At 39.9% G+C, this 288,358-nt stretch overlaps 1 protein-coding gene across 1 annotated transcript; it reads left to right on the plus strand.

The window, feature by feature from the left end:
• Positions 1-18,344: 18,344 nt before the first annotated feature.
• On the plus strand, positions 18,345-161,587 carry LOC136884477 (vanin-like protein 2). Its single transcript, XM_067156676.2, has 7 exons — positions 18,345-18,566; positions 24,446-24,516; positions 26,953-27,096; positions 82,452-82,601; positions 93,436-93,602; positions 110,355-110,569; positions 159,939-161,587. Exons 2-7 carry the CDS (start codon positions 24,454-24,456, stop codon positions 160,868-160,870), a joined length of 1,671 nt encoding a protein of 556 aa, XP_067012777.2. The 5' UTR covers positions 18,345-18,566; positions 24,446-24,453; the 3' UTR covers positions 160,871-161,587.
• The last annotated feature ends 126,771 nt before the right edge of the window (positions 161,588-288,358 follow it).

Below are 288,358 nucleotides of genomic sequence, written 5' to 3' on the forward strand. Positions count from 1 at the left end.
CGTAAATTGTCCTCATATGGCTGCATGAACCCTGTTGCAGAACCCCGAGGCAGTTTTAAACTCGTAGTTGAACTCAACGGTCAACGAAATACGACCGCTTGCTCTAACACAACAATGCATCAATTTTCTATCTTACTTTTACATTCCGTGCAACGTACTATAAAATTACCATTTTTGCATTAATTCCAAGGAACTACCACTAAATTATGTCAGAAAATGATGTAACATCTTATAAAAGATACTTCTGAAATACAAAGTATACCAAATTTTCCACTGAATCCTTCAATTACCTCCACAAATTGTCAATACTATATACTGCCGTCCTATGCCAAAAGGGCGTAGGCCTACCTGAAGAACTTTGAATGTCTAGCAAATGAACAATTTCCTAAATTAAAAATGTCATCTCTTTTCAAATAAAAGCTTACGGATTTTGTTTTATTCATGGCTACTAATTGCATTTCGTTAACTTATCTCAGAGTTAAGGCTAAAATGCTAACGAAAACATGACACGGTAAATTCCTCTAGGACGTAAATAAACGTTTGAGATACAGCATAATTCATTAGTGAATCGCATACGGCTACACTGCTGAAGAAATGGGATATAGCAGACATTACTACGGTAAAAATAAATACGAAACTGAGATATTACCTTCATGATTAGGATGGCAGTGTAGTCCATGTTGTGAAGGAACTGACTTTGCCGGAAGTTGTTACATCGCGTACAGCAAAAGCGAACTTAAATCTAGGAAGAGCTTCCTTAGAATAAACGTCAACCTTGAAGGAAAGGAAGATACCGCCAGGATCAAAATGTGGAAGGGAAAAAATGAAAATCCACAGCCTATTTCCAGTCACTAGAGATTCGGCTTACTCTGCCATCTCGTAGGCCTAGAGTAAAACGGAACATCGAAATTGACGAGCAAGCAGCCAGATGATCTCAAATTAAAATGCTTGCACACGGTAGCTGAGGCCATATTATCATTATTTATTTATTAGAAGTCGCCAAGTAATAATTCCATTCAGTTATGGTACGAGAATTAATATTATTATGAATATACGTTCTTAGTGTTTAAAGTGATGCTTAATGATGAGCGAATACATTTTTTTATGTTAATTAATAATTGATACCCAAACGTGAGGCAAGTACTAAAGTAGATTACAATTGTCCCCCAACAGTAGGGCAATGGTTATTGTTTTATCACAACTCACACATTCGACCATGAATGACCACACTCCACTAATTGCGGTCTATTTACAATGTTGCTGTCCTCCTCACAGCAGCCAATCCGGCCCTCCGGTATTACCTGGAAGGCGGTACTCCTGATTTATAACCCACCTTTCACTTTCGCTCGTAAAGCCAGTCACCCCGCACAGCAGCTGCAGGCGGACAGATGTGAACACAGAGTTACAGGCCAGCACAATACACGACTTTTGCTTGACCACTCTCATGTTCAAAACAGTGAACTAATTAACACTGACAACTAAACAATTGTCACACAACAGCAACATCTAACCAGCACTGCAATATGCCTCACAACAACGACAATTAACACTGCTTCAATTCTATTCACGCCAGCTATTCCACACGCAGATCCGAAGTCGCTACACGAGCAGTCCTCGGTTGTACACACACAGTACTCCAAGGCAGTACACATAAATATACTCCGCTCAGTAATAAATTACATTTGATATTCATTATTGGACAATGGCTTTGCCATGTTGAAACAACGTAACCCGTGGGATCTACAAAGCAACATAGGGCGTGGTCACAACTTGGATGGGTACTCCACTTGGTTTTGGCTAGAGAAGAAATAGGAAGAAACTCAGGATGCCTGATCAGTGACCTCGGTCTAGGTGGGGGCAACGACTAGGAAACCAATATCCATGTTTGGTAGAAGCACTTGGTTATTATTAAACACTCTTAAATAAAGTACAGTATTTGTTTAACGCCCCAACTAGCTGGCTCTTTCTCATTCTGCCCCTTTTTCCACAGCTTTGTGGGGTCGTCGGTGAGTTATATGTCGCACATGTAAATTTGATCCTGTTTTAATATCCGATGCCCTTCCTGACGCCTATCATAAGATGAGGAATGTATTCGCAACTGGGTGTTTCTGTGGTAGTTGGTAGTATCGGGTGCTGCGTGAATATGAAGAGGAGTAAATTGGGACAAACACAAAACCCAGTCCCCGGGACAGAGTAATCAACCGGGTGCGGCTTAAATCCCCGACCCAGCCGAGAATCGAACCCGAAAACCTCGGAACCGTAAACCTCGACGCTGACCATTCACACAAAAAGCTGGACCGAGCTTTAGCTGTCGAACCCTCTTAATAGACGCCAAGGACGTCGAAGTATTTTCCGAATGGAGTTGTTAACGTGTCGGAAGCTAATGACGCCGAGCTGCCGGATTCAAACACCGTCTGACGCCACCAATTTCAGCTTGGATCGAACGTGCTATATTGGCAACGAGAGCCAAAGATTAACCTATTATGCTACTAAAGCCGGCTTCTTCACTTGATTTTCATCCTTTTTCAGTGCTCACCAAATGGAGTACCAGCAGGGTGCTCGCGTGTCTAATAGCAGTTCTGTTAGTGGAAGCGCCTAGCATAAAATTGTCGCAAGAATATGACACAAGTCTTATCGGTCTCCATGGTGTTCTAATGGCATGCATGCATCACACTTCTAATAGCTATGGAGTAGTGATGCCCCACAAAACACAGCCTGCGGCAACTATTCGGGAGATAACACGAACACGCTCTACGTCGCTAAAGCCCCCGAGGCCACGGCAAATGTAATATTCCATGCGTTGCACGTTTCACTATAAATATTCCACTCTTATCGTTGATAACTTGATGTTGTTGAGAGTAAGTAATACACGATATCCCTGGTCGTAATGGATCTTATGTAAATAGTTTATCATAACTAGAACATTACTCAAATTGACCCTACCACTATATTTCTGTAACCTGATAAGAATAAGCTATACTTTGTCAATTATGGCAACCCGTAATTGCGAGTAGACGTTGATTCGTCCGATGAATATATATACAGTCGAATAGGTGTAAACTCCACTATAACTCCATCACAAAAAACAAACACAGAATTAGCAAATGCAAGGCGTAATGAGTGAGATAATATTCTTCTGTTTCCGCAAGACGCTGGTATAGGGCTGGGACGGATACAACGCAACCATTTCCGGAACACAACCGTTGTCGAATGAAACCGTTGCAAGAAAATAACAGTTGCAGTTGCAGTGGTGCTCTCCTGTTGCGTTCTTCGCCAGCACCGATCAAGTAGCATTTCAAGTTTCACAACCGGTACGTATACAAAACTGCCTTCCGCAATCATTGCATTTCTTGACACTGGCGTTTTCCAGTGTAACTCACAGGTCAGATAGACCGTTCTGGAGAGCTGCCCTTCTATTGAATAAAGCGTCTGACGTGACGGAAAGCCATAATAGACAGTGCTACCCCAAATTCAATGGCTTGAGTGTTGAAAGGTGCAGTTAGTCGAGTATTTTTAGAGTTAATCTTGTTAGTTATTCTAATTAGCCTCCATTCAGTCATGAAATACAGAACTAGTGGATCTTTGGATGCCGTGAAATTTAACATTTAAAACTAATACAAATCCGAATCTGTAATGACAGGCACACTCACAAAAACGATCATGAGTTGAGAATCAACCTTTCATGAACATCTAAAAATGTATGTATTAATCAAGGCTTAATACTGCCCCAGTCTAAAGAAGGAAGAAAACTACGAGAATTATTCCACTTCTAGGTCGCAGAAAGTAGAGTAGTTTAAGATTATTTTGTTTTGGATTTGTAAATTATGTTGATATTCAGATACATTTATTTGTAATTTCTATGTACGGTAGTAGATTTTAAAGCACACGATAATTTTAAATTCCTCTAACACACATTTCCAGTAGTCTGAATAGGTAACAATGTATAGTAGTAGGTTAGAAAAGTGTTAGAAACAAGAAAGTTATGTTACTATTGTCGACCAAACTATTATGCTCATTCGAGTTTGGAGGTTGTTTATGATATAACCAGTAAGCCCATAAAAATCCAGTTACACCATCATTACTAATTGAAGGTACTACTATAGAGGTTTTGCACAGAAATTTCGACATCTTCTGATTATTAGTTTCGTCGTGGTGTTTGTACCTTTAACCTTGAAAATAGCTACCTTGAAGCCATGTCCTCAGCAAACGAGCGGACGTTATTTTCTTCAAACGGCATATAATATGTCACAAAGACCTATATTAGAGATTAATGATAAAAATAATACTAAAAATAAAATTTCATTTGTGACTGCACAGCCTTAACGGACACTTTTATTCAGCTATTTTCTATGGAACCGATTTTGTTTTACATAAAACACGTTTAAATAAGCTTCTTTTAAGATCCGTATTCACCATCGCGGGTAAAAGCTTGTATCTTTTTTAAAGCTAAGAAAACCGACATGAGAGTTAAATCTGTATTCACCAACAACATTACCTTGGATAATGGGCATTATCTCGGTTTAAAATTTTACCGGAGAAGGTTTGGCTGGTAAAGTAGGGAATCTAAGATAATAAATAGTGTTTCAAGATGGCAGGTCGTAGAGTCCTAGAATATTTCACTGAAAGAGATAATCACAGCGACGAAGAATATGACCTAGATTATGCAAAAAAACATCCTAGATGAATAAAAAATCGTGCTACATGCACTACATTGAGGACTACGGTGACGCTGATTTTGAAACACACTTTAAGTTATTTAAGGCTTAGGCACTGTAGTCTTATCCATGATCGAACATAACCAGAAATCCCCCAAAAATAAACAGGTTGGCCTAAAATAAATTCTCGGTTATGGCTTATATCTTGTATGGTACGCGATTGTGTAAGATTCATTTAAATGAGGAACTAAGGAATACTACCTTATTTCTTGAGTGAAATATACTTTATGCTCGACGATGCCGAAGTATAAATATTATATGCCAGAGAACTGAATCTTAATGAGGCTCCTTATAGTTCAAGTTCCATTATGATAGGCCTACAGATTCTCCACCAATCACAGTTCAGATTTTCATTATGATACAACTGTTTGTCCAATTAGGTAAGAATAGCATCGCACCTGCGCTGCGCTAGCTTCGCACTTGTTTCCAAAATCAAACATGTCGGACACACATATAAACATCAATGCACCGTCTACTTCCAGTATTTCACAACCACATGGCACATTCCCGTAAATTCCCTTCACCAGCTGTACAATAAACAATTTGTATTTGAAATAAGCTAAATTATGATAACCTTCTATCAAAGCTTTGAAAACATATGACATTGTCAAGGTCTCATGGAAAATCAGTACCCAGCGCATGCGTTCTGAGCTCTGTTCAGTAAACTCAACTGTCAAGCGACATCTCGACAGAAATTTATGAATGTTTAAAAAATAGAGTTATAATTATTGTCGTCGAGCATAAACAGTCGTATGCAACTCGCCTATAATGGTAATTATCACTTTGCTCATTTTATAAACATACTCGTGTCTTAATTATTGCCATCATAGGCTTGTTGCATAATGTACTATTACAATTTGCAGGCTATAACCTTTCTTATTCTCTATTATGTTAACGCTTTCTGCCATCAAATTCAATAACAATCCCTTCTCTTGGAACATCATATTAGGCTTTTTCTGTTCGTTTCTGGTCAGTAGCGGCTATCATTTATGATAAATTATTTGCAAACACCGAACGTAATTAAAAACTTGTTTACTTTTCGATAATGTTTTCTGCGCGTCAGTATAATAAATGTAAGGTTCGAATTAAGATTCAAACGAAAACTTGGGTTTGGTAAACCGAGATAATAAACGCTGTGGTGAATACAGAAGTGAGCGTTATCCGAAATAATGACGTTATCAGAGTTCTGGAAATTTAAGATAACGGCAAATGAAACTGGATGCCGGAAAAGTGCGAACACGGAAATTTGCGAATACATCATTAAAGCGGAAATTCGCGCACACTAGGGATTATTGCTACCTGACTAGGATTTCCCACGTCTTGGTAAATATTTCGTTGCCGGAAATATGCGAACACCACCTGAAAATCCCATCTACCCTGGATTAGCTTTCCGATTATAACATCGACATTGTATTTGCAACCTTCCATACACGTCACAAACATCTACCAGGTAAATTTGTAACTAATGCAAACAATAGTGGGGATTTCCGCTGCGGCTGGTTCCATCGCCAGTTCGGAGCGCATACCCGTACTTTTGTTCACTTTACTTTTAACCTTCCTAGCGTTAGCAATATTAAGAATGGAAATGTAGGCTCTTCGCTCATTATAATGGTTAGACGTACCGTAAGTATAGGGAAACAAAAGCAAGTGTTGTGACGTATGTATAAATGACGAAGCCTATAAAAGCCGATTTTAAACGACAAATGTATTTTAAAAAATGAAGATGCCTATGAAGGCTGATTTTAAACACGCCAAAATCGTAAGATGATAATTATCATTTTGACAGTCCAAAGCCTGTGTAAAGTGTGATGGAAATCAGTTTCTATAAGTTGTATGGATTAAACATTATTTTATTTATAGGGGTCGCTTACATTACATGTCTTGTGTCTTATTTTCGAAGATAGTGTTCGCAAATTTCCGGCAACGAAATTTTTACCAAGACCTGGGGAACCCTACTCAGGTAGTAATAATCCCCAGTGTGCACGAATTTCCGCTTTAATGATGTGTTCGCAAATTTCTGTGTTCGCACTTTTCCGCACACCAAGAAACTGACGATGGTGAATAGGAGCCTAAGCGGACACCTCGATTTCCGTTAGTCTCGTCTACTTGTCTTAAGCAGACATTTTACACGTTTTATGTATGTATGTATGTTTTATGTATGTTCAGTCTTCAGCCTTAAGGCTGGTTGGATCCTCAACAGCTCTGCCATCAGCTCTCATAGATGGCCTAGGCATCACTGAAGAGGCGTACTAGGGAAATGAGGAATGAGGTAGTTTCCCGTTGCTTTCCTCACCGAGCCAGAAGTTGCTATTACATATCAGTCTGGCAAGCCCACTGAAATGTATGCACCAACCGATCCTATGAGCAACATTTTCACACCATTCATAGCAGGGACTGGCTGCAGAAGGAATGGCATTACTAGCATCGCTCATACCTCAGTCACTTTCATATAGTCAAAGCCAAGGAAAAGACAGAGACAGATCAATGAAAGTAACAAAATTGCTCTAGCCCATACCAGAAGACATAGTGCACTGTAAACACTAGGCCCTGACAGCAAAGGCATCACCATTTGTTATTTATTTATATATTCATTTATTTTATTTTATTCTTTTTACAGTTTTGTTTACGTTGTACCGACACAGGTCTTATGGAGACGATGGGATGGGAAAGGATAACAAGGAAGTGACCATGGCCTTAATTAAGGTACAGTCCTAGAATCTGCGTGGTGTGAAAATGGAAAATTGAAACCACAGAAGCCATCTTTAGGGCTGTTGACAGTGGGTTAGAACCCACTATCCGCCGAATGCAAGCTGCTAGCTACGTGATGCAAGCGGGGCTGCCAGTTGCACGGTGACACTATTTTTACACAGGGCTACGTCATCATTTCTTTTAAAACCATTCCACAGATGTACTGGGAATCCTTTTGAATGTTTGTAATATTTCTAGTCCGCGGAAAAGAGAAAAAAATAAGCGAAGGAATGCCATAGTAGCCGTGAAGTTAATTATTCTGTACAGGGCTCTTTCTAAACCTTTCGTTATGATCGTCTAACGTTACATTCTGAGAATTCTAGTTGCTGCCAGTGACTGATTACTCACAAGTTATCAAGGGATTTTCCAACCTAGCTTGCATCATTCTGTTCATAACTCGAATTGTCGCTGATAACGTCGAGGTCAAGAAGTTTAGATAAGCTTGACAAGAAAGAAAGAAGTCCTCCTCTGTGGTGTAGTGGTTAGTGTGATAACCTGCCCAGAGGCCCGAATTCGATCCCCGGCTCTGCCACGAAATTTGAAAAGTGGTACGAGGGTTGGAACGGGTCAACTCAGCCTCGGGAGGTCAACTGAGTAGAGGGGGGTTTGATTCCCTCCTCAGCTATCCTGGAAGTGGTTTTCCGTGGTTTCACACTTCTCCTCCAGGCAAATGCCGGCATGATACCTAACTTAAGGCCACGGCTGCTTCCTTCCCTCTTCCCATCCCCCTACAAGGCCCCTGTTCAGCATAGCAGGTGAGGTACTGGTCATCCCCCAGTTGTATCCCCCAACCCAGAGTCTGAAGCTCCAGGACACTGCCGTTGAGGCGGTAGAGGTGGGAGCTCTCCCTGAGTCCGAGGGAAAAACCGACCCTGGAGGGTAAACGGATGAAGAAAGAAAGAAACAAAGAAAGTGCGAAGTGACTTTCTGTGAGGAAGCTCCCTAAAGAATTCAAATAAACACAATTGTGAAGATTAAAAATGACATTTTAAGTGAGTGGGAGGAAAATAGGTATCGAGGAATGAAAATGAAAGCGGGAATTATTTTTTGCAGAAGTCAACGTACCGAGCTCGATAGCTGCAGTCGCTTAAGTGCGGCCAGTATCCAGTATTCGGGAGATAGTAGGTTCCAACCCCACTGTCGGCAGCCCTGAAAATGTTTTTCCGTGGTTTCCCATTTTCACACCAAGCAAATGCTGGGGCTGTACCTTAATTAAGGCCACGGCCGCTTCCTCCCCACTCCTAGCCCTTTCCTGTCCCATCGTCGCCATAAGACCTACCTGTGTCGGTGCGACGTAAAGCAACTAGCAAAACAAAAAAAGAAGTCAACGTTGCGGTATTTGTATGGTTCAAGTGTGTTCGAGCAAGAAAACTGTGAGTGAGTGGGCAAATGTTACAAGAAAAAGCGCGAGAAATCGCAAATAATCTGGAAAATGAGATTCATCAAAAGATGGATTTGTGTGTAGCAGTGGCGTACACTGAACCCCAGCTAACCCAGCGTTGCTGGGGCAAAATATAAAGTTCAAACATCTAAGTTAAGCTGTCTCGATAACCCGTTTGCTGTACCGCAGTTTCTTTGCCGGCGCGGAAGAATTCAAGTCGCTTGGTTGACGTATGCGATTTGAGCTTCCTTTCCTTGGGGAGGAGGAATGATAGCTGTCGGCCTCGCTGGGGATTCACAGCATCTTACGGAGGAGGAGCAGCTAGCTTGGGTACATGCTAGTTGGAATAGCTAACACCCGAAGTGTTTAGCGCCACACACCCGAGGCTACAAGAACAAATAATATAGCCAGTTGCACATAGTCTTGCTAATAAAATTAATCACTTTATGAAGTCAATTGTAATAAAAGTTTTTATTTTATTTTTGGATTTCGGCATTTACGAAGTTTTTGGGAGTGTTTCATTGATGCCACGTGTAGATAATGTTTTCTGATACACGTGGAAAAATAATTATGTTGCCCAGCATGAGCACAGAGCCAAGCGCGAAGCACAAGAAATGTATTTGGTTGCTCTGCACGAGTGGGTTTGAAACTGTAATGGTGGTACATTGTGAATTTTTGTAGCGTTCCTCTTGGAATACATGTGACGTTTTCGCGAGTTCTGTGTCATTCTTCGTGAATATAACAGTGGCATAGGTCGTGAGGAACATTTCCTCTCGTTTATCTTTGCTGTGCCTACACTCAGTAAGCGTCAGCGAGTAAAACTGTAAAACTTCGGCGACGGTAAAATACCTGCTAAATTTTGCTCATTCAGTTTAGGTTATACTTTTTAAGTTAAAAAAAATTCGTCCTAATATACACTGACTGACAGAGCAAATGCAACACCAAGGAGGAGTGGTTCGAAGGGAATGAAAGTTGGGGAAGAAACAGAGACGGCACGGACGAATAATTGATGTTTATTTCAAACCGATATGCAAGTTACACAATGCGCACGGCATCGACTCAGTAGGATGTAGGACCACCGCGAGCGGCGATGCACGCAGAAACACGTCGAGGTACAGAGTCAATAAGAGTGCGGATGGTGTCCTGAGGGATGGTTCTCCATTCTCTGTGAACCATTTGCCACAGTTGGTCGTCCGTACGAGGCTGGGGCAGAGTTTGCAAACGGCGTCCAATGAGATCCCACACGTGTTCGATTGGTGAGAGATCCGGAGAGTACGCTGGCCACGGAAGCATCTGTACACATCGTAGAGCCTGTTGGGAGATGCGAGCAGTGTGTGGGCGGGCATTATCCTGCTGAAACAGAGCATTGGGCAGCCCCTGAAGGTACGGGAGTGCCACCGGCCGCAGCACATGCTGCACGTAGCGGTGGGCATTTAACGTGCCTTGAATACGCACTAGAGGTGACGTGGAATCATACGCAATAGCGCCCCAAACCATGATGCCGCGTTGTCTAGCGGTAGGGCGCTCCACAGTTACTGCCGAATTTGACCTTTCTCCACGCCGACGCCACACTCGTCTGCGGTGACTATCACTGACAGAACAGAAGCGTGACTCATCGGAGAACACGACGTTCCGCCATTCCCTCATCCAAGTCGCTCTAGCCCGGCACCATGCCAGGCGTGCACGTCTATGCTGTGGAGTCAATGGTAGTCTTCTGAGCGGACGCCGGGAGTGCAGGCCTCCTTCAACCAATCGACGGGACGGGAAATTGTTCTGGTCGATATTGGAACAGCCAGGGTGTCTTGCACATGCTGAAGAATGGCGGTTGACGTGGCGTGCGGGGCTGCCACCGCTTGGCGGCGGATGCGCCGATCCTCGCGTGCTGACGTCACTCGGGCTGCGCCTGGACCCCTCGCACGTGCCACATGTCCCTGCGCCAACCATCTTCGCCACAGGCGCTGCACCGTGGACACATCCCTATGGGTATCGGCTGCGATTTGACGAAGCGACCAACCTGCCCTTCTCAGCCCGATCACCATACCCCTCGTAAAGTCGTCTGTCTGCTGGAAATGCCTCCGTTGACGGCGGCCTGGCATTCTTAGCTATACACGTGTCCTGTGGCACACGACAACACGTTCTACAATGACTATCGGCTGAGAAATCACGGTAAGAAGTGGGCCATTCGCCAACGCCGTGTCCCATTTATCGTTCACTACGTGCGCAGCACAGCGGCGCATTTCACATCATGAGCATACCTCAGTGACGTCAGTCTACCCTGCAATTGGCATAAAGTTCTGACCACTCCTTCTTGGTGTTGCATTTGCTCTGTCAGTCAGTGTATTTCTGTGAAAACCATGACTGAACTATTACGAAGCGTCGCGTGTGAAACTGTAAGCAAAATGTTTAAACTAAGCTGTAGCTTAAGTTATGATTAGAGGCGTGATTATTCTCGCATTAATTTAAGTTCGATTTCGCGAAATAGGACTCGCCTAATCGCTTTAATTTCGCTTTCACCCTTTCCTAAACTTATTCATATAAAAATTAAAACGTGAGATTTGTGAATTATTTACATGAAAGATTAGATAAATAAAGAAAAGCAATATTGATAATTATTTCTTATGTAGTCTTGATTAGAAGTATAATAGAGCGTTAATAAAAATTACATAACAAATTATCCTTTCACCCTACATGGCCATAGCTTTCACTTTATGTAGCCATACCATTAAGGGATTTTATAGAATATTAATACGAAGAGATACTCCTGTCAAAATGAGGAATCCTTATGCTGTCTCCTGTTTCCCTTCACACGCTTGATAATAGAATGCAATTCCAAGATCACTGCTTTCCATGAATTCCGCTGTATTTTTTGCACTTATCACAAAATATGTAAATTTCGCTTTAAACTGACCTTGTCGCCTTAATTCGCTGTAATTCGTGAAAAGCAATTAGTAATTTCTTAACCAGGATCATATGATTCGTTAAGACATCTCAAAATCACTTCAAAATATTTTTTTCGCGCTTTTCGTTAATGCGAAAAAATCATGCCTCTAGTATGATGCCATGATTACCAATTTGAAAATATGTGCCAATGTGTTGTTAAAAATATTATTACTCAAGTAAGTTATAATTTCATAAGTTCTTTAATACCTAAATTGTCTTATTCATTGTTTGATCTGTTTGCTTATTATATGTCCACTTAGTTATCGGGTGAGTTTATTCGTAGTAATATTGGCTTTAGAGAGAGTGTTGGGGCTGAGATTGCTGCTTTTTTTCCAGCTGGGGTGACGAATGTGTTCACCGCACGTCACTGGTGTGTAGCTGGATCGCGAATACGTTGATTATAGACTTTATTCCCTTTTCGAAAATATCGCAGTAAAGAAAAACCGTGTTAAATTTATACACATAGATGAATGATTATTTCCAGAAGCTGCACTGTTTGTAAAGGCTTCCAAATTACATCTAATATCCAGGGAAAAGACCTGCCCATCCCCGGGCGCAGTGCTGTCAAGGCCCTTTCGATATACAAATAACTGCTCATAGTTAGTGACATCTCCTTATTCAAACCTTCCTGTACCAGGGCCTTAGTGTCTTACCTGGTCTCCCTCAAATAATAACCCAGGTTTCCCAAGACTCTAGCGCTTCTTAATAGCTGTGAAAGACCGGGCGAGTTGACCGTGCGTTTAGGGACGCGCAACTGCGAGCTCGCATTCGGGAGATAGTCGGTTCGATCCCAACTGTCGGCAGGACTGAAGATGGTTTTCTGTAGTTTCCCATTTTCACACCAGGCAAATGCTGGGGCTGTACCTTAATTAAGGCCACGGCCGCTTCTTCCCATTCCTAGGCATTTCCTGTCCCATCGTCGCCGTAAGGCCTATCTGTGTCGGTGCGACGTAAAGCAAATAGCAAATAATAATAATAATAATAATAATAATAATAATAATAATAATAATTTGCTCTGAAAGGCCAGAGTGTGGCAAACTTTGACCCTCCAAATCCAACACTGCATCCTCTGACAATATTAAACATCTGTTGTGTCTTAAAGTGAACTGGCATCTAGCTTCCTCTTCATCTGACCTCTTATTCCCTCCGTGAGACTGTCTCTGTACTTCCGTCAAAGATTCTAAGGTTCAGAGAGTTGGCAAAGAACAATCATCACGATTGAAGAGCTCACGAAACTTCACGGATGAATCACACACGGCTGCTTCTTTAAAGTTATCTCTCAGTGTTCGCCATCGTACAGCAAACCAGGTAACCTTGCATGCAGACTGCAATGTTGAGTGAGGACGCAATTCACAGTCTTGAGATCTGAGAATGACGTGGGGCCTCGGACTTCATGTAGCAGTAGGCGAAGATAGCAAAACCTGGTCTTCTTTGGATGGATAGTGTACACTCTACCCAGCGCGTGATCACTCTTGTTCACTCCTGACAGTCCTTCCATATCTCTCTCCCGCATCCTCGTCGTGAACGTGTCATTGTTAAACACAAAGTACGCGGGAGCCTCATGGAACAGAGATAACTTTGCAAACTTCCTAACATTGTACAGTTCAAAGAATGTCAAAAAAGTTATCTGAGGGGGACCGGTATGCTTCTCAGACGTATTCTTAGAATTAAAGTGTACATGCTGACCATTCTTGAGGTTAACATCAAGCTGGTAAACAATGAGGTACCAATCATTGATGGGGAATCTTAAGATCCTCCAAACCAACTTGGAGCTCCCTGGTGATGCTCCGGCCACTGTCGTACAATTCAACGTCGTCCCTCTGTTCCTAAAGGGCAAGCGTCGCTTGGTTACTGCCTTTGTTCAAGTACTTTCAAATGCATGTTACAGTCTTAACAAAAGTTGCAGGACCCTACATTAATGTGAGCACACAATATCCGCAACAAGGCAGCATTGTACGGTTCCATCCAGCAATTATCTAGTTCTATACCGTTAAAATCGACTGTCAATCCATCGTCAATTGGAGATCTCCTCCGATACTAAACAGCGAAAGTACACAAGGTGATTGACCTCCCCTGCTCTGATCATTATACGGTAACAACAGAAGCTCGCTGCAGGAACTATCTCCGTGCAAGGCAACTGTGTCCATGGATCGTGCTGAGACAGCGATAGAGTATCCATCCTCGCCACGACCGTGTAAATAGAATGGGGAGAGTAGTAAGAGAAAAGAGCAAAAGTTTCAACAATAGACCAAGCATCTTTATTTTACACACACCACGCCACCACTTCACCTGGTGGCCATGATCATTCAGACGTGAAGTCCATCTGGTCTGACACCGTGATTATCCGGTTCGAAAGCCGTTGGTGAAAAATATTTCACCATCGGAATGTTAACCGGCAGGGTAAGAGAGGTGGTGGTATTCAACGTTTGATCACTAGATTGGGTGTCAAAAGCCTGGATTCAGTTCCAAACTTCTCCGCAATGTTGATATGGAGTGAGGGCGTATAACGCTGTTGATGGTGATTCATCCCTCGGATGAAGACGTTAAGCCTTAAGTGGACCCCTTGATGTTATTCAGCGGCAGTAGGTTATGTGTCCACACAGGGTTTCACCCTCTCCCTACCTCTTTATTATCATCATCCCTCATTCAGACTCGCACATCGCCCACGTAAATAGAAGGAGCTGTACTTGCGAGCCGCACATGTCCTCGGATACTCCCGGTTCTAAAAGCCATACGATAAATAGAGTTAATTAATAAATAATCACGCCACAGAGCGAACGCAATGGGACATGGGTGTGCGTGCAGGTGAGAGAGTAGAGTTGCAGATGCTGACTAAAGAGGTTGGGTGACCGAGCTTTCGGGAGGCTGTGGGGCTGGTCCAACGTCGGTTGTTCTGAGAGTGATTGTCCGTGGTTTTCCATTCCCCTCACTAAAGGGAATGCCGGGACAGTTCACAGCAGCTCCCCTCTTAACCTGTTCCGCACCTCAGATCACCACTAAACATCTCAATGGCCAGAGAGAGTGCGTCATCCCCTAAGAGGCCGGGTTTGGGGTTTTAGTATTGTTATTCCTCTAGCTCGGGGATGGCATGTTTCTGTTCATCTCAATGCACATCTTCATGTACATCTTCATGTACATCTTCATGTAAAACGCAATGCAAAAAATAGCATGGTTGAACAGCTGTAGTTATAAATGTCCTTAAAACATTAATCACCACCGCCCCTCAGTTGCTGGCTGTCAACCTACCCAGATAGCCGAGTTTCGAACACTGGCGACTTTGGGGTTGAAATTTCCTTCTAAAAGGTCATGTCAGGAAAGAGATCCAGCCTTTAAACCACGACCAAAACCCAAAATGTCCCAGAATGTCTCAAGCAAACCCAGGAATACTTGTTATAAGCTGAAGAAAGTCAGTTAATAATAATAATAATAATAATAATAATAATAATAATAATAATAATAATAATAATAATAATGCCGCATCTGTGGTGTAGTGGTTAGTGTGATTAGCTGCCAATCCCCCTCCCCGGAGGCCCGGGTTCGATTCCCGGCTCTGCCACGAAATTTGAAAAGTCGTACAAGGACTGGAACGGGGTCCACTTAACCTCAGGAGGTCAAATGAGTAGAGGTGGGTTCGATTCCCACCTCTGCCATCCTGGAAGTGGTTTTCCGTGCTTTTCCACTTCTCCTCCAGGCAAATGCAGGAATGGTACCTAAATTAAGGACACCGGACGAGTTGGCCGTGTGGTTAGGAGCGCGCAGCTGTGAGCTCGCATCCGGGAGATAGTGGGTTCGAATCCCACTGTCGGCAGCCCTGAAGATGGTTTTACGTGGTTTCCCATCTTCACACCAGGAAATGCTGGGGCTGTACCCTAATTAAGGCCACGGCCGCTTCCTTCCCATTCCCAGGCCTTTCCTGTCCCATCATCGCCATAAGACCTATCTGTGTCGGTGCGACGGAAAAGCAAAATAGCAAAAAAAGTTAAGACCACGGCCGCTTCCTTCTCTCTTCCTTGTCTATCCCTTCCAATCTTCCCATCCTCCCCACAAGACCCCTGTTCAGCATAGCAAGTAAGGCCGCCTGGGCGAGATACTGGACATCCTCTTCAGTTGTATCCCCCGACCCAATGTCCCATGCTCCAGGACACTACCCTTGAGGCGGCAGAGGTGGGATCCTCGCTGAGTCCTAGGGAAAAACCAACCCTGGATGGTAAACAGATTAAGAAATAATAATAATAATAATAATAATAATAATAATAATAATAATAATAATAATAATAATAATAATAATAATGGAGATCAGTTGGAAAGAAACAATTGTTCGATTCCTTGGCTGAATCTTCCGGGTGCTGGTCCTCAGTTCAGATAGAGCCCCTGGTTCGATTCCCGGCCAGGTCGGGGATTTTAACACCTTATTTTTATTCCCCTTGCTTGGGAGCTGCGTGTTTGTGTTCATCTTAACACTCATCTACATGCTTCACATACAGACGGGCTGAGTGACTCAGAGGGTTGAGGTGCTGGTCTTCTGAACCCAGGTTGGCAGGTTGGATCCTGGCTCAGACCGGTGGTATTTGAAGGTGCTCAGGTACGTCAGCCTCGTGTCGGTAGATTTACTGGAACGTAAAAGATCTCCTGGGGGACTAAAACCTGGCACCTCGGCGTCTCCGAAAACCGTAAAAGTAGTTAGTAGGACTTTAAAAAGAGTAGCATTATTATTATTATTATTATTATTATTATTATTATTATTATTATTATTATTATTATTATTATTATTAACACCAGATAAATATTCTTCAGTACAACTAGTTTCTTTAAAGCAGGTTTGACTGGCTCAGATGGCGTAGCTTTTACCCTCTCACCCAGGTTGGCTAGTATGATTTCGCTCATTGCGATAGCATTCGAATATGTTCAAATACTTCTGCCTCGAATCGGTAGATTTACCGATTCTTAAAAGAACTTATACAACTTTTATGGGACAACATTCTTCCACTTGGGGGTTTCAGAAAACCATAAAGGCAGTTATTTAGACGTAAAGTCGTCCGACTCGTTGGCTGAATGGTCAGCGTACTGGTCTTCGGTTCAGAGGGTCCCGGGTTCGATTCCCGGCCGGGTCGGAGATTTTAACCTTAATTGGTTATTTCCAATGGCCCGGGGGCTGGGTGTTTGTGCTGTCCCCAACATTCCTGCAACTAACACACCACACATAACACTATCCTCCACCACAATAACACGCAGTTACCTACACATGGCAGATGCCGCCCACCCTCATCGGAGGGTCTGCCTCACAAGGGCTGCACTCGGCTAGAAATAGCCACACGAAATTGTTATTATTATTAGACGTAAAGTCAATATTATTTTTATTATTATTGCCCAATTTATTGGGACCGCCATTTGGTGCGGATTTGGCCCTGTTTTACGGCCGGATGACCTTCCTTATGTCATACTATAGGGTTGTATTCTACGGTATGGTGTACGAATTCACTTGTTAAAACCCGTATGACAAATTTCAAATGAATTTTTAGTTCGCGAATAAATCAACTTGTTTCTGTGGTGGTTAATAGAGTAGTGTGTTGTGTAGGACAGATTAAGATAAAGTTATTAAGGCGAACACTGTAGGACAGATTAAGATAAATTTATTAAGGCGAACACTACTTCTTCTTCTTCATCTGTTTACCCTCCCGGGTCGGTTTTTTTTCTCGGACTTAGCTAGGGATCCCACCTCTACCGCCTCAAGGGCAGTGTCCTGGAGCTTCAGACTCTGGGTCGGGGGCTACAACTGGGGAGAATGACCAGTACCTCGCCCAGGAGGCCTCACATGCTATGGTGAACAGGGGTCTTGTGGAGGGATGGAAAGATTGGAAGGGACAGGCAAGGAAGAGGGAAGGAAGCGGCCGTGGCTTCAAGTTACGTACCATCCCGTCATTTGCCTGGAGGAGATGTGGGAAACCACGGAAAACCACTTCCAGGATGGCTGAGGTGGGAATCGAACCCACCTCTACTCAGTTGACCTCCCGAGGCTGAATGGACCCCGTTCTAGCCCTCGTACCACTTTTCAAATTTCGTGGCAGAGCCGGGAATCGAACCCGGGCCTCCGGGGATGGCAGCTAATCACGCTAAACACTACACCACAAAGGCGGACTATTAAGGCGAACACAAACCTCGAATCCCTGGAATTAACCAAACGCAGTAATATTCCCTCACCCGGCCGGAAATCGAACCCGGGTCTCTCTACACACAAGATCACTACGCTGACCATTCAGCCAACGAGCACGATGACACAAAAGCAAGATAAACAGTACATAGCTATTCTACAGTATGGTGTACGAATTCACTTGTTAAAAACCGTATGACAAATTCCAAACGAATCGTTAGTTCGTGAATGAATCTACTTGGAAGTACACCAATAGGTAGGCATTGTCTGAAGACGCGAACATCTGACGCATCTAAGCCGTTTATAGTACCGTACGTAACACTGCGCATGATAATTGCATCGCTTGTGACGTATGCGGCTTGACCTTGTCAGCAGTTTACTGACCTTGCGCGTGAGACAACAGGAATCATTTAAATCACTCATGACCCGATTTCTCTTCGCAGTTCGCATTCGTTCCATAAAGTGCAAGTCGTTTCTCCATAGCCGGGGAACCACCTTGCAGGAGTTCCACAGACCAGTTTCCTGGAAGACAGTCGGCCTGATAATGTAGCTGCTATAAAGATGTAAACAGTTCTTAGACTTGTTCAGTTGGCTTATAGCAGCTGTTGGAGTAGTAGCAACTTCCCGGAGGCAGGTGAGTCACACGTTGGAACTGTCACTTTTCCTGTACCATATGACGTTTCAGTGAAGTAATGTACGCAATTTATTGATGCATAGGAAGTTGTTATATTTTACGTATTGTGGGGAGAAGGAGATCGTTATCAGAACACTAGTAATAAATGCAATTCTCCGTTGCTATTTAAGTTCACGAGAAAATTTACTCGGGTTATAATATTTCTGCCGTGCTACACCTGATATTTAAGTATATTTTTGTATTTTGTTTTCTGCCTTCTTTTGAACTATTGTACCTGTCCACTGATACCTTAAAATTCTGTATTTATAACTGGGATACACTATGCACTCAATGACTTTGTTAGTTACCATTCTCGCTAACGAACTCATTTCTGACTGACAGCGTCCGTGTAGCAAGATCTGAAAAGCCAAGCGTTGAAGGCTTCCAAGGATCGATTACCAGAAGTATTGTGCGCCTCACCGTTGGTAGGTTTTGGTGTTTTTCATTACTTTCTGCGAGCTGTGAGGGGAGAAAGGGGTTATGGCAAATTCCATTGACCCGGTCACAGTATTTCTACGACGTGACACTTCAGCGCTAGTTCGTATTTTGAACTTACTTCTCCTACAGCCTAGTAGATAGCACCCAGCTACACTTTCTTGTCGGCATATGTATTATTAACGCGTGCAAAGGTAGTGTTTGTAGCAAACCTGTGCTTACCTTGTACGTCTGTTAGATTAATCGTATCCATCGGTGTCGATGTTCTTTGTAAGTCTGAAAAGTGTGTGAAGATTAGTGTGATGTATCTGAGTGTATTCCTCTGCGAGCATAAGTGTTTATAAAATGAATCAAGTGAGCTACTTACAAACAAAATCTCTTAATTACAAAAACAGATTATTAGCTAAAGAAATGGGCCGACCAAGACCGGAGCTTAATATAAATCGTTCAAAGATAAAAACAGAACCTACAATCGCAGTTTCATATACAAGAAATAAGAAGGTAGATGATAGATAGATATTTAAATAATTAATTCCAACGAGCCAAAGGCTCATACAGAGGAATTGTACAATCGATAATATATTCAATGGCGGATTAATTTAATTGATTTAATTGATTCCTAGTGTTCCTAGTATGTTGAATGTGCCCCACACATTTCTATCATCACGAGCCGCCACTGCAATTGAACTGGATTGGTTAAGTCTGGCTAGTAACAAGACCATTGGGTTGGGACAACAAAGTAACCCGCAGGTTAGAGCCGCGTTCCCGCGGAAGATCAGCGCATTCTATTTTCGAAAGTGGATAAAATTTGAATTAATGAACATTGACATAGGGCCTACATTAACTGTTAGGTAGAGAATTGAAAATCGGCGAATTTCACTCGTTACGTATTTAATATGTTTACGTCCGGGATACAGCACTCGCATCCGGCATACGCCATGACACTTTCAAATTTCTCGGTTTTATTATTTCCATAGAATGTGGTAGCCCTGTGTACAGACATTATGCGAACTCTATCGGAGACAAGAGCAAACTGCACTTCATCACATGCAGCCGTCCGGCTCCTTTGCGTAATGGTCATCATAGTCACCTTCGGTTCAGAGGGCTCCGGGTTCGATTCCCTGCCGGCCAGAAGATTTTAACCTTAAATGGTTAATTCTCCCAGCTTGGGACTGGGTGTCAGTACTGGCCCCAACAACCCTGGAACTCACACAATATTACGCAGGTTCCAATACGTGGGCGATGCCACCCACATTCGTCGGAGGGTCTGTCTTACAATGGCTGCACAAGACTAGTAATAGCAGAGCAAATTTAAAAAAAAGTCACATTCAACCAATAGGATCGCAGAAAATCCCTACATTCGGCTAATTTACAGTTTCCGTTTTAATTTTCCTATATAAGTATATAGACCTATTATATAAGAATGCTTCTAGGAGCTCTATACGTTCGACAGTGGCTAAAACTTAAATTAAAATATTCACTACTACTTAACTAATTAAAAATTGAACCCCACTGTCGGCAGCCCTGAAGATGGTTTTCCGTGGTTTCCCATTTTCACACCAGGCAAATGCTGGGGCTGTACCTTAATTAAGGCTATGGCCGCTTCCTTCCCACTCCTAGCCCTTCCCTGTCCCATCGTTGCCATAAGACCTATCAGTGTCGGTGCGACGTAAAGCAAGTAGCAAAAAAAAAATTAAAAATCGGTGAATAACACACTCTTTTTTTTACAATTTTTTTACGTCTCATCGACACAGATAGGGCTTGTGGTGACGATGTGATAGGAAAGGCCTAGGAGTCGGAAGGAAACGGCCGTGGACTTAATTAAGATACATCCCCAGCATTTGCCTGGTGTGAAAATGGGAAACCACCGAAAATAATCTTCAAGGCTGCCGGCGCGGGGTTCAAACCCACCATCTCACAGATGCAAGCTCATAGATGCACGCCCCTGACCGCACGGCCAACTCGCCCGGAAATTTCACTCCTTCCGTATGAAATATGTAGCCTATACGTCGGGGATACTTCAGGTATCGTTTACATCACTTTCTGCATAATATTCCCATTCTAAACATGCGTCCCCGCTGGTAAAGTGTAATTCTTCATCTACTACTTCTCACCTTTTTGGGTGGGGCTTTAGAATAGCATCCACGGTATACCCTGCCTGTCCTAAGAGGCGACTAAAAGGGGCCCCAGTGACCCTTAATCTGACAGCGTGAGTTGGCGTCCCGGGGGGCACTTAGCTGAGTCCTGCCATTGCTTCCGCTGACTGGTGCCAGGCTTCTATGCGACCTGCCTTGGTCAACTCTAGTTCGTTTGCGAGGCCTACGGATTCTTTTATTTTCACGCTCTTCATGGCCTTTCCCTTTCTTTGGCCTATACCTCCATTCTTCGAAGTGTCGGAATTCTTCCTTCTGAATAGTGCCCAGTTGCACTTCCTCTTAATCACCGGTCGAGTTGGCCGTGCTGTTAGGGCCGCGCAGCTGTGAGCTTGCATCCGGGAGATGGTGGGTTCGAACCCCACTGTCGGCAGCCCTGGAGATTGTTTTCTGTGGATTCCCATTTTCACATCAGACAAGTGCTGGGGCTTTATCTTAATTAAGGCCACGGCCGCTTCCTTCACACTCCTATCCTTCCCTGTCCCATCGTCGCCATACGACCTATCTGTGTCGGTGCGACGTAAAGCAAATTGTATTTTTTTTTAAATCACCACCAACTCTTCTTCTTCTTCTACTTCTTCCTGGACTTTTCCCATTTTACCTGGGGTCATTAATTTCCATGGATTGAACCTAGTTTTACGGACGGATGCCTTGCCTGACCCCAACCCTATATGGAGGGATGCAATTAGTAGGCTACTACATATTTCTGTACTGGTGTATAGTGTGTGTAATTGAAGATGAATATTAAGACGAATAGAAACACACAGCCAACGGGCTAGAGAAGTTAACTATATAAAGCTGAAATCCCCGACCTGGTCGGGAAACGACCCTGGCGTCCTCTAAAAGAAAGACCTCTAGACCTACGCCGACCATTCGGCCGAGAAGCCGGAGTAAAGTGTATCCCATTACTTCATAAAAATCGACCTTGGTGAACGTGGTGTGCTTTCAATGCGTTGCCTTTAGTTTCATATACGAGTAACAATAATCGCCACCAAGTCTTCTACTCCTTCTTCTTAGCCTGTTTCCCATTTTACCTGGGTCGGCACATTGCATGGATTTAGCCCATTTTTACAACCGGATACCTTTGCTAACCTTTACCACGAATTGTAATAATCATAATAAGGAATGCTCACGAAATAGCTGGTAAATATCGGCATAGTAAAGAATAAGATGGACTGAATGGCCCTCCAAGTTGGAGGGCTCAAACTCAGATCAGTCCGGTGGTATTTGAAGCTACACAAATAACTCCTTCTGATACTAAATAGACTTATCAGCAAGTAAAATTATTTTTTAGTGACAACATTCTACTTAAAAACATGCATTGTATGAATACGACGCTATTAACAGTAAGATCTAGAAGTGCATCATTACTTCACTTAGTTTTTTGGGCGCAATCAATAGAATTCTCTTTAATGTACTTGCTGTTGTTGTTGTCTTGGTCATCGGAAGACGACGTGTGTACCTGGGCACAGATGTGGTTCCGTCGACAACCCGCCAGATGTGTCAACAGTTCTGGTGATTCCTTCGAGGTTTGTCACCCAAACCGCTGTGACCCATATCAAAAAGGTTAAATTCATGTTCTCAAACTTTCTTTTCTTTTTACCTAGTGAGTTGGCCGCACAGAAAGAGTCGCGCAGCTGTGAGCTTGCATTCGGGGTTCGAACCTCGCTGTCGGCAGCTCTGAAGATAGTTTTCCGTGGTTTCCCATTTTCACACCAGGCTACAACCATTTCCTTCTCATTCCTAAACCATTCCTATCTCATCGTCGCCATAAGACCTATCTATGTCGGTGCGACGTAAAGCAAATTGTAAAAAAAAGTTTTTTTATTTAGTCAGTTTACCATCCATGTTTGGTTTTCTCCCTCGACTCAGCGAGGGATCTCACCTCTTCCACCTCAAGGGCAGTGTCCCGGAACGTGAGACATTTGGTCAGGGATAAAACTGGTGAGGAGGACCACCTCTCCCATACGGCCCTATCTGCCATGCTGAACAGGGGCCTTGTGGTGGATGGGAAGATTGGAAGGGATAGACAAGGAAGAGGGAAGGAAGCGGCCATGAAACTAAGTTAGATACTATCCCTGCATTTGCCAGGGGAAGAAGTGGGAAATTAGGGAAAACCATTTCGAGGATGGTTGAGGTGGGAATACTCAGCTGACCTCTCGAGGCTGAGTGGTTCTCGTACCACTTTTCAAGTCTCGTGGCAGAGCCAGGAATCGAACCCGGGTCTCCAGGGATGGCAGTTAATCATACTAACCAATACAGTATAGAGGCGGACGACTTTAACTTTGTTGTGGGACTTTCGTGTTTAATTAATACATCTGCAACTGCACAAGTATTAGCATATGATACAATGCAGAAATTCCTTACATTATTTTTCAATACTTTTATAAAAACAATACCACATTTCACTCCATATTTGCGTGGTTCTACGCCTAAATGGTTAGCGTGCTGGCGTTTGGTCCAGAGTTTTCCGGGTTCAACTCCCGCCAGGGTTGGGGATTTTAACCTGCTTTGGTTAATTCCGACAGCTCGGGAGCTGGGTGTGTGTGTGTGTGTGTGTGTGTGTGTGTGTGTGTGTTTGTGTCGTCTTCATCATAGGTAGGGCTCAATCCTCACAGACGCTCAGGTCGTCTATACGGCGTCAACTGGAAAGACATGCACCAGACCTCTTCGGAGGCCACCCGACATTATTACTCCATATTTGGACATTTTTAGCCCTGGCACTGACAATAATAATGACACGTATTTGATATATACTTAACTGCTATATGAATGAGTGCATATAGTTCCTTTCTGTCATGTCTCGTAAACTTATTAATTCTATCCTCTCTGTCGAGAGAAACATTAGTCTAATGAGTCATTTTATATTCGATAGGTATTATACAGTATACTAGAATACCTCATTTTATGATGTTAATGACATTCCCCAACATCTTGACTCCTATTATTCGTGTATGTGATATTTGGTCTTATTAATATACAGACCATTATTGTAAAAGAGTCTATTAACAACGTTATTCGGAACAAAAAGCCGAATATTTGGTCCTGCTTTCTATTCTCCCTTCGACTAACACCACGGCAGAGTTTGCTCTTGTAGTTAGAATGTAAGAGGAGCTAGTTATCTAGTCGTACTTATCCTTCAATAAGAGTCAACACTACGACTAAGTAACTCCACCAGTTAACCAGGGAATTACTTTTTACTGATTCTGTAGGTATTCATTTAAGTTAGTCTGTGTACCTTCTTTGTTTCAGTTGTAACCATGGCCACGTGTTTGTTGCTCTCCTGCGTCTTGCTGAGCGCCCTGATACCAGCTACTCTACAGGTAATATATTTCATGTTTTCAGTTGTTTACTTTGAGGAAGTTGGTTTTTAATTTATATCTTTTAGACTCTTCAGTCTGTAGAAATTAACTTTGAGTAAATAAATTTATGAACTAACTAGAAGAGAAAACATATGGTAACATTATTACACCTGCAAAAGAAACAGCTTAATTAAAATGTTTCGCTCTTGAAAGAACATCATCAGATTCTATCAAATCACACTCAAACATTTATGTTTTTTTTTTCTGTTTAGTACCGGTACTTAAGAACTTGAAATCTGGATCTTATCTTAATGATGTCCTCCTTTGTCTCTACTGCAACATTTACTGCAGTATTAAACAGAAATAAAGATAGATATTAATTTTTGTCATTTGTAATTGTCATGATGCCTTCAGTTCAGAGGGTCCCCGGTTCGATTCCTGGCCGGGTCAGGGATTTTAATCGCTTCTGATTAATTCTTCTAGCTCGGGGACTGGGTATTTGTGTCCGTCCCAACACTCTCCTCTTCATATTCAGACAACATACCACACTACCAACCACCACAGAAACACGCAATTGTGATTACATCCCTCCGTATAGGGTTGGTGTCAGGAAGGGCATCCGCCCGTAAAACAGGGCCAAATCCAAATGTGCGACACAGTTCACACCCGCGACCCCACAGGTGAGGGAAAAAGCGGTAGGAAAAGAAGAAGAAGAATAAAGATAGATATTTATTTTTAAATATTTGAGTGTGATCTGATAGCGTCAACCTTCGCAAAGCGGTAGTGGAAGTGCGCCTTTGGTTAGCCGTCAGGTAGGTTCTTCCCTCCTCCCCTCCACCGAATTACGTTTGTCGAGTGATGTTAATCTTAAGTGACTTATTTCAAATCTATGTAAACTTGCAGGTGACAAATATGAAGCGAACCTGGAACGCTTGAAAGGGCGCGAGTAATACACGCTTAAATGTTATGTAGGAAGGATTTGCTAGCATGATCCTATAGTGTCTCAGTCGATACTTGATATTTATATTTGGTATTTATGAAGTTTTAATTTAATCCTTTATTTCCGAGTAGTTTCATACTACACATTTTCTTCACCCTTCAGGACGAATATTGTCTTGGAATTTTTTTCTGTTGGGTTTCCCATTTTGTGCTGCTTATCGGGACGGGGCACTACCTCTTATTCTCAACAGTACAGAAGCTAGTAGTGGGAGACAGTCCTTCACTTCACTGACCTTGGGCTAACAGCTGACTTGACTATGGGCGCAGTTCAATCGGCGTAATTAAAGGATCTGGAAACACCACTGAACATGGGCGCAGTTCCATATCCCCCTTTAATTTTAAAGTCACACCTCTTGCAATGCCGATTCTGGTTTTCATACCCCCATCCGCATCTCATTCTTCCGGAAGCCAGCATCCTAGATGCTTGAAATGGGATACCTTTTCTATTATTTTTCCGTCTAGGGTGATACTAGTGTTGTTTATTTTGTACGAGCTTATAACCAAGAACTTCCTTTCCTTAAGCTCAAACTGAGCAACTTATTCGAATTCTTTTATAGTGTCCGCATTCAGGGATGGAATCAATTTCTCGAAATTTAAGAACCGTTAAGATGCTGGTTCTGACAGCTGTCAGCGTATGACCAGTTCTGCACTTTATACCGCTTTTCCCCATACCAGGAGGTAACCTAGATTGACAAGTCTTACACTAAAAATAGATTAAGGTATGAAATAATATTTTACAAAGATAATAATAGAATAGTTACGATTAAAATGCAAGAAGAAGGGTATTATTTAGAAAAAAGGGGGGATAACGAAATTATATTAAATTTAATTTGCAGACCTTATGAACTCTATATAACCAATTTAAATCTTCCTAAGGAAATTTAGAGAACCTTTCACAGTGCATAGATACACTTTATTAACCAAAATGTATTCTGTCAATATTTTGAAAGTCCATTTTACATCAGAAGGAACAGAGTGGTGTTTCTCCTTTTTGATGGAAATGTGAACTAGCATATTTGTTTATATTTCTTTCTTTCTTTCTTTCTTTCTTTCTTTCTTTCTTTCTTTCTTTCTTTCTTTCTTTCTTTTTTATGTTACATTTGTTTACTTCTGCAATGTCTTTCATCTCAAGTTAATTAAAAAGTAAATGTACGTATGTAGCATGTAGTAGAATTGATGAAATCTTAATAGCTCTAAGCTTGTTAGTATAAATAATTTAAGTAGCATATCAAAGTGGGCTACATCGCATTGTTCGCAGAAGTGATAAAACAACTGGAAATGCTTAATGGCTTCTGAAATTATAATTAATGAAATACACTCTTCACTTGTCTCTTAGGAGAAACACTAGAGGCTTGTTTATAAGATTATTATTATCATTATCATTTAGTAACAAAATGCATATTTACTCCGAATTTCAGTTCACACAGTTCTTGATTTCATTGAATTGTGTGTTTTCAGCTGTCTACACCCGATGACGACAGCTATATTGCAGCAGTAGTAGAGTACGCAGCAGTCGGTGATAAGGCTACTGAGAAACCTCTGGATATAGTTCGCCAGAATTGGCACAAATACAAAAAGATCATCAAGCAGGCTGCCCGACAGGTAAGCATTTCACCACTTCTTTTTCGCCAGAGTAGATTCAGTCTAATAAGGTAAATTTCCCAGGCGGGGTTTCGTGTTTGTCTAAGGAGATAACAGCATTACAAATTAAATTTTCACTTTCTGATGTTTTAAACTCCATTGCAATTGTTACCTGACTGTATTTCGGATCTGAATGGTCGACCTCATTGGAAGACACAAGATTTATTTCTTTAATAAATCTCTCTCTCTCTCTCTCTGTGTCAAGTGTTTCTGGAGTGTAACTCATTCAATTTCAGTGTCCTATTTTGAAGGTAGAGCCTTTTTCTTGCTATTGGCTTTACGTCGCACTGACACAGATAGGTCTCATGGAGACGATGGGATAGGAATTGGAAGGAAGCGGCCGTAGCCTTAATTAGGGTACAGCCCCAGCATTTGCCTGGTGTGAAAATGGGAAACCATGGAAAACCATCTTCAGGGCTGCCGACAGTGGGATTCGAACTCACTATCTCCCAGATATAAGCTCACAGCTGCGCGCCCTTAACCGCACGGCCCACTTGCCCGGTAGATAGAGTCTTAACCCTATTATAGAAGTAATATCAATGTTGATTTAGTCATTGGTCACTCTTTCGGTTAGAAACGCGCCTCTCTGTTATAAGTAATACTGTAGGTACATTCGTCAACTCATCAATAGGTTGGCACATTTAGAATATCCTGTCACACCTTCCGTATATTTACGAACACGGTAAGTTATTATATGCATATGCATAGTCTTGAACACATAATAATTTGTACCTCCTATCATGAATATTCATGACCTCGAAAGAGACAATCTGTTACTGAAAGAAATTGATAACATTTCTGTATTTATTAAAATTTATATTCACAGCTATAGAGCCAGCTTTAGAGTTGTTAGCGCCCGCGTGCGCGCGCGCGTGTGTGTGCAATTTTTCGTCCAGAACGTGCCATTTTGTGTCATCAGTTTCTCTGGCGCGCCTTTCCTAGACGTTGCTTGGTAGTGGGAGACTGACAGCACGATCACATCCTATTAGCAAATAGGGATTTTTTCCCTACTTGTTCAACGTCGCACTATCACATCGAAGATTTTCGGTGACTGAAGGATGGAAAAGGGCTAGGATTGGAAAGGTAGCGGCTACGGCCTTAATTGAGGTACACCCCCAGCATTTGCCTGGTGTGAAAATTGGAAACCACGGAAAACCATCTTCAGGGCGAACCCACTATCTCCCGAAAGCAAGCTCACAACTGCGCAACCTTAACGGCACGGCCAACTCGCTCGGTCAAATGTGGAATGCTAATGCGCTAAAGCAGAAACGAATTCTTTGTTAACAAATTTGTTCTCCCTGTAGAGGTACATTTCCAATTGAATGGTAAATTGTATATTGTTCATCTTAAAGTTTAGCGTCCTCAATCACCACTGCTCTGAATTAAGAACTGTCGCCCAGGAGGCAGATTCTCTATCAATTGTTGTCTAGATTGTTTCGGAAATGATTTCAGTAAAGTTGGAAATTTATCGAACATCGCCCGTGGAAAAATCATTATAGCCTGTCTCTTCCTATAAATGAATATTTACCTTAATTTGTCCTCTCGAATTCCACTGTTGTCTTTATAATATCATGATATTTTGTTTTTTAAGAAAACTCCATTCAAACCTATTACCTACTCAGTTTATTCGACACTACATCTTTGCTGACAGCTCGGAACATCCCGCTTAGTAGAGCTGTCTCCTTACTTCCAAGTCTTTCTAACCCAGAGTTTAAAACATTTTCGTACCACTATTCTTTTGTCGAAAATCACTCAGAACCAACCGTGCTGCTTTCTTTTGGATCTTTCCCAGTTCTCGAATTAAGCAGTCGTAGTACGGGTCCCTTAATATAGAACTCTACTGTAACATTGGTATTACCAGTGACTTATACGGCGTCTCGTTTACATCCTTACTACAAATCCTAAATACCTCAGAGCCATATGAAGAGATCTGTAATTTTTATTTGCAATCTCGTTAATTTTATTACCCCAATCAAGATTTCCCTCGTATTAACACCTAGGTACTTACAGAAATCCCCATGAGGTTCTATGAGCGATCGCTTGGTAGGCTGCTCAGCCCGAAGTCCTGCAGGTGACGTATGGTCATGACGAATCGTCTCGGCCGTTATTCTTGGCTTCTTAGACCAGAGCCACTATCTCACCGTCAGATGGCTCCTCGATTGTAATCACGTAGGCTGAATGGACCTAGAACCTGCCCTTAGATTTAGGTAAAATTGCCCGATATGACCGGGATCGTACCTGGGCCTTCGAGTAAGAGGCACGCATGCTACCTCTACACCGCGGGGCCGGCTAACACTAAGTTAATTACTTCACGAAATTGTTAATATTTTTGTGCTTTGTAAAAATGCGTTTTCTCTCAAATCTAATTATAGGCCTATAGGAAATTAAATTTGACGTGCATTGCTTAATTTTACCAGTAACAATTAGACTATAAACGAAGCACACTAGCTCATAAAAGAGTAATTTGATCACAGAGATTGTCATGAGACCTTCGGCTCAGAGGGTCCCGGGTTCGATTCCCAGTTGGATCGGGGATTTTAATCGCGTGTGATTAATTCTTCTTGCTGGGGGCTGGTTGTTTGTGTTTGTCCCAACACTGACTTCTTCATATTCAGGCAACACACTACACTAACAACCACCACAGAAACACACCATAGTGATTACATCCCTTTATATAGGGTTGCTTCAGAAAGGGCATTCGGCCGTAAAACAGGGCCACACCCACCCACACACACACACACACACACACACACACACACACACACACACACACACGTGAGACAGGTCGCACCAGATCGTCATGAGAATGAACGTGTGATGTGATGTGTGGCACAGGAGAGGTCTGGTGGACGTCTTTCTAGTTGATGCCCGTAAGTTACACGTTCTACGCGTCTCGGTGTGTGATGATGACAAGGAATTTGAAAGATGGTGAAACCCCGTATCGGCACACAGCCTACTCCTGTCGAATAACAAAAAGGAGTCTGCTAAAGGCTTAACGTCTCGATCCGACGGACGAATCACCAACAATAGCGTCATAGGACTACATGTGAACACTCTGGAGAGGTTTGAAATTGAACCCAAGCTTCTGGAACGCAATATAATGATAAATAATAATATTTCGTGTGGCTGTTTCTAGCCAAGTGCAGCCCTTGTAAGGCAGACCCTCCGATGAGGGTGGGCGGCATCTGCCATGTGTCGGTAACTGCGTGTTATTGTGGTGGGGGATAGTGTTATGTGTGGTTTGTGAGTTGCAACGATGTTGGGGACAGCACAAACACCCATCCCCCGAACCATGGAATTAACCAATGAAGGTTAAAATCCCCGACCCGGCCGGGAACCGAACCCGGGACCCTCTGAACCGAAGGCCAGTACGCTGACCATTCAGCCAACGAGTCGAACAAGATAATGATTAGAAAGTGTCTACTATCAATTCTCCCAACTTTCCGGCCAACATTCTGATGGTGAAAATTTTACCAACAGAACTCGAAACAGCTAGCCGCTGCCTCAGGCCGTAATGACTCGACGCATTAACGGTCACGATCGCCGGGCGGGCAGAATGAACATGTGAATTTATTTACTTATTTATTTATTTATTTATTTATTTATTTATTTATTTATTTATTTATTGCCCCTAAGGGCAAAGTATACAAAAAACAAGATTAATAATAAGAGTAATTGTAAGATTAATAATAAGAGTAATTGTGAGTTGATTGCATAATGGTTGATAAGCACATTTTGACACATGTTGTTGCATTAAAAAGTTTGGGAGACATGGTTCTTCAGGATTTGGGTAGAATATTTCAAAGCAGTCACTGCAACTTCTCTTATTAATGCCTGATCGAGGTTAAATGATTTGCAGAATACAGCCCGCTCTCAGGATTTGAATGCTGTAGTGCATACGATATTATGTGCCAGTAAGTTTAGCCATTAAATATAGTTTTAGTTTCATTTTTATAATTACCAAAGGGATATTAATATTTTTATTTTGTCAGTACTACCAATTGGAAATAGTAAATAATTAGCTCATATCACCAGCACCCTATCCTGTTTCTGACAGCTCCAGTTCCATCCAAACTGATTTTATGTATAACAGTTGCATTTTTAATAGTACGACACTTTGAATGAATGGTCAGCGTTGAGGCCTTCGGTTCAGATGGTCCTGAGTTCGACTCCCGGCCGCGTCGGGGATTTTAATCGCATCTGATTATTTCTGCTTCCTCTGGGACTCCCCTCATCTTATTCAGACAACATACCACACGACCAACCACCACAGAAACACATAGTAGTGATTACATCCCTCCACATAGACTTGGAGTCAGGAAGGGCATCCTACCGTAAAACAGGGCCAGATCTTCATGTGCACCGCAGTTCACACCCGCAAACCCGCAGGTATGGGAAAAGCGATAGAAGAAGAATTGCACTTGTTAATAATCCTGTATTCTTACATTTTGACAGCATTGTTGAAATCATCTCTATGATGTGTTCTTTATAGAGTGAAGCAATTTCCTCTTAAGGTAGCCTGGTTTCGATACATTTAATTTCAGTTTTGCAAACCGCTCGTGCTACTGACACGGTTAGTACTGTATGGCAGATGCAGGTAACATTTTCACAGAAAAGAAGTGATTTCCTTTCTTTGGCTTTAAAAAATACTACATAGTTTCATGATTATAATAACAAAGTGCCATTGCTGTATTCCAATTCTAAATGCGTAAATTAAATACTTAGAAGTATTATGGTGACACGACCCATATTTCGTCGTCATTGAACAGGAATCCGAGTTTATTTTGCCTTTTTGACGGTCATTTGGATTAAATGTTTGATCTCGAGTGTTAGAAAGCTGTGGGCAACATGGCAGATTGCACTTTCCAGTGTCTTTTCTTCGTGATTTGTAATGTACATATGAGAAGAATTATTGGTACAGTGTTTAAACGAGTGAAGATAAATCGAATTCAACGTGTAAATACAGTGAATGGAATTGTCTCACTAATTTTTAATAAGAGTTCAAGCACACACAAAAAATCAGTGACCGAGCTCGATAGCTGCAGTCGCTTAAGTGCGGCCAGTATCCAGTATTCGGGAGATAGTAGGTTCGAACCCCACTGTCTGCAGCCCTGAAAATGGTTTCCCATTTTCACACCAGGCAAATGCTGGGGCTGTACCTTAATTAAGGCCACGGCCGCTTCCTTCCCACTCCTAGCCCTTCCCTGACCCATCGTCGCCATAAGACCTATCTGTGTCGGTGCGACGTAAAGCAACTAGCAAAAAAAAAAAAAAAAAAAAAAAAAAAAATCAGTGAAGGTATTTTACCAGACATTAACAACAAGAAAACTTGTTAACATAGATGCGTTCACGGCTCGTACTTGTAGACATGAGATGGGCTTTTGGGCTTGTGCCACGTCAAGAAAATAAGGTGAAACTCTTTACGTTCCGCAGAGAACTTTCTCCGCGTCTTCAGAAGAAAATATCGACTCTTCTGAGGAAGTAGAAGGTTTGGCATTGCCTGTACTCTACATAATGGGCTTGAAGTTAGTTGCTCGAGGAACCATTCCTCAATTCTTTGACAACATTTGCATTACCTTTGGGCTGAATAGTGATTTCATCTATAACATCACCATTACTACTCTCAATAAGTCCATCATGACCTTCAAGAACCATGCTTGTAGACCACAGATAAATATTTAACGTGCCTCACTCCTTTGCGTACTATCTCGTGTACTGTATCTGTCTCTATCTATTATTGCTGTTCAGGTATTCTTTGTCCTTGAGCAACATGCAGCTCTTGCAGGAAGATTGTATAAGAATAATTTAAACCACGTTTCTCGTAACTTACATTTTTCAGAGTAAGGTTTACTTTCTCGAAACCTAGAGGAAGTAGAGAAATGAAAATTGTCAGTTCCATTGATAATGGTAACTTGCACAATTATGCCCAACAGATTTGCAATTAATGATTTAATATAGAAATTATGATATGGATATTTTGAAATAATTTTCAAAAAATAAAATGTATTTTAAATTTAGATGCTGTAACATAAAAGCTATCAAAATTCTGTTCCACGGGATTTTAAATTAAGACTATCTAATCATGTGACGAAAATTTCAGAAAAAAATACCCAGTCGTACTGAAGAAAATGCACCATATAATTTTAAATACGTGAAAAATTTGATTTTAAATGTATTTTAAATGCTTAAAATTTATGCCATAAAATTCACCTGAATATCAGGCAAATTTTTGAAAATGTGCACGCAAAATTTCAACTAAATACATTTAAAAGTGTAGAAGGTATCCTCATTTGTCTTCGGTGATGATTTCCTCTTTTTTTTACCTACGTCTTCCGTTAGCGAACATGGTCAGCAGGCGGGCAGAACGTTTGAACATAAGGAACACAGCCCTCTCTCACGATTCGAATGCTTTAGTATCTAGGGGATTGTGTGCCAGCAAGTAAGTGTAGCCAATTAAATGTATGTTTATTTTCAAAGTCATTATTTTCTATTGGTATATTTCTAAGGGATAGTAATATTTGATAATTTTCTATTTTGTCAGTATTACCAATTGTAATTAATAAATTATCAGGTCTTATCACCATCATCCTATCCATTTCAGACAGCTCTGATATATTTATTATTTAAAAATTACACTTTTAACAATCCTGTTATATACATGTTGACAGCATTGTTGAAATATTCGTCTTCATGATGCGTACTTTAGACAGAGAGAGAAGCAATTTCCTCTAAGGGCAGCTTGGTTTCCGTCTATTATTGAATTTAATTTTCGCTGGTGCTACTGGCATGGTCAGTAAATGAACATTGTGAACGGTTAATGGGCATATTGTGACGAGAGGTCGATACTTGCTCCATTGCTGATAGACGCAGACACGCGGACAGCCACGGCGCCGAGACAAGTTAATTAAGCGTGGCAAGGCCGCCCTGCCTCACGTCACGAACCAATAAGATGCAAGATAAATTAGATTGGATCCTCATTCTTGAAGACAGGCCGTTGATATTGTTTGTTTCACCACTCCTGTCTCCCGAGAGGACTGGAACTCGTTCAACATGCTGGTGAAGTGTTGTTCCTTCACAAGGTGGCGTGAGTAGCACCGCTTTCTCTCTTGTCACTCATTAACACCAGAACCAGCGGCTTGAAAATCGACAGACAGACGTGAGAATGAGTAGAGGACAGCACAAAAGAGTATAGTGATCTGAAACAAATATACAGTATATCTAGTTTATCCTTCCTGACACAGAAGATGGAACAATAATAAAAACACTGATAAAGCTACGCAATGCGTTCTTAATAAAGCGACGGAAACCTAGAGCAAAGACTTAGCAAATTTGGTCGTATAATATTGGCATATGTCACGCCGAAAGATTTCGTCCTTGTTAGGCACCAGCATACATACCAGCTAAACGTGCACCAAATAATGAGCTCCCCCTTCGAAAATCGAATAAGAGCTCTGCCCTGCTGTGCGTACGATTAAACTGCTGCAAACAAGCAGGCTTACTAATTTGATTCACGTGCAAAAAGGTATAAACGTTTCTATTGATAATAAATGACCGTTACAGCACAAAGTTATTTGCTGACACCATTTGGCGGTCAAAAAAAGTGGATCGTTTTAAAAACAAAAAATTAAGCTTACTTTGTCTTCATTCCTAAAACATGTTAATATAAAATTAAGTTAAGCAGTGTCCTGCATACTTCATACTAATCATCAAAATTCTTTTTCACACCAGGCAAATGCTGGGGCTGTGCCTTAATTAAGGCCACGGCCGCTTCCTTCCAACTCCTAGGCCTTTCCCATCCCATCGTCGCCGTAAGACCTATCTGTGTCGGTGCGACGTAAAGCCCCTAGCAAAAAAAAAATCTTTTTTTTTTTTTAGTTTATCCAAAAAAGTCTTAGATGCTGTCATTATTAATAAAATGTCATTAACTTAAATTAACATTGCATTACACTGAGCAAACTTACGAACATACCACTAAAAGTTTTCTTGGTGACACTCTACACTTGTCTTGCCTTAGTATTGAGTGTTACCACCCCTGGTGATTGTTACCGTTTCCATCCTTCGAGCCATGCTAGCTAGGAGGTCCTGGATTGTCTCCTAGGGGATGAGCGCCCTCTCTTCCGGTAGTATTGCTCACATTTCGTTGAGGGTGTCAAAGTTGCGACGCCAGACGATTCGGCCAAGCATATCCCATGTATTTTATGGGATTGAGGTCTGGATTGCGAGCTGGTCAGTCGACGATTCGTAACCTGACGTCGTGTAGATATCCCATCACGTAGTGAGCGGCATGGAGGGGTGCATTATCATGCATCGGGATGAAATGTTCACCAACTAAGGTAGCATGCTCTGCTAACAACTCTACGATCTAACGGTGTGCACTCAAAGCACCTCCATCGATGAGAAGAAGTTCCGTCCGGGCATCAAAACTGACACTGGCCAATACCATGATCGAGCCAATCCCAAATGGTTACTTCCCGAAGATGCTGCAGGGTAAGTATTTCTCCTCACGCCTTCTTCGCTCACTCTCTCTCTCTCTCTCTCTCTCTCCATACCATCAGGTGACCGGGGGCAAAATCGTGATTCACTGTGAACAGTACCATTGACCACTGCCCCACAGTCCAATTTCGATCTTGAAGCGCAAAACGTAATCAACCTGCTCTGCGCTGGGGGGTAAGCTGTGGACCAGTTGCAGGTCTTCTTGAGGTAAAATTGGCTTCTCGGAGTCTTCGTCTGACAGTCCTCGCAGTCACCGTGACATTTATTACCGCCTCAAGTCAATTTCAGTCTTGGACGACGGTAGGTTAGCGTTCTCTCAAGATTTGGATCACAAAAAACCTATCGTCCCTAGCAGATGTAGACCTCCGACGACCTGATCGAAGTCATCTGTGGTAGATGCCGAGTTCATGAAATCGTCTGAGAGCATGCCGGACGCTTCCTTATGATGCACCGATGGTATTAGCCGCCTAACGAATGCTGCGTCCATCATCCACCAACGCCACTGCTCTTGTCTTCCTGGCTAGGAGACATCTTAACTTGTCAAATGTGAACGAGAAACTGAAGGAAAATGTTCCTTTGTGACACATAATTTGTCACACACTGATAATTCATCGATACCTTCCATCCCAGTATCGTAAAACTGAAAAGATATTGTTGTTAACTGACGCAATAAAATTGACTGCCTAGTGCTTGGGGATGGAAAGCGGATCCTTAAGTTTATTTATGATCTCTAAACATCATATTATTCTCTAAAACTGCAGAATACACATTAGAAACCGCGTTAACGTAACAAAAATGTAATTAATGGAACAATTCCCTCCAACAATTGAGGACCTGAATTCCATATCATGGTAACTTCTTCTTCTTCTTAATCTTTTTACCCACCAGGGTCGGTTTTTCCCTCGGACTCAGCGAGAGATCCCACCTCTACCGCCTCAAGGGCAGTGTCCTGGAGCGTGAGACATTGGGTCGGAGGATACAACTGGGGAGAATGACGAGTACCTCACCCAGGCGGTCTCACCTGAACAGGGGCCTTGTGAAGGGATGGGAAGATTGGAAGGGACAGGCAAGGAAGAGGGAAGGAAGCGGCCGTGGCCTAAAGTTAGGTACCATCCCGGCATTTGCCTGGAGGAGAAGTGGGAAATCACGGAAAAACACTTCTAAGATGGCCGAGGTGCCAATAGAAGCCACCTCTACTCAGTTGACCTCCCGAGGCTGAGTGGACCCTGTTCCAGCCCTCGTACCACTTTTCAAATTTCGTGGCAGAGCCGGGAATCGAACCCGGACCTCTGGGGATGGCAGCTAATCACACTAACCACTACACCACAGAGGCGGCCATGCTAACTCCAAAATTTAAAATATTCAAGAAAGCGGGGAAACGTAATATTTGTGTTGTGTTTATTTACTTTATTGCGTTTTATTTCACGTAAGTTACTAACCAAAATGGCTGCCCCGTGGGGTAGGGGTAGCGTGCCTGCCTCTTACCCGGAGGCCCCGGGATCGATTCCCGGCCAGGTCAGGGATTTTTACTTGGATCTGAGGGCTGGTTCGAGGTCCACAATTGAGGTGCTATCTGACTAGAGATAGCGGACCGGTCTAGAAAGCCAAGAATAACGGCCGAGAGGTTTCGTCGTGCTGACCACACGACACCTCGTAATATGCAGGCCTTCGGGCTGAGCAACGGTCGCTTGGTAGGCCAAGGCCCTTCAGGGGCTGTAGTGCCATGCGGTTAGGTTAGGTTACTAACCGAAATACATTCATTTAAGTTAAAAAATACTTTTTCCATCAATTATTTCATGTCTAAAAAAGATTAAGAATGGAGTTAGCATGGTTTGGTAGCAGACGCTTACAAATACAAGTGGGTTATGTTAAAGATATTATCATAAAACCTGTTGAAAAAGAGGGAATGAGATACTAGTTGTGTATTTGTGTTTATACTAATTTATGATATACGTATTTATTACCTATTTATTACATATTAGCAAATGTACCCGTGCTTCGCTATGGTATTCTGCATTGTATACGAATATTGAAGTAAATACTGTACATGCAGTAAATAAGATTGTTTTAAAATAGCATGTCTCTTAGCGTTATCCGAGAAACAGTATGGAGAGGTCCCCATACGTTGTTTCCAATGTAAAGTGCATGTTATGGATTTGTGATGATAACGACAGGCGCACTTGCCTACTGCCATTCACAATCGACTTGGAAAGTTAACATTATAATTGCAGGCCCCATTGCCTGCTGCGCGGTCACAATCGATTTGGGGAGTTTCCGTTACAATGACAGCCCCCTTTCCTACTTCCAGACATATTACAAATTGAGGAGTTTTTATTATAATGGCAGGAAACTTCCCTACAACCAGTCAAAATTGAGTTGTGCAGTTATCATTATAATGACAGGTCCCTTATCCAACTGCCAGCCAGCTTACTGCCAGTCACACCAAGTTGATGAGTTTCCATCAAAATAGCAGGCCAGTATGCCTAATGCCAGTCACATTTTAGATGGGTACATCTGTTTATAACTGCGGGAACGCTTGCCTACAGCCAAACACAATCGGGTAAGGGGAGTTTTGAACAAAACTGCATGCTCCCTTGCCTTCTGCAAGTTAAATCGAGAAGTGAATTATTCATTACAATGATAGGCCTGCCTTATTAATGCCAGTTACACAGGAATTGGAGAATGACCCCATTCCTACTGCCAGTCAAAGTCGGTGTGGGGAATACTGATTACAATAGCAGACACACCCTTTCTCGATCACTACAAAATCGACATCAGTGAATATTTATAGTTCGACATACGAAAGTATGTGCTTTTTTACAATATTGCAGACCTTCATTTACAGATTAACTGCTGCAAAACGGTACGTCATATCGAGAAAGGATTGTACCATAAGAAGCCGGGTTTAGCGGCCCTTACCCCGCATCCACACGACTTCTCATCAGACGACCATAGTGCGACAAGTATGATGTGGCTCTCACAGTTTCGTTGATAATGACACTAGGTATCCAACTATTGTACGACTTGGCTCCCTTACCTATAATTTCTAGTGTGGTCCTCTTGTATCTAAGATAAATACGTAGTGCCATGTTGTCCCCTCCAGCTTTACATCAGACCATAATCGGACCAAATAAAATTCATATCCTTAAGGTTCGAATTTCTCGTAAAACATGAGGTTCCGCAGCTATGACCATAATATCGACAATTACGTAAAATACTTCAGCTTTGCTAAGAGCCTTCATGGCTCACGCGGCAGCGCGCGGGCCTCTCACCGCTGAGTTCCTTCTTTCAATTCCCGGTAACTCCCTGTGAGATTTGTGCTGGACAAAGCGGAGGCGGGACAGGTTTTTTCCCAGGTACTCCTGTTTTCCCTGTCATCTATCATTCCAGGAACACTTTCCAATATCGTCCGGCTCCATGGCTAACTGGTTAGAGTGCTGGCCTTTGGTCACACGGGTCCCGGGTTCGTTTCCCGGCAGGGTCGGGAATTTTAAACATCATTGGTTAATTTCGTTGGCACGGGGCTGGGTGTGTGTGTGTGGTCTTCATCATCATTTCATTATCATCACGACACGCAGGTCGCCTACGGGAGTCAAATAAAAAGACCTGAACCTGGCGAGCCGAGCATATCCTCGGACACTCCCGTACTAAAAGCCATACGCCATTTCATTTTTTTTCCAATATCATTTCATCTGTCGGTCATTAATCATTACTTCAAAGGAGTGCGAAAGGCCTCGGCAGCCGGCATAACTCCTATTCCTTGTCATTAAATGGGGGCTTCATTCAGTCCATCCCGGGCCCGGTCGAATGACTGGGAACAGGCTGAGGATTTTCACTTCAGCTTTGCTCTATTCATGCCTAGACAAACGCTGCTTTCGACACTGAACACTACCGATCAATATCACCATAACTCATACCTCAGCGTTGAGAGCAGTGACGCGTGCCCTTCAGTGAGCACAGGAGTATAATAATGTACCCACAGGAACTCATGATCGAAGACATACATCTAGCAAACGATTTATGACGTTTCAGATATAAATTCCTGGCGCGATCATGACTTGAATGTGAATTTTTCGGTGCGATTCACAGTTGTGAAGTCCGACTCCTTGATTGAATGGTTAGCGTAGTACACTTCGTTTCAGAGGGCCCCGAATTCGATTCCAGGCCGAGTCGGAGATTTCAACATTAAATGATTAATTCCCTTGACTCGGGGACTGGCTGCTGTACTGTCCCCCAACATCCCTGCAACTCCACACACAACACGATCCTCCACTACAAAAACATGCAGTTTCCTACGCAAGGCAGATGCCGCCCACACTCGTCGGAGGGTCTGCTTTACAAAGGCTGCACCAGGCTAGAAATAGCCGCACGAAATTATTATTATTAAGGTTCCAATGTAGAAGAAAAGCCATATTTCTTTCCTGAGCTTATTATACTAGAAACCCGAAAAATAAAGCGATTTGATATTGCTTATAAATGCATATTTAGCTTTTATTGTGTTGGTCAAATTTTGCTCTTTTTAGTGTTATAAGATTGTATTTGGTTATATTTTGGCCAATTTTTGCGTAAACTGGGGCGACGTTTCCAACAAGGTATGTACATGTTATGTGTGGTCGAGTTTTAAATGCGGGATTTCCAAATACGGTATTAGATACGTTTATTTATTTATTTATTTATTTATGTATTTATTTATTTATTTATTTATTTATTTATTTATTTATTTATTTATTTATTTATTTATTTATTTATTTATTTATTTATTTATTTATTTATTTATTTATTTATTTATTTATTTATTTATTTAATTTATTTTTCTGGAACAGACAGGTAGTAGGTTTTATAAGAATATGGCACTACGGCCCTGAAGGGCCTTGGCCTACCTAGCGACCGCTGCTCAGCTCGAAGGCCTGCCGATTATGAGGTGTCGTTGTGGTCAGCACAGGTAGTAGGTTTAGAAGACCTAATTCCGAGAAAGTATTGGTGTATGGACGTCTCAATGAGTAGGACGTCAGTTCGGTAGATAAATGTATATCAGAAGCAATTAGCAAACAAGGAAATTCCACGTTATCTCGCTCTGTTCCTCCTTGTCAGATCCAGTTACAGCCGCCTTCACCCTTCACAAACAACGAATTTCAACATTTCATCATGCTTAACGCGAAGTGCAGTGAAGGTACAAAATTAAGAAATGGTGTGAAAGATTTCGGCGAAGTGATTGTCAGTACTGTAGAGTATGAAATTAAGGCAGCGACAGTAAAGTGATTTTATTATTATTAAATGGAAAAGCACACAATGTGTAAGAATACAAACTTATTCGCTTTGTCAGAGAACAAGGCCTCTTCACGCACTCCAGGGTGTGGTAACGACCACAACATTTTTCACACCGTCGGCACCTACAATCCTGGTTTGGTTCATGAAAACTAAGTACAACACATTTCTTATGATGAAAACCATGGATCGCTGCACGAGTCACTGTATGCCTGAGACCGAAGCGGCGGGTTTTGGAACAGAACAGAAACCCCAAGCTCAAAAATCTGTCTACGCAGCAGGTATTAATGGTAATTAATGTGTCATCGCTGCACATCAGGCGACAGGTAGCTGACCTGAGTTTCCTCCACGGGATCTTAAATGGGCATTACCGCTCGGAACATCTTGTCTCACTCTTTTCTCTCCGTGTTCCTTCCCGCTCCACCAGAACCAAAGACCTTCTCCACATTCCCCACACTCAGCACTCAATACTTCAACGATCTTTCCTAATCCGCCTCCCAACACTCTTTAACAATATTAACAGGAGACAAGAACTTGATATAGCATCAAATAAAAGTGTATTCGAGAGGTGTGTAAATAGCCTCTTAAAGATAAGTTGATGTGAAGGGATTATACCGCCATCTTGACCCACGACGACTTGGCTATGAATATGGACATTCTTATGGTTTTCGATTTGGACAGTTGTTATTAGTAGGCTGTGTACCTGATCTTGTTATATTTTGTTATGTTTGTTATATTTTATTATGAAAGTTTACGTTTGTTAAATAGTCTGTTGGCAGTGCAAGTGAAATTTGCTCAGGGTAGCTGTATCTTGTGCTTCGTGAATAAATAAATAAATAAATAAATAATATTAGATGTTGATAATCGAACTGCCCTCCCTATAAATACACCTATTGGAATACCAGTAACTGCTGCCAGTGTTCTTCATGCTTGAACTGTTGTCATTACGTCCGTTATATAAAAGTCATTCCAAAATTCTGTCTTCTTCGAATTTTATCATGTAACACCTCTTGATATTATTTTGTAGCTTGTAGATTCATAGAATGTCGTAGGCCTTCAATGAAGAAAAGTTCTCGAGTCAGTTCAGTCTTGAGGGTGTGTATTTAGATACTGTATAGAGATGAGAAGAATGCAAGAATGTGGAATGTGGCCTGAAAGCACGAACTTCCTGTTCTGCTCAGACAGATCGGCTCTTATCTGATCTTATCTGCTCTTATCTGCTACACGAAAATATTGACTCACACTTTGTAGTTTGCTGGATTACAACTGACAAGAGCAAAGAGCTGCCAGTAGAAGATAATATAAAGTCGCCTGGGTAGTAGCGGAGTTGCTATGGTAACCATTGCGTCACTGGCTCTGCTGGTGAAAACCCCTTCGTCCCGTGCCTCACCGGGCATGTGTATTCTTCTGATCTCCCAACAATACACATAGCGCTCTTTTAAGGAAAATTGCTTTCACTCTTTCTGTCTCTATTATTTTATGTGAATTAGTGTTGAAAGTTTTAACGTGCTGTAGCTCTATCAATTTGCAAGTTTTAATGTGTCAGCAATATTATCACTCATCACGTTTTGATATAGTTGTGAAGGGCATCCTATCCCCAGCCAACAGCAAAGGAAACGGCATACGTTTAATCTCCTGGCCCCTCGTTTGCCCAGTAGGGGGTGACTTATTACGGTAGTGGGCTTTAGAACTAAAGTTCTCATTCCTTAACAGAAATACTCACAGCTCTGTTACCAGTACATCTCTTTTTTTTTCTATTAGTTTTAGGTCGCACCGACACAGATAGGTCTTATGGGGACGATGAGATAGGCCTAGGAATGGGAAGGAAGCGGCCGTGGCTTTAATTAAGGTGTTACCGTGGTTTGGTAGATCAGCAGAGGTGAAAGAAGGTGCTGGGATAAATAGGTCTCAATATACGAAATTAAGGTTAATTTAAAATTTAACAAGGTTATATTTTCTTTTCAAGATCAAGAAATAACAAATATAACAGGTACTTAGTAGCCTAGCAACAAATCGAGAATGTACAATTAGTGTTACAGGATTTGGGCTCCGAGAGCCAGACACACAATTCTTGAGCAATTAGCCCAACTTTAGCCAAACACCAGGTTTGACAAAGGGGCAGAAAACCCAATCATGCCCAGGAGCACTTGCTCCATATTACTCAGTAAAGCCTCCTCGAGGCACACAGAAACCAAAATTTTAAGAAAGAGCAACCCGCTCTTAAAGTTCAAGCCTATCAAAGGCCACACCAAACTCGACTTTCAAGCTGACCTCCAAGCACATGAAAACAGGGGTAAAAATACCCAACCTACTGAGGCCTATTCAGTAAAGAAGCAGGTTAATTACATGGCCTCCAAAATACCAACTTGAGAGGAGGCGAAACTGCACTCCTAATACATTTCTTTAAAACCTATTTGGCACTAGGCCGCTCATGCAAGGGCTAATCCCATACTAAAGAGGTGACTTATATAAGAAAATAATTTATATTACATTAGGAAGGGAAGAAACGGTTGTGAAAATAAGTTCACCTCAAAGCAATAGGAGTGGGAGCTCGAGAGGGTTAAGCGCTCTCTATCCCAATATGTAGTTTAAAGAGATAGAATTTATACCAAGTGTCTTTTACATGTTAGAGGAAAGTTACATGGTAAAGGCTTCGAACCTGCCCCGAGAGTTAAACTGCTGAGCTAGCAAGAAAATAAGTTATTAAAAGGCCATTACCTTATTGATGAACCGCTGCCCGAAGAAAGAGGCGCTCCCCGCCCCCTGCTACATAATTACACAATGATAGATGTTACTGAAGTGGCTCGGAGACCCGAAAATCAGCAGTTTATATACCCTCGTGGAACATTCGAGACCTTTCATGAATGATAACACCCGCCCACAAGCTTTTTATTGGACGGCCAAAAGATTACATGTCAAAACAGGAGAAGAAAACCAGGATTGGTGGAAAATTAATTACAGAAATTTACGATTGGCCAATTTCAAAACTGGCGGAAAAAACGGATTAACATTGCCAACTTAAACAATGGCTGAAAGAAATTTAATAAAGAACAAACTTATAAATACTAAATTTCTTCAAAAAAAAAATAGGTTCCTTCACTTCGCACTAGGGTGCACAATAGTAGTTCTTAAGTAGTGTCATCTAGAAGAGAATGTTCACACTTCTTGCTACAGAGAAAACAAAAATGAATCGAAACTGACACAGTTCAGAACACTTCAAAATTTACAACAGCGACATCTTCTGATAAACTTTAGAATTAACATGGTTGTTAGAGTTCAGGCTTCCTCCAGAAGAGGAGTTTCAACTGGCGCAAAGTTTGAATTAGCGGAGCGGAGGTGTACCGCCCGGTACATAAGGTACAGCCCCAGCATTTGCCTGGTGTGAAAATGGGAAACCACGGAAAACCATCTTCATGGCTACCGACAGTGGGGTTCGAACCCATTATCACCCGGATGCAAGCTCACAGCTGCGCACCCCTAACCGCATGGCCAACCCACCCGGTCAATGCATCTCTTATTACAATAGAACTTAGTCTTTTTTTTTCAGCTCAGAATATTCGCACGTGCTTTGGTCGCTGTTTGAAAGTCTTGTAATATTTCCTTCATTAATTAATATTTGTGAAGTGTACTACTTCATGCAATAATGTGGAGGCAACCACTCTCCTGACAGTGCCCACTTGCCTTTTATACGACACGCGCCCCTTGTGTCCAAAGGAAAGAAACCGACTCAAAACCCTCATTATCACTAGGGCCAGTAGCGGCGATTACGGCAGAAAAATTACATTTTTATTCCAATTTTAGCCGCCTGAAACCAGGAATTATTAAAAAAATGTGCAAACCCTGTTGTCTTTTCAGCTTTAATTATTGTTAGTTATTAACTATTAAGAAAAATATTTAGCGGAAATACGCACAAAATGTCGTTCGCCGCGGCTAACCAATGACGAAGGGTAGCTGGTTTATATTTTTGCCAAGGTCACCCGCTTGCCGCCTGCATTCGTCAGTCTGACAGCCTCACTAATCTATATTTCTGTTCAGTTCTATCTAGTGTCCGTTTCTTTGTTACTGTGTAGTCAAACACTAAATTAATTTTAAATTGTGTAATTACGCCCCGTATTTCAATTGTAATACGTGTGTTGTCCCTTTGGTAAAAGTTGTATAGTACGATTATTATTTCACATAAGTTGGTAGACTGTCAACCTTTATGTCTCTACGGAAATTCGCTCAGAAAGCATCAAAAACTTCCCATCTTATGGCTTCCTTTTTTTCAATTTTGATGTCTGTCCCTTGCCCTCCCCCGTCCCACTATATCCCCCAGACCCGGATATTTTTTGTTGTCTATGCATTTTTGTGCCCTCCCCGCCCCCATACTTCTTATTCCCAATCGCTGCTACTGACTAGGGTGGCCCACGTTTTGGGATCAGAAGCTGCCGTCTGGGGATACGTTCCCCGTCCAACTTTACTTAAGATTTTTAATGTTAGTGATACTCTAATACGAGCTACCTACCCCTAAATTCCAGAAGTCATATTTTACCCTTTTTAGGTCATATTAAGCTAGTTTTAAGGCATATTTCCTTGCACATTTTTTTACTTCTTGAGGTCATTAACTTTCGAATCTTAATTATAATTATTGTACAGCTGTGAAATGACTAATGAAGCGGCCTTTACCTTTTGTGTGTGTGTGTGTGTGTGTGTGTGTGTGTGTGTGTATGTGTGTGTGTGTGTGTGTGTGTGTGTGTGTGTGTGTGTGTGTGTGCTCTCATCCTTGCCTTATCATCGTACAAAATAGATGTACTGTCCTATTATTTTTTCGTTCATGTTTTGATTGTTTCCCAGTACGATTAAACTGCTCTCGTAAGACTAGTATCTTACTATTCTTAAAGTCGTTTAACTGTAGGAAAGGAGCCGCGATTCTGTCTTCGTTGATGGCTCACTGGTCATTACGTTCACAATGACTCTGGATAACACTCGCATTGTTCAAGTAATGACACGTGGCACCATTGAACTATGCTGTGCTAGAATATTCTTTCTCTTCTTTAGCAGAACTCTGAAGTACACTGATCAGGTCTATGTGATCGTTACTTTGCAAGGACGTATCCCGTCATATCGTGGGTTTTGATATTTCCAATTTCTTTCTCTTCTGAATTTCACTTTCCCAATTTCCACAAGTGTAGGATAAGATGTTGCGTTACTCATGGTCTCAGTGTATACAGTATATTGTTCCGTTTTAAATACTTAGGTTATCGGGTGCAATATATAATAATAATTTTATTATAATAATTTTTATTTTTATTATTATTATTATTATTATTATTATTATTATCAGCAAATGCTCTACTGTGACTTGATAGTCTTGTTCACATATCTTCTGAATCATTCTTCAAGTAGAATGTGTAGTTTCAGACACGAGTAATCTCTAAAATCTCTTGCAATGGTGCCCCGAAATTAAATTTTAAAGAAACAGGTGCACTACTGTGTTTCATATAGAATGGTGGTGGTAGTTATTGTTTTAAGAGGAACAACAACTGGGCAACAATCCTCTATTAACGTTAACCAGAGGGGGAAAATGGAAGGGGTCCCACACTTAGAAAAATGAAGGTTTCGGCCAAAGAAAGACACGAGAATGAAACTCCCTCTAGGTCTCACGAACCTAATACTGTCTGGGTCGAAAAAGAACAAGAGTTGACCGCAGGAGATCGGGTAAGATAGGTGAAAGTGAGGAGCGGGCACAAGTGAGTGGAAGCAATGCCAGTATTCAGCTAAGGGCCCCATGGTCGCTAACTCACGCTCCTAAGTTAAGAGCCCATGGGGCCTCTTTTAGCCGTCTCTTTCGACAGGCAGGGGATACCGTGAATGTTATTCTACCATCCCCACTCACAGGGAGATTCATGTAAAATATAAATAATCACTATCTACGGAGATTAAATTTATCGTAACCCTTTATGCACTTTCAATGAACTCTTGACATAGTTTAAATTTCCTTTGGACCGCAAGTGATCTCTACTGTGCCCTATCCCTTGCTTTCTCCTACCAGTCGTTTGCAATGCCGGTCTGACTCAGTTCTTCAAGTTGTCCGTCAATATGATGTTTTTTCTTTTGCCCTGCCCACACGAGGCTTTTATTTCTCATACGTCATATAATGTTTTAGGTACTAATAATGGCGTATGGCCTCCGGAGAGACCAGATATGTCTTTCGAGTTGAGCCTATGGTCGAACTGCGCGTCTGTGTGGATAAGAATTAAATTTATAATGTTGAAGACAGCGCAAATATTCAGTCCCCGAGCCAGGAAAATGAATCGATAAAGATTAATATTACCGATCCGGTCGGGAATTGAACTCACGACCCCTTCGACCTCCTGCAAGTTTGCTACCCAGCTACCCAGTTAGCCACGGAATCGGTCTTCAAATTACTGATTACGATTATTATCATGGTCACCAGGGTTGCCTCCTTGTACGAAAATAACGATTAATTAGAGACTGGTAACGATGTACGATATTACATTGAACAATACTGTGCTGAAATATACGATCATTTTGAAAACTGTTGATAGACTAATTTCGCCCATCTTTCTTTCTTTCTTTCTTTCTTTCTTTCTTAACCCTTTTTCCCTCCAGCGTTGGCTCTTCCCTCGGACTCAGCGAGAGATCCCGCCTCTACCGCCTCAAGGGCAGTGTCCTGGAGCGTGAGAATTTGGGTCGGGGATACAACTGGGAAGGATGACTAGTACCTCGCCCAGGTGGCGTCACCTGCTATGCTGAACAGGGGCCTTCTGGGGGATGGGAAGATTGGAAGAAATAGACAAGGAAGAGGGAAGGAATCGGTCGTGGCCTTAAGTTATTTAACATCCCGGCATTTGCCTGGAGGATAAATTCGAATCCACGGAAAACCACTTCGAGGATAGCTGAGGTGGGAATCGAACCCACCTCTACTCATTTTACCTCCCGAGGCTGAATGGACCCCGTTCCAACCCTCGTATCACTTTTCAAATTTCGTGGCAGAGCCGGTAATCGATCCCGGGCCTCCGGGGGTGGCAGCTAATTACGCTAACCACTAAACCAGAGAGGCGGACAATTTCACCCATGCGTTCTCATTAACCGGGCGAGATGGCCGTGTGGTTAGGGGTGTACAGCTCTAAGCTTGCATCCGGGAGGTAGTGGGTTCGAACCCACTGTCGGCAGCCCTGAAGATAGTTTTCCGTGGTTTCCCATTTTCACACCAGGCAAATGCTGGGGATGTGCCTTAATTAAGGCTAGGGCTGCTTCTTTCCCACTCCTAGGCCTTCCCATCCCATCTTCACCATAAGACCTATCTGTGGCGGTGTGACGTAAAACAAACTGTAAAAAAAAAAAAGACGTTCTCATTGTGCTATTTTCTCCTGTTCGCACGCATAGTACGGTCAAGCGATGGATGATTATCTTGATGCAGATGTTCGACTCCACGGCTAAATGGTCATCATTTTGGCTTTCGGTCCTGGGGGCACCGGGTTCGATTCCTCAACGCGACGAGGGACTATAGTTTTAATTGTAAATTCCCCCGTTTTGAGGATTCGGTGTTTGTGCTGTCCCAAACATTTCTGCAAGAGATAACACCACGCGAAGTACTATACTCCACACACTAACACGCAGATTCCTATATAGTGCAGACGCCACTTACCCTCTTCGGAGGGTCTGCCTTACAAGGGCTGTACCAGGCTAGCAGTAGCTACAAGAAATTGTTGTTATTATGTAGAAAAGAAACAATATGGAAGTATAGTTTCCCTCAGTAGTAATCCATGATGGTAGCAGTGATAGCCCCTACGCCCTACCTTCAGTGCCACCGCTGCATACCAAAGACTCTCGAAGAATCGCGTTGAACTCCTGGAGGAGCTAGCTATAGAACAGAGGCGCTCAGCTGGCGCCGGTTGAGGCTAGCCCAGCGCGGCCGGGCTGGCCTGCCATAAATGCGGGCAGCTTACATAGCAAGCTTACGTCGCAGTGAAGCGAGATGGAGCAGTGACGTTCGATTGTGACTACGAAGCTCTCCTCCACTACTCAGCGAAATATTGATTGGGGCACAGATTTTTTAAGACGCTACAATCGCCAGAAAACTGACCTTTTCAAGATATTCCGGTTTGATTTATTCTACGCTCGATATAAAGAGTCGGTTTTATTTTTATACATTCAAAGAAATTGACCAGTTTTGATGTTTGCGTTACCATTTACAATGTATCTACTGCCCCCGTTATGCCGGGCAGCTCAGCCGGTAAGCAAAAGTTCCCAGAGGCGGAACGTTCGCTTACAGGCAACGCTAAATTATAGGGGTCAGGGACAATCTAAGGACTGACGACAAATGAAAACACTAAAAAGAAATGGGTTTTAACATTTATTAAATAAGATATTAGCACTTTCCAGATTCTATAAATATTTTCAAAATCTTGAAATAAAATATTTATCTCTTCCCTGCTGGAATTCATCTCACAGTTCTCCATAAAATTTCATTCTGTAAAGATACGAAAGTGGGTCTTAATGAATTGTCTTAGAAAATTAAATAAACTATTATTTGAGAGAATCCTATCTCAAAATATGAAAATCCGAATTATTTTCCCTTTCTAAATTATTATTTAAATCAACGATACTCTGCGCTTCATTTAACCGTGAGTCAAATTTTTACCTCACACCAAAAAAATCAAATAAATCATTTCCATTAATTAAATATTATTCTAATTAATTATTTAAGCTTCAAATTATATAATAAAATTATTTAGAAATCAAATATCCAACTCATTTGATTCTTATTTCTATGTCAATTGACCTATTGTTGTGCACAACTCACAATAAAGACTCAAAATTCTCGCATTGTAGCGTTAAACATTTTACATTTTGTGAGCTTAGTTCATTGACGCGATCCTTGCTTAAGTATTTTCCCTCGAAGCAAAGATCCTAATCTATCTTATTCCGTCATAAAATCACTTAAAGATTCATAATTGAGCCAAATATGCTCGCCACAAAACAACAAAATAAAATCGAACTTTACGCGCTCAGCGTACACATGTCCTGACGAAATATAACCATGGAAATCACAATTATCACCAAAATCAATCATTCATCCATCTCACATTCAAGCTTTGGTCCACGGCAATATTATTAAATAAATTTATCGAATCCTATCTCATGATTTTTAATTTTAAATTTTATTTGAAATATGAGGGCTTCTCTCGATGACAATATCAGGCAAGGGCTACCATTTCGATCGTCTGACGTGTGATTGTGACAGGATTATCACTTTTCCAATGAAACAGATTCCACAACGATGTTCCAGGATAATTTTACAGTAGAAATCATCTCTAAAAATTCCATAGAACTGCCTACAGTCACAGATAAAGAAACATTCGCGCATACGGTCTATGAGTCACGACTACGTTATTTTTAATCTCTTATTATCTCAAATTTTGATCAACATGTGCTGCATAAGAAGAAATTATGTTCAAAAACACACTCTCTTCCGTAATTGACTCATGTAATGGACACACAAATAAAATCCTATCTTAAGATCCATTTACAAGTCTCAAAAATACCAATAACAGTAAATGCAAAATTTGTGGACATTCAAGCCACGACCAATATTCCAGGCCAACATCTACTTCAATATAGCACACATTAATCACTTATAAGCACAGTAATAATTACACTCATGACCTTTAAACATTCTATTAGACCGTAATAATGTCTATTATTATTATTATTATTATACGCGCGCGGTCGCGTCATCGCAGGCTATGGTTTAACGAAATCATAGATGACTCTATTCTATCTCGAATCTATGGTAAACCACAAAGCATCAAGGAAAAATCCTAAATTCACAGAACACGTCGATATTCTGTCCCAAATAATTCAAAAATTATTCCATCATTAATTTATAAATTAATAATTATTATCGCGTGGGTCAAATATTTTTAACACTTTCCTAGACTTATCATGGGACAGTGAGAACATGTCACGAAGCACTCACTCAAATAGAACAAATTATCGGTCCCTATTACACTCTCACACACATCAAATCTACCAACACCAGTGAAAGAAGAGTGAAATTCCTAACTACAAAGACTATTAGAAATGATTTCAAATATTCAAGCAAGGACTACGTCTACATAATTATTACAACAGAAAATAGAGAAAAATATAATTTAAAATCCTAGCTGTAGTAGACTTGGCTTCTGGACTCGGTTGATGATCAGTGAATATTTAACCAAACTCCATCTCCGATGTTATTCTCTCCCGGGCTGAATTATGCCTCACATTTTAATGATACATGGCTGCAGCAGGCGAGGACTTAGGACAATTCCAAACTCCGTCGAAATGCTGAAGTTCCATTCTTCCAAAGTATTTCAGGACTGCTAGGAATCTTGCGTCTTCTGGTGAAAGCTGAAACTAAAAGATCTGTCTTAGAAATAATTCCTAACACACACTCGATTCTTCAAGATGGCACAGTTTTACCTACTTTAGAAAATTTTCTTCAGATTTATAAATTTAAAGAAATCTGAACTGCTGCGTTTCCGATATTTCGGCGTCACAAAATTTCCTCATAAGCAGAAAATTTATCGTCTTTCCTCAATGAATGCTGGTAATATTCCACGTCGGATACGTCGTTTCCAATAACACATGTGCTCATACAATTATTCCCGTAGACAACTGAGCAACTGAGCGAATGCAAATGAGCAGAACAGAATGCCAATGAGCAAAGTGAGAATGAGCAAATAAGCAGAATGAGCCGAATGAGAGAATGAGAAAGATTTTCCCAAGTACATGGGTATTTATTTCTTCAAGACGTAGGTGTGTTTGTTAATTAAATTTAATTGGCTGAGATTTTGCGATCGGGCTAACCTTGCTGTCCAATTGGTTAAATATCATGACGTCAAAATCTCAAAGTATTGATCGCTTTTAATCTGGTCGGGTTCCTGTCCACGTGCCACCCCTGTGATGTCTTCAACACGGCACAAAAAACCCAGACTCGCATACACGGCACGGGAAAAACCTGTTTCCCTGCTGGTTAGCAGACAGCGCAGAGTTGAACTCACCTTCCTGGATGATAATTTTATGCATTGATCCACACCAGTAATAAAATATTCTTCCCATACAAACCAATAACCAATTTTCAAGGGTGCATATTCTCCCGTGGCTGAAAAAATGATTTGATGGGCAGATTAAATCATTATTATCTGGAAATATAATTAACATGTCCCTTGAAAATTTTGAAGTACAGTTATGTGTCACACTATTCCATAATTATTCCAGATGACGTTCCAGCACGTAGCCTACTATTGTCCAGTTCCAGCGCAGCACAAAGCAAGCGTAATTGACTCATGGTGGAATCTTGTAACTCCTGACACTCTTTACACACTTCTTCCGTCATATCGACCTGCGTTGAATCATGAAGGTAGATTGGATCCTCATCTTCGTTCCATGACGTTTCTTCTTCAAAGATGACGTTTATTTGACCAATAGCAGATTGTTTAGGACAGTTATAACTCTTCAAATTTGAACCATTATGAACTCCTTCATATGATTGATCGAGACTTTGTATGCGATAGGCATTGTTCCCATAGACTTTAATAATTTTGTACGGCCCAATAAATAACGGTGCAAACTTGGCATAAAATTTACTTGTGGTTTCTGAGGAAGCTGGTTTCTTGAGTAACACAAGCTCATGTAATTTTAATGGACGACGAAACTTCTTGTTTCTGACACGTCTTTGCCTTCTCTCAGCTTGTTCCTTTAGAGATTTAGCTGCCTTCTCAATATTCTCCTCCAGGGTAGGTTTTACATTTCCTGGGCATTGAATGATACTATCCCAAGGTCGGTAAGGTCGTCTGTCAAAATGAAGAACAACTGGAATCTGAGATGTTGCCTCGTGCACAGTGATATTTAAGCATTCCATCATAATTGGTAACACATCTACCCATAACTAATGTGTATTCCCGCAGAAAATACGGCAGAATTTTGACAGTTCCTGCATTACTCTTTCAGCTGGATTGCTCGATGGATGGCGGACAGAATTCAATATATGTTTAATGCCCAATTGTTCCATAGCTTGACGAAATTCAGCGGAGGTAAATTGTGATCCGTGATCAGTCAATATGGCTTTTGGCTTGCCCATATGAGATATCAGGTTGCGGATTATCCGACGAATTACAGATTTGGAATTCGCCTTTTGGATAGGATACAAGGCAATATACTTAGAAAATACGTCGATAGTGACTATTACATGTCGGTTTCCCCTCCTAGAGATCGGGACTGGTCCAAATAGGTCCATTGCAAATAACTGTTTAGGCCCTGTAGGTATTATGGGAATAGGACTGTGCTGAAGCAGATGAGAGCTAGGTTTTACTCACTGACAAGTATCACAGGTGCGGACTACATTACGAACAATGGTTCGAAGTTTCTCCCAAGTAAATTTCTCTCGAATAGTGGCAACCGTCTTGTCAATACCACCATGACCTGTTATTCTGTGTGTATGCCAGATAAGGGATTCCTGTAATTTTGGAGGCACCACAAATCTAAGTTCAGATTTTGCAGAATCAATGAATTTAAATAATATTCCATCCAAATATTGGTAACGTGAAGCTTTCCTCTTATATCTTCTATAATTAGGTTCTCCAGGTTTGATTCTCTTCTCCAGAAAGTCTATGATGTTTCTTAAATCTTTGTCTCTTTTCTGGGCTTGCCGAATGTAACGTAATTTTCTTAAAAATTCGTGGTCCTCTGGAACTAATTCAATCTGATGGATTTCCTCAGTATCGGCATTCGGGTTACAACTTAAACAGTCAGCTAACAAATTGCTTTTTCCAGTACAGTGCTCCAGTTTGGTGTCAAATTGCTGGACAAACATCGTCCACCTGCATATTCGTTCGGATGCCATGGTAGTTTTCAACATGAAAGTCAAAGCTTTGTGATCAGTCCTGATAAAAATTTGATAACCATATATTATCTTCTGCCAGTATTTGAGAGCATAAACTATTGAGAACATCTCCAATTCAGTAACCGTGTAGTGCTTTTCGTGATTTCGCAATTTTCTGCTGACGAAGGCAAGATAAATTCTCCTTTCAGGGTCTTCCTTATTTTCTTGGAATAACACAGCTCCAATTCCAATACCAGATGCGTCTGTTTGTAATATGAACGGTTTTCCAAAGTCTGGATATCCCAATTTGACGTTTTGTATCAGCATTTCCTTGGTCTTATTAAATGCTGTCTCACATTCATCATTCCATTTCCATCTGTTTCCCTTTTTTAGCATATCCTGTAGAGGTGCGACAGTCTGCGTAAAATTAGGGCAATGGTTGGCGAAAAAGTTGGCCATCCCTAAAAATTGCCTTACATGTTTTACTCTTATGGGCCTTGGAAATTTACTTATGGCTTCAATCTTGACCGGATTAGGTCTGATTCCTTCACCATCTATTATATGTCCTAAAAATAAAATTTCAGTCTGACAGAATTTCGACTTGGCTAGATTTATATGAAATCCCGTTCTAGAAAGATTCTCCAGCAATTTCTCCAGTTTAGATAAGTGATCTTCGAAGGTTTCACTGGCCAAAAGTAAGTCATCAATGTACCTCGACGTGAAGCTCTTTACTTCCTCCGTAAGACATCGATCCAATGCTCGAATAAGAGCGCTTCCTGCGTTACATATGCCAAAGGGCAATTTTCGGAAGACGTATGTCTGTTGGTTGAACATGAATCCAGTTAGGAGTCGACTGACGTAAAGAGATTCATCCCTCGAAATTTCCTCAGAACTTCTTTAATAGCAGGTGCCTGGTCTCTTTCAGGGATTAGCTTGCGGTTTATCTCACGAGCATCTAAACACAAACGAAGGGATCCATCTGGCTTGCTTACGATTACTAAAGAACTAAGAAAAGGTGTACTAGCTTTCATTATAATCCCATCTTTCTCCATGCCTTCGATTAATTTTTCCACTCTAGAATGGAATTTCTCCGGGATCGGGTATGGCTTTTTCTTGAAAGGAGTCCAATCAGTTGCCACCAATGAATATTTAAAATCTGGAATTTGTCCCGGTTTGTCATCGAACAAGTTCTTATATTTTAATAATAAATTTCGAAGTTGTTCCTTTTCCTTATCAGTTCCCTGAGCTGAATTCACCTTCTGATTTATAAGATCCAAGGGATGTGTTCTATTTTCGCCCTCTTCAATGATGTCATCCAGAACCTGATGAATTTCTTCTAAGGCCTCATGGTCTTCTTTCTCCCTCGATGTTAAGGCGCAATTTATGTGGAACACCTCTTGGTCGGTTACATCAACAGGATTCATGACTGCAATTTCTGAAGATTCCTCCAGACAAAATACTATTTGGTTGGAGTCCAAACTAATGTCTGCGTGGTATGATGTAAGAAAATCCATTCCAAGAATGATATTAAATTTGATATTCGTCATAGCCAAAAATATATTAGGGAACTTGGTGTTTCCGATTTCCACATCGAGAAATGTCTGCTGCTTGCAACTTACAATCTTGTCAGGGATAATTCCTTTAATTTTAACATGTGAGACTGGAATGATGGGTATTTCATGCCTTTCTCTTAAGTCATTCATAAATGATGTTGATATTACACTAATAGTGGAGCCGGTGTCAACTAAGCATTTAACTCTCACGCCACAAATTCTAGCTAATATTATTGGTAATGTCCTTGCATTATTTCTACTAGTCTCAAGATTTTCTTCTAACAGATCATCAGATTTAGTAACCCATGAATCAATCTGAACTACAATCCATTCCTTCGGGACCTCTGAATTACAAGAGTTAGGATTCGTACTATCATTTTCTAATTGGATGGATGTTTTTTTAATAGCCCCTTGACTATAATCTTCCTTTTCATAGCGTTGGCGATTATCTTCTTGCTTAGCCCTTTGGTATTCTAAGCTTTCTGCTCCTACTATATCTGGGTTCACGTCCTGGTCCTGAATCGCGTGACGCCACATGGATTTTTCCTGATTTTCCTTGCGTAATTCCTGGATGTATTTCTCTCTCTCTTCTTGTCTCCAGTTTCTTTTTCTTCCTCCCGTATAGTTAGTTTCGCTATTTCTTCTCCACCTTCCTCGAATATTTTCATAGGGTCTGCGTCGTACATTCCTTCGGTAATAATCTCTCTCCTCGTCACTTCTGTGTCCTGACCTAGGAGAACGGTCTCTCGGTGACATTTCCTTTGTAGTTCGACCGCTAGGTCTCCCTTGGTTGCATGAAGCTCCACTGTCAGCTCGGACGACTGTGGCTTGCAACACCTGTTGCTCTTGACCTAGATTACGTCGTGGCTGCTCTCTCGAAGTTAAATCGAGTTGGCGAAGCACGGCCTCAGCCTGAATTGCGGTCTGTGCGTTCGAAGCGATCATTATACGTTGAATGTCCGCTGGAAGTTGCCTTATTATTACACGGACTACTTCAACTTCTGAGGGTGGCATATCAAGCTCCTTTAGCTTACGTAATTGAGCCGAAAAATAATCAGCGTAGCGTGTGGGCGTAGAAGAAGCGTACCTCTTAGCGTAGAGTTCTGTTTTTAAGTTATGCTGTAAGTCACTGTTCCAATATCTCTCCAGAAATGCTTTCTTAAACCCTTCAAAATCTTCAAATGAATACTTGAACGCTTCATACCATGTTAATACTGAATTCTCCAAATAGCGTTCAGTCACCCTTAGTTGGCGTTCAGGAGGTATCTTATTATCTCTAAAGTATTCCTGAAGTTCACGAATGAAGCTTTTAGGAGTAACGCCTTTAACATTATTGAACTTCTTTGGCTGTTCCTCATGAAGTTTAATAATATTAACAATTTGAGTCTGACCTGAAACATTTGCTGAATTTATCACACTACTGTCCTGATTTATGTAAGGATTGGTGTTATTTATGGGATTAGCCATGTCCACCACTTTTGGAGTTGAAGACGGGACTTCACCAGACATCCGCTTCTCCAATTGACCTTGCCTTTCCAATAATGTAGAAGTGACAATATTATGACTCTCGTCCTGAAGTTTGATTATCTTAAGCTCTTCAACAAGTTCCTTAATTCCGACCTGAAGTTCACGCTTCGATGCTTCGGACTCAGCTTTTACTTCGCTAATTTCCTTGTCCATTTCCGTTTTTATTTCTTTAAGACCTGTCTGTGTCTCTTCGATAGTCTCATAGAAATATTCTAGCCTTTCTGACGTGGTTACTTGGGAAACTTTTATTTCTGCTATGACTCCCTTTTCCACCTGTTTCAAAGTTTCGTAAAGGCCGGTAAACTTTTTACTCCATGCTGCCTTAGCCGCTGTAAGGTCCTCTGCATTGTCCACAATTTTCTCCTCAATATTCTGAAAGTTTTTCTCCACCTCGTTTTTGTATTTGTCAAGCCCCTGTAGTACATCTGTCTGGACTTTAGCGAGTCTCTCACTAACTTCATTCGACATATCAGCTAACGAACTTGCAATACCCGCCTGTATTTCACCTTTAAAGTTTGAGAAATTCTGTTTGACTGCTACAAGTTCACTTTGAATGGATGCTATTTTCCCATTAAATACTTTCACATCCGTGTGCAGTTTATTAATGTTTTCGTCCGTCCTATTCTGTATTTCTTCCAAAGCACTTTTAAGATCGGATTTAAATTTATCCTGTCCCTCGTTCAGTTCTAATTTCAGTTTTTCATTATTTTCACTTAATTCCTGCCTCAATCGCTCCTGATTTTCACTAAGATCCTGTTTCAATCGCTCCTGATTTTCACTAAGGTCCTGTTTCAATTCCTGTTTTAATTTAGCACTATTTTCACTAAGGTCCTGTTTAATTCCTGTTTTAATTTAGCACTATTTTCACTAAGGTCCTGTTTCAGCCTATCATTGCTATCCTTCAGGTCCTGCTTCAAACTATCTTTCAAGTTTCCTAACGCATTCTCCAAAAATGCACGCCATTCATCCATAATAATAAACTTTTTCAAGAAAAGGCAGTTCAGACCTCGGGGAGAATAATATCAGAGTATAAACCAGAGTCCAGTTCCACGTCTACTAATGAATTAAGCTCACCTCCTTAGGGGAAAATTTCTATATCATTTCAATAATATTTAACTATTAAAATCCGAAATGTTGCGCAAATGCAGTCGCATAAAAAAATGAAATTTTCCTAATCTCCAAGATTTTGTTTCAAGCATTCAACATGGCCCTTCCTAACTTTAACTAAAGTGCTCTCTGCCACAGAGATCTGGGCTAATAAATGTTATCAAATAACCCAAAAATCCTATTGTCGCCGCATCTTGCTTATGTCCAAATTTTGGACTACAAGATCGAGTCCTTAGATTGGCGTCGCCGATAAAATTCGGGCCAAGCACGTTACGGGCGCCAAATTTGTACTACCTGCCCCCGTTTTGCCGGGCAGCTCAGCCGGTAAGCAAAAGTTCCCAGAGGCGGAACGTTCGCTTACAGGCAACGCTAAACTATAGGGGTCAGGGACAATCTAAGGACTGACGACAAATGAAAACACTAAAAAGAAATGGGTTTTAACATTTATTAAATAAGATATAAGCACTTTCCAGATTCTATAAATATTTTCAAAATCTTGAAATAAAATATTTATCTCTTCCCTGCTGGAATTCATCTCACAGTTCTCCATAAAATTTCATTCTGTAAAGATACGAAAGTGGGTCTTAATGAATTGTCTTAGAAAATTAAATAAACTATTATTTGAGAGAATCCTATCTTAAAATATGAAAATCCGAATTATTTTCCCTTTCTAAATTATTATTTAAATCAACGATACTCTGCGCTTCATTTAACCGTGAGTCAAATTTTTACCTCACACCAAAAAAATCAAATAAATCATTTCCATTAATTAAATATTATTCTAATTAATTATTTAAGCTTCAAATTATATAATAAAATTATTTAGAAATCAAATATCCAACTCATTTGATTCTTATTTCTATGTCAATTGACCTATTGTTGTGCACAACTCACAATAAAGACTCAAAATTCTCGCATTGTAGCGTTAAACATTTTACATTTTGTGAGCTTAGTTCATTGACGCGATCCTTGCTTAAGTATTTTCCCTCGAAGCAAAGATCCTAATCTATCTTATTCCGTCATAAAATCACTTAAAGATTCATAATTGAGCCAAATATGCTCGCCACAAAACAACAAAATAAAATCGAACTTTACGCGCTCAGCGTACACATATCCTGACGAAATATAACCATGGAAATCACAATTATCACCAAAATCAATCATTCATCCATCTCACATTCAAGCTTTGGTCCACGGCAATATTATTAAATAAATTTATCGAATCCTATCTCATGATTTTTAATTTTAAATTTTATTTGAAATATGAGGGCTTCTCTCGATGACAATATCAGGCAAGGGCTACCATTTCGATCGTCTGACGTGTGATTGTGACAGGATTATCACTTTTCCAATGAAACAGATTCCACAACGATGTTCCAGGATAATTTTACAGTAGAAATCATCTCTAAAAATTCCATAGAACTGCCTACAGTCACAGATAAAGAAACATTCGCGCATACGGTCTATGAGTCACGACTACGTTATTTTTAATCTCTTATTATCTCAAATTTTGATCAACATGTGCTGCATAAGAAAAAATTATGTTCAAAAACACACTCTCTTCCTTAATTGACTCATGTAATGGACTCACAAATAAAATCCTATCTTAAGATCCATTTACAAGTCTCAAAAATACCAATAACAGTAAATGCAAAATTTGTGGACATTCAAGCCACGACCAATATTCCAGGCCAACATCTACTTCAATATAGCACACATTAATCACTTATAAGCACAGTAATAATTACACTCATGACCTTTAAACATTCTATTAGACCGTAATAATGTCTATTATTATTATTATTATACGCGCGCGGTCGCGTCATCGCAGGCTATGGTTTAACGAAATCATAGATGACTCTATTCTATCTCGAATCTATGGTAAACCACAAAGCATCAAGGAAAAATCCTAAATTCACAGAACACGTCGATATTCTGTCCCAAATAATTCAAAAATTATTCCATCATTAATTTATAAATTAATAATTATTATCGCGTGGGTCAAATATTTTTAACACTTTCCTAGACTTATCATGGGACAGTGAGAACATGTCACGAAGCACTCACTCAAATAGAACAAATTATAGGTCCCAATTACACTCTCACACACATCAAATCTACCAACACCAGTGAAAGAAGAGTGAAATTCCTAACTACAAAGACTATTAGAAATGATTTCAAATATTCAAGCAAGGACTACGTCTACATAATTATTACAACAGAAAATAGAGAAAAATATAATTTAAAATCTTAGCTGTAGTAGACTTGGCTTCTGGACTCGGTTGATGATCAGTGAATATTTAACCAAACTCCATCTCCGATGTTATTCTCTCCCGGGCTGAATTATGCCTCACATTTTAATGATACATGGCTGCAGCAGGCGAGGACTTAGGACAATTCCAAACTCCGTCGAAATGCTGAAGTTCCATTCTTCCAAAGTATTTCAGGACTGCTAGGAATCTTGCGTCTTCTGGTGAAAGCTGAAACTAAAAGATCTGTCTTAGAAATAATTCCTAACACACACTCGATTCTTCAAGATGGCACAGTTTTACCTACTTTAGAAAATTTTCTTCAGATTTATAAATTTAAAGAAATCTGAACTGCTGCGTTTCCGATATTTCGGCGTCACAAAATTTCCTCATAAGCAGAAAATTTATCGTCTTTCCTCAATGAATGCTGGTAATATTCCACGTCGGATACGTCGTTTCCAATAACACATGTGCTCATACAATTATTCCCGTAGACAACTGAGCAACTGAGCGAATGCAAATGAGCAGAACAGAATGCCAATGAGCAAAGTGAGAATGAGCAAATAAGCAGAATGAGCCGAATGAGAGAATGAGAAAGATTTTCCCAAGTACATGGGTATTTATTTCTTCAAGACGTAGGTGTGTTTGTTAATTAAATTTAATTGGCTGAGATTTTGCGATCGGGCTAACCTTGCGGTCCAATTGGTTAAATATCATGACGTCAAAATCTCAAAGTATTGATCGCTTTTAATCTGGTCGGGTTCCTGTCCACGTGCCACCCCTGTGATGTCTTCAACAAGGCACAAAAAAAACAGACTCGCATACACGGCACGGGAAAAACCTGTTTCCCTGCTGGTTAGCAGACAGCGCAGAGTTGAACTCACCTTCCTGGATGATAATTTTATGCATTGATCCACACCAGTAATAAAATATTCTTCCCATACAAACCAATACCAATTTTCAAGGGTCAATCAATCAATCAATACTGATCTGCATTTAGGGCAGTCGCCCAGGTGGCAGATTCCCTATCTGTTGCTTTCCTAGCCTTTTCCGAAATGATTTCAAAGAAATTGGAAATTTATTGAACATCTCCCTTGGTAAGTTATTCCAATCCCTAACTCCCCTTCCTATAAATGAATATTTGCCCCAGTTTGTCCTCTTGAATTCCAACTTTATCTTCATATTGTGATCTTTCCTACTTTTATAAACGCCATTCAAACCTATTCGTCTACTAATGTCATTCCACGCCATCTCTCCGCTGACAGCTCGGAACATACCACTTACTCGAGCAGCTCTTCTTCTTTCTCTCAATTCTTCCCAACCCAAACATTGCAACATTTTTGTAACGCTACTCTTTTGTCGGAAATCACCCAGAACAAATCGAGCTGCTTTTCTTTGGATTTTTTCCAGTTCTTGAATCAGGTAATCCTGGTGAGGGTCCCATACACTGGAACCATACTCTAGTTGGGGTCTTACCAGAGACTTATATGCACTCTCCTTTACATCCTTACTACAACCCCTAAACACCCTCATAACCATGTGCAGAGATCGGTACCCTTTATTTACAATCCCATTTATGTGATTACCCCAGTGAAGATCTTTCCTTATATTAACACCTAGATACTTACAATGATCCCCAAAAGGAACTTTCACCCCATCAACGCAGTAATTAAAACTGAGAGGACTTTTCCTATTTGTAAAACTCACAACCTGACTTTTAGCCCCGTTTATCAACATACCATTGCCTGCTGTCCATCTCACAATATTTTCGAGGTCACGTTGCAGTTGCTCACAATCTTGTAACTTATTTATCACTCTATAGAGAATAACATCATCCGCAAAAAGCCTTACCTCCGATTCCACTCCTTTACTCATATCATTTATATATATAAGAAAACATAAAGGTCCGATAACACTGCCCTGAGGAACTCCCCTCTCAACTATTACAGGGTCAGACAAAGCTTCACCTACTCTAACTCTCTGAGATCTATTTTCTAGAAATATAGCAACCCATTCAGTCACTCTTTTGTCTAGTCCAATTGCACTCATTTTTGCCAGTAGTCTCCCATGATCCACCCTATCAAATGCTTTAGACATGTCAATCGCGATACAGTCCATTTGACCTCCAGAATCCAAGATATCTGCTATATCTTGCTGGAATCCTACAAGTTGAGCTTCAGTGGAATAACCTTTCCTAAAACCGAATTGCCTTCTATCGAACCAGTTATTAATTTCACAAACATGTCTAATATAATCAGAAAGAATGCCTTCCCAAAGCTTACATACAATGCATGTCAAACTTACTGGCCTGTAATTTTCAGCTTTATGTCTATCACCCTTTCCTTTATACACAGGGGCTACTATAGCAACTCTCCATTCATCTGGTATAGCTCCTTCGGCCAAACAATAATCAAATAAGTACTTCAGATATGGTACTATATCCCAACCCATTGTCTTTAGTATATCCCCAGAAATCTGATCAATTCCAGCCGCTTTTCTAGTTTTCATCTTTTGTATCCTATTGTAAATGTCATTGTTATCATACGTAAATTTTATTACTTCTTTGGCCTTAGTCTCTTCCTCTATCTCGACATTATCCTTGTAACCAACAATCTTTACATACTGCTGACTGAATACTTCTGCCTTTTGAAGATCCTCACATACACACTCCCCTTGTTCATTAATTATTCCTGGAATATCCTTCTTGGAACCTGTTTCTGCCTTAAAATACCTGTACATACCCTTCCATTTTTCACTAAAATTTGTATGACTGCCAATTATGCTTGCCATCATGTTATCCTTAGCGGCCTTCTTTGCTAGATTCAATTTTCTAGTAAGTTCCTACCAAATAGATATATGAGTGGCCAAACGTCATGGGAAGGGATGTCCCATCGGGAAGTGTGCCGTGTATGACCCCTGAGCGTTGCGGCTAGCTGCGGCGTGGCAGAACAGTCTGTCACAGACACCAGTGCCGTGAGGATGGCAACACTTCGCGAGTTAACCGACTTTGAACGTGGGATGATCATCGGCGCACGGCGCTTGTATCATAGCACTGCGGGGATTATACTTGAATTCGGGTTTCCGTGGTCAACAGTGTCGAGGGTGGATCTTCAATATCACAGAGAGAATGTTACCACCCGCGTAAACCGCCGCACGGGAAGACCACAGTTGTTTAACGAACGGACATCACGTCACATCCGCAGAACCATACTGGGCGTTTGACGGGCTAATGTGAGTCAGATCACCGCCCAGTTGAATGTGGGGAGTCAGGAACTAATTTCTACCAGGACTGTAAAGAGGTACCAACTCGTGTCCCTTTGCTGACACCTACACACAGGTCGACGACGTGCATGGGCTCGCGAACATCGGCAATGGACCATGGAACTGTGGCAGCGTGTGGTATGGTCAGATGAATACCGGTCCCCGTTGTATCGACCTGATGGGCGCGCGAGATTGTGGCGTATGCCTAATGAAGCTATGGATCCTACGTGTCAACAAAGTTGTGTCCAGGCGGGAGGTGGCTTAGTTCTAGTCCAGGCAGCATTCTCATTGTCGCAATTAGGCCCCATTGTCCGGCTGCAGTGAGTGCTGACAGGTGCACGTTATGTAGCCATTCTTTCAGACCATCTGCATCCATTTCTGGCCCTAGAGTACCCTGATGGAGATGCCATGCTTCAACCGGACAATGCACCATGTCACCGCTCTGTAGTGGCACGCAGGTGATTGGAGGGGCACTTAAGTGAAGTTAGACCATGGATTGGCCCTCCAGATGCCCGGATATTAATCCAATCGAACATTTCTGGGATGCTCCGGATGATGGTCTACGCTCCATGAACCCCACACCAACTATACAAGACCAAGATTGTGGGCAGCAGTGCAAGATGCGTGGGTCCATATCCCTCCACAACGATTCCAACACCTGGTGGAGTCGATGCCTTGCCGTATTGTTGCCGTTTCGAGGGCTCGCGGAGGAGCAACTCGTTATTAACATCACATTCAGTGTCTTCCCATGACTTTTGGCCACTCAGTGTGCAGTATGCCTGCAAATCAATAACCTAACTGATGTTGTTCCCGCTAATCGTGATTAGATTGTTGGAGAGTTAATCAGATAATTTAAACCCAATCAATCACAAGCCACAGCTTATCCCCCTTGTATCCATCAATATCATCATCATCATCATCATTTCCCATTATCCAACTCTAGTCGGGTAGGGGCAAATATGGTTCCTCTCCACTTTCTTCGGTCTTTCCACCACTCCCCCTCCAACACTGTGTCCCAATCCAGGTTTCTTTCTCTAATACTGCGTTGGATTGTGCCCTTCCATCTCAGTCGTGGTCGTCCGCGGCCTCTCATTCCTTGCATTTGCATTTCCATCACCTTTTGGGCGTTCTTTCATCACTCATTCGCTTTACGTGCCCAAACCATCTTAATAGGTTCTTCTCTATTCTATCATTCGTTTTTTTCCACTCCAAATTCTTCCCGGATTTTCTCATTCCTTATTTAGTCTCTTCTACTCTTCTGTATCATACACCTCAATAACTTCATTTCGGCTGGCTGTATTCCACTCTCCTCCTCCTTTGTCATTGTCCAAGTTTCTGCTCCGTAAGTTGTTATGGGTACCTAATTCATCGTGTAGATAGTTTCCTTTGCTTCCACTTGCACATCTTTCTTCCATAACATCTTTCTTACACTATGATAGAAACAGCTTCCAGCTTGAACCCTCTTACTAATTTCGACATACAGTCGACCATTCTCCATTAATTCACTCCCCAGGTATTTGAACGTCTCCACTACTTCCAGGGGCTTGTCTTCAAGTCTAATGTGACCTTTCCCTTCTTCCTCCCCTCTAGTGATAACAAGAGTTTTACTCTTTTCTACACTTATTTTCGATCTTCCCATTCACCACATCCAACTGTTCTTGTACATGCTTGTCCCCTTCTCCCCAAATCAGAATATCATCTGCAAATAACAACATGTCCGTTTCTCATCCTCGATATGCTGTTTTCATGATGTCGTCCATTACTATTGTAAGCAGGATTGGTGATAGAATACTTCCCTGCCTCAGCCCACTAGTGATTTTGAAGCAACTTGTCCTGCCAACTTGTGTTTGCACGCAACTACAATATTCCTTATACACTGACATGGTCATTTTTATTAATCCCTGTCCAATTTCTTTTTGCACCAGAGTCCCCTAACTTTAGTCCTGGGGACACTGTCATATGCCTTTTCAATGTCAATGAATGTCATCACCATATCATTCCCATACTCCCATTGTTTTTCCATTAGTTGTTTCATAATGACAATGGGCTCTGTTGTTGACCTTGCACTTCTGAAACCAAACTGATTTTCCTGTATCTGATTTTCAACCCTCAACCTTATCCTACTTTCCAGCATCCTCTCCATTATCTTAGAAACATGGAATATCAGAGTAATTCCCCTGTAGTTCTTCAATATTCTTATCGCCTTTCTTGAAAACTGGGACGATTATTCCTTTTTGCCAATCCTCAGGGACCTCCTTATTCTCCCAGACAATCCTGCCAACTCGATATGTCCACTGTAGGCCTACAGGTCCAGCTGCCTTAATCATATCTACTGAAATTTCATCTATTCTAGCAGTTTTTCCATTCTTCATCTTTCTTACTGCCATTTCAAATTCATTCATTGTAATTTATTTATCCATTTCTTCATCAACTAATTGCCTTTCCTGGTGGTCCGTTGAATGACTGTCATTAGTTCTTATATTCAGCAGCTTCTGAAAATACTCTCTCCATCTATTTCTTATTTCTTCTGGCTTTGTTAATATTATGCCGCCTGCATCCTTCACAAATCTGGTGTTTACTTGATCTCTCTTTTTGTTTCTTAAGATACCATACAATAATTTCTTGCTGCCCTGCATATCATCTCTCAATTTCTGTTTGAATAAGGCCCAGCTTTTCCTCTTTTCTTCCTCCACTACTTTCTTGGCCAAATTCTTTGCCTTCACATATTTTATTCTACTTTCTTCAGTCTTGGATGTTTTTCATGCTTTCCATGCCATTTTCTTTTCCTTCACTTTACTCTTTACCCTATCATTCCGCCAGGGTGTCTCTTTGTCTTTCACATTTCCTGATGTTCTGCCGCATACCTTTTCTTCACATACAACCAGTGCTTCCTTTAATCCATTCATCTTCAACATTTCCCAACTCCGTCGTTGGTACTAAGGGTATTATTTGCCTTTGAAATTCTTCTTGTATGCTTTTCTCCTTCAACATCCATACTTGAATTCTTTTCTCTCTTAATGAGGGTTTTTCAATCTTTCCCACTTTCAGTTTTCCTAGTACAACTCTATGATCTCCGCCAAAGGCTTCTTCAGGAATGGCTGTAACATCTAAAAGGTTCTTCCGGTGTTCTTCCTCAATAATTATGTAATCAATCATGGTCTTTTTTCGTTTGTCTCCCCAACCATACCTTGTAATCTTCTCACTGTTCTTCCTAACCAGGTGTTTCCAATAATCATTTGGTTCCTCATGCAAAAATCCACCAACAACTCGCGTTCTGGATTTACATTTCCACATCGAAAACGCCCTACAACATCTTTCTTTCCTTGTATCTCCATTCCAACTTAAGTATTTAGACCTCCCATTAATAACACTTCCTTGCCTTCTATCTGTCTTTCCACTTCCTCTAAAAAGCCCTCTAGATGTTCATCTATGCAACCCGTTTGTGGGGCATACAACTTCCATGCCATTTTCAAACTGGAGTCTCTTCACCATCATCCTATCGCTTACGCATTTTGTAGACTCCACATATTGTTGGATTTCTTTTCTAAGTATGATGGCCACTCCATTTTTTGGTTCAGGTCCTCCGCTGTAATAGAGCCTGTATCCTTCTTTCAGAGGAATCTCTCCCGTACCCCTCTTTTTGGGTTCATACAGTCGAAGTATGGCTATGTATCTTTTTCTTTCATGAAGTCAACCAGTTCTTCTATCTTTTCCGTCAGCGTACGGACATTTACTGTCGCGATCTTGATGTAGTTTGGTGCTGGTTGCCCACTTCACACAGTTCTCCCAGCACCCAAAGAGTTGTGCGTCGCTTTTAGCTGGGGACGCCCTAACCTTTTTTCCGAGGCACCATGTCTGCTTTATCCATATAGACTATTCTACTGCCAGGTTCAAATTTAGGCCGCTCCTAACATGGAGACAGGCGCCTTTCGTAGCCGATCCTCTGGAGTACTGACGCTACGGGTTTGTCCCTTTCGCTATCTCCACCGCTCCGCCGTAGATGCCGTTGAGGACTTCACCCATAACCCAGGGCAGGGGCCTTCCATGTGTATGACCCCTAGAGGGAGGGTATCCCAGTATTTTAAAGCCTTTAGGAATTGGGCTACCTGTTAGTCTGCAGGTTGTATTGTGTATTTCAACCAGCCCTACATACTGTAGGGGCCCCCTATCCGCTACCTGGGAACACGCTCTGTAGGGGTCGGGTTCCCCTGGTTACTTTCGGAAGTTAACCTCGCCCACAAAGGCTGAGGTTATCCGTATTATATTTTAAATGTTTCTAAAGCTCATCATAAAATAGAATAGTGAAAATTGTAATTAATTACGTACAGTGCAAAACTATTTGAGCTTGTAGGCCTAACTCTTTCTTGTAACCGGTCAAAATACATAGACTGCAATGAACAACAAAGATAAATTATTTCTTACAACGGAAATTGAAAATTACATGGATGCCTGCCCTTTTTATTCCTCTATTTCAAATTCGAGTATCGTTGCAGTGTTCACGTGCTATAGCAGGGCCTCTCAAACACCCAAAATCACACGCGTGCAGAGCGAGGCGCAAGAGCTCCGTGCACTGTGCATCGCTGCCGCTCGGCATGGCTCGGATCAACGCTTCGTCTCTGGGCTACTCGGCTAAGCTCGGCTCAAGTCAGCCCGGATTTGGAGCGCTACGGCGCAAGTGGGGCAGAGGGAGACAGGCGGAGCGAGCGAGACAGGCGTGAGGAAAGAGAGAGTAAGCGCTATTGCTCCAAATCGAGGAGTGGGGGGTCTGCACTCTGGTCAACCAAGCCAAGTCGTCTTTTGCACCGTGCACAGTGCATGCACCACGCGCATGCACCCTGAGAGGCCCTGTGCTATAGTTATGGAGCCAAGCACTGCATTCCGGAGTGGTGTGGTTTCGAATGACACCGTCGGCTGTCCTAAAAATGATTTTCTGTGGTTTTCCACTTCTACTTCCAGGCAAATGCCGGGATAGTTCAGTTTCACAGGTCACAGCCGATTCCTTCTACCTCCGTACACAGCTTCATTGAATTTCATCTTCATTAGCTCTCCAACTGAGGTTTACGTCAGGAAGGGCATCCAGCTGTAAAACATACCATAAAATATCATCTTATCTCATCTGATCTCTGATCCCATATTAGGAAATGCGACTATATACAGCAGTATCACACAGAAGGAAACTGAATACAGTACAAGTTGCGAAACAGATCAACATCAAGCGAGTGCACCCATTTTCTGGCCTTTGAAGTGGCATTAATTACTTCATTCCAGCTGCCGTTAAACCGTCTCTTGGAGCATTTATCAGTGTGATATGGACTGATCTGAAGTTCCACAGTCACATAGTGTGCTGTGTAGACAAGCTTCCAGGAAGGTGCACTCTAAGCAATGGACTACAATAGCAGCACGGCAGTAAGCCTACGCAAATGGAATCCGAACTAGGTCATGTATCTCTCCCAGCCTCACTGATTTGTAGCATATTTCCAAATGGCACCTTTAAAAATCCAAATGTTGATTAAGACAATAGGGCCTGCTTCAGAGTTCACTGTTCAATAAAGAAGGAATGCCGCGATATAAATATGAATACCTGAAAAAATGGCTAAGGAAAGTAAAGTTGACGTCATATTGTTACAGGAAACTCAGCTGTCTGAGGAACACCAAGCTAAATCTCGAACTATGATAGCTGGTTATAAAGTAGTGAGCTTAATAACATTCGACACCTATGGCTCAGCTATGTATATTGGACAAGGTCATAATTTTAAAGGGGAGTAATAAAATAACATTTCTAGAAAATAGAACTCTGAGAATTGCAGTAGGTGAAGCGTTACCTGATTCTCTACTGATTAAGAGGGGATTTCACTGGGCGAGTTGGCCGTGCGGTTAGAGGCGCGCGGCTGTGAGCTTGCATCCGGGAGACAGGGGGTTCGAATTTCACTGTCGGCAGCCCTGAAGATGGTTTTTCGTGGTTTCCCATTTTTACACCAGGCAAATGCTGGGCCTGTACCTTAATTAAGGCCACGGCCGCTTCCTTCCAACTCCTAGGCCTTTCCTATCGCATTGTCTCCACAATACCTGAGTCGGTGTGACGTAAAGCAACTAGAAAAAAAAAGGAAAGAGGAAAGAGGGGAGTAGTCCCACAGAGCAGTATCATTGGACCTTTATATTTTTATGTACATAAATGATATGAATGCCTTTGCTGGCGGGCGGGACCTAGTGTTTACAGTGCACTATGTCTTCTGGTATGGGCTAGAGCAATCTTGTTACTTTCATTGATCTGTCTCAGCTTTATTCTAGGCTTTGACAAAATGAAAGTGACTGAGGTATGAGTGATGTAGTAATGCCATTCCTTTTGCAGCCAGTCCCTGCTATGAGTGGTTTAAAAATATTGTTCATAGGGTCGGTTAGTGCATGCATTTCAGTGGGCTTGGCAGACTGATATGTAATAGCAACTTCTGGCTCGGTGAGGAAAGCAACGGGGAAACTACCTCACTCCTCATTTCCCTAGTACGCCTCTTCAGTGATGCCTAGGCCATCTATGACAGCTGATGGCGCAGCTGTTGAGAATCCAACCAGCCTTCGGGCTGAGGACTAAACAGACACATACAAATGATATGAGTAAAGACCTGGAATCACAGATAAGGACATATGCGGATGATGTTATACTGTATAGAGTAGTAAATGGGTTGCAGGATTGTGAGCGACTGTAATGATATGGACATCAGACAATGGTGTGGATGTAAATGGGAAGAAAAGCCGAGTTGTAAGTTTCACCAAGAGTGAAAGTCCTATCAGTCTTAATTGTTATGTTGGTGGAGTGATAGTACCTCATGGGGAACAGTGTAAGTACCCAGGTGTTAATATAAGGAATGATCTTCATTGGGGTAATCATACTAACGAGGTAGTTGAGAAAGGTTACACATCTCTTCACATGGTTATGAGAGTATACAGGGGTTGTAGTAAGGATGTAAAGGAGAGGGTGTATAAGTCTCTTGTAAGACCGCAGTTATGGTATGGCTCCAGTGCATGGGACCCTTACCAGCACTTCTTGATACGCGAACTAGAAAAAATTCAAAGGAAAGCAGCACGATTTGTTATGGGTGATTTCCGACAATGGAGTAGTGTTACTAAAATGTTGCCAACTTTGGGCTGGGAAAACCTGGGAATAAGGAGACGAGATGCGGTATATTTCGAGCTGTCAGTCGTGAGTTAGCGTGCAATGACACAGTAGAAGAATAAGCTTGAGTGAAGCTTTTAAAAGTAGAAAAGATCAAAATATGAAGATAAAGTTGTAATCCAAGAGGACAGATTGGAGCAAATATTCATTTATAGGACGAGGAGTAAGGGATTGGAATAAACTATCTAGTGAAATGTTCGATACATTTCCAAGTTCGTTGAAAATATTTAAGAAAATGCTGGGTGAAAATTATAAATAAATGTAAAAATGGGGTAAATAATTGAAGGGTAATCTGCCACCCGGGCAACCGCCCTAAATGCAGATGATTGATTGATTGATTGATTGATTGATTGATTGATTGATTGATTGATTGATTGATTGATTGATTGATTGATTGGTTGATTGATTGATTGATTGATTGATTGATTGATTGATTGATTGATTGATTGATTGATTGATTGATTGATTGATTGATTGATTGATTGATTGATTGATTGATTGATTGATTGATTGATTGATTGATTGATTGATTGATTACTTCTCTTCATTAAGAGTTTTTTCTAAAATGTACGAAGCGATGATAAAAGAAATCCACCACAGTGTTGAACGTTCATTACAATATTTTAGTAATCAGAGTTTGCAGACCTTATGGTTAGAGCCTTGCGTAGATATATAAAATATTATCCGCATCCGCGAATGGTTATCAGCGGATATTGTAAATATCTAACTGTATTACACCTAAGGTATTGATTGAAACGGATAGATCTGTTATGATAATACAACAGCCCTGATACCAGGCACCAGATCCCGTACGCTCTCAGATTTAGGAAGGATTTCCTCTTGCGACAGCTACCGATGTATTGAGCGGTTCTCTTTCGGAGCCATTGTTCCTTCCTTCCACTAATTGTGGACAGAAGCCAGTTAATCTTAGGTCAGATGGTTTTATGGGCTTAAGACTCCTTTTATATATTACCATATCAATATCAGTGGTCACCTAACCATAAGCAAGAATAAGAGTATACCTGAGTGAAAATCAATAAACATTATTTAGAAATTATTAACAAATTTATGCGCATTGCCATACAGTTTGTATCCATCCAAGACACTATCTTCGCGGATATCCGCGGATGGATATCCGTATCCGTAATGGTTACTTACATTTGAAATAAAAATTACGTCACAAAGCTTTTTCTTTCACAGGTTAAACATTCACAGAGGGAATAAGTTATTTTCTCGTTTCTTGATAATGATTTCAAGAGGAAATACTTACCCATTGTATTTCCCATTACTTTGCTTGACCCTCAGTTCACGAAATGACTGAAGTCAGCGACTCTTTGCTCACTTGTGTAAGGACTGATCAGTGATAAGCGAAGACAGCTCCTCGCTGGCTGATGAGTGTTCGCTAGAAATAGCTCCATTGATTCAGTTACCATCCCTCTTCGCTCAAGGCCGGAAGGAGATCCTCGTCGTCCCGGAGACCAATAATTGAATTCTGGAACATCTCTCCCTTCCGACAGGAAAGGGAAGGAGACAAATTATCGGTTAGTAATGCGTTTAAGTGCGCTAGCTCATGCATCTCATCATTGACAAGGACATATATTGTACAGTAGTTATATTGATAATATGAGTAATTGTTTCCTTCTGTAGAGATTGGAACTCTTTATCTATCTTCCATATTAACCACTGCGTCAACGAAAACAATGTACATATTTCTATCCTGCGTACAATGTGAGATATGTCCAGACAATAACATCCGATTGCTCACCAAAAATTCGGATCTACAGTACAGTGTTGTTCGAAATATTTTACACCTGTATTCTTTAAGATGGATAATTATTATGTGCTTTGACTGAAGAAATAATTTTCGTTTATTTTATTTGTACAATTCTTATCGAGCTAGTGGCTATACAGAACGGATCATGTAACTGTAAGCTTGCATTCGAGAGAGGATGGGTTTGAATCCCAACATCGACCACCCTGAAGATGTTTTTTTCTGTTGTTTTCCATTGTTTACACCAACCAAATTCTACGGACGTATTCGCAGCTGCTACCTTACAGGATCTACCTACACCTTTCCCATCGCGATGCCACAGAAAAGTCTGTGTTATATGTGTAAGTACCACGCTGAAAAAAGTTCAGTTTTTCATCTACCACTGGAAGTGAATATCGAAGATATATCCATACCAAATGTTAGCTCAATTAGTATAGAAATTTATGCGTGATTAAGCAGAAAGAAACATACACCCACTGATTTTAAGATATGACACGATTCACTTGCAAATAATATACCAGGCGGTCAGCGAGCGCCGTACTTTCTACTTGCAAACCGCAAGCACTAGCGATACATGGGAAGCCTAGTCACTTGTTTTCGAAGGAGCGACAACGTGCTGTATTTCGGATGTTGTGAAACAAATAGCAGTCATTTTACTGCACATTCTGTAATAGGACGCACTTGTAAATACGCCAAAGATGCAGTAAAAGAATGTTATAACTTATTGCTTTATACATGTGTAGACAATCCACTCTATAAAAGAGTTGTTTGTTTGAAACAAAAACGAATACATATTATTATAGCTTCAAAGTTCAGAAAACGCTTAAAAATGTCCCTGGTGGTGCAGGCAGTGCTGAATATGTCTCTCAGTGTCTGAATGGACACGTCTCAATATTTCAGGTGTCACTGCAGCACAAGGCTCACGAATTCATTGTTTTAATATTGTTCAGCATTTTCTGGCTCAGTTTCGTACACTTTCGATTTGTCGTATCCCCACAGGAAAAACCTCCAAGGGTGAGATCAGGCGATCGTGGTGGCCACTGCCAGGGTCCACCACTACCTATTCACCGTTCAGAATATCGTGCATCAAGAAGTAAGTTTCGTAACAGCTCGAAAGTAGTGAGATGGTGCACCATCATGCTGGGACCAATGTTGCAGTAATAACTGCAGTGGAATACCCTCTAGAAAGTTTTCTAGAGACAAGTCCGTTTCTAAAAGTTCCAGATAGCACTTACCTGTGGACCTAGGGGCCATAAAAACAGGCCTAATTATGTAGTCTCCCAGAATACTGCACCATACATTAATCCCCCTTCACAGGAGTTGCATATGCTATGCTCGAACCAAGTAGTGTTTGCTGGAGCCCAATAATGGTGATTGAGAGTGTTGATGGAATCATTCGAAAAGTAACATTCATCGCCCCACAGAATATTCCTGATAACATGTGCATCTTGCGGTAATGCCACGGTCATTTTTCGGCAATATGTTAACCTGCGATCGAAATCATTTCCATAGAGCTGCTGATGTAGGTGCGCCTTATACGGGTGTCATTTCCTCTCCTTCAGGATTCTATGTATTGACCGTCTGGATACTCCTAGCTCAACCCCAGCTCTTAAGTAAAATAAAACGTGAACGTTGTAACAATGATGGTTTGTGTATTATTATTATTATTATTATTATTATTATTATTATTATTATTATTATTATTATTATTATTATTATTATTAGGCTATTAATATTATTATAAAATTTGCTTTACGTCGCATCGACATCGTCTTATGGCGACGATGGGATAGTAAAGGGCTAGGAGTGGGAAGGAAGCGGTTGTGGCCTTAATTAAGGTACGGTACAGCCCCAGCATTTGCCTGGTGTGAAAATGGGAAACAACGGAAACCATCTTTAGGGTTGCCGATAGTGGGGTTCGAACCCAGTATCTCCCGGATGCAAGTTCACAGCTGCGCACCCCCAACCGCACGACCAACTCGCCATGTATTATTATTATTATTATTATTATTATTATTATTATTATTATTATTATTATTATTATTTGATTAGCACAGTAAGGGGAAGTTCAACTTACCGTGTGAAGGATTGCGTTCAAAGTATTGCAGTACATACTGCACAACGTCAACATTATCGCAGATGATTTTGTCCCTGCTCATATGTGCCTTGAACGATCCATTAGCTCTTAGTTGCAGCTATGTGTGGCGAAATACGTGTATAAAAGGCAGACTTCTGTTTGAAAACTCCTGTGTGTACCGTCTGCGAGCTTCGGCTGCATTCCGACCAGATTCTCCATAGATTGAAATGATGCTTGTATATTTCACGTTGCTGAGCACATTAGCCGTTGCCGATATGTAGACAGCAATTGTAGTGCTGCTGCACCATATACCAGCCTACTATTAAGCGGTCGAAAACGAGGTTTACTAATGCAAGAGGTTGCATTAGACTGGTAGCTCTGAGGAACATGCTGCAAGCGACCGTCCGGTTGTTATCTCTTCATATTCTGACGTAACACGCCTGCTGGCAGTAGTGCCCCTGTGAAAATCAGTTAGTAGATATCCCATTCATCATTAGGGCATGCGGAACACTTATAAGTAGAAATTACGGCGCTCGCGGGGTGCCTGGTATTTTATGTCAGTATTTTAAAATAAAAAATATGTTATCATGTCACAGTTCCCTCTGTTAATGTTCGCGTAAAATATCATAAAATTCCGCCCAACAGCTTAGAAGTGATGTCGTTTCGGAAGGCAGACGCACAGAGGATATTTCGTTCTTTTATTAGAGAGAAGATTAGAACTAGTGTCGTCCAACTCCGTAAAAACCTCCTTAGCTCCTCACTTTTCTCAACAGAACAGGAAGTAGATCCCAGATGTTACTAACCACGCTAGTTAGTTAAGGCAGCTATTATTGACGATTGGCCATACCGTTGGTCTCTGTACATATTCTCACTAAAGCACGCATGATACCGTTTCACTTTTAACAGAATGGACCACTCGATGATTATGTTACCGTGTTTTTGCGGTAGTTATGCGTGAAAGAAGGTGCGGGGTGGTGAACAGGTCTCAAGCTACGAAAGTAAAATTAATTTAAAATTTAACAAGGTTATATTTTCTTTACAAATTTAAGAAATAACAAGTACGACAGGTACAGAGTAGCAAGGCAACAAAAGGTTCAATTACAGTATTTACAGTATTTGGGCTTCGAGCCCCGAATTCACACTTCTAGGGCAATTAGCCCAACTTTACTCCAAAATAAGTTTTACCAGAGGGGCAAAAAACCCCATTCATGTTCAAGAGCACTTGCTCCAAATTACACAGAAAAGCCTCCTCGAGGCATACAACACTTAATTTTCAAGAAAGAGCCACACGCTCTCAAACTTTAAGCCTCTCAAAGGCCACACCAAACTCCACCTTCAAGTTGTCCTCTCAGGACATAGACACAGGGGTAACATACCCAACCTACTGAGGTCTATTAAATGAAAAAGGATTAATTACATGACCTCTAGAATAACAATTTGAGGGGAGGCGAACTTGCGCTCCTAATACGCTTTGTTTAAAACCTACTTGGCACTAGGCCGTTAATACAAGGGCTAATCCCATACTAAAGAGGTGACTTAAGAAGGAAACAATTTACATTAAGTTAAAGAAGAATAGGTTGAGGAAAAAATAAGTTCACCTCAAAACAATATGAGTGGGAGCTCGAGAGGGTTAAGCACTCTCTATCCCGATATGCAATTTAAAAGATAGAATAGATACAAGTTTCTTTACATTTTAAGGAAGGTTACATAACGGAAAAAACTTCGGACCCGCCCCGAGAGTTAAACTGCTGAGCTAGCAAAGAAAGAAGTTATTAATCGGCCATTACCTTGTTGTTGACCGCTGCCGACGAAAGAGGCGCTTCCCGCCCCCTGCTATGTACTTTACACACGAAAAGATGGAACAGAAGTGGCGCAGAGACCCAAAAATCAGCAGTTTATATACTCTCGCGGAAAGTTCGAGGCGTTTTAGGGAAGAAAACACCCGCCCACAATCACTTTATTGGGTAGGATACAGCAACATATTCAAGTTGGGGGAAGATACATCAGATTGGTCAGAAATTAATAAAAGAAATTCGGGATTGGCTAAATACAAAACAAGGGGAAAGAGAGGGGTATGCAGCCAACTTAAACAATGACTGAAAGAAATTTAACAAAGAACAAACTTATGAATTCAAAATTTCTCCAAAAAAACAGTTCTTTCACTCCGCACTAGGGTGCACTATTGTTGATCTTCAGTAGTGTCCTCTAGAAGAGAAAGTTCACACTTCTTACTACAAGCAAAACAAAAATACGTCGAAAATGACACAGTTCAAAAACTCCAAAATTTCCAGGTAGTGACATCTTCTGAGAAAGTAGAAAATTAATACCGTAGATAAAGTTCAGACTTCCTCCAGCAGAGGAGTTTCAATTGGCGCACATTTTAAATTCCCGGCGTGGAGGTGTACCGCCCGGTACAGATTATTTATTTATTTATTTATTTATTTATTTATTTATTTATTTATTTATTTATTTATGTATTTATTTATTTATTTATTTATTTATTTATTTATTTATTTATTTATTTATTTATTTATTTATTTATTTATTTATTTATTCGCTAATCGGCCAACTATGGACAGCGATAAGTTTCAGTATACTTTCCGGCGTTTATTCAATTTTCCTTTGATCCAGCAGGTTTTCATTAGATCTCTGTGCCGATCACGAAGTTTATCCGGCCATATTGTACCACTTGTTCATTTCTCATCTCATTTCTCAGTCCCAAAAGTCACAACTTTGTAAAGGTCTCGTTTGTGAGCGTCTTCTGGTCGTGGGCCCATTTCTTCGAGGAATCTTTCTTGACGTTAAGGAATCTTTTTTGGTATTGAGTCAAAATTTTTAAAATTGCGTTTTGTCCATCCGTCTTAGGTAATCGTGAAAGCGAGGCCTGCGTTCGCACATTTTTTCCGTGATCTTCTCTATCTTGTCAGGATTTTCTTCTATAGATTCCTTTCTTCTGTATTGTGGGCCAAATATATTTTGGAAAATCGTTTTTTCTGTTGTTCTAACTTAGTGAGAGCATCCTTCTGGGAGATTATTATTATTATTATTATTATTATTATTATTATTATTATTATTATTGATTAACCTCTTGAGTATACATTTGGTTCGGTGGCGTGTGGTAGACATGAGGGTGACGTGGCCTGCTCATAACTAGTGAAAGGATTTTAAGATGGAAAGTCTTCTTCTTTCTTTCTACCGCTTTTCCCATACCTGTGGGGTCGCGGGTGTGAACTGTGTTGCACATGTTGATTTGGCCCTGTTTTACGGCCGGATGCCCTTCCTGACGTCAACCCTATATGCAGGGATATAATCACTATTGCGTGTTTCTGTGGTGGTTGGTAGTGTAGTGTGTTGTGTTGCGTAAATATGAACAGAAAAGTGTTGGGACAAACACAGACACCCAGTCCTCGAGCCAGAAGAATTAATCAGAAGCGATTAAAATCCCCGACCCAGCCGGGAATCGAACCCGGGACCCTCTGAACCGAAGGCCTCAAAGCTGACCATTCAACCAATGAGTCGGACTTTTAAGGTGGAAGGTATGGTCAGAAAAGGGGGATAAAAGGTTCTGAAAATACATAAAAAAAGGTACAAAAAATGTGTCGATGAAGTCACGTTATTATGGTTTAGAACAGTTACATGAACTTTCTTGATCCCGTTTACTGGCTTCTGATAATTAACAAACTTGTTTTATTGGATTGCACACAACATTTCAATGTTTTGTTTTTTGTTTTTTACAGGAATCAATGGTGCATTGAACGCAGTAGATTCTTATATAGACAGAGAAATTCCGCTCGACATCTATAGAAACTAATCTTGTCAGCACTCATAAAGGGAGTTCAGTTAAAGTTACGAAGATTTCCACATCTGGATTTTTTCAAATTTAATTCGAATTTGTCTTTAGCAAATCCATCAAGGTTCTCCACAACACTCATCAAGCTCTGAATCACATCAGACAAATACTGGTAGCCATGTACTGCCAAAAGTTCCAACACTAGGTCTTTGTTGTTGAGTAATTGTTGGGCCTGCTTGATGGCTTCTACATCCGTTGAGTCTAGCGAACATATGAAGCATTTGATTTTATCAAAATTTTCGGCCAAGAAAACCTGTTGAAGCAGAGGAAAAAGTTTACTTCTAATCTTTTAAAAACGCAGATAAAAGTGCTGAAGCATGACATAGGAGGAAAAAGGTGGCAAAAGTGCAAAAGGTGCAACAAATTGGGTTTATTTCACTTCTATTCATGTTCCCAAATGCGAAAATAGCTATATTTTTGGAAAGGCGCATCACCTTAAAATCTTCTCACTTACTCATAACTAGAGTCCGGATTTCCATGCACTATGAAATCTCAAAATATGCATGCATTCATGCACTATCATATAGCAAAACATGCACGATAAACTGGAAATATGCACAATCAAAATTCACTTCCTTTTGAAACATTTGTACAACAACATAATTTCTCCAAATTGCCTTGATTTAAGCTCGTCCGTTTATCTGTCAGCACATCCTTAAACACAGAAGTTCTACGTCACAAAAAGTGAGGTCAAATTGTACGTCTTTTACATTTTCACTACAATACGTCTTATATAAGCTTGACGAATCAAAATCAGGATTTGAACGGATCACTTTTTTCAACTTATATCTAGCTGCCGCAGTTATACTTCTCCGTGGAATGATGGCAGACACATTTGTATCTCCTCAATAACTGGCACTGATTGCCTGCTGCGGTAACAAAGTGACGAGTGACAGTTCCCGGTAGGAAAATCCAGGATAAGAACAGAAGAGGGTTCTGTGCAAAACCAGCTGCTAGCTCAGTAACGCGGCGTCACAGAAATGCGATACAAGTTTTATTTTGTTCGTCTAATACAGACGAAAGAATGAGCTGTCAATGAGTAATGCGCAATTTATGGTTCGATTTATAACGATGAATAACTGGGACAATTTAGTCCCAAGAATTACACAGATCGACGTGGGGCCTTCCGGCTTACGTCAATGTTTACTCAAGCAGCAGATAAGAACGCGTTTGGTTAATTGGATTATGTACTAATTTTGGTTGTACAGAATACATTCTCTCAGTTTCTCAGTAATAGACATTCTGTATAACGTGGAAAAAAGGCCCTAAATTCTGCAAACCAACATTCCTAAAAGGCACTATCATGCAAGTTAGCATTATATATGCGCCAAAGTCACAAGAAAAGTCATATTATGCAATATTAAACGACCAAATATTCGCTATTAAATCCAAAATCTTCAAAATACGCATTATGCATGCATTTTGTCCTAAAAAGGCCAAAACATGCAAACATGCACGGAAAAGAACGATTATTTGGAATCGTTAAGCCATAAAACGAATATTTGCGAAGTTTGAGAATTGTAACCAGCTTATTTTAAAACATGCATTTGCATGGAAATCCGGGCTCTACTCATAACCATTGATAATTGCCTCAACGCTCATGGTACTGGCCTGTTTCACGAGACCGATTTTTGTTCCATCTTACTCGTTTTTCTATGACAGTACTGCAGGTGTTTTCCCAGACATTATAAGTGTCTTCTGCAATAATTCCAAGTCTGGTATGAGACCCTCCGCGTGAACCCGGACAAATGAACTTGAACATTTTACAAATTACGACATTTTAAAAAAGATGTAGAAGAACTTCGAAATCAAGATTATAAGTATATTTTCCTAACTGTAATAGCGCCAGAGAAAATGTAGCTAAATTGATCTTATAGTGTGATTTTTGTGACTTCCGAAGTCCAGTTTTAAGTTGTCCTTTGAAATACAAAAAAAAAATATTTTCACAAATATAATACAGACTGTTTAGTGATGTGTAAATCATGGGGGTTGTTCACTGCAATATTGAGATAATAAGTAAAATGTTCATTTCAATTTTGTTCCGCAATGGAGAAAAATATCTGAATACATTAATGCTTTCAATTTCGAGAGTTCAATGAATCTGTGTTGTCAGATTTTTGGGACCGTGCAAGAAGTATACACGAATTAATAAACTTTTTTTTTCTTTGAGATTCACTTCCCACAAAAATCACGTAGCAACTTAGCAAACGGGTAGCAACGCAGTACTTGTTGAACTGAAGTGCGCAGATTGCACCTCGCGTAGTGCTGAATAAAGTTCAGTGTTCAGACGTAAGTTTCGGAAATCTTAACAAATAAATTAACTTTCATACAATAATAGGAAGACTCCAAAAGTTTTGAAAACGCAGTCCGTCTCGGCTTTGAAGAGGAAACCGCAGCGACTTTCAAGATATATTTTAATGTTGGGAAGTCGGTCAAATTTAATTAATATAGTTGTCTATCCCTTAGTCCCGTTGCTTCATACGGGGTCGGCGATGAAGTGGGATGAATTTATATGGCATGTTTCACGGTCGGATGCCCTTTCTGACGCCAACCTCAGATGAGGAACTAATGAAGATGAAATGAATGATGGTGGATGAAACTGGGTAAGGAGGTGGGAGGAATCGGCTGTGGCCTAAGAATAGGGACTGTTCCTGCATTTGATTGGAAATAAAAATTGAGACACCAGAGAAAACTATTCTGAGGACACGGGACGTTGGGGTTCGAACCCATGCGTCTCCCGAATGGAGAGCTTGGCTCTATAGCCGTAGCACATGCGCGGCCACTCCGCTTGGTGAAGTTGAATTGATATATTTCCAGATAATGTTAATTAATAACTGAATTCCTTACACACTTGCTGTTGTATTCCATTTAGTAGTCTGTTACCTTTACAACTAAAACTATTTTTAATAATTGTTTTCATGGTATTTCTGTAAACAGTTCATAGTCGGAAAGATATTCTATATTCAACACTCAGTAGGCTATAATAGGTACTGTTGAATTGAGGAAGCTTATATTGTGCAAAAATAAATAATGTAATACTTCTTCTTCTACTCCTGCAGCTTTTTCCACACCAGCAGGGTCGCTCATGTGGATTTAGCCCTGTTTTACGGCCGGAAGCCAACCCTACGTGGTCGGATGTAATAACTACTGGATGTTTCTGTGGTGGTTGGTAGTGTGATGTGTTGTCTAAATATGATGAGAGTGTTGGAACAAACACGAACCCCCAGTCCCCGAGCCATAAGGATTCCAGACCGGGAATCGAACCAGGGATCCTCTAAACTGAAGGCCTCAACGCTGACCATTCAGCCAGGGATTCAGAAAAAACAATGCACCTTCAGTCACATTATTTTTAAGATATAACATTAAATAATATTTTTTTAAACACCTCTTTTTTGCTGTCCGGTTTCATGTGGAATGCTTCGTATCCTAATCCGCACACTCACATGATGATACTCTTGGTAATACCCTTTATATTAAAAAATATACTATACATGTTTTTGTGTCTTCTTATTATGTTCCTTCTTGCTCTCTTAATCCGTTTACCCTCCAGAGTTGGTTTTTCCCTCGAACTCAGGAGGTATTCCACCTTTACCGCCTCAAGGACAGTCTCCTGGAGCGTAAGACTTTTGGTCGGGGGATACAACTGGGGAGGGAGACCAGTACCGCGCCGAGCTCTCCTCACCTGCTATGCTGAACAGGGGCCTTGTGGGGGGATCGGAAGATTGGATGGGATAGACTTGGAAGAGGGAAGGAAGCGGCCGTGGCCTTAAGTTAGGTACCATCCCGGCATTTTCTTGGAAGGGAAGTTGGAAACCACGGAAAACAACTTCGAGGATGGCTGAGGTGGGAATCGAACCCCTCCCCTACTCAGTTGACCTCCCGAAGCTGAGTGGACCCCGTACCACTTTTCAAATTTCGTGGCAGAGTCGGTAATCGAACCCGGACCTGACAGCTAATCACACTAACGACTATACCACAGAGGCGGACTTCTCATTGTGTTACCATTTCAAAGCCTTTCCAGCTCTGTCATTTAGTCTTTTTGTATTCGTTTCTGAAGGTTCTACCTAAAGAAATGTTCCCTTGTTGCTGACGATTTCATAAGAATATTATCATCTTTCTTTCAGAATGCTGACATAATTGTGTTCCCGGAGGTTGGACTCACCGGCATGGGTCTGCCTGCGAACCGGTCAAGTCTTCGCGAATGGCTGGTGCAAGTACCAGACCCCACCGCCAGAGAAGTACCGTGTACAAGCAGTTCATCGTATGTGTCAGAGGTGAGTAAATCCTTGCTTGGCCAATGTGACAGTAAAACATTTAACTGAAGTAGTTGCTAATGTAAATGAAATATGCTGCGTATTTTCAAGTACTTTTAGTGAAAGAATTATCCTGTGATACGTGAGCACGACGTTGAGCTCAAGGCAATAAGAGTTCGTTATTACTCTTGCCTCACTAGAGAATATCTCAAAAAATATTTATTTGCATTTATAAAGCATGTACTCATCTATGTCTTGCAGGAATTTGCTAGAAATATCGGATTTTGTTTTGTATGTACATTTTTGGCATCTCCTGAAGTAATTAGTCGTTACTCTCATTAGTTCTCTTTGAGAAATTGAATTAAGTTTAACTTTCTGACGGATGTAGTTCGTTAGTTCATCTAAGGAAGCCCGGGGTCAACAGTGCACCTGCTTTGCACAAGTAATGGGGAGAGGAGGAGAGAAATGCAAAGCGATTTTCAAGACTTCGAAGGGATCAAAGCTGACATCAATTTGTTATTGTAAGGTTTTCCAGGCGTTTGCTCTATAAACAAGCGTTTCTTCTTAGGCCTGACATTAAACTCATCAGAGTAGGATGTGTCGGGCCCTACCAGCTGACGCTAGGGTGTGCAGGTGAATCTATATATCAACGTTTACATTTCATTCCCACCCTGGAGAGGTGGAGCGGGCCACCTAGAGGGATACGCCCTCTCTTTGGCCAAGATGCAGGTGAATTTACTACTGCTACTGCTATGTTTTCATTCCTTCCATGAAGAGGGAGGCAGGCCCATCAGACGGTGACACCGTCTCTCAGGTCAGGCGATTTGCATCGGAGAAGGAATGTGTGAAGCGTGTCGTCCCAAAACTCACGAGTTTCAAAACTCACGAGTCCCAAAACTCACGAATTCCAGGAAAAGGATTTATAAGAGCAAGTTTCTCTACCTTGGCCAGTCTCAAAACTCACGAATTCCAGGAAGAGGATTAGTAAGAACAGGTTTCTCTACCTGGGCCAGTCTCAAAACTCACGAGCAGGGCCAGTTCTTCTTTGAATGGATAAATGTCCACCCTATTAGTGATGGGATAATGGAATACTTTTAATAATCCAATAACTTCTATCCGATTATTTAAATAATCGAATGAATAATCAAATCAAATAATGTAATGAGTTTCAAATATCATTCAGTTATATGCGCCATGAATAAAATTTTCTCTTTAAGTGTGTCGGATAGATAATCGACTGAAATAAGCGAATAGATGAACTCTTACGAAAAATAGAAACACGCCTTTTTTTTTCAAATGAATCTCCAAATGTTGAAACTAAATGAGTGAATTAACTGTCTTGATGTATATCTCTAAATATAATTCCTTATTGAAGTAAATGCCGCCTTGGCCGCATAATGGATCTAAGTCCCAGTACTACCAACTGACAGTTTCTTTTTACTGACAGCGGACAATATACCTACTTTAATTTGATGTCGTCCGGCTTTATTCATGAATAGTTAGCATGCTGGCCTTTGGTCCAATGGGTCCAGGGGGTCCCGGGTTCGGTTTCTGGTCGGGTAGAAGATTTTAACTTTGATTAGTAAATTCCTATGGCTCGGGGACTGGGTGTTCGTGCCGTCTTCAGCATTAGACTTCACCTTAGGTAGGGCCTCATCCTCACAGACGTGCAGATCGCCTGCACGACGTCAACTCTAAAGACCTGCAGCAGACCTCCCCGGAGGCCACACGCCATTATTATAAATTTATGTGAAAGGGAAAAAATATATTATATTAGCTTTAAGACAACAGCAAAATATCTTTTTTTAAAATAATAATTATACACCTCTGTCTCTTTCATTCATCACCCATTATTTTACCCCTGTGGATTGGGGAGGCAGAATAACATCCACAGTACCCCCTGTTAGTCGTAAAAGGCGACTAAAAAGAGGCCCCAGGAGCTCTTAAATTAGACTAGATAAACAACTGATAAGCAATCTGCTACCTGGGTGACTGCTTGGTTGATTGATTGACTGATTGAGCAAGAGAACGTGGGTTGGCGACTTCGGGGCCCTTTGCTGAATCCGGACATTGCTTCCACACACTTATGGCAGTCTACTTGCTTTCATCTATCCTTAGTCAACTCTTGTTCTTTTCCGAACCCCGACGGTATTAGGTTTCCCGTTAAAACAGTAATAACCACCACCAAGTCCGGTTCCATGGCTAAATGGTTACCGTGCTGGCCTTTGGTCACAGAGGTCCCGGGTTCGATTCCCGGAAGGGTCAAGAATTTTAACCATCATTGGTTAATTCCGCTGGCACGGGGACTGGGTGTATGTGTTGTATTCATTATTAGTTCATCCTCATTACGACGCGCAGGTCGCCTACGGGCGTTGAATCAAAAGACCTGCACCTGGCGAGCCGAACACTCCCGGCACTAAAAGCCATACACCATTTCATTTTACAGTACCACCACCAACATTCATTGTTTTCAACCCTTACTGATTTGTATTGACCATTTACACTTTTTCTTGGCGTGGGAAAGAACCAAAATCACTAAATATCACCATCATCATCGATCTGGAGTCTCTTTGAAGTCATTTAGCGAAATCATTTCAAAGATAGCGACCAACGACTTCGCCATATTTTATAGAAAATTCTGACGCATTTTAATTTACGACTTGAGAAATTTGGTGAGCCAAGTAGCCAATACTATAGCATTGCACTTCGCGTAACCGCGTGGGCGCGTGATGCAATATATTAATCTTTGCATTTTATGTAATGGCATCTGAGTGCACGACTCATTCATACGTGAGCAGCATGAGTTCGCTTTATTCTCGGAAAGCTTATCAGAGACCGTTCGTCCTTCCCGTGCACTTCCTGTAAGGGGGTGGAGATAGGTGATTTTAATTTCCCTGTGATGAGATTGATGAGTTGATGACGTTAGGATTACTTTTCGTGCCATTATTTCGAAAGCGTTCACTGTCTATTTGCCCCAGTCATTCGAATGGAATTTCAAATGAATAATCGAAAAAATAATCGAATCGAAGAAATACTGTAATTGAATAAACGAAAAATTAAGCAAATGGATTAATAGAATAAAATTAAATAATCGAATAAGCGAATAATTTGTATTCGATTTTTCAATCACTACAACCTACCCACATAACGACTGTAGATATTTGAAAATTTAATCGGAATTGTGTGACAAGGTCCATTGTTAGCGCCAGCCGGAACTGTGTGCCCTCTTGTAATTGGCACTTCTCTCATCAAGAGGTGGGCCTGTCGTGTAGCCTCATACAAAGTATACGCGACAGGGGGTTGAGAAACCCACGGATGCCATGGACCCGCGCGGATAACCGCACTCGGCCTTTCAAATGAAGGCCTAGTTCCATAAGCCGCTGTAAAGCTTTGTCTTTTTCAATGCTTTTTATTTTTATGTATTTTTATATATTTTTTACTATTTATATATTTTTGTCAATTGGTTTAGTATACTTAATTTGGTTCAATTGGTCTTTTTTTCACTATTTCCATTACTTTTATCTACATATTTACATGATTAATTTAACAAGAAAAGATTTACTTTCTGTCTAACCCATCTTAAAGATGAAGGAAGTGACTCTCAGAAATGCACCTACATCTCTTGTATCCTCATATTTTTTTGTGTTTCGTTCGATCCTCTTATCAAGTTGGTAGTATTTCTTTCTTCTTTTTAAACCCTTAAGGTTCAACTCAATCCTCATAATCTTCTTATCTGATTTCTCAGCTTCTTGCTTAAGCCCTTTTATTAAGTCTTTTATTCGAGGGTGAGGTCTTCCCAGAACATTGTTTATTTGGTGATTCCACCCCTCCACAGAACTGTGTGTTCTGTGTCTTCTGTTACAGCAGTTCCACGTTTCCACTGGAACTAGTGGATTTTGTAGCCAATGATAGACAAAATCGTCAAAAAATATCGTCAACATTTGGTCTTCGGGGGAGTTACTATGAATGTAGATCCACCCCTCGTCTACATCCTCAGGCGGCAGGAAGGCAAGTGCCGCACACATTGTAATTGTTTGTCGGACTTCCTGATTCGTTTTGTAGGCTTCAGTGAGGCCGACTTACTGAACCTTTCGCCAGAGACTTTGACATAAATGGAAGAAGCATCCTTGCACTTTGATAGAAGGAAATACTTCTTTTATTGCTTTGATAGCGGCTGCCTTAAAGTCGACGTTTATTTCATTTGGGTTCCATTCTGGGATCTCATGTTTTATGATATTAAATAATCTAGCTTATGTTCCCGTGGTCTTATTAGGGAGAAGAGCAAATATGACAGGTGTTGTTAGTTTCCTCGCTGGTGCTTCCAAGATCAGCATGTATTGTATATAGCTGTGAAAACTGGCTGCTGCAACTTTTGAAAGTACCATCCATTAGAAATGTCCTATGCGCTTTGAGACATTCTCTTCCCTTTGCGCTTGAAAATACTAATATTCTTTCTCCATCCCTGTTGTCTGCAAGAAGAAATGTACTGCCATCGGTCATGCGTAGAGTGTCTTCATCTAAATTAATGTCGTTTCGATGTTTTGGCTCTTTTTGGACTCCCTGGGCTTTATTTCGGTGCCTGTAGAGTGATGATTTTACACTGGAAAATTGAGGTACCCTGGTGATAAATTCATATCCTCTTTGCTGCAAGGATTCAAATTCTTCTGTGTAGACCTGTAACAAAGAATATTATCCTTACCTTCTTGTACCTAACTTATAGTAATAACCAATAGTACCAATATGTCTTAGTACTCACTTACTCGGAACAAATATAATTTATAAACCATTTCTATTAATGCTTGTTGTTTGAAAGGGCCTAACACCTAGGTCATCGGCTCAATTTCTATTGAAACGACACAGATAACAGGCTGTTACCTACAATGCACGAGCAGACACGCACGCGATTTTTAACGGTCTTTAATTTCGTCTGCGGACTCTTCAAAAATAAAAACGAGTGAGTTGGCCGCGAGTTCAGGGGCAAGCAACTGGGTTCGAACCCCTCTGTCGGCAGCCCTGAAGATGGTTTTCCGTGGTTTCCCATTTTCAGACCAGGTAAATGCTGGGGCTTTACCCTAATTAAGGCCACAGCCGCTTCCTTCCCACTCCTAGTCCTTCCCTATTCTATCGTCGCCATAAGACCTATCTGTGTCGGTGCGACGTAACCAACATGTAAAAAAAAATGTTTAACTTACCTGTGTAACTGATGTTCCATGCTCTTCGCGAACTCGTTTCTTGGCCTGGCTGACTGCTTTTTACACATCGAGGCTTGCTTCATCAGGTACACACTGGTGGACTGTTTCATTAAAAACACTATTGTCACTTGCAGTTATCACTTTACCGGCACACGCGGATGACAGTCTTTTATAGCAAAACCGTACTGTTTCACCCGACTTGTTCTCTCGTTGCTTGTAAAACCTATAACCATTGTATACTAAATTTATTTTACCCTTTTGTGAAGAAATGAATTGCATGTTGTGCACTGTTTGATGGCACCAAGCAAAATAACTGAATAAAGATCAGTGTTACACTTGGGGAATTTGATCTTTGGTAGGATGATAATTCCTGTTAATAGTACATGGGAAATACCATTCTAAAAGTCGGTGGAAAAACATGGGTTGAAGGGAAGCGTGATTCATCGCACAGCTCGTCCCTCCTGCGGTCATCGCAAGCACCTGCTGTCCGGAGTCGTAAATTTTGAGACTCATTAGAATGTTTACTTTAGTGACCAGTTTGTATTCGTGAGGTTTGGGACTCATTAGAATGTTTACTTTAACGACCAGTTTGTGTTCGTGAGTTTTGAGACTATTTGTTACTAATTTTAGCCCGTGAGTTTTGGGACTCGTGAGTTTTGAGACATAACCGTGTGAAGGAGGTGAGGGGATTGGCGGTCTTTGGCTATACTAGGAACTATCCCGGCATTCGCCTTAGTGCAGGAGAATGGAAAACCACGGGAAACCATTCACAGGATAGCTGACGGTAGGGACCAGCCCCTTTCCGTCTTCGAAATGCAGAGGCGTAGAGCCACGGCAGAGCCGTTGCCACCACTCATTTTCTCGGTTGGCAGGTCGAGTGCAGAGCTGTTGGACCACGGACCAGCCATGCGGGTTTTTAACTCCGTGCGGGTGAATGTATCGCGAATCCTTGTTCCAAACGTAGAGCACATTGTACACTCTCGACGTACGAGTAAATAAACAAACACACGTCCTATCTCAGGTCACAGTGTGCTTTGTTTTGCTAAAATGAGTGAATCCATGTTCCTTTATGCAAAATGTTATTATAAGATACAATACGATATTACTTTTGTTATACTAGTATGTTTGACTGCAAATGCTGTGAACCAGATTTTGCTTCACCAGTCACATTTCACGATAAACACACCTTTCGCTTACTCCTGCCTGCGGCGATCGTCAACATACATGCATGCATCAACCTTACACCACTCACAGAATATCGCATTGGTGGATGATAGCCCATCGCTTGCCAGACGTGGTTGCGCTCCTGGGATGCAAGTCTTCGCCACCACTGATCGAACGTGTGTGAATTTCTCCTCTACATTTCTGTCCTTTAGTATTCCTTTTGGAACAGGTCAAATGTAGGTAGATTGGTCTTGGAGGAAGGAATGCGACCGGTGAAAAACAGTGTAAGACGGCGGTTACTAACACAATCTTTGAAGTACCGAACAGAGGACTCTACACATGGAAAGCACCTGACAACATTAGAAGATTCCAAATTTATTTCATCTTTGTTAAATTACCATAAACAAATCAGATTAAGTCAAATCACAGTTACTCAGGACGACATGTTGATAGTGACCATAACTTGGTCATGACTAAATAAAAAATCAGTTTCAAGAACAAAACTTCAAGCAAAATTCAAACTTAAAAAATCTTCACAGAAAGGACAAATAACATGGTAAATAAGAAACGTGAGGATCAGTGGGAGTGGTGTAAATAACGTATGGAATTGTCAAGGCTGGAGATGAGGTTTTAGGAAAGAAAAATCTTCAGCCAAGGAGAAGTTAGGTGTCATAGAGGACTGGAATAAGCATAGACGAACAAAAAATATAGAGGTTTGCAGAAGAACAAAAACATCAGATCACAAATAGGTGTAAACAAGAGGGAAAAAAATGTGAGCAAGAGAAATTTCAGAGTTGACTGAAAAAATACATAAAGAATGGGAAGTAAGCAGGGGCATTTTCGAAAGTTAGATGTCTGCAACACAAGTTTTAAAAAATCCATAATAGTGAAAGAGAAGGATGGTAACAAATTAGTTGATACTGAGGAGATACGTGAATGATAGAAAGAGAACATCGAATATCTATACAACGGGACAAGTGTCCAAGGAAGAATCTGAACATGTTCTGAATAATCTAAGGGTTAAAAGGTAACATGTATAGATGGTATACCAGCTGAATTACTGAAAAATCGTTTGTTTTAAGCTGTCAAAGTGTGCTACGACTTGTTCAACATATTTCTTGAAGAAGGGTTTGATATTTTTAAAGAAAATACTCAAGGAATACAAGTAAATGCAGAACCAATCCGCTGCATCAGATTCACTGATGACATTGAACTGGTTACAGATTCAGTAAATGATATAAGTAGGATGTTTCAAGTGCTGCTAGCTGAACTTAGAAAGTAAAAACTAATGAAAAGTGCTCAGGAAACTAAGATTCTAATAGTGAGCAAGAATATCCCGAGAACTACTGCAAATATAAAACTAGCAACATCTAAAAGAGAAGAAATACAACAATTCTATTACTTGAGAAGCATTATCACTGAAGACACCAGATGTGTTTCTGAAATAAAATAAAATAAATAAATAAATAATCCATTTGGAAAGAATGAATAATACAAGACTTACACAAATTTCTTTTAATCAAATGTACGAGATCAAAATTGTATAAGCAAGTAGAGAAATACCTCACTGGAATAGGATCACCAAATCTACAAGATAGAAGAAAAAAAGCAAAGTCACCTCCGTGCAGGCCATGAAGGCCCTTGGAGGAGTGGAAGGTAAAGGCTTCCACCATTGTTAACCTCGGCTCGTGATAGGGTAGAGTGGTTAGCTCTACGCCCGGCCGCCTTTGCCCCCAGGAATTAACCTGGTACTCATTTTTGGTGTAGGCTAAGTGAACCTCAGGGCCATATGCACCTCCGGAAGTGGAAATCTCGTTTATTAAATTTTACGACTTCCTGACGTGAATTCGAACCCACGTCCTTCCGGGCGAACCGAGCACGCCTTTACCACCTCGGCCAGGCAGCCCCTACAAGATAGAATGGTAATCAGGAAAATATTTCACACAATGGGAATTAAGGAAGATGAGAAGAAACCAACACATCTTACTTGGTCGCAGGAACAGAAATTACAACAATCGATGAAAATGAAGAACTATTGCCCAAGGAGGAAAGCTAAGTAACCTATCCATGCAGCAGAAGAAGAATAAATAGATAGATAAATAAATAAATGAATAGCATTGGTCAAATAAGCTTTCCAAACCAAGAATTACATTTTAACTGGCAGGCAAATGAGCAATGAGACTAAGAAGGCTTTCGCAAAGTCCTTCATTTGGTGGATAGGATGGAGGATCGCCAGAACAAGCTGGAGGGTTGAATCTAACCCTCAAGTTTTAAAAGTGAACGGAAACCGGATACTCACTAAATAAATTAAAAGAGGGAAAATAAAACTTGCAGGCCACCTGTTGAGATGCATTAAGTTCCTCACAAATATCTTCAAGGAAAATTGCTGAGAATGAGAAGCAAGGGAAGACCCGAAGACCTGAAGAAAATGATGAAATATAGGAACTATGAGGAATTACAGAGAGTGGCCGAGGAGAGAGGAGAAAGGTTCCAGTGACAAGGCTTTGCCTTTAGTACGTGATGATGATGATAATTACAAATACTGACTCAGGTGTTTGAGTGGGCCAGATGCCGTTAATGATAACTATATCGTCGAACACTTCATGATCAGTCTGAAGAGAAGCATTAGATGTACACTAGCGAAAATAGAAAGTGTTACACCATGAAGTACCACTCCAAAATGTATCAGACTTTGTGGAGATGTTCATCATATAACAGGTATTACGTGATTAAACTTTCAGTCCATTCTGAACTCTCCATCATAATTATCATCAGTATGAGGTGTGACCCCACGGTCACGAATACACTCTTGTATTCGGCGTGGCAGGGAAGAAAAACAGCCTCCAAATGATATCTTGAGGGGTTTCTTGCCATGCCTGAAACCCATGCTGGGTCAGTTCAGGAAGATTGCTGGCTGGAGGCTAACATGACCGTATGTCTTCCCATCACATCCCAGACATGCTCTAAGGGTGACAAATCAGGGAATCTGCAGGCCAGACAAGGATCCGTACATTCATCAAGGCGTTTCTGGTGTGAATTGCAGTGTGAGCTCTTGCATTATCCTGAGGGAATACGTCATATGATAATCCCGTCATGGAGGGTATAACAACAGGGTTTACCATTCTTGACACATACTGGCGAACATGTAGTCTCCCATCAATAAGTACCAAATCCGTCCAGTTGTCTTATCCAATAGCTCCCCGCACCATGTTTCTAGGAATTAGAGAGGTATGTGCGTCGATGATTACTGCTTCCAGTGACCTTTCACCAGGTCATCTACGGACATGTTCATGTCGATCTGACCGCCACAAACAGAAGCGAGACTTACCGCTGAACACCACCGAATGCCACTCAATGTCGCAGCTGATTCTGGCTTTATACTATGGAAGTCTCCCGTGTCTGTGGTTTGGTGTCAACGGTAAACAACGCATGACAACTCGAGCTCTCAACCCAGCTTCCAGTAATCTGTTCCCGACGGTTCGTGGTGACACTCTACCCGTAACCTGTGTCCGGATTTCAGCTGTTGCCACCCCTCTATTCGTCAGAGTCAGCCGACGAGTCCTTCTAGAGAGAGCCGTGCCTGCTCTTCGTACCACACTGCTGTTCTGAGTCCACCTCGTCACTATTCGTTCTGCAATCATTGGACTACAGCCAACTGTCTACGCAATCTATCGATATAATGCTCCCATATTCCTCATGCCCATGATTCGAACTTTCACAAAGTCCGAAAGATGACGATAAGCTGTCCATGCACGTTCTCTAGGCATGCTGTATTGCGACTTCTACATGAAAAGAGACAGTAACGTCAGACACACACAACAGCCATCACGTACACACCCTAGCCGCCATATTTAGGAATGGCGTTTTCCTGTACTAACACAGGTCGTATAAGGATGATATTTTAATCAACATATCTCACAGGCATGGGTGTACTAGGGTATCAGTTTGGTGACGTTCGGTCAAGATGTTCATGGTGTAACATTTTCCATTTCCGCTAATGTATATACCGTCGCAGAGTTTTGATGTTAAAACAACGCATAGCTTTCTCTCACCAGACTTATACTCGACCACTAATTCTGCACCACATTTCTTCATGGAACAGATTAGGGTTTTAAGTAATCTTACTTTTACAGATTAATATAACCATGCAAGTGGAGCGAAGATTCATAGCAAAACAGAATGAGGTTAGAATCAATTTCTTTCCGTCATGCATTTGCTTCGAAGTCTGTTCACAAAATCCATTCCTGTCTTTAGAATCACTCAGTTTAGGATCTTACACCTCAGTAAATTTTATGGGATTTTAAATTAAGCAAATTTGTAGCCACTCGTACGGAAGTTTGGGAAATTTTCATTTGCTGAAAATAAATGTATTTTATTCTGGTTTTCTAGATGATGTGCAATATTATCCAGTGTTTATTCCGATATTCGTTACAATAATATTATTTTAATTTATGCTGAATTCTTTGTGTATCTGTACTGCACTCTTCCTGTTTCTTTAGGTCCTGCGGAACGCGTCTTGTGCTGCTCGCGAACACCGTCTTTACGTAGTGATAAACTTGTCGGAAGAGTGTCCATGCCCCTCAGAAGATCCCACCTGTCCTACAGATGGCATTTTTATCTACAACACCAATGTCGTCTTCGATCGCAATGGTACTGTCATAGCCAGGTGAGTCAGAACAATAATTCCTTCGCACCTAGCGAGAATAGATGGACACACATGCCTCGAACTCATAAAAAGATATCTCGATGATATCATGAGTTGTTATAATAATAATAATAATAATAATAATAATAATAATAATAATAATAATAATAATAATAATAATAATAGGGAGATTTATTAAAGAAATAAATCGTCCGTCCTCCAATGAGGGTGGCTATTCGGATCCGGAATAGTTACAATTTCAATGGAGTTTAAAAATATCAAACAGTGGAAATTAAATCGTTAATGCTGTTATATTCCTTTTACCAGGGTTAGTGGGGGAGGAATGTTAATCACGTTCTTAGGTATAGATTGATGTGAATGATTTGTAGAGAGTCCTTCAGGATCTTTATTATTTCTTCTATTACGCAGAATGGAACTTTCAAATTTTGTAGGAAGGTCGATGTCTGTCTAGGGAGAGTGCCTCTTTCTCCGAATAGTAGGCCTCTGACAAACCACTGGTCGATACGTATTTTATACTTTGTTGACATGTAAGGCAAGCACGGAACACAAATAGCTTGCTTTTCTAGGTCCACATTCCGAGCCTGATTTAGGTATCTTTCAAAGCGAATGGTGGAATCTAAGACCGTTGCTTTAATTTCCTTTCTGTTGATTGCTATGATATCAGCTCTCTGATTAGAGTCATCGGTAGAGATGCAGTGAACCTCCTCGTGCACCTCCCATCCACGCTGTCTCAAGCCTTCAGCAATCGAAATTCTTGCAAGGTGGTGGCGATGGTTGCGCATTGGCTCAGTGCTCCGCGACATCTTCACTGCGCGTATGTATTCAGAAGAGGACAGAGGTGATTTATGGTAATAACAGAATGAAACGATTGCATCCATTGGAAAACTTCATGAAATCGCATCCAGACAAAGACTCCAGATCTCATATCAGAAAACTTACTACATGAAAGGATCTTTTCGGCACCCAAATGGACAAACAATGAAAACCCAATATGGCAAAATATCCACCGTGTCTAAATTCAAATTCCCGGGAGAAGTCATCCAGTCTTCAGGACTGAATCGGGAAGCAAACCAAGAAAGGGTCTCTAAACTACAAAGCCGGGCTGAGTGGCTCAGACGATTGAGGCACTGGCGTTCTGACCCCAACTTGGCAAGTTCGATCCTGGCTCAGTCTGGCGGTATTTGAAGGTGCTCAAATACGTCAGCCTCGTGTCGGTAGATTTACTGGCACGTAAAAGAACTCCTGCGGGACTAAATTCCGGCACCTCGGCGTCTCCGAAAACCGTAAAAGTAGTTAGTGCGACGTAAAGCAAATATTATTATTATTATTATTATTATTATTATTATTATTATTATTATTATTATTATTATTATTAAACTACAAAGAGTATACAGACTCCCTTCGAGCAGATATAATAAAAAAATCTATATTCCGAAATCAAAAATTAAGATATTATAACACTGTAATTGCCAACGGCCGTAGCCGTGTTGAAACGCCGGTTCCCGTGAGATCTCCGAAGTTAAGCAACATTGGGCGTGGTCAAGATTTGGATGGGTTGCCACGCGCTGTTGGCGTTGGGGGGGGGGGGGGTAAGGGAATGGAGGAGCGAAAAGGAACTGGCCACCGTACCGTACGTAAACTCCGGCTCAGCCACACCTCTGCGGAGTTCGGACCTGCCTTCGTGCAAAATACACGTGTAAAAGCACTGTAATCAAGCCTGAAGCACTGTATTCATATAAAACACTGATCATTGGGGCAGAGCATTGATTAAAGATGTAGAAAAATAAGAAAAATCTTAAGGAACATTTTTGGACCAGCCTGTACAGGGGAAATCTGGATGATATCGAAATCTCATGACCTGTACCAACACTCAGAAAAAACATCAGACACGTTTAGGAAAAGACGTTTGAAATTTTATGGACATATTCTCCGAATGAGTAATCAGAGATTGACCAAAAGAATTCTGAACCTGGCCCTATCAATGAAAGTAAAAAATAATTAGCTGCTCGAAGTTGGAAAAGATCTAAAGGAAATAGGCATCACAGATGATATTATGATAGATCTAAGTTCAGAAAATGAGTCGACAATCACCGCTTTATACTGTCCCCGTTTTCTACCATCAAGTTAATCTGCTCCAGACTAGACAGCCGTTCCCAGGCGTGCTCAGTTCGAACAATGAAAATTAACGTAAAAATTTACATCCTGGATTTGATGGGGAACATATATCTAATATTGACAAGACGAGGTCAACTAATAGCTATAAATGATACAAGGGGAGGCCACGACGTTCGGATCACGGAGTATCTTCAAACTTGGTACACGTTTAGTAGTCCATTAGGACAAGATAATGTAGAAGTAGTATGTGTACTGTATTAATAAGGCGTTCTCAAGAAAATCGCAAGAGAAGTTTTCGCGTCGGGTATGTACCGGTGCGTTGCGATCATGAGCACGAAACGGCGGTGGTCAATTGATTAACGTTCAAAGCTCCGTAATCGCTGGATCGAATCCAGCTTGTGGTTTTATTTTTCAACATTGGTCATTTTCTTTCATATATATTAAAATTCAAAGGTAATATAATGAAAAAAAGATGTATTTGCATGAACGTTATTGGATTTCCAATGTTATTTGGCACTTTACTAATGTCTATCATTATAAAAAATATCTTTCTTTGTTCCTTATCTGTTTACCCTCCAAGGTCAGTTTTTCCCTCGGACTCAGAGAGGGATCCCACGTCCAGTGCCTCAAGGGCACTCATCGCTTTTTTATTTTTTTATTTTGCTAGTGGCTTTACCGACACAGATAGGTCTTATGGCGACGAGGGGACAGGAAAGGGCTAGGACTGGGAAGGAAGCGGCCGTGGCCTTAATTAAGCATTTGCCGGGTGTAAAAATGGGAATTCACGGAAAACCATCTTCAGGGCTGCCGGCAGTGCGGTTCGAAACTACTATCTCCCGAATACTGGATACTGGCCGCACTTAAGCGACTGCAGCTATCGAGCTCGGTGGAGGTTTTTCTCTGCGTACTTCAGTTTTCCCTGCCATTCCTGCAATTCTCTCCAATATCATTTCATTTCATCTGTTCGACATTAATCATTGCCGCAAAGGAGTGCGGCAGGCTTCGGCAACCGGCACAATTCCTGTCCTCGCCGCTAGATGGGGGCTTCATTCATTGCATTCCTAACTCGGTCCAATAACTGGAAACAGGCTGTGGAATTTCATTGTCATGTGTGTCCCTTTATGCGGAATTAGAATCTCGACTTCATTAGGTCACTAATATGGGGCTTAGAAAATTACAAATTTCCTATGAGTGGTGGTGATTATTATTTCATGTACGGCTAGATAAACATTCCCTATCCGCCTGGTGGCCATGATCATTAAGGTGTCAAGTCTACTTGGTCTAACACCGTGCTTTTCCGGTTCTAGTCCTGTTGATGGAAAAATATTTCCCCCTGAGAATGTATGCCGGCGAGGTAATCACTAGACTGCATGTGAAAATTCTGGATTAAATTCCAGATCTATCCGCAGTGTTCGTATGGAGTTAGGGCACATGACACTGGTGGTAGTGATTGGTCCGTCAGATGGGGATGTAAAGCCTTTGTTTTATTCGACAGGAGTAGGAAACGTGCCGACACTGGGTTGTTTCCTTCTCTCCTACCTCATTACTATCATCTCGCACCTAGATGCGCATATCGCCCATGCCAAATAGAAAGACCAACACCAGGTGAGCCGAACATGTTCTGGGACATTCCCGGCATTAAAAGCCGTACGATAAGTAAATAAATAAATAAATAAATAAATAAATAAATAAATAAATAAATAAATAAATAAATAAATAAATGTTTTTTTTCGATTACTACAGGAATATGAAACCATGTGCCATTATTTTCCTCTGTCCCTTCCTATCCATCTAGATAATTGAGCCTCTCCGTGGAGAATTACCTGCGGGCGACCATGTTTTCAAACTCACCGTGATAATACGTTCTGTTTATGTCACCTCCTCCCTTAGTGATCCTCTAACCCTATTTCAACCCTCATTGTCAGTAACAGGGAGATTCACTTTAGTTTTCATTTCACAGTTGCGTTTACGTTGTGACTTTTTTTTTTTTTTTGGCTTACATCCGCTCTCCTCTCTCAGCATTTATTTGTCTGAATACTGTGACACATAGAGTAAATAGCAATTACTCGTACATTTCGATGCAGACCATTAAAGTAATTATAATTATCCCTCTTTGTTGTGTCGAGAGCTCCACCGCTTCACCGTGGAACGACAAATCGGCAAAGCATTTATAGTCGAAGTGAGTGTTATAATGAGCATGTTAACAACGTAAATGTTTCAGCAAAGTGGGACACTAACATCTCAGAGAGTGGTTTGTCCCTTTGTACGGAATTACAACCTTTACTTCATTACGTCACTAATATGGGGCTAGAAAATTAATGCTACAGGTCCTATTGAAAATTCTCTTTCCTTTCAAATCACATATTAACTGAATGATCTAACATTTCGCTCACATCCTAATACATACTCTGGATAATGATTGGCGGGAAGGTTTTATCTACCACAGATGATTACTATGTATTACGAAATATCAGTACGGTACCTTGTAAACTTTGATTTTTTTTTTCCTTTTTTTTTTCTTTTTTTTTTTTTGCTAGTTGCTTTACGGCGCACCAACACAGATAGGTCTTATGGCGACAATGGGACAGGAAGGGGCTTGGAGTGGGAAGGAAGCGGCCGTGGCCTTAATTAAGGTACAGCCCCAGCATTTGCCTGGTGTGAAAATGGGAAACCACGGAAAATCATTTTCACGGTTGCCGACAGTGGGGTTCGAACCTACTATCTCCCGAATACTGGATACAGGCGGCACTTAAGCGACTGCAGCTATCGAGCTCGGTAAACTTTGAATTTAAAAACTGGATAATAATAATAATAATAATAATAATAATAACATGCATCTTTAGATCTGTGTTGAATGTGTCAAGGCGCTATAATGGAATTCTTGAATGGGTAGAAACCGGCTGGTTTTGAAGCAAGAGACGGACGTATTGTGTACTAATTTAAACTGGTGGTTTGTCTGGATGTTGATCTGAGGGAGTTCTAGGCTCTTCAAGTACTACTACTACTAATTGTTTACATTCCTCCCCTGAAGCGGGAGGCGGGCCTCTTAAATGGTGATACAGGAAGTCGAACGAACAAATGCCCTACAGTCGATCGTTGATGAGGTAGGCCTACGCCTCTTTTAGTTATTAGATGGATTGGAGAGATGATTCGTATATACGACTAAGTTTCGATTCGGGTATGTTTATTATTATTATTATTATTATTATTATTATTATTATTATTATTATTAATATTATTATTATTATTATTATTAAATACGTCGTAATTGGGAATATCCTGGCGGCAGTGATCACTTACAGTAGTGTGATAATAAAATAAAGTTAAACACAATTACCCAACAACAAGAGTACAACAATCAATTCCGTGGAAAGAATATGTTAAAAGAAATACTACTACTTTTAACATTCTAAATTAAGCATCAGCATATACAATTTCACACACAACCTAAGTATTTCCAGTGCTTAACACTACGGCCTACAATACTATAGGTTGAGCTTACTACTCGTTTAACATTACAACACCGTCATATACAAACTCACGTACCTTAATTATTTCAAAATTGTATGATGAACCCGAGTGACTTAGGCCCAAAGTCAATCATGATTTGATTTATGAAGGGAAATAGTACATTTATTGAAATACAGAAGTGTATTTGAAAATATTTTATCTGTGTAGTGTTGAAATATGAGCTAAGGAACACGACAGACTGGAGCCTGACGGATTAGCTCGACCAACAACATTTAGCTGCTTCACAGCAGGGGAGCCCATTAGTTGGCGACCAGAAAAATACAAGTCCACAAATAAGTCTTGGTCAGAAAGAGAAGGGGATAGTTTGACACAAAGGAAGCTTGCAACATGAGTAGTGCGCTGGGATATTTTTGGCGGACGGAAACTTCCGCGACGTCATGTATTCCAGGAAAGGTTGAATGGAAAAGTACAGTGGTTGCGAGGACATTCGCTAGCCTAGGTTATCGCAGGTGGAAATTTAAATCACGTGACCACTTGCAGGCCAATCACGAAAATTTAGATGTAGACTCAGGGATACCATCTTAAGGAATGATGGATGAGATATTCTCGTAACTTCAAAAGTAATCAGTAATAAATTATTGTGAGTACATGGATCGATGTAATGAACTTATTAGATGTCACGTATAGAAAAATAATCGCTAATTATTGGCGAATTAAATAAATTGAAGGCTGGATTTCTTGGAAACCAGACAGCTTGAATGTCATTGGCTGGACGAAAACCACGTTGTAAGGGACGCTTCCCAAAGGCGCGAAATGTGAGGAGCTAAATCCACCCGTATCTCCTAAATCTATGATCGTCAGGAGTTCATATTTAATCCAGCAAATAAGCTAGAGGAGTGGATTAATTTGATATAAATTTTAACGTCCAATTCGGAGTGCAAGTGCCGATATTAAAAATCCACCCCCTCCCTCATGGGTATGACGTCAATGAATCCGCGAGGGAAAGCTTCATCCATATATACGGGCGCAAGGGATACTCGCAAACACACTTGAAATGAATTTCTGGAGCTGAACCGTCGTTCGCAGCTGACTTCAAATCCGTCGGGCGTACAGTAACTCAACATTTAATGGCGCGAGCATCCGCCAGTACTTATAAAATGTGATCGCGCTCAAGCAACATGAACTGAAAGTAGTTAACTTAGGACAGTGTTTGCCAGTTATAAATATCATAGTGAAGTCAATTAATTGCATTGTAAGAGTGAGTAATATAAATTGCACCGCAATAAGTACGTAAATAACATACTGTGTGACGAACAGTACTTTGAGGGAATAATAGCCTGTACTTTGGAATATCGCACCGCTATCGTGAACACTTCAAGAGGGCCGTATGAAACAGGCGTATCGCGTCGGACGACATAAATCGCGACGGGCGTAAAATTTGACACCTCGTCGTACGTGTCCATGTCCATTGTGCGGTAATTGGACGAAGCGTAAAACAGTGTAAAATATTAAATTTTTGGGTCTAGGGTATTAATTTGTTTTATAAAAGTAAAGTTTTCAGTGTTAACATTGTCAATGGTGAAGTATTGTGATAGGTAAGGTATTAGTGTAAAAATAGTAATGTGCCAGGAAATCATTTGTGGAACTACGCCATCAAGAATGGAGGAGTAATACGGCGGATAGGGGCCGAAAGGAGCCTCTCATCTGCCAAGCTGCAATGGATTACCAATAACTAAGATGAGTACTAAAATGTAGATAATATTTGGGAAATGTTAGCGTGATTGGAAAAATGGGAATAATTTGATTAGACTTGGTTACCTTCTGTAACAAGATGAGTCGCTTAACGACCCCATCCTAAATTTGTAGCACGGACAGTATTAAATAATAACAATGTAAATAATCGGGTCTTTTTATGTATTCAGTTTGTTGTAGGTGTAAATTTTGTAGATATAGGGTAGTACGTTAAGTCATGCATGCGTTCATATTTCTTTGTAGTCAAGAATAATTTTCTTTACATTTGATTTTGTTATCATAGTCTAATAGACCCGATATGTGCTTTTCTGTTTGTCATTTTAACGAGTTATGTAATGACATTGAAGGAAAGTCCAGCCTTGTCATACCAGTTGTGTTTTGTTGTTGATTAGTGTGTTCATATTTTCAAAGCGAAGTTGTTAAATTTGTGAGAAGCGTTATTAATAATAATAATAATTCATGAGATATTGGAAATTTTAGTGAGCAGTGCGTAATAATAAAATTTAAGTGATCAGGTGTTGAGTTTATCGGGAATCATTTAATGACGGGATGTCGTTTTTAATTCGGAATTAAAGTGTGTGGTAATTTAACTTGATAAATTAATAATATTGAAATGTAGATTGCTGCTAATAATCCGTACATGTTAATGAACGTGTGGTTTAAATTACGGTCCAATATTTTTTTTAACGAATAAATGTCGTGTCTTAAAGTTGCAGTTCATTAGCCGGAACACGTAGGACTAATAATACGAAACCATGATTGTCAAATTTTGGTAAATATAATTTCCAGATGTTACGATTATTTGTGGAGAACGAACTAAGGCGTAGATCAAAATGAGATAGAAAAATGTTAAAGAATCTGCAGTCAGATAATAAAAGGTCGTACGATGTCAGAAGTGGAATAAATAAGTCAGTTGATAATTCTGTGAGAAATAAATGAATCAAGGAATATTGAGATAGAAAGGGATATAAATTCCGTACGAGAGACACTTAGGATATCGAAATGAGTGTAAAATGTACGGGCAGTGTCACAGAGAAATACTGAGTTACGTAGCGGGTAGAATTCGAACCCGTGACAGCATGTACGAAATAAATAGACTGCGTAGCTATTCGTTGAGATACAACGGATCTAAGGATAATGAGAGTTCAGAGTCCACATAAATGATCGTATATTGTAATCATTGTAATGACGAGTGATGACAATCATGATGCCGTGATAATAATAATAATAAATATTGCAGATAAAGGATTGGACCGCCTTAATTAAATGAGCGTTGATAAAGATGTTAATCGGGAATCTAAATGAGAATATGCAACCGATAATAATAGTAACAATGTTAGGACGATGTCAAATCGTCGCGGTCAGATTAATAATAATTGTCATAATAATAACAGTAATGATGTCGTTGGTTGATCAGCGAAATAATTGTAATTGCGACCGATATCTTAATGCATTTGTGGCGGAAGTGACCGGTTCAGTAATAATAATAAAATCTTGAGTGACCGGTTCAATAATAATAATAATAATAATAATAATAATAATAATAATAATAATAATAATAATAATAATAATAATAATAATAATAATAATAATAATATCTGGAGTCACCTATTCATTAATAATAACCACAAGAGGGATATAATAATAATAATAATAATAATAATAATAATAATAATAATAATAATAACGGTAATAACCATTTGTGTTTGCGTCCCGCATAATAATGACGATATTAATAAAACGTGACAGTGCCAGGAACCGTTGAGTAATAATAATAACAATAATAATAATAATAATAATAATAATAATAATAATAATAATTTCAAGGATGATAATTTCGTGGATAAATAAATATTCTGACGATAGTGGATTAAATAATTGGTGACAACATCCCTCTACTCGTATGTTTGAATAATAAGAATAATAAATATTATAGTCATTTGTTACCTGGTTATCATACGGTTTCCGCACGGGACGAGTTACAGTAATACTTAGTGTGTTTGTTTACTTCGCTTGCGATGCGAGGGGAGGTCTCCGGCACGGTATTTCCCACCGCTTCTCGTTATCTCATCTGTGGCAGTAGTCTACTGAGGCTACTTTGTAACATTTCAGATAATGTGTAAATAAAATATAAATGCTAATTCAGTGGTATGGCATCAGCTGGACATCGTAAGATAGGAACTGTCCGTGTAATACATTTTTCGTAATTCACGAGAAACATTACCCAGTCCGAGTACCGGTCTCGGAAAAATGTATATAGCCGGGGTACGTCATCTTAGTTAAATCGAGAAGCCGACCGTAACATGAGTTATGCTCGGGCTCCCGATAGAAGGAAGCTATATCCTTGAACAACGGTTCGATTCAAATGGAATCGACCTATAAGTTATACTCCAATTGTAATTTCTTCCAGAAGCAACCCAGCAACATATTGATACCACTTGCGGTATGGATGCTGTAGTAGAAACAGCAAGGGAATGCCTAGGAACAACTGTGTGTAAAGATGGGAAAAGGCGAACATCTTGGTGGAATGATGAAGTGAGAGCAGCCTGTAAACGTAAAAAGAAGGCTTATCAGAAATGGCTCCAAACAAGGGCCGAGGCAGAAGGGGATTTGTACGTAGATGAAAGAAACAGAGCGAAACAAATAGTTGTTGAATCCAAAAAGAAGTCATGGGAAGATTTTGGTAATAACCTGGAAAGGCTAGTTCAAGCAGCAGGGAAACCTTTCTGGACAGTAATAAAGAATCTTAGGAAGGGAGGGAAAAAGGAAATGAACAGTGTTTTGAGTAATTCAGGTGAACTCATAACAGATCCCAGGGAATCACTGGAGAGGTGGAGGGAATATTTTGAACATCTTCTCAATGTAAAAGGAAATCATCATGGTGGTGTTGCAAACAGTCAAGCTCATGGGGAGGAGGAAAATGATGTTGGTGGAATTATGCTTGAGGAAGTGGAAAGGATAGTAAATAAACTCCATTGTCATAAGGCAGCAGGAATAGATGACATTAGACCTGAAATGGTGAAGTATAGTGGGAAGGCAGGGATGAAATGGCTTCATAGAGTAGTAAAATTAGCGTGGAGTGTTGGTAAGGTACCTTCAGATTGGACAAAAGCAGTAATTGCACCTATCTATAAGCAAGGGAACAGGAAGGATTGCAACAACTATCGAGGTATCTCATTGATTAGTATACCAGGCAAAGTATTCACAGGCATCTTGGAAGGGAGGGTGCGATCAGTCGTTGAGAGGAAGTTGGATGAAAACCAGTGTGGTTTCACCACAGAGAGGCTGTCAGGATCAGATTTTCAGTATGCGCCAGGTAATTGAAAAATGCTACGAGAGGAATAGGCAGTTGTGTTTATGTTTCGTAGATCTAGAGAAAGCATATGACAGGGTACCGAGGGAAAAGATGTTCGCTATACTGGGGGACTATGGAATTAAAGGTAGATTATTAAAATCAATCAAAGGCATTTATGTTGACAATTGGGCTTCAGTGAGAATTGATGGTAGAATGAGTTCTTGGTTCAGGGTACTTACAGGAGTTAGACAAGGCTGTAATCTTTCACCTTTGCTGTTTGTAGTTTACATGGATCATATGCTGAAAGGTATAAAATGGCAGGGAGGGATTCAGTTAGGTGGAAATGTAGTAAGCAGCCTGGCCTATGCTGAAGACTTGGTCTTAATGGCAGACTGTGCCGAAAGCCTGCAGTCTAACATCTCGGAACTTGAAAATAGGTGCAATGAGTATGGTATGAAAATTAGCCTCTCAAAGACTAAATTGATGTCAGTAGGTAAGAAATCCAACAGAATTGAATGTCAGATTGGTGATACAAAGCTAGAACAGGTCGATAATTTCAAGTATTTAGGTTGTGTGTTTTCCCAGGATGGTAATATAGTAAGTGAGATTGAATCAAGGTGTAGTAAAGCTAATGCAGTGAGCTCGCAGTTGCTATCAGCAGTATTCTGTAAGAAGGAAGTCAGCTCCCAGACAAAACTATCTTTACATCGGTCTGTTTTCAGACCTACTTTGCTTTATGGGAGCGAAAGCTGGGTGGACTCAGGATATCTTATTCATAAGTTAGAAGTAACAGACATGAAAGTAGCAAGAATGATTGCTGGTACAAACAGGTGGGAACAATGGCAGGAGGGAACTCGGAATGAAGAGATAAAGGCTAATTTAGGAATGAACTCGATGGATGAAGCTGTACACATAAACCGGCTTCGGTGGTGGGGTCATGTGAGGCGAATGGAGGAGGATAGGTTACCCAGGAGAATAATGGACTCTGTTATGGAGGGTAAGAGAAGTAGAGGGAGACCAAGACGACGATGGTTAGACTCTGTTTCTAACGATTAAAAATAAGAGGTATAGAACTAAATGAGGCCACAACACTAGTTGCAAATCGAGGATTGTGGCGACGTTTAGTAAATTCTCAGAGGCTTGCAGACTGAACGCTGAAAGGCATAACAGTCTATAATGATAATGTATGTATGTATGTATGTATGCGGTATAGCAAGTGATTTATTTATGTAACGTGTGTGGAAATTTAAATATCATTGCCAAATGTATCAAAGTTTCGTACGTCGGATGGCGTAATAAACTGCTCCTTCTGGCAATTATTTCAAAGGAAACCATTCTCATAATCTTTTTATTGTAGTTAGATGATACCCTTTTAAAAGTTAACTGCAACTTCCTAGCCCTATCATGGAGTCCTTAAATTCAATTTACAATCGAGCTTTCCCCATTTTAATTTTTAATTGCTCCGTTCATTCCCGTGTTCTATTATGCCTCTATATTTATATATTCGTGGACTTAAAATAATGAACCGACACCCCTGAGATAAATGCTAGTCTGGGACTCGGGAGGTGGACGGGTGCAATACTATGACTTAAGTCCGCCTCTGTGGTGCAGTGGTTAGTGTGATTAGCTGCTACCCCCGGAGGCCCGGGTTCGATTCCCGGCTCTGCCACGGAATTTGAAAAGTGGTACGAGGGCTGGAACGGGGTCCACTCAGCCTCGGGAGGTCAACTGAGTAGAGGTGGGTCCGATTCCCACCTCAGTCATCCTGGAAGTGGTTTTCTGTCGTTTCCCACTACTTCTCCAGGCAAATGCCGGAATGGTGCCTAACTTAAGGCCATGGTCGCTTCCTTCACTCTTCCTTGTCTATCCCTTCCAGTCTTCCCATCCCCCACCAAGGCCCCTGTTCAGCATAGCAGGTGAGGCCGCCTGGGCGAGGAACTGGTCATTCTCCCCAGTTGTTTCCCCCGACCCAGAGTCTGAAGATCCAGGACACTGCCCTTGAGGCGGTAGAGGTGGGATCCCTCGCTGAGTCCGAGGGAGAAACCAACTCTGGAGGGTAAACAGATTAAGAAAGAAAGAAAGAAAGAAAGAAAGAAAGAATACTATGACTTACAGTAGATTGAGCGGTCCGATGTCATTATGGACTTTATGTTCAGGCGTGCATCCAGCCACATAGTAGACATTTTGTTCACTTCTTGTATTTGAATGTAGTAGCTGGTGTACCAACATCGCAACACCTACTCAACATGGGATGTGCTAGGTAAGACTATTACCAATAATTCCGGTATTTCCAGTGCTTAACACTACGGCTTACAATATTATAGGTTTAGCTTACTACTAAATACTACAAGTGATAAATAAGTACCGTTAAAACATAATTTCCCAACAACAACAACAACAAGAGTACAACAAGCAATTCCATGGGGAAAAATGACAGAAATACGACTAGTTTAACATTCTGTATCTGATGACGCTAGAGCAACTTTCAGCCCTTTGTAACTCTCAGTTTTTCCCGCTTTCTTCTTCTCTTCGACCCACAAATTGATCGACTTGCATAATCCTTCTTTCTAGGGTCAAACTCAACTCTACTCCCTTCATCCAAAAATTGCTGCCCTGGTCTCCTCTCACACCACGTCCTTCCTTTTAGCTTTAATATCGCAGAAGGTGACCAGCCATACATTTCCTTCTTTTCGCAATTCCTTTCAACGGATTCCTCTTCTCGTCTACTCAAGATAACACTCCCTCCTTAGTCACTCTCTCTCACCAGGGTACCTTCAACACCATTCTCCAGCAACACATCTCGGAAGCCTCAAGGTTTTTCTTTGCTGTTGCTTTTCAAGTCCAAGTTTCAGAGGAGTAAGTGGATAAGCTCCAAACAAAACAACTGTGAAATCGGTTTCTAGTTTTGAGTGACCTTTTTTTATGTTAACAAACTTCTCTTCCTGAAAAATGCCTTCTTGGCTTGAGCTATTCTGCACTTTATGTCAACTGTAGATCTCCCCAGGTATTTGAAAGCAGTAACCTGCATTACCTGTTCTCTTTCTAGCCATACTTGTGCGATCTGTTCTCCACCTCTCGAACACTTCATCATCTTTCTTTATATTTCCCTCTGTTTATCTTCATGTTGCAGTTATTCTTTAGTTGTAGTTCATAAGGTGTAATACATCGTGTAGTTCTTCATCATTTCCAAGCAGAGCAATGTCATCTGCAAAACGGATTGTTTTATAGCATTCTCCGTTCCCCATTATACTTTGCCAATTTTGAAGTACGCAATTGAAGCGCACGTGTAAATAGCAGGCGTGCACGAGACCTTTCATTAAAATCTACAGACTGTTGATAAGTTTGTCTCGTTTAACAGGATGTACGCTGGGCCGGATAAGAAACAACTTTACAGTAGTTGCTCGAAATGACTTTTGTCGACACGCATGGGAGCTTGCTAGACGCAACCCTACACGATGTGCATCCTCTTCCAACTTTGATAAACTGCAATTAACAAAGAGTTGTAGTATATATATTGCCATATTTATTGGCTTACTGCCCTCCGTATCATAGCCCCAGTCGCCTCCCTGCGTTTTTCCCATGGAGGAACGACTCAGCCTTTCCAGATGATGATCAGTCAAAAAACATGATCACCATTATAATGAAATGGGAACGACAAAACAGAAATCATTAGGACTATCTGCGTACGAAATATTAATAAATATAATAATAATAATAATAATAATAATAATAATAATAATAATAATAATAATAATGTTACTGTATTTGCTTTACGTCCCACTAACTACTTTTACGGTCTTCGGAGACACCGAGGTGCCGGAATTTAGTCCCGCAGGAGTTCTTTTACGTGCCAGTAAATCTACCGACACGAGGCTGTCGTATTTGAGCACCTTCCAATACCACCGGACTGAGCCAGGATCGAACCTGCCAAGTTGGGGTTAGTAGGCCAGCGCCTTAACCGTCTGAGCCACTCAGCCCGGTGTACGAAATATTGAGGTCTCTTGCAGCTTCTCAAAAGTAATCCTATGAACTTGAATTTTAATTGTTTCGGCATCCAATCCTAGCATATCCAGTATTTAAACATGAGTGATATGTGTCAGAAGATTTATCAGAATGTTACGTTCTCTATCAGTGGAAACGTTTAGCGTTGGGCACCTCTGTGTCACTCAGACCACCAGTATTTAAAGGGTTGTCAGCAAATATCTTATAATCAAATATCTTAATACTAGTTGCTGCCTAGCTAAAGCACAAAGCCTGTGGTCGATTCATCCAAAAGAATATGGTTTCGATTCCCCATCAGGAAATATAGAAATTAGGATTCGAAACTTCCACTTTTGGAGAAACCTAAGGCCCTGGAATTCCCTCATACTACACAAACAATGAATACGAGGTTCATTCTTCGGTGTCAAGGCGACCGGGGATAAAGCTAATCACTGTTTCTCTTAGGCTGAGGTTACTTTAGAGACTCCCTTGCCCAGAATGGGGATGTCATTGATTTTTGCTTGTTTTACTATATTTTGATTCAAAAATGAAATATAGTAACTGGTATGGATTTATCTATTCACGTGGCTGAGTGGTCAGCATGCTGGCCTTCGGTTCAGAGGGCTCTAGGTTCAATTTCTGGTCGGGCCGATGAAATTAATTACGTATTGCTCTTACCTCTGGCATGGGGACTGAATATTTGTGTTCGTCTGATAGATTTGTATTTATTTTCGTCTATATAAAACACACCACACTACCGTCCGCCACAAAAACACGGAAAAATGAATACATCCCTCCACGTAGGGTTTGCACCAGAAAGGGTATCTAGCCATAACTTTGGACTAAATCAACATCATTGCTAACCCCAAGTAAAGTACTGTAATTATTGAGAACAGGCCAGGAAAGAAGAAGGTGAATTTAGCCATCCACTAATATCTCCTCCATGAGGATGAGCGTGATTGGTTCAGTGGCTTCGCTGCTTGCTTCATAACCGGAAGGCCGAGATTTGAATCCAAGTCAATGTTGGGTCGAGATTTTCAACTCAAAAATCACGTGGTCTTGAAGGGCATCCGGGCTGTAATCCCCAGCCATAATAAAAAAATGATCCAAGGTGACTTCTGAAGGAAGAAATAACATCTCCTCCTGGAGCTTTTAATTTAAGAGCTTGGAGTGAGGGAGGATCATAGGGCCTCTAGCCGAGTCTAGACACAATTATTACTTTCCACTTCCTGATGTCATTCACCTCACTTTCATATTGCCTTTCCAACCCTCCCTGAATTAACACTTTCTCCCTGCTGATCCCGACACTATTAGGTTTACGAGGATTATGAAGACTTCAATTTCTACATCTTTCGCAGCTCTTACCTTCCCTTTACCGTCTAGTTCACTTAGCTCCCTCTGTGGATTAGTGGTTTAGTATTGGCCTTCGGATTCCATGAACGTGGTTTCAAATCTGGTAGAGGTAACCGAATTTTTCAAGGACGTAAAATATTCGGCTTTCCATGACGTACGACGTCGGCATGTAAATGATCTCCGGTGACATATTTAGGGTTTATCATACAGAATTAATTAAAACTCGCCCGTAGGTCACCTAACGGATTTCCTGATTTTCTGCCATCCGGTACAACAAAATGTAACATCGAAATTGATACGCTGCGAAACCAAAATACCTGCCCATGGTAACTGAGGCCATACAGTTACTATAATTTTACCTTCATTGTAAAAATAGGTGCCTATGTCTTTGAAAACTTCTAGTTATGCATCATCGATTCCACAGTACTTATTTTATTTTAATTTTTGGCTTTCGGTCTTATCGACCATGCAGCCAGCTACAATTTTGTACTTTTCTTATTATTAATTATGAATTAACTTGATTAATTGAACGTATATATTTAAGACGCACGCAACACACACATCCCCTGAACCATATACATTAACCAGACGAAGTTAAAATTCCCGACCCGGTCGGTAATCGAACCCCGGCCCCCCGAACCAAAAACCGCTACGCTGACCATTCAGCCAAGGAGCCGGACCTCCACAGCATTACGCTCCCCTAAAATAATTCACTACAGAGAATAATAATGACACACACTATACACTCTTTGGTCTTCTCTTATACATGAACTCTTTCCTTACAGATACCGGAAGTTCAATCTCTTCGTGGAGCCATCATTTAATGTCACACCAACAGCTGAGTTATCAACTTTCGACACCGACTTCGGAGTGCGCTTCGGGACCTTCATCTGTTTTGATCTGTTATTCCAAGCTCCTGCTCTGCAGTTGGTGGAGAAACTAGGAATAACAGATTTTGTCTACCCTACTGCTTGGTTTTCAGAGTTACCATATCTTACGGGTAAGTAGATATTACGGACATTTCCGGAGACTGAGTGGTTCTAACTAAGGCCGCAGCTCAATTCCCTCCGGCTCACCGAAGTGAACGCATTACATTTCCATGTTCATTATGCTACCCTACCACCCCGACTCCCAACCCTTCAATTGGACTGTTGAAATGCTACAAGAAGTAACGACGCGTTGTAACAGGACTTGTAACTTACTGTAGTTCCTTATGCCATTATTATTATTTTTTTATTTTATTATTATTATTATTATTATTATTATTATTATTATTATTATTATTATTATTATTATTATTATTATTATTATTATTATTATTATTTCCTCCTTCAGTAAAACTTCGTAGTTACACATAAGAAGTAGATGAAGTACGGGAGACATAAAATGCAGACTAACAAAAACAAGCAAGGTCTTTCTTAAGGAAATAAATTTGATTTCTTCTAACAATGCTATGAAATATTTTCGAATTATATTGTGTTAAGCGTGGTATTGTAGGGATGTGAACATGGACAATGACAGGCGCAGAAAGAGGGAGATAGAGAGAAGAAGAGGATTTAGGGAATAGAAAAATTTACTAAAGCAAATATTCAATAAATTCCCGAATTCTTTGCAATTATTTAATAAAAGACTGGGTAAACCACAGGTAGGGAATCTGCCACCTGAGCGACTGCCCTGAATGAAGATCAGTGGCGATTGATTGATTGATTGATTGATTGATTGATTGATTGATTGATTGATTGATTGATTGATTGATTGATTGATTGATTGATTGATTGATTGATTGATTGATTGATTGATTGATTGATTGATTGATTGATTGATTGATTGATTGATTGATTGATTGATTGATTGATTGATTGATTGATTGATTGATTGATTGATTGATTGATTGATTGATTGATTGAAGATTTTGAATAGTTTCCTTGAATTTTTCTTTATTCCTTTTTGTCTTATGTCGCACCAACGCAGATAGGTCTTATGGCGACGATGAAATAGGACAGGAATACGATTGGGGAAGGAAGCAACTGCGTTCTAAATTAAGGTACATTCCCGCATTTGCCTGGCATGAAAATTGGAAGCGACGGAAAATCAACAACAGGGTTGCCAACAAACCACTATCATCCAAATGCAAGTTAACAACTACGCGCCTCGAATTGGGTAGCCAACTTGCTCGGTACAGAAGAATGCTGAAGTTGAGGTGTGTAGATTGTATCACAAATAAAGATATACTTAACTGAACTGGTGAACGGAGAAATTAGCAACATTGGATCAGAAGGAGAAATAGGTTAATAGGACGTGTCTTGAGACACACAAATTTTGTTCACTTAATTTTTGAGGGAAGTGTAGATGACACGAAAAGGTGCATCAAACCGGCTCACACGAACTCCGCAACTAGCTGCAGACCTGTGATTTTCTCTTGGCCACTCCCCGTGACATATCAGTAAGCCATATAATAACGAGCTTCAATTGCAGGTACTTTTATTCAGAACATATTCGTAAGCTAACTATAACATTAGGATCATGAAAAAGTGTTTAAAGAAAAGAAATTATATAACGAGTTTCAGTTGCAAGTACCTTTATTCAAAATATATTTTTAAGCTAAAGATAACATTTAAGATTTGTACGAAACATGTAAGTGCCTTAATTTAGAAGATATTTTGAAACTAACCATTACATTTAAACTTTATACGGAACACATTTTAAAAAATGCAGTCTCTCCATTACACCATTTTGCCATTGCACAATTTTATTTTCGATGACTTTCTTTGGTTTCCTTGCCAGTTTTTTGTTCGGAACCCGAGACGACACTACTTAGCCGAATGTAAGTGTCTGTTTGTACACTTCTCAAGATGGACAAAACATAGACAAAACATGATCACTCCCCAGTGTTGAAAGTTTGACATTACGGTTCTTCTTCTTGGTGTATCATCAACCCTGATCACCGGCAGGTGTCACTTTCCCATAAAGTCTGTATTTAAAGTTTAGTATTTAACTCCTTTCACTAGACCGTACATTACTTTTACACTGTTCTCCATCTTCAGTAGCACTATCCTAAACATCTAACAGAACTTTTCAGTAACTTACTTTCTCTGCACTAGATTAATATACCATTATTATGCTCTTCTCTGCCACCTGGTACAAGCTAACCGGACGCACCTGTTTTCCTACCTGAAGGGCAAGTTGCGGAATTCGTGGACTAGTGGATTAATGGACCCCTTCTCGACCTTTTGTAAATTGCGGAGTTCGAGTCCGTCCTATCAGATTACGCGATGCACTGATGACACTAAGAACAACAAATGAACACCTCCATGACAAGTGTATAATGTACGACCTAATAGCTAAAAATATTCCTATGAAGTAAAATAAACACCATGAGAAGGGATTTAACCTTCCCTCCTGTCATCATTGTCGTGTTTCCCGCCAGGAAAACTAATACAGTAATAATGCGAACATAATGTGAACCTTGCATTACAAAAGATATGAAGATTAGAAAATAAATTAACCAACGGAAACCCTTTTGTACAACCGTTATTAATGAAATAAGAAATTTGGAACTTCCCTCTCCTTTGTTTCCAAGTTTCATTTCTCTGCCTAAGTTGCATGACAGCACAGCTGCGGGAAATGTACCTCCCCCGCGGGACAAACTGGTCGTACAACACGCTATTAGCATTACCTGGTATTGATCTCTAGCCAAGAAACAAAGAGCGAACTGCAAACAAGAGCGCATCAATTCGATTCCCACCAGGGACGAGACGTGTAGTTGCGTAGTGAATACTGAGCAGCGAAACCATGACACCTGCGAGTTGAATTGTGTCCCAGCTTATATTTCTCGTGCTCAAAACTTCGAACCTAAAAGCTATGTCCAGAGTAATTCTAAAGGGACTGTAGCTTGTATATAATTGTTGTTGATGAGGGGTGAAGATGCTGGTAAGAGCGGAGAAAATTAGTTAAATTTGGCCCAAATTGTCCAGCATGGTCGTTGGTATTGATGTTTTAAGGAATGAAACATCTTTATTCATAAGAACGAACAGGGTGAACTTAATAAAGTTAAATCAGATTGACCAGGAGTGAAAATTTTACAAGAAGAATTTTCTTTTCTTGCTAGTGGATTAACGTCCCACTATCACATCGAAGGTTTTCGGCAACGCAAGGATAGGGAAGGGGTAGGATTGAGAAGTAACAGCCGTATCCTTAATAAAGGCACAGCCCCATAATTTTCCTGGTGTGAGAAACACATTCAGGGATGCCAACGGTGGGATTCAAACCCACCATCTCCAGAATGCAAGATCACAGCTACGCGACCGTAACTGCACGGCCAACTCGCATGGTCCCATAATACTGAAACTGAAATTTCAGTTATGTAGCACTTGTTGATAGTAAGTAGCTTTGATATCATAGAACGCAGTATGCATCACAGTAAGTTATACTAAAACTGGATCCTTATATGAAAGGCTGCAAATATAGGACGCGACGTATTTATTAGTGATGTGCGCGAGTGTCGCTTGGACTCGGAGAAACGAGCCTGGCGGTTCCGAGCATCTCCGAGTAACCCGTGCGAAGTAGAATTCTACTCGACTCTCCGCGGTGACGACACGATCCGTAACGGCGATATAGGATCTGTTGCCACGCAGTCGGAATAAATACTCCAGTCATTAAGTACTATCACAACAGCTTAGTAAATAATGAACATAACGTGAAACATGCGAGTGTAAGACCGTAACGTATTTGTTTCGAAATGCCATTCGTATGTTTATCACACAATTACATTCTTTTTTTCTTATCCTTCAATATTGCGTTGGGTTCTTTCATTATATGACCAATGAAGTGTCATCGGAAGGCCAAGTGTCCATCTCAAAGATAATTGGTATCAGCAGACAAATACAGGAAACGGTGGGAAGACGCATACAAGAGGAGCAAGATGCCGTAGTGAGGCAGGTGTTAACGGACTTCTTGTCAGCCATAAAAAAGGAAGTTCATCAATGTTGAAAGTGTCCTACGATTGCACTGCCTACAATTCTCTATCTGGGATTTAAGATTTTGCCTTTTTTGAATTTACTGATTAACGAAGCGTGCAGCAGGCCTACAGTCCATTCCACCATCGAACACAGCCGTGTTCGGCACCTCTTTTGGGGATCATTTGATGCCCGTGTCGCAGACGAAAACCTACGTCACAACGTCAGAGCAGATGCTACGGTCCAGGTACAAAGATACCTGAAAGAACGTTGTGAATGACTTTCCTCCAAGACTGGAACACTAGTGACTAACAAACGAAATCGTTTGAATGGGGATGTGGTGAATATGATTGTATTTCTAAACACACATAGTGCACACCGTTGGTACATGAGTACCTGTGTCCACACGTTCCTTAGTTTACGCTACAATAAGGTTTTGTTGAGCAGGCCTATACATTCATGTAAATATGACACAATGTACATTTTCGGCTGTATATCTTGTTGTTCAGTAGTACAACGAATGCCATTGTTCAACGTCCACAACGTTCAATTGATTGAAGGGATGCTCTGGGCATTTGGTGAGGTATCCAGTAGAGTAACATAATTCTATTGTTACCAAATCCAGTATATTGTCGTGCCGTACAATATCATACTTATTTGTTCGGTAAGGTACCGTATGTATGCCTTGGAACTGACGACTATTTCAAATGGCGACTGTGTATACACTTCTTTAAAGTGGTGTTCATTACCGCATCGCAATATTATTTTGTACATTATATCACTGTGCATTATTGGGAAATCGAAACAATACCTGTCCTTGCATCGTGTTGTCTCCATACATGGCTCTCAGATAATGCTGAAGGCGTCCTCGGCCTCGATTCCGGAATCGAGTACCTCGAGTTTTACGCTCCCAGACTCGATTCTTCGCGAGTTCATTAGGAGCCCATCACTAGAATTAATAATAATAATAATAATAATAATAATAATAATAATAATAATAATAATAATAATAATAATAATAATAATGACATGTTATTTGTTTAGGACTATTGCTGCAACAAAAGTCATGATGGACATCCACACACTCAAATTTATCTCACTCAGACCCGCAAAGTCACTGTTCAGACTCAAAGTCAACCCTGGCTTAATATGCGATAGAAATAGCATGCCCATATCTGAAATACAACAATCTTAAAAAGCCTTAGACAGTGTCAAAGCCAAAAACAACTCTCTGTATCTCAAAGTTTGTCCCAACCCGAATTGTATACCAGCTAGCTGAAACTACATCTTTCATAGAGGGCCGTGATGACCACTCACAACCTGTTGCCTACCCCAACCAGTAAAAATTTCTAGAAGAGCGACGACAGCAAACAGCAAAAATAGATCCAGAGTTTTTCCGCACCACAGCCGCGATCAACGAGGAATGGAAAACAGTAACTGCGAGGTGAGACACCTCTACATGCGAGACGCGATGCATGGTTTTCACTATGACATCTGTAGGAAAGAATAGCATGAAGTGTCCGGTGAATGCATGTGTGAAATCTGCTAACTATACCGTTATTGTACCACCTGTTCGAGTGCGCATTAGAAACCCTGCCAATCGCCCATTATACTAAAGACGATAACTGTCAATGTCAGTCAAATATTTTTCTTCACTCAATCTGAACACATAGTGTTTAATACATCTATTACATAAATGTTATTTGCTTTACGTCCCACTAACTACTATTATGGTTTTCGAAAACGTTAAAGGTGCTGGAAGTTTGACCCGCAAAATTTTGTCTTTTGGGTTCCAGTAAATCTATCGACATGAGGCTAGCGTATGTGAGCACCTTCAAATACCACCGGCCGAAGCCGGGATCGAACTCGTCTACTTGAACTCACAAGGCCAGCGTTCTACCGTCTTGAGCTTCTCAGCCCGGCGACGTAGTTTGCAGCATGTGTATACATTAAAACTAAAAATTGTAGACGTTTATAAGCAATACGTATTTCTATACTAATTTCAAAATTGATAACCACTCATGCAGAAGTTTAACCGACCATTCGTTTTTGTCTTTCCAATTGTGAGATGGCGGAATAACAAGAGAGATTTGTCAGCCTTGAGTATTGCCTCTGATGTATTCTGCTGGTGACGTGATTATTATTTTCGCTGGTTTATTTTAGTTTTTTTGTTTTGTTCCTTTGTTAGTTTTGGAAGTGATTTAACGTCACATTAACTCGGCAATGAAGGGTTAGGAAAGGACAAAAGTTGGGAATAAAGTGGCCGTAGCCTTAATTAAGGTGGTTTTTTTTTTTTGCTTTACGTCGCACCGACACAGATAGGTCTTATGGCGACGATGGGATAGGAAAGGCCTCGGAATGGGAAGGAAGCGGCCGTGGCCTTAATTAAGGTACAGCCGCAGCATTTGCCTGGTGTGAAAATGGGAAACCACGGAAAACCATCTTTAGGGCTGCTGACAGCGGGGTTCGAACCCACTATCTCCCGATTACTGGATACTGGCCGCACTTAAGCGACTGCAGCTATCGAGCTCGGTTAATTAAGGTATAGCTCCACCATTTGCATGGAGTGAAAATGGCAAACCACAGAAAACCATCTTCAGGGTTGTCGACAACAAGCCATTTAGGCCGTGGCCTGCAAATACGACTGTTGCTCAGTCAGATGGCCTACAGCTAATAGAGTCAAGTGTTCAACATGTTGACACCCATCAGCCTGTGGCTTGGCTTCTAAAACTGGCTCCGCTGCTTCTCGTACCAGACAGCTCCTCAGTTGGACTTATGGAGCTGAGAAATCCTGGGCTAGCCGAGAATCGAAACCGGGGCCTCCAGTTACCCTTACACCACGGGACAGGCAATAATATCCAACTACGGATTCAACATTTTAATTGTACAAATTCAGTTATTGTTTTCTGATATTGGTTCTTTAAGGTTATCTTATAAATTATCATAAACTTAAGTTTTGTCCTAACATGAAAAACGGGGACCTCGAAATCGAAATTGATATTTTTCTTTGCAAGTTGTTTTACGTCGCACCGACACAAATAGGTCTTATGGCGATGATGGTACAGAGAAAGGTTATGTTTAAAATTTCCTTTTTTAATTTTTGTCTCTCTTACTTTGTACTTCTGACACGATAAATAAATAAATAGGGAAAGGTTAGGAGTGGGAAGAAAGCGGCCGTGGCCTTAATTAAGGCACACCGGGCGAGTTGGCCGTGCGCGTAAAGGCGCGTGGCTGTGAGCTTGCATCCGGGAGATAGTAGGTTCGAATCCCACTATCGGCAGCCCTGAAAATGGTTTTCCGTGATTTCCCATTTTCACACCAGGCAAATGCTGGGGCTGTACCTTAATTAAGGCCACGGCCGCGTCCTTCCAACTCCTAAGCCTTTCCTATCCCATCGTCGCCATAAGACCTATCTGTGTCGGTGCGACGTAAAGCCCCTAGCAAAAAAAATTAAGGCACAGCCCCAGCATTTGTCTGGTGTGAAAACGGAAAACCACGGAAAACCATCTTCAGGGGTACAGACAATGGGGTTCGAACCTACCATCTCCCGAATATTGGATACTGGCCGCACTTAAGTGACTGCAGCTATCGATCTCGGTGAAATTGATACATAGATCTTCTACACGAAATAATATGCATATTACTTCCTTACGATGTAGTGTCCTATTTCGTGTTCGTAGTCATATTAATGTCGTTTCATTAAAACGACATTAAGTGTAGAGAAAAAATTGTTAATACAAGGTAATTGTTGAAAATTCTCCCTTATACAATATTTCGTTTCTTACTTCACACGGAATTTTAAATTTACAACATTCCGTACATACTTATCCATTTACGAGGCAAGTCTGTTTGGACATGACAGTCCTTGCCAGAGTAGTATATACCTTTATTTGACACACTGTTGCATTTAATTTAGTCAACAATATACACTAGAGGCCTGGCGGGGTGAAGCATAAATCTAACAGCTGCCAGAAAAGTGATAAGCTGGAGGTGGGGCAATATAGCTGGCACAATAAGCTAATTAGTAATCACTTATCTCTCAATCCTACTGTCTGAATTCGAATCTCGGCAACTTGGAGCGGATTTCAGATAGAACCATGATGAAGGTCATCCAGCCTTAAACCATCGGTTAAGTCCTAAACAGAGCCTTGATGCTCCGCCTACCCCATATGATTGATTACTTTTCGTGCTGTACGAATTCTGTTGAGGGAACATAGACAGTGTGTACAATTTCGCAAGAAAGAAACCGCTAGCCGCGTTATTTTGAAAAACAGAAATACATCCCACACTATTACCTTAATCTATTTAATAATATTTTCAAATATATTCATAAAATATCCCACTATAGTGATTTGTAAATTATTTACTGTATGTAACAGGTAGGAGCATGAATAGATACGTTTACGCTAATAAAGTGCTTTCTTAACGTCTGGGGTGTTGCTATACCTCCACGACCCTAAATAAGGCCACAGCCGTTTCCTTTCCCTTTCCTATACCACCGTCACTGAAAATCTGTCTGAGTTTTGTGACGTTAAACCACTAAAAAAGAGGGAAAAGGTGTTTTTAGTTCGACATTATTAAAGGTACCAAGCTATAAATAATTTGATGATGAACAAGTTCCAAGAGCTCTGCTTTGGTTTCATAAACACAAACATTTCTTCCCACAGCTGATACCAAAAATAATTCACTTCATACAGTTCAGTAATAGCTTCATAAATTAAGACTTTTATGTTACTTATACATAGGAAAATACTGTTCCAAATATTAATGATTTACATTCTGAAGTGGAAGCTACTCTCTGAGCAGGGGCGTACGCAGAGAGGGTGTTTGTGGGATAACACCCCGCCCGAAATGTTGAAGTTTAGAACTTGTGATTAATATTGTGGCAACCATGTAAATGAAGATGTTTAGGTAGCTCATTGTTTTGCTTTTAATTTGAACTACGTATTTGCCAACAATATGTTGATGCTTCCATCAATAAATATATAATAAGCTTTCCTTATAAAAGCAATCATCCTGAACCAATGGACTTCATTTCTGCACTTAACATTTTGCACCAGTGATATTTTCCCAATATTTCCCAACAACCAGAAGGCTCTTTATATTTAGAAGGTCATTTGCATAATGTGACTGCACAGGAAAGATTGAATGGGTTAGCTCTTTTGTATAAACACAAAGAAGAGCATGTGACCGTAGAAAATATAATCCATGAGCTGGCCAAAAAAAACTAGGAGACGTCTGCTATTGTAATCACTAATCATCAACATGAATAGAAATATGTTTTAATTAAATGATTGTGTTATTTTCTTTCTTAATCTGTTTACCATCCAGGGTTGGCTTTTCCCTCAGACTCAGCGAGGGATCCCACCTCTACCGCCTCAAGGGCAGTGTGCTGGAGTTTCAGACTGTGGGTCGGGGGATACAACTGGAGAAAATAACCGGTACCTCGCCCAGGCGGCCTCACCTGTTATGCTGAACAGGGGCCTTGCGGGGGGATGGGTAGATTGGAAGGGATAGACAAGGAAAGGGGAAGGAAGCGGCCGTGGCCTTAGGTCAGGTACCATCCCGGCATTTGCCTGGAGGAGAAGTGGGAAACTACGGAAAACCACTTCCAGGATGGCTGAGGTGGGAATCGAACCCACCTCTACTCAGTTGACCTTCCGAGGCTGAATGGACACCGTTCCAGCCCTCGTACCACTTTTCAAATTTCGTGGCAGAGCCGGGAATCGAACCGGGTCCTCCGGGGGTGGCAGCTAATCACACTAACCACTACGCCACAGAGGCGGACATTGTGTTATTTTGGAAGTTTTAATTTAATGTTTCTAATTTCACATTATGTACCCTACATTATTATATTATCCTCGAATTTTAATTACGTATTTAATACCCCCACCTCGAAAATAATTTCTTCGTACGCACCTGTTGCTGATAATATGGTAGGTAGGATCATAAAGAATATGCATCGCCTTGCAGAATTCTGGCATACACTTCTGAAGCTCTATTTATTTACTTCTTGCTCAACGGTTCCGTTAGCGAAAGTCATTAAGAGGGAAAGAGTGGGATGGAACAGGGTAGTCCTATGCAGATCTTAATGAATCCATTGCACTTAGCTGTTTCTTTTTATCATCCTCATTGTCTAGTCCATTATCGAATCGCATCTCATCGCTTTGCTCCTGTTGCGTGGAATTATAGATCTCTTGCCTTTCACTCTACAGTATCCGCAGTCAAGTTCCTGCAGCCAAGTAGTTTGACGTTGATCAATTGCCAGTGCACTGCAGATAAGCCATTCCATTAATACAAGTCGTAATGCGTCTGGTTCAAGCAAATTACTTGCACTTGCAATCTGTTTCTTTTAACTTTTAATTTTATATTATGACAGGATAATTTGAATCAATTTGTATTTCTTCACAGAAACATAATATTAACTTAGTTATCCTGTCCAATACTTATTTACAATCTTATAATTAATTAGTCGACGTTTAGGATACTACGTTTCGGCTCAATTAAGCCATCCTCAGGTAAAAATTACAAAATTATAGCACAATCTAAAAATATACGTTTCGGCATTGATTGTGGCATGTTATAAAATGTTGAGAGATGATACATTAAAACACGATGTAAGTCCTATATAAAACCTTTAAAATTATCTTCAATTGGCTTTGTTGGGTGCAGACAACGCACTTCTGATAGAAGTCTAATGGTGTACGGAGGATTATGAAAATTCAATATTTGTGTATATTGGCAGTCATGTGGAAGCCTGTTTTGTGGGATGATTAGGTCTTCTATAATAAGTTGAGCCTAAAATAAAATATCGGAAGATGAGATGTTGTGAAATAGTGCACTACGAAAGAGAACAGGTTTATATGCCTTCGCTATTACCGTAATCAGGATATCCGCTCTTAATGTGGAATTTGGCCATCCTGCTTTGATACTTTGAGGCTTCCAGTCCTATCGTAGAGTGTACTTATACGTTCATCTTCCAACATGGATAATAAATGTTTTACTGCATCCAGGAGGCTGTTGATTCAAACACCACCGTCGGTAGACCGGAAGATGGTATCCCGTGGTTTCCCATTTTCACACCAGGCAAATTCTGAGTCAGTGCGACATAAAACAATAGCAAGGAAAAAATGCTTAATATGTTCAAGACGGCTTGACGTGCCTAGACTTTCAATGTATATACTACATTTCAAATTGGTAGCCACTAACGCCTGGAAGAAAGTAAGAAAAGAAAGAAAGAAAGAAAGAAACGTAATCTCCGTACAGGTCATGAATGCTCTTGTAGGAGTGGAAGGTAAAGGCTTCCACTATCCGTAACCTGAGCACAAATTCGGATAGAATAGTTATCCCTAGGCCTTTGTTCCAGTTAGCAGAGTGGGGGGAGATAACGGGTGTGTACGAGCAGTGTCCTAGGTCAGGGCTCAGCTGCCTGACTCTGCTGGATGACTCGGACAGCTGACTGAAGGTACACCCGCTCTGGCGCACGCCCATTGTAAGCAGACTGTTATAGTTGGCCATTTTTTTGTTTGTTTTTGCCTTGTTTGCCGTCTTGCCGAAAGACTTTCTTCGATAGGGTTGTCCATTATTTATATATTGTCTTGAATGTATTTGTTTTTTTACACTGTATATATTTTTGTTTGTTCTCTTTTTTTATTTTCTCCGTAAATATTAATTAGGTTGAAAAACTGTACAATCTGGAGAAAAAATAAATCTACTAACTAACCTTTGCCCCAGGGAATTAACCTGATACTCATTTTTGGTGTAGACTGAGTGAACGACAGGGCCATATGAGGACATACATTCTTACATCTTCAATATAGACCGTTATTCCTTTCAGCGTTCAGTCCGCAAGCCTCTGTGAATTTACTAAACGCCGCCACAATGCTCTATTTGTAACTAGTTCTGTGGCCTCGTTTAGTTCTATACTTCTTATCTTTAAATCGTTAGAAAATAAGTCTAACCATCGTCGTCTTGGTCTCCCTCTATTTCCTCTTACTCTCAACAACCGCGTCCATTATTCTCCTAGGTAACCTATCCTCTTCCATTCACCTCACATGACCCACGACCAAAGCCGGTTTATGCGTACAGCTTCATCCATCGATTTCATTCCTAACTTAGCCTTTATCTCCTCAATCCGAGTACCCCCTGCCATTGTTCCCACCTGCTTGTACCAGTACCGTAGTTATTCTTACTAATTTCATGTCTGTTACTTCTAATTTATGAATAAGATATCCTGAGTCCACCCACCTTTCACTTCCGTAAAGCAAAGTTGGTCTGAAAACAGACCGATGTAAAGATAGTTTCGTCTGGGAGCTGACTTAAGTCTTACAGAATACTGTTGATCGCAACTGCGAGCTCACTGCTTTAGCTATACTGCTCCTTGATTCAATCACACTTACTATGCTACCATCCTGGGAGAACATACACCCTAAATACTTGTAATTACCTACCTTTTCCAGCTTTGTATCCCCGATGAGGATGAAAGTAATAATATGATCATCATCTCCTCAACCCAAAGGTTGGTGGGAACATGAAAGTGGCGTATTAGCTGTCTTCTTACAGTCAGTAGTTGGATTCCATGAAAAAGGTCGTCCTTGTCTGATGTTATCGAGGAATGTCGATCTATGCCTTCCTCTGAGTATTCTGCCTTCAATAAATCCTTCCAGATGCGTGATGCACCATTTGAAGAGTCTTATCAGGTGGCCGATCAGTTGAACTTTTCTCATTGGAATAAACGTGGCTGAACCTCTGCTGTATTCGAAGGGGAACGTGTATGCACTCTTCTTCCTTTCTGTCCAAGATATTTGTAACATACACCGCCAGCACCACTTCCCAAATGCTCTCAATCTATCCTTCTCATTCTTCCTGATTATGATCAGTGGCTAATTTGCTGAGATAATTACATTTAGATCTTGATAAAGTTCGATTATTTCGAGACATATGTAGCGACACTCCATACACATGTCTTTATAAACCTCCGCCGTGTAGTTAGCAACATGGTTTTAGATGTTAATAGCTTTTTCTTGCAAAATACTTGTTTCGCTTGTGCTCTCCCTGTTACAGTTACTTTTTGACAACTTCTATCTGACGCTGTAAGACTGCTCAGATAAGCAAAGGATTTCACTTGTCAACTTGTCAACTTCTAACCAGATGTCAGCCTTCTGATAACTTTCACGGGTGCATTTCACAAATTTACTTCTTTACAATTTCTGTACCTGAGATTCAAACCAACGTAAGTCACATTTTATGAATCTTAGAGCCATATACACGCCAAGTCCACTGTCATTTTATTTTTGTGACGATGACATAATAATGTACCACTTTAAGTGTAAATTATATTAGTGAATGTGTTCATTGCAGGAACAATGATGAACATTTATTTCCCAAGTCATAATACAGAAAAAAAGCTCTTCAAATCACGAATCTTAGAGCCATATACACGCCAAGTCCACTGTCATTTTATTTTTGTGACGATGACATAATAATGTACCACTTTAAGTGTAAATTATATTAGTGAATGTGTTCATTGCAGGAACAATGATGAACATTTATTTCCCAAGTCATAATACAGAAAAAAAGCTCTTCAAATCACGTTTTTCCTCTCTCCTGTAAAATGACTGAAATGCGTCTTACATTGATTTAGCTCTGAGGTACAGAATGCATTGTACGAGGGAATCATTCGATAATAAGGCACGACTAAATATTTCGGATAGAAATGATATCACAGGGCACACAGGGTGTAGGCCTGGAGCTGGTACAGAGAGAGGTCCTAACTACAATGAGTTCCAAATTCTTTAAACTGAATTTATTCACAAAAGGTTCACCTTACAATTGTGCTGGTTACAGTAAAGTTGTTTCCATAGATCCTCATTAATGGACAGCGACCCATCATAGAAACACGATCCCTCTTGTGCAGTAACCAAACCATGGAACCATGATCCCTTGTATGCAGAAACCAAGCCATGGAACCACGATCCCTTGTAGGCTGCAACCAAACCATGGAACCACGATCCCTTGTATACAACAATCAAACCATGGAACCACGATCCCTTGCAGACAGCAATGGGTCGTCGTTGATTCTTGAAGGTCCCAGCGCAGGGTGACCATTCACTGATACGCGAGTGTCCACCTTTAACTGTCCCCCGACTATCGGAATGATTCACATAAACCACAGCACTCTGTGAATTGTAATCGTTGTCTCGGCTATAACTTAGAACCCAAACGTAAAATTTGAAAAAATAAGTTGCACTTGGGAAACATGTGGTGGCTTTCCACAGGAAGAAAAATAAAGTTTGACTTCTTTCACTTGCATAGAGTCTTTCTACCAAATTAAAATTTGCACTGTTCATTGGAACTCATCACAACATAGTTAATTCCTATTCGTGTCTAGAAATAGAACGTCTGACGGAATAACTGCCCTCTTAGATGTATTTATACTTCTAAAGAAACTGAATGTTGTAGCGACCTACTAGAAGCACAGTTCACATGGAAATTTCACTTGCATTTTATATGAATGTCCATGAGTGCACTTGTGTCTATGTAGTGTAAATCACTTGTAAAATCACTAGCATTCCCAACTACTGCATTCTGCGCGAAGCAATTATTATTATTATTATTATTTTTTTTTTTGCTAGGGGCTTTACGTCGCACCGACACAGATAGGTCTTATGGCGACGATGGGATAGGAAAGGCCTAGGAGTTGGAAGGAAGCGGCCGTGGCCTTAATTAAGGTACAGCCCCAGCATTTGCCTGGTGTGAAAATGGGAAACCACGGAAAACCATTTTCAGGGCTGCCGATAGTGGGATTCGAACCTACTATCTCCCGGATGCAAGCTCACAGCCGCGCGCCTCTACGCGCTCGGCCAACTCGCCCGGTATTATTATTATTATTATTATTATTATTATTATTATTATTATTATTATTATTATTATTATTATTGCGAAAAGTCTGTTCGCAAAAAAAATCACTTCCACTGTCGCATTTGATATGTCTTGTTTAGGAAAATTAAAGTCTCTGAATATTCTGTTATTCACATCGTTATGTTAAAGTTTAAGTCGAGTTCACTTGGAAAAATCGCTATTGTGGCTTTTAGCATACACGTAAATGTTAGTCATACAAATCTTAGAATCACCTTCTTCAATATTTATAAGTCTTTCAATGAGGATCAACTTACTGGAAGTTTATAAATATTTCCGTGGTTTCCCATTTTCACACCAGGCAAATACTGGGGCTGTACCTTAATTAAGGCCACGGCCACTTCCTTCCCACTCCTAGCCCTTTCCTGTTCCATCGTCGCCGTAAGACCTATCTGTGTCGGCGCGACGTAAATCAACTAGCAAAAAAAAAAAAAGTTGATAAATACCATAACGCCGGAATTATTCCATGTTCCACAACTCGCACGTCACTTAGGCATGAAATGAAATGAAATGAAATGGCGTATGGCTTTTAGTGCCGGGAATATCCGAGGACAAGTTCGGCTCGCCAGATGCAAGTCTTTTGATTTGACACCCGTGGGCGACCTGCGCGTCCTGATGAGGATGAAATGATGATGAAGACGAAATATACACCCAGCCCCGTGTCAGCGAAATTAACTAATTATGGTTAAAATTCCCGACCCCGCCGGGAATCGAACCCGGTACTCCTGTGACCGAAGGCCAGCACGCTAACCATTTAGCCATGGAGCCGGATTCACTTAAGCATAATGTCTCCCTGCAAGCTGACTCCGTATCATCGCCGAACCAACATCGTCGTGTTGCCGGTGTGAAATGAAGTGACAGGACGAAGAGTTGTGGCCATTTATATAGAATAGCTCTGACGTAATGTTTTCTAAAATCTTGAATATCTCCGTAATCCCCGGATCGATTTTGGACAAATTAACATAAGAAGACGTTTAAAATGTGCATTATCAGATGCCATTCTTTCTGAATCGATACCTTAATTGGTTTAGGATATATAAAATGTCTTGCTTGGGTGTTTCCAGATCGAATGATGCAACCTGTCCTTGACACGTCGCTGACGGTGTGATAACGAAGTTAGCGTTGTGCTGGTTGACTACCTAATATGAGCGCTGAAAATGCATTCACTATTACCAAATACAGTAGAGACAATACGCGACACTTACGAATTTAGCCTTGCTAAAATGGGAGACAATTCGACGGTGGCGCTCCCAGTGACTTGACCTGAACAAATCGCGCTAAATTCAAATATCAATGGAAATGTATATGCGGAAATGGATAAATAAATTACGTCTAGAAGGAAAGTGTTATTGAGATAATAACTTCGAAGTTCCTAAAGCAATTCTGGATAAATTAATGAAGAATTATTTAAAAGGTTATTATTCAATGACTGAGACATATAAACAAGATGTAAAATGGACTGCTGTGAAATGGCTTGATCTTTCATTTATGCATTACTTTTTTAGCTTTAGCATTCCGGCCTGAACTCTTACGGTTGGATTTGTCTTTTTTCTCATTTAAAAACATTGTATCATCACATTAAGACACTTGTCAATAAAAATATCGGCACATTCCTTACACATATGATGCAATGAATTAACATTTAATAGCTGGACAATTTTCCTCTTAACATGAAGCCTTTTAACAGAAAGAAAATCTATAAAATCCCGGCTTTAATCTGAGAAGAAGAATAAAAGAAAGAAACGTATGAAAATGTTGTCGATAGTGATGCTTTGAGGAATAGTTACGTACAATTAGAGTAAAAATGTAACATACCCTTGGCTGTATAGTCGAGGATTTTTAAAGTCGCTGGCCTGGAAATGATCTGAACAGATCTTATAATTCTTATATAAGCGTAACGTCCGTTCTTTCCTGTACACCTTATCTAAATCACTTCTGTGACATTTCAAAACCCACAGATCACACCTACAACAACAAATCGGTATTGAAGGTTAACTGCTACACTATACAATAAAATATGCGTATTACATTTTAAGCCAGTTAAAATATGGGTCGAGCAGGTCAGAGGATTATGAAGTACTATAAAGATCTCTGTCACTGGGAGAATATATATGCAAACACAATATTACTTACAGTTTCTTGTCACGAGGGAACCTGAAGAACGACCACGCATTCTTCTCTACTTCATAGTTACTGCAGCCAAACACAACACATACCTTTCCCCTCATGTTGAGAGGAGATATAAAGGAATGACACACGCTACTATTTAATTATGTCAACTCACTGAAAACGCATAAATAACACCAAAAACTTCACACAAAAATACACGTGCTCTTATGACAGAATCAGTAGTTTTCAGATCTACTCGCTAGAGAGAGCTCCAATAGCTGTCCCTGGATATCTCGCTCAGTGTCGCGTATTGTCTCTCTACTGTATTTGCTAATACTTAATAAATTCTTTGTGACGTATTTTATTGAAGAAATACCTGATGTACGGTCAATCCCGGTACAATATATATTTAGTTTCTCTCCTCTTAAACATTAATAATATGAAGAAAAAGATTAATAATGTTTGCGTCACGTAGTTGTCAGCATGCATTCCGGAGATAGTGGATTCGAAAGCCACTGTCGGAAGATCTGTACATCCTGTACTTGAGAACTAAACCAACATAAGTCACATCTTAGTCATTTCACAGAAGAGAGGAAAAACTTCAGTTGGAGAAAATTTTTGCTGCATTGTGACTTAGGCAGTAAATTTTCATTGTTCTTGATATATTTAGTGTAATTTTGATCACTGAACACATTCATTAATATAATTTACACTTAAAGTGGTTAATTATTACACTCATCTTCATGAAAAACAGAACACCTTGAAAGACTAGAGATAGGAAGTTCATATTCACAGGACATATACATTAGTATGTCCTGCAGAAAAAATTAGCATTTCAGTCACCTAGGTTCAGCATGTGCCCTGTTGCCTAGTAGGCACTGGGTCCTCAATGGGAACTGAAAACTTGTTCCATGCGTGATGGCATAGACGCGTATAAGGCGCGAATGGCGTCCTGTGTTATAGCCATCCATGCTGCATTCACCTAGTTCAACGGTTCATCCTTTGTGGCTGGCATTGTGTCACAGCGCCGCACCAGTCGTTTCACTTGACAACAAGAAGGCAACACGTGGTCGCTCATTGTCCTGCTGAAATATGGAGTCTGAGTTGTCGTGCAGAAAGGGTATGGCTACGGGTCGTAGGATGTCATTGACGTCGGTGTCAGGCTCCATGGCTAAATGGTTAGCCCCCTGGCCTTTGGTCACAGGGGTCTCGGGTTCGATTCCAGCGAGGGTCGGGAATTTTAACCATCATTGGTTAATTTCGCTGACACGGGGACTGGGGGTATGAATCGTCTTCAACATTATTTCATCCTCATCACGATGCGCAGGTCGCCTACGGGAGTCAAATCAAAAGACCTTCACCTGGCGAGCCGAACATGCCCTCGGACACTCCCGACACTAAAAGCCATACGCCAATTTATTTCATTCACGTCGGTCAAACTGGTCACAGTGCCCTGGACACGCACCAACTGTGATTTGTTGTTGTACCCAATAGCACCCTATATCATAAGGTCTTGAACACGATCTGCTGCCATTCTTGCTCCCAGTGACGTCGTTCCATATACCATTGCAGTCAAGTATGTTTATGAACATTAGTCAATGGTAGGCGGAGAAGTAGGTGACGCGCCGATAACCCAGACTGTAATAAACGGCAACGGACTGTCACTGCTGATAGTGTACGATATGTTACACTGTTCCACTATTGCGCCAGAGCCGAGGAGGACGCAGATCTGTCCTGCAATGCGCTTCGGATGAGGTGTCGATCTTGTTGGGGAGTGGTCTGTGTGGTGCGACCAGACCCATCTCGTCGTATTCTACGGCCTTCCGTGAACCATTCTGTACACACCCATTGCACTGCCGACACACTTCGTCCCAAACGAGCAGCAATATCCCGGATGGATGCAGCACGTTCTCTCATGCCAATGATGCGCCCTCTTTCAAACTCACTCATTTCACGGTACGGTTCTCGCATACGTCTGCGAGGTATCCTGCCCGTCAACTCAAGTCACACTGATCCATTACCTTCGGTTTATAGCGACAACGAAAGCCGCAGGCATATTTTACCAGTCGGTGGTGGTGCGGCGTGATATCGACGTGGACCTTGAACCTGAGAGCCGACATGGTTAAAATGCTAATTGTTTCTTCAGAACATAGTAATGCTCATGTCCTGTGAATATAAACTTCCTATCTCTAGTCTTTCAAGGTGGTCTGGTTTGTATGAACTTCAGTATATTTTATTGCCATAAAAATAAAATGACAGTGGACCTACGTTTATATGGCTCTAATTTTCATAAAATGAATACAATTTAACACGTTGGTTTAGCTCTGTTACATATTTTCATATTACAGATTTGCTTTAACTTCTCATTTATAAGTTCTAAAGTTAAACCAAAAACCGGTGACGCTCTAAGCTTCGTTGGCTGTTGGCTTGCTTACTTGGGACAGTATTGAACGTCACGTGGTCAGCACAATGAATCCCGCCACCAGTAATTTCAGAAGACAAAATCGAGACCTTTATCTTCCAGATCTAATAACTCCTCAGATATAAGAACGTTGAATCAGCCACATTACAAGACGTGTAAAACAAGTCCGGGATCAATCTCGAGATATCCCAGACAGCATCAGAGAACGATAATCGATGGACTAAGGAATGTTCGTCTACATGAAAACAGCTAAGAATAAAATAAATCAAAATTAAAGCCTATGTAGTAGTTGACAAGCATTTCTCCTGAATATTTTTAACGGCAAGAGAACTGGAGCTTCTGTAGATATGCAATCTTCCATTATTCCTCACGAGAGAGAAGAGAGTCTTGTCTGAACATAAATGGAAGATAGATATGCATCCATTCTCTCTTCATGGGATTACAACTCCAAAGACTCCAGAATATCGCATCTATATTGCCAGTTCTTTGAACATCCACTTCCCGAGACGTTCTCTATAGCAGCAATCTCACTGTCACAGATATCACTACATCAGTGCACTTCGTGTTCCTATGTACACAGCGATTTTAATCCTTGTTTTGAACTCAAACTGTCACTGCCTACAGAGCTCTTGTGATTGATGGTACATAATGACTTGCTGCAGCCGAGATATAAACCTAGAATTCTCTGTGCCAAGAACCCGTCACTCAGCTGTCGCTCAGTAAAACATCAGAGTATTGTCCTTATTTTCAATGTCGCTAGTGGCGCAACTTGGAAATAATAATAATAATAATAATAATAATAATAATAATAATAATAATAATAATAATAATAATGTCCGCCTCTGTGGTGTAGTGGTTATTGTGATTAGCTGCCACCCCCAGAGGTCAACGTTCGATTCCCGGCTCTGCCACGAAATTCGAACAGTAGTACGAGGACTGAAGCAGAGTCTACTCAACCCCGGGAGGTCAACTGAGTTAGATTCCCACCTCAGCCATCCTCGAAGTGGTTTTCCGTGGTTTCCCACTTCTCCTCCTTAAGGCCACGGCCACTTCCTTCCCTCTTCCTTGTCTCTCCCTTCCAATCTTCCCATCCCTTACAAGGCCCCTGGTCAGCACAGCAGGTGAGACCACGCTACTGGTCCTCCTTCCCAGTTGTAGACGAAACGTTGGTTTTATGGAGTAAACGCCTAGAAAGCCTTACATCTAGCCATGTATCCTGTATAAAATGTGAGGAGCCTTATTTGGTAACTTGTTTCCTCAGTTCATTCGGTTCTCACGGCAATCATCCAACAGGTAGGACTATCGCCGAAGATGGTACAGTAGAATTCCATTAGTCCGGCATCCAACAGTCCGGAACGCCCGATGGTCCGGCACCATTTCACCAATTTTTAATGTTATTATCTCTTAATAATGATCTCTCCTGAACAATTTGATGCATTGTTTGTCGAAACCATATGTAAGATGTTCCTAACTCTCTTACTGAATTTACAAACTTATAAAACTGCATTTAACTTGAAAAATATGAAAATTAACATTCATTAAATAAAATACACACTCGTCGGACCTTGTACTCACACTTACTTGTTACCTGCTTACTTACACATACGTTATTTGAAGGGCGCCAGCTGCCACTCGGTGCAGCAATAATAGTATGAGACTCTTGACTATCTCTAGGGTGTGGGGTAATAAGCTTACTTTTGACAACATACCATATAAGTTCTGGGAAAAGGAGATTGGCGTTCGGTTTCCCCATTAATTTTGAGGTAAAGATATTTTACTGTCAATGAAATGAAACTATGAATTCGTTTGATAGAACAATATATATTCTTTAAATAATATATCAAAAAATAGTGAGTCTTGTTGCGATAAAACAGATGAGAATATGAAATTATGACATTGCAACTGAAAGAAACTAGGCATGAATTTGAATTCTTCTTGACCGGACATTTAACAATTTATACGAAATATTTCCCCCACTGATTCACTTGACTGTACCTTCAACACTTTTAGTGTAATTACGACGTATTCCTTTGATCTGGTGTTTACTGTAGATGTGTCACGCCTAACTTGGTGATACATCCTTGTGACTGCTTCTTCTCCATATCATCTGACTTCTTTGTAAGTCAATATGGTATTACCTCTTGGCAGGTCCAGGGTTGCCCTCTCTGACTCCATGGTAAGCCTTGCGTCCGTGTCTTCAACTAAGTGACCAACTAACTTTTGGCCTCACTCTCTCAATGACCAATAATTAATGGCTCACCGAGTCTTCACCATCTCTCGTTCACACTCGTTGACTGTCCAACTAAGGCCTCTTGATCTAGTAGACTTCTTCACTGTACTGCTTCCGTTTAAGTAATGACTGACGCTACAATATGCACCCACCTTATGTAGACGTTGGTTGACACAGCTACGTAATCTCCAGAAATAACAATGACATACTCCCACCTACGCGACAGATATTACATACAGTGGTGAAATAGCCCGGGGCGGCCGACTTTCTGAGCGCATTGCTAAATAAATACGATGACGTAGCCATGAAGTGGCGATGACTTGGCAGAATCGCCAGTGGTATAGCAATATAACAACGTCACTTCCACATCTGATACATCGAAACTCTCACTGTACAAATATTTAATGTTAATCTACACATACGTATATATGCATACATCTAAGTACAATCTTGCAAGCAACAGGCATTGCAAAATCGAATTAAATAAGACTGATAATTACAATAATAGTAATAATATCACAGATAACATAATAATACTGACATAATAATAATAATAATAATAATAATAATAATAATAATAAAATACAGATAAAATCATACAATAATAAAAATACAGATATCATCTTGTAACGGGATTTGAACCGTTACACATTGAAACTGCATTTTTTATTATTTCAAAGTTAATAATGCAAATACAACCCAGTTGATATGCATTGACTTACTTAAATATCTCTATTTCTGGAAATATTCAGTCTAGAAGGCTGTGTGCTGCACTGAGTACTGGAATGCCAACCATATGATAAAAGAACAGATTTCGGAAATTGAATGTGTGGGCCACGTTCAAAAACAGATGGGAACATGCCTTCAAAAATTGAAGCGGACAGAAGGAAAAGAGAAGTTGTAGATGGAAAGACTATAAATGTTGAAGGAAGACTTACAGACGAAAACATCGATGAACTTCGGCATTATTATGGAATGGCAATAATAAATAACACGATTGAAAATAATAATAATTTCGTATGGCTATTTCTAGCCGAGTGCAGCCCTTGTAAGGCAGACCCTCCGATGAGGGTGGGCGGCATCTGCCATGTGTAGGTAACTGCGTGTTATTGTGGTGGAGGATAGTGTTATGTGTGGTGTGTGAATTGCAGGGATGTTGGGGACAGCACAAACACCCAGCCCCCGGGCCATTGGAATTAACCAATGAGGGTTAAAATACCCGACCCGGCCGGGAATCGAACCCGGGACCCTCTGAACCGAAGGCCAGTACGCTGACCATTCAGCCAACGAGTCGGACACGATAGAAAAGAGGAGTGTGTTATTAAAGTAATGATTCTGCCGATCAACATTTTACTGCAAAACGCCGTGTTACAGCTGTTTTCGCTGTACGCCTTAACCTATATCGTAGTAAGAGGTAGCGCCCGATAGTCCGGCATTTTCAGTAATCCGGCACTGGGCCGGTCCCGAACATGCCGGACTATCGGACTTCTACTGTAGTTAGAAATGTGGGTAATAACATTAGTTATTTTGAATTTGAAGCAATTAGTCTCTTGTTCCGAGTTTATTACCAAGATAGTATGAAATTCTTACTGATAAACTTCGTCGATGAGACCGTCGGAGTTGGCTACGTAAGGATGGTGGGTTTCGAACGTGACCGTCGTCTGCCCTGAAGATGCTTTCCCATGCTTCCTCATTTTCACACCAAGCAAATGGTGGGACTGTGCATTATTTAAGACCCCGGACGGTTCCTTCGAAGTCAGGTCAGATATACAGAATGAACTAACAATATGCTACGGCCAAAATGTCAAGCACCTACTCAGTATAAATTCAACGTGTAAAACCGGATGGCTGAGAATGGGATTTTAACAACTTCATTTAACTCCTTTATTGTCCGACTCGTTGGCTGAACGGTCAGCATACTGGCCTTCGGTTCAGAGGGTCCCGGGTTCGATTCCCGGCCGGGTCGGGGACTTTAACCTTAATTGGTTAATTCCAATGGCACGAGGGCTGGGTGTATGTGTTGTCTTCATCATCATTTCTTACGACGCGCAGGTCGCCTTCGGGTGTCAAATAGAAAGACCTGCACCTGGTGAGCCGAACCCGTCTTGGGATATCCCGGCACTAAAAGCCATACGTCATTTCATTTCAACACCTTTATTTATTTTTTTGCTAGTGGCTTTACGTCGCACCGACACAGACAGGTCTTATGGCGACAATGGGATAGGAAAAGGTTAGGAGTGGGAAGGAAGCGACCGTGGCCTTAATTAAGGTACAGCCCCAGCATTTGCCTGGTGTGAAAATGAGAAACCACGGAAAACCATCTTCAGCGCTGCCGAGAGTGAGGCTCGAACCCACTATCTCCCGGATGCAAGCTCACAACTGCGCGCCTCTAACCGCACGGCCAACTAGCCCGGTAACACCTTTGTTACTGAGGCTGAATGTATCCTGTTTAAGTCCCTGAAACAAGCCTTTAACTCGTGGTAGACCCGGAAATTTATCCCTACCTCTTCACTCGATAATGTTTTTCAGCGTAAATAACGGCCAAGAAAGTGAAGGAGAAAGTTAGTCAGGTTAAGAGTCAATCAGCTTGAAACGTACAAGAAGTTAGAGAGTATGTGCCGTCCCTTTCTCATAAACCAGCTGTGAGACTCGAACAAACACGAGGTAGTAATATTGAGTCAATTCGATATCGCTCTTTGCCAGTCCCTTTGCTACTCACAAACTCCACGGGAAAATCTTTAAAGCAAACGGCGGGGAATGTATGAGTGAACTGTAAGGAAGTCAAAGAAGAGAGAGATGCACCTTTGCTCCACCACAAACTAACTCAGTCGGAAACCAACTAACCGAACAGCTAACTCACCTCTAAGTTAGAACAGAAAGACAAGTGTGTTTCTAGGTTTTAATTCATTCTCGTCTGCATCCTGTAGGCCTATTACCTCTTCTCTGTTGCATAATCATCCTAAGATTAGGCTGATTCTTCCTTAGATAATTGCACATCAGATCCGATATAACTTTGACAGTGAATATTTTAGCCTACTTTTATCCTTTGAAATATTGGCAGATGAGCTTATTCACTTATCGTATGGCTTTTAGTGCAGAAAGTGTCCAAGAAAATGTTCGGCTCGCCTGGCGCAGCTCTTTCAATTTGACGCCCATAGGCGGTTGATGATAATGAGGTAGGGAAATGGTGAAACCCGGTGTCGGCACATAACCTACTCCTGTCGAATAACACCAAGGGGTCTGCTCGAAGCTTCACGTCCCCATCCGATGGACGAATCACCATCAACAGTGCCATATGTCCTCACTCCACATGAACACTACGGAAAGGTTTGTAATTGAATTCAGGCTTTTGACAGGCAATGCAGGGATTAGAAATTGCATACCGCAAACTCTCCTACGCTGCTGGCCAATAATTTGATGGTGATTTTTTTTTCCGACCAGCAGGACTCGAACCAGCTAATCACGGTGTCGGACTATACAAGCATGGCGCCTTAACTATCATGGCCACCAGGCGGTCTGGCCTATAAGTTTTACTGACCTTAACAATTGTCCACTGCAATGCCCTGTAATTCCTTTAGCTTCACTCTCAAAACATTTAATAAATCATTGCCGTACTCGACCATGCGATAGCTGTAGAGCTGGCTAATAATAATATTGATGCTTGTTGCTTGTTGTTTAAAGGGGCCTAACATCTAGGTCATCGGCCCAATAATAATATTATGGGCGGTTTTCAGGGAGATAGCACTATGGCCTCGCTCATAAGAAAGCTGAAACGACTGATTTTATGGCACTGCCTTTGAATACACTCAAGCTTTGTAATACACTGATCTCAGGTCAGCTTCCTAGCACTCAGCCGTCGTTAAGTTGGTATACCCCGTTAGGCATTCAATCTTGGGAAATCGTGCCGTTAAGAATCACACCACAAAGATTCTGGAGTAGTCTAGTAGTCTAGTTGTCTTCCAACTGATTACGTTAGAAGGTATAATAACATAGGATAACCTCACCTAAGTGAGCTAATAGCTTGAAGTTTGTGTTGTTTAGTTCCATCCAGGGTTATTACCGACCTAGAGCAGGAAAGTCTTGCGTTTTTACGGTGGCTTTCTACTCACTGCCAAGTTTTATCGATAGAATGCCTCGTACTCACCGCCCAAAAGACGTCACATCTACCTTGCAATATTCTCCGTATCTTCTGTAAGTATGCAGCATTCTACTGTTTCCCAAGACACACCCACAAAATTTTACCTATGGGATTATTTTTATATGCGTAAGGCAAGTTTGAATGTCCTACTCCAAGAACTCGAGCAAATATCTACGAGTATCACCCTAGCTAATGACTGGCTTCAGGTAGCAGAACGGAAAACACAATTCACTTCAGGATACTCCTGAGAGTCCTTTATTTTTTCTTTCCCGAGTTCTCTCCTGAACTGAGGTGAATGCCGTGATATTGATAATAATAATAATAATAATAATAATAATTTCTATGATTATCATCCTTTCTACACACTTTCCTTTCTTCAGCTCTGTTCTATTCTATCCTGAGTGTCTTTCGTTGCACTTTATTTTATTTTTTATTCTTTATTTTATTTCTTCTACCCCATTCGTCCCTGATTCGTCTGATGACCTCTCTGTTACTCTCACGTACACACGGTGTGATAGGAACCTCGTAATTGGAGCTTTATGGTGTGGAATACTAGCTCTGTGGCAGCATTCAGCGAGCCATCTGGTGACGAATGAACGTACCACTTACAGCGACCAACGGTTAAGCATTCTTAAATTTAAACCCTCATTATTGGATAAGTCTTCCTCGTGAACAGTCGAGATTTTATTGTGAAGAAGCGGATGAAAGTTCTCCGCGAAACATAAGGAGTTTCGCCTTGTTTTCTTGACACAGCATAAGCCTAAAAGCTTATATCAAGTCTACAAGTACGGGCTGTGAAAGCATCAATGTTAACGTGATAATTTGTTGCTACAAGCCTGGTGCAGCCCTTGTAAGGCAGACTGTCCGACAAGGGTGAGCGGGGTCTGCATTTAGTGTGGTGTGGTGGTGGTTATTGTTTTAAGGGTAAGTTTAAACGTGGTGTGTGAATTGCAGGAATGTTGAGGACAGCCAAAGGAATTAACCCTTTACGATTAAAATACCTCGATCCGGCTGGGAATGGAACCCGAGGAACGAAGTCCTGAACGCTTACCACTTAGCCATAGAATCAGTAATTTATAAGCCACTGTTATTTCCTTCTCAGACCTAGTCCTGGTTAAATGAGAACCGGGCGAGTTGGCCGTGCGGTTAGGGGCGCGCAGCTGTGAGCTTGCATCCGGGAGATAGTGGGTTCGAGCCCCACTGTCGGTAGCCCTGAAGATAGTTTTCCGTTGTTTTCCATGTTCACACCAAGCTGTACCTTAATTAAGGTCACGGCCGCTTCCTTGTAATTCATAGGCCTTTCCCGTCCCATCGTCGCCATAAGACCTATCTGTGTCGGTGCGACGTAAAGCCAATTCTGAAGGTTAAATGAAAACCACACCAGCGTAGTCACTACAGTCTTTCGGGCTGTCAGAAAGATACGCATACACCAAGTACACAGTGTTGTTGTTGTTTGCCTATATGCTTATTTTATTTCTGTGTACGAAAACGTAGGCTTTTAAGATATAAATCCGTTTAGGCTCTTTTTAGCAAGAATTTGGTGGCTCTATTGGACCTATAAAGGCCTATCCCTATCAGGTATTCGTACCTATTTGGTACATATTTGCATTTTAACGCGGCCAATTTTATTCCAGCGAATTATATTCTAGCTGATGCGGTTGACAGAAATATTTTCCCGTTTCTCAACATCTGTTTACCCCACTAACAATAAGGAGAAATTTCGGAAATCTCCACAAATAGTCATCCGGGGTTTATTTCAGAACAAACAAGGAACAATTTGACCTCGACGCCTTTCACCCCTCCCACCCACTAAGATGGCAAGCGAGAACCAATCAGCGTCGAACTATTTTGTACAGATCCATATCCAACTACCTCCCTCTCGCTGAAAATTTTTGGACGCATTGTTTTGAAATCGTGTTGAAATTTACTTTGAAGAAGTGTGTTCGGCAATGCGTAAAGAAAAATTTTCCAAGTCCTACTGGCTGAATCAGTGGATCACTGGAAATCACAACTTCACTGCCATGGAAGGGTAGTCTTCTGCCGAGTTTGAAGTAAGAAGATAAGTTCATTTGTCCCTTTGATCTACGATCGCATTCGCTGGAGCATTTACAGTCCTATTAATTTATTTATTGCAGCAAGTTGCTTTGTTGCAACCCTATATAATTCAGGCCATGACCGAAAGTCATGCCCTGCCCGTCTGTTCGATCAGATTTGGCGTTCCTGAAGGTAAGCTGCCGGGAGCCATCACAAAGTTAGAGAGGAGTGGGGTGCCGCTTGTGAGTCCATTAGGATTGTGAAAGAAGTTAGGTGAAGTCTTGAACAAACATCTGAGAAGGTAGCCCGTTGTCAGGGAACAATTTAATAGGCAACGAAATCTAGGGTGGAAGGAGATAGTTAAGGTAACCAACGTGCTACGAGGTGAGGTAGGTGAAGCAATAGACCAAAAAGCAGATGAAATGGCTTCACTGAAATTTGTCCCATCACTTTATGTGATGTTAAGAGATCCTTCTCACACTACAGAAACATTATTCATGACAATACAATACGTTTGTTAGCTGAAACTATAGAAAATTTGTTAGTGTAAATTCCTTCTTAAGTTACTAATATAATCCGTATCAGATTATGATCAGTAATGTGGCGTAGACGTGGTCGAAGTAAAAACTAGCATCATTGCACAAGCAAGCTGTTCCAGACTTTGTAGATTTGGAGCGACATGAAATTTTAAAATGTTTACAACATCCTTTGGGAAACAGCTTTCGCAAAGAACACAGTTTGTTAATCAAGTTTGTTAACATACTTTCATTGATACCCTTTCTCGGTCGCTTCAAAACCGACGAAACAAAGGAAAGAAATTCAGGTCAAGTTCATATTACCTAGTCATAGAAGAAACGAGTATTGGGCTACTTAGTGTTTTGTCATACAAGTTGGATATATTGGACGATATGTACTAATTGTTATAGCCTAAAAATAATTACGTAAATAAATATAAATGTAAAGGTAAAAGTAAATGTTTACTTCACACTTAACTCTCTTTTAGTTAATACAAATAGAAGAGTGGCAAATGGGAGAGCTAAAATATCACGGAGGTCGATGTATTATAAGTAAAAAATAAGAACATTCAGAGGTGTCCTTCTTCTTCTTCTTCACCTGTTTACCCTCCAGGGTCGGTTTTTCCCTGGGACTCGGTGAGAGATCCCGCCTCTACCGCCTTAAAGGCAGTGTCCTGGAGCTTCAGACTCTGGGTCGGGGATATAACTTGGGAGGATGACCAGTTCCTCGCTCAGGTGGCCTCACCTGCTATGCTGAACAGAGACCTTGCGGGAGGATGGGAAGATTGGAAGGAACAGACAAGGAAGAGGAAAGGAAGCGGCCGTGGCCTTAAGTTAGGTATCATCCCGGCATTTGCCTGGATGAGAAGTGGGAAACCACGGAAAACCACTTCGAGGATGGCTGAGGTGGGAATCGAACCCACATCTACTCAGTTGACCTCCCGAGGCTGAGCGGACCCCCTTCCAGCCCTCGTACCACATTTCAAATTTCGTGGCAGAGCCGGAATCGAACCCGGGCCTCCGGGGGTGGTAGGTAATCACACCAACCACTACAGCACAGAGGCGGGCGCAGATGTATCCACAAAATGATAATAATAATAATAATAATAATAATAATAATAATAATAATAATAATAATAATAAGGCTGAGCACTATATGCATCTGAAACACTTGCAGATCATTGATTAAAGATGTAGAAAAGCAAGAAAGAAAAATCTTAAGGAAAATTTGTGTACCAATCTGTACAGGGGAAATAAGGATGATAAGGAAATATCATGACCTGTACCAACACTCAGAGAAAATCTCACACATTTAGAAAAATACGGACATATTCTCAGAATGAGTAATCAGAGATTGACCAAAATAATTCTGAACATTGACCCATCAATGAAAGTATAAAAAAGCAACAATCGGCTGCTCGAAGTTGGAAAAGATCTTTAGGAAATAGGCATGACAGATGACATTGTATTAGACAGATCTAAGTTCAGAAAATTAGTCGACTATTACCGTTTCACACACATCCAAGACAAGCACTGCCACCAACAAAACCTGGCCAGAAGATCGCAAGAAAAGCTACAGCGCGAAGATGAAGAGATTTTAGGAGAAGGGAAATGCAACATCAGCTACATAAATTCAATCGCGCTCCTTAGGTAGACATAACAATAATAATAATAATAATAATAATAATATGACCCGAGCTATACGGTAAATGAGGTAACTAAGCTATCCCCGAAGGTCAATGTTCCAATACCACGAAGTAAATAAAAACAAAGCTGGTGGTCGATTAACGTCGCACTAACACGTCAGAGGTTTTCACAGAGGTATGCACAAATGAACGACTCCCTAAGTTACGCTCCACATATACCGACAAAAGAAAGAATGAAGCGGAAACTACATAATATACGACTTCCAACAAGATGGAAGGCGGTAACATGCCAAATTAATTCCCCCAAAGCATCATGTTAATGACGAATCTGCCAGGAAAACAATCACAAAATACGAAACGTAGCCCCTTTCCAATTGTAAATTTTTCGAAATAGTTACCAACTTTCGTTATACAGAATTACTCAATTAGCTAATGATTGGACATCTGCGGGAACTCCACCGTTTGATATTCCTTCGCTCATGGCCATTCACGCTACACAAGAGCCGGTGATAGCAACGCTGGATTGACAGGCTTATAAAATTGCATGCATTCAAAACATCTTTACTGGCACTTATCACACAAGCAGAAGCTGGAACTGCCTGCCTTCATTTTAACACATTTCCGGCATCTACTTATGAAATTATCGAGTGCGTGCCTAGATCATTTTTGAAAAATGATTATCCTTCAGTTCGTCTAAATTGTGTTGTAACATTATGTATGTAGGTACGTAAACTCTGTCTCAGCTACTCAGTGGGATTCATTCCTTATCTTCAGTCACTTCTTCTCTTGATCTCCTTCTGTCTTATACACAGTTTTTATTCAAACCTTGGTTGATCTAAATTATCAGTTCATCGTCATCATCATAGTGATTATAGCATCAGGTGTGAATAACATGGATAAAGGTAGAAGGCCAGAGACATGCGCGTAACGTGAGCATTTTGACTGGATGGGGGGAGGGAGGCAGGGAATACCGGGGGTCAAAGGATCCTCCTTCCTGAAGGCAATTTGCGATCTATCTCTTCTTCTAGTATGTCAATAATACGAAACAGCATTTATTTTTGTAGTAGGTAGGCCTACTGTTGTCGTGACCTACCTGTCCTGCGAGACGTTCTAGTAGGTTGATCACCGGCCGATGATGTTGGCGTATTACCTGTCCTGCCGAGCGGTTATGTAGGGAGGTAAAATGTTGGTGCGAACTCTGTCCCGCAACTCCCGAAATAAAATATGAAATAAATTCACTGTCCTTTATTACCCAGGACGAATATGTACACTATACAAATTCATTTACAGGTTCTGAATATGTTGGTCTGACGAGGGCTTGCCTCACGAGCCTAGCCTACGGCTACGCACTAAGTCCGAATTCTGCCCTGCGGCACTTATGTACGACTTCACTGTCACGACTGACTGCTCGAAGGAGCCCGGTCCTAAGAGTACGAATTACTGGTCGAGAGAGAGCCCCACGCTATCTTGGCTTAGAGTTATATCTGCTCTCCTTGAAGCAAAGGTCGGTCCCTTCCCACTACCTTAAGGGTTGGGCCCATGGGCGTTACCTGGCTGATCGCCTTGTAGGTGGCGCCCTCAATTACTACTATGAACTAATTGTCTCAGTAGGTGCTGTTCTCTGGGCACTACTGTCTCTGTCCTTCCCCTTACACTTTTGTTTCCTTGTCTTTACTAGAGTACAATTGTACTGGCTTTGAGCTCTTTGTCGGCGAGCCGCCTGCTCCAATACCCACTATTAGACTCTGCTTGTCAATAACAAACAAGCAAACATCCTCTGTTGTCAACATGTTATTATAGGCGCGTTTCGGAAGCTCTCTGCCTGACTAATGCTCTCCACTACTTGTAACTTCTGGGAAAACTTTCTTCTTCCTTCTAATTATTAAATCTTAATATAATTAACATACAAATGTTCTGACACTACAAGGTGTCCCGAATTACTAGTTATTACTCTGATACTGATTTATTTCCTTTGATACTCTAAGATTAAATCTCGGCTGCGAATGTCGGCTGCCGTTCATCTGACAGTCCGCCGGTTCGAACCCATGGGGAGGTCGGTACACGACACTGCTGAACTCTCTCAAATGGAGCTTTACTTCCACCGCCAATTTTCGCCGGATTGTATCCTTGGCAACTCTGCTGCTCTAAATCCACATTTGTACGCTACTTCCGTGCAGTGATTGAACAATACTGAGTAAACAATTCTTCAGTTCTAAAAAATCGTTAAATTTCTTCACTGATTTTACAACCTCGTAGCTCAGACTGCTAGATTAGGGTCTTTGATGAAGAGTCACATTGTGTTAGAACTCTTCTGAGTAATAGTATATCAAATTAAAAATTGAAATCCTTTATGCATTTTAACTTGTCTACCGCCGGCAGGTCAATCTGTGAACTTTCCCGTAGAGCCGACAGAATACCTAACAAATATTCACGCTTATTTATTTACGAGTAAAATTAATAGTGCTAGTGAAGTCTGCAAAATGTTTCTACATATAGATACACTTTTGACGTAAAGTATAGTATAGAAATGAACATTAACGCAACCTTGCGCACATTAAACATAAGATAATAAATACATTAAAGGGTTTGTTTACCATTTAGCTATTAAAAATATTGAAGAATGCAGCAAACCAGAACATTTACTAAATATTACTACAGGAGGTGCACGAAACAAACACTACACTGTAACATAAAGGGGCTGCCTGGCCGAGGCGATAAAGGCGTTCTCGTTTAGCCCGGAAGGACGTTGGTTCGAATCCCCGTCAGGAAGTCGTAAAAAAACGGGACTTCCGCTTCCGGAGGTGCACATGGCCCTGAGGCTCACTCAGCCTACACCAAAAATGAGTAGCAGGTTAATACCTGGGGGCAAAGGCGGCTGGGCATAGAGCTAACCACTGTACCCCATCAAGTGCCGAGGTTACGGATAGTGGAAGCCTTTACCTTCCACCCCTCCAAGGGCCTTCATGGCCTGTACGGAGAAGACTTTGCTTTTTTACTGTAATAATCAAACAGTGTCTCCGCCGCAAGGCAAATACGCGTACGGTTCGTAGGCCTGATCCGAACATCTGATCATCGAGATAGTCGCGTATGGACGCAGCCCGCAGTCCTAGGCGTTCGGCGCCCTTCCTTCAGTATTTTTTCGGAATTTTTGCGACATTTTAATTGGAGTTGAAGGAGAAAGGAAACTGAACAATAATAAAAAGAATCTGTCGACATTGTCTAGGTATAATCTACAATATTGCAACGATAATTTTGTTTCATTCAGCTAAATTAAGCAGATTAACGGAAAACGTACTTGTAAAATACGTATTTATAAATTTGTAATGTTATGAAAATGTGGTTTCCTTTAAAATATTGGGGTTGCGACCCTTGCCACCCCCGAATTACGTCTATGGCCAGAGATATACAGGTAACTCGAACAAAGTCAAGCTTATAAAATCAGTATTGAGCATGGGAGAGAGTATACCGGCGATAACGTAAATGATAACGCATTGCATATACTAAAACGAGTGATTACGACAATATTGATTCATATAAAAGAACAAAAGAAACTCGGATACAGTTAGGCCGTCAGCAAAGAGTACAAAGGAATTTCTGATACTGAACTCGAGTTAATTCTTTTCGTCTGGCAATGGGACTGTGCCTCTATACATTACTGGTAGACTGTATTAACAGTCACAATGGCCGTCGAATTCCACAACCGGCCTCGGTATCAAATGGTATGTTCCAATTAAAATATCTAACCGAATTACTTTCAACATCGTTAATTAAAATGAATCGACAGACTTTAAATGGATTTCACGCACCCCCGTTCAGGAATTCACATAACTTCTAATTTTACATGAATTTACGTCATATTTGTTATTTACTTTTCATTTCGGTGTTGCATAGTGGGTTACGGTTGTCCGTTATTTTTTCGTAATTCCTCTTCGCAAGATTATATATAGATCAATTAAGCGTAAAATAAGATCCAAACAATCTATTTAAAATCTGAAAGAAATGTAATCCATAATATAAACAGAGCTATACCATGACATTCGATGACGCATAACAACAATCACGAAGTCGAAACACAATAAAATATCAACGCTGGCATAAGCCAACAAGAGTTCACTAAAATAAGGCAAATAAAATATACACAATGATATAAGAAAATCGTCAGCAGTATCTAAATATGAAAATAATGTACACAGGAGAAAAGTACAGATGCATATTGTAACCCTTTTATGGGGGTATATGCATTTATATATATTTATTTATTTATTTATTTATTTATTTATTTATTTATTTATTTATTTATTTATTTATTTATTTATTTATTTATTTATTTATTTATTTATTTATTTATTTATAAATACTGCCGAGGGAAATCCGAAGTATCGGTGACACCGAGTACTTTCAAACGGTAGGTAGTAATATTACGCAGCGATTAAAACTCCAAATTGAGAATGGAGGCCGTGGTAAAAAAAAGATCTCCAATAAGCATTCCAGAATAACCACAGATAGCGCAGTGGAAAGCATGCTAGATCATATTGTGACTTTCCCTCTTTGGAGAACAATTATTGTACGAGAAATGCAACCATGCAAGCTAAGGGCGCCAATCTTTAAGTTGATGACTTAAAGATAAAAATTTATAATCAAGCTTGGACGGACTCTTATCACAGGGATGGGGTGATAGTGCACTAATCATTAAGCAGGAGAATTAGAAATCAAAAGGCTAATTAAGGCAGATTGATTAAATTAAAGTAGGAAAATACTATTTATTATATTGAATATAAATGACGACGGTTTAACGAGAACTGAATTTAAAATAGGAAATGAATTTAACAAAAAGTTGAATGACTCTACTTCGCGAAAACTTGCAATACTTTTAACTCGCTTGCTCACCATGTAGTCTTGTTCTGCTGGTCCTTGGAAAGCTTCCATCCTTGTAGCTGGGACATCACCGGTCGTCTTTGAGATATCTTCATCTGCAGCTAAGTACCATTCCTGCCTTGCAAATTGCATCAACCACTAATTGGATGATGGCTTTGAAACTATCACTCCCTGTTATGCTCTATCCCATATATTGGAGATGAGCCCTAAGTCATAGTTAGAAAAACCTCCTTGGGTTATGTGGAGAGGATACTCAATTAATAATCCTTCCAACTTTACTGAAAATGTGCACTGAAGTTTCATTTCTATCTAGTTTAATACTACCTATTGTCTTAGACTGATATAAACTGGTCTAATACAGAGCTGTTCGTACTTCCTGATGAGAGTGGCTATACACCCATCATTCAGAAATTTCTAAGTACCACGTCGTGGTAACGAAGTAATGAATGTAGAAGTGATAAACTATCACACTAGTCCACTATGGTACAACAACCATAAGACAAGTTATCAGACCTAAAGCGAAATACAAGATAGAAGAATAATCAAGAAGATTCCTTCCAAGAGCTCCAACACGCCCTTTTATAACCTTTTCTGGCTCTAATTACAGGTCGCTACACGTGGTCCAATCAGTTGGCACGTCTCTCCCCACTCCAGATATTAAAGTTGATGGGTCCCAACCATGATATCAACTGTTCTTCTATTAGCCCTTTCACTCAGTATCCATGGCAACATGACGCTCCTTTGAAAATATAGGCGGTGATCAGTTTGAATTATTCTGGTCGAAATACAGTAGCTGTCGTTACAACGCTTGAACACGTGCTCGCTTTTCCCAGAATTTGATGTCTAAATTTGTCCTTCCTTCTTCCTCGGTGATGTGGCAAGATAGAGGAAAATCTACTGCAAGTTAAATTTAAACGAATGTCGCAAGAATCTAAGTTAATATTAGGATATACAGCCCTCGTTTACAAGTCGTAGTTACAAAGTAATGAAATGATAGTGAGCAAATGATCAAACATGAATTATAATAAAATTACATACCAAGATAAATATCATGACGTTAAATTCCTGAATTAATTACACATAATAAAATTAACATAATTACACTGTGACGTCTGGAACGTTGCAATATTAGAAAATTAAAAGAGAATGGGAGGAGAAATAAGGGACATGACGGGTGAAAATATATGAGAAACCAAGATAAAATTTGGAAATAGATATATTAGAAGAATTAAATCAAGCTCTTACAATATTACATGAATAGAAGTCTGTACAAATACGGAATTTTCCCAACCACATATAATACAAATTTGTTACACCAAGAATAAAATATCCAAGAGAATGAAAGCAAATAAGAGAATAGGCCAGGAGAGGAAAGGGATAGACAAGAAAAGGATGAATACGGTACAAAAAGAAATGTTGAACAACGAGAATAAGAAAAGGATGTACACAGTTACAAGATTGGAGTATACCAGCATGAAGTCTTCTAAGCAAAAGTCCAAATGTAATATGAAAGTCGCCACCTCTTCAATTATCACCCGAATAGGCACAAATTAACGTTGTCATGCAGGCGTAAGTCACTGTATACTACAATGAAACAGTTTCGAAGTATGCAAAAACATAAATGTCGAAACACTGATTAAGCACAAGTGTGTATAGGAGTCGCAGAGTTGCCGATATACCACACGCACATTTGGAAAGAAAATTGTCACTAGTTAGTCAATAGAGGCTTATATATAGAAAATACAAGTGAAATCTCGGCCTGGAAATGCACTGCTCCCAGTTAGAATATGCAAAGAAAATAGTTCCAAATGCAACATAGAAGTATTTACAATAAGGACATTATCAGTTTGTCATACCTCATCTTGAACCAAGTAGTTCTGCCCGAAAATGGAGAGTCCAGGGCACATGTCGCTAAGGACGGAGATGACGTTAAAGGTTCCTTCCCCCACACAGGCCAAAGTCCATCTCAACACATTCAGAGGAAGGCCGGGTATTTATAGTGTTCAATAATGAGAAATATGTCTGGAAGATTCCAGAGGTTAGTGGAGCATGCGTGACAAAGCAGGCGATGTCACATGACGTCAGGTGGCGAAAAGGAAGTTAGTTTATCGTAAATCGTAAAGGTGGATAGAGCAGAGTTCGTGCAAGGTATGATGTGTGCAAATTCACATAAGTATGTAAGTTCCAGTTGAAGAGAAAATGCGGTTTATATCATGATGAGGGTAAGCCCATATTAATAGTAGAAAAAGGTTATGTGCGTGGCGAGGTTCATAACAGTACTTGCCGGTGAAGTGAGGAGTCCGTTACAATATAAACACACAATAGAAATCTTACTTAAATAGAAAATTGGCGTCCCGCGTGAGGTAGATCATTTAAATCTGAACTTATATCATTTTGAAGATCCACTCTCTGCATCCTGGGATCTCGTAGTTCGGGTAACCTGTAAGAGAATCAAAACTATGGCATCACCGAGCTCGAAAGCTGCAGTGGCTTAAGTGCGGTCAGTATCCACTATTCGAGAGATAGCGGGTTCGAACCCATCTATCGGCAGCCTGAAGATGGTCTTCCGTGGTTTCCCATTTTCACACCAGGCAAATGCTGGGGCTGTATCTTAATTAAGGCCACGGCCGCTTCCTTCACACTCATAGTCCTTTCCTGTCCCATCGTAGCCATAAGACCTATCTGCGTCGGTGCGACGTAAAACAAATTATTTAAAAACTATGTCATCTAATTCAAGCCGCAAAATAGTAATTGGATAGCAGTTGGTGTTAATAAACTCGATTCGCGAAACAATGGAGTCGTTGCGGTGCGCGGTTAGTGTGATACCGACTAGAAGAGACCGGTTAAACTCGAATCGCAAAGCAATTGAATTCTCTGGCACTGATGGAAACGCGAAAGTTATTTTATTTATTTTATTTTATTTTATTTTATTTTATTTTATTTTATTTTATTTTATTTTATTTTATTTTATTTTATTTTATTTTATTTTATTTTATTTTGTTTATATCGGACTTATATAACACGGAGTCTTGCTTAATCGAGACTCGGATATGAATTAGAACATGCCATTCCGGAAAATATGGAAATATTCCTCACCCTGAAACTTTATTACATGAATTCATTTTATTTAACACTTTGGAAAAACACTTGAATCACGAGCCGATTATCGATAAATGGCATCAAGTTGAACGCAGTGCTTAATATCACAAGTCCTACAATTTTTAAGTATGTTGTTACTTAATTTAAGGGTATATATGATGGGTTTTAATTCATAAAATCGATTACAACAAAGATATCTGGGGTGTGCTGAAGTAGACTGTTTTTCTATTATTTTATTGTAAATCTCTGTCGGAAAAATATAAAATAAATGCTACAGCATTCCTGGAGAAAAGCCAAACCCCTGCATGAAATGCAATAAGACGTTTTGTCTACTTAGTAATCTTCTCACCCACTTGCTTCTTCATAAAGGGGAAAGACTCTCTCAGTTTCAGGATTGCAACAAACTATTCGCTAGGCGAAGTGGCCTCCGGCTACACATAACGATACTTACTGGAGAGAAGCCCTTCTTCTGTACAAAGGACAACCTGCACTCTTCGTTTGGTGTTGCATAGGATATGATCTATATTTCACTCAAACCTGGCGAAAGGTATACGTAAAATGTGACCCAGTTTTATGGAGACAATCATAAAGGAAGACATTTATTACTTTAAATTTACAGCCTTTTCACGGTTTCCTGCTTGTGGAGTACATCCTTTATCCGAGAGAACTAGAAGGGTATATAGTCTTTAATTTTTTCGTGTGGTGTAGATTTTTGATAGTTGAAAAGTTTAGTATGGTTAACTTTAATACGTGTCGCCTGTTATGTGATTGTCATATATTCTAGTATTCCGTTGCCTCATTCAGAAAATCAAGTCGACACAGCAGTGATGTTAGAAGATCACGTGGCTCGTTTTATATGCTTTTCTGGATAACAGTGCATCGACAAGAATATTTCAGTCGTAAGTTATATGGTCACATATACATGTTCATAATATGGCTAATAATCTTTCCGACGAACAACAATCACATGGTGCACAATGCACGCACTGTGGAAAATATTATCGATCCGACAGGGGCGTAAGCATACACGTTAGCAGAGCTCACCCTGCAGTGCACAGAGATGCCCTGGTCAAGAAGCATAGTAAAATCAGTATTTTACGAAATTCCCCAGAGAATCGTCGGTCCAATGAAACCACAACCAATACCGCTACTACTCCAGCTCCAAATATGGACGAGTACAACCGCGATCTGATTAAATGGAAATCAAAGTCTTCTGAAAATCTAACAGACGAACACTTCGATGAAGCCGTTAATGACTTTGTCCAATTCTTAGCTTCAGTGCCACATATTCTCCCCGGGCCGAAACACCCCGCCCAGAAATATTATGAACTGAGAAGAAAAGGCCAACTTAATTCTGCCCCACGTTCATATAGGACCTCTTCAAACACTGAAAGATCAACGAAAAAGGGAAGAGAAAAGAGAAGAAGGAAGTAAATGTATGAATCCACTCAGTTCTACTATTACAATCAGCGGCGAAAAGCCATACGCAATATGTTCACAAACGAACGACCAATTTGCAGCCTGAAAGAAGATGTATTGCACACATTCTTTTCGGACATATTTTCTAGGCCGAACAACCACAAAAGACCAGAATACCCTCAAAAAGGCACTGAGAGTGAACTCATGGAGACTAACGACCTATCAATCAATCAATCAATCAATCAATCAATCAATCAATCAAGACTGATCTGCATTTAGGGCAGTCGCCCAGGTGGCAGATTCCCTATCTGTTGCTTTCCTAGCCTTTTCCGAAATGATTTCAAAGAAATTGGAAATTTATTGAACATCTCCCTTGGTAAGTTATTCCAATCCCCAACTCCCCTTCCTATAAATGAATATTTGCCCCTGTTTGTCCTCTTGAATTCCAACTTTATCTTCATATTGTGATCTTTCCTACTTTTATAAACGCCATTCAAACTTATTCGTCTACTAATGTCATTCCACGCCATCTCTCCGCTGACAGCTCAGGACATACCACTTAGTCGAGCAGCTCTTCTTCTTTCTCTCAATTCTTCCCAAACCAAACTTTGCAACGTTTTTGTAACGCTACTCTTTTGTCGGAAATCGCCCAGAACAAATCGAGCTGCATTTCTTTGGATTTTTTCCAGTTCTTGAATCAGGTAATCCTGGTGAGGGTCCCATACAGTGGAACCATACTCTAGTTGGGGTCTTACCAGAGACTTATATGCCCACTCCTTTACATCCTTACTACAACCCCTAAACACCCTCATAACCTTGTGCAGAGATCTGTACCTTTTATTTGCAATCCCATTTATGTGATTACCCCAATGAAGAGCTTTCCTTATATTAACACCTAGATACATACAATGATCCCCAAAAGGACCTTTCACCCCATCAACGCAGTAATTAAAACTGAGAGGACTTTTCCTATTTGTGAAACTCACAACCTGACTTTTAACCCCGTTTATCAACATACCATTGCCTGCTGTCTATCTCACAACATTTTCGAGGTCACGTTGCAGTTGCTCAGAATCTGTAACTTATTTATCACTCTATAGAGAATAACATCATCCGCAAAAAGCCTTACCTCCGATTCCACTCCTTTACTCATATCATTTATATATATAAGAAAACATAAAGGTCCGATAATACTGCCTTGAGGAATCACCCTCTTAATTATTACAGGGTCAGATAAAGCTTCACCTACTCTAATTCTCTGAGATCTATTTTCTAGAAATATAGCAACCCATTCAGTCACTCTTTTGTCTAGTCCAATTGCACTCATTTTTGCCAGTAGTCTCCCATCATCCACCCTATCAAATGCTTTAGACAGGTCAATCGCAATACAGTCCATTTGACCTCCAGAATCCAAGATATCTGCTATATCTTGCTGGAATCCTACAAGTTGAGCTTCAGTGGAATAACCTTTCCTAAAACCGAATTTCCTTCCATCGAACCAGTTATTAATTTCACAAACATGTCTAATATAATCAGAAAGAATGCCTTCCCAAAGCTTACATACAATGCATGTCAAACTTACTGGCCTGTAATTTTCAGCTTTATCTCTATCACCCTTTCCTTTATACACAGGGGCTACTATAGCAACTCTCCATTCATCTGGTATAGCTCCTCCGACCAAACAATAATCAAATAAGTACTTCAGATATGGTACTATATCCCAACCCATTGTCTTTAGTATATCCCCAGAAATCTGATCAATTCCAGCCGCTTTTCTAGTTTTCAACTTTTGTATCTTATTGAAAATGTCATTGTTATCATATGTAAATTTTATTACTTCTTTGGCCGTAGTCTCCTCCTCTATCTCGACATTATCCTTGTAACCAACAATCTTTACATACTGCTGACTGAATACTTCTGCCTTTTGAAGATCCTCACATACACACCCCCCTTGTTCATTAATTATTCCTGGAATATCCTTCTTGGAACCTGTTTCTGCCTTAAAATACCTATACATACCCTTCCATTTTTCACTAAAATTTGTATGACTGCCAATTATGCTTGCCATCATGTTATCCTTAGCTGTATTCTTTGCTAGATTCAATTTTCTAGTAAGTTCCTTCAATTTCTCCTTACTTCCACAGCCACTTTCTTTCCAGTCTGCACCTCCTTCTTAGTCTCTTTATTTCTCTATTATAATAAGGTGGGTCTTTACCATTCCTCACCACCCTTAAAGGTACAAACCTGTTTTCGCATTCCTCAACAATTTCTTTAAACCCATCCCAGAGTCTGTTTACATTTTTATTTACCGTTTTCCACCGATCATAGTTACTTTTTAGAAACTGCCTCATGCCTGCTTTATCAACCATATGGTACTGCCTAACAGTCCTACTTTTAAGACCTTCCTTTCTATCACATTTATTTTTAACTACCACAAAGACAGCTTCATGATCACTAATACCATCTATTACTTCAGTTTCCCTATAGAGCTCATCTGGTTTTATCAGCACGACATCCAGGATATTTTTCCCTCTGGTTGATTCCATCACTTTCTGAATCAGCTGTCCTCCCCATATTAACTTATTTGCCATTTGTTGGTCATGCTTCCTGTCGTTTGCATTTCCTTCCCAATTGACTTCTGGCAAATTCAGATCTCCCGCTACAATCACATTTCTTTCCATGTCGTTTCCCACATAGCTGACTATCCTATCAAATAATTCCGAATCCGCGTCAGTGCTACCCTTTCCCGATCTGTACACTCCAAATATATCAAGTTGCCTATTATCTTTAGAAATGAGCCTTACACCTAGAATTTCATGTGTCTCATCTTTAACTTTTTCGTACCTTACAAATTCTTCTTTCACCAGAATGAACACTCCCCCTCGAACCATTCCTATCCTATCTCTACGATACACACTCCAGTGCCGTGAGAAAATTTCTGCATCCATTATATCATTTCTCAGCCATGATTCAACTCCTATTACAATATCTGGTAAATATATATCTATTAAATTACTTAATTCTATTCCTTTCTTTACAATACTTCTACAGTTCAACACTAACCATTTTATGCCATCCCCACTTGATTTCCAGCTCTCTGTTCCCTTATCACCGCTCCCTAGGCCATCCCCTTTCCCCGAATGTACCTCCCTATTACACTTCCAAATAAATTTCCTAACTTATACGTACCACTGCGGTTTAAATGAAGGCCATCCGAGCGCAGATCCATATCTCCTACTCACCCATTAGGATCTAGAAATTTCACTCCCAGTTTTCCACATACCCACTCCATAGTCTCATTTAAATCCCCAATCACCCTCCAGTCAGTATCCCTCCTACACAGTATTCCACTAATAACAATCTCCGCTTTCTTAAACTTCACCCGTGCTGCATTTACCAGATCCCACACATCTCCAACTATGTTGGTACTTATATCAGCTTGCCTTACGTTGTTGGTACCAACGTGAAACACTACCACTTTCTCCTTCCCCTCCTCCCTCTCTTCTACTTTCCTCAACATCTGCCTCAACCTAATTCCTGGATAACATCTACCCTGGTTCCCTTTCCTCCACACACTTTCCCCACGTGTCTAACGATGGTATCCCCCATGACCAGAGCCTCAACCCTACCCACCTCATTTGATCCCCTCCCCTCCTGGTCAGCCCTATCTTTCCTGATAGCTGCAGAAGCTACTTCCTCCTCCCTTTTCTCCTTCCCATGACCCTGTTCCACCTGTCTTTTCCTATCCTCTACTCTACATTTCCCTTCCCTACCTTTTCCCTTCCTCCTACTTCCACACATCTCAGCAACAGTTCCCTGTCCCTCATATTCCCTCTGTTGTTCTACCTTGAGTGACTCGTACCGATTTCGCACAGACACCTGTCCTGAATTCTGAACCTGAATAGAACCCTTAGCCTGCAATCACCTTCCCCTTAGAACATTAGACCACCTGTCTTCTACAACTCCTCCCTTTCCTTCCCCTCCCTCTTGTACACCTACTGTAACCTGTACAATCATTATTTGAGGGAGTCCTATCTTCCTTCCTGTCTTCTGTGAGAATCCTAATTATCTCCTTCAAACTTTCCAACTCCTCCCTCATACCCCTCAATGCCTCGCCACACCCACAGTAAGTACACTCGCGCTCCTTAGCCATTCTTTACGAAGAAAATGAAATTAAAAATAAAATAACTTATTTGCAAAAAATAAATGAACGGAGGGATATATTGTCTGGGATAGTACACAACAATAAGGTAATTAATATACGACTACACTACAATACTACTTAGTCGTGCTCTATTTTTTTATCCTACAACCCCTAACAGGTCATATCTAAAGAAGACATTATTCAGGCAACACAGAAAATCAAGCGGTCCTGACCACGTAATCGTCCGAGCTATTAAAAACATCGCAATCATCGTCACTAGAATGTTAACAACAGGGTTAGTACCATCGACTTTCAAGAAAGCCCGTACAATTCTGGTTCATAAAGGAGGTGACGTAAATTATCCCAGTAACTGGCGTCTAATTACTATATGCTCAGTTATTAGATGAGTCATCGAGAAAGTTCTTGATAAACAGCTTCGGAACTACATTGCGTTTCATGACAATCAAAGGGGTTTCACCAATACACCCGGTATTTTCATAAGTACCTCAATTTTGGAAGCCGCTGTACAGCACACTAGGCAAGAAGAGAACGAAGCATGAATTATATTTCTCGACGTACACAAATCTTTTGATAACGTCGGACATGCGCACCTCCAGAGCACACTGGAGTCGGTCGGAGTGCCCGAAAACTGACGAGACTGATAATTGCTCTACAAGAGGGAAACGTAACACAGATGCAGACACGAAAACTGGGAACAAAACCCATCAAAATTAATCGCGGTGTGCTTCAAGGCTCCCCTTTGTCACCGTCATTATTTAACATCGCTACCAATCATATTGTGGAAGAACTATCTGAAGATTCTTTAGCAAGGAATTATGGTTACTCGATTGCAAACGAGGAGCCTAACCTCACTATAATGTGTTTCGCCGACGATATGGTAATGTTTGGGAAAAACACTGAATCTGCTGCCGAACTAGCTAGGATCGCCATAGAAAGATTTAAGGAACTCGGCCTGGACATCAGCGCTTCAAAATCAGCTTGTCTTTCTATCAAGAAAGGTCAGCTAACGGAGGAGAATATCATCATTAATGACGGCTGTGAAATTAAATCACAGTGCAACGGAAGTGCGATTCGTTACTTAGGTGTGAATTTCATCAATGAACTTAAACTGGATCCACAAGCCGTACTTGACAAGACACGAAACAAGATTGACACCCTTGTTAGCTCACCATTGCTGCAATCTGACCAGAAATTTTCAATTCTAAATAATTCAATATCACCTACTCTTATTTACCCACTCCAAGTTACTTCCCTAAACAAGATACCTCAAACTTTTCTATCAGATGCGGATAAAATATTAAGGAGTGGAACTAAAGAATTATTACAACTACCAGCAGACGTTCCGGATCACATGGTATACACCGAAAGGAAGTATTAAGGCTTCGGTTTGTTTCGCGCTACTTGGAAAGCCAAACTACAGCATATTAACATCTGTAATAAATTATCGCTTGCAAATAATGGCTACATTAATGCAACTATGAACTTAGAACAAGAACGTATAATTTGTTTGAAAAATCTAGGCATAGAAACGAATGATCGAGTTATGTCCAAAAATAGCCATCTTCCCAATGTAAGGAAAGTCCGACAGATACTACGAGACAGAGAAGTTCAGTCATGGACGAAGTTGCCGCACAAAGGAAAGGGCGTTGGACTATTCCAGGAATACACGCTAGGGAACAAATGGATAAGAGATCACCGAGGCTTATCCTGTGCGGAATGGAGAGAAGCCATCAAGATGACAGCGAATGTGTGCGCCGTTCGCTCCGTGCCGGGAAGGTCTCTGTCGGCGTTGCCACAGAGAGCACGAAACTCTTGCCCATGTCCTGGGAGCCTGTCCTCACGGGGAGGTATTGAGAAATTCCGCCATCATACAGTACGACACATGATTGCGTCCTCGCTGAAGGGTCACGGTTTCACGGTGCACGAAGAGGTCTCTGGCCTAGCTATCGACGGGAGTAACAGGCGTATTTACATGATAGCCTTTCAACCAGTTAGCAAGCAAGAACTAATCTTAGATCCCACAATACGCTTCGAGTCACACGTTGGCCAGGCCGAAGAGGTGGAAGCCGAAAAGAAGTCAATTTACCAGCCAACTGTAAACTACTATAAAGATAAATATCACCTAGACAATATTTCCGTCCATGGACTCATGATCGGAGCTCGAGGCACAATCCCTAAATTTCTTGTACAACTATGGGATTCTCTCGGTCTCAGCCGGACACGACTTCACGACATCGCTATCGCCGCAATACGAGGTTCAGTGACCATACTCCGCAATCATCTATATAACATTTGAAGAAACATATTGCAAATTTATTCCTGAGCCTTGTGGTGATTTTTCTACCTGGCACACTAGCAAACCCAACACTAACTTAGAAGACAAAATACTATGTAGTCGACATACTTTGTCCTTGTAGCAGCCTCCGCATGGGGGAAGTTGTAATAATAAAAAAAGAGAATCAACACAACACTGGTGCCAAAATTCTTGAGAAATATGATCTAGTTTAGAAGTTTCCAGGTTGAGTGGCTCAGACGGTAGAGCGTTGGCGGGTTCGATTTATATTCATTTCAATGGTATTTGAAAATGCTTAAGTATACCTACCTTCTGTCGATAGGTTTAGAACTCCTGCGGATCAATATTCTGGCATCATGGAATCTCCAAAAATCGTGGAAGTTGTCAATGTGTCGTAAAATCAACATTATTATTATTATTATTATTATTATTATTATTATTATTATTATTATTATTATTATTATTATTATTATTATTTTAGAAACCATGGAAACAATGTCATAATTCAAGGATAACATCCGACAGAGAGCGAAAGATAAATATTTTGGAAGCATCTTGACTTCATTATCTCAGCATTACTAGAAATGTCAAGACCGGGCGAGTTGGCCGTGCGCGTAGAGGCGCGCGGCCGTGAGCTTGCATCCGGGAGATAGTAGGTTCGAATCCCACTATCGGCAGCCATGAAGATGGTTTTCCGTGGTTTCCCATTTTCACACCAGGCAAATGCTGGGGCTGTACCTTAATTAAGGCCACGGCCACTTCCTTCCAACTCCTAGGCCTTTCCTATCCCATCGTCGCCATAAGACCTATCTGTGTCGGTGCGACGTAAAGCCCCTGGCAAAAAAAAAAGAAAATGTCAAGATCTTACTGAAATTTACTATATTTTAAAGCTGTCTTGAAAAGACAGAAAAATCTAGCAAAGGCAGTTTTTTTAATTTTTTAAATTTTCTTTACTGTTTGCTTTACGTCGCATAGACACATATAGGTCTTATGGCGACAATGAAATAAGAAAGGGCTAGGAGGAGAAAGGAAGCGACAGTGGTCTTAATCAAGGTACAGCCCTAGCATTTACGTGGGGTGAAAATGGGAAAACACGGAAAACCGCTTTTACGGCTGCCGACAGTGAGGTTCGAACCCGCTATCTCCCGAATGCAAGTTCACAGCTGCGTGACCCTAACCGCAGGGTCAACTCGCTCGGTAATAGGTAATAGTTATCTGTAGTTGAAAAAAGTTCAATGTGACAGGAAATAGAGTACAAGGACTTTGAATGTGTAGTGGATTTATTCAGTTTAGAAAGTAAACTGTATTTTGGACAATCTGTATGAAGTATTCAGCGAAAAGATGTGGTCTGCGCGACCGTATTTTAAGTTTGAGCGAAATTATATTTTAAGCAGGTTAGTTTCTTTTCTTTTCTAAAGTTTCTGCTAAGAAATGTGCCCAATATCCTGAAGGTACGTGAATGATTTTTTCATTATTATATTACAAGTGGACTGACGTAAGAAACAGTTCTCCAGACGACTGTGGACTTAAACTGCCTTGCAAGGAATTCTATGAAACTGTAAATAAAAGGACGCAGAACTATTAAACAAGGCCCCTGCGCAGCATAGCAGGTGAGGCCGCCTGGGCGAGGTACTGGTCATTCTCCCCAGTTGTATCCCCCGACCCAAAGTCTGAAACTTCAGGACACTGCCCTTGAGGCGGTAGAGGTGGGATCCCTCGCTGAGTCCGAGGGAAAACCGACCCTGGAGGGTAAGCAGATTAAGAAGAAGAACTGTTAAAAGACACAAAATCTTCAGAAAAATGCATTTAAAGGGTAATAAATCGATTCATTTAGTATTGTATTTTCCTGTTTTAATTTTCATTCCTTAAATGGCCGAAAATGACCGAATGTATTTTTAATAAGTGTTCTAATACATTGCGGTGTAGATTTTGTATCACTTAATTACTATACACTTACACGTATAACTGACAAGATACAACGGTCCAAAAGCCTCATATGCCCTCACTCCATACGAGAACTGCAAGGAGGTCTGGAATTTAATCCAGGCTTTCCGAAAGCATTCTAGTGATTAGAAATTCTATAACATCACCTTCCCTACCCTACCAGCCAACATTCTGAGGGTAAAAGTATTTTCAACAAACGGGACTCGAACCGGCTAACCATGGTGTCAGACAACATAGACTTGACGCGTTAACGACCGTGATCACCAGAGGGGGCTGTTATGTATCGTGCTTATCGATAAAGTCCAGAATAAAAAAAATGAATTCATTTCACTCAAAGTATTTTTCAGAGAACGATTCAATTATGACGGTCATTATTGCATTGTTCTTGTAACCCATAACTGGTACCAGTTTAAATCTCTCAAATATATCTCTGGACGGCAACAGAAGCCAGGATGTACGCATTTGACATCATGCTGATAGATATAGCTATATACCTACATGGTCATGGTGAATATACGACAGCGACTTCACTGGCAGAAACGTATTTTTCTTTTAAAAAAGTTTAAAAGACGTGGTCGTGGGAAGTCCATTGTATTTTTGGGAAGTTCATTCTATTTTTCCTGTAAAGAAGACATAGCCATCTATAACTAGTACCAATTTCAGCTGTTGAACCCTTCTCGTTTTCTCAATATCGCTTTGAATGACGGGCAGAATTAATGATTTCATATATAGAGATTGTGATCTTTGCCACTTTTAATATCACCACTCTAACTTACTTGTTTAATAATGTCATTCTACGCCATCTCTCCAGTGACAGCTCGTCTCCTTTCTCTCAAGCCTTCCCAGCCCAAACTTTGTAACACTTTCGTATCCTACTCTTTTGTCAGAAATCACCCAGAACAAATCGAGTTGCTTTCCTTTGGATTTTGTTTTCCATTTTTCCAATCAAGTAATCCTGGTGAGGGTCTCATACACTGGTCTTACCAGAGACTTATACACCCTCTCCTTTTCATCCGTACTACAACTCCTAAATATCCATCATAATATGTGAAGAGATCTGTAACCTTCATTTACAATCTCAATGTGGTTACCCCAATGAAGATCTTTCCCTATATTAACACTAGGTACTTACAATGATCCCCATGAGAAATGTTCACCCCATCCATGCAGTAATTAAAACTCACAACCTGACTTTTCACCCTTTCACATCACTTACCGTAGATACTGGCTGCATTAGGATTCGTATTGCTAACATTCCTTATTCCTCAGTCACTTTCATATTGTCAAAGACATGAATGAGACAGAGGCAGTCAATCAAAATAATAAATTTGTTGTAGCCTTACTACCCTTCCTCACAAAACATGAATCCGGGATCGAGTCCGAATTTGATATTAGAAAATAAATACCAGAAATAAAAATATATTTTAGGAGTAATACTCCGGTGATAACTAATTCGATTTATTGGTCGAAATTTTCTGATAAATTTTCTGACCAAATTTTCTGACCAAATTTTCTGACAAATAAAGTGTCTCCCTAGAACTTAAAGCATAGAACTTTGTTTATTACATGAGCCATCATATAACTTGGTCTTTCCTTCTCATTTTCCAGCTGCAGAAACTCAGGCAGCATGGGCGTATGCTTTGGATGTGAACCTACTAGCTTCAGGATTCAACAATCCTCCAAATGGTAATGCCGGCAGTGGAATATACTCAGGAAGATTGGGTCCTCTGGATGTCACTATGCCTTTAGCTCAGTCCATCAAAATGCTTATCCACACAGTACCGAAGAAGCCAGCGCGGATACCTATATCTATATCTGAGAATTCATTGAACCGCTCCTCACAATTCACAGACTTTTCTGGTTCCGTACCGTTGTCAGAAGTGCCCACAAGCACAATTGGCAGTTTACGGTTCTTCCAGGATGACTTCAGGCAATACAAGACAGTACTTTTGGATACAGATATCGAAAACAATTCTGGTAATTCTACTCGTCATACAGACATCGATTTGTGTCATGCGGAGTTCTGCTGTCACTTTGAAATCACTACTGATACTAATCCAGAAGTACAAGGAGAAAGAGATAGCTGCGATAGGGAACACTGTGGTGGATACTATTACCGCCTTGGTGTGTTCAATGGTGTCAGAGGATTTGCAGGGATAAGACTAGCAGGTATACAGGTTTGTGGGATAATCCCATGCACCAAGAAGAATGACATTACAACTTGTGGACTAGCTAAACACTCCAGCTTCCGACCAGTTAATGTAATCTTCAAATCAATCCGTATAAGTGGAGACAAGTTCCAAAGACATTCATCTCTACAGATGCCAACTACACTTACTGCTACTGTCCTTCCACTTCCTTCCAGCACTTATGAATTTAATGTCAAAGAGGCTCAAGAGGACGACAAAAATGAAGTGGAACTACACACAAAGGAAGATGTGAATGCTTTAATAGGCTTGGCCTTGTACGGACGTGTGTATGATCGGGATGGGTACATTGAGGCACAGTCCACGGCTACCAGTGGTGCATCGAGGTTGTAGCTGAAAGGGAACACAGATAATTTTATAGTTTATTTCAGAGCTAGTACACGGAAAATGTTATTTTCCTCATTTCTTCAACAGCAAGTTGAAAAGGTAACAATAACATAAAGAGACTCATATTATGGCAATGATTTCTCGTACAAAAATCTTAGTAAATGTATGATGCTTGAAAGCTAAGAACAATTCCACATTAAGAAGTTGTACATACCAGTGGACATGTTTCTATTCGATCTGTTCTACTGAATACTAAGTTAGGCATCATCCGTTCTCCAACATTTTAACCATTTAGTTGTTTGAAACTTTTTCAGTCATGTTCATTTGAATGCTATTTACAATTTGTTTCATGAAACATTTTCAGGATATTTCATTCATGAAACATAATCACTGTTCACACTCATATTCTCAAAAAGAAAGGACGTCAGTTAGAGCTATGATCATTTTCGAATTATTTTGTCCCGAATGTGATATTTTGTTTCCCGAGCAGGCATTCGTCATCATCATCATCATCATCATCAGAAATATCACATTTCAGATTATATTTTACTGCCAAGTTACGGTTCATGAAACTTCGTGACGTAGTAGGATTAGTAGTAGTGGTAGCGCCTAAAAATATAAAATGTTGATGTACATGTCCTTAAAGGCAGAAATGAAAGGTTCTTTCTCAGCTTCTCCCAGACAAGCTTTGCTGTCATTAGGACAGAGCATGTCTCAGATTTGTCACTGTAGGAAAAATAATGAAATATTTATCAGTCACTCACATATTCATGTATTCACAAAGAGTGGCATTTGTGGTTGATTATTACTTGACCTTTTATATAGAGAGCTGTTTACCGTATACAGGGCTGTGTAGATATAGCTTATAATTATTTTTGTACTGTGAGAGTTTGTAAATACTTTTATTGAGAAGAATATTTAATACACTGAAGAAAAACAAGGGAGGTCTATAACAACAGTAAGTAATTCCATATATTGTACAACTATCGTAAGTCAGAACTGCTCTTGCTTCGAAGTTTCAAGCATCAGGATACAATATAGGATAAGGTTTTGACGTTTGAAGATATTTGTGCATTCTCACGGCTGAACTGTCATTTTGTCTCTATAATGTTGAATATATGAGTATTAATGTATACGAATTAGTCTTGAATAAAACATTTCATATTTATCATCCAATTCTTGTTTTCCAATCGCCTTTACTCGCATTTCCTCCTGATTGTTGTAATCGGTTGGACATTAAAGCAAATGCACTCATTTCTCGAAACTTTATCATTGTTGATCTTGGAAAATGATAAATCATCATAAGAGAAGGTGATAAGTATGTGGAAAAATTTGTTTATATTTCTCAACATAGGTAAAAATTACTTCCAGCGAGAAGGTAACCTTTAGCTGTCTCCATAGTGGGTTGTTAAGAAATAATTGCAAACATATTTCCTATTCAGTTTGTGTCTTTGTAGTTCCATACTTGTACAATATACGTCATTAAGAAACACAGGATCCCACTGAAGTTTCTATCCCTCAATATTCAAATTACATTTAGTTAAATTTATTTTCTTACATATCCTTAGACTAATCCAATTAGTTTATCTGTGCCCTATGCATTTTTTCGGATATTTGTGCTCGTATTCCGAAAGTTGATATAACATTTCACTTATTGAGAATATCGGAACTGAAGCACTTAGGCTTCTTGATTTAAAAACCCAGCGTTTTTCCCCAGTGTATTACTGTGCTCTTCAGCTGGAATGGCACATCTTCCAAAGACGCTGACTAGGCAGGCATTTAAAATGAGCCGAAATACTAACTCCACTAGTCACAGCACAGTGCTAGAAATGTATCATATTTTATGTATGTATGTCTCCATCAACTCTCGAATAAATTTTTAAACATTCTTTTACTGCAAAATCCTTTGTCGGAGACTAAAATTTTGAATAATTATTTAGTTATATCAGAATGTGGTGGAGAATATTTTTATAAAGCACTAAATAACCTGATTACCATCACCATCCAAAATTGATGCAAGAATGTATGAACATTTCAATTATGTTTGTAATATTCTTGCTCACTTTGGATAAACGACCCCTGCGAACCATATGATCCTGCCACGGTGGGGAGGCTTACGTGTACCAGTGAAGGAGATAGCCGAGCCGCAGGTGCAACCATATCGGATGGGTATCTGCCGGGAGACCAGACTGACGAATGGTTCATCGAAAAAGGGGTAGCAGCCTTTCGGAAGTTACAAGAGCGGCAGTCTAGATGATTGACTGATATGGCCTCTTAATAATACTCAACATGGCTTAGCTGTGTTGATACTGCTGCGCGGCTGAAAGCAAAGCCGTAACTAACTCCCGAGGACATGCAGCTCTCTCTGTATGAATGATGTACTGATGATAGCTTCCTCCCGGGTAAAATATCCCGGAGGTAAACTAGTCCCCCATTCGGATCTCCGGTTGGGGGACTACACGAGATGGGGCGATCATCAGGAAGATAGATTCTAACATTTTGCGAGTAGGAGCGTGGAATGTTAGAAGTTTGAATCGCTGTGATAGGTTAGAGAATCTGTTAAATGGAGATGGATAGACTTAAGTTAGATGTAGTTGGTATAAGTGAAGTACGTTGGCAGGAAGAGCGGGTTTTTTGGTCAGGCGACTACAGAATTATCAACACAAAATCAAACAGGGTAAATGCAGGAGTTGGTTTAATAATGAATAAGAAAATAGTGAAAGGATTATTGTTGTCAAGATAAGACACCAAACCAATGCCCAATACAATAGTACAGGTCTATAGGCCTACTAGTTCAGCGGATGATGAGGAAATCGAAATAATATATGAAGAGATAGAAGATTTAATACAATATGTAAAATGTGACGAGAATCTAGTTGTGATGGGAGACTGGAATGCAGTGGTAGGCCAACGAAGAGAAGGCAATGCAGTGGGAGAATTCGGATTGGGACAAAGGAACGAAAGAGGAAGGCGGCTGGTTGAATTCTGTATCAATCACAATTTAGTCCTTGCTAATACTTGGTTCATACACCACAAACTATGGCTGTACACATGAACGAGGCCTGGAGAAACTGGAAGGTATTAAATAGACTTCATTATGATTAGGCAGAGATTCCGAAACCAGGTGTTGGATTGCAAAACATTCCCAGGAGCAGGCGTGGACTACGATCACAACTTGTTGGTAATGAAATGCCACCTGAAGTTGAAGAAATTGAAGATGGGAAGGAATCCAGTGAGATGGAATATAGACAAGTTTAAAGAAGGAGTGTGAAGGATTGTTTCAAGGAAAATATTGAACAAGATCTAAGTGGAAAGGTTGAAGGAAACACAGGAGAAGAAGAATGGACAGTCATGAGGAATGAGTTCAGTAGGGCCGGTGAAGAGATGTTAGGAAGGAAGGAAAGATCAACAAAGAATCAATGAATAACTCAAGGGATACTAGACGTGATCGATGAACGACGAAAATACAAGAATGCAAAAAATGAAGAAGGCAGAATACAATACGGGCGATTAAAGAATGAAGTGGATAGGAAGTGCAGGGCAGCTAAGAAAGAATAGCTGAAGGAGAAGTGGAAGGATGTTGAAAGTGGGATGGCCCTAGGAATAGTAGATGCTGCATACAGGAATCAAACAAACCCTTGGAGAAAGGAAAGCTAGGTGTATGAATATTAAGAGCTCAGATGGAAAACCACTTCTAGGGAAAGGAGACATGGCAGAAAGATGGCAGCAACATATCCAACAGTTGTATAAAGGTAAGGACGTAGATGATATGGTCTTGGAACAAGAGGAGTCTGTTGATGCTGGTGAAATGGGTGACCCAATTTTGAGGTCAGAATTTGACAGAGATTTGAAAGATCTAAATAGGAACAAAGCTCCTGAAATTGATTACATTCCCTCTGAATTACTGACTGCCTTAGGAGAAACCAGCATGGCGAGGTTATTCCATTTATTGTTCAAGAAGTATGAGACAGGAAAAGTGCCATACGATTTCCGGCAGAATGACGTTATACGCATTCCTAAGAAAGCCGGTGCTCACAAGTGTGAAAATTGCCGCACCATTAGTTTAGTAACTCACGCCTGCAAAATTCTGACACGTATTATTTACAGAAGAATGGAAAGACAAGGTTAAACTGACTTGGGAGAAGATCAGTTTGGCTTCAGAAGAAATGTAGGAACACTTGAAGCAATCCTGACTTAGAGGATCGAATTAAGAAGGTCAAGCCCACATGCATGGCGTTCGTTGATCTAGAAAAGGCATTTAACAATTTTGATGGGACCAAGGCATTTGAGATTCTGAAGATGATCGGGATAAGTACCGAGAAAGAAGAACTATCTACAATCTATATAAAAATCAGTCTGCAGTGATAAGAATCGAGGGCTATGAAAAAGAAGCAGCAATCCAGAAAGTGGCGAGACAAGGCTGCAGTTTTCCCCCCTCCTTTTCAATGTTTATATACAACAGGCAGTAAAGGAAATCAACGAAGAATTTTGAAAGGAAATCACAATCCAAGGAGAGGAAATCAAAACCCTGAGATTTGCCGATGATATTGTTACTTTATCTGAGACTGAAGAAGATCTGGAGAAGTTGCTAAATGGTATGGAAGGAGTCTTGGGTAAGGAGTACAAGATGAAAATAAATAAGTCCAAAACAAAAGTAATGGAGTGCAGTCGTACGAAGTCACGTGATGCAGGAAATATTAGATTAGGAAATGAAGTATTAAAGGAAGTACATGAATATTGTTACTTGGGTAGTAAAATAACTAACGATGGCAGAAGTAAGGAGGACATAAAATACAGACTAGCACAAGCAAGGAAGGCCTTTCTTAAGAAATTTGATCACTTCGAACATTGATATAGGGATTAGAAAAGTGTTTTGTAGACTTTCGTTTGGAGCGTGACATGGTATGGAAGTGAAACATGGACGATAACTCGCTCAGAAAAAAAGAGAATAGAATCTTTTGAAACATGGTGTTACAGAAAAATACTGAAGGTGAGATGGATAGATCGAATCACGAATGAAGAGATACCGAATCAGATTGGTGATAGGAGATCGTTGTGGTTAATTTGACGAGAAGAAAAGATAGAATGGTAGGACACATCTTAAGACACCCAGGACTTGTACAGTTGGTTTTTGAGGGAAGTGTAGGGGGTAAGAACGGTTGGGGGTAGACCAAGGTATGAATATGACAAGCAGATTAGGGCAGATATAGGATGCAGGAGTTATGTAGAAATGAAAAGGTTAGCACAGGATAGGGTAGCACAGAGGGCTGCATCAAACCTGTCTATGGACTGATGACTTAAACAACAACAGATCGCAGTCGGATTGGATAAATAGCTGCCAATGTTTCACGAGAAACCGCGCCCGGATTTCTCATGTAGACGACATTAGACGTTCGGAAGGAGCAGACGTCTATTTAGGAATGCCGGTCGCAGTTTACTGTGAAATTTAGGGAGCTACTAACCCAGATTTACTTCCGCCTACAAGCCCGGAAAACGATGTCTTCCTTTTTTTTAAATGTTTTGTACTATAGTAAATTATCTACTAGAAGTTATCTCTTTCCTTGAATGTCTGGGGAACCAATCGACAGTCATTGACGAAACTAAAGGTATGTCTATCATCTTATCTTCTTATCTTAATCTGTTTACCCTCCAGGGTTGGTTTTTCCCTCGGACTCAGCGAGGGATCCCACCTCTACCGCCTCAAGGGCAGTGTCCTGGAGCGTAAGACATTCTGTCGGGGGATCCAACTGGGGAGGATGACCAGTACCTCACCCAGGCGGCCTCACCTGCTATGCTGAACAGGGGCCTTGGTGTGGAATGGGAAGATTGGAAGGGATAGACAAGGAAGAGGGAAGGAAGCGGCCGTGGCCTTAAGTTAGGTACCATCCTGGCATTTGCCGGGAGGAGAAGTGGGAAACCAAGGAAAACTACTTACAGGATGGCTGAGGTGGGAATCGAACCCACCTCTACTCATTTGACCTCCCGAGGCTGAGTGGACCCTGTTCTAGCCCTCGTATGACTTTTCAAATTTCGTGGCAGAGCCGGGAATCGAACCCAGGCTTCCGGGGGTGGCAGCTAATCACAGTAACCACTACACCACCGAGGCGTACGTCTAGCCTCTTAACGTCTGAAATTATATTATGTAACATTTTTCATCACTTCATCGTTTATAAACGGTTTACGATTATCCGTCAGTTTTGCTAAACGAGTTATATAAGTAAACAAATATTCTGAGTGGAAAAATGACACTGGACTACTAAAATTTGGCTGACTTGCTAATATGACAGTTCCCAATTTTCAAGTAGAAACTTAACAAATTCTAGTATATTTTGAATTTCCATTTCTACGTCCGGCTCTATAGCTAAATGGTTAGCGTGCTGGCCTTAGGTCACAGGAGTCCCGGTTTCGATTTCCGGCATGGTCAGGAATTTTAACCATCATTGGTATCGATGACTTTATTTTAAGTACTGAGGGGTCTCAAACTTAATTTCCATATTTACAGTACTGACTAGCTATCTCGTAGTAACCAAGTGAGTTTACCGTGTGGTTAGGTTCGAGCAGATGTGAGCTTGCATTTGGAAGATGTTAAGTTCGAATCACACCATCGGCAGCACTGAAGATGATTTTCTGTGGTTTCAGATATTCACACCAGACAAGTACCTTAACTGAGGCCATGGCCACTACCTTCCCAATCCTATCCCTTTCGCATTTTTGCGTCGCCGAAAACCTTCAATGTGTTAGTGTGACGTTAAACCAGTAGCATATATATATTACATTTTAGTCGCACAGACAAGACAGTTTTTATGGCAACGATGGAATAGGGCAGGTTTAAGAAAGGGGAGGAAGTGACCTTAACCCTAGAATGGTAACAATACGCCTCATAGACGTACACGCAAATGTAAATGCCCGCCAAAGCGAACGACCTTGACAGGGCATCCCTACCCTCCAGCTATGCTTCAAAAAGCCCCCCCCCCCCCATTCGTGTGTCAGTGACGCCCCAGCCGTGTTCCTGTCCATGTTCGGTGAGTAATAATCCCTCTTACGTAATGTAGTGCGCCTGAGAGGCGCATAGTTACCATCAATTAGTGTGATTCTTTCTAGTTTATTTCATATGAGTTTTTATCAAATTTGTTGTAGGTTATTCTTTTACTTGAGTTACTTCTGGAACAAGAATTTACTTTCAACAAGCTAGTAAGACTGTCTTGAGAGTCTAGTTTTTTTACTGGTGTTTATTTTTATGTACCACTTGTGCCTTGTATATCTTGCGTTGGAAATAGAATAATTAATTCAAGTTTCAGAAAGAAAATATAATTGAATTCACCTCTATACTTAGTGATGTAGTTAACATGAAGAACGTTGGAGAAAAGAAAGATAGGAGACAGTACAGGCGTTGTTTTGTGCCGTGTACGCCTTGGAAGCGTATAGTTACCAATAAGCGTTAAATTTTTCTTGTTACCATTCTAGGGTTAATTACGGTACAGGTAATTAAATTCAAGAGTAGACAGCCTTGCAGCCGTGATCGTTTTGGCGTCAAGCCGATTCGAGTCACGTTGGAGGAGAAACAAAATCGTTGTCCGCCTCTGTGGTGTAGTGCTTAGCGTGATTAGCTGCCACCCCCGGAGGCCCAGGTTCGATTCCCGGCTCTGCCACGAAATTTGAAAAGTGGTACGAGGGCTGGAACGGGGTCCACTCAGCCTCGGGAGGTCAACTGAGTAGAGGTGGTTTCGATTCACACCTCAGTCATTCTGGAAGTGGTTTTCCGTGGTTTCCCACTTCTCCTCCAGGCAAATGCCGGGATGATACCTAACTTAGGCCACGGCCGCTTCCTTCCCTCTTCCTTGTCTATCCCTTCCAATCTCCCCCTCCCCCACTAAGGCCCCTGTTCAGCATAGCAGGTAAGGGCGCCTGGGCGAGGTACTGATCATCCTCCCCAGTTGTATCCCCAGACCCAGAGTCTGAAGCTCCAGGATACCGCCCTTGAGGCGGTAGAGTTGGGATTCCTCGCTGAGTCCGAGGGGAAAACCAACTCTGGAGGGTAAGCAGATTAAGAAAGAAGAAAGAAGAAAAACGTTGCCGCAGAGTTTTCACTTTGTATGTGTAAAAGCAATTATTATGTTCCATTTGTGACAAATTATATAGTGATATTTGGGTGATACCAATGCGCATCGTACCTCATAATTACCCAGAAGTCCCATTTTATCGGCACTAGATGCTAGATGTTTCTTCAAAATTTCATTATAGCATTTACGGTTCATATTTCCATCTATGAATTCTAAGGAACCTACTCCAGCTGAGCTCATGCACCCCCAAACCATTAAACAACCTCCACCATTCTTCACTGAAGGAAGTTCTAGAGAAGCATGTTTATAGTCTGTAGCATAGTGTAGGCTCTTCTTCCTATTTCCTGGGGTAATTAAAGGTTTCCGCCTGGCATTTCTACAATGATGCCCAATTGTTTACAAAAACTTTTCAATTGTGGAAGTACAGATATTTAAAACTTAAATCATTTCCTATTTCGGACCTGAGTTTTGCAGCACTGATTCTAGGATTTTTCTCAAGTTTCCTGAGGATTAGTATTTTAGTTCGATCGTCTAGTTTGCATGGACGTCCACATCTACGTGCATTTTTGAAAGGTTTTCTCACACCATACCTGTCAATAATTCCCTGCATTGTAGATCTTGATCTCTTCACAAGTTTCGATATTTCCGAGAGCGATTTACAGTAATTATGAGCCCGGGTTGTAATTCTTCTCTCTTCTTCTGTCATGCTGCGGCCCATCTTACTGATTGACTGTATCTCTTGTTGTTTAGAACGACTGAAGCACAACTGACTTGGTCCAAACGTGACCTTTTTTTTTTTGCTAGTTGCTTTACGTCGCACCGACACTGATAGGTCTTATGGCGACGATGGGACAGGAAAGGGCTAGGAGTGGGAAGGAAGCGGCTGTGGCCTTAATTAAGGTACAGCCCCAGCATTTGCCTGGTGTGAAAATGGGAAACCACGGAAAACGGAAAACCATTTTCAGGGCTGCCGACAAACGTGACCTTTCCTGCTTACCTGCGTTGCAAGGGATGTCATCAAGGACTTTGATGTGAAGATAAACCACTTGTACGAATACTTTTTATGCACCTAGATTTTGTACTTATTGGATGATACGTTTGTTAAAACAAACATTTCTAACGTACTTTTGTTATTCCCGGTACGTATTCATATTCATGTTTCGTGAATTACCGAAATACCGAGTTACATTTCTAGCAGCCTAAGGGCCGACAACTACAAACGTTCCTTAACGTTTAATGTGTACGTATACTTTTTCCCATGACTGTGTTGTTGATGGAGATTCTTCCATCGAATGGTGGACGTTAAGCCTTAAGCAGACCCCTTGATGTTCTTGGACGGGTGTAAACTATGTGCCGTAACGGTTTCACTCTCCCCTTACGTGTGAAACACAATAGATCTAATTGGTCGCAGTGCAAGGTCATGCAGTGACTTCTTCCTTGTAACATAACCTAAATTCAAGAGTAACCAAGTTCTTGTTTATTATTTATTCAGTAGTATCCTTATAATCTTCGTTGTAATTCAGTACAAAGAAATCACGACGAACTCTATTCAAACAGAAGAGTTATGTGAAGGAAAATACAGTTACGATTGTCATTAAGGACTCCACGACTCAGAATTCAAGAAGGTTTTATGGTAGAATTCCTACAATAGATAGTCTAGAGTACCTTATTTGCTTCTTTCTCAATTTCCATCGCATTTAATAAATTTACAATTATGATAATACTTTGGATTTGTGGAAGCCTCAAACTAGAGAAAGTATGAGAAATTATGAATCTTCTTCGTCTTATTCTACTTCTTCAGCGTTTGTCGCGCCTGGTAGCAGGGTCTGCTGTGTGGATTTGTTGTCTCCATTTATCTCGGTCTCGGGCCATGTCTGGATGTAGTCCTAAATCATAAATCAAATAATAAATGATGAAAAAAATCGGTTTTACGACTTGGTCGCAAATTATTACGATTTTATATTTTAAATAAATCTATGTTAACAGAATTTGATGCAATTTTCTTAAAGTCTTATTATAAAAGTAGAAAATTCCACAACAAACAAACGCATTCTCCCCCCAGCTTACCGATATTTATTGCAATGCCAGTTTTGTTCATCCCTTGGAAATCAAACTCTGTTATCTATGTGGACTAACCATCAGTCCAGCTAATCCGACGTAAATTTGACATCCATAAAACACTATCTGTCGATGAGCAAATCTGCACGGAAACCGAGTGCATAATTGACAACTATTGGTGGACAAATGAAACGGAATAGATCCTGACGAACTGTAGTCAATAACAACTTAATTATACATGGAAATCGTTTATTCGTATTACTGCGTGCTGGTGATTCAGAGCATTATCTAATAAGCATTTGGCAGTCTGAGTTACACAAACGGTTGAGGCGCTGGCCTTCTGACCCCAAAATGGCAGGTTTGATCCTGGCTCAGTCAGGTGATATTTGAAGGTACTCAAATACGTCAGCCTCGTGTCGGCAGATTTACTGGCACGTACAAGAACTCCTGCGGAACAAAATTCCGGCACCTCGGTGTCACCGAAAACTGTAAAAGTAGTTAGCGGGACGTAAAGCCAATATTATTATTATTATTATTATTATTATTATTATTATTATTATTATTATTATTCATTCTTTCTTTCTTTCTTTCTTTCTTTCTTTCTTTCTTTTTTTTTTCTTTCTTGCGAACCGGCCAAACTTAGGAGACCACGCCAATACCACTTCACTTCCTTCTTATCATTCCTTCTTCCTTCCTCTTTCTCCACAGTGCCTTCATTCTTTCCGAATATTGCGCTCTTCCCTCTTCAGTCCATCTTCCTCCTCTGCGCTCTTTCTTTCCTTCAACAAGAACTTTTATGTTGGAAAGTATTTTCTTGAATTGGTCTCTATCACGACATTCTTCATCTGCAATTCCTAACCTCTTGAGTTGTTCCTTCATCTGCTTGGCATATCCTCCCTGGCTCTTCAAGTAGTATATTTTATTAAAAATTTGTTTATTTAACCTTACTGGATCCATTCTGACCATGTGTCCATAGCATCGGAGCCGTCTTTTCCTTATTGTTGTTTCCAGGTCTTCTGTTCTTTTGTATATCTCCTTATTTGATCGTAATCTGTAGTTTCCCTCTACCACCCTTGGGCCGTAAATCCTCCTTAATATTCTCCTTTCAATAGTAGTTTTTCCAGGTTCATTAGTGTTGCTATTTCCACCCCATACAGAATCACTGGTTTTACCACAGCGTCATAATGTCTTAGTTTAGCATTAATGGAAAGATTATTTTTGTTGTAAATGGCTTTGGTGGCAGTGTTTAGCAGTGGCGGCTCGTTTGGGAGGCGCTAAGGCGCGCGCCCCCCACGGGGTTCCATTAAATTCGGGAATTTTAATCTTAAATGTTAACAAGGGAAATATTTTACTATAAGATTATTATCAAGGGCGCGAGTTGCACTGTGCTGAGCGCGATGCGCTGCTGGCCCAACGCAGGAGGGCGCTCTCTCACAGCGGACCGGGTCTCGCTTGACTGGCCTTGAGGGAGCCAATCAGAGGCGCAGTAGAGATGTGCTGTTCTACGGAGATTCCGGCGCGTTTCTGCCGCGGCCCATCGTTGCATCCAACCTACCCGAAACATTGGTGATCTGATTTCTATTTAACAGGGGTCAGTTTATGCCATTTCTCTCCTAAAACTAGGAACTATTTTACCGAGGCACTTACCTGAGTTAAATGTGCCGGTATACATTTAAAATTGTCTTGTAATTTTTAGGATTATTAACTAACGAAACGAGTAACGACTGTAACTACTGGCTCCTCGCATTTGACTCATGTTGGCCATACTCACTAGAGAGCGCGATGTTTAACTTTGTGTTGATGAATGATCTCGTGAGGTGACTGTGACAAGGTGAAATTACGAGAAAGGTTGTGATTTATATGTAAGCGTAGTGTTATGTATGCACTTCGTACAGTATGATTACCGTCGAACATATTAAAGAACTAACGTTTTCTTCTCTTTCCATCGAGAAGAAAGTCGAACTGAAGGAGTGTTTTAGGCCGACACCAGACTTCTCGTTGAAAAAACCGGAGACAAAGAAAAATGAAAATAGGGCTTTCCAAAGACAAATTAGTTCTCCTGACGTATATAACAAGAACTCGCGGATATGTGAAAGTGATATCTCAGAAACCTTTTACTGCTTTCCTAACCTGCTATTCTCCCGTTCTAGGAAAGGAGATAAATGGATCACCACAGGGGTGATATCAATAGTACCATGGACTTTGAAATGCTTGGTGAAGTCAATGTCGTGTCTTGTGTAAGTGATCACTACAACGAAACTATTCGTAAACATAACTCTATGGTGGACAAGAACAGGCAAATAGTATTATTATTATTATTATTATGAATAAATTAATAATAATAATGAATAAAATAATAATAATAATAATAATAATAATAATAATAATAATATATCTGTATGTATGTATGTTCAGTCTTCAGCCCTAAGGCTGGTTGGATCCTCAACAGCTCTGCCATCAGCTGTCATAGATGGCCTAGGCATCACTGAAGAGGCATACTAGGGAAATGAGTAGTGAGGTAGTTTCCCGTTCCTTTCCTCACTGAGCCAGAAGTTGCTGTTACATATCAGTCTGCCAAGCCCACTGAAATGCACACACCAACCGACCCTATGAGCAACATTTCCACACCATTCTTAGCAGGGACTGACTGCAGAAGGAATGGAATTACTAGCATCGCTCATAGCTCAGTCACTTTCATATTGTCAAAGCCAAGGATAAGACAGAGACAGATCAATGAAAGTAACAAAATTGCTCTAGCCCACACCAGAAGACATAGTGCACTGTAAACACTAGGTCCTGCCAGTAAAGGCATATAATAATAATAATAATAATAATAATAATAATAATAATAATAATAATAATAATAATAATAATAATAATAATAATAATAATAATAATACAGTAGTGAAGGCAGAATGCCTATATGCAAGCGAATGTCTGGCATTAAACTATAATTTAGATAAGCTAGAAATACTAGAAAGGCGAATCATGAGGAAAATATTAGGCCCACAAAACACAGCAGAAGGTTGGAAATTACGAAGTAATGCTGAAATATATCAAAAAATAGAAAATATATCAGATATAATGAGGAAAAGGAGACTTATGTTTTTAGGACATTTATATCGAATACAAGATAGTAGATTATCCAGTAAGATTTTCAGATATTTGTGGGGTAAGAAATCAACGACAAGCTGGGTCAATGAAGTAAGAAAGGATTTAGAAAAAACAATATAACAACAGAAGAAAAAAATAATAGAGAAGGCTTTCGGGAAAAAGTATTGAAAATAGAAGGATTCCAAGGTAGGAAAGTAAAAAAGACTGGTTCAAAGTGGTCTGAAGACAGAAAGAAGAAACATAGTGAACAGATGAAAGCGTACTGGAAGAAAAGGAAAGAACAAAGAAGAAGGAATTGAAATTGGCACGTGGTCCTCTGTTGGCCCATTCGAAAGAATAATAATAATAATAATAATAATAATAATAATCAACATTATCATAATCAAAACAATTGCATATGCATTGCATCGTATAGTGTTCGAAGTGTGTACCTTGATAACATGTTTTGAAGAACTTGAGATATTTTGTGGAATTATGAAACTAAGGTGCGCCCCCCACTGCTGATATCCACGAGCCGCCACTGGTGTTTAGCCTTTCCAACTTAAGTCTCCTATTTCCCATGGCCTCTTTATCCATCCCGTTGCTGCTGTTAATCTCTCCCAGGTAATTAAACTGCTTTGTGACCTTAACTTCGCCATATTTCGTCTTCACTGTTCTCTTCACATAATGCCTGTCCGTGCTCATCATCTCTGTTTTTTGTGAAGGAGATTTTTAAACCTGTTTTCTCGGCTATCTCCTGTAGTTCATTTATCTGTGTTATTTCTTCCTCTTCTGTCTCAGCGAAGAGTGCCAAATCATCAGCAAAGGCCAAACACTTGGGTTTGACATGTTTATTTTTACTACCTATTATAGCACCTGAGTCATTATGTTTCCACAGTGTTTTCATGACCTTATCTAGAACTACGTTGAAGAGTGATGGGGATAAGCTGTCACCCTGTCTCAGGCCTGTTTTTATCTGGAAGGGTTTGCTGATCTCTCCTCGAAATTTCACTTTGGATATGGTGTTTGTTAGCGTTAACCTAAATAAGTTGAGCGTTTTTTGATCGATGCCATATTCTCTCAAAATTTCCATCAATGTGTCTCTATCTATTGAATCGTATGCTTTTTGAAAGTCAACGAAAAAGATGAAGATGTTCTTTGGTCGCGCAATGTAATATTTGATTATCATTTTTAGACTCAAGATGTGATACTGACAAGAGCGCCCTCTCCTGAAGCCACCCTGATACTTTCCCAACTTGTAGTCAATTTGCGGTGTCAGTCTGTTCAATAGGAGTTTAGAAAAAATCTTATATGTGACAGATAAAAGTGATATTCCTCGGTGGTTGTTGACGTCTGTTTTCGGTCCCTTTTTATGTAGCGGGTGTATTAATGCCACTAGCCAGTCTTCTGGTATTATTTTCATCTATCCAAATATTCCGGAACAGTTCTGTCGCTTCAGTGATAAAGGCGTCATTGGCTATCTTCTACAGTTCTGCTATTACTCCATCTTTACCAGATTCTTTGTTGTTCTTTAGGGAGTTTATTCCTTCCCTTACTTCTTCCTCGTTTGGTGGATCGGAATCTGGGTTCTGGATTGTGTCCTTCTCAATCTCCATTTTTTTCCGTGGCGATTCACAGTTAAGGAGGTCTTCAAAGTACTTTGCAAGGATCTCACAGTTATCTTTATTATTATTATTATTATTATTATTATTATTATTATTATTATTATTATTATTATTATTATTATTATTATTATTATTATTATTATAAGCATCTTCAGATTTTGGTAAGACCTGAAAATCGTTGGACACAAAATACACAAAGCAACGTAGATTGTAATCAACGACATAGTGTAGAGATATTTTCTTAACTGTTCCATTCCTTTCTGTTACTAAGAGTCGAGTTCCTCTATTCATTTCTTGTTCATGTTCAGTCCTGAGTAGGTCTATGGATCTCCGAACGAGTTTTCATTTCGTTACTTCCAATGATTTCCACATACCCATTCCATTCAATGCAGGGATGACTTTCTTTCTTTCTTTCTTTCTTTCTTTCTTTCTTTCTTTCTTTCTTTTTTCTTTCTTTCTTTCGCTCTTTCTTTCGGTCTTTCTTTCTTCCTTTCTTTCCGCTCACGTCAAAGTTCAAGAATTTCTTTTGACTTACGAAGCAGAATATGTCCTTCACGATTCAAAAATATTGGATACTGCATGTATAATTTAATTTTATCTAGGAATGTCCTATGTTATAGAACAAATGGCATCTCTTATGCGGGAATTCATTCATGGAAATGGGAACGAAGTTCTGAAATGTTATTTTGCATTTGTTTTAAGTACTGAGTTAATAACCAATAGAGAATATTTAAGATAAACTTAAATATTATAAACAATACAATTTATAATTTATTATATTCGTACATGTTTCGTCCCCTAAGGGACATCATCAGCTATAATAAATTAGCATTAATATATCAGAATACAAAATAGAGATTATTAAAATTGACAAGACACATTAAAAACATTGATGTATGGTACGACATTTAAAATAAAATTTTAGCAAATTTTGTTAAAATTATAGGTCATATGATCCATAAAAACAGTTGAATTGTCCATTAAACTCTTGAAAATGTTTTTGGGAATAACAGTTGTGCTTTATATATTCTTAAATGATCACTGTTGTGAATAGCACTCTTGATTTAAAGTATTTCTTGATGAAAGATTGTTAGGTCTTCTATGTATATACTGTTTAAGAAATGCATGTCATTTCTTAAACAGTATATACATAGAATGGTTCAGAATTTAAAGTCAATTCGGGGCCGTAGTGGTAATGAATATTGTAGTAATGAATATTATCTTGTCTGAAATTGAAAATAAATGTTAACAATATCTATTTTGTATCGTGATATATTTATGTTAATTTATCATAGCTGATGATGTCCCCTAGGGGACGAAATATGTACTAACATAATAAATTATAAAATGTATTGAATAGGCGGACCACTTGTTTATAATACTTAAGTTTATCTAAAATATTCTCTATTGGATATATAGTCAATACGGGGTTATTATTATTAGAAATGAAGCTGTTAAAGCTTGTTACGTGTAATACTGAGTTAATAAGTAATTGAAACAATATGCAGAAATGTATTCACTGTAAGCATTCCATTCTATTGTTAGGCAGTCCATCAATCTTGTTTTCGTATAACTGGTGCTAATAATCGCGTCGTCCTTCCCCTTAAAATACCAATCATCACCACCGAAATAACAATCGTGCAATTGCTGTATACATCTCATACTGGCTAGTAAAATTTATTGTGGGGTACCCAGGTTTGTAAGAGCGTCGCCTTCAACGATCGCAGCACATCGATCTTAAGTATGACAACATTAAAATTTAAATTGCCAGGGAACATTCAAGAAAACCTCTAGAATTCCCTCTTTCCTCTGATCCTGTTTCTGTTCCTCTGGCAAACATTGAGAAATTCCAAAATTAGAGGGAAACCTTTGATATTGGCAAAGCTTCAGGGGATACCTTGGAAGTATTCTCCGTCCCCACGGAGAGTGTGCGCATCTAACAAAGGATTAGTAATGCAGCAACTTATGACTTTTTAAGCCGGAGAGTTACATTAAGGGCAAGGCCACTAATATTACAATTGACAGACTGTACTTGGTGAACGAACAATACTAGTTTATGTTTTCTAATGTGCAACATCATGTAGGATTTTCTTAATCAGTAATCAAAGTACTAAAAAACCCATAGTTCTCATTAGCCAGTGCTAGTGTAAATAATAGAACGACAATGTACCGGAAACTTATTGAATTTGTCAGTAAGCTTAATACAGCCTTTTACACCACTGTTATATTGTATCCTCTTAACGCTACATTACAGAGTACATACCCTTAAACCTATATTTCCACTTTATTGCAAGTTTAAAGCTACATAATTCTAAGCCTTTCAATTTCCACGTCTTTCATTTTAGTTTTTATCTCGTATTGCTGATCTCTCCTCGAAATTTCCAGTGCTTTCTCAAAACAGAAGAATGGCGACCGGCATGAAATTATTATTGCTATTTTGCACTTCCCTTATTGGAGTTGCCGTATGATGGATGTTGAACCACTCTCCGAGGTTTAGCGTCCAGAATGATCTTATCCGCCCATGTTTTCCTTCTGTCTTGTATTTATTTATTTATTTATTTATTTATTTATTTATTTATTTATTTATTTATTTATTTATTTATTTATTTATTTATTTATTTATTTATTTATTTATTTCCTCTAGCTTACAATAGGGCGAAAGCATATCAGTTATAGCGAACCTACACCAATTACTTTTAACGTAGGTGATGTATGTTGAGTATTCAGTCCGAAGGCTGGTTTGATCCTCAACAGCTTCACCATCAGCTGTCATAGATGGCCTAGGTATCACTGAAGAGACGTACCGTACTATGGAAATTAGGAGTGCGGTAGTTTCCCGTTGCTTTCCTCACTGAGCCAGAAGTTGCCGTCACATATAAGTCTGCTAAGCCCACTGAAATGCATGCACCAACCAAACCTATGAGCGACATTTTCACACCATTCATGACAGGGACTGGCTGCATAAGGAGTGGTATTACTAGCATCACTCATACCTCAGTCACTTCCATGTTGTCAAAGCCAACGACGAGACTGAGACAGGTCAATGAAAGTAACAAAATTGATCTAGCCCACGCCAGAACACATAGTGCAATGTAAACACTACATCTTGCCAGCAAAGGCATTTAACGTAGGTATCATTAATAATTAATGTACGTACTATGTATGTTCAACCCTTGTCCATTCTTTCTGGGGGGTTGGATATGAAGTGAGGTGAATATTCGTAACGCGGTTTTTCCGACACCGGGTTCACTTCTTGACGTCAACCCCATCAGATGAGTTAATGAGGTAATAATGCGTATGGCTTTTAGTGCCGGGAGTGGCCGAGGACAAGTTCGGCTCGCCAGTTGCAGGTCTTTCGAGTTGACTCCCGTAGGCGACCTGCGTGTCGTGATGAGTATGAAATTATGATGAAGACGACACATAACCCAGTACCCGTGTCAGCGAAATTAACCAATTTTGGTTAAAATTCCTGACCCTGTCAGGAATCGAACCCGGGACCCCCGTGACCAAAGGCCAGCACGCTAACCATTTAGCCATGGAGCCGGACAGGTAATAAGGTGAAATGGATGACGTGATATATGATAATAGGAAGTAAGGTGGCCAAACCAGGTGCCAGCACTTAGCCTAATCTTATTGAATAGCACCAAGGGGTCTGCTCAAGTCTTTACGTCTCCATCCGACGGACGAATCGCCATCCACAGTGTCACATACCCTCACTCCATATGAACACTGCGGAGAGGTTTGGAATTCCATCCAGGCTTTTGGTACGCAATCTAGTGATTAGAAATTGTATACCACCACTTCTACTACCCTGCTGGCCAACCTTCTGACGGTTAAGATTTTTTCGACGAACGGGGCTCGAACGGGCTAATCACGGTGTCATACCATATTGCGTCCTGGTGGGGTTGTGATAGGCGTCATTCAATCGTAATTAATTATTAAGGATTATATATTTCATTTTCAGAAGCAAGAATATCTCATTTTATATACTGTATGCGCCAGTTCGAATGGTATGGTGAAACCTACCACAGACTGATATCTCCTCTAAGATTAAGAAATACAATGGCCAGCAGAATTAGTTTTCTCAGAAATTGTGACGAGGGGAAAAGGAGAAAGGCAGAGTTATTTCCGAGTCAGTGGAAAGTTCCACGGCGCCGGCGATGTTATAGTTGGAACAATGGACGGGCTGAGGGCAGAATTCCTAGAAATGACGTCAGGGTAACTCCAGTGAACCAAACGAGGGCTGGGCGCAAGGTTGGTACTTTAAGAAAAAATATGAAACTTCTCAGTCCCGCGTAAGCTTGGACCAATCGTAAAATTCGCCGGGCAGAAGCAGTCCCGACAACTTCGTATTGTAAGAAGCACTATCAACGTTAACTCCACAGATTACATTTATAGAAGGAAATGGATTATAAATTCGAGATAAGGTGAAATTTAGAAGCCTAGCCATATAATAAAAATTATTAAAAGTTATTAATTGAAGGAGATTGACTAGCGTAACTCTGAGAATTCATGCACGCTATTCGTTGATTGGCTGCAGGCAGGAGACGCTACAAACGGCGCGAAATCCCCCGCCCGGGATACATGAGCTAAATTCACAATTATATTAATTACCAGCGAACGATATTATTTGAGAATTGGCATAGAGGCTATAATAACATAATTACATCGGTAGATCCCTAGTTTAAGTCACTGGCAGGGCCGCAGATAGTCGTATGAGGATATTGGAACTGCGGGCCCAAAGATGACCTCTCGTGAACTCGGAGGAGGGGTGAGATGAATATAAATACATGGTCGTGGCGACGGAATACTTACTTGTGAAGGGTTGTTCGAGCCGTTACTACGCCAGAGTGCGGATGTACTCGTGGAGAATTGTCGGAGCCGTTACTACGCAAGTACGTGTGTGTACTCACTCGTGGAATATTGTTTGAGGTGTTAGTATGTTACGTAGCACAGTAATACATGAGGTGAATTAGTTCGTATTACAGTCATGAACAGTTTACTAGCAGGAGTTCGAATATTCACAGAACTCATTAGATCAAAACCTACGGATAGGAGTATGAGATTCTATATCAAGAATAGGAAGTATGTTACGTGAGAACGATCGCGGGTGTTCGACGTAATTTCACCAAGTGAACAGTCAATTAATAACTGATACCTGGTCAGCCACGCGAACGTGAGACGGGAGAAACGCGAACAGACACGGAAGTGCCAGGTCGGAATTTGTACTGCGCGTCGTGCCGTTGAAGATGATACCGAAGTATCCCATGTTCCGAGTGTCCGGGGAAGGAACGAAGAATGTACATTTACATTATGCGGGCTAGATAAAAAGCCAAGAAATTTAGTGTGGAAAATATTCCAGGTGGAAAAAGTTATTTGTTTTCTAAGAATTAAATATGTATAATATTGAATGTCAAGGATTACCTCTTCAAGCTGGCATGAATACCAATAGGATGCAGTGCTAAACTTGGATGGGGGCGATGCTCCTCGTCCAGTTTAGCAAACTACAAGGCTGAGATGAGTAACCATTAATATAAATTTATAGATTGCTGACGTTAGCGAGAGGAAATCATATTATTTCATTATGGTAACATGAGTGTGAAACGAGCCGCCTCCGGCTCATGTAAATTCCGAGTTAGATAGACAAAGGGACAAATTAATATGTATATAATTAGATAATTTGATTATTTAATAGAGTAGATTAGTGTTGATTTGTTTGTTCAAGTGCTTGAATTGTTCGTAATTATATAGGAACACGTTTCACGTAAAGATAAGATTAATATTCATTTTAGAAGTGCTCAAATGTGTGTTTTTTTCAGTTGTCGGAAACTTTGTAGATATTAAGGCATGTTGTAGAATTATCCAGAGTAGAGGGTTGTCAAGTGAATTTAATTGTTTTGATTTAATTTAATTGAATTGTCTGTAAATATCAATGATTATTTGTGCTGCGAAGTTTCGCCAGTGGACAGAAATATAATAATCAGTAAAAGTGTCGGAGTGATAAATGAACAGGGGTATTATGTAAATGAGTGTTCAATAATAATGCTTTGTGAATAAAGGCACGGGCCTATTTTGATAAAATGATTGCAAGTTAAAGTAATTTCATTGTGGAGATAACATGTGGCGTGGAAGAATTTAATTCGGGCAGTAAATTTGACTTTAACATTAATTGTTGATTTAACGTTTTCGGACTCCATAATAATCATAAATATTTGTTTAAAAGCGATAGAGACGCTTGTATATGATGGTCACGCTATGTTGAAAGCCCAGAGTGGTTTGAGCCAAATTTTGATGTTAGAATTCGTCGGGACAAAAATCCGGCATGAGATGAAATTGAATTTTACTGATGTTGATGAAGAAATAGATGGATCCTGAGGCCTACGTCGAGATAATATGCCGATTCCGGTGTTATAAGTGGCAGAACGGAGTCCACGCACCGAGGATTAATTAGTGAATTAAATGTTTTAAAGAGTCCCAGTGGAATAAATGGACTTCAAAACGAAAATGAAAGAATAATTTAGCACTTGCAGACATTGGATGTATTTGCCCAACTGCGAGGTGCCATGGGATTTGAGATTTGTCTTGGGAGGACATGGTGTTACCATAAATTAACGGCAGTTCAGAAATAATTTTGCGGGTTCGAATACCGTTATTATGACCCAACCGATGTGAATTCGGAGCTTGATGGTTCATATTGGGATTTAATATATGTGACTATATTCTAAAGATTGGAAATTAAAATATAAAATTTCGAAATAATAATAACATTCCAAGTAAATCATGTCTTAATTGATTACGTGCCAAACCAGACCATAATTGTAAAGGGTTATGCATAGAGGCATGATATTTTCGCATTAACGATAAACGCGACAAAAATATTTTGAAGCGATTTTGCGATATCTTTACGAATCATATGTTTCTGGTTAAGAAAATATGGATATTATGTTCGCGAATTAAAGGGAATTAAAGCGATAAGGCCATTTTAAAGCGAAATTCAATTATTTTGCGATAAGCGCGATATTACAGCGAAATCTGTAGTGAATAACGAACTTGACATTTTGTTCAAAGATTATGTATGAAAGGAAAAGAAAGAGCGAACAAAGATTCATCAACAGGAAAGATGTTATCATTAATGTTCTGGATAATCTCTTTAAGACATGGCATCAAAGAAAAGGGGTTGGCTCTAGGCTTCTTGCCAAACGAAATGTTTGGAATGTTGTTCTTGTGGTGGCTGGTAATCCCACCCCAGCCTGACTCCTCACGGCATTGTGCAATCCTGTAATCTCTAATGACGTCTACAAGCAGCACAATTGACTGGTGTAATTCGGCTTCGTGGTCAGGTAAAATTAAGAAAGTGATCACAGACAGTAGCGAGGAAGGGTCGCTCGACAAGTGTTACGGTGCACAGCAGAGCTAAACAGTTTGCGAGTGAAGGTTTATACGTTTCGGAAAGCAATATTTTAATGTGTAGATTTTGTAATGTTCGTATCGAGTGGGAGAAAAGTGATACTGTCTCAATACATTGTTTTAAAAATAAGGAACATCAGAACATAAATTTAGCACTCCAACAATGAAACGGCAGGCAACAATAGAACTCCCATTAGATATGCAAAAGAAAGCTAAGAGTGAAAAAATAGAATTTATTCACGAAACAACAGCGATGCTACTCAAAGCCAACATCCCGCTGGAGAAGGTAGACGACCCTGCAGTCCGGAAATGGCTTCATAAGTATGTATCAGGTATATACAGTCCATCAATTAAACCTCCACAATCAACGATCAGTGATAGTAAGACTAGGTTTTCTAAGACCTCTTTCTGATAAAGATTTTTCTTTTTTCTATTGGTTAGGATTTGGAGACCATCCCACAGCCAACCAACTAAGGAAACAATGATTAATTTTAGAATTTCATTAAAGCGATACGGCAATGTCTATTTCGCGAAAATGAGTATCCTCGCGAAATTGTTCAAAAATTAATGCGAAAAAATCATGCCTCTAGTTATGCATTAAACATAATAATAGTTAACTGTCATGTAACAAGTGAAATTAATTTCTAATAATAATAATAATAATAATAATTTGAAGAAGAATGTATTATATTATTTGTGAGAATAATAATAATGGTGGGAATTGTAATTAAAATATAAAATTTTCAAACTACTACTATTATTATTATTATTAATAATAATAATAATAATAATAATAATAATAATAATTTGAAGCAGAATAAGAAGAATTTATTTTTATTTCGGATGATGATAATAATAATAGTGAAAATTTGAAATTGAAATATTAAAGCAACGATGATTACGTGTTACGATAATCATTATCTCCACTGACAATAATAATAATAATAATGATAATGATAATAATAATAGTAATAATAATAATAATAATTTTTAATATTTCGGATGACGATGTGGACTGATACTAGGGAAGTCATCTGGCGAATTAACGTAATAATGTTAAGTTGTTGTGAATAATAAATTAAATTTGTTATTGGTAAAGTGATGGCAAATCCCTACATCTGGACCATTAGGTTAGAGTCTCTTTGTCGTTTCCTTCAGTTAACGATTAGCAAATCTTGGTTAGGAACCCGGGGAGAGTTTTATATTATCCCGGGTTGGTCTCATCTCAATAAAAGTAGAGGCGATGACATGATTCATGTGATCCCGCCCACTTGGCCAGCAGGTAATTGGTCCATGACCATAAATGGTCATTGTGTTCACGAGGGTCAAATTGAAACCCTCAGAAATCAACGATTCCACCACCCAAGTGGATGGGTGGTCAAAAGTGTAAAATATTATGTGAAATTTTCAGGAATGATTTGCCAAATTACCGGCAAAACAAGGGTCAACGGATTTTGTTGTGTGTTTACTTTTTATCTTACTTAAAATGCTCCTTTAGCATTTGCAAGGAAAACAGTCCCAGGTTCTTGTTCTTGTAGCATAGTAAACCCTTGGTGACCGTTCAAATATCCGTCCCCATTCCTAGGACGGAGCCTTCCAATGTTTCCCCTTGATCTGATTTAATATATTTTTGTGTGTTTTTATGATGAGCCTTAAGGTTACTGATTACAGTGTCTCGTTCAACCCTGTAGTACTGATTGGTTGGCGCCCATACATGTACTTGGAGATCTTATATCTTCATAATTTTTTATTGATTATTAGTTGCGATAGATTCGGACCGTAACACCCCCTGAGATAAATGCTGGTTTGGACTCAGACTTTGAGCGGGTACAATATAGACTTGACGCCTTAATGATCATGGCCACCAGGCGGGCTCTGTTAAGTAATGAATCTTAACTCTAAAATAATTTTAATTTAAGTCTAATCTAACCTAAAATTATTTCTAACATATATTGCAATAATTTTAATTACAGTATTTAAATTTTAACGATATCCGCGTCTGTAGTGTAGTGTTTTATTGCCACTCCTGGAGGCCCGGGTTCCATTCCCGGCTCTGCCACGAAATTTGAAAAGTGGTACGAGGGCTGGAACTGGGTTCACTCAGCCTCGGGAGGTCAACGGAGTAGAGGGACTCAATTCCCACCTCAGCCATTCTCGAAGTGTCTTTCCGTGGTTTCACACTTCTCCTCCAGGCAAATGCCGGGATGGTACATAACTTAAGGTCATGGCCGCTTCCTTCACCCTTCCTTGTCTATCCCTTCCGATCTTTCCATACCCCCACAAGGTCCCTGTTCACTATAGCAGGTGAGGCCGCCTGGGCGATGTACTGGTCCACCTTCCCAGTTGTATCCCCCAACCCAAAGTCTTACGCACCAGGACTCTGCCTTTGAGGCAATATAGCGGTGTGATCCCTCGCTGAGTCCGAGGGAAAAGCCAACCTTAGACATTAAGCATATTAATAATGAAAGGAAGACAGAAAGAAAGACATTTTAACGATGATGAAACTAAACTAGCATATAGTCATCTCACTATATTTATCTTTTCGGAAGAAGTGACCAAAATAGGCCACATTCCTGAGATTTAAGTGGGAACACGACGAACTATTTCTTCCTTGGTTACCCGATATACCCATAGCACCTTGAAGATTCTGCGATATATCGATATTTAAAATGATTGCAGTTGGTTCCTCGACGAAGTCTTTAGTGCCCATCCTTCAACGTTCTGAAGCAGCACCGGTAACACGAGACGCGAACGAGTTTGCAATCAAAAGCTAAGGTTGCCTCACAAGATGTTTTAATATCAGAAACACACCTCTAGCAATGCCCATTCTGGTTTTCATTTATACTAGGTACCCAAAAAATGTCATGCCGTATTTTTCGGTGAGATATAACGATTCGGTAATTTCTTGTAAGTGCATTTTATTCAGAGAAATAATATCCTTCAACCTCAATGGCATGTTACCAACGAGATGCAAGCTTGTAAACCCCGCGTTTGCAAAAGTTCTTTTTTCTAGAAATAAAAAATATGTCCTTTGTCTTGCGTGAAATCACCTCGGTTTCGGAACTGTTACTCATGCTGTTTTTCCATGGTCAAAAACAGGTGATAGTCCGACGGAGCAATGTCCGAGTTGTAAGGAGGATGAGGTAAAACTTCCCAACTAGGTGTGTTGATTACCTCCTTGGTCGCTTACACCGTATGAGGACTAGCGTTATCTTGAAGAAGGATCGCTTCTTTCTTGTTGACTAGTACTGGCTGCTTCTGACACAGTGCAGCTGCAACCCTTTGCGACTGGGACGATTACACCTTGGCTGTGATGGTTTTGCCATGATCTAGGATATGGATGGCAAACCTTTACAGACTAGCGTGTCAATGAAGGACTTGTTTACTACTTTTTATTTTCTAGTGAGTCATCGGTTATTTTTCTTTGAAATTATCATGACACCCATCATCTGACTTCATTTAGGTATTATATTGCTTTACATCAAGGTAGGTAGAGTTATAATAGGTAGGCCATTCCCGCTCACAGCGCTCTCATTGGTTGATCGCGCGTGACGTAGCCGGGAGGGCTCGAAGCGCGCGCGCCTGCATTGCTTGCATGCAGCATAGACCTCGATAATTTCTGATAAATAATTAAAAGTTTGGCGTTATTATAATAAAGTGGTACTTTACATACCACCTGCAATCAGCGATATAATACTGTTGATAGAAAATAGAAGAAACTCTGAGTAATTACATCTTAAAAGCCGGCTGTTAGAACAATACATACATAGAAACACTGGAATAATTATTGGTTTAATTGCATTTAAAACTCACGTTTTGATGACTTAGGAAGTTGTTGAAGAAGGTGAAACTGCCCACAGTCGACTCTTTTGCGCTGAATACTTCTTCATATCATTTATATGATGTTTTTTGTTGAGGTGACGTATTCTAATGAAAGTTCTGACGTACAACGATATAATATTGTCGTCAAGTTCTGGAAATTTTGATTTTATTATAGAAGTCAAAGTCTGCATTACCGGTACTCTTTCACATTTAGAAATATAAAGCCCGTGAAAACTACCAAAGAGTACCTCAAACTCCATAATTGTTGATGCCATTCTTCGGTTGGACGAGTAAGGCCTCCTTTTGAAATGATTAATAACCAGTCGTGAGGCACTTCCTTTGGCAAGGCAAACATTTCACCTTTATCACCCAAACTGTCATCAACAGAGTGACATTTGAATGCCAAGTAGTCTGCTAGGTACTTAATTGCATCCTGGTATATGTTTTCAGTTTCGAAGTCCTGACAAGTCTTCCATCCTTAACAACTCCAACGTTTCTTCCTGTTCATCTACGGGTAAAGGAGTTAACGGCCCCTCAAAAACACCTATACATAGTTCATTGCTTACGAAGCTCAAGAAATCTTCTTCATTATCAGTATCAGGATGAAAAATACCCGTATTACTCGGCGATGAATTATTTTCAGTAAAGTTTTCCGTTGACTAAATCTCACTTGTGTAATCAGGTAATCACCTCCAGAAAGCGCTCCTTAAGTTTAAGCCGTATCCACTACTAAGGGGAATCTTTTCAACTTTAGGCGCCCTGGAGTTCAACACGTCGAAAGTGTCATTGACTAGCTCGATAAAGTTGCTTTTAGCGTCCTTGTTTTAAGTATACCGCACTGCCAGAGCTGTGCCCCTGGAAAATAACTGCGCAGCCATTCTCACATTCTCACGGGATCTGTCTGTTAGACTCAGATGAGCCTCATTAATATGATGGGTAGTGGATAGGTCACCTGTTTGAGTTTGTAATAGGTGTTCTATTGTCTATTTCGGAAATTCTGACCCATCAGCTAACGTCAAACCTTCATCTAAAAGGTGGTTTCTCAATAATTTCAAGATGTGGGGTACATCCAAGGCCAACTAGTGTAACCTTGGTGCATCACAGAACACCCACACCTTCCTTTTATCATCCACTGGATTGGCAAAAGAGCTCTTGTCCTTGTGCACGTTTATTTCCTTCCACACTTTGGTATTTTTGCCCCCCATGTCACAAGTTACTGTGACAATATGAATGTCACAAGCCTCAAGTTTACTAATTATGTTTCTTAACAACTCTGACGCCATTGTCACGTCGAAATCATAAAAAATTCGGTTGCTTCTATGCAGCAAAGAGCCCTCGAACCATTGCTACCTAACGTTGCTGTGAGGCCCTAGTATGCGGTCATCAGATGTATCGTATGAAATACGTCCGTCTATATTCATTTCATCAAATGTCAAAACCGCGATCTTTTCAGACTCCTTGTAATTTACTGCGCTCCTCACGTTTTGGAAATCTGTGGTACTAGACACCAGTTATTTTCGATCCCTAATTAGTACATTGTGCAGTAGCACAATTAACTTTATATTTAGAAACCTTAATCGTCTTTAACACAGTAATCAACACAATACGGAAAATGTTACAAGACTGCGTACCGCAAAATAGACCTATACTGAAAGCGAGTTCCTTATCGTTCAACGCTACAGCTGCCGACAGGAGACCTCCACGTGACGTCAGCATGAGGCGATGTTACGCTGGAAGCAAAGCGCGGGAGTCGGGAATGAGCCCCCCTGGCATTACATATTGCCCCCGTTATTCCCGATATGCTCATCTGGAGAGCGAGAGTCCCAAGGGTGGACCGATCGCTATCAGGCTTGCTTTTTAAAGGCAGGGAAAGATACAAGGACTATGACAATGATACAAAAACATTTAAACAACAGGTTTTGACATTTATTTACAACTAGCACTCAGTAACACAATTAACAAATTAACACCAATTAAATCGTGATGGTAATTAAAAATTAAAAATCTTCTCAGCCAGTTCCCTTAGATACAGCATTATTATTCTCCGACCTACTTCTGGCTTAAGGAAACAAAAATAGAATTTCATGTTGGGAGGACCTCCTCCTAATAATAATACTGTAATTATTTACAAGTTGCAAAAACAAAATCTCACTGAGCTATCTGACTCGTAAACGATCCTAAGCATTTAAATTATAAGGTTCATTCATGACAACATCCACTCCTTCAAAATGAAACTTTAAATTCTTTAAGTAAATGAAATAAATTATGACGTCATTAATTTACAAAGTATTCTCAAAAATATATTTAATGACGTTGTCCTACTCGTGGGTAATCTTACATTACATCGTCTCATTCATCAAATATGAGATCCATTGAACTATACTAAAAAATTTATTTGGAAGAAACATTAGTTAAATATGTCTCTATCAGACTTATTTCCATTAAATTATATTCGCACAATAATTATTTCCACGAAAACTCCTTCAATATTTGACTGAATAACGCCTGAAGTTAACTTTCAACATCTGACGCCTTGAGAAAAATTAAAATTACAAGCTTTACAATAACAGTGAACTTTGTCCAGACCATTGAAGTAGTCCCTACTTATTCATTGGTGTCGGATACTTAGACCTTGCCTCAACTTAATTTTAATATAAAATTCACTAAAGATTTAACTTCCAATAAATCAAATCAACTCAAATAACGGTGTTGGTAACCTGGGCCCTACATGATGAACACGTGGCCGGGTCAAAACCACATTTCATAAAAATATCACAAGTCAATGAAATCACAACACGCACACAGCATTCACATAAAGACACATTATTATCATTTACATTATTTACAACGAATTCTAGACTTTGAATTTAAATTTTGATTTTTACCCTAGGCACATGAAATATCACGATGACGGTGCCGGTTAAAAATCCATTTACGACTGTCAGAAATGTGATGAAAATCTGAGTGATCACTTAGTCAGGGATGATGAAAATTTCACAACGTTGGTCATAACAATATCAGCGGTTGATATCTAGAAGAATTATCGTCTATAGATACGCACATAGTACAGGTCAAACATTAGCATTCGCATTCATGGTTCATGAGTCACGACATTATTATTACTTAAATCTACATTCATCAATCAACACGCGTTCCACATTTGAAGAAATTACGTTTCACCAAACACGTAGCCTACTCTTCAAATAAAATTCAATAAATGAATTCAATAATTCAATAAATACAGTAAATAATCCGTCGCGATTCTGCCATATTCCAGGCTCATATTCATCCTAAATGAGCACATATTAACATCTTACAACAAGATCAAGCAATATTTAAACCCATGACCCTTACTCATTGATTTTACCCGAGCTGGAATTATTATTATTATTATTATTATTATTATTATTATTATTATTATTATTATTATTATTATTAGACGTGCTAGATGTTAATTTTACGTAAACCAGAATTCAACAATAAGCCAGATGACACTAACACACGTGAAATCCAACAAGAAGAAAATTTACATTGAAATCCGGCGTAACAAACATGCCATAAATCTGTCCCACATGGCTTCCACATTGAAAATAATTTCAAAATTAAATTATCATTTATCGATGAGGACAATGATTTTTAAATATACTGGACTATTAATTGGGACATTTAGAGTAATCATAGAAGACACGCACACAATCTAGCTACTCTAATAGACTCCAATAATCACTCGCACACAGCGACAACTCTACCATTTCCCATGTGAAAGAAGAATGAAAATATTAACTAATTCTGCAATTCTAATAGAAATACTACCACCAATGAATAAGTAAGCATTATTTCTACAAAGATGAACAGGTAAAACATTATAAAGGGGTACTTAAATGTACAATGAAACTGGATCTCTGCCGATGATCTGGAATTACTGAATCACATGTTGGTTATCTGCTCCCGTCGTTATCTCCCCATGTTAGATGTCGCCTACATTTTAGTGCACCATCGCAGCAGCCAAGTCCAGAGGAGAAATACTGTAGGTTTACTCTTCAGATAGTTGAAACATCTTCACGAAATCCAGTAACCACGTGGCGATCCTCTTCTTTCTTCTAGTACGGTGAAGGCTGAAACCGACACAAATTTTTACGAGATATTCCACACACAAATACGTCGAGTTTTATAGATGAACAGCACGTAACTTAGCCTGCGAAAATCTGCCAGACTCGTAGACTGTTATACTGTAAGAGAGTAGTAAATTTTAATGCCGCAGAGTAGAAGTACTGCAAAGTCCAATAATGCCTGCGTCGCAGAAATCCAGGTAGAAGAATGCCAGTAAGAGCAAGTAAGTAAGAGCAAATAAGAGTAAATAAGAGAGCGTTCCTTCGGAAAACTTGAGTATTTAAGCATTCCTCAAGGTTGGTGTGTCTCCATATCGACTTGTAATTGGCCGTCGTCTTAAACCTGATAGGTTATTACAATTCTCGAAAGTACTCTCATTCGAAGAGTTTGACACGCGTAATGCACCTTGCGGTGGCCTTGAAAGATCCCACTGGGTCATGTGATACAGCTGACTGTTCGATTGAAAAATCAATACTTTGCTCTCGGCTGGTGAAAACCGGTTCCGTGCATGCAAACACGTCTTTGTAACACAGGACTGGAAATATTTCACCCGTACTAATGAAATAATAGCCTCTTACATTAACACACAATAAAATGTTTATTGTAGGCAAAATTTGAAGGGGACAAAATAAATCTATTCGATTGAATGTTTCATGATTTTATTTTGTAAACATCACCGAAAATTACACTCTTAAAAACAGGTACATTATAAAAAAGGTATATCCTTGTTCTCTTTTTTTTGCTATTTGCTTTACGTCGCACCGACGCAGATATGTCTTATGGCGATGATGGGACAGGGAAGGCCTAGGAATGGGAAGGAAGTGGCCGTGGCCTTAATTAAGGTACAGCCCCAGCATTTTCCTGGTGTGAAAATGGGAAACCACGGAAAACCGTATTCAGGGCTGCCGACAGTGGGATTCGAACCCACTATCTCCCGATTACTGGATACTGGCCGTACTTAAGCGACTGTAGCTATCGAGCTCGGTATTCTTGCTCTAACTTAATAAAATTTGTATTAAATATGACCATGGAATTAATTGAGACATACAGTTCATTAAAGCGTAACATTAAAATATGCTATGTCACTAGATTTTCGACCTATCTATTACATGTTTTAAAACATTCAAATTGTTAGTATGTTGTCGACGTGCCATGGATGTCTCCTAGTGGCACGTGTGGCATAGATTCGCCATCCCTGATCTAGGAATTCAGAGTGTACAATACCAGCGGTGGCCCATCTCCTGGTGCAAATTGTCTGAACCATTTTTTGCGCTGTGTTCTTACTCCTGATGCCTTTTCAAGCGCGGAGCATATCTTTCGAACAGCTTCTGCAGCATTGCTGCCCGATTTGCACTCATAAATTGAATACGGCCGTAAAACACACTTTGACACTGACATGTTCACTTCAGGATTGCTTTCGACACGATCGACACGCCTCAAAACTCTGCACTGACTGCCGGTTGACGAGAATGTCAAAATCTGACGCCATCCACACACGGTTGCCGACACCTGCCGTTTGAATTTCACCCTTCATCCAAGTGGCACGAACTCTTTTGGATACTTGGTGGAATACATCTTTGCGTAGGTCACTCCCTCGATCAGCTTGTAAATGCACAACTACACAATTAAACAACTACAAACGCACAACACACAAACTACATAACTCTCCAAGTGAAGCCATATATTGGACTGGTAGATGAATACGGAAGAAACTTCGAGATGATGCATTTAAGACGCAGACAAAGGATACCTCGTCAGCAAGGGAATCGTTTTGTACTGAGACGTCCCTCAAACTAATTCATGGTGAGCAATAGAAAGGGGTTTTCATACTCCGAATGGACCAGTGCTCTGAAGATGTCATGCAACCTCATGGTGGTTCGCTCAATACCGGGACGATGTTCCAGCAGAACATGCTGCCGTTTTCTAGACTCCGGAGAGATTGAAACTCTTTAAAACTTGCCTGGTTCATGCCCCAAAGGCGAACTGTTGCTGAATACAAGACATCACGAAGTGAGAAGTTCTTTAGCCTCATCATTGAGATTTTTACAGTGGAAAATTCAGGGAAAAGTACACTGGGGGTCTTCTAACGGATATTAAGAGCTGATATTATCGCACTAAAGGGGTACACCAGAAAACCTGTTGTATCAAATCTAACAATTCGCGTTGAAAGGGATCAACATCAGACACTTGAAGTCAACCTGGATAAGCAGTCCATCCAAGAAACCTGCCTAACATACCTCTCCGATCACTACAATGTTCCTTTGAAAAACGGCTGTGTTATAGGACTACAGTACTGTTTGACAGTAGCGGTGCTGTGCCACTGTTAACCTGGAAACATATTAAAAGCCTTAAACTTTATTAATGATTCACTAAAAATTCTCCATCACTATTTGTATTTCGCAGGATAGGGGGTCAGTCCTGTACTAAACCATGCATGATTATATTCAACGATGTAAAAAAAATTGTGATGTTGTTTCAGGACCCCCGTGATCACTTACTATTTGAAAGCTTATATCTTTCTTGGAGAATAAATATCCATAGCTCTAGCCATTCACGCAAGCAACTCAATGTTGAACAATCGTAGGGATATGAGCTACGAATGTTACGTAAATAAAATATAATAAAGTATGAGAATATATTCTTTATTTATTCCTAAATATTACAATCCTTTTCTTAATCATCGTTATCCGGTCGATTAGATGAACAGTTTGCCTTTCACTACTTCTATGAGCGCTGATGTGTGTCAGTGCATTGTTTCACTTAAGCCCTTATAACTACATTCAGTGTGAACATTTTTCAAAAATCAAAAATCTCCTGAGGGTACTTAACCAAGGAACACACTACAGAAGTAATGATGTAAATAAGTTAATTTGGCTAGGATTTGAATCAGAAATGAAAGGAGTAAAGAAAGAAGAGATTTTAGGCAATTTTTCCGCAACTTAATGTAGACCGAAAGTTATTTTCGAGATTTGTTTTCTTAGTTTCATATATCTACTCAAGACTCACAATTTTAAGCCTTTCTAGACCCTTTAGCCTTTCAATTTTCGGCACAATTGAAGAAATTTTAGTAGTATGGGGACCACTACATTGTCTGCTAAGAAAATAATGTTTTCAACAATAACATAAAATTATATTAGCTCAAACGTGTTATGAGTCACGACCAACATGGCTTATGAACAAACCTAAAAACGAAAGTTGCAAAACAATTCTATTTCGGGTGATTTGTTTATCATTCGTTGCCATATGTTCTTCTAAAGTTATATGATTCATCGAAGAAATACTTGCAGGGAAAAATCACCTCAACTCAAAATTCTTGCTGAATATTTGTCACCCCTCACAGTGCTTTTGATGATGTGAAATGACTGTGATGTTGCTTTCAGTACCAGCAATGAGTGTATGCCAGCATAAATACTAAAGTCTGGAACAACATTTCAATACAGTTTTATGATTTCATTGTACACCCTACAGCAGATAGTAACAAGGGAAAAACTGGAAAGCTCTGTTTCTCATTTCACAGATGGCTAGACTAGTGTCGCTCTCGGGTTTGCAATTGTAGTTGGAGATTACACGCAGTAACCAGTTAATTTCATACAAATTGCCACGTCAAAGAGACGTAACTGGCTGTTAATTAATGTTGGGAGGTGGTAGCGTACATACAACTCACTCCTGGAATCAGAAATTGAACAAGTAGTTGCATAAGGAACCACACAATTTTTCCATATACAGAATCCATACGACGTTAATTTGAAACGCTGTTAGCACAGTTGTTCTCATGGAAATCACTGTAAGAAGTAAAATATTCAATCTGCCCATAATTGCCCTTTTCCCCTGTTTATTTAGCCTATCATCCTTCTCAGTCCTAGCCGTTTGCCATCACTATGTCACCGAGCAACTCGCCAGTGTTAGTCCAATATTTAACCACTAGCAAGATACCCGTGCTTCGCTACGGTATTATACTGAAATTTATAATTGAATGCTTATTGTTTTAGATATATAATCCGCCGAAATTCGCGATCTGACTCGTTTTCTGCGAGAATCCGCCAAAATTCGCGATCTGACTGGTTTTCTAATAGATTACGGCAAGTTTCCTCCCATTTTTCAATCTTTCTTTCCAGCAATCGATTTCGTACTTCCCAGGCTCCGGTCAGTTGGGTCCCTAAATCTTTGCCATCTTTTCCTATAAGCATTTTTAATATGGATCAAATCCTTCAGCAGATCCGGCGTGGTGTCGTCTTGGGTGCCTTGGCGGTATTGAACCTGCGGCCGGACTGGATTCTTAGTCTTTACCCGTCCAGGATCCGTTTCCAGCACGGTCCGCACATTTGACGACGGTCCAGAACATTATTATTATTATTATTATTATTATTATTATTATTATTATTATTATTATTATTATTATTATTATTATTATTATTATTATTATTATTATTATTATTATTATTATTGTGCCCTTGCTGGAAAGATGTAGTGTTTACAGTGCACTATGTCTTCTGGTATGGGCTAGAATAAAATTGTTACTTTCATTGACCTGTCTCAGTCTTAAACTTGGCTTAGACAATACGAAAGTGGCTGAGGTATGAGTGATGCTAGTAATGCCATTCCTTATGCAGCCAGTCCCTGTTATGAATAGTGTGAAAATGTCGCTCATAGGGTCGGTTGGTGCACGCAATTCAGTGGGCTTGGCAGACTGATGTGCAATAGCAACTTCTGGCTCAGTGAGGAAAGCAACGGGAAACTACCTCACTCCTAATTTCCCTAGTACCCCTCTTCAGTGACACCTAGGCCATCTATGACAGCTAATGGTGAACCTGTTGAGGATCCAACCAGCCTTCGGGCTGAATACACAACATACACATACACATTATTATTATTAGATGTTCTGGACCCCACAGCAAGATGCAAGACAGTTACTTGGCGGTAAATTACATCTGCAGCCATTATCATTGTTAACAATGTGACCAGCACCATTGTCGCGCGTAGCCAAGTGTGCGGGATTTCTGGCGATACGAATGACATACTTCCGTACATTATTGACCTTATTACAGAGGTGAACAATTTGACGGTCAATCGCATTCCTATCGTTTATTTCAAATGTGTTTAAATTTTCATTTATATGCCAGGAGAATCTACTTTAATCTAAGAACGTTCTCCGAAGGAAAAGATCGCTCTTTAAAACGAACCCAGGAAATATTACAAATGATCGGTTTATGATCAGAATAAGTACATCGAAAATCTACAGACTGTTTCCAGTCTTTCGACAGGGTCAGGAATGGAATGAATAAAGCCCCATCTAGCGGCGGCAATAGGAACTGTGCCGGCTGCCGAAGCCCTCCTCTGGGGCAATGATCGATGAATGACAAATGAAATGAAATATTGAACAGTGTTGCTGGAATGAATGATGACAGGGAAAACGGGAGTATCCGGAGAAAAACCTGTCCCGCCTCCGTTTTGTCCAGCACGAATATCACATGGAGTGACCGGGATTTGAACCACGGAACCCAGTTGTGAGAGGCCGGCGCGTTGCCGCCCGAACAACGGAGGCTCCTTATAAGTATTTATAAGTACTCTCTTTTTCACCCCACCACCGTTAAGTTTATTTACCCCCTCCCCCCAAAAAATTAAAAGAAGGAGTGTTTCTTTATGTTTAAAGGAGATTCCAAACACCAATGTTGACGTCTATTACCTTCAGTTTTGAGATATAAGTATCCCCATAAATGTATTTCACATTTCTTCACTTCCTTTCACACTCCTACCCCCCCCCCCCCTCCAAGTGAATTTTCCGGCAAATATACTTGTTTCTTTAATAGTAAAGGATCTTCTAAATACCAATTATCACGACTCTAACTTCTTCAGTTTTTGATTTACGTGTCCTCATGAAAGGAATTCAACTCCTTTTCACTCCCGCCCCGCAAGATGGTCCCCCCCCCCCAAACGCGTTTTCCTTTGTTTTTAAAGGAAATCCAAATACCAATTTTCACGTCTGTAACAACTTAATTTTTATTAGGTGTATGTATACTCATACAATTAAATCAATTAATTTTTCAATTCTTTCACCCCCCCCCCCCCACTTCACTGGATTTTCCGAGAATACGTGTTTCTTTACTTTTAAAGCAGATTCCAAATATCAAATTTCACGTCTTTAATATCTTCATTTTTGCGATATTAGTAACCTAATTAAAAGAAATCAACACAATTTTCAGTCACTTTTACCCCCCCCCCTCCACCCAAGTGGTATTTCCGAAAACTAAAAATACAAGTTTCTTTATTTTTGTAGAGATAAAAATACCATTTTTCACTTCTGTAACATGTTAAGTTTGTTTAGATATACTGTAGAAATTCTCGCTTTAAAATTTCACCCCTTTTTATTTCCACTTAAGTAGGGTTTCCAAAAACAAATCACCTATGTTTCTTTACATTTACAGGAAATTCCAAATACCCACTTTTTACGTCTGTAACATTTTACGTTTCTCATATATTCTGTAGATATAGTGTTTCGAAAAATTCACCCCATTTGTCACTCCTGTTTAACCGCCATTATTTGGATTTTCCAAAAACAAAAAATACGTGTTTCTTTATTTTTAAAGGAAATTCTAAATACCAATTTTTACATCTCTAAATTTTTAAAGTTTTAAGATGTAGACACACTCATTTTAATAATTCAACCCCCTTTCCTCCTTATTATTTGTATTTTCCAAAAACGAAAATTACCTTTTTCTTTATTTTTAAAGTAGATACCAAATACCAATTTTCGGGTCTGTAATATCTTCAGGTTCTGAAATATAAGTAGCCTCATTAAAGGTATTCAACCCCTTTTTCACCCTTTTCCACCCTTCCCATTGGGATTTTCCGAAAACAAAAATATACGTGTTTCCTTATTTTTAAAGGAGATTCTAAATACCAATTTTTACATCTATAAACTAAAAAGGTTTGAGATATAGATACATTCATTTTAAAAATTCACCCCCTTTTTACATCCCCCATAATTGGATTTTCCAAAAACAAAAAATACGTGCTTCTTTATTTTTAAAGGAGATCCCAAACACCAATTTTCAGGTCTGTAATATCTTCAGTTTTTGAGATATAAGTGTCCTCATTAAAGGCATTCAACCGATTTTTCACCCCTTTTCACTCCTCCTGTTGGGATTTTCCAAAAACAAAAAAATACGTGTTTCTTTATTTTTAATGAAGATTCTAAATACCAATTTTTACACCTGTAAACTTTCAAATTTTTGAGATATAGATATAGTAATTTAAAAATTCACCCCCCTTTTCACCCTCCCATTAATTGAATTTTCCAAAAACAAAAAAACGTGTTTCTTTATTTTTAAAGGAGATCAAAAGTACAAATTTTCATGTCTGTAATATGTTCAGTTTCGGACATATAAGTACCGGTATCCTGATTGAAGTCCTTCAACCGCTTTTTCACCCTTTTTCACGCCTCCTATTGGGATTTTCTGAAAACAAAAAAATACGTATTTCCCTATTTTTAAAGAAGATTCTAAATACCAATTTTTACATCTGCAAACTTTTAAAGTTTTGAGATATAGATACACTCATTTTAAAATTTCAACCCCCTTTTCACCCCCTTAGCGACGGAATATCCAAAAATCCTCTCTTAGCGAGCAGCTACATCTTAATATGAATGTATCCTCAAAACTTTCATTTCTTTATGTCCAGTAGTTTTGGCTCGGCGATGATGAATCAGTCAGTCAGTCAGTCAGTCAGTCAGTCAGTCAGTCAGTCAGGACAAGTTATTTTATATATATAGATTATAAACATTTTAACGCCCCTTCACCAGAGTTTCAGAATTTTGACCCACAGGATTTCTTTAAACAAGCTGGCAGCCATTCGAACAGATTCAACGGTCTTAAACTCCCTTAAATGCCAATGACCTCTGCTAGTATCGAATCCTGTATCTTAGGAACAGAAGAACAACGACTAACCGACTGCACCATTAAGCTTAGCAATGTATGTATGTATGTATGTATGTATGCATGTATGTATGTATGTATGTATGTATGTATGTATGTATGTATGTATGTATGTATGTATGTATGTACGATAAACTATGTGAGGGCAGAGAAAACTCCTTCCAACCCCAGAAGTTTTGTATGTCACGCCAGAGAGAACTTTAATGACATCCATTTTCATTTATTCCAGAACGGCTTGCCATTTCCCTCCGCTTGAACGAGTTGATAAAAGAAATACGTAAGACCTACATCCTAATTTAAGTTTGTCTTCAGACTTGTGGCAATGAAACATCTCCCTACAGCAAGTTAATAAATGAGATATACCAACTGTACAAACACAACTTGAATAGACATGTTGACTTCCTTTGTGGAAAGAATCGCATTGTTCTTGCATTCATTTCAAGTAAGACGTTTGAGTGGAAGTGCAAAAGTCCTTTAATAAAGGTCAAAAGAAGACGGAAGGAAATTGCATTTAAATCCTCTTTCAGTACTAGTTACTGTGGCTTCTATAGATACACGACAGAATTATATACGGGGGTTGAGGCATAAGTCATAGCAACTATGTTTCTCCTCGTATTTTCACGGTGCTACCAAACAGTGGTCACATGTCCTGGAAAGAATGACCACAGCTGAGTTGATGCGTCGCTCTAGCTCAGGGCTGGCCACAACGAGGCTCGCGAGCCGCATGCGGCTCTTGACACCAACCTTAGGGTAAAATTAAATGATATAATTAATGGAATCTAACAACATCTCGCGGCCGGCGGCAGTCAGTAGCAGCTATGTGAGGCTTAACGGTATTAGCGCTGTAGAACAGTGGTGAGAGATGGGAGGTGAATATAGTTCCGGGGCCTTCCGTTAGATAGTGCTTTGAGCGGGAGAGTGTGTCAGTGAGTCAGTGCCGTGAGGTGAAGCCAGTCGCGCAGGCAGTAGAGAGTGCCGATACTCTTCTGTGTGCTGTTTCAGTACAGTTGTATGCCGGTGTCCGAACAGTTGCGATGCTGTCTAAGAAGCGTAAATATGAAGAGGAGAATTGAGCTTTTAATACCGACTGGGAGGGAGAATTCGTTTTTTAGAAAGAAACGGTAAGCCAATGTGTCTTTTGTGTCAAATAACATTGTCAAAGTTCAAGGCCAGTAATCTAAAACACCATCATGACACTAACCACAGCGATTTCAAGAAAAATGTCCCTGTTGGCTCTCAGATAAAGAAAAACAAACTGAAATCACTAAAGAAAAAACTCCACGTTCAGAGTAGGGTTATGTCAATTTTTACCAAGGAAGCAGATATGACAACAGAAGCTTTTAATATTGCAAAAGCAAGGAAGCCTTACACAGAGGGGAAGTTTATTAAGAAGAACATGGCACAAGTTATTTCTGTTTTAGAACCCGAAAATAAGAAACTGCAGAAACTGATCGACGAAATGCCCGCTGCTAGACTGACAATAGAGCGGCGAGTTTCTGTTATTAGTGTAGATAATTTTAATGATTTACAAAAATCTAAGCAAGTGCTCAGCAGTAAGTCTGGCTCTGGACGAGTCTACTGATATCAAAGACAAACCACAACTAGCCATATCTGTGAGGTATGGGTCAAGGGACTTGCAGGTGTTGGAGTAACTTTTAGACCTGGTTACTTTAAAGGATACTACTCGTGGTTGTGACATTAAAGAAGCCCTGGATGGTGTTTTACAGAAAAACTCAGTGCCTATCCGTAATATTGTCAGCATTGCTGTATTATTCACCGAGAACATTTAGCAGCAAATATTTTCAATACTCGCATATTATGCAGGTAGTTCTAAAATTGTGAACTGTATTCGCTCATATGCCAAAACACGCCGAGAGTTCAAGTTTTTATAGAAGATATGAACAATGACGAGCCTCCTGGTGATGTATATTGGTACTGCTTAGTACGATGGCTATCTGTAAGCAATGTTCTTGGCATTTTTTTTTAAATTACTTGATCCAATCAAATAGTTTATGAAAGAAAAAGGAAAATCATTTCCTGAACTTAATGACCCCCAGTGGTTGTTAGGTTTGGCTTTTTTTCTTTACAGATGTGGTCCAGTATTTAAAAACGCTGAACATAAATTTTCAAGGAAGAGAAAAACTTTCTTCTGATTTGGCTCAGACTGTACTTAGCTTTTATAGCAGGTTAAAGCTTTTGGGGAAAGACCTTCAGACTAAAATATTTTATCACTTCAAATGTTTGAAGAAAATTACTGAAAGCCTTCCCCACGTTCAGGTGGAAACTGAAAATTACATGAGTAAAATGTCTGGCCTTGCTGTCGAATTCAATGGCAGATTTAATGATTTGAGATCACTTGAACCTTAACTTTAATTCCTGGAAAATCCTTTTGCTGTTGACGTTCTGGGCGATGGCTCTCCTGTTTCATCACCAATAACAAAGGATACAGCAGCTGTAGAGTTGGAACTACTAGAACTGCAAGAGAACGAAGAACTAAAAGGACTCAAACGAAGTGGCGTTTCTACCATAGAATTTCGGAAGAATGTTCCAGAAGAAATATATCCACTAACAAAGGAGTGTGCCAAGAGACTTATCTCAATTTTTGGGACTACTTATGTACGTGAATCACTGTACTCAACGCTTAACTTTATTAAATCTAAATATCGATCTGAACTAACTAATGAATATTTAAGTGAACTTATGCGAACTAAGCTTACCAAAAAACTAACAGCAAAAATGAACACTCGAAAAAGCACTTCTCAGAAGTAAAATCTCATTCCTTGGTGTGTACTTGAACAATAATGTTCTGTGTAGAAAATAAATGTTCCTTCATTTGGTATAAAATGAAAAATGTGTCTTCATTTTATGAACCATTTCCTAAACATGCTCCCAATTTTGTCTCCTAATTTTGAGGCTCCCGGAATTAAGGTTAGTGGTCACCCCTGCTCTAGCTAGGGAGGGATCCAGTCGGCCGTGGCATGACACTCATAGTACGCCGACACAGTACGAGATGGCGGTGTATTGGACAGGTACCACGCACAGGGCGATGGGTCAGCAGTAGTGAATCAGGCTCCGTACAAATTAAAAAACAGCGTGGGAAGTACTGGAACACCCGCCATGCTTACCGAACTAGTCTCCAGGCGATTTTGATCTCATCCCCAAAGTAAAAGAACTATTGCATGGGATACGGTTTGGGACTCAAGAGGTCACTGACAACGCTGTGAGACATGAGACTGCAAAATTCACGCATGGTGAGACGACTGTTATCCGACGTCTCCGCATCACTGGCATCGAATTGTAGATAATCTACGGGATTACTATGAGGGTTTACCGGAAAAGATACTCTACTCACTGAGAATGAATTATGTAGCACAAGGCCTCTCAAACGCCCAAAATCCACGCGTGCAAATCGAGGCGCAAGAGCTCCGTGCACTGTGCAGCGGTCGCGCTCGGCGTGGCTCGGACCAACGCTTCGTCTCTGGGCTACTCGGTTAAGCTCGGCTAAGCTCGGCTAAGCTCGGCTCTACTCGGCGCAACTCAGCTCGGATTTGGAGCACTGCGGAGAAAGTGTGGAACAGGGAGACAGGGGGAGCGAGCAAGACAGGCGTGAGGAAAGAGAGAGTAAGCGCTATTGCTCCAAATCGAGGAGTGGGGTGTCTGCACTCTGGTCAACCAAGCGAAGTCGTCTTTTGCACCGTGAACAGTGCATGCACCAAGCGCATGCACCCTGAGAGGCCCTGATGTACCACAAGGATTTCCTGGGTGACAGTTCCGTCGCTGGTGAACCTACCCGGAATTTTTCATTCACTCCCCACTCCCATCTGTATATTTCCAGTTGTCTGGGAAATCCCACATCCGTGTCAATAAAAATAGTTGCAATGATTTATGCCCCAACCATAGTATTTTCTGCTACAAGACCCATTCAACAATTAACTGTCAATCGAATGTTGATACACGCGTTTCAACAGTCTACTACAGAAAACCATACAGTAGCATCATGTGTCCCTTACTTTACCCTCAGATTTCCTGGATTAAAATTTGGTTTTTCATAGTTCAGTCTGTACACATCTGTGGATTAACTAAACCCCTCCACCATCTTCTATCTGCAACTAGTTCTAAGACCACGTCTAGCTCCGCACTCCACATCATTAAATCATTAACAACTGAGTCTTACCATTGAACCCATGACCTTTGTGTCCTAGGAATTTTAAGTATGGAAAGTTACTACATTTCTGAACATTTCTTGATATCACGGGAGTGACACGTGGCGAGGGGGTAGCTACTTTTGGTCCCACGCTCTGGGATACGTGACGACATCCACACGCGTCGTACGTGGAAGGATACAGAAGAAAGTTTGAGACTGCTAAGCCATTTCGGTGGGTTATTTCAGAAGGGCGCGCGTGTATAGCGTCCCCACGCGAAGTCGACAGAAAAGTAGTGCCTATCAAATGAGGTCATCTAACCAGTTAAATTAATAAATATAAATTTTAAATGTTCAGGATCACTACTGCTAGTGAGTTAACAAATACATGGTTACATCCAAAACTCTTTTAAATACGGTTCATTTAAGTCAGAAAGATTACGCAAATTTTCTTGGCGGCAAAGGGAAAATGCCTGGAGAGAGGGGGTAATGGCTATAAATATAGAAGGGATGCCATGATGAAACCCCTGCATTGTGTTATTGAATCATGCGCGAAAGAGTTAGACTGTTCTGTAAATCAAGCGACAAAAGTAGACTAAGTCCGACGAACAGATTTTGGCCGATGTGACTGGGGTCTTAAATCCAAATGGATTTTGTTTGGGCAAAGGTAGTCTTATAAAAAGGACGGTCAAGATATTGCAGAAGAAGTATAAAGCTGTAAAATATTTTTATGGTGTAAAAAGTAATTCGTGTGCGGGCAGTAACTACCATCAGTCGAGTGCGATCAACGGAGACACGTGTGAAGGGTATTTCTTTTTTTATGTTTATTTCCAGGAAATAAATAAATATTATGATGTACAGCCAGAAATGTAAAATGGCTAGATAAATCGACGGAAGATCATTGGTGATCCGAGGATGGAATCCGACGTCGATTTAAGGTAGGTTTCTTGACATCTTACCACCTACTATACCTTGTTTTGTGAAGTCAAACTTATGTGCATTTGAAATGGGTTTTTATGACGCAGTTGGTCACCCCTATGTTTTTTGGCGAACGTCAAAATATGACGAAAGGTCATTTGTTTTATTTTCTGCTTGGATAAATTTAAAATATTGTGAGTGCCGTTGGACATGTAAAATTTATTAGTGAGGGCTTCGAAGTGATATCACGTCCAGAATAGATCGTCAATTTCCGTGAATTCATTGCCTATACTTTGTGATGTTAATTGAGATAATTTTATCTGACGTAAAATTTTTCTGTTTGAGTTTTTGATGTAAATAATGTAAGAAGTCCATGGTTACCCATTTTCAATCGAGTGGAAGCGCGTTGTCGGGTTGAGAATATAGAGTGGTGAATTTTGTAACGGAGTGAAACGTTATTCTATGTCCATTTAAACTGTGTCTGACTGACAATTAAAAAAAATAGAATTTTGACTGTCATTTTGTGAAATCCAGTTTTGGAAAATACGAGATCATTATGCGAAGTGTTCATTATTAATGTATTTGTACGTATTATGAGTCGTGGATTCCATATATTTTTATTCCAGTCTTGTTTGTCAGTGAGAGCCGTCGAATGGAGACGAGAGTTCGGAGTTGTCATGTGAGTTGAGATGGGATTTGTGAATCAGGTGATTGGAAGGCTATGAATGTCCCGGGATATGTATAAGCCCGAGGAAGATTTTATGTAATGTTTGGGATGGAAAGTAGAATGCGAGAACCCAGGCCGGTATTAATTTGCGACGTATACAATTATAGTAGGGAATTTTGAAGTATAGTCTAGGTCAGGGCCTCTCAAACGCCCAAACTCTCACGCGTGCAGAGCACGGTGCATAGGCTCTGTGCACTGTGCATCGGTACGCTTCGCCTCAACTCGGCTTGACTCGGATGGTGTAGTGTGCTGAGAGCGACGAAGCGTTTGGTGGTAGACGACGTGTTTATCAGTGAAATAGATAAGCGCACGACAACAACATAATAATGGAGCAACCTGTTTCGAAGAAAGCAAAGACTTCCGAAAGTCCATTTCAATCGAACTGGGAACTTCCGTATTTTTTTTGTTTGTTTGTCGTGACGATAACGCCAAATGCTTAATCTGTGGGACGATAATTACCTGCGTAAGAAAATCGTCTATTGAAAGACGCTACAACAGACTACATTCGGAAAATTATTGTGAAATCATAGGAGACGACAGAGAGAAAGAATTAAGGAAGTTGAAACAGCTTGAAGAAGAGCATTCTATATCCACAAATGAGGTTTGTTCCAGTACTGTAGCATTTTCATTTTGGTTACGGGTTCTGCATTTCTTAAAAATTATGTTTACATTCCTCTCAAGCATGTATGTGTATTTCTAATTCACTTTTTTAATTTTTTAATAACACTGGTAACCTTGTCCCATACAACTGTGCGTCTCCGCTCACAACACGTAAACATTTCGCAGTGGGGGAGAAAAAGCAGTGAAGGTGAGGAACGCGGAGACAGGCCGAACGGGGAGACAGGTGTAGGGAGAGAGGAGTGGGGGGTCTGCACTCTGGTCAACCAAGCGAAGTCGTCTTTTGCACCGGGCACAGTGCATGCACCACGCGCATGCACCCTGAGAGGCCCTGATCTAGGTGCACTTTGCTGGTCAGAAATGTCGTATTTGTTTAATTGTCGGCGAAGTTTAAAGGTTTCATTCTGAGAGGCCAGTCAGGCAGGACGAACAGATGTTTCATATCACATGAGCGAGGGTCGCGTCTCAATGCCGTCAGCTTATAGGAGTTCGAAGCTCGAATAACAGAACGTGCAGAGTGTGTTACGCATTGACACGAGATCGCATTTCTTGGCAGTAGATATCAATAATTACGGAATCTAGTTGAAATTTTCATCCGGGAATAACGTGTGTGTTATTAGATACTGTAAATTCGTTTAATTGAGACTGTAATGTACATTTGAGACCACGAACTTAGAGTATAATGATCAATCAATACTGATCTGCATTTAGGGCAGTCGCCCAGGTGGCAGATTCCCTATCTGTTGCTTTCCTAGCCTTTTCCGAAATGATTTCAAAGAAATTGGAAATTTATTGAACATCTCCCTTGGTAAGTTATTCCAATCCCTAACTCCCGTTCCTATAAATGCATATTTGCCCCAGTTTGTCCTCTTGAATTCCAACTTTATCTTCATATTGTGATCTTTCCTACTTTTATAAACGCCATTCAAACCTATTCGTCTACTAATGTCATTCCACGCCATCTCTCCGCTGACAGCTCGGAACATACCACTTAGTCGAGCAGCTCTTCTTCTTTCTATCAATTCTTCCCAACCCAAACATTGCAACATTTTTGTAACGCTACTCTTTTGTCGGAAATCACCCAGAACAAATCGAGCTGCTTTTCTTTGGATTTTTTCCAGTTCTTGAATCAGATAATCCTGGTGAGGGTCCCATACACTGGAACCATACTCTAGTTGGGGTCTTACCAGAGATTTATATGCACTCTCCTTTACATCCTTACTACAACCCCTAAACACCCTCATAACCATGTGCAGAGATCGGTACCCTTTATTTACAATCCCATTTATGTGATTACCCCAGTGAAGATCTTTCCTTATATTAACACCTAGATACTTACAATGATCCCCAAAAGGAACTTTCACCCCATCAACGCAGTAATTAAAACTGAGAGGACTTTTCCTATTTGTAAAACTCACAACCTGACTTTTAGCCCCGTTTATCAACATACCATTGCCTGCTGTCCATCTCACAATATTTTCGAGGTCACGTTGCAGTTGCTCACAATCTTGTAACTTATTTATCACTCTATAGAGAATAACATCATCCGCAAAAAGCCTTACCTCCGATTCCACTCCTTTACTCATATCATTTATATATATAAGAAAACATAAAGGTCCGATAACACTGCCCTGAGGAACTCCCCTCTCAACTATTACAGGGTCAGACAAAGCTTCACCTACTCTAACTCTCTGAGATCTATTTTCTAGAAATATAGCAACCCATTCAGTCACTCTTTTGTCTAGTCCAATTGCACTCATTTTTGCCAGTAGTCTCCCATGATCCACCCTATCAAATGCTTTAGACATGTCAATCGCGATACAGTCCATTTGACCTCCAGAATCCAAGATATCTGCTATATCTTGCTGGAATCCTACAAGTTGAGCTTCAGTGGAATAACTTTTCCTAAAACCGAATTGCCTTCTATCGAACCACTTATTAATTTCACAAACATGTCTAATATAATCAGAAAGAATGCCTTCCCAAAGCTTACATACAATGCATGTCAAACTTACTGGCCTGTAATTTTCAGCTTTATGTCTATCACCCTTTCCTTTATACTCTCCATTCATCTGGTATAGCTCCTTCGGCCAAACAATAATCAAATAAGTACTTCAGATATGGTACTATATCCCAACCCATTGTCTTTAGTATATCCCCAGAAATCTGATCAATTCCAGCCGCTTTTTTAGTTTTCAACTTTTGTATCTTATTGTAAATGTCATTGTTATCATACGTAAATTTTATTACTTCTTTGCCCTTAGTCTCTTCCTCTATCTCGACATTATCCTTGTAAACAACAATCTTTACATACTGCTGACTGAATACTTCTGCCTTTTGAAGATCCTCACATACACACTCCCCTTGTTCATTAATTATTCCTGGAATGTCCTTCTTGGAACCTGTTTCTGCCTTAAGATACCTATACATACCCTTCCTTTTTTCACTAAAATTTGTATGACTGCCAATTATGCTTGCCATCATGTTATCCTTAGCTGCCTTCTTTGCTAGATTCAATTTTCTAGTAAGTTCCTTCAATTTCTCCTTACTTCCACAGCCATTCCTAACTCTATTTCTTTCCAGTCTGCACCTCCTTCTTAGTCTCTTTATTTCTCTATTATAATAAGGTGGGTCTTTACCATTCCTTACCACCCTTAAAGGTACAAACCTGTTTTCGCATTCCTCAACAATTTCTTTAAACCCATCCCAGAGTCTGTTTACATTTTTATTTACCGTTTTCCACCGATCATAGTTACTTTTTAGAAACCGCCTCATACCTGCTTTATCAGCCATATGGTACTGCCTAACAGTCCTACTTTTAAGACCTTCCTTTCTATCACATTTATTTTTAACTACCACAAAAACAGCTTCATGATCACTAATACCATCTATTACTTCAGTTTCCCTATAGAGCTCATCTGGTTTTATCAGCACCACATCCAGGATATTTTTCCCTCTGGTTGGTTCCATCACTTTCTGAATCAGCTGTCCTTCCCATATTAACTTATTTGCCATTTGTTGGTCATGCTTCCTGTCGTTCGCATTTCCTTCCCAATTGACATCTGGCAAATTCAGATCTCCCGCTACAATCACATTTCTTTCCATGTCGTTTCCCACATAGCTGACTATCCTATTAAATAATTCCGAATCCTCATCAGTGCTACCCTTTCCTGATCTGTACACTCCAAATATATCAAGTTGCCTATTATCTTTAGAAATGAGCCTTACACCTAGAATTTCATGTGTCTCATCTTTAACTTTTTCGTAGCTTACAAATTCTTCTTTCACCAGAATGAAAACTCCCCCTCCCACCTTTCCTATCCTATCTCTACGATACACACTCCAGTGCCGTGAGAAAATTTCTGCATCCATTATATCATTTCTCAGTCATGATTCAACTCCTATTACAATATCTGGTGAATATATATCTATTAAATTACTTAATTCTATTCCTTTCTTTACAATACTTCTACAGTTCAACACTAACAATTTTATGTCATCCCTACTTGATTTCCAGTTCCCTGTTCCCTTATCACCGCTCCCTAGGCCATCCCGTTTCCCTGAATGTACCTCCCTATTACCCTTCCAAACAAATTTCCTAACTTATACGTACCACTGCGGTTTAAATGAAGGCCATCCGAGCGCAGATCCCTTTCTCCTACCCACCCATTAGGATCTAGAAATTTCACTCCCAGTTTCCCACATACCCACTCCATAGTCTCATTTAAATCTCCAATCACCCTCCAGTCAGTATCCCTCCTACACAGTATTCCACTAATAACAATCTCCGCTTTCTTAAACTTCACCCTTGCTGCATTTACCAGATCCCACACATCTCCAACTATGTTGGTACTTATATCAGCTTGCCTTACGTTGTTGGTACCAACGTGAAACACTACCACCTTCTCCTTCCCCTCCTCCCTCTCTTCTACTTTCCTCAACATCTGCCTCAACCTAATTCCTGGATAACATTCTACCCTGGTTCCCTTTCCTCCACACACTTTCCCCACGTGTCTAACGATGGAATCCCCCATGACCAGAGCCTCAACCCTACCCACCTCATTTGATCCCCTCCCCTCCTGGTCAGCCCTATCTTTCCTGATAGCTGCAGAAGCTACTTCCTCCTCCCTTTTCTCCTTCCCATGACCCTGTTCCACCTGTCTTTTCCTATCCTCTACTCTACATTTCCCTTTCCTACCTTTTCCCTTCCTCCTACTTCCACGCATCTCAGCAACAGTTCCTTGTCCCTCATCTTCCCTCTGTTGTTCTACCTGGAGTGACTCGTACCGATTTCGCACAGACACCTGTCCTGAATTCTGATCCTGAATAGAGCCCTTGGCCTGCAATCTCCTTCCCCTTAGAACATTAGACCACCTGTCTTCTACAACTCCTCCCTTTCCTTCCCCTCCCTCTTGTACACCTACTGTAACCTGTACATTGTTTGAGGGAGTCCTATCTTCCTTCCCGTCTTTTGTGAGAATCCTAATTATCTCCCTCAAACTTTCCAACTCCTCCCTCATACCCCTCAATGCCTCACCACACCCACAATAAGTACACTCGCGCTCCTTAGCCATTCTTTACGGGGGGAAAATTTTAAATTAAAAAATAAAATAACTTATTTGCAAAAAAATAAATGAACGGAGGGATATATTGTCTGGGATAGTACACAACAATAATGTAATTAATATACGACTACACTACAATACTACTTAGTCGTGCTCTATTATTTTTATTTTTTTATTTTTTTATCCTACAACCCCTAACAGGATAAAAGCTGCTGTTAATTACTGAATATCGAAAGTAATACCAGTGGCGGTGGGCTCTCAGGAGCACAGGAGCACGTGAACACCCAGTTTTAATACATATTTGCGCATTCATGGATAATTTAAAACTTTCCTTTCTTTCGACCTGATTTCGACAATCGATCGAAAACACTCGACTTATATCGAAGCTCCGTTACACCGACAGTTGTTCGTTTTGACTGACAGTGCAGCGAGCACACTGGATAATGCGCTATTGTGCTGAAGACTATACGCATGCGCAAAGCAGATGACGTCATGGTTTTCTGCACTGATATTCCCATTAGCGAAGAGCACGGCAAGGTACGTGCCTTCTCGTCTAGAGCCACCCTCAACCCAGTGGCAGTATGACAGTTGACCACAAGGGTCCGCCACCTCCCCTATTACGGTTAGCCACAGCCTCCCAGGAAGTACTATTGCATTACATTACCGGCAGATTTCACTAGTACCCTAATTCTGAATAGGCATTTTCTAGCTCGTTGTGAACAGGTGTTTGTAATCGCGGGAAGAAGTTTGCTTTACCTTGTGACTGGAAAATCTTTTCAAGTGAAATTAATTTAAGTGTTCTGTTCTGCTTCTGTGTTTGTATGGTTTGTGACCATGGTATTCTTTGTGTAAGAGGAAATGAATTCGGTTCAGGTAATTTTAACCAGTGAAATATTAACCTATCAGGATAAGTTAGAATTTAAAAGGCTTGGACCGAACAGACCAGATTTGATTATCGAAAAATTTACAAAAACTGACAAACGCGAGTATAGGCGTAAGTTTAAGAGAGAAGTGTACGAAACACGCAAGTGGCTCTGTGGATGTAGATTTAGGAACGCGCTTTTTTTGTTTGCCCTGTTTATTGTTCAACAAAGAAAGAAGTGAATGGAATTCAGCTGGGTGCACAGACCTTGCTCATTTGAGTGCAAAAATAAATAAACATGAAAATTCTCGTGCACACAAAAACGCCAGTATTGAATTCCCTACGGTAGTATTGTCTATAATTTCCAAGACGAGAATAATTAACATATGACACAGTAGAACTCTGCCGGCCCCGTGGTGTAGGGGTAGCGTGCCTGCCTCTTACCCGGAGGCCCCGGGTTCGATTCCCGGCCAGGTCAGGGATTTTAACCTGGATCTGAGGGCTGGTTCGAGGTCCGCTACAATTGAGGAGCTATCTGACGGTGAGATGGCGGTCAAAAAAGCTGGTAGACCATGGGGTTTTGTTTGGTTCTACACTAACACCCAGGTGAAGTTCGTGCTATTTAAAAAACAAGAATAGTGCTCGCATCCTTCAATATTCGCAGTGTAATAAAGTTATTGTGCATTTTACTTTAGTTCTACACTAACAAATTAGTCTCGTATAAAATTTATCCACGGTTACAGGGGTTCTACCAAATTATTTGTGAAGAAGGAACCGTACAAGGAACTGTTAGTGACATAATTTTTGTACCTATGTTAATTTTTTGCTGATTTGAGACATGAACAAAAATGTTGTTGTGAACACCCTAAAAATGTTGTCACGAGCCGCCACTGAGTAATACACAAGAACTACACAATTCCAAACTGCAGTTAAGCCTATCCTAATTTCAACAATGTTTTAGTAAGAGTTTCTACGGATACCTCTACCACACCAGTACTACACAAATATTTTACAATAATAAAATAAGCACACTAAATTCTAAGGATATTACTCGTATACTACTGTACAGTACACTACAGTAATTTTTAAACTACTTTCAGACGTATCCTAATTACGATACCGGTACCGTACCGTATGTCACTACTAAGCACAACAGAAATGAAATTTGCAAGAACTACTGTACTCAAAGTTTACCAACGAAGCTAAATGCTTAGACAAATTATTATTAGTATTACGGTCTAATAGATATACACGAAAGATAACACACGAATATAGCACGCAAGATACGGCACTATCTAAATGTACTGTATCTATACTACAATGTATCTACACTACACTACACTGCGTTTGGTTAAATGCTTAAGTATCAAAAGGATTGCCGTACACGAAGAAAAACACGAATATAACTGGCAAGATACTATCTAATATATTATACCTTATCTTCACTACAATTCTACTGAAATGTGGTTATGTGATTATTACAGCTGGTGGATTACTATTATTTTCCCTACTCCACGGGACGGAGAAAAAAAAAAGTGTCCTTAATTAGGCCTACTGAAAAATACGAGGTTGTCTACAATAATTTCTCAAATATTTCTATCAAAACTACTACTACTACTACTACTCCAGGGACTTGAACTGCAATTACTGGGATATATGAACTTTATTATTATTAGCTAACCGCTCATAAATACTGAAAGATCGAGGGAGCGAAATATAAATTACGGATACTAACTACCTACTCAGAAGTACAAATGAATGGAATACAAGGTCAGCTGATAATGAGTGAGGTTAGCCAATTTCAGGGTTGTCCAAAATATAGAGCGATGGTAATGATGATTGTTTTGTTTGTGAGGGGCGCACAAAGCTTCACGGAAATGATATGACAAAGATATGACATCGTAATCGGTTAACATTGTACGGCGAGTTACTTATGGTTTTGTACTTAATTATCAGGGTTATCCAAGTAGTAATAATGGTTAGTATTATATTAAATTAAAGTGTGATGTCACGAAACAAGTTAAATACTGGAAATAAGTGATGTAAATTTTTTTCCAGCTACCGACGATATACATCCAATATGATTAAAAATGAATTACGTCAAGACTTATGTAGGGACTTATGAAAGAAATCATTCGTCCGCTGAGATAGAATTTGTTGTTCATTAAGATTTCATTAAATCATTTAAATTCATTTAATTATTAAATTCAGTTGAAACGTATTTGAAATAACTTTAAATCAAGCGAATGACTTGAAGATGCATTCTGGAAATCTTAGTTTATTTTTCTGGGGAATATGTAAATGTTAACGTAACGATTAAGGGGACATTTCCGAAGGTAATGGATTTTACTGCCACAAAGTATTGTGAGCATTTTTCTTGTTGCATTATTTGACTTCGATTTACGGAGCAGTAAATGTGCTGGGGTTAGTAAAGTGGAAACCTGAGTCATCAACCGATGTAACTTAATTGTGTTTAGCTGTCAGCTTAGAAACTTGGATGGTCGTGGGGTCATCAACCGCAGTGGCTTAGAGTAGGGCCATATGCCACCGTAGCATCATTTTCCTTGCGGTATTCATCCACAATGACTTCAAAGTAACTTAGAAGTTTAGATGTCGGTCCATGACATAGTCGCAGGTCACATCGATTCAATTAAGGGTCCATGCCGTATAACCACTGTGTGGCACACACCGATTGGACTGCCTTAATTATACCCAGAGTCCAGAGTTCGTGTTACGAGGACTGGACCATAAAGAATCACTATGATGGTACATGTAGTCTCACATGGAAGCCGAATCTAAGGATTTCCAGACTTTCTTTTCTTTAATTAATAAATGAGACAATGGTTTCTAGTAAGGATGCCCATCAGGCAGTTACGTCAAAGGTTCACACCAGTGTTCTGACCTTCTGTGCAAAATGATTGTGGTGTCCAGTGGACACGATTGGATTTCAAATGATACCGATGATAAAATTATTAACTCTTCAAAGATAACTTGAATAAATAGGAATATTTTTAAACAGACCTTTCATTTGAGTAGATAGATTAGAATTACTGAACCCTGCTTTTACCTCAGCAAGTGACGAAGAACCCGATACGACCCAAGAGACAGATCTCATGAACTTTTGCTGATAGGTAAGGAAGGTAGGTATCCTTCAATGTGGACCAAAGGGTTCACCATCGTCACCTCTGCTTCTCTTATCCGATATGTTCGAGTAGGGACCGGATAGAGTAGGCTGATCCCTGCCGTCAGTTGTCTTGAGAGTAGTTTTCCATGGTTTCCCATTCCCCTGCACTAAGGCGGATGCCGAAACAGTTCGTACTTTAGGTGACGGCCGCACCCACATTACCATCTCCGAACATCACACCAGTGCCACGAATCTCTCTGGCCTGAGAGGCGGCGTTACCATCTAGTAGGCCCAACGTAGTCCGGCCCCGCGGTGTAGAGGGCAACGCGTCCGAGTATCACCCGGCGGCCCCGGGTTCGATTCCCGGTCAGGTCGGAGATTTAAATTGTAATGATTAATATCCCTGGTCTGGGAACTGGGTGTTTGTGTCGTCCTTGACGTTCCTTATCCCACATTCAGCACTCTACACTTCTGCAACTACACTTACCCGCAGGTTCCTATCATATGGTGAAAGATCTTCAGAAGTCGACGCCACGAACAAATATCATTCTTTATTTTTAAAATGGCCCACCGTACACTGTCCGATTACGGAATGACAACTTTTACCCACCCACCACCGAGTAGAGCAGGCTTTGGCTTAACAACGGCTAGTTTTGGCTAATCTTGCAACTCTACGTTCGGGAAGCGGAGGGGCTGGCCTCCTGCGTCCGCTGTCCCGAGAATGGCTTTCCGTGGTTTTCCATTCTCCTGCACTAAAGTTAATGCCGTGACAGTTCCTAGAGTCAAATAATATATACATCATACAGTCTATAATAAACATTTAATTTATACAAGCAACTTACAACTTATTATGAACTTTCTTTCTGCCTGTAGTTTAACGTCACACTAACACTTCGGAAGGTATCGGCGACGCAAGGATATGAAAGTGCTGGAATTGGCGACGTAACGGCCGGCGCCTTAATTAAGATAGCCCCAGCATTTGCTTGATGTGACAATGAGAAACCATGGAAAACTATCTTCAGCTGACGGCGGTGGAATTCGAACCCACATCTGCCGAATCAAGCTCAAAAACTACGCGACCCTAACCGCACGGCCAACTCTCTCGATTATTGTGAACTTCAGTTAACAGTCTACAGTGACCTGGACAGGAGTTGGAGCGTCTTTTCGTTTGTTATTCAGATTATTATATGTAAATAAGAAATCGTACTATCGAATCCTTTGCCGTAACTACATAATAATAATAATAATAATAATAATAATAATAATAATAATAATAATAATAATAGACTTGATCCATCCTTTACACAAGAAAGGAAATACAAGAGATGTGAACAATTACCGTGGAATTTCTCTTCTGTCAGTAGCCTACAAGATCCTGTCACTGTCCATCCTTGAAAGACTAGAACAGCAAGTTGAACACAAACTCGGGGAATACCAAGCAGGTTTCCGAAAAGGCCGATCAAGTGCAGAACAAATACTTAACCTAAAAACCATAATAAGATACCATATGCTGAGAGGTCGAACCTATGTATCTACATTTGTAGACTTCAGGAAAGCATACGACTCCATCGACCGTGATGTGTTGCTTAACATCCTTGCAGAAATGGGAGTCGATGAGAAACTGCTGGCGATAATAAGGGCAACACTAACTAATACCAAATCCAAAGTAAAATTCCAAGGATGCCTCTCAGAACCCTTTGAGATCAAGACAGGCGTTTGACAGGGAGATGGGCTGTCACCTCTTTTGTTAAACTGCGTACTTGAGAAGGTAGTACAGGAGTGAAAACTTTACAAACCCGTAAGGATCGGGGCAAAGAAAAACGGAGTGGAAATAGATTACTTAGCGTTCGCTGATGGCAGCCCTTATGACAGAAAATTTCGAAAGTGCAACAGAACAGATCAGTGTGTTGAAGGAAGTAGCAGAACAAACAGGTTTACAAATTTCCTTTCAAAAGACAGAAGTAATGTCAAATATCAAAGATGATACGGCACAACTAAACACCAAATATGGAACGATAAACCCTGTTAGTAAATTTAAATACCTTGGTGAATGAATTCAGCAAAATGTACTTGACAAAGAGGCCATAGAGCAAGAATCAAGAAAATGGAAGTCACTTTCCAAACCACCCGCAAAATATACAACAAAAAGTGCTTTTCCCTGAACACAAAAATTCGTCACTACAACACACATCAAACCAGTATCGCTGTATGCATCTGAATGCCTTATCCTATCCGAGAAATGCTTGCTTGCGGATTTAGAGAGGAAATAAAGAAAGATCCTACACACCATACTTGGCCCAAACTACAAAAAAGGCATCTACATTAGAAAATCCAGGCAAGAAGTATACTCTTAAGATAGAGAAGATCACGGACACAATGCGTGTAAAGGCAGAGTTCGCTTCTATGGTCATATACGACGGATGATCGACTCTCGAGGGACGAAACGTATCTTCAGTGTATTTGACTCAAAACCAAAAACGGCAATGCCATGGTACGTTAATGTCAAGAAAGATCTTAAAGAACTGGGCCTACAAGCAGAAGATGCACAAGACCGAAATATTTTCAGAGCAGCCATCGAGACTTTTGGAACTTTCCGGGACGAAAAACGGGCAACTGGTGCTAAATGGACAGAAGAACGTCGTGCTAAACACAGTGAGCTAATGAAGACGATGTGGATCAAGCAAAAAAATGAACAAATGCCAGATTGTAAAGTGAGGCTTATCGTGGTCCCTTGTCGGCCGAACGAAGTTGAGTGAATGAATGAATGAATGAATGAATGAATGAATGAATGAATGAATAATGATAATAATTCGGCAGTGCTCATTCAATAGTAATTTCTATGTCCTATCACATCGCCGTACAACTTTGTAGCACTACCAGTACTTAGGATAAATATTCAGAAGTCGCGAAAGTTATGCTAAATATAAGGCATCTTGGAAGGTAGGGTGTGATCAGTGGTTGAGAGGAAGTTGGATGAAAACCAGTGTGGTTTCAGACCACAGAGAGGCTGTCAGGATCATATTTTCAGTATGCGCCAGGTAACTGAAAAATGCTACAAGAGGAATAGGCAGTTGTGTTTATGTTTCGTAGATCTAGAGAAAGCATTTTACAGGGTACCGAGGGAAAAGATGTTGGGGGACTATGGAATTAAAGGTAGATTATAAAAATCAATCGAAGGCATTTATGTTGACAATTGGGCTTCAGTGAGAATTCGTGGTAGAATGAGTTCTTGGTTCAGGGTACTTACAGGGGTTAGACAAGGCTGTAATCTTTCACCTTTGCTGTTCGTAGTTTATATGGATCATCTGCTGAAAGGTATAAAATGGCAGGGAGGGATTCAGTTAGGTGGAAATGTAGTAAGCAGTCTGGCCTATGGTGGCGACTTTGTCTTAATGGCAGATTGTGCCGAAAGTCTGTAATCTAATATCTTGGAACTTGAAAATAGGTGCAATGAGTATGGTATGAAAATTAGCCTCTCGAAGACTAAATTGATGTCAGTAGGTATGAAATTCAACAGAATTGAATGTCAGATTGGTGATACAAAGCTAGAACAGGTCGATAATTTCAAGTGTTTAGGTTGTGTGTTCTCCCAGGATGGTAATATAGTAAGTGAGATTGAATCAAGGTGTCCTAAAGCTAATGCAGTGAGCTCGAAGTTGCGATCAACAGTATTCTGTAAGAAGGAAGTCAGCTCCCAGACGAAACTATCTTTACATCGGTCTGTTTTCAGACCAACTTTGCTTTACGGGAGCGAAAGCTGGGTGGACTCAGAATATCTTATTCATAAGTTAGAAGTAACAAACATGAAATTAGCAAGAATGATTGCTGGTACAAACAGGTGGGAACAATGGCAGGAGGGTACTCGTAATGAGGATATAAAGGCTAATTTAGGAATGAACTCGACTGAGGAAGCTCTACGCATAAACCGGCTTCGGTGGTGGGGTCATGTGAGGCGAATGGAGGAGGATAGGTTACCTAGGAGAATAATGGACTCTGTTATGGAGGGTAAGAGAAGTAGAGGTAGACCTAGACGACGATGGTTAGACTCAGTTTCTAACGATTTAAAGATAAGAGGTATAGAACTAAATGAGGCCACAACACTGGTTGCAAATCGAGGACTGTGGCGACGTTTAGTAAATTCACAGAGGCTTGCAGACTGAACTCCGAAAGGCATAACAGTCTATAATGATAATGTATGTATGTATAAATTAGCTGCCAGCTTGAATTCGGGAGATAGTGGGTTCGAACCACACTGTTGGCATCCCTGAAGATGGTTTTCCGCGGTTTTCCATTTTTACACCACTCAAATGCTGGGGATCTATCTTAATTAAGACCACGGCCACTTACCTTTCACTCCTAGCTCTTTCCTACCCCACCGTAGCCATTAGACCTATCTTTGTCGATACGACGTAAAGCAATTCTCGGCAAATGATGCCAGACCTCCCGCGAGATATAGTTCTAAACACGTGCCTGGCCACGGTGTACTTTAAGAACACGGCCTTATATGAGTAACATTATTATTGTTGTTATTACTAGTAGCCTATAATTATACACTAGTACATTCTATCACACGAGCGAGTGAGCTGGCTGCACTATTCTGGCGTGCAGAATTCGGGAAATGGCCACTAAATCCAGATTTTTACATTTAACATCACTTTTACATTCAAGCAGTCCAATATAAAAAAACACACCAATTATATTTTCACAAAGGATAATGTCATAATGTTAATGTCACAAAATACCTTTTACCAAGCATGAGCTTTTACTTTGGTGCAAAACGTGTATTTATACCACAGAGTGAATACTAATGATGAAAAGCCGATCATGTAACTTTACTTGTCGTTTGTCACATTGTTGTCTCATAAAATCAGCGACCCTTCTCATATAAAACTTGTACCGTATTGACGACATAAGTACACATAATGAGGTTGGCAATATTTTGCTGTTTTCGGTGTCAGTATCTTCTAATATCTTTGTTTGGGATTGCATCTAATAGGATATGATCTGCATAAAATGACCAGAAATCACGTAGCAATAGGCTCTTTCCACTTACATGTTCACCAAGGACAGAAGATGGAAAGCGTTTTTCATATTCTCTTTCGTCATTTTTCCACTTTTGCTTGCCTTCACATGAATGTTTCGTGGACATGTTGCTTCAAGTTTATTTAAAACATATGCCGAAAGTGCCTTGTGGCTCCAGAAAGCATATATACAGCTTGGTAGCTAACCTGTCACTAACTGATAAAGCCGCATCAGTTCTATAACTGTGTGTAGAGCTATGTTTGTACAGACCCCAACACACAAGCTGTAGTATTCTCTAAAACTGTCTTCGGTCACTGTTCCATGCGCGTCCTTTTTTTCCACACTTCCCTCTGTCATAAATCTGTTCTCTTCCTCCACAGAATCTTGTGCATCCTGACGTATAGTAATATATTTTTTTGTGTCCTTACGTGTGACTAATGTAGTAATATGGCTGGATGAAATTCCATACCACTGTAGAACAGTAATAGAACCTTTGAAAATGTTCAGGCCAGTTATTTTGTACTCTTTTAGTGTCCATATTTACAGATGGCAATGGTCAAGTGTAGATCCATACGCCCTTGATCTATCAAATTACGAAATGCTTTTTTTAAAATTTGGAATTATTGTGACAGCCTGTTTCCTTTGAAGCGAACTCCTTCTCGTTGTTTGTAAGTCACATAATTTAAAATTAATTTGCAATTTGATTTACTTCTAATGCACTTATAGCGCCTCATTAGTTTGTTGTAGAAGTTGAAGCCACGATCATAATATTTTTCCTGAAAATGAAAACCTACAACCTGTTTTCCAGTCATTGACCAGGTCAGGGATGTATGAATGAATCATATATAGGCTATTAGTACGATGGGGTCGCCACTCCTAAAGGGATTTATTAATGACTGATAGATGCTATGAAATGAGAATGGAGAGTGTTGCTGGAATGAAAGATGACAGGAAAAACCGGAATACCCGGAGAAACACCTGTCCCGCCTCCACTTTGTCCAACACAAATCTCACATGGAGAATATTTTTCATATAAATGTTAATTATAATAATAATGTTCTTTGCTTTACGACCCACTAACTACATTTTGGGGGTTTAGGAGACGCCGAGGTGCCGGAATTTTGACCCGAAGGAGTAAATCTACCGACACGGACTGAGTCAGGATCGAACCTGGAAATTTGTGCTCAGAAGGCCAGCGCTCTATCGTCCGAGCTTCTCAGCCCGGCTTAATTCAGTGATGTTCTCCAGTATGTTGTACTCATTATCTTCTAATACACAGCGCCTCGCCTTTTGGGATGGAAACAGTTCGTGCTCACACTGACCTGACGATCCCTGTTGCTCAATCAATCAATCAATACTGATCTGCATTTAGGGCAGTCGCCCAGGTGGCAGATTCCCTATCTGTTGCTTTCCTAGCCTTTTTCGAAATGATTTCAAAGAAATTGGAAATTTATTGAACATCTTCCTTGGTAAGTTATTCCAATCCCTAACTCCCCTTCCTATAAATGAATATTTGCCCCAGTTTGTCCTCTTGAATTCCAACTTTATCTTCATATTGTGATCTTTGTGATTTTTATAAACGCCATTCAAACTTATTCGTCTACTAATGTCATTCCACGCCATCTCTCCGCTGACAGCTCGGAACATACCACTTAGTCGAGCAGCTCTTCTTCTTTCTCTCAAGTCTTCCCAACCCAAACATTGCAACATTTTTGTAACGCTACTCTTTTGTCGGAAATCATCCAGAACAAATCGAGCTGCTTTTCTTTGGATTTTTTCCAGTTCTTGAATCAGGTAATCCTGGTGAGGGTCCCATACACTGGAACCATACTCTAGTTGGGGTCTTACCAGAGACTTATATGCACTCTCCTTTACATCCTTACTACAACCCCTAAACACCCTCATAACCATGTGCAGAGATCTGTGCCCTTTATTTACAATCCCATTTATGTGATTGGGGATGCTCCATGCTCTGGGGATGGATGTCTACTGCTTCAGATGCAGGCTCGTCCTCTCTTTGAAAATAAGTATATCTATTCATCGTACTTCTGTGCTATCCCCATTTTATTTCAGTATCATTATTCTGTATAACATATTCGTGAACTCCATATCCTCGACTCCGATTGCTTTTCCACATTCAATATTTTGACAACCTTCACGGGATTAAATGTCTTTATGATGCCATTGAACACTGTCTATTCTTTATACCGTAATCTGCAGCCGAACATTCAAGATACGCACTCGTATCGCAGCTATATCTGTCAGTGCTGATAAAAACGTATAATGGCGCTAACAGACAACTGCTGAGTTTTGCATTAAAAAGTCAGATACCACAATTTTTGTGATGAACGTTCTGTATTCTAAGAATATTTTCGTACGGTTCAAAGCATTTCAGGTCAAGGTTATTCCTTGTAAGTAGTGTTGTGTTTCTTTTTGCTATTGGTTTTACGTCGCACCGACACAGATAGGTCTTATGACGACGATGGGATAGGAAAGGGCTAGGAGTGGGAAGGAAGCGGCCGTGGCCTTAATTAAGGCACAGTCCCAGCATTTGCCTGGTATGAAAATGGAAAATCACGGAAAACCATCATCAGGGCTGCCGACAGTGGGGCTCGAACCCACTATCTCCCGGATGCAAGCTCACAGCTGCGCGCCCCTAACCGCACGGTCAACTCGCCCGGTGTAAGTAGTGTAGTAGTGTCCTTTTCACACAGTCTTTGAGGTAGGCCGCCTGGTGGTCATGATCGTTAAAGCATTAAGTCTTTTGTGGTCTAACGCCGTGATTATCGGGATCGAATTACGTTGAGGGAAAAAATGTTCATCATCAGAACGTTTATCGCCAGGGTAGGAGAGGTGATGGTATACAATTTCTAATCACTAGATTGTATGCCAGAAGCCTGGATTCAATTCCAAACCTCTCAGCAGAGTTCATGGAATGAGGGCACATGAGGCTGTTGATTGAGATTCGTCCGTCGGAAGGCGACGATGAGCCCTAAGCAGACCCCTCGGTGTTATTCGACAGGAATATGCTATGTTCCATCCGCCTAAAGTGAGAAGTGTGGCTCATGCAAACGCTTGGCTGCTGAGGACACTAAAATTACTGAATGGAGCGGGTGAATCACAGGAAATTTTTCAATCACCCCCGTCTAATTTTTTTTTTTTTTTTTTTTTGCTAATTGCTTTACGTAGCACCGACACAGATAGGTCTTACGGCGTCGATGGGATAGGAAAGGCCTAGGAGTTGGAAGGAAGCGGTCGTGGCCTTAATTAAGGTACAGCCCCAGCATTTGCCTGGTGTGAAAATGGGGAAACTACGGAAAACCATCTTCAGGGCTGCCGACAGTGGGATTCGAACCCACTATCTCCCGGATGCAAGCTCACAGCCGCGCGCTCCTAACCACACGATCAACTCGCCCGGTCGTCTAAAATTAGACGCGCCCTAACGACCTCAAGAATGTAAGATCCTCTCTGTAAAATATATAATTTGTGTATATAAATGTTTCTACATTAGGTTAATCATGGCATTTTTTAAGGAGATTCGATTTTTTATTTACTTACGTTATTGCGAATATGTGTAGGCCATGTATAAAAGTCTCTAGATTTAGTTTTAACATGGTGATTATTTTAGGAAATTAGTTTTATTTATTTAAGGTGTATTTGTTGTATGTAATGTTTTATTGAATCTTCTATCTTCTTCTTCAATCTTCTATCTTCTTCTTCTTTATCTGTTTACCCTCCAGGGTTAGTTTTTCCCTCGGACTCAGCGAGGGATCCCACCTCTACCGTCTCAAGGGCAGTGTCCTGGAGCGTGATACTTTGAGTCAGGGGATAAAACTGAGGAGAAGGACCAGGACCTCGCCCAGGCTGCCTCACCTGCTGTGCTGATCAGGGGCCTTGTAGGGGGATAGGAAGATTGGAAGGGATAGACAAGAAAAAGGGAAGGAAGCGGCCGTGGCCTTAAGTTAGGTACCATCCCGGCATTTGCCTGGAGGAGAAGTGGGAAACCACGGAAAACCACTTCCAGGATGGCTGAGGTGGGAATCGAACCCCCCTCTACTCAGTTGACCTCCCGAGGCTGAGTGGACGCCGTTCCAGTCCTCGTACCACTTTGCAAAGTTTGTGGCAGAGCCGGTAATCGAACCCGCGCCTCCGGGAGTGGCAGCTAATCACACTAACCACTACACCACAGTGGCGGACTAAATCATCTATAATTGAGTAAATAGCCTGTTGATGATAAATAAATCGATATATCTATAACTGGGTTTCTCCTTCTCCCTGCCTCATCATCATTATCATCTTACATCCCAGAGGCGCACCTCTCCCTTGAGTATCAAATAGAATGGGAAACCACGGAAAGCGTCTTCATGACTGCCGACGATGGCATTCGAACCCACCATCTCCCTAATGTTCACAGCTACGCGACCATAACCACACGGTCAACTCGCTCGTTAAATAAATAATTAATAAAATTTGAAGCAGTAGCGAGGGTAAGCTTCTCAACATATTGTAACGAGTTATTGTACAAATCTTTTTGTGGAACTAGAGTTGTTAAGGTAGCGTAGTATACCATACTGTACCTTACCTAATGATGTCTTCTTTCGTCTGGCTGGTCAGTCGGTAGAGCGGTGGTCTGTCCGGAAGATGTGTCCAACAAGTATGTACTGACAACTATGTACTAACAATTTGCGTGAATGAGAATCCAAAGATAAGGGATGAAAAACTTTAATCCACGAAAACATAAAATGAAGGTAAATTTTCCCGACGACTCAAAAAAATCAAAACAAAATAAGAAATACAACATTTTATATAACAACAGTACGAGCGCCCATGGCTCTCATATATCTCGTAACAAAATCTCTCATTGGTCTGGTATAATTTTCCCCCTGACCCGTTATTCATCGAATAGGTCAATTTGCAGCATCTTCGCTTCGGGCTATCCGAAACTATTACTCAATAAATCACATTTTTTTATCTTACAGACCCTACTTCTATTAACGTGCTCTGTCATACGTTACCTGCCGAGATTTTCCCCGAAAATCCTTTGTAACTCAACGGTGGAGACTGAACATCGACAGCTTACTCTGCACCTCTGAAAATTTACATGTCTTATACTATTACGACCTCTCCTCCTATTCTCATGTTGTTCATCTCTCACAGCACTAATCTCTCATTTCGATACCACGTCAGGCACCACTGACCTTACTTTCAGGATGACCATGTCACACCTCAGACTCTCTCAAATAAAACAAACAGGAATAACTTTATTTGACAAGACATCAAACTCACTAAACAGTTATCCCAGTGTACCAAACATTTAATACAAAGCTAATAACCTTGCATGCATGGCCCTAAACCTCCTAACCTATTTACATTTATACAAAGACTTGCCTGAAGGCATGATCAAATGAATATTTACAAACATGCGAATCCTGGTTTGTCCCAATCCATGCTGAAATTTTTTCAGACTTATCTGTTCCAGTGACATTCACTCATCCATCCAAGGCCGCACTGCGTGACTTAGTGCATTATTGCATTACTGACGTTCATAGTTGCAGGTCCCCGGTTCGGCCCCGTTCGGTGGTCCATGATTGGTGCCATCTGCTAGATTAATACATTCTGTAGGAAGCTCTGTTACCGTGAGGAAATCAATTTTCGCAGGAAGATCTTTGCGTTGGAAGTTCAACTTGCTGCCTACTGCAATCTATCGTACTTGCGACTCGCATACTACAACTTAAGAGTGGGAAACGTTTTTATCAGTTTCTGCTAACTGAAGCTCAGTCCGTCTCCATAATAAGCTGGGTTCACACGGTGCGAGTGGACTAGCATGATGCGTGCGCATCTTCTGGCCAGCTACTTGCATGTAATGGGTGTTCACACGACGTTGTACTCGCGTCTGAATTAAGATGGCGGACCTCGTAAGCTGTTGCTGATATGTTAATTGTCGAGTTAGTAAATAATGTTGGAAAAATAAATAGAAAGGAAAATGTAATGTGAGCGCGAGAGTGGATTGCATGACGTAGTGCAATCGGTGCGTCGGCACATTTTTTACGTGAAGTTCTAGAGGGGGATGAAAACACATTTAAAAATCACTTACGACTCACAGCTATCCAGTTCGATCAACTTCTACAGATGATTAAGGTACAAATACAGAAATGCAACACAAATATGAGAGCGGTTTCAACTGCCCGTCTGAAACTCCAGGTTACACTACCGTACTTGGCGACTAGTGACTGTCTCAGATCTTTGGAATCTTTATATCGAGTTCCAAAGACTACAATATCCACGTTTGTGTCGGCTGTGTTGGATCCGATCTATAATGCACTGAAAGAATGCATCATAGTGTGTTCGCATGTATCAATTATTAAGTGTCAAAGGGTATAATACATTGCTAAACATTCACTCAGCCCGGTAATATTGAATGGTTTACAATGTAGGTATTATATTCTTTGACCCTTTAATAAATGATATACGACAACGGAGTAATAAATAAATACCGGTAAATAAATAAATAAATAAATAAATAAATAAATAAATAAATAAATAAATAAATAAATATCACACTCTTACCAAGTTGGTGAAATTGCTTCTCGTATTCATTACTCCATTCAGGAATCTATCAGCGATGTTAAACCATTACATTGTCGGTGAATAAATTTCTTCGGGTGATGTGCCTGACTTCTTGGATTTCTTAATTTTTAATAGTAGTTCTCTGTACGTGCTACGAATGTTTTTAGTTTTTGTTGATTTCTTCGACGCCTACCCCAGGAATATTCATTTTTTCAGCAATCCGTAGCAACGCTGAATCCCTGGCATCTTTTATTTTATAACTGGGAAACCTAGCATTCGACAACACTTCTTCAGATTCGTACAATTGTACAAGTATTATTGTCTGCCTATCGCTCCACTTCCTTCCTCGCACCGTCTTCAAGCTTCCCGCCATCTTGAATTTGCTACTCGCTTGGAGAAAGTTGGGCACGGTCCGAGTTGACTCGCTTCTCTCAAACTCAGGCAACTGGACTCGCATGAACTGTTCACATGATGCGAGTGGCGGGCCAAACATGCGCACGCATCATGCGAGTCCACTCGCTCCGAGTCTACTCGCACCGTGTGAACCCAGCTTAAGCACCTAGTCACTTCACCTGCATTTAACTACGAACAACTCGTGTTCACAGCTCGCTTTTTTGTTCCCGCGCACTGGCTCTTTCTTGGTTAATTACTCGAAATAGTATATTTAACATGAATCAACATGGTCGCTGCACACTTCTACTTGAAGCGAACTCGTTAATTATAATTTATTGTCTCCGATTGCACCTTACCATACTGTCTATGATCAAGAGCTATATTTCCGCGACACACACGGTACCATGTTCACATATCAACAGCGATCCCATCTCAAGGATCAGACCCTTTTTATAAGTTCCCAGGAGAGACGCGGCGCGAGGTAGATCCCCAACAAACATTGCCTTCTCCTTTGTGTCAAGTAATCTTCAATTCCTACGCTCCATAAAAATATGAATATTAATTAGTCAGAGCACCAATATGAGATATTTTCAGCTAAAGACACTTGGAAAATTACATAACAGCATGTATCTGTTTTACACTCGCAAACAACAGCTGACTGGCGTAATTTGCACATCGAAACAGTCATAAGATCTCCCACTAATCTACCCGGTTACGTCTCAAAACTCACGAGTTTCAAAACTCACGGGCTAAAATTAGTTACAAATAGTATCAAAACTCACGACTACAAACTGGTTAGCTAAAGTAAACATTCTAATGAGTCTCAAAATTCACGACTCCGGACAGCAGGTGCTTGCGATGACCGCAGGAGGGATGAGGTGCACGGTGACTTCGCTTCCCTTGCGTTAGGCAGGGGATACTGCGAATGTTATTCTGCCACCCCAACCCACAGGGGAAAAATAATAGCTAGTAAATGAAAGAGGCCGAGGTGTATTATTATTAAAATATTTTGCTGTTATCTTACGGCTAATATAATGCATTTTTTACCTTTCACATAAATTTATAATAATTACGTGTGGCTTCCGGGGAGGTCTGGTGCAGGTCTTTAAAGCTGACGCCGTATAGGCGACCTGCACGTCTGTGAGATTGAGGCCCTACCGAAGATGACGTCCAATGCTAAAGATGGCACGAACACCCAGTCCCGGAGCCATAGGAATTAACTAATGAAAGTTTAAAATCTCCCACCCGATCGGAAACCGAACCCGAGACCCCTGGACCCCTTGGATCAAAGGTCAGCATGCTAACAATTTATACATGCAGCCGGACGACATAAAATTAAAGTAGGTATATTGCCCGCTGATAGTTAAAAGAAACTGTGAAGTTGGCAGTACTGGTTCTTAGTTCCATTATGCGGTCAGAAGGCGGTATTTATTTGAATAAGGAATTTTATTTAGCGATGTTAAAGAAAAAAAGGCGTATTTCTATTTTTCGTAAGAGTTTATTTCAGTACATTATCTACCTGACACACTTAAACCGAAAGAAATTATTCATGACGCATCCGATTATTATGTGCGATATAACTGAATGTTGTCTGAAACTCATTCAATTATTTAAATAATCGGATGGAAGTTATTCGATTATTAAAATTATTCCATTACCCTATCACTAATAGGGTGGACATTTATCCATTCAATGAAGAACTGGCCCTGCTCGTGAGTTTTGAGACTGGCCCAGGTAGAGAAACCTGTTCTTACTAATCCTCTTCCTGGAATTCGTGAGTTTTGAAACTCGTGAGTTTTGAGACGACACGGATCTACCCGCGGGTTTGAGTTAGGTAATTCCCCTAAATTTTATCTCTGCCGCAAGCCTCGTTTCTCTCTCATACATAAACCACAGCCGTGCACGTCGTGGGTGGCCAACTATACTGCTACCCTGAGCGTACGCGGGCTTCCCAGTTTTCATGCCCCAGTGTCGGTAAATAATAATAATTCAGCGTTAAACATTGACCCTATCATAGAATACAATATGGTTCAATACCAAGCAAAATGATGGCATAAACTACTCAATTTTTCCTACTAGACCGAGCGAGTTGGCCGGGCGGTTAGGGTCACGCAGCTGTTAGCCTGCATTCTGGAGATAGTGGATTCGAAACCCACTGTCGGCAGCCCTGAAGATGTTTTTCTGTGATTTCTCATTTTCACAAACGCCGAATGCTGGGGCTGTATATTAATTAAGGCCACGGCCGCTTGCTTCCCACTCCTAGCCCTTTCCTACCCCATAGTCGCCATAAGACCTATCTGTGTCGGTGCGACGTAAAGCGAATCGTAAAAAAAAAAAAAAAAAGTGTACACATATCTCTTACTAGAACTGATCGAGTAAGATACAACTTTTATTACTTTTACTTTCAGATGGTTGCTTGAACATCAGGCGTTTCCATACATTGATTGCATAGTGGACGTTCAAATCGAACCCACACACTCGATGTTCTAGAAACCGGATATGCATAATGTTATAGAAGCTAAGATAGGGTATGCTGTATGCACGATCGGTTACCCAACGTGACAGTAGAGGAATTAACCAGACGTGAAAAAATTCCTCCACCCAGTAGGGAATCGAACGCAAGGGCCGATGAGAAGAAGGCCACAACATTGACCACTTAACCAAGGAGCCTTACAAACATTTATAATAGTATGAAAACTAATCATTGTTGTATGTGCAAGTGAAATTAACTTTAGTCACTATTTTTGTAAGTAAAAACAGAAGTGACCGCCTCTGTAGTGTATTGGATACTGCGATTAGCTATCAGCCTCGAAGTCCCGGGTTCGATTTTCGGCTCTGCCACGAAAATTTGAAAAGTGGTGCGAGGGCTGGAACGGGGTCCACTCAGCCTCAGGAGATCAACTGAGTAGAGGGTGGTTCGATTCCCATCTCAGCCATCCTCGAAGTGTTTTTCCGTGGTTTCCCACTTCTCCTCCAGGCAAATGCCGGGATGGTACCTAACTTAAGGCGACGGCCGCTTCCTTGCCTCTTCCTTGTCTATCCCTTTCAATCTTACCCTCCCCCCCCCACCACAAGGTTCCTATTCAGCATAGCAGGTAAGGCCGTCTGGGCGAAGTACTGGTCATCCTTCCCAGTTGTATCCCCGACCCAAAGTCTCACGTTCCAGGACACTGCACTTGAGGCAATAGAGATGGGATCCCTCGGTGAGTCCGAGGGAAAAGTCAACCTTGGTGGGTGAACGGATTAAGAACGAAAGAAAAACAGAAATTCTGTTAAAAACATTTTGTTAAAATATAAGACTGCCAACATACATATTGTATGAATACAGTACCAAACAACAGACTGATTCCCAGCTGAAATGCAGGTATAATCGTGAAAGCATGTAGTCAGCTCCTATTTCCTACCCTGCACATGTGTTTACGTTTCTTTTGCAAACAATGTTAATGACACCACCAATTAATTTTACACCGAGCTCGATAGCTGCAGTCGCTTAAGTGCGGCCAGTATCCAGCATTCAGGAGATAGTAGGTTCGAACCCCACTGTCGGCAGCCCTGAAGATGGTTTTCCGTGGTTTCCCATTTTCACACCAGGCAAATGCTGGGGCTGTACCTTAATTAAGGCCACAGCTGCTGCCTTCCCATTCTTAGCCATTCCCTGCCCCATCGTTGCCATAAGTCCTATCTGTGTCGATGCGACGTAAAGCAACTAGCAATAATAATTAATTATTCCATTTATTAACACATTTTTGTATTCTATCATACACAAATCATCTTAGATCATCTTAGGTAGGGACCCACCCATCCTCACAGATATTCAGGTCGCCTATAAGGTCATTTACTAGGAAAAAATCTGCACCAGGCCTCCCCGGAGGCCATACGCTATTATTATTATTATTATTATTATTATTATTATTATTATTATTATTATTATTATTATTATTATATGAGGTAAAGCAAATAACTCAATCATTTCCTCTGTGGGTTCTTGTTTTTCCAATAGGTTTTCATTCTTTCCGAGAAGGCTTGTTTACGTTCTTTCGACCACTCTGGTCTCTACTGTTTTTGATGTGGTTACTCTGCTGTAACTTCCCAGTTTTTACTTTGTGTCTAAAGATTTCTTTCTAGGATGTCTGTTGAACTTATGTTTGCGTCTTTTAAGTTCGTTAATCCAGGGTGTTGAGTTCTTAAGCGAAGTTACATAACCTATTATCCTTTTTGTCAATCGATTTTCTGGTTATCTAGTCAGATGGCCGAAGAATTTCATTCGTCTTTTCTTAATATCAGTTTTGATACTTGAGAAATGTTCTGTTGTTTTGATTGATTGTAACCTGTAACCTTCTTGGGGGTAAGTCGCTCCTAAGATTTTCCTAATGATCTTCCTCTCTTCTTTTTTGGTTTCTTCGAGTTCTTACTTTCTATTGAGTGCCAATGTTTCACTTGCGTAAAAAAAAAACCTGTTGGTTTTATGACTGTGTTGCAATGCCGAATTTTTATGTCTTGACGTGGATTTTTTGTTGTAGATGTTTTGGACCATTATTATTATTATTATTATTATTATTATTATTATTATTATTATTATTATTATTATTATTATTATTATTATTATACATACATACATACATGCATTATCATTATAGACTGTTATGCCTTTCAGCGTTCAGTCCGCAAGCCTTTGAGAATTTACTAAACGTCGCCACAATCCTCGACTTGCAACTAGTGTTGTGGCCCCATTTAGTTCTATACCTCTTATCTTTAAATCGTTAGAAACCGAGTCTGACCATCGTCGTCTTGGTCTCCCTCTACTTCTCTTACCCTCCATAATAGAGTCCATTATTCTCCAAGGTAACCTATCCTCCTCCATTCGCCTCACATGACCCCACCACCGAAGCCGGTATATGCGTACAGCTTCATCCATCGAGTTCATTCCTAAATTAGCCTTTATCTCCTCATTCCGAGTACCCTCCTGCCATTGTTTCCCACCTGTTTGTACCAACAATCATTCTTGCTACTTTCATGTCTGTTACTTCTAACTTATGAATAAGATATGCTGAGTCCACCCTTTCGCTCCCGTTATTATTATTATTATTATTATTATTATTATTATTATTATTATTATTATTATTATTATTATTATTATTATCGGAACAGTGCAATGAAAATAATATATTTATGGCTTCTTTGAGTTGTCTTCAATAATATATCTAGTGGACGTTAGTCTGTTACTCTGATGAAGCCGACAACCGATATATTGACAGGCTGCGGCCAAAAGAGTTAAGTGGACAAAAAAAAACAGTATATTTCAGTGCTGAAATTTTGGTTCGCTTACAGGCAATTCGTGATACAGTAGAACAAATTCAAATATCTACTTAATTTGTTGAATAGCTCAGGCGGTAGAGCGCTGGCCTCCTGAGCCCAAGCTGACTCGTTCGGTCCAGTCTCAGTCCGGCAGTATTTGAAGGTGCTCAAATATGTCAGCCTCGTGACGGTAGGTTTGCTGGTTCGTAAAAGACCCCCTTCGGGACAAAATTCCGGTACCTCGGCGTCTCCGGAAAACGTAAAAGTAGTCATTGGGACGTTAAACCAATAACAGTATTACTATTCGTTTGTTTTACATTGTATTTATTCACTGTTCTCATCATCATATTTAATTTTGTAGTTATTCCCCAAATAGTTAAAATAAATACAGCTTGAGCTTCAGATTTCCTCGAGATAAATTCTGGAACTGTCAATATTTTTTCATTCTTTCACAATTTGCTTTACGTCACGCCGACACAGATGTGTTTTATGACGACGATGGAAATGGACAGGGCTAGGAGTGGAAAGGAAGCAGCTGTGGCCTTAATATTCAGGTACAGCCTCAGTTCTTGCTGGTGTGAAAATGGGGAACCACGGATGACCATCTCCAGGGCTGCTGACAGTGGGGTTCGAACCACTAATCTCTTGTTATATTACTACAAATAATGTACTTCCTATATTCGGTTGAGCTTGTCCTTGGTGAATTAAAATATTGAACTTGAAGGTAAATTTCTCTACTTCCTGGCGGGTACTAGAATTCCCATTCTTCCGGAGGAACTGAGTACGCGTTTATTGCTGCGGGTAGACTGTCTAGCTATTTCGACGTCATTCCTTCCCTTGAGGGCGGGGGCGTTATCCCCTACCTGTCGCCGGGTTGGAAGACTTGCAAGGCGTGATTTCCACGGAGTGACACTTGCAAGGAGCCCTTCACTCTGTCCAACAGTACTTGGTGAGTCAGAAGTAGAATGGTGACACTAGCACGGAATTTCGATTTTAATTTATACTTCGGTATTAATAGGCACGTAGAGTACTTCTCATAGCCTCGATTGAATCTGGCGAACTTCTTCGGTATAAATTGTTGAAATCATACCCTCTGTTTCGCTCGCACTTTTTTTCATTACTACACTTTTTCTCACTTCATTCGCCGCTTTATCCGCATTGCAAGCAAGACTTGCCTCGCCTAAAACTAGATTATTTTGCTTGTTATTCTTCCTTTATATTTAATTTTCCTGAAATCTACGCACCGCCAATACGTCAATTGATCTTTATTGGGATAGTTCACGATGTACTGGTGTCCGTTGTAAATCAACAAAGTCTTCACTGAGCGTGGGTTGGCGACCGCGTTCCCCTAGCTGAATCTGGCATTGCTTTCACTTAACTTGTGTCAGGGCCCTAGCTTTCTATTCTCCTATCCGACCTCCCTTGGCCAACACTTTTTCTTTTCACATCCCGACGGTATTAGGTATGCGAGGTCTAGTCTTTCATTTTCATGCCCTTCGTGGCCCTTGCCTTGTTTTGCCGAAACCTTTTTCAGTTGTCTCTCTGATTAGTGTTAATAGAGGATGGTTGCCCAACTGTACTTCTTCTTATTTTTTTTTTTTTTTAGAATTTGTTTTACGTCGCACCGACACAGATAGGTCTTATAGCGACGATAGAATAGGAAAGGCCTAGAAGTGGGAAGGAAGCGGCCGTGGCCTTAATTAAGGTATACCCCCAGCATTTGCCTGGTGTGAAATGGGAAACCACGGAAAATCATCTTCAGGGCTACCGACAGTGGGGTTCGAACCCACTATCTCCCGGATGCAAGCTCACAGCTGCCCGCCCCTAACCACATGGCCAACTCGTCCGGTGTACTTCTTCTTAAAACAATGAATACCAAAACCACCCACCACCATCAACATCATTCCGAAATATAATGATTTGAGTTACACCCACTAGATCAAGCGACGCAATAATTATATCCGATCTCAATTATATGCAATAAACAATGCTAAATTGATGACCTGCCCTGTCTATTCTAAAATAAAGGAAGCAGCATAAGAACAGCCACATTTGCGGTAAGTCATGTAAGCATCAATTAATAAACAAAATGTAATCAATTACCGTGCGTAATGATGAAGACACCCGTTACATTCTGTACTTGATTTCTTTATCCTATTTAATTCATCAAGATAGTGCACAGTAAATTATATTTTACTACAAAAATGAACGTAGTTGCCATCTGAATTATATCTATTAAGTTAATCATTATGATTGATGTAAGCACTGTATAAATTAACAGTTTAGTAATCGAAAAACAAACATGCCTGAACTCGACTTTAGAATCAACAGCAATACATTTATCCTTTATGTTCTCTGTCCGTAAATGTAATATTTATTCAATGTCAATTAAAAACAATTTTCAAATGTACAAACACGTTGCAAAGATAAACTTTGCATAGCAGTTTTAAAATCACTATGGCTATATAATGTTCTTGTTTGTCCCAAGGTTAATGGGAACTTGTAAACTGTTTTAAAGGAGAGATTCTAGTTCATATTTAAACGTCACATAAATGAAATTTTTGAGGCTGAAAGAGAGCAACCTAGTCGACGAACTAAAAGCATGTTGGCTCATCTGCAATGACATAAACGAGACCTCCACTACTGGAGAGACATGGCATGCCAGGTCCGTAGCGCAGGTACCACGCCCGCCTCTTACCTAGAGTCCTAGGGTTCAATTTCAGCTCATTAAGGATCTTAAATTCCTGAACTGAGAGCTGGAACTGATTTCACTCAGCCTCGTGAGAACAATTGAGGAGTTGATTGATATGGGAGGGAGCGAACCAGATCATTGAAGACAACCAATATGGCTGAAAATATAGCCACGCTGTCCATACCGTAGTCAAATATCTATTGGTCATCTGGCTGGGCGGTAGTCGTCTTGACGGAGGTCCTTAATGGCTTATGTATATACGAGGGTTTGGTTGAAGAGACGTTATGACCCAGTGACAGAAACATAATGTAAACTTGTGTCCTCATCCCGAGGTGGTGCATCTCTTTCACGCACATCCCCAATGGATGTAAGCTGAATGTATCATTTTAACCACATGCCAGCACTCTTGCCATTCTTAAATCTCTGGCAATAACGGGAATCGAACCCAGGCCTCCGAAGAGGCAATTAATAGTGCTAACCATTACGCTACGGAGCCAGAAAGATATATGAGGGGCAGTCAAATGAAAACCGAACGCCCGCTACAACGTGACCATGGAATGGTTTTATTCAAAAGTAATTACCAAAAGCGTGAATACATTTATCCCACTGGGAGATAAGAAGATCAATTCCAGTTTTGTAGATAGAGGTAGGTCGCTGACGGATCTACAATCGCACCCACTCTTGCACTTCCTCGTCCGAAGCCGACATCCACGAAACGCATACTCTTCCTCGTGGTACCGCTGCACATGACTCACACATGACGCCATTCTGTCAATCTTTTGTCCCTCCGTCAGTTGATGAAGAACCCAATGCGCGCAAATTTTACGGGAATGTAAGTGATCTTTCATAATGACATGCACGGAGCCATGGCTAATGCCGACCTGAACACGAATTTCTTCCTCCGCGATCCGTCGGTTTTCCCGGAGAAGGCCATCAATCCTCCCTCTCACATGGCTCGGTGGGCCTGTCCTGAGCGCGCATCGTCTTGTAGTGATGTGTGCCCTTCTGGGAATCTCCTGTGTCACTCGTGCACTCTCATCAGGGACATGCAAGGTTCGCCATACGCAGCAGACATGGAACGATGAGTTTCGCGTATTCCAGCACCCCCAGCTACCAGAAAACGAACCACACTTCTCTGCTTGTCTCCATTTCTACAGCTGGACGAACACACCAGACCTGTCTGCGCACCAACATAGACATAACCAAACAACTGCATGCACCTGTGAGTTGTCGCCAACTAGCTCGTTGGTTGTCACCAAGTACAGTAGAGACAATACGCGACACTCTGCGAGATATCGAGGGACAGCGATTAGAGCTCTATCTAGCGGAGTGACCTGGAGTTACTGATTCTGTCATAAGAGCACGTGTATTTGTTTGTGAAGTTTTTGGTGTTATTTATGCGTCTGCATTAAGTTGACATAAGTAAATAGTAGCGTGTTTCATTCCTTTATATCTCCTCTCAATATGAGTGGAAAGATATGTGGTGTGTTTGACTGCAATGACTATGAAGTGCAGAAGGATTCGCGGCCTTTCTTCCGTTTCCCTCGTGACAAGAAAATGTAAGTAAATATTATGTTTGGATATATATTCTTCCAGTTACAAAGAGATTTTTATAGTACTTCCTAAACTTCTGACCTGCGCGACCCATATTTAAACTGGTTTAAAATATAATAAGCTTATTTTATTGTATAGTGCAGCAGTTAACCTTCAATGCCGATGTGTTGGTGCAGGTGTGATCTATGGGTTTAATTCAGGAAAATGCATATGCAAATGTGTGTGGCTGGTTGCGTTCCAAGTTACCCCATTTGGAATGCCGTAATGCGTTGTCAAGCACTGAAGAAAATATGGGTGATTTAAGAAATGTAGGCCTACCTATTTTCTTGAAACAATATGATGATGCAAATTTGCTTTACTGTAATGTAATGGCAAGTATTGCTTATAGCGAAAGTTTGAATATTTTTTAGGCTAAATTTATAGATTTTCTTTCTGTTAGTAGGCTTCGAGTTAAAAGGAAAATTGTTCAGCTCTTAAATGTAAATTCATTGAATCATGTGTGTAAGGAATGTGCCGATATTTTTATTGACAAGTGTTTTAATGTGATGATACAATTAAATGAGAAAAGAAAAAGACAAATCTAGCCGTGAAAGTTCAGGCAGGAATGCTAAAGCTAAAAAAAGTAATGCATAAATGTCAGATCAAGCCCTTTCACAGCAGTCCATTTCACATCTTGATTATATGTCTCAGTTTAGTCTTTAAATAATAACTTATCCAGAATTTATCCAGAATTGCTTTAGCAACTTTGAAGTTCATATATTGGTAACACTTTATTTCTAGACATAATTTATTTATCCATTTCCGTATATAAATTTCCATTGATATTTGAATTTAACGCGAATTTCCAGGTCACGCCACTAGGAAAGCCACTTGCGAATTGTCTCCCATTTTAAGAAGGTTAAATCCGGAAGTGTCGCGTATTGTCTCTACTGTATTTGTTGTTACTATGCAGTTTCTTACCACAGCGGTGGCCGTATCGATACGTAACAACAGTGTTGCCACCTTTCGCGCGGAATGTGTGTTGGCCTGATGTTGGCAGTGCTACGTATGTTATGTCCGGTCTGATCGTGTATTATCGGTGTCTACTATCTATTAGACTGTCGTCTTGCAGCGTCTCGCTCTCCTTGTGTATATTTGTTGGTCTCGCTGCGGCTTGTGTTGTTGTGTTACCATAAAGTAGTTAACATGCATTCTAACGGAAGTGTCGATATTCCTTCCACTCTACACAAAGGATAGAAGAAAATGCAGTATAATCAGAAATATTTAAAGAAGTGGGAGCATAATTTTCTCTGGGTCTTTCTAGTCGCGAAGATTAAAAAAAACGACACTGGCGAAACTACTTGAAGTCATTTGAGGCAATGCCTACCCTAAGATACACGATTAAACATACATGCCATAATAAATGTATCTGCTGTTGATTGTATTAAATCAAGAATAATCTCTATTTGATATGTGCTACATGACAGCAGATGATGTGTTTCGCTGATCGCCCCGCTAGATAGCGACAGCAGACTACTTGTTCTATCAGAAAGGCAGTCTGTAATTTCTCTCACCCAGGACTTTTTGTTTTGTCCCCCTTTCTTCAGCTTGGTGGCTGGAGCAAGGTGGTGGAAGAAAGATAGGTTACTGCCCTGCGCTCCTCTCTCCGCAAGGTCTAGACCCCAGAGAGGCATGCCTCGTCTGCTATTTGAGAGTGTAGAAACTCTCCGCGCGCAGGTAACAATGAAGTGTTACCTCTATATTAAAAAAATGTACGGAAACTAAAGCCAGTCAGTCCGGCCATTCTATCCGGTCGATTTCCTTCATTTTTTTAACTGAAACGTATTCATGCACAGATTTGTCATCAGGTACTATAAATCACTTAACTTCTGCCTTTCTCGAATTATTTAATTTTTCATCTTTTTTTTGTCTTTGAAGCAATCATATCTTTGGTTCTAATTGAGGTACGGAGTTCTTTTTGGCCTAAGAACACTCAGTGGATCAAGCTCTTTCATTTCAGCTCTTAGCTATTCAAATTGATTGATTCTGAGGAAAGTTATGAGTGCACATTCAATTTGACGTCTCAGTTCTTCAACTTTTTTCTCATTGAAGCAATCATATCTTTCGTTCTAATTGAGGTACGCAGTTCATTTTGGTCCAAACACACTCACTGGATCAAGCGCTTTCTTTTGAGGTAATAACTATTTAAATTGGCATATTCTGAAAACAGTTATGAGTACATTTGTCTCCATGACGAAGATCTTTGAAGGACTTTTTAACAGTTCGGCGCGTAGAGTTGTTCCAAGGAACGTTTAATTCAATTTCTTTGTATGATGTATTCTCAAGTGTTTTGTTGACATAATATTACATTATATTACCACAGCAGATCATGTGCTTTCTTTCAGTAACTAGAAACTTCGCAAATACATCCGTGAGGATAGTAACGAACAATACCATACTTTGTACACTGCGGGCGGAACCAGCGGGAAACTGCTAGTTCTTTTGAATTTGTAGGCAATCAATGCATTATTGGCTTTATTTGTGACAATTCATACATGGACTGTTGGTTGTGTAAACCCTCAATAGGAAGTATGATTTTTATTACTCGACTGGAAATATATGTCTGACAGAAACGGTTACGCAAAGTCCGACTCGTTGGCTGGATGGTCAACGTACTGGCCTTCGGTTCAGAGTGTCCCGGTTCGATTCCTGGCCGGGTCGGGGGTTTTAATCGCTTCTGATTAATTCTTCTGGTCCGGGGGCTGGGTGTTTGTGTCCGTCCCAACACTCTCCTCTTCATATTCAGACAACATACCACTCTAGCAACCACCACTGAAACACGCAATAGTGATTACATCCCTCCATGTAGGGTTGGCGTCAGGAAGGGCATCCGGCCGTAAAACAGGGCTAAATCCACATGTGCTACGCAGTTCGCACCCGCAACCCCACAGGTGTGGGAGAAGGCGGTAGGAAAAGAAAAAAGAAGAAACGGTTATGAAAAAACCATACATCAGATGATTTTCTGGCAATGTGGTGCATTTATTTATTAGTACAATAAAAAACTGAATAATATTCCACTAAACATTTCTATTAAGCAAATATTCCAAAACTTAGACCTCATACTTTCATGAATACCGGGTATTCATACAATGGACCTTTCAGAAAATGTTAGGGATAAGTTCTACATCCACAATTGCTTTAGTTCACCCATCAAACACTTAACACACGTTTTTCTGGAGCATTCCAGACATGCAGGTCGATCACAACTCACGCACTTATATGTAGTGTTTCTGTTTTTCTGGTAAGGTCAAAGACTGCACTTCCTCTTTCTTTCTAATTTGCCACTCTTCACCAGCCGTTGTTCCCTTGTCTCAATGTCATCAAATCTCAAACAGAGTAACAGGATTTGGAACCGCTTTACTGACATTGCAGCTCTAAATATAAGTCTTCTAATATAATCAGTAGAGAACAATGACAACATATCTTCGTGCCCAGAGTTACAGATGGAGGTTAGCATACAAAGAGCCATAAGTGATTTTGTTTCATACAAATCAGTAGGTCTGAAGTTTTTTCAGAGTCAAATATTCTGCCATTCCATAAACAAATTACATATTCATCATCAGTAAATGTCGCAACTTTTTGGGCCCCTTAGTTAACGCTCTAAGTCCCTCCGTAGCTCAGACGGCAGCGCGTCGGCCTCTCACCGCTGGATGCCGTGGTTCAAATCCCGGTCACTCCATGTGAGATTTGTGCTGGACAAAGCGGAGGCGGGACAGGTTTTTCTCCGGGTACTCCGGCTTTCCCTGTCATCTTTCATTCCAGCAACACTCTCCATTCTCATTTCATAGCATCTATCAGCCATTAATAAAATCACTTTTGGAGTGGCGACCCCATCGTACTAATAGCCTATATCTGCTTCATTTATTCCATTCCTGACCCGGTCAATGACTGGAAAACAGGTTGTAGGTTTTCATTTTCAGTTAACGCTCTAATGAATGTCGGCATCCTAGGTTGATGATGACATTTCTTTTACGTGTACCTCAATGTGTATATATGGAAAAGAAAGGATTCTACCTGATCAATACAATTTATTATACTAGTAGTTCTACAGTACCGGTTTCGGCCTATTTGGCCATCATAAGCTTGCTAATGTTGATGTTTTGCATAAATTTTGCATAAGTTGATGTTTTCCAAGTTTCATCGCGATCAGAGGCTTGACCATTGCCGATGTTCCCCCATAAGTGGTATGTTCCGAGCTGTCAGTGGAGAGATGGCGTGGAGTGACATTAGTAGACGATTAAGTTTGAGTGGTGTTTTTAAAAGTAGGCAAGATCACAATGTGAAGATTTTGAATTCAAGAGAACAAATTGGAGTAAATATTCGTTTATAGGTAGGGAGTTAGGGATCAGAATAATTTACCAAGGGAGATGTTCAATAAATATCCAAATCCTTTGCAATCATTTAAGAAAAGGCTAGAAAACAACAAATAGGAAATCTGCCACCTGGGCGACTGCCCTAAATGCATATCAATGTTGATTGATTGTATAAGCTAGACAGCAAAGTAATGATTCCGCTGTTAACTTCTCCCATTTCAGTGAAATTCACAGATATGAAACTATAGGAGCATTAAGGATATATCCCTCTCACTCCAGTTCAGTAAAGTATGGAGTGAAATGGATAGAATCATCACTGTTTAGGAAATATAATGTGTTGCCTCCTGTTATAAATAACTCTAAATCGGTTCAATGTTTTAAGAAAAAAAAGGAAGGAATATTACTCTTATACAGATATCTTAATATAACCTCTATATAACTTACGTTAATTAATACATTAATATATTGACCATATCTAATATCTTACAGCAATGCAATATCTGAATATACTTCTGCAAAACTATGATGCTAACGTGTTAAAAGACAACTACAGTATATCTTAGTGATCCAAAAATATACTTCTCACTTTACTGAAAAGGCTGTTGTATATGAAATGTAATTATTGTGGCACCTTAAGAAAAGAAAAATATGTGCTGTATTGTCCCTACCACGGGCTCCTTTTGTCACCAATAAATAAAAATAAAATAAATAAACTTTGTTGATGCACTTCAGCCAACTGAACAATGACGACAGTAGGAATGGCGCGATATGAAATACACGATCAAATGAAAAACCACACATTTTCTCACTTTTAACGAATAGTGGAGAGTCTCAGGGCAACAACTATGCCCTTTTTACTAATATGTTTTCTAGGAGTATCCGATCAGTCCGAAAAACCTCAATTCACTACACTGGCGGCGGAAAAATCAATCTGACTTCGAGGCCAATTTTTCCTCCAAGCCAGAGGAGAAACTCCCCGTGCATTGCTAATTTAGAATAAAATGAATGTAGAATTTAATAAAAGTGAAGAGGAAGAAGCTTTTTTTTCAGAAACGGCTCATTTCAGGGTTCAAATTTGAGTGTGAATTGTGGTGCTATAATTTGGAATAGGCCTAAATTTTATTTCAACGAGCTCGATAGCTCCAGTCGCTTAAGTGCGGCCAGTATCCAGTATACGGGAGATAGTAGGTTCGAACCCCACTATCGGCATCCCTGAAGATGGTTTTCCGTGGTTTCCCATTTTCACACCAGGCGAATGCTGGGACTGTACCTTAATTAAGGCCACGGCCGCTTCCTTCCCACTCCTAGCCCTTTCCTGTCCCATCGTCGCCATAAGACCTATCTGTATCGGCGCGACGTAAAGCAACAAGCAAAATAAAAAAAAAAATTCTAGATCAGGTCATAGTACTACTACTACTACTACTACTACTACTACTAAGTGAGCCCATGCCTTAAGAATGCACACTGCTCATTCAAAACAGCGCGTCAGAGTGGGTTTCGAATAGCTGGAATACTGTGATGAACCAGTGTGTTACGTACCAGTAGTATCATAAAATGTATGAACCAGAGGAATGACATGCTAAAGAAGAAAGTTTTCTAACTCCCCAGCTATTTTCCGCCAATATTCAGACAGGCTGTTATACTCGGTACGCAGCAGTATTTATCGGAGTTGAGTGGCAGCGTAAGAGACAAAGAACATCACAACAAACAATGGTCAATGTAATGTTATTGTTGATCAACGTTATGCGCTTTCGATATTGTAGGCCTTCACATTTAGTTTTCTTCCGACTCTGAAAAACCACTCTTATCATAGTCGGTACGGTAAAACCGAATACAACATAAATGTTAGGAAATTGTATTCTCTATAACTTTTAGACGGTTTCCCCTAAACTACAATTTCATCCATGGTGAATAAAATTATTTAGCTTAGACTGTAGTTTCTTATTTCCAGATTCCTTGTACCTATTTTCATTAAATCCTATTAACCCATTTTCTCGTGGCTCGGCGTTGATATGGACTTGGCAACAAAAATACAATTTCACGAATATCTGTGTTACATAGCCGGTACGGTAAAAATGTATAAGACACAAATAATCGTAAATTTATTCTTTATTGCTGATATCTTTTCATCTTTAGCTCATAACAGCAGTTCAGACAAACTAATTTTACGACAGAAACACTAGCTTCACCACACACAGCTAGCACTTCAAAGAATAAAAAAACAAGGTAGACAATCGACTCAATTTCTTCAAGGAATAATACACCTGAGATACTAACAGATTTCTTACAATTAACTCATGATAAATATGTATGATATTATTTATTTTTATGAGAAAATCACAGAATTCAAAATTTATAACTTTTGTTATGTATGTGTATCGATAGGACCACTAAATTAAATTTTTAGGTCTTCCCCTAAACTACCATTTCACTCAGCGTGAATAAAATGATTTATAACCTAGGTTGTAGCGGCTCATCCCCCGATTTTACATACCGATTTTTATTAAATTCTCTTCAACCGTTTTCTCGTGATGCGTGTACAGACAGACAGACAGACAGACAGACAGACAGAAATTATTAACAAGTAAAAAGTGCATTTCCTTGTTACTCTGGATATGACCGATACAGAAATACCATTCTTTTCAGATTCTGAGCAATGTACAGACAAAACGCTTATTTTATATGTGAAACGCTGTCAGATTATGAATGAAGAACCTAACTGATGATATTATTTTTGAGTAATGGAGAAGAATGAGTTTTAACTTGTGGGCTCAACAGTGTAGAAATATTGCCCTTGGGCAAACTTGTTTAATGTAATGATGAACACCCCCATGCTTTCCTTCCATTGTGGAGCACCCGTCATATATTTGACATACGACTTTATCAATCGCTCCCCACTTTCGCAGAATTTCGACAGTTAATTCTGATAAGCCTGATGCAGTCTTATCAATCGAAACATCACCATGAATCTTTCCGTGGGACCCTGTTTTGAACAGAACAGGAATATTACACTAACTTGAGATCTGTTTGTTACATCTACGGCCTCGTCTGCCTGAATACCAATGAAATCTAAATCTAAATATCCTTTGATTGCCTCCTGAATTATGGCAGTTACAAACTCAATTAATTCATTCTGTATTTCGCTTGACCTGCCTTTAAAGCCCGATGTGGAGAGGAGATGATCTCGAATGTACTGTTTCTGCTTTGAAAGAAGATCTAACAACTCTAGGTAATTTCCCCTGTTCATCGAGTCTTCTCCTTCAAAATGACCTCGAAATCCAAGCTCCTGTTTCCCTAGAAAACCCACAATGTCAACAAGCCGATTTTTTTTTCACGACTTCGTTGTTTTTAACGGCTGTTGGGTTGCTTACCATACTCAAGAAGGCCCAATTCATTTATTTGATCTCTATAAAGACATTTTTATTTGTACAGACATCCTTGCTCTACTGCAACATAATAGCACATCTGATATATTTCTGTGCAATATTGAAATTAGAAAAGCCACTGGTAACCTCAATGGCATGCGATCAGAAAATACAGTATTCTCTTGCGTTGCAAAATGTTTCAAATTAAATAGTGAAATAAATGTAGATGACAGAACATTCCAAACGCTAAATATGTTAACGTATGAAGTTCTTGACACCTTAATTATTCAAATGGAAATACGGTTTGGCGATTCTGAAAGCATCCAGTTTGTTGAGTTGTTGTATCCAACTCTCTTCATAGTTTACAAAGAGAGCTTCCCTGCTATTAAACTGAACAGTCTTATCAACATTTAACCCTTTTTAATAGAAAAATACTGGAAAATGAATTAACATTTATTCTGATATAGAAAAGCATTTGTCCCCTCAAAAACTTTTACAATATAATGTCCTCTATACCTCGAAGTGTCAAAATTGATTACTTTAATATTAACATTTCCAGTGAACACGGCTTCCTCTAAAAAGGAGTATGAGCACTCTGAAGAGGATAAAGACATACTTGCGCAATACAATGAACAATGGAAGACTGGGCAGTCTTAGTACCATTTCTAACGAGAAAATGTTTGTGAAGGAATTGATGAGTGATCAAGTATTGAAGGACCGTGTGATTGACTATTCTGCAGAAAACTCGACGTTTGGAACTACTCTACAAAAAAAATTAAAGTAAGATTTCCCGCCTACCCATCATTAACCAATAGCTTCGCCACTGATAAAGGAACGTAATTGTAATCTGTGCAACAGGGAGTTTAGGGTAGCTCATGGCGGTCAAAACGACGTGAAGCAGCATGCTGCATCCGAAGGGCGTATGTTAAAATAAAACGCAACTTCTTCTACAGGCAATGTAAAGCCCAATTTCCTAAATAGTAAATCCGTCACGGGAGATAATGTTACATTACCTGGGTTGAAAATTATGTATCATAACGTGAAACATCATCAAAGCTATGCATGTTTGGATTGTGGCAACAAATTGCTTGGAAATATTCTTTATGACTCCGCAGCTGCTAAGGAAGTGGCATGTGGGCGTAAAAAGCCGAATGTTTAGTAAAAAATGTGTTGGCTTCCAAGAGTCTTGATGACTTCCTACAAGCACTGAAAGACCTGAAGAAAACAGTCTTTTCTTTTGTATTACAACGGTTGCTTCAAAGAAACTGAATCAGAAAATTTTCCTAGTTTGTATTCAGCAATTTGATCCAAGTAAAGGCTTTGAGCATAAACTATTAAATTTCACAGAACAAGCCGGTGAAGTAGCTGATTGTATATTCTGTCTTCTTCATGAACATTTGCTGTCTAATTCTAATGATTAATTTAAATCATGCATTGATCAAACGACGACCGGAATGGGCCAGAAGACATGGCAAAGTGATATTGTTACACGACAATGCGCCGTCTCACACAGCAAAACCAGTGAAAAACACCTTGAAAACGCTTGGATGGGACATCCTTCCGCACCCGCCATACTGCCCCGACCTGGCGCCATCCATCACCTCTTCGCATCAATGAGGCACGCGCGTGCAGAGCAGAACTTCAGCAATTTCGAGGAAGTTGGAAAATGGCTCGACGAATGGTTTGCCACAAAATACAAGCAGTTTTTCTGGCGTGGTAGGCCTATTCATAACTTACCTGAAAGATGGGCGAAGTGTGTAGAAGCCGATGGCCAATATCTGTATATAACCTGGACTGACTGACTGACTGACTGACTGACTGACTGACTGACTGACTGACTGACTGACTGACTGACTGACTGACTGACTGACTGACTGACTGACTGACTGACTGACTGACTGACTGACTGACTGACTGACTGACTGACTGACTGACTGACTGACTGACTGACTGACTGACTGACTGACTGACTGACTGACTGACTGACTGACTGACTGACTGACTGACTGACTGACTGACTGACTGACTGACTGACTGACTGACTGACTGACTGACTGACTGACTGACTGACTGACTGACTGACTGACTGACTGACTGACTGACTGACTGACTGACTGACTGACTGACTGACTGACTGACTGACTGACTGACTGACTGACTGACTGACTGACTGACTGACTGACTGACTGACTGACTGACTGACTGACTGACTGACTGACTGACTGACTGACTGACTGACTGACTGACTGACTGACTGACTGACTGACTGACTGACTGACTGACTGACTGACTGACTGACTGACTGACTGACTGACTGACTGACTGACTGACTGACTGACTGACTGACTGACTGACTGACTGACTGACTGACTGACTGACTGACTGACTGACTGACTGACTGACTGACTGACTGACTGACTGACTGACTGACTGACTGACTGACTGACTGACTGACTGACTGACTGACTGACTGACTGACTGACTGACTGACTGACTGACTGACTGACTGACTGACTGACTGACTGACTGACTGACTGACTGACTGACTGACTGACTGACTGACTGACTGACTGACTGACTGACTGACTGACTGACTGACTGACTGACTGACTGACTGACTGACTGACTGACTGACTGACTGACTGACTGACTGACTGACTGACTGACTGACTGACTGACTGACTGACTGACTGACTGACTGACTGACTGACTGACTGACTGACTGACTGACTGACTGACTGACTGACTGACTGACTGACTGACTGACTGACTGACTGACTGACTGACTGACTGACTGACTGACTGACTGACTGACTGACTGACTGACTGACTGACTGACTGACTGACTGACTGACTGACTGACTGACTGACTGACTGACTGACTGACTGACTGACTGACTGACTGACTGACTGACTGACTGACTGACTGACTGACTGACTGACTGACTGACTGACTGACTGACTGACTGACTGACTGACTGACTGACTGACTGACTGACTGACTGACTGACTGACTGACTGACTGACTGACTGACTGACTGACTGACTGACTGACTGACTGACTGACTGACTGACTGACTGACTGACTGACTGACTGACTGACTGACTGACTGACTGACTGACTGACTGACTGACTGACTGACTGACTGACTGACTGACTGACTGACTGACTGACTGACTGACTGACTGACTGACTGACTGACTGACTGACTGACTGACTGACTGACTGACTGACTGACTGACTGACTGACTGACTGACTGACTGACTGACTGACTGACTGACTGACTGACTGACTGACTGACTGACTGACTGACTGACTGACTGACTGACTGACTGACTGACTGACTGACTGACTGACTGACTGACTGACTGACTGACTGACTGACTGACTGACTGACTGACTGACTGACTGACTGACTGACTGACTGACTGACTGACTGACTGACTGACTGACTGACTGACTGACTGACTGACTGACTGACTGACTGACTGACTGACTGACTGACTGACTGACTGACTGACTGACTGACTGACTGACTGACTGACTGACTGACTGACTGACTGACTGACTGACTGACTGACTGACTGACTGACTGACTGACTGACTGACTGACTGACTGACTGACTGACTGACTGACTGACTGACTGACTGACTGACTGACTGACTGACTGACTGACTGACTGACTGACTGACTGACTGACTGACTGACTGACTGACTGACTGACTGACTGACTGACTGACTGACTGACTGACTGACTGACTGACTGACTGACTGACTGACTGACTGACTGACTGACTGACTGACTGACTGACTGACTGACTGACTGACTGACTGACTGACTGACTGACTGACTGACTGACTGACTGACTGACTGACTGACTGACTGACTGACTGACTGACTGACTGACTGACTGACTGACTCATCACCGCCGAGCCAAAACTACAGGACATAAAGAAATGAAATTTTGGAGATACATTTATATTAGCATGTACGTGCTCACTAAGGGAGGATTTTTGGATATTCCGTCGCTACGAGGTCGGAAAAGGGGGTGAATTGTTTAAATGAGCAAATCTATATCTCTCAAACTTAAAAGTTTATAGACGTAAAAATTGGTACTGAGAATCTACTTAAAAAATCAAGGAACACGTATTTTTCTGTTTTCAGAAAATCCCCTTAAGGGGGTGGAAAAAGGTGAAAAAGGGGATGATTATCTTTTATGATCTAAAAATCTGAAGATGTTACAGACACGCAAAATTAGTATTTGGAATGTCCTTTAAAAACAAAAAAATGTATTATTTTTTTGTAAAATCCAACTAATGGGAAGGGGGAGTGAACAGGAGTGACAAATGGGATGAATTTTTAAAAGACTATATCTACAGTATTCTCAGAAACCTAAATTGTTACAGACGTGAAAATTGGTATTTGAAATCTTCTGAAAAGTAAAGAAAGATAATTTATTTTCGGAAAATCCACTTGAGGGGAACTAAAAAAGGGGGTGAATTTTTAAAATGAGAAGATCTACAGAACATCTCACAACCTGAACATGTCACAGACGTGAAAATTGGTATTTTTAATATTTTAAGAATAAAGAAACATGTATATTTTTTTCGTAAAAACACTTAGGGGTGGAGTAAAAAGGACGGAAAAGGGGGTTGAATTTTTTTATTAGGATAGTATTATCTCAAAAAGTGAAGATGTTACAGAGGTGAAAATTGGTATTTGGAATCTTCTTTAAAAATAGAGAAATACGTATTTCTTTTCGGAAAATCCATCTAAGGAATGGTGAAAGAATTGAAAATTTAGTTGAATTCATTGTATGAGGATATTTATGTCAAAAACTAAAAATTTTGCAGATGAAAACTGGCATTCGTAATCTCCTTTAAAAGTAAAGGAACATGTATTTTTTTTGTTTTCGGGAAATCCACTTAATCAATCAGTCACTACTATCCCTTGGTAAGTTATTCCAATCCCTAACTCGCCTTCCTATAAACGAATATTTGCCCCAATTTGTCCTCTTGAACTTCAACTTTATCTTCATATTGTGATCATTCCTACTTTTAAAGACACCACTCAAACTTATTCGTCTACTGATGTCCTCCCACGCCATCTCTCCCGTCACAGCTCGAAACATACCACTTAGTCGAGCAGCTCGTGAAAGAATTGAAAAATTAGTTGAATTATTTGTATGAGCATACTTATATCTAAAAAACTAAAGATGTTACAGACGTGAAAAGTGATATTTCAAATCTCCTTCAAAAATAAAGAAACATGTATTTTTTTGTTTTTGGAAAATCGAAGTGATATTTCAAATCTCCTTCAAAAATAAAGAAACATGTATTTTTTTGTTTTTGGAAAATCGACTTAAGGGGGTTAAAGTAAGTATAGGATTTGAATTCTGTTTATGAGGATCACGGAAGCATACTGTTCCCTGCTAGATAGTTTTTGATTCTCCAGCCTTTCCCAGCTTTCAAATATATTCAACATATGGCAGAGCGTTTCTAACAACTTACACGCTGCTAAGAGAAACAAGTCTGCTAAGAGAAAAAAGTCTACGTACTGACACACCCCATGACATATGCCTTAGACTTTATCTGGAAACACCTATCGAAAGATAACCCAGCTGCATTAGAAAGAATGAGGCCATGTATCTTTAGAAAAACGCTCCTTCGAGACCCTATGAGCTCACAAGACGCCGTTCTATATAGAAGAACTGCGATTAAAACAACCACTGCCTTCTACAACACAATACCAAGCTTTACATCAAGAACTGTAGGATCAAAAAAGCGAATATATGGATAGATTTTTAAACAGACGACATGATGGCATCAGAATGGATGAATTCTGACTACAAACTGCGGCATACAATAACGCGCTTCTAATTAAATGTTCATAAAACCATTGAAAAGGGCAGGCAAAAATATGACTACGACAGGCTCAACACGAATTATCTAACCTATTTATAAAGAATGCTACGGAGCAGAACGGGTCCTCCAGTAAGCTATAAACAAAGTATTGTATTTCATACACCCTGATTGTCTTAAGGAACTATCTCGTGTAAGAACTCACGCTGTTCAAGAATTCTCATGTGTTCCGAGCTCCAGTGAGAGCAAAGAAGTCTTTGTAATCTTACTGTATCTCACATAACACACGCATTACATATTCATCACATATCCTTCTTACGTGCCGTTTGATATCGGATTCCTCACTACCTGCTCCCACTTTGTAACCCATGGGAAGATAGCAATGATCCACTATAACTTGTCCCTTGTGAATGCTGATAGCTTCATTTCAGAGGGATGCATCTTTCGCTCTAGTTGGCTGACGTTCTTCTCCCCTGTGTTCTAATATCTAATAGAATGCCTTTTATATTTACCTTCGAACATTAACATGAAATGTAACAATTATTCTCATTTGGGATTCTACACATTTTCTTAACCTGGTGTCACACGAATAGTATCTCAAAAATGATGAGACAAGTCACTATCCCCTCATTTGTTTTCAGTTTTCATACTTTCTCATACATAAACACGAATACAATTGCCATAACATGAACATGATGCAGCTGTTCTGATTTTTCTGGATCGACGAAGCTTCATTTAAGTCGAATGGTAGAGAAAACCGATGTAATTTTACTTACAGGGATAATTAAAAGTGAGGTGGCACTTGGATCAGAGAGGTAATGGAACCATTTCCATTTTGAAGGAGTAGTTACTGTTAGTTAGGGGAAATTAGGGGCCGTATTTTTTGGTAATAGCCATACGCGCGAATTTTTTCATATCCTCTTTCTTATCTGTATATGACCTTCTAGATACTTGAAATACCGTATTTTAGTAAAATGAGCTCGCGAAATATCACGAAATCTGATTTATTGCGCGAAATGAGCAAATAATCACGAAATATACCCCATTTGGTACGAAAAATGCGAAATATTATCGAAAAAGATCACTAGAAACGTTTAAATGCTTCCGAGATCTTAACTATTGTAGATTCAATTTCAGTTGCTTAATAGCAATGTATATTCTCTACACAAACGCACGCAAATCGATGCGTACTGTGTACCGGAAGTACGTGTATTAAGTTCCGCGATCTTTAAGACAATCGATAAAAATCGATATCTGTTAGCGATTACAGCAAATGACGTTGTGGTCATACAAGGCCAACTACAATATATCAAACCTTAATGCAGCTATCGATATTAGCTAAAATGGCGCCCCGATCGGTTTGTTCAAATGTACACATGAGCATGTGCGAAGCATCTGTTTTGTTCTTTCTTTTGGTTTGGTTTGATTAGGAAACGTTAGTGTATTCATGTTGTTGTTTTTTTGAAATTCGGTTTTGAAACTATCTTGATATATTAGGACGTGTCGATCGGTATTGCAGGCCTCGATGTAATTCATATTACAGGAGATACACTCACATTCAGATCAAGTGTACTTAATGCATCGTGACGATTTCGTAGTTACAAGTAATTTATTAGGTGCATTAAAACATTCGAGGATAAATTTGCTAATAGAGAGGATGTGTTCCGTGTACTTGATGTGCTGTTTTTTTCGGATAAGGCCAAAACTCTGTGTTGGTCCTAATCTTAGTACATTTCTCAATTACTATACCTTTTGAGGATTGTGAAAGTGAGGTTATAAAAAGTGATAAATCTATTTATTTTATCTGTGAATGAAGATTATATTCTCCTTGTTAAATTGCTAACTGATATACTGTCACTTACAGTACGTATTTACGTTGCTAACGATTTGGGTGTTAAAGTGCTTTATACGAAAATGCATGTGCTACCAGAGAATTTCAAACTGATTTTCCTATTGATTATCTGAAGTGAAACAGATGTAGCAGTTTGGTGGATCATTATCAGAATCATTGTTATGAGAGAATTGAAATTCGCGACAAGGTTATGTTTCTAACAAATTTCTTGAACGAGGTAGGCTATTATACTTAAAAGCGTATGGTAATAGGAAGGTCATTCAAATAAATGTATTTCTAAAACAAGTACTGATTTATAGGAAGAAGAATTACGGTCTGGAATAATTTACCAAGGGTGCCCCCTAGTATATCTTCACCAATTCGATAAATTTCCAATTTCTTTGAAATCACTTAAGAAAAGACTAAGTAGACAATTGATACGTAATCTGCCACTTGGACGACAGCACTAAATTCAGATCATTGGTGATTAATGAATTGACTGAATTGAAACGCATCAAATATTCCCCCAGGCAGGACTGTTATTTTAGATGCAATTCTGTATTACCTATTTCCTTTACCATACTAGATCATAGAAAATATTTGTATTTTGAATTATCCACATACTGCTTATCTAAATATAGGCCATTTCTAGATAGTGTTGGTCTATTATCCAAAGTAAAGTTTATGTTCGTTATTATTGACAGCTTAGCAATTCAATACGATAATCAAAAGGTTATGTTTATGTATCACATGCGTGTTTACATGGAACCGATGCGTCGGCCATGTTGTTTTTGTATTAAGGTCTGATATTATTGTAGATGGTCTTGGGTCATAGCAACAACGATCCTGTAGCAAGACCCAAGACCGACTCCGAGGATTGGAGTCGGTCTTGCAAGACCTGTCTTCGATAAAGCAGTGCGCGTTATATTCTTTGGCAGTGTGAGTTTGCTACTGATGAAACTTAATCGGCAAATGCCCAGCATTTAATAAAATGCCAAAAACTAAAGTCACAACAGTGAGGAGTTCTATGTATTTGATGCTGCAAAAAAAAAAAAAAAAAAAAAAAAAAAAAAAAAAAAAAAAACACTAATGTGTAAATACTGTAATGTTCGTATTAAGTGGGAACGAAAGGATACGTGCGATAAACACTGCAGGGAATCAGAAACGCATAAAAAGAAGAAGAATGAAGCAAAGGAACATAATTCTAAGAGACAAATAACAATCGGCGATGGTCTTGTCTACACATCGCAAAGAAGTTGAAAAAGTGATAGAGAACAATTTGTAATAGACACAACAAAAGCATTCATGCAAGCTAACATTCCTCTTGAGAAATTGGATAATCCTGGCATGAAGGAGTGGATGAACAAGTTAATAAAAGATAAGATAAATAATTCTGTCTTTTATTGTAAAATATGACCGTATTTGTAGGCCGGTTGTAAATAAATCATCGGGCTGAGTAGCAATAATGTTGTTTTTACGTCCCATTGACTACTTTTACGGTTTTCGGAGACGCGGAGATGTCGGAATGTTGTCCCGCAGTTCTTCTTTTACGTAACAGTAAATCTACTGACACGGGGATGACGTTTATGAGCATTTTCAAATAACACAGGACTGTGTTATCGATCGAACCTGCCAACTTGGGTTCAGAAAGCCAGTGCCTTAACCGTCTGAGCTACTCAAACGTGGCCGGGGTATTTGAAGATGCTCAACTACGACGGACACACGTCGATAGATTTACCGGCTTGTAAGAGAACTCCCGCGGGACAAAATTTTAGCAACTCGGTAACTCTGAAAACCGTATAAGTTGTCCAGTGGACGTAAAACCAAAACATTAGCAAGTTTACTGGTATTATAGTATTAAAATAGTACTGTATTCCTGTATTCATTTCTGTACTTGTTTTCTACAGGTGCTAGTGATCTTCCACGGGCAAATACTTGCCGCCAAAATTACATCCCACTTCTCAAAGCAGAATATGAAGAGGAAGTGAAAGAAGCTGTGAGAAATAGAAAACTGATAATTCACTGCGATCAAACTACCAGTCTGAAAGGGGAAGCAGTTTTCATAATTCTGTTCCGTATACTTCCTGTAGATGCCCTGCCTACAATGTTATACGTTGCTCCAGTGAAAATTTTGCAGAATGTTGATTCGCAAGAGTGTTGTCAATCTATAAACAATGCTGTTGTGAAGTACTCTATGGACTACAATGATGTTGTCGGCATATGCTCTGACAGCGCTCCATATATGACAAAGTGTGTGCGTACTCTCAAAGGATTAATTTCAGAACAGTAGTTCACGTGCAGGTTGGGCCGACAAACTAAATATCATAACCAAGCTTGTGCCCAGCTACTTCACCAGTCTGAATACGTGCGTAAGTATGACTAAGAAAGCATTCAAAAATACCTGGAAGCGCAAGCATAGGTATTTGAAATTCCTTCGGGAGAAATACAATCGCGGTGAAAAGACGGTCAAACTTTTCCCGCTTGGGATCCTCGCTCGATTCAGCTGTCTATTTACAAGAATATCTCTGTGATCTGCTTGAGTACTATAAAGAGTTAGATGATGTCAGTGACGCTGTAAAATATTTCAAGGATCTAACCAGTAATGAGTAGAAGACTATATTGTGTGAAACTACCTGTGCTAAGGAACATTGGATCTCTGTATCTCAGTTTGTAACAGTGCTAGAAGGATCACACTATCCAACTGCCCAAAAACTCACCCCCTAAACTAGACATTATAGTTGTAGGATTTGATTTAGTCAGAAAGTTAGTTTTAGAAAAAGAGGCTACTGTTGCTCTGAACCATCTGATTGTCCTGATTAATGACTGACAGATGAAATGAAATGATACTGGAGAGTGTTACTGGAATGAAAGATGACAGGGAATCAAGAATCTGGCGAAAAAATGCACAGAAAAACTGAGAAAAATGATCGAACAGGATCCAGCTAGAAAAATATTTCAAGCCACTGCGTCACTATTTTATCTTCCGAATATGCTCAGCAATGAAGCGAACTCTACTCTCATGAACAGTGTGAAGAGCATTCCTGTTCTTGCTAGCATATCCACTAACAGTTCCTTCCTGAACTATATGGCTTTGCAAAATGCTGCGAAAGCACACCCGGGTGAGGAGAAGAAGGAAGACCTCGTTAGTGAAGTTTTAGGAGGCTTGATAGAAGACCAAAGTGAATTTGCATCCAAGTGTTTGCAAGTATTATGGTTTCCGACGTCTAATGTGGACAGCGAGAGGGCCTTCTCTGCTTACTCAAAGATACTTTCTGACTGACGTACGACTCTGCATGCTGATAATGTTGAAACAATGCTTAGTTTGTACTTTGGAGACAAGTAATTGAACATGTAAACCGCACGACCAACTAGCCCGTTGGTCGGGGATACATCTGGGAAGGAGGACCAGTACCTCACCCAGGCGACCCCACTTGCTAACTTGCTATGCTGAACAGGCGTCTTGTGGGGGGATGGGACGATGAGAAGGGATAGACAAGGAAGAGGGAAGGAAGTGGCCGTGGCTTTACGTTAGGTACCATCCCGGCATTTGCCTGGAGGAGAAGTGGAAAACCACTTCGAGGATGGCTGAGGAGGGAATCGAATCCCCCTCTATTCAGTTGACCTCCCGAGGCTGAGGGGATCCAGATCCAGCCCTCATACCACTTTTCAAATTTCGTGGCAGAGCCGGGAAATCGAACCCGGGCCTCCGGGGGTGGCTGCTAATCACACTAACCACTAGACCACGACGGTGGATAATAATAATAATAATAATAATAATAATAATAATAATAATAATAATAATAATAATAATAATAATGAAAAAATGAAAACCTACAACCTGTTTTCCAGTCAATGACCGGGTAAGGGATGGAATGAATGAAGCCCCCATCTTGCGGCAGGGACAGGAATTGTGCCGGCTGCCGAAGCCTGTCGCACTCCTCTGGGACGATGATTAATTCTATTTACTTTACGTCGCACCGACGCAGATAGGTCTTATGGCGACGCTGGGATAAGAAAGGCTTAGGAATGTGACGGAAGCGACCGTGGCCTTAATTAAGGTACACCCCCAGCATTTGCCTCGTGTAAACATAGGAAACCACGGAAAACCATCTTCAGGGCTGCCGACAGTGGGGTTCGAACCCACTATCTCCCGGATGCAAGCTCACAGCTGCGCGCCCCTAACCGCTCGGGCAACTCACTCGGTGATGATTAATAACTGACAGATGAAATGAAATGATACTGGAGAGTGTTACTGAAATGAAAGATGACAGGGAAAACCGGAGAACCCGGAGAAAAACCTGTCCCGCCGCCGCTTTGTCCAGCACAAATCTCACATGGAGTGACCGGGATTTGAACCACGGAACCCAGCGGTGAGAGGTCGACGAGCTGCCGTCTGAGCCACGGAGGCTATAATAATAATAATACATACATACATTATCATTATAGACTGTTATGCCTTTCAGCGTTCAGTCTGCAAGCCTCTGAGAATTTACTAAACGTCGCCACAATCCTCGATTTGCAACTAGTGTTGTGGCCTCATTTAGTTCTATACCTCTTATCTTTAAATCGTTAGAAACCGAGTCTAACCATCGTCGTCTTGGTCTCCCTCTACTTCTCTTACCCTCCATAACAGAGTCCATTATTCTCCTAGGTAACCTATTCTCCTCCATTCGCCTCACATGACCCCACCACCGAAGCCGGTTTATGCGTAGAGCTTCCTCAGTCGAGTTCATTCCTAAATTAGCCTTTATCTTCTCATTCCGAGTACCATCCTGCCATTGTTCCCACCTGTTTGTACCAACAATCATTCTTGCTACTTTCATGTCTGTTACTTCTAACTTATGAATAAGATATCCTGAGTCCACCCAGCTTTCGCTTCCGTAAATCAAAGTTGGTCTGAAAACAGACCGATGTAACGATAGTTTCGTCTGGGAGCTGACTTCCTTCTTACAGAATACTGTTAATCGCAACTGCGAGCTCACTGCATTAGCTTTACTAAACCTTGATTCAATCTCACTTACTATATTACCTTCCTGGGAGAACACACAACCTAAATACTTGAAATTATCGACCTGTTCTAGCTTTGTATCACCAATCTGACATTCAATTCTGTTGAATTTCTTACCTACTGACATCAATTTAGTCTTCGAGAGGCTAATTTTCATACCATACTCATTGCATCTATTTTCAAGTTCCAAGATATCAAACTGCAGGCTTTCGGCACAGTCTGCCATTAAGACCAAGTCGTTAGCATAGGCCAAACTGCTTACTACATTTCCACCTAACTGAATCCCTCCCTGCCATTTTATACCGGTGATCCATGTAAACTACGAACAGCAAAGGTGAAAGATTGCAGCCTTGTCTAACCCCTGTAAGTACCCTGAACCAAGAACTCATTCTAACATCAATTCTCACTGAAGCCCAATTGTCAACATAAATGCCTTTGGTTGATTTTAATAATCTACCTTTAATTCCATAGTCCCCCAGTATGGCGAACATCTTTTCCCTCGGTACCCTGTCATATGCTTTCTCTAGATCTACGAAACATAAACACAACTGCCTATTCCTCTCGTAGCATTTTTCAGTTACCTGGCGCATACTGAAAATCTGATCCTGACAACCTCTCCGTGGTCTGAAACCACACTGGTTTTCATCCAACTTCCTCTCTACGACTGATCGCACCCTCCCTTCCAAGTTGCCAGTGAATACTTTGCCTGGTATACTAATCAATGAGATACCTCGATAGTTGTTGCAATCCTTCCTGTTCCCTTGCTTATAGATAGGTGCAATTACTGCTTTTGTCCAATCTGAAGGTACCTTACCAACACTCCACGCTAATTTTACTACTCTATGAAGCCATTTCATCCCTGCCTTCCCACTATACTTCACCATTTCAGGACTAATTTCATCTATTCCTGCTGCCTTATGACAATGGAGTTTATTTACTATCCTTTCCACTTCCTCAAGCATAATTTCACCAACATCATTTTCCTCCTCCCCATGAGCTTGACTGTTTGCAACACCACCATGACGATTTTCTTTTACATTGAGAAGATGTTCAAAATATTCCCACCACCTCTCCAGTGATTTCCTGGGATCTATTATGAGTTCACCTGAATTAATAATAATAAATTATAAATATATATTTAACATAATATAATAATTATTATTGTGCTTAATAATATGTTATTAAAATTGTAATTGTTATTTTTATTTTATTATTATTCTTATATTACTATTAAACACTAACGATAATTGAAAATGTATATATTTCATACATTCGCCTTCTTCATACTTATAAAGCAGTATTTACTACGTCGCTACCACATCCGTTGCGCACAACTACTGGAACTGCAAGCGAGCACGCATTCAGTACTGTTCCTCCGTCCTCCGCTCGCCCAACGAAAACACCGATTGGTTTCTAAGCAACAGTTTACTACCGGAGATTACCGGATGGAGCGCTGTACTCGCACTACCGATTGCATTCATAGGAGCAACCGCTCCGTTCCCAGCTCTAATAGGAGGATCGAAACGGCGGTACCCTTTACTTAGCTCGCGGAGTGATACTATTTACACTCATTTTATGACGTTCTGTTTCTTATCCTCGACCTACGTTGACCTCTGAACTCCTTAACGCCCTTGTGTGCTTAGTGTTCTTTATCGTCTATACCTTATAATCGTGCAGGACTCCGGAATGAGCAGCTGTCACTTGGCACGCCAAGGCCTATCAGGGCTATAGCGCCATGGGATTTATTTGTTTCTTACCGTATTTGTGCTAAATGCCTCGAGTCGCGGGCATTTCTTTCCGGGATAGCATTTTTCGTATTCCACCATATTATGAATAACCTCTGATGAATACCCACGGCTCTATTTCTTTCAAAGAGCACATTTCTTCACTTTTTGAGATTTCCTGTGGTATGAGAGTTCGTTGCCTAAATTTCTGGCGATTCGTGGATATGTTTTTCGATTTCGGGATTGCAATACCGATATTACATATCCTGTTTGATTGTTGGATGCGCTTGTGAACGGTTGGCTGTTGAGAGAGCTCTTGCATTATTGTAGTGATAAAGTAGTTAAAACCTATTGAAAAAGCTTAATTTTGTGTGGTGTTTGGTGCTTGTTGGTAGAAATTGGGAGTAGTGATATTTATTTAAATTTTATAACAAGTAATTCAGTTGGTCTTCAGTAAATTACGTTTTCTAAGTTAAGTGGGCTAGCTAGGTGTACCTTATTTCAAATTTAGGTTTAGGAAATACTTTAGGTAATAATTTTAACTTTAAAAATATTTGTAAATATCTGTAGGTTCGTTGGTATAATACAAAGGCAGATCATCATAAGGAATAGTACCGTAACTTCCGTCGCAACAGTTCCGGTATTTCGTATAGTTATCCGTTCAAACTATCGCGAAGGTAATAATTTACTAAATTAAAAAGCACGATAAGCCTGTAAACTTCGATTTAAAAAGAGGTTAAAGAGATTGCACGGTAATTTCACTGGATAATTGCGGTACTTTGTCTAAAGCATTTGATAGGGTGGATCATGGGAGACTACTGGCAAAAATGAGTGCAGTTGGACTAGACAAAAGAGTGACTGAATGGGTTGCTATATTTCTAGAAAATAGATCTCAGAGAGTCAGAGTAGGTGAAGCTTTGTCTGACCCTGTAATAGTTGAGAGGGGAGTTCCTCAGGGCAGTGTTATCGGACCTTTATGTTTTCTTATATATATAAATGATATGAGTAAAGGAGTGGAATCGGAGGTAAGGCTTTTTGCGGATGATGTTATTCTCTATAGAATGATAAATAAGTTACAAGATTGTGAGCAACTGCAACGTGACCTCGAAAATATTGTGGGATGGACAGCAGGCAATGGTATGTTGATAAACGGGGCTAAAAGTCAGGTTGTGAGTTTCACAAATAGGAAAAGTCCTCTCAGTTTTAATTACTGCGTTGATGGGGTGAAAGTTCCTTTTGGGGATCATTGTAAGTATCTAGGTGTTAATATAAGGAAAGATCTTCATTGGGGTAATCACATAAATGGGATTGTAAATAAAGGGTACCGATCTCTGCACATGGTTATGAGGGTGTTTAGGGGTTGTAGTAAGGAAGTAAAGGAGTGTGCATATAAGTCTCTGGTAAGACCCCAACTAGAGTATGGTTCCAGTGTATGGGACCCTCACCAGGATTACCTGATTCAAGAACTGGAAAAAATCCAAAGAAAAGCAGCTCGATTTGTTCTGGGTGATTTCCGACAAAAGAGTAGCGTTACTAAAATGTTGCAATGTTTGGGTTGGGAAGAATTGAGAGAAAGAAGAAGAGCTGCTTGACTAAGTGGTATGTTCCGAGCTGTCAGCGGAGAGATGGCGTGGGTTGACATTAGTAGACGAATAGGTTTGAATGGCGTCTATAAAAGTAGGAAAGATCACAACATGAAGATAAAGTTGGAATTCAAGAGGACAAACTGGGGCAAATATTCATTTATAGGAAGGGGAGTTAGGGATTGGAATAACTTACCAAGGGAGATGTTCAATAAATTTCCAATTTCTTTGAAATCATTTCGGAAAAGGCTAGGAAAGCAACAGACAGGGAATCTGCCACCTGGGCGACTGCCCTAAATGCAGATCAGTATTGATTGATTGATAACAGTTTTTGGATTGTTGACGATTGTTGATACCGTACATTCCGACGAGATCAAAGAGAACGGGCTGCAGGCACATGGTAGTTGTGTAAACAAATACAAAATCAGCCGATTACTGTATTCCGATAATTTGTAGCCTAAGGTCCCGGCAAACTTTGTACTGTACTTTGCACCTTCGTTCATACATCGATTAAAAGTTAATAATTAAATTCCTATAGGGCCTATCGTAATAATATTGCAGTTCAAGCCCCGGCGTAGTTTTGACAGAAATTATTGTAGACAATTTCTTATTTTTCGGCATTTAAGGACAGTTGTATTCTCCGTCCCGCAGTAAAATTCATATAACACCACATCAGTTTAGAAATGTAGTGCAGATACGGTATATTTAGGTAGTACAGTATATTACCTGCTATATTCGTGTGTATCTATTAGAGCATAGTACTAATAATAATCTGCCTAAGCATTTACCCTTGTCGGTAATCTTTGAGTACAGTAGTTCGTGCAAATTTCAAACTTGCAATTTCAATTTCTGTTTGTGCTTAGTAGTTTGTTATTTGCTTAACGTCGCTCCGACACAGATAGGTCTTATGACGACGACGAGAGAGGAAAGGCCTAGGAATGGGAAGGAAGCGGCCGTGGCCTTAATTAAGGTACAGCCCCAGCATTTGCCTGGTGTGAAAATGGGAAACCACGGAAAACCATCTTCAGAGCTGCCGAGAGTGGGGTTCGAACCTACTATCTCCCGCATGCGAGCTCACAGCTGCGCTCCCCTAACCGCACCGCCAACGCGCCCGGTGTGCTTAGTAGTGACATACGGTACCGGTTACGTAATTAGGATACGTCTGAACGTAGTTTAAAATTATTGTAGTGTACTGTACAGTGGTATACAAGTAATATCTTATTAGAAATAGGCGTGCTTAGTTTATTATTGTAAAATTTTTGTGTAGTATAGTAGAGGTATCTGTAGAAACTCTCTTACTAAAATTCTGTTGTTTTAATTAGGACAGGCTTAATTGCAGTATAGAATTGTGTAATTTTTGTGTATTCCTTTCGGTATTCAGTAATTAACAGTAGTTTTTATCTGTTAAGGTGTTGTAGCATAAAGATAGAATATGACTAAGTAGTATTATAGTGTAGTAGTATATTAATTACCTAACTGTCGTGTGATCTTTGAGTACTAACCTAGACAATATTTCTTTTTCTTCATTTTCCTTTTGCACAAAACAAGTTATTTTATTTTTCCTTTTCTTGTAATTTTTTCCGTAAAGAATGACTAAAGAGTGCAAGTGTAGGAACTGTAGGTGTGGTAAGGCATTGAGAGGTATGAGGGAGGAGTTGGAGTGTTTGGGGAAGATAATTAGGATTCTCACAGAAGACAGGAAGGAAGATAGGACTCCCTCAAACAATGTACAGGTTACAGTAGGTGTACAAGAGGGAGGGGAAGGAAAGGGGGGAACTGTACAAGACAGGTGGTCTAATGTTGTAAGGGGAAGGAGATTGCAGGCTAAGGGCTCTATTCAGGATAAGAACATAGGACAGGTGTCTGTGAGAAATCGGTACGAGCCACTCCAGGTAGAGCAACAGAGGGAAGATGAGGAACAGGGAACTGTTGCTGACATGTGTGGAAGTAGGAGGAAGGGAAAAGGTAGGAAAGGAAGATGTAGAGTAGAGGATAGGAAAAGACAGGTGGAACAGGGTCATGGGAGGGAGATAAGGGAGGAAGAAGTAGCTTCTTCAGCTATCAGGAAAGATAAGGCTGACCAGGAGGGGAGGGGATCAAAGGAGGTGGGTAGGGTTGAGGCTCTGGTCATGTGGGATTCCATCGTTAGACACGTGGGGAAAGTGTGGGGAGGAAAGGGAACCAGGGTAGAGTGTTATCCAGAAATTAGGTTGAGGCAGATGCTGTGAAAAGTAGAAGAGGAGGAGGAGGGGAAGGAGAAGATGGTAGTTTTTCACGTTGGTACCAACAACGTAAGGCAAGCGAATATAAGTACCAACATCGTTGGGGATGTGTGGGATCTGGTAAATGCAGCATGGGTGAAGTTTAAGAAAGCGGAGATTGTAATCAGTGGAATACTGTGTAGGAGGGATGCTGACTGGAGGGTGATTGGGGATTTAAATGAGACTATGGAGTGGGTATGTGGGAAATTGGGAGTGAAATTTCTAGATCCTAATGGGTGGGTAGGAGATAGGGATCTGTGCTCAGATGGCCTTCACTTAAATCGCAGTAGTACATATAAGTTGGGAAATTTCTTTAGAAGGGTAATAGGGAGGTACATTCAGAGAAACCGTGTTGTCTAGGGAGCGGTGATGAGGGTACAGAGATCTGGAGGTCAAGTAGGGCTAACATAAAAATGTTAGTGTTGGACTGTAGAAGTATTGTACAGAAAGGAATAGAATTAAGTAAATAGATATACATTTACCAGATATTGCCATAGGAGTTGAATCAGAGCTGAGAAATGATATAATGGATGCAGAAATTTTATCACGGAACTGCAGTGTGTCAAAAACATATCAGATGTAAGGCTTTTCAGGCATTTGCTCTATTAACCAGCGTTTCGTCTTAGGTCTGACACTAGACTGATATGTTTTTGACATTTTTGACATGCTCTGTTGGTGAAAAATATCTAATTCCCTCCATGGGAATTTAGAATTTTCCATTCACTGGAGTGTGTATCGTAGAGACAGGATAGGAATGATGGGAGGGGGAGTATTCATCCTGGTGAAAGAAGAATTTGTAAGGTACGAAAAAGTTAAAGATGAGAAACATGAAATTCTAGGTGTAAGGCTGATTTCTAAAGGTAATAGGCAACTTGATGTCTATGGAGTGTACAAACCGGGAAAGGGTAGTGCTGACATGAATTCAGAATTATTTGATAAGATAATCAGCTATGTGGGAAACGACATGGAAAGGAATGTGATTGTAGCGGAAGATCTTAATTTACCAAATGTCAATTGGGAAGGAAATGCGAACAACAGGAATCATGACCAACAAATGGCAAATAAGCTAATATGGGAAGGACAGCTGATTCAGAAAGTGACAGAACCAGCTAGAGGGGAAAATCTCCTGGACGTGGTGCTGATAAAACCAGACGAGCTCTATAGAGAAACCGAATAGATGGTATTAGTGATCACGAAGCTGTTTTTGTTGTAGTTAAAAATAAATGTGATAGGAAGGAAGGTTTTAAAATTTGGACTATTATGCAGTACCATATGGCTGATAAAGCAGGCATGAGGCAGTTTTAAAAAAGTAATTATGATCGGTGGAAAACGGTGAATAAGAATGTAAACAGACTTTGGGATGGGTTTAAAGTAATTGTTGAGGAATGTGAAAACAGGTTTGTACCTTTAAAGGTGGTAAGGAATGGTAAGGACCCACCTTATTATAATAGAGATATAGAGTAAGGAGGTGCAGATTGGAAAGAAATAGAGTTAGAAATGGCTGTGGAAGTAAGGAGAAATTGAAGAACTTACTAGGAAATTGAATCTAGCAAAGAAGGCAGCTAAGGATAACATGATGGCAAGCACAATTGGCAGTCATACAAATTTTAGTGAAAAATGGAAGGGTATGTATAGGTACTTTAAGGCAGAAACAGGTTCTAAGAAGGACATTCCAGGAATCATTAATGAACGAGGAGAGTGTGTATGTGAGGATCTTTAAAAGGCAGAAGTATTCAGTCAGCAGTATGTAAAGATTGTCAGTTACAAGGAAAATGTCCAGATAGAGGAGGTGACTAATGCTAAAGAAGTATTAAAATTTACATATGATAACAATGATATTTACAATCAGATACAAAAGTTGAAAACTAGAAAAGCACCTGGAATTGATAAGATTTCTGGGGATATACTAAATATAATGGATTGGGATATAGTACCATATCTGAAGTACTTATTTGATTATTGTTTGGTTGAAGGAGCTATACCAAATGAATGGAGAGTTGCTATAGTAGCCCCTGTATATAAAGGAAAGGGTGATAGACATAAAGCTGAAAATTAACAGGCCAGTCAGTTTGACATACATTGCATGTAAGCTTTGGGAAGGCATTATTTCTGATTACATTAGACATGTTTGCGATATTAATAACTGGTTCGATAGAAGACAGTTCGGTTTTAGGACTGAAGCTCAACTTGTAGGATTCCAGCAAGATATAGCAGATATTTTGGATTCTGGAGGTCAAATGGACTGTATCGCGATTGACCTGTCTAAAGCATTTGATAGGGTGGATCATGGGAGACTACTGGCAAAAATGAGTGCAATTGGACTAGACAAAAGAGTGACTGAATGGGTGGCTATATTTCTAGAAAATAGAACTCAGAGAATTAGAGTAGGTGAAGCTTTATCTGACCCTGTAATAATGAAGAGGGGTCTGCCACTGCTAAGCAGAGTCCTGGAGGGGCGTGCCAATCCAGCTGATGAGCCCAAATGGCACGTCTGGGTGAAACTCTGCAAAATGCACACGGCCTAACCACCCAAAAGCTGGTTCTATTCATGTGATTGTAAGATCTGCGGCCGTGGAAGCCATTTTTTATATTCTAACTCCATGGGGAGTAATATTTTTTGGAAACTGAGAATTCACTTCTCCTTTAGCAGGTTAGCAATCTCTATTTGCTAACACGGCGGGACCATGCGCTTGGTCTGCCACTGCTAAGCAGAGTCCTGGAGGGGCGTGCCAATCCAGCTGATGAGCCCAAATGGCACGTCTGGGTGAAACTCTGCAAAATGCACACGGTCTAACCACCCAAAAGCTGGTTCTATTCATGTGATTGTAAGATCTGCGGCCGTGGAAGCCATTTTTGATATTAAGAGGGAAATTCCTCAAGGCAGTATTATTGGACCTTTATGTTTCCTTATATATATAAATGATTTGAGTAAAGGAGTGGAATCAGATGTAAGGCTTTTTGCGGATGATGTTCTCTATAGAGTAATAAATAATTTACAATATAGTGAGCAACTGCAAAATGACCTTGATAATGTTGTGAGATGGGCAGTAGGCAATGGCATGATAAACGGGGTTAAAAGTCAGGTTGTGAGTTTCACAAATAGGAAATGTCCTCTCAGTTTTAATTACTGTGTTGATGGGGTGAAAGTTCCATTTGGGGATCATTGTAAGCATCTGGGTGTTAATATAAGGAAAGATCTTCATTGGGGTAATCACATAAATGGGATTGTAGATAAAGGATACAGATCTCTGCACATGGTTATGAGGGTGTTTGCTAATGGTGGCAACCAGGAATGAGTTAGCTGGAAAATTTATAATGTCCAATGTATGTATGTTTAGTTGTCAGCCCGAAGGCTGGTTGGATCCTCAACAGCTCCGCCATCAGCTGTCATAGATGGCCTCGGCGTCACTGAAGAGGCGTACTAGGGAAATGAGGAGTGAGGTAGTTTCCTGTTGCTTTCCTCACCGAGCCAGAAGTTGCTATTACATATCAGTCTGCCAAGCCCACTGAAATGCATGCACCAACCGACCCTATGAGCAATATTTTCACACCATTCATAGCAGGGACTGGCTGCAGAAGGAATGGCATTACTAGCATCACTCATACCTCAGTCACTTTCATTTTGTCAAAGCCAAGGATAAAGCTGAGACAGATCAATGAAAGTAACAAGATTGCTCTAGCCCATACCAGAAGACATAGTGCACTGTAAACACTAGGTCCCGCCAGCAAAGGCATAATGTCCAATAACGGACCATTTATATCGGTATTATAAATTTACTCATTCGGAACAAATATTTCAGATTCCCTATGGGAATCAATATCTATATCATCTGATGGCCAAGAAGGCATCAATTTTTGATAAGACAAAGTCTTTCATAGTGCATTGGCACTGCCGGTGGCTACAATTAGCCTATGCAGTGGCCTCCCCGGTATGCACTAGACAGCGTCTTGGTAGGTGTGCTAGGTATCAACTGATGAGCCCATCCTAGCACACGGGGGCAAAACGGTGGCAACCAGGAATGAGTTAGCTGGAAAATTTATAATGTCCAATAACGGACCATTTATATTGGTATTATAAATTTACTAATTCGGCACACATATTTCAGATTCCCTACGGGAATCAACATCTATATCATAAGTGGTATGTTCCGAGCTGTCAGCGGAGAAATGGCGTGGAATGACATTAATATTTTATTATTATTATTGATATATACAGTCGTATCAGCACACACGTTTTTAAAACATAACCGGTTTTCGGACACTAAGGTCCATCATCAGTGTTAATATTAAAATTTAATTTCACATAAGTGTGTCGTCAAAATGAGTTAAAAATGAGTTTAAATTTGTAGCCCTGTTGACATCAACTGTAAAATGAGAAGAAAAAAGGAACCAAGTGTTAAAATTATGAAATCAATACATGTAAACTTACAATGTTGTTGTAAAAATTATGGACATACCATGTTAAGGCTGGCTTTCCTTCGTGCTCAGGCTGTTGGTCGAGTACTAACGAGCGTTCAGCTTTAACTACATGACATTAATAGACGAATAAGTTTGAGTGGCGTCTTTAAAAGTAGGAAAGATCACAATATGAAGATAAAGTTGGAATATAAGAGGGCAAATTGGGGCAAATATTCATTTATAGGAAGGGGAGTTAGGTATTGGAATAACTTACCAAGGGAGATGTTCAATGAATTTCCAATGTAATTGAAATCATTTAAGAAAAGGCTAGGAATACAACAGATAGGGAATCTGCCACCTGGGTGACTGCCCTAAATGCAGATCAGTATTGATTGATTGATTGATTGATTGATTGATTGATTGATTGATTGGTTTACATAGCAATGGGCTCCACTGCCACCTGGATGGTTGTGAGGTGTCAGTGTAAGTTGAAAGGTACAAGTGTCCCAACACAAAGTGGGTGCAAAGATTGATCTGTGAGGAGTTGGTGTTTACCACTCATGCCTGATTGGTTACTTTGGTGGTTTTTTCATTTTTGTGCATATTCACTTGCTTATTTTACCGTTTGTTTGTGCTTGAAAATCCACACATTTTTATTAATATTATTATTAATCCACTGACAGTGGGGTATCCAAAATTTAAAATTTTTTATAAATCTTCAGTTTATAACTGTACCAAAGTATGCATATCTTGCTAGTCAATCATAGAGTGAAAAATCAAGATCAAGGAATGGATATACAACAGAAAATAGCATACCAAAAGGTCCAGGAATCACACATTAAAACCAGAACAAATTGCTTAAATTACTTCATTCATTATATTTTCAAAATATGACAGCTGGTACATTTGTACACAATATATAAATCTCTTTCCATACATTTTAATCACACCCATTTTCATCAACCTCAGATCTCTACAGTCTATAAATTGTGGAATCTATGTCATCCATAAATGATCTTCCTTCAAACAGTAATTTAACTGCAAATTATGTAATCATTTATGTATATCAAACTGTTAAACAACATTATATTCTGTATAGTAACATATTCATATAACAATGTTAGAGTGTTAAAGTATAACAATATAGATTCTAGTATCACATATGTCTTGGCTAAAGTGATTACAAACAAGTATGCAATCATTAAAAAAATCTCAGTATAACGAGAAGAGTTTTATAAGATATTTACATGTAACAACAAAAATAAAAGAACACATAATTATGATTAAAATCATTAAAAAATATATTCTTGTGATAAAGGAATATATATTCAGATGTAAGTTATCTGGTACACAGATACCACTATAGAATCTGCAAGATGAATGGGCACAACCAATCTCAATTTATGAAATTTTAAGAACAAGATTATCTTCTATTATAAGAGAAGTCTGAGGAAATGAGGATACATCTGTGAACTATCTGACATTTTCTGTGGGACATACATTCTCAAATGTAGAAAAAGAGATAAACCAGTTGTCTGATTCATCAACGATTAAAACTGTAAGGTAACTGTAATCATCATAATGTACTTGCACAGTTTGTGTGCATTTCATTAAACAATATTGTAAATAATTTAAGTTATTGCCAAATAATTTTGACATTTTTTCCCTAGTCAGTTTATATCTGAGAAAAAATTAAAACTGATCAATATGATAAATGACAAATTTTGCCACTAAATTCAGTAGTTCATGCAATGCAGAAAAACAGCATTTTTCTACTTTGAGTTTGTTGTAAATATTAGCAATGATTTCATGAACTTCCTCAGACTTCTTTTATAACAGAAGATTATCTTGTTTTTAAAATTTCATAAATTGAGATCTTCTGAACTGAAAAAAATCTGCTGCCCATTCAGCAAAGGCACCAGGCAACTACTGGATTAATCTATGTCAAATATGTTTTACACTGCCCCATTCTCACTATACTATACTGTACACCGTGTGGGAAAATCTGAACTGAATTCTGAAGACTTTATTGGCTGAATTCAATTTTTAAAATTTAATACCATGCAATGCTTCCTTCTCTCTCACTTTCTACAAAGTCACAAACTACGAGAATCACAAACTGAATATGCAGAACAAATTAGTGGAAAACTATTTGCATTCGAAAGGTTAAAACACTAAGACCTAGGATGAAATACACCAGCAAAAATAAGGACACTGGAATAGTTATAACACAATGTTGAATGCAGGGGTAATTTACATACTCAGAAATCAGATAGACAGAGCTAATCAGTCAACAAAATCAATAATGAGGATGTTCCATAATAATAATAAATAGTAAAGTCTCTGATATGCAACCACGATATAAAGCTGTTTCTTTTTTAAAATCTAAATCCAAATATCATTAACTATACTTTAGATGCACTACCTAAAATAAACAATTGTTCAGAAATATACTTTCTCTGCTCCCATAGAAATCCGTAACAAATTCTAATGATAGGAGTGCATTACACGGTTTGGAAATAACTAATGAAAATCATTTTCTCTGTATTGAAAGAATCTTAATATAATATAAGAAAATTTATTTTAACTTCAACCTATTCAATTCAGTACAAGATGTTAACGTATTAGTTAAACATCGTTAAGATAGTTGAGACATGTTTCGCCCCTTCTGTGGGGCATCATCAGTCATATCAATACTTCAAAATTCTACCAGACATCTGGTTGGAAATTATAAAAATATGTTGCATGAGTGAATACATTAAAAAACATTTACAAGATCGTATCATTAACAAAATATCAAATTGATTTAAAAACTGTTACACTAGTGAACACGTTGGTGAATTTTCACTTAAAATAAGTTGAATTACGACGTAATGCAACAATTTTATATGAGCTGGTCATAATATCACATATAAAATTTCACATCTTGAAGCTAATTCTGATTAAACTACATCAGGAAAGTAATATTGAAGTTAAAAAAAAAAAAAAATTATGGAAACTAATACAAATTTGGAATGCTTTTCCACAACATTTAACAACGTAAAATAAGTATACAGCAATTGTAATTATATGTATTCTGCACTCATTCACAATATTTGTATATAAATTTTAAACTGTCTTTGAACTTACCATCAAATAAGACTTTAAACTACCATTATTGTCAATACTGTACATATGACGGCCCACAGAAGGGGCGAAACATGTCTCAACTATCTTAACGATGTTTAACTAATACGTTAACATCTTGTACTGTATTGAATAGGTTGAAGTTAAAATAAATTTTTTTATATTATATTGAAAATAACTCTCAAATGATAAACTAACAGTACCTCAACTCATCAATGGCAATGGCAAAAACAATTTTAGGATTCTCTTATGGAAGATATGGAAGATATTGATCAAAAGCAAAGCCAACTCCATACAGGCTATTAAGGTCCTTAAAGGAGTAAAAGGTAATGGCTTTCTTCACTACCTGTAACCTTGGCACTATGTGATCAATCAATCAATGTGCAATAAAGTGATCAGCTCCATGTCCAACCACTTCTAATGTCAGGAATTAAGGCTGGTGCTCAGGTCTGATGTGGACTGAAGGAACCTCAAGGCCATGCCACCTCTGTAAGTGTATTTCTCGCTCCTAAATTTTCAACTTCCTGACAAGGAATCGAACTCACATCCTTCCCAGTGAACCAAGCACACTTTTACCACCTTGGATATGTTGTTCCTAAATATGCTGACTACCAACATAAAAAATTGATATCAATCAGTTAACAAAAGGAAATACAAAGTTTAACAAAGCCTTTAGGACAGTGATACTAGAATCATAATTAAAAGCAATCAGATACTTGAATGACAAATTGGTTTTATCGGTCTTCTGAAGATAGATTTCTTATCCTTTACTAGCAACCTACGTATGCCCAAGTTTAACTGTATCTTTGAACAATACCTGACTGCCTTAAAGTAACAACTACACTCATAGAAATATTTACACAATTAACAGAAGTTCTGCCAGAACCAGGATCATAACAAGTAAGAAAATATTACCTATTATTGCTGAAATGATATTCTAAAAACCCTGTCAACTAAATGAAAGACCACTAGCAATGGCAAGACAAAATTCATATTTCCATTTTCCACTTTAATTTTCAAGCATAAACATTATCATGACATTTCAGATAATGAACATTATTGCTATAAAACTAAAAGAAAATTATAATCTGAAATTCAGGCAGTTTTCATCAGAATGTATAAGAACTTAAATGTCTACTACAATAAATCAGTATCAAATGAATGGTTATTTAATACGTTCACTTAAATATTCTTTAACAATTCCCAAAAAATACATACATGAGTAGGCCTACATCATAAAAAGTCTGCATTTGATGAGGTACGGTTAGCAGTGCATAATTAGATGATCTTATATTAAATCAAGTTCATTTTTTGAGCACAAAGATCAAAGTTACTAACATCAGACATCTAGCATTGTAAAGAACAGACAAAAATAAGGTGAAGTCAACTTTCTTTAGGCTATTATGAACAACACATGGTAAATGAATATGACTCAAATCTTAATGTTTCGCCAAATATTTTGCTCCAAATCTACACTACACTAAGTACTTCTCACACACTGTCGACTCAGTTTATAACAGGTATGTCCAACTACAGCCTGTAGAACAGAAATGCCATATATAATCTGCCCTGAGGACAACACCCTCATAGAAAAATGTACAGTTATATTTAATTTTCAAGTATTAATTCTTTTACGGACAGCCTGAGTCTGAAAGAATCACATTTCAGTTTGATATGGTCAAAAACTTTCGGGTAGCTCAATGAAGACAACTGTTAAGATCATGTCTTAAGCACTTTAAACATTGCACCTCTTAAGTTAATCAAATATCTAAGAATAAACATTCTTGCTAATGAAGATTTCTAATCAACATTCAGAGGCAACTTAATCATCAAACATTGAAGACATTTTGCAGCTCACCACCATTAATCAGTAGCTCAACACTGATGACATAATTTTATCATACAAGTAATTTCCATATTCTTATGATGATGTAATGTCCTCTTAAAAAAATCCATATAATATACCTTACATTTAAGCAAAATTATTCCTTGATGTCAGGATGTCACGAAGTCTGTCCCCACTCTTCATCCTTGTGATGGACAAGCCAACCTGCACCATACCAAATTTTACCTTGAACTATTTTCTACACTGACAAAGTCACATGTTAGCTGTCGAAAATAAACAGAACCTCCGACTCCCAATTTCAGGAATGAGATGATTGATCACAATTGTCAAACATGACATACAGTGAATTGATTGCACTGAAAAAGATGAAATGGTGTATGGCTTTTAGTGCCGGGAGCATCCGAGAACAAGTTTGGCTTGCCAGATGCAGGTCTTTTGATTTGACTCCCTTAGGTGACCTGCACGACGTGATGAGGATGAAATTATTTTGAAGACAACACATACACCCAGCCCCGTGCTAGCAAAATTAACCAATTATGGTTAAAATTCCCGACCCTGCTGGGAATCGAACCCGATACCCCTGTGACCAAAGGCCAGCAAGCTAACCATTTAGCCATGGAGCCAGATAATTGATTGCATTAAGCTCAAGGAAATACAATACCATAATAATAGACAAGAGTTCCAAAACTGGAATGGACACTAGATGATTACCAGGAAAGTTTTGCTCCTAAGTGGTTGCATCAACATTGTCAAACATCTGTAGTGGTCGACATCAATATAGTCCAATCCACTGTTAAAGGTGCACTGCGGCTAATGACAAAACCTATTTCATTAAGTTAGTAATTGTGAAGATCTTGCATTCAAAGCTGGCTCCCTGGCAAAGGATTGATGCCTTAAATGCCTTCTTTTATCCCTTCAATTCTTAATGAGGACCACCCAACATCAGAAGGGCGAATGCTCAAAATTTGATAACATTATTAAGGCTGAGGTTAAGACCCTTTACCTTCCACAAGAGGCCAGTAACAATTATCTTTATGGTTCTACTAAGTCGGGATGTGTTGGTTTACCAGTTGTAAAGAGTGATTCTGATTATCACCTTAACGACAGTGCCTTCAAGCTCCTTACCTCAACTGATGTATGTACAGCAGAGCTTGTGCTAGAGGACCTTAAGACCTTGGTCCAGAAGAGAATTGGAAGGCCTATTGTTCATGAGGATGTCTTTGCCGATCTGAATGGCCAGAATGAGGGTGAGCTCAGATGGAACACTAATCCACTTCAATCTGTCGGGACTCAAGCTCGCAAGCTACTAGCCAGGAATGAGATCAAATGGAACGTGGAGGACTTCTTAACATCCATTACCATCAATAATAAGACCCTGAATAGCAACAGTTGTCATAAGGGGCTTCAGACACTCAGAATGAAACTTCAGTTGAAACACCTTAATAGAATGATCAGCTCCCCCATTCAAGGTAAAGTAATGAAGTGAGTAGCCGCAGATACTGCAAGTTCACACTTTGTACGTACCGGTCTGTTCACCAGATTTGCAGACTGGAGATTTTTTCAACAAGCTAAGCTCAATTTATTACCACTCAGTGGAAGTAGTCATTCAACATCTAATGGCAATAAGAAGTGTAGAAGATGCTGCTATGAAAATGAGACCCTGCTTCCTGTAGCCAATTGTTGCATGACACACTGCATTATATCAGTGGTCTCCAGGGTTAGAAGGGCAGCTGCTACCAGGTACAATATCTTCAGTGATAACCTGGTCGTACATGACAACTTACAACCAGACCTGGTTATAGTCAAGGATGGTAAAGCCACAGTCTTGGACATTTCTATACCACTTGATAACAGGAAATCACTTTTCAAGATGCCCGACAGGCCAAAAGAGAAAAATATGTGACCTTGGGAACAACTCTCTGGGAAAGATTTACATTAGTGTTCCATAAGTAGTAATTAGTATTTGCAGTTAATGAAGAAGTTACGTGTGTCAGGTGTCATAAGTTACAAACATGATATCTATATTGAACATATTACTGACATCTGACAAAACTGACCAAGTGTCCTAGCTGAGGTTTTGCCATGGTTTCCCTCAGTCTCGCAAGGTATATACAAGGGTAGTGAGGCCATGGTTGCGATATCAATGCAGAAATACACTGCTATTCCGATTTATGTGGACTACAGCAATGTAGTGAGTGCTTACTGGTTTTCAGTGGGTTTTTTTTAGTGTTCACTAAAATGAAAAAAACAACCTGAACAATTTGCCAGTTTCAGAAGTGAATTTAGCTGCATGGTATTCATTACTGAAAATAGTTTTAAAACATTGCTTAGTAAAAATAAAAAATCTGTTCTGTGCTTCTCAGCCTCGTGGCTAAGGTCAGAGTGTATTCAGCTTAATTTTTTGCAACAACTTTTAAAGCTGGTAAGAGCAGTGCTCACGGAGATTGCTTAGAGTTACATACAAGCGATCACTACGTGTGGCTCGTCTTCCATTTAGGAGCGAGACGCCTGAGCCAGCCACTGCGGGTGCAGCCACCTTTATCAAGGTCCAGTTAGTTGGCTCCCAGTTGGCTTGGTGATGGGTAGAAACTCTCCAACTGTTCATCTAAGAATTGGAGATGAGATGGATATTGTAGACAACTTCCAATACTTAGGTAGTGTACCATCTTCAGACAATACAATACAATACATCAGGAGATTAGCAATACAATACAGAAAGCTTCCACATTCTATCACACTGTATGTCAAATACTTGGGGAAGAAATGTTTTCGTTAGTTTCCAAGATCAGCTTACTGGTACTTATATTGACATATGGTTTGGAAGCAGCAACACTTACTGGATCAACAAAGAGTCTTCAGGCAACAGAAATGAAGTTCCTCCGGTCTTGTCTAAAAAAATAAAAAATAAAAAAGGATAAAATGAAGAATGTGGATATTCGACAGCAGTTTGGATTGGAAAGAAGCTTGCTAGAGACCCTTGAAGAGAAGAGATTGCAATGGTATGGTCACATGGAAAGGATGGAATGCCACAGGACTCCACGAGCATACTCTGACCGCAGTGTTCCTGGGAAGAGACCAAGAGGAAGAGCTTGTGATGTTTGGGAGAAGCAAATTTTAAATTGAAATTAGAGATGTAAACTGGAATTGCATATTTGAACAACATCTGTGGATAGCCAGGACAAACTGGAAGACCTCACCCAGCTTGCTAGAGTGAAAAAATTATGATGATGAGTAATTGTGATGTAAATATTGTCTTATTTTAAAAGTGACATTAAAAAACCATGTCTAATTTCAGTTATTTAATTATGAAAAACTGAATGTATTACTTTCTTAAATGCACAGAGTTATCCGTTCTATCTTGATGGTCATAGCAATTATTGCAGGAATAAAAAATGCAAATCATGAATTTTCTGGCTTGTGTTGGACAATTTTACTTCCTGCACCAGTCTGTTGTTAGATAGCATAGGTACTTCATGTCACTTTATGTCTGTAGCTTCTTGGCAGTGACATTTCAATTTTAATGATTTTATTTTGCCTACATGGAGAAGGTGGTGAATGATGGACTAAAATTGAAGTATGCTATGTTTGTCAAAAGAAACAACTATATTTAAATGGTCAGCTTTGCCACATATTTGCCTCATGAATTATTTTCAGATGAACATAACCTTTATCCCTCAACTTCTATCACCACAGTCCAAAAGGCATAATTTGAGATAAATTTCAGTTCCTTGGACCATAATATTTATTTAGAAAATTGTCCAAAATCTGCAGTTTAATTTTCATGTAGCCTTACAATAAATTTGAATGCATGAAATCACCTCCTTTTAAAGTTAGCATCTAAATATTTGATATTCCATGTTATACAAATATGTCCGTATCATTCAATCTACACGACTTCCAATTTCAAATCACAAGAGAGCAATCTTCTTAGAAAACAAACTTATGACTGACTCGAGACTGAACATAGGGGTAGATATTTTCCTGCCCAAATTTTGCATTATATAATAGCTTACAAAATAAATAAATAAATAAATAAATAAATAAATAAATAAATAAATAAATAAACCAAGTGATAATATCTTCACAAAAAAATACCAAACGAATATAAACATATTAAAAATATTAAAAAACTGCATAATAGGATTCCAGGATTAACTATCAGTAATGCTTTTTAGGTAAATACCATATTTATATCTAACTCTTTTTTTTTTTTTTTTTTTTTTGCTAGTTGCTTTATGTCACACTGACACAGATAGGTCTTATGGCGATGATGGGACAGGGAAGGAATGGGAAGGAAGCGGCTGTGGCCTTAATTAAGGTACAGCCCCAGCATTCGCCTGGAGTGAAAATGGGAAACCAGGGAAAACCATCTTCAGGGCTGCCGACAGTGGGGTTCGAACCCACTATCTCCTGGATGCGAGCTCACAGCTGCGCGCTCCTAACCGCACGACCAACTCGCCCGGTATATTTATATCTAACAGGATAAAGTGAGAGTGTGCAACATAAAAGCAGAGTTTTCTTAAGAACAAATTTCTGAATTTCTAAGCAGACTGAAATATCAAAATCATGCAGATTAAAGATTTCCCAACAGAATGGCAATCTAATGCTGGACTGAACAGATACAATTTTAAAACTATTATTTTTCATTTAGCTAACATTCAAACCAACCTAGGTATGTTCATCATCCATTTACTGCAGGGCCTCTCAAATGTACAAAATCTTGTGTGTGCAAAACGAGGCGCAGAGGTTCTGTGCGCTGTGCATCGGTCCTACTTGGCTAGGTTCAGACCAGCATACTGTCTCGAGGTGACTTGCTAAGCTCGGCTCGGATGGTGGAGCCCTGCAGAGTGAATGAGGAAGGGGGAAACGGGCGGAGCAAGAAAGACAGGCGTAGGGAGAGAGAGAGACAGCGCTATTGCTCAAAATCTAGGAAGGGGGGATCTGGACTCTGGTTAAGCTAGCGAAGTCGTCTTATGCATCTTGCACTGCACAATGCACTGGTGCATGCACTCCGAGAGGCCCTAATTTACTAATATGTAAACATAAAATCTAATTCAAACCATGATGTAAATGCCTAAAAACCTTCCTCTCACTTTCTTTTGGTGCCAATGCCTACTTCTTTATAGTACCTACTTTAATGTGAATCTTCACACACAAAATCACAATTACAGCTTTATTCCTCAGACAATCCAACAAGTGTTTTGACCATGTGATGCAAAAAATATGAAATTTCCATTCCCTGCCAACTATGCTCAATGCTTTTTTAGTATAGTTCTCATTTGTTTTTTACACCCACCAATTTGTAAATTAAGATATGTCCAAATATTTTGTCCACAGAAGTTGAAATATTCCACATGTAAGGTCAATTGAACATCTCCCAGTCAACAAGGAGTACATGACTGTAGAAGATACTGAAATGAAAATGGCATGGGAAAAAAATGAAAATAAATAAATAATGATAAAAAATAAAATGAGCAATCTGCATGGAGTGTAATAGTGAAAGATGACATCTAATCACCTATATGTAAGAGAGATCTTAACAGAAGGACTTTGCAGGTGCAAATGAGTCATGAGGAAGCAACTATCAAGTAAATGGCTGTAACCATCAATAAACTAGAAAACCTACTGACAAGTTTCTTGCATGTAAGCACTCTTATACTAACTGACTGTGTTGGGATTCAGTTTCACAACCTAGGCACTGGAGGCAAGCACTTAACCAACTATGCTATGCAGGCAGTTACAGTTTTATTACTTATTCCAAAAGGTAGCTTCTTTACTTACAAATTAGATGTTTAACTTGTATTTAAATAAGTAACAATACACCTACCATGAGTATGAGATATACTGGTAACAATGTAAAGCAGTTTAACCCTGTCAATTACACCATACGACTTTCCGATGTGTCGTGCGAATGAACGCCATCTAGCACGTTTTTTCTCATTTGCCTATATCAAATTCAGATGTTTTGTTGTATTCACTTCTTACAACGAAAGTTTTTAAATTGTTCAATATCAAATGGTAATATAGATATGCTAGCTGAAACAATTTTTACTTTTTCAGTCATTCCATTTTCTTGTATTTTTCACTTTTTCAGTCGTTCCATTTCCTTGTAAATTAAAATGATTGAATTCAATAAAATTTCCAATTGGTGCGAACTATTTCTAGGTCATAATGCCAACTCAAACGTAAGTTTGAATAATAGGCTTTGAGTGGTGTGAGACGTGTGGTGTAACTAAAGCGATATTTATAGACGTGTTACTCTCAGGGTTAAAAAAAAATCTTTCAACACAACAGAAACAACATGAGACCATTATTACAGTCAATGTATCATCCTCCACAATTCCATTAGAATCACCCAGGTCAAAAGTCGCAAAACAAAAAGAGACCATGGAAGACATAATATTTTCTAGTCATTTCATTAGATCATCAACCTCAATCTGAATATAGTTGGGTAAGAAATTCAAAATCATATTACATCACAGGGACTTAAAAATTATGCTATGAAGAGAGCCTGAAATATCCATTTTAAACTATTAGTTATAGAAAGAAATATATATTCTCTTTTACAACTTTGAAAATACCCTATATCTGTTTTCACAAGCAGCATTTCAAGCCAAAGTTTCTACTGCTGATGATTTTAGCAAAATAGTTCTAAACCATCAAATTTATTAACAATGGAAGGACATTACTTACTTTTGACATTGACAGAGATAAGATTAATAAACAAAAATAACATTTACTATAGATTTTCCACAAATACAATACACTAATGCATAGAGGCAGTGTTTCTTATTCAAAAATATAATCTGTTTTTCCACATTAAAAGTTCGCAGGTCTGAAAATAACATGGCTCGGATATATAGAAAAGAGCAAAGTGGTCATTCCATTCAGTTGACAACGCTTTATATAAAGAGATTTGGACACCTGCTATATACATGTGTAAGACTCCTGCAACTACCCAACAACGTGAATGACAATCATCATACATTTATAACTCAGTTCTGTGAGCACATGACATGGCTGATTAAAAATAATATTAACACATTACAAGTTTAAAACACTGATGATATGAATTTGTATCATTTTACTGAATTCTATTATAGAAATAGAATTCTATCACAGCAATGAATGACTTCTACTTCCTCAGATTACCCAAAAACAAAAATTTCAATCTTACAAGACTGTAAACTCTTCTTTCTACATCAGTTTAGTGAGTTCAGTATGATTCTAACAACAAAAAAATCATCAAAAATGCAGAGCATGTTAGCAGACATCATAGACCTCCATACATCAGAAGCAATGCACCCTACTGATACTGTGAAGGCAATATTTCTTCAAAAACCTACAGTAGTGAAGTAAAACTGATTGACAGAAGTCTTTTTTCAAAATGTATCAACCAAATAAGTCCTGTATTTTAGACAGAAGCACCAAAATTCAGAAGCAAAAGGGTATTATCTTTGTTTTGTTTTTTCCCCTCAGACTGCTGGTGTAAAATATGTTTTGGTATTTACTACAGCCAAACACTAAGCTTTTGTAAAACTTAAATGAATACTGGAAAACCGATACATTTTAGTGGAATAAATTAAGATTTTTACATAAGAAATGAAAGTGTTCCACTTTTTTGCTGGTCAGTGTATACCGGTACTGCAAATTATTCCACAAGAAACTCATGTTCTATGTGATTATCTGAAAGTACTGAAAATTAAAGCTAAATATTTTGTATAAATAGATGCGATAAGATAATCAGCAACTGTCAAAAAATCGGTATTATAATCATCATATAAAAGGGTCATTAATATAAATTTTCAGCACTTTGAAATACCTTAATACATGGCACAAACACTGCATTATTTCCTATTAAGTTTTGTTTTACCCACTAATTCCTCCTCCATAGACAACCTAAAACAATGAAAAAATCTAGGTAACATTCAGGTTACACCAGTCAAAATTGCAAACAATGGAGCAAAGTATACAAATATGAAATTTCTAAATAACTGAACGTCATGTGAGCACAGAACACTTCATGTTATCCTATTATGAGTATTTTTATTTAAACTCAATATGGCACTAGTATAAAATACTCAAAGTTTTTACATCAAAACTCAGAGCTTAAGTGAAATAATCCTTAAAGCACATTTTGTTGTATCTTAAAGCCTTTAAAACCTTAGACTACTGTCCTTGTACTGTACTTTATGGAAGCAATGATGCTACACATGTTTATTTGCAAAGAGTATCACAGTAGCTTTATGAACTAACATAGCTGGAAAGATGCATTACAAGAAGGGTTCACAACAGGCTAGTATGGTTTGCTCTCAAACCTACGAAAGCAGAAAATGGACTCACAAAAAACATCCTCAACCTTGGAATGTAAAGTAAACAGGACAAGAGGAAACATTATTTTAAAACAATAAAATACGATACTACCTGGCATAACAAAAAACTGGGTATCTTAATGGCAAAAGCATAAATACATGCCAACTGTTTTACCAGTTATACACAGTAAATCTCAGTGATGAAGAAAAAACAGAAACTCCATAATTTTGGTTGTTTGCTATGAGTCCCAGAAAGCAGATAATACAAGATTTATAGAGATTACCTATTATAGATATATACAGAATTATAGATAATAATGCTGAGTGTTAAAATACAATAAAACGTATGCATGGCATAAACTCTGTAAGATAGAAACCAATTGATGTGAGCTGTCACCACTACAAACTGGCTTCTGTATGCCACAATAAACTGGAGAGAAAAGTGGGTAAGAAGAAACAATGAAAGAAGAATATGAGAGCTACAGATAATTGATAGAACAAATTTTGAATTCTTAAAATGGTGTGCTTGTGTTGTTGCTTTCAAACACCACCTGTAACATTATACATATCTCACTTTTATCCTTAAAAAAAGCTGAACAATTTCAAGGAGCTGAATATCTAGATCATCAGTTTTGCTGTATTCAATTTGATCTCTAATGTATCAAACTAACCTCCTAAAAAAGGACGACTTTTGTTGGGGCAACCATATTGTATGAAAAAAGAATATTTAAGATCTAATGTGTTGGACCTATTGCAGGTGAACAACTGAAAACTGTCTGAGCAAAAGGCAATGTTCATCCTGTGGCTAAGAGTTGAGTCAACTGGTCCATGAAAAACTGGAAGAAAGAGGTCTCTCAAACTGGGTTTTAATAATTTCACTTCAATAAGCCTGTTTCATGATCCGAAACAAATCATATCGAATAAATTTTAACAAGCATTACAAAATGATGATCTAGACCAAAGGTGGGCAATGAAAGAGCCCCACTCCTTGAGCAAAAAGCATGAATGCGGAAAGAACTGAAAGCAGCTGACTTCTAATAGTTTGTGCTGTAAAGACTAGATGGCAATATGCGGAGTCAAGGCGCAAACAAACCCATAGTAATGTACCTGGCTGTGTATATTATGTTTATGCAATATAATTGTACAGTTCATTTGTCGCTCACTGTTTATGCTACAATCTTAAACAAGCTTTTTACGTTGGCCTGCAATATTTCTATGAATACAGGCAATGTTCATTTCCTAAGTTGTCCTCCTCTTATAGAACAAACTAATTTCTTTGAAGGATCCAATTATCCATTTGCTTAACTTTTCAGTGATGGAATTTTTAATTAGATCATATTAGATAAGCTTGAAAAGTTTCCAGTAATATTGAAACAGATAAAAGACCAAAGTTTCATATACAGTTCAGTCAGCATTGGTGAAGCTAAATCATTTGAAGACCACAGATCCAACAAGGAAAATTGGTCATGCTATTGGCTCATTGTTTGATCCTATAATGAAAGGAGTGCAGCAGAGTTAATGAACAGCCAAACTGGTATTCATGTTCTTCAGAAGGTGGAATCAGCATTTCCCAGAGAGCCACACGACTTTCTACATTGTAGTAAAGGAGCAGCTAAGCTGCAAATCTGCGAACATGGAGGAAATGATCTCTGCACTGAAAACAGCACACAAAGACAGCTGTTTTGAAGTTTTTATAGCTCCAGTGTGCAAATGTGGACTCTGAGATATCATTCTCAAAGTACAGTTTAGTGGTAAGTGGTGGATGAAAAAAATTGACAGTAACTTATGCAGAAACACCTACAATGATCTCTTTTGAATAACTTAAGTATTGTAACAAAAACTTGTGGCACAATGGACATTTCTATCATTGTAAATTGTTCAGAATATAAAAACACAAAACACCACATTTGGAATTCTGTTTCAACAAATCTACGTAAAAATAATGCCATCTCTAAAACTAAGTATATGAGAGCATAGTGTAAGTACATGCAACATAACAGAAATAGGAACCACAGAATGCAGCACTGCTTTCCATCTGTTTCATTAATTGTCACTAAATTCGTCTTCACTACATTTCCAAACTCAACACAGGTATCTTGATATGATGTCCAAATATTACTGGCAGCCCCTACAATTTGAAACCTGTTTGCGTACTAGCCTATAAATGCAACCATTTACTGCAACCAACTTCATTGCCTGTAACTGTAATACAAAAGCAGGGAGTTTCAACTTTACCCTCCATTAGTGTATAAGTATACATCCTAAAACATATTGGTATAATGACCACTTAAGCAAATCAATTACAAAGATTAAGAAATGTATTCCTTCATGAAATTTAGAAGAGGAAGTGGAAAAAATGTGCAGTGAAACAAAAGACAGCAAAATATCAAAAACTTCCAAAAAAGTCTCAAAACTGCAGATTCTTCTCAAAGAGAACAATATTAATCTATACACCAACATGCAACTGTGTCAAAATTACAGATGAGACAAAAAAAAAAAAAAAGAAACAAGCTGAGAAAACTTGATGAACAATCAGTAAGTACACCATGTTAAAAATAAGTACATTTAAAAAAAGCAGACTAAGCCATACAGTTCTCAAACTAACTCTGGAAGTGATTCTCATACTTTTACAAATTTACAAATATTTTAAAACAGTTAAACCTTAGTAACACTCAGCATTTCATCAACTTAAAAGCATACCTGCCAACTTTACAAAACAAAAAATCAGGAATTTTGATATAAAAATCAGGAAAAATCAGGAGATACAATTGGTCAAAACTGCTTATTCTACCATGTCTTGTGCAATACAGGAGTACTATGGTATATATTATAATACTTATTGTCTCACAGGAAGTATGTGAGTGAAATGATCGGTCCCTGATTAGCCTTCCGAAAATAGTATGAACACATGATCCACACGTCGTGTGAATCAGTCACGCACTTAGATGCCATTACTTAGCAAATGCATAGATTAATATGTTGCATCACGCGCCCACGTGATTATACGAAGCACAATGCTATTTTTATCAAGTAATAAATTCAAATTCACCAGAATAGTCCCCAAATGGCTCCTAAAATCTCTAGAAAAGTCACTAGTTGCTATCTTTGAAATGCTGTCACTAAATAATAAAAACTTGGCAGGTTTGTTCCTGGCTCAGTCCACTGGTGGTATTTGAAGGTGCTGAAATATGTCAGCGTCGTATCGGTACATGAAAGAACTCCTGCGGGACTAAATTCCGGCATCTCTGAAAGCTATAAAAGTAGTTAGTGGGGTGTAAAGCCAGTAATATTAATATTATTTAAATTACTAAAATAGACTTCGAATCTAGCGACCAGTCTCTAGAAGCGACTAGACTGATGTGAACACAAACATAGCATGCGAGAATGAGAGATTTATAATCGATATATGCGTCGTGATATATAGGTTTCTATAAACATCACATTTTGCGCACATTTCTCGTATTAATAAACGTCAATATTTCATTTGAAAGAGGCCAATGAGCAAAGGACTTCCGCCCACTGGCGTACAATGCTGAAATGGCGGGATTTGAAAACAAATGTTTGAAGTTCACCAATAAATAAGTTAAAATCGGGAGGCGAGAAAAACTGTTGAAAATTGGGAGTCTCCCGCATAAATCGGGAAAGTTGGCAGGTATGTATTAATGAATGATAAAACAATAAGTAATTAATCAAGCATAAGATAACCCACAGTTTTAGACATTTCTATCAACTAACCAATTGTACCCGCTTAGTAGCAGAAATCTTCTATGTGAAACTCTTTGCATGAATGTGTGAAATTTAGGCTATTTGCACAACACACTGGGATCAAAACTACAGCATAATTACAGGTATATAACTATACTGCAAGACTTAAAACTAATAAAGTCAGTATAAACTATAAAAAGTGTACATTATTTTCTATACTGAATTAACAAGTTTGAATTATCAAAAGTTCCTCCCTTGTAAGTACAATTTACCACATAAGTAACAATATAAACCTGAAAATATATATTAGAGAGCTTTATTTAAAGTAGGCACTTCCTACAACAAAATTATTTTGGTAGCACAAGTATTTATAATATATCAAAGAATATACTTGGAGTGCTACTATACATCAAGTAATTGGTAACGAAACAAAACGCAACAAAACGAAAATTAACCAAAGTGGTTTTCAGGAAGTAGTTTTCAACATGAGGCAAATATTAAACTGGAAATCTCTGTGATTTCTTCCATACATGTAACTCCTAAAAGCAAATGTTAAACGTAAAGAAACACACTGAATTATTGTTTGTAACAACACTTGAATGATATGAATTTACTACATGATATATCTTTAAAATATAGCCAATGGGGCTTCACCCAGGATAGCAGTTGTGACTGCAGTGAAGAGCAGGCAGTGAACCATATGTGTCAGTGCCATCTTTTCCAAGCTGGATTTGATGTTCACCAGTGTGAACACCCTAGAAGTGGCTTGCTTTTGGACAAAGAACATCAAAATTACCAATTTGGTCAAAGGTTCTTCTTGGTTTTTGGGGATGTACGATCCCTAAACAAAAAAGAATGAGCACATGGTACTACTGAAGTTCCTCACAAGAATACTTTTCTCAGAAATAAATGAATCTATAGATATGTTTGTTGTGTGTATCCACAGGATTTGTATCTACTGTAGATGGGAGACAAATTATATTTTGATAATAATTAAAATTAAGTTTGATAAAATATTAAATGCGAAGAACATACAACACCAAGTGCTCACCCTTTTATTGAGTGACTATACATAAATGTAAATAATATAATTTCACATGTACATTGTAGTGGCAGACTATTTACAAAAGTAAATAAATAAAAGTACTGATTAGGAAGAGAGTGAAACCATTTTTACATTATGAAACTTTGTGGGACCAAAAACATAATCAATGGAAATCTTCTGAAATTTGGTCTTGATAATAATTCTGGTCATACAAATAGAATCATATGATCAAAACTAAAGAAGATATGCAAGTGAGGATCTACAGCAAAATTAGACTACCATGATAATGCACTTCATTACACTTGATTTTAAAATGTATGCCCGCCCTGTCACAGCCCCTTTCGGTATTTACTGGAAGGAACTAGCTAGTCAAGTGGGAGCTCCCAGCCTGAAAGCATACTGACAGTCTCTCAAATCTACTGTTCTCTTTGTCTGTTTTTCCTGTTCACCTTCTGGAACACGAAACGGGAATGTTCCGTCTGTAACCAAGCCCCAAATATCCTAGTACTCCATCCTCAGACTACAAAAAAGAAGGCTAGCCACAAACAGTCAGTTATTGTTGGAGTTTGGCAGTTCGACTACCATCTGTGTCCCACTGGTGTCAGAATATCAGCATGTACTGAGTGGACTATTGTATGGAATACTGTAAGTGTACCTACACGGAGTGAGTGATCGGAGCTTGACGGCAGTAGTGCTGGCTGTCGTCCGTGTCCCACTGAAGTCAGAGTATCATCGTGTGCTGAGCAGAGTATACTACCATGGACTATAGACTTTTTCTGGAGTCGAATCAAGTAACAGTCATCATGTGTTTTGGGGGTCAGCAGCCCTGAGTTCAAAACCTGTGTGCAGCTGTTGTGCGTGAAGGGAAGCTTGCAGGAGCAAAAGTGAAATGTGGAGCCTGTCAATAAGGATTATTGCCCTTCCAAGTAAAGACTGCACAACTGGAGTGTTGCTTAGAGAGACTTGTAAACAGACAGCAATTAGTGGAGACTGGTCATTCATGGTTGAATGTAATTTTGTATTGTGTGTGTGTATGTATGTATGTATTAATTTAGGCTATCCTAGAATAATATATTAGATCAGTAAAACAGACCATGCCGGGCTGAGTGGCTCAGACGGTTAAGGCGCTGGCTTTCTAACCCCAACTTGGCAGGTTCGATCCTGGCTCAGTCCGGTGGTATTTGAAGGTGCTCAAATACGACAGCCCCGTGTCGGTAGATTTACTGGCACGTAAAAGAACTCCTGCGGGACTAAATTCCGGCACCTCGGCGTCTCCGAAGACCTTAAAAAAGTAGTTAGTGGGACGTAAAACAAGTAACATTATTATTTATTATTAAAACAGACCATGTTTAATTTGTAACAAAAATGGTGTCAGAAGACAGAACAGACCCCATGTGATAGATCATGGTAATCAGCATGAATCAGTGGACCAGATCTGTTGGACTGAAGGGTTCAGATGGTTGAGGCACTGGCCTTCTGACCTCAACTTAGCAGGTTCGATCCTGGCTCAGTCCGGTGGTATTTGAAGGCACTCAATCAGCCTCGTGTCGGTAGATTTACTGGCATGTAAAAAGAACCTTGCAAGACTAAATTCTGGCACCTCGGCATCTCTGAAAACCATAAAAGTAGTTTGTGCGAAGTAAAGCCAGTAACATTATTTTGCCAGACCAGATATTGGAGATTTCGGCTACCATCGGCAGCATTCCAGAACATCTGTGTATAGTGAGTACACACACATAAATCTTTTAGGTTTCCTCTTGTGGTAATTTCTGCTTACCAATTGTGACCAAACTTCACAAGAAAATGGAAGCTGAGTTAAATGTGCTCCTCAAGAAGATGAAGAGAAAATGGAGAATGAAATGGAAGAAAGCCAGAAGATGGAAAACAAAAGAAAAAAGATGAAGACGGTCAGTAGAAGACGTAAGGCAGCCGGAAGATGATGGAGGACAGACGGAGAAAGGTCAAGGAGAGTCCCTACTCTTCCCGGCAAGCTCTAATCACTCACACCACCTCGGTACACATACATTCCTCCACACAGTACTCCTCTCAGTCCATGGAATCTGCACCAGCAAGGTCACTGTTTGGAAGAGAGCTGTGCCTTCCAGCGGATTTAGCGTTTGGCCGACCTGAGGAACATCCTGCCCTGACAACTAATACTGTCTGGATCTGACAAGGAGGATATACATGCTGCTGTCTGGAAGAGATCAACCACAGAGATTACCATCTGAAGTTTGCTGTGACGACAATGAGTACCTGAATACATGCCATTAGTTACCATGTAAAATTACATATTGGTATTTAAAAATATAAAATACTAATTGTATTTGAAGAATAAAATAATAATGGACGTGTGTGTGTTCCAATATGACTTACTACCTGGAAAATATACTGTGGGAATTACACGCTCCTAGAACCACTAGGGAAGTGGGTGAAATATAATCCATATTACCCATACAGTATATACAGTACTCTAAATATATATATAAATTAAGACATAAAAATGAAAACAGACGTGAATTAATGAGACAATTCCAGGCATCTTCGAAACTTAAAACTTGCTAAGAGACAAGCTGATGACTTCAGGATCCCTAGAAAAATTGAAAATTCTCTAAATTCTAAAACTCTCTTACCTTTAAATAGATGAGATACGAGGAAATATCATAGGGCCAGCCATTTAGATCACTAAATGAGGCCAGAGGCGCCTTATCATACAGACCGTTTTTCGATATGATGCACCGTTTAGCAGCAGTTATTCTGTAAATGCATATACTTCCATATGTCGATCTACATTTATTAATTTAAGTTGATTTGTAGCAATCTAGAAGGGGTGTATCTGACATTGTAATTAATACTCTACAAATCAATAGTGACCTGTCAGCAAGAGGGTGTCTGCTGTTGTAATCAGTACTCCCCACATCGACTTTAACTGGTAGTAGGAATGGGGTCATCCTCCAACTCCTGTGTACCACTGTAATAAATAATTCCCTTCTCGAATTGACTAGCAGAAGGGGAGGGAGCGCGCAATTTTTTTCAAAACTCCTTTACCCAATTCTCTTTGTCATTAGGCAAAGGTGCCCCGATTATAACTAAATTTACCCATTAAAATGTGACTGACGTTACGCATAGTGAATTGCAGCAGACAAGTGGACCTGTCGTTATCATCACTCAACTCCGCAACTCGCACTTTACATTGGAAACAACGTCTGCGGACCTCCCTATGCTGTTTCTCGGATAATGCCAAGAGACATGCAATTTAAACAATCTTATTCACTTCATGCACAATAATTTACTTCCATATACAATGTAGAATACCGTAGCGAAGCATGAGTACATTTGCTAGTGTAATAAATAAATTTAAGAATATCTAGTATATCAATAGGACACCCTGACACAAGGATCATTCTACATTAATGGAAGAAGCATAGAGATAATCCAGTAACACACTTTGTAATGCAAAAGACGTACACAAGATAAAGGAGGACATTTTGAGCACTATCTTATAACTACATTATTAATGCAAATCACAATGTCATGTAATGGGAAGACTTAATTACTATCTTAATTATATAATTTACAACAGTGAATATGTTATTTGTTATACTGTAACAAATTAGCTGGTTATTCGCTGTTCTCAAAAAATAAAATGATTCGAAATGCAATTTCAACTACACTTTTGTGGTTGGGAACACCCCTTATAAATAGATAACAATAAATGAGGCACAGTACCACTCAATTTCTAATTCACTGGGTGCTATAGATTATAATAGATATGCCATTACCTATTCATTATCAGAATTATTTAAACTGCCTCTTTCTTAAATAACTACCATTCCAAGAACATTCCAAATTATATCATCGGTTTAAGTATTATGCCCAGGAGATGCAGGTTCATATTTCGTATTATTTGCACTAATTTCCAATGTATTCACCTTTACGTGTTAAAGTGGTATAAGGAGATTTGTTCTGGATTGATAAAATATCAGTATACAGGAGATTCTTCCAAAATGTAATTCCAAGCTCAGTAACTAATCACCAAAACTACTAATCTTTAAAATTTCCAACACACTCAATTCTCCTTCACTCTCTTCAACTTTTTACTAACTAGTATATCACAAGAAAAGTCTGCAATTATTTGAAAAGTACATTTAGCTCCCATTTCTGTTTACAAACCAGGCGTGCAAAGAAAAGGGAATAAGTTTGAGAGAGAGATGATCTGGCTGATTGTGTAAATGTAGTCCATAGATGACCGTAATTAATGTAATAATAATAATAATAATAATAATAATAATAATAATAGTAATAATAATAATAATAATTTTAAAAAACAGAATAAATGAGCTCAACATGCATTTGTCTCCTCTATGGTTACACTAAATTTTTCAAATGATATGTGATGAAATGATCTGATACAGAAGCAAAATTTATCTTTAAGGCTCTGTGAAACAGAATACCATAATAATTTGGAAAAATTGCTTTATGGTAAGTCTGT

This window comes from Anabrus simplex, chromosome 1, assembly GCF_040414725.1.
Source record: "Anabrus simplex isolate iqAnaSimp1 chromosome 1, ASM4041472v1, whole genome shotgun sequence".
NCBI lineage: Eukaryota > Metazoa > Arthropoda > Insecta > Orthoptera > Tettigoniidae > Anabrus > Anabrus simplex.

Coding starts and splice junctions, on each gene's coding strand:
- LOC136884477 (XM_067156676.2), top strand. CDS start 24,454: ATGGCCACGTGTTTGTTGCTCTCCTGCGTCTTGCTGAGCGCCCTGATA. Junction 27,097..82,451: donor TCAAGCAGGCTGCCCGACAG/GTAAGCATTTCA, acceptor TCTTTCTTTCAG/AATGCTGACATAATTGTGTT. Junction 93,603..110,354: donor AATGGTACTGTCATAGCCAG/GTGAGTCAGAAC, acceptor CTTTCCTTACAG/ATACCGGAAGTTCAATCTCT.